General features: G+C 42.6%; 1 protein-coding gene and 1 long non-coding RNA gene across 19 annotated transcripts; one reads left to right on the top strand and one right to left on the bottom strand.

Moving 5' to 3' along the window:
- Window positions 1-19,952: 19,952 nt before the first annotated feature.
- On the bottom strand, window positions 19,953-38,076 carry LOC135966834 (uncharacterized). Its single transcript, XR_010580460.2, has 3 exons — window positions 31,618-38,076; window positions 22,004-22,237; window positions 19,953-20,830 (listed from the first exon to the last, which is right to left on the bottom strand). It is a non-coding gene; the product is annotated as an uncharacterized lncRNA (long non-coding RNA).
- Window positions 38,077-62,009: 23,933 nt separating this feature from the next.
- On the top strand, window positions 62,010-225,905 carry SOCS5 (suppressor of cytokine signaling 5). Of its 18 annotated transcripts, XM_074011850.1 has the most exons (7): window positions 62,010-62,196; window positions 191,466-191,610; window positions 202,868-202,898; window positions 211,523-211,663; window positions 220,623-220,689; window positions 222,169-222,341; window positions 224,978-225,905. In XM_074011850.1, exons 5-7 carry the CDS (start codon window positions 220,623-220,625, stop codon window positions 225,107-225,109), a joined length of 372 nt encoding a protein of 123 aa, XP_073867951.1. In that variant the 5' UTR covers window positions 62,010-62,196; window positions 191,466-191,610; window positions 202,868-202,898; window positions 211,523-211,663; the 3' UTR covers window positions 225,110-225,905. The 18 variants fall into 18 exon arrangements, 8 of the variants coding, with proteins under 8 accessions (XP_073867951.1, XP_073867948.1, XP_073867949.1 ...); XR_012422414.1 differs by lacking the exon at window positions 222,169-222,341; XR_012422413.1 differs by lacking the exons at window positions 62,010-62,196; window positions 222,169-222,341 and adding an exon at window positions 62,286-62,534.
- The last annotated feature ends 10,040 nt before the right edge of the window (window positions 225,906-235,945 follow it).

Raw genomic sequence — 235,945 nt, 5'->3', positions numbered from 1 at the left:
CATGGAAACTTGTAGCAAAATTCATCCTCAGTATTTTGTGATGACTTGTTTTACAGTGAGTCTATTTTTGTCCAATATACTGGATACTCAATAGGCCCTTTTAATCTAGACACCAATGTCCTTTAAGAAAATTTTCTTAAAGTAGTATGTGTCCATTTTCTCCCCTTCGAATTTTCTGTTCTTTCCAAAACTCCTTTTATTGAGATGTCACACAAATTTTAATCTTTTCTCTACCATTCCCCTTTGTGTGCATGTGTGTTTGCAGTTTGCTCTACTTTATGGGAGATTTCCTCACTTTATCTTGTCACATGTCTATAGTTTTTCATTTCTTCTATCTTGTGTATTTATAATTTCTAAGATTTTGCTGTTATTGTTCTATGATTTTTTTAGAGTATTTTTGTTCCATGGGTATACTAGCTTTTCTTCTGCCTATGAGTATAGTGACAGTTTTTTTTTAATGGAGCTTTATGGCCCAGCATATGATTTATCTTGGTGAATGTTCCATGTGCTTGAAAAAAATACCAATCTTGCTCTTGTTGGATCAGTGTTCTAGAAATGTCAATAGGTCAGATTAGTCAATACTGTTATTTAGTTCTGTGGCTTTACTGATTTTTTTTCCCACTTGTTCTATCAATTACTGAGACAGGCAGATTAAGTCTTCAACTATAGTAGATTTTTCTGTTTCTCCTTGCAGTTCTTTCAGTTTTCATTTCATATATTTTGAGGGTCTTTTTAAAAATGCATACACATTTAAGATTTTTATGTCCTCTTTATGAATTAATCCTTCATCATTATTAAATATCCCTCATTGTCCCTGGTAATATTTTTTGTACTGAAGTCTACTTTGTCTGATATTAATATAACCATTCTGGCTTTCTTATAATTAGTGTTTTTATGACATATATTTTTACATGATTTTACTTTTAATCTACCTATGCCTTTATGTTTAAAGTGGGCTGCTTGTATACAGCATATATTTGGGTATTATTTTTTATCCAGTCTGACTTTTAGAAAAAATTCAGCCTGTGAAGTGTTTAGATTATTTTCATTTAGTGTAACTATTCAGTAGTTAGGTTGAAAGGTTGAAATCTAATAACTTGCGTTTATTTGTCCTACCTGTTCTTTGTGCCTATTTTCCTCTTTTTGTGCTTTCTTTTGGGTTGAGTATTTTTTTTTTTTTAGATGGTGTCTCGCTGTGCTGCCCAGGCTGAAATGCAGTGGCATGATCTCAGCTCACTGCAAACTCTGCCTCCTGGGTTCAAGTGATTCTCCTGCGTCAGCCTCCCAAATAGCTGGGATTACGGGCATGTGCCACCACACCCAGCTAATTTTTTTTTTTGTATATTTAGTAGAGATGGGATTTCACCATCTTTATTGGCCAGACTGGTCTTGAACTCCTGACCTTGTGATCCACCCACTTTCACCTCCCAAAGTGCTGGGATTACAGGCGTGAGCCATCACGCCCGAGCCACCACGCCCGGCCTAATCTGTTTTTCTTCACCCAGTAAGATTAACAATATCTGCTTGGGTATGGAATGTGTCTTCAGGACTCACCCCTCTCAGGAGTCACAGTCCTGTGCAGCCTGCTACTCAGTATTAGAAGATACTTTCTAAATATCCCAGTTTTCTAGTTGCTTAGGGCAAGAAGGTAAATCTGGTCCCTCACAGTCAGTCATGGCCATAAGTGGAAATAGATTATAGTTTTTTAAAGCTTTCATCTTCCTGTAGAGTCTCCAAGTCGCTGTTTTCTTTTTGTTTAGATCTCTGTTTGTTGTTAGAGGTTTTCCTCAGATGTCTGGTCATTTCTTGTTGTCTGCTCTTTCTTTCTTTCTTTTTCAGGTCTTACTCTCTCACCCAGGCTGGAGTGCAGTGGCACACTCATGGCTCACTGCGGCCTCAACTTCCCCAGCTCAGGTGATCCTCCCACCTCAGCTTCCCAGGTAGCTGGGATCACAGGTGCATGCCACCACGTCCAGCTAATTTTTGTATTTTTGTATTTTTGTAGAGATGGGATTTCACCATGTTGCCCAAGCTGGTCTCAAACTCCTGGGTTCAAGCAGTCTGCCCACCTCGGCCTCCCAAAGTGCTGGGATTACAGGTGTGAGCCACTGCACCTGGCAGCTTGCTCACTCTTAATGGAGTGGGAGGACCATTGGGTTGTTTGAAAACTCTGCTTGTATTTGTGGTCCAATTGACCATGAGTTTAACGTAAGGCAGAGTTTATCAACAGTGACACTAATGATATTTTGGACTGGATAATTCTTTGTTGTGGGAGGCATTTGTTGTGCATTATAGGATATTTAGCAGCATCCTTGGGCTCTATCAACTAGATGCCAGTAGCACACCTCCACCTGCCACCCCCAGTTTTGTGGCAATCAAAAATGTCTTCGGGATGGGTGCAGTGGCTCATGCCTATAATCCCAAGACTTTGGGAGGCCGAGGCAGATGAATCACCTGAGATCACGAGTTCGAGACCAGCATGGTGAAACCCCATCTCTACTAAAAATACAAAAATTAGCCGGGTGTGGTGGCACACACCTATAGTCCCAGCTACTCGGGAGGCTGAGGCAGGAGAATTGCTTGAACCCGGGAGGCAGAGGTTGCAGTGAGCCAAGATCGCACCACTGCAGTCTGGCCTGGGTGGCAGAGTGAGACTCTGTCTCAAAAAAAAAAAAAAAAAAAAAAAAAAAAAAAGGCTCCAGACATTGCCATATACCTCCAATTGAGAAAACACTAATATAAGAGTATCTATCTAGGATGTTTGTGAGGAGACTCTTGAAGTCGGTGTGTTTAAGTGGTTCATATTGAGATAGTCATATTCTCCAGAAAATAGCCCTGTCATTTCCCTTGCCTGAAGAATAAAGTGCAGGAAGAGAGCAGGGAGCTCAAGTAGTCAATACACATACCTTCACTTATTCTCCCTACTTTAAGTACTTCATGCTCGCCCTCAACTGTGCTGGTGTTCCTTCACCCAGAAACCATCTGTTTTCCCCTCTCTGGAACCTAAACCTGTAGACATTGGCCAGAGTGTGGGAGGAGCAATCAACCAGTAGTACAGAGTGGGGGAAAGGAGAAATCCAGGAACTCACCTGACTCTCAGCCTTCATTCAACCAGTCTTCCTTAATCCAACATCCCAGTTCACCCCACTTCTAGAGGTCTCATCAACTCTTGAGCATTTTGACAATACTGGAGTGCATATTGAATTTGTTCTTATATTTACTTAATGTCCATTTACAATGTGGTTTTTCAAGCCTGCCAAGTAGATTACCACTTATCTCTCTGCTTTCCACCCTCCAAAATTTGGCTCCTTTGATATATTTTTTCACATCGTTATCCTTAGGGTTTATGCTAGCCCCACCGCCCCCACCCCATACTTTTTGTATAGTTTTAGTGGAAACACTTGGGAAGGATCAAAATTAAATGTGTTTCGGCCAAGTGCTATGATTCACGCCTGTAATCCCAACACTTTGGGAGGCTGAAGCAGGCAGATCACTTGAGATCGGGAGTTTGAGACCAGCCTGGCCAACATGGCGAAACCCCGTCTCTGCGAAAAATACAGAATTAACGGGGCATGGTGTTGCACACCTGTAGTCCCAGCTACTCGGGAAGCTGAGGCAGAAGAATTGCTTGAACCTGGGAGACAGAGGTTGCAGTGAGCTGAAATCATGCCACTACACTCCGGCCTGAGCAACAGAATGAGACTCTGTCTCAAAAAATTAAAAAAAAAAAATAGGCCAGTCACGGTAGCTCATGCCCGTAGTCCCAGCACTTTGGGAAGCTGAAGTGGGCAGATCACTTGAGGTCAGGAGTTCAAAACCAGCGTGACCAACATGGTGAAACCCTGTCTCTACTAAAAATACATAAATTAGCCAGGTATGGTGGCGCACCCCTGTAATCTCAGCTACTCAGGAGGCTGAGGCAGGAGAATCGCTTGAACCCAGGAGGCAGAGGTTGCAGTGAGCCGAGATGGCACTACTGCACTCCAGCCTAGGCAACAGAGTGAGAGTCCATCTCAAATAAATAAATAAATAAATAAATAAAATAAAGGGTGTAGGCATATATCAGTTCAAAAAAAAAAAAAAAAAAATCTGTTTCATTCTCTTTTCCAGAAGTGTAAATTTCATATGCTTTTGAGACTTTTGTCACATTTCTAATGGTTGCCAGACGTTGACTGTTACTTTGGAATGTGGGTTGTCAGGTGGAAGGTGATAGATATAACCTTCCTTCATTTTCTTCCCATCCTTCCTAATGTGTGGCCTATAGATAACACTATAATTAGATTTTGACACAGAAAGGATACTCTAATTAGTAGAAGTAGTGGGGACAAAGACAAGCAAGGCATGGAGGTGGGAATAAAGAGCGAGATATAACAGAGGATGTGGGAGATGAACCTGATTGAAGTTGAAGTTCATGTTGAGGGACCATGGGAGATACGAATACAATAAATAGATTAGGTGGGACCAGATTACAACACCTAAAATACTGGATTGAAGAACTCAGATTGGATCCAGGAAATAATAGGAAAGTACTATGGACTTTTTTTGTTGTTATTTTTTTTTAACGGAAACTTGCTCTGTTGCCAGGCTGGAGCGCAGTGGCATGATCTCAGCTCACTGCAACTTCCGCCTCCTGGGTTCAAGCAATTCTCCTGCCTCAGCCTCCCGAGTAGCTGGGACTACAGGCGCCCACCACCAGCCAGTTTTTGTATTTTTAGAAGAAACGGAGTTTCACCATGTTGGCCAGGATGGTCTCAATCTCTTGACCTCGTGATCCGCCCACCTCGGCCTCCCAAAGTGCTGGGATTATAGACATGAGCCACTGCGCCCAGCCAGACTTTTCATCTGAGAAATAATCTGATGAAAGTAGGTTTAATCTAATAGCTCTGACAACAGATGGACAAGAATAGGGAGAGAGTAAAGTCAAAGGAATTGTATAGGAGACTATGAGTGAAATCCAGATAGGAGTGATCAAGTACTAGGCCATAGTGGAGGAGATGGGCATGGGAAGGACAGATCAAAAAGTCATTGATGGCAGGTGGAGTGTTTTGGGCCTATAATCCCAGCATTTTGGGAGGCTGAGGCAGGAGGATTGCTTGAGCCCAGGCGTTTGAGGCCAGCCCGGGCAACATAGGGAGACCTCATTTATACAAAAAATTTACAAAATTAGCCCAGCATGATGGCATGCTCCTGTGGTCCCAGCTACTCAGGAGGCTCAGGTGAGAGGTGCTTGAGCACAGGAGGTTAAGGCTGCAGTAAGCCATGATTGCACCATTACACTCCAGCCTGGGAGACACTGCAAGATCCTGTCTCAAGGAAAAAAAAGAAAAAGGAAAAGTCATTGATAGCCAGGCCTGGTGACTCACACCTGCAATTCCAGCACTTTGGGAAGCCAAGGTAGGAGGATCACTTGAGCCCAGCGACCAGCCTGGGCAACATAATGAGACCTAATCTTTATTTATTTGCTTGTTTGTTTTAAAGCCATTGACAAGGAAATTTTTATTGGATTTGTTACCTACAGCCAATATAGAAGTTAACTAGATGTCAGCCAAGCCTATGGAAGCTTGTGTTCTTGGATGACTAATCTAAAAAACATGAAATAAAATGTTTCATGGCATGTTTCTGTGGCAACCAACCAATGTTACATGTGGCAAGACTTGTGCCCAGTAGAGCATCACATGATTCTGGAATGCATATTGGAGAGTCAGTTATTCGTTACTGAGAGAGGCCCACTCAAGGCAACTCAAGAAAAGAGAAAGAAAAGCTTTTGTACATCCACAGAGTGATCTTTCTGGAATGTAAGGATTCCTGAATAGGAACAACTGGCCTGGATTATAGAACTGGAAACACTTTCATAATATTGCTTGTACCTTTTCATTGAACACATCTTGTACAAGGCCTCGCTAGAGGCTATTCCAGGCCTTGAGGCCACATAACCCTTCTGACTGCCTCTCTGCCTGCATTATCCCACTTGCTTTCAGTTCAGATGACTGAAAGAGAACTAGGGCCCAGCTCCACTTTTCAAGACAGGGTGCAAGTTACACATAACTGAGTGGCCAACTATGGCAGGGGATAGGTTGTGGAGAGTGGCAGGGTGCGGGGCTTACAAAGCAATGTTTATTCAGCAGGGACATGGACCTACCCAGCCCCAAATGAAACATTTGCTGAGTTAGAAAGGAAACTGGAACTTTTTGGTGTACAACCTTAACTTCTGAAATTGGTATCAGGTGCAGAATCCCCATATTACCCCACAAAGCCACAGTCAAGGTGAAAGTGTGAAAAGACTGTGGGATTGGCTCACTGTGGTTATTCCTGTGGTTTATTCTAACTAACAATTCTCCCTGAATCCCACAGCAAGTCTGCTCCTGCTGAGTCATCTGGCCTCTCTGACGGCACCCGTCAGTCTGTATACAAGCTTCCTTATATAATGTTTATAAAGAAAAGGGCTGGGCGCGGTGGCTCACACGTGTAATCCCAGCACTTTGGGAGGCCAAGGTGGGTGGATCGTGAGGTCAGGAGATCGAGACCATGCTGGCTAACACGGTGAAACCCCATCTCTACTAAAAATACAAAACAATTAGCCAGGCGTGGTGGCAGGCATCTGTAGTCACAGCTACTCCTACTTGGGAGGCTGAGGCAGGAGAATGGCGTGAACCCTGGAGGCGAACTTGCAGTGAGCCGAGATTGTGCCACTGCACTCCAGCCTGGGTGACAGAGCAAGACTCCGTCTCAAAAAAAAAGGGCGCAGTTTGCAGGCCAGTGAACTAATGCACCCTCACCATATAGCCCGACAAAAATTGATCTGCCATGGAGCTCTAAAGAACTCATAATTTCTCCAAAAGGACCATCTTTCTGCACCTATACAGTTGTTGAAGATCAAGGGTCAGCAAACTGTGGTCCACAGGCCAGTTGCATATTTTTGCACATAAAGTTTTATTGGAACATAACCATAGCCATTTATTCACATAGTGTGTATGGCTGCTTTTGTGTACAATGGCAGAGTTGCAAAGCCTAAAATATTTACTATTTGGCCCTTTAAGAAAAAGTTTCCTGACCCCTCTTTTAGTTAGTTCTGGAATGATCAGCATGTGTGGAAAATCCTCGGGTTGATGCAGAAGCTTAGTGGCTGCACAGTAGTGATACATTGTTTTCCCAGGCTATTTTATTGTTTCTTAATTCCTTAATCACTTTGTGGATTAAATTCAGGGCCAGAAGTCACTCAGACATCTCTAAGGATTGTCTTACTGGCATAAGCTAAAGCACATATTATTCTACATTCATGGATTAAAATATTAAGTAATTTGATCTAGATGATTGTTTACAGTTGAACAAATGCACTTAGTCTGTTCTGATTATTTACTCAAGGATTATATTTTCTTACTACATTCACTCAAGAATAATAGTATGTCATCATTTCCTGTGGGATCTGCAATGTTGAGGCCCTCCTTCAAAGTTAGTTCTCTGATTTGACTCCATGACATGGAGTTGGCCTTTAGGTTATGTGGCTGAGGTTCCTCAAACAGGATGTTAATTTTCCACTCTTCGTGGCAGGAGAAATATAGTCTAATCTCATGATTTAGTGAATCAAAGAGCCGTCTCCCTTTTCACACTATCCTTCTTTTAAAAAATAAATGTTAATTTTGTTTCTTTGTGCATCTTTTGGAACAAACTTGTATTTTCAAAGTGCTCACCCCATATACTCAGGTGAGCATACTCCCTAAGGCAGCCCATTTGGAACAAACGAGCTTTAGCCAAGAGTTTAGTGATAAAAATACATTGCTTGCAAAGCTCTAATTTAGCACTCTGGTGCCTCCTACATGGTTTTGCCAACAAACTCATCTTTGCCTGAAATATAGGCTCTTTGAAGGCAGCTGCCACTCTCTCTTCAAGATGCGAGGGGGAAGAGAGTTTGAGGCTTTTCATTGTGAAGGACCCTCCACCCCCGTGTTCCTCCCACAGGCTCCTGATTCACACAGCACAAGTTAAGAAACAGGGAAATGGAATCTTCTTGCCGAGGCATGCAGCAGCTAGCTCCTTTGAATCAGAAAAATGTATGTTCGTCATCGCCAAGTTTGAAATGCAGATCCATCCCTGCTGCTGGAAATTTGAGGCTGGTTCAGAGCCAGACCAGCCGCTCCTGGGGTCCTTTTCTATATAAGAGGCAGTCTAGCCTGTTTAAGGTTGCTCTGTCCCCAGAGCCCTGGCACTCCCTCTGACAAGTTTCCACTCACTCCTTTCTGGTCTATCCAGGAACCCTTCTCTGAGTTTTCAAGGACTGGCTAGGTGTCCTGCCTCAGAGTCACCTACCACCTGCATTTTCCCCATCATAAATTTGAAATTGCTACTTTGCCTATCTTTGCATGGGCTCTTCCTCCAACTACACTGTGACAGCCTTAAATCCAGAAACCATGTCTTTTTTTTTTTTCCAAAAAGACTCTCAGATGAATTTGCCAGGACTAAAATACAATTCCCTGTTTCCCATATATAGCCTACTGTAGAAATTCAATGGTTTTTGAATGAAAGGATGAATGAGTGAATGAAAGGACTTCAGATCTGACTGGGGCAGAGACTGTGGAGCTAGAAACTTAGGTTGCTTTCCCTTCCTTCCCTTCCCATTCCTCCTCTTCCAATACCCAAGTCTGACAGGCTGTGAAGCACCTCTGTATATGGCTGATGGAGCTTTAATTGTTCACCCTATCGTTTTTAATTTAGCACTATGCCCGAAGTCCAGGCACTTAGCTCTGGATGCCCTACTGCAGAAAATACCAAGAGCCAGTAGAAAAACTGCACCAATGCTGGGGGTCCTATTTTAATTACTCTAGAAAATCACTTTTTGCTCAGTGTTTGGTTTCATTTGGGGCTGACCTCCTTTCTTGCAGGCCCTAGATTCGTGAAATCTATATTAATCAGCAGAATAATTTTAGCCAATTCCTTACCCTCGTTTTTCCTTCCCCTCATTTGGACAGCTAGCCTTGTTTGTACTCCTTATCTCAGAGATGAGATGTGATAATAAGAGGCAGAGAAATAAAAGTATGTTCCTGGCTTTTGGATTCAGAAGTTGCCTTTATGGGAAGGAAAAAACAAAACAAACAAATGTGGCATAGATACAATATTTGGAAGAAAAGATAACAAGAGTAGAAAAGAGTTTCTTATTCTTAGGGGGAGGAAGTGAACTCATGGGAAGGTACAGAGGGCAGAGATATTTCTGGGTCCTGTGTGCTACTTCACCCTGGGAAGGTGACACAATTGCAGATGTTTCTGTGAGAGTTGGAAGCAGAAAAGACACATTCTTTGCCTCCTCAGTGGAGCCTCGGGGAAGAAATGGGTGCATAGTGGGTGCCCACTGAAGAGACACAGGCAGATGTGCAAAGTTTTCCATGCCCCAGTGAGAAAGAAGCATGTCTCTTCATGCCCAAGAGCACATCAGAGAAATGGAGAGTGCTCCTGAATCCGAAAAGGTCACACAGTCAAGAGTGAAGAATGTCTCAATAAATACCAGTGTGGAAGGATGATCTTGAGGACCACATCCCTCACTCTCTCTCCTTCTCCTCCCCTTTCTGCACATCTTGCATCTCAGAAGCCCCTCCCAGAAACTAGATACAACCCCAGGGGAAGGCGAGGTTGAAATCCACAAGTTCACTGAGATGGTTTCTGACAATGCAAAGAAAGCGACACTTGAAATCAAAATTAGGTTCTGTTTCTCACATAAATGTCTGGACTAGAATTGTGTCCACTGCTCACATCTTATATTCAGGGATGACATATCTCATGGAAGAACAGGGCTCAGCTGGCCATTTAAATGTCTTCCTAACAAATGTTAAGGTTCTAGAAAGCAAATGGTGGGTATACTATCCAACATATGCCATGAAAGCAGAGCCAATCCTGGGGGAAAGTTTCTCTCCTAATGGTAAGGTGTCCATATTCTCTGCCCCAAGAACCAAGACGAGTGATCTGACAAGTGTGAAGACTGCATTTCAACATGAAAAGGACTTTTCTTAAACTCAAGCATGATATTAGCTCTACTTTGAATACCAGTTACGAAAATTCATAACAAGCTGAGGTATCTTCACTAACATTGCAAATTAATTTCTCGTATTCATCACAATGACATTTATGCATATTTGAAAAGTAGTCCATATGGATGAGCATATTTTTCATTCACTCTACAGACGGAACATGCACGCTGGTTTGCAGATCCCTTGCAGTGACTCTACATCTCCTAGGAATCTGAGGTTCACAAGGTGAAACCCACCAGGCCAAACAATTTAAAATTGGTTTTGTTTTGAAAGTCCAATCGGTATGATGGCAATGTCTTGCAGAAATTCCTCTTTTAGTATTCCAGTCTGTGGGCTCTGGCAGAAGTAATAGTCTGCTGCAAACAGATCACTCTTTTTTGTTTGCAAAGTCTTCATACCAGCTGAATCACAGCTTGCTTTTCACTTTTCGTAACACCTTGCAACATCGCAAAATATTTGCTGGAGTTTGTGAAGGGCGGCTGCAGAATTAGTAAACTGAAAGGAGGCCTTCCTTTACTCCCACCCCTGTCAGCACCTTCTGTTCTAGCAGACCGAAAGGCAGCTTGAGAACTCTGATTGCTTCTCCAGATTATGACAATTCTTGGCACCATCGCCCGGGGCAAGAATGGAAGCAAAGGAAACATTATGGAGTTTTGCAGGTGCCAGTACATAATATTGTCACTTTACAAACTTGAATTTATAAATGACTTCATGAAGGTAAGTTGCTATGGTAACCAGCCTTCTCAACTTTCATATCTGGAAGTAAGGATCATATGGCCCCTTCTGTTTGGGACTATGTATTCTGGATTTAATGAATAACTACCCGTGCTCTAACTTCTAGTTAACTAGGCTCATAGGATGCTAGACCAGGAAGCAACATCAGCAACCATCTCATTCTACCTCCTTCATTCATAGATGGGAACTGAGACGCAGAGAAGTGGCGCTGTGCAGCTAACACGTGTCAGCCCTGAGCCTGTGGTTTCTCACTTAGTTTTCTTTTTTCTTTTTTTCAAAATGAGTGATTTTTGCAAGGCAGTTTACTTATATATTGTTATTTTTAAACATTTTAGATTCAGGGTCCATATGCATATTTGTCACATGGTGTGCTGATGGGGACTGGGCTTTGTGTTAGTCAGGGTTCTCCAGAGGAATGTTTTCTTGCTTAGTTTTCTAGTGCTCTTTTCTTTCTACCACACTGCCTTTCTGAAGGCACGCACCCAGCTTCCGCGAGTGGATAAGAGACATGGAACCACAGTTAGACACAGGGCCACCATCACTTCTTACTGAGATGTTAAAACAAGTCCTCTCCGGCCGGGCGCGGTGGCTCAAGCCTGTAATCCCAGCACTTTGGGAGGCCGAGACGGGCGGATCACGAGGTCAGGAGATCGAGACCATCCTGGCTAACACAGTGAAACCCCGTCTCTACTAAAAATACAAAAACTTAGCCGGGCGAGGTGGCAGGCGCCTGTAGTCCCAGCTACTCGGGAGGCTGAGGCAGGAGAATGGCGTGAACCCGGGAGGCGGAGCTTGCAGTGAGCTGAGATCCGGCCACTGCACTCCAGCCTGGGTGACAGAGCGAGACTCCGTCTCAAAAAAAAAAAAAAAAAAAAAAACAAGTCCTCTCCATGTGCTGGTGTGTGAAATGTCTAATTTTCTCTATCAGAGTTATTACACATTCCACATGACAACAACTTTCATTGATTCAAAATGATGTATGAGGGGACAGTGTGGGGAGGTGGGGAATGACCTGAAGAAGCATGATCTAGTATTGTGGTTCCATAGTCTACCATACATAGATTAGCAATCTGCAAAGAATTAGACTGTACCCGAATTGTAGTGAACATAACATAAACTTCCTTTAGTAACTCAAAAACAATGTATCTTTGGCTTTTTAAAGCCTCATTTCTTGAACAATAATTTCTGTTGCATAAATACATGGAAAGGTGCTTCTGATAAAGAGCTTTCCTTCCAGTTAAGAAATCACCAGGCCACAGAAGATTTAGCTGTTAGGATTTTCCATAGATTCTTGGAGTGAAGAATGGCAGAAGCTTAGAGTATTTAGTACATTCTTCTAAAAGCAAATCAAAATGCAAAATTAAAACTAAACAGTGAAATTAGAGTGTTCGTTCATTTTAAAGAGAGATGAATACAAACGCTGGATCCTCCACAGTCTTTAAACATCGCAGATCACCTGGATATGTTGTTAAAATGCAGATTCTGGTTCAGGAGGTCAGGGAAGAGACCCAAGATTCTGCATTGCTAACAAGCTCTCGGGTGCTATCAACGCTGCTTGTCCTTGATCTACACCTTGCGTAGAAAGGGACTAGTTAACGTGCTGTCTCCTTGAATGCGTTTTCTGTGAGGGTCAGCCCTGACCACCCCAGTCACAGGAATCTTTCTGGCCTCCGGATTCCTAGTGCTCATTTTGTATGTATCATCCACAAGGTACTTAGGTACTGCCGTATATTGGTATGTCCCATATGTGCATATCTTTTGTCCCCAACCAGATTGTAAGCCCATCTGTGTTTGCTCAGCCCTGTGTGTGCAACAGAGGTGCTGAATGAAGAACTATCGATGATTGATTGGTACGTTAAAGACTACTTCCTCAGAATGGTACACTTCGCTCATCAATGGAGCTCAAGACGTAAAAGTCTGGTTTAAGAGACGTTGAATCTCTTCTGCCTTTTATTCTCCCTTTCTTGTAAGTTGACTTTTAAGAAATCAGTGACTGTGTGGAGAGTTCTAATTGGGAATGTAATAAAATAACGGTGGGGGTGGGAGGGGGGCCCTATCACACCAGGAAGCGTGTTTATTGGTTGCATTAGACCACTCAAGTGGAAGCACTGAGATATTCTGGAAAGAACATAGGCTTGGGGGCCAACAGATCTGGGTTCAGAGCCTTACTCTATCACCAACAAGTTGTGTCTCTTTAGAAAATTTACTTAAAATTACTGGGAATTTATTTCATCATCTGTACAATGGGCTACTTTTTTCTGTGATTGTTGTTAAGAATTGTAGTAACTGGTAAATTGCCTAGCACAATACAAGATGTTACACTCTCAGCAGAATCACTTCCAAGTCAAATTGGAAACTGAGTGTTAGCCACCCATCATTCTGGTTTGAGAAAGCTGGTGGGATAGTTTACATGCATGGCATTAGCGCCATCTAGTGGTATACTACTGCCTACGCTTCCTTACAGAATTCTGTCTTCTTTCATTACCTTTGAATGGCCACTTGATTTATTCATTTTATTCAACAAGCATTTATTGAATGCCTACTGTATGCCAGACACTGATTTGGCAGCTGAAGTTACAACAGTGAACAAGATAGACATGGTCCCTGCCTTTAGGGAGTTTGTGGTCAGGTGGGAAGATAGAAATAAAATAATTACTGAAATAGAATTTGAATTCAACTTACAAAAAGCACTATGAAAGAGGACAGTGTGTGAGTCTATAATAAGGCTTCCCTAGGGAAGTGACATTAGAGGTAAGAAGTGTAGAATCCAGCCAGGAGACCACATCAGGCATGTATCAGCCGCCCAGTAGCACCTCCCTGGACGCATTTACCCCATCCAGGATCAGGATCCTGCCAGTCTGTCAGGAACTCCTATCTTGAACTGTGGCCTGTTTCGTCAATCATCTAATGTCTATCACATCCCACTCTGTGCAAGTCACTTTACGTACACCGCTGCTGACTGTCTCATGTTATCCTTTTACAGGCGATGTGCAGTGAGGTTAAGTAACTCATACAAAGACATAAAATGACATGTCAGAGTCAAGATTCACACCCAGGTCTTTCTGCTGACAGCGCCCGTGCTCTTTCCTCTACTGAAGCTGTCTCCCGGATGCCAAGCCCAGATCTCTTTATTCTGCATTATGCTGCTTGCTTTGGCAGAAAGGAAACCATTAGGAGAAGTGCTTGGGGAAAACTAAAATGCAAAGGGAGGGAGGGAAAATGAAATAACAGCTCAGTGGGTCATGTGTGAAGGGCAGAGAGGAAACTGCTGACTTGGCTAGTTATGTTCCTCTGGTGTGATTTTAGGAAAGTAAACCCAAGAGATGTCTTTCATTAGGAAAGAAAGTATCCCTAATAATGTTGCTTATACTCTTGTGGTTTAAAATGTGTTGCAGCTGCTGCTAAATTAAAATGATTTGGAGCAGAGAGGTTATCCTCTGGAAATCTATAGGAAGTTGCAAGGATTAATGACCGCTAAGGAGCGAAACATCGCTGGGTCAGAACATAGCTGCAGGACTTAGAGGTTGTCTGAAACACGGGACTTTCAGCTTCAAAACTGGGACATTCTCATGACAAACTTATGACAGTTGGTCGCCTGGCAGTGAGCCAGACTGGGAGGATCCGATGTACCCGTGGAAGTTAGGCCGAAACACTTACTGAAATCTGGGGTCAATTTGAGGCCTTGGCCACAGACCAATGCAGAAAAGGTGGACAAAGGGTGGTACAGATTCCTCAGTACGAGTACCTTGGTACTCAGTCCCTAGACTACCAACCCAGAGCACCTGCTCTAGGTCTTGCATGCAGAATTAGTTGGCCCCAGTTCTGAGGGAGGGCTCAGGCGGAGGACAAGTATGACTGCAGAATCAGGCCACTCTGTGCTTCAGCTTCCTCATCTGCAAAATGGGATAAATAGCAGCACTTTGTGCCTAAAACTGCATGTAAGCTCTGTTAGTTAATATGTATAAAGTGCTCAGAATGGTGACTGGTCCATATGAATATAGGAAGTAGCACCATGGAATTCTCAGGAAGAGAAACAGGTTTGTGGCCCCAGCCGGATCATGTCTATGATAGCTCAGTTTTCCCATCTGTAAAATGATGAGGTCCCTGCCAAAGCTTGCAGAAGAAACAGAACAAGACACAGTCAACAAGGAAAGAAGTCACAGATAGTAGGTAGGAACTTGTGCTCTGAAATCAAACCCCCTAGATTACATCCAGCTCTGCCTCTTAGATGTTCATTTATTTATCTGCCACACCCCAGCCACCACCCCAAGACCCAAGAAACCAGGGTTGAAATGCCAGGCACCAAAGCTGCTGCAGCCATCATCCAAATCCCCCACACAGACCAGGGGCCCCTAGTCACTGGCCCAAGGCAGGGTGTAGCATCCAGACAAAGCGGGGAATGGAATTTGCCAGATAATGGATGCCAATGTTTTGAGGAAGACAGCAGCCAAGGGAGAAATGGAAATGCAAACCAGGTACAAACACCAATGGGCCAGGTGCTGTCCTGAGCACTTTATGCACTAGTTCATCTAATTCTCCTAGCAATCTTATGAAGTAGGCACTGTTATTCACCCAGTTTTACAGATGAAGAGACTGGGGCGCACAGTGGCTATAACTTGCTAAACTCACACAGTGAGCCAGAACTTTAGGCAAGTTTGCTGACATTTCTAGTCCCTAGTTCTTCTCAAAAGAATGAGGATAAGGTCAGGAGATCGAGACTATCCTGGCTAACACGGTGAAACCCCGTCTCTACTAAAAATACAAAAAAAAAAAAACTAGCCAGGCGTGGTGGCGGGCGCCTGTAGTCTCAGCTACTCGGGAGGCTGAGGCGGGAGAATGGCATGAACCCGGGAGGCGGAGCTTGCAGTGAGCCGAGATCACGCCACTGCACTCCAGCCTGGGAGACACAGCGAGACTCCGTCTCAAAAATAAAAAATAAAGAAATAAAGAATGAGGATAATAAATTATGACCTCTACCTCATAGATTTGTTATGGAGATTAGATGGGATAGTCTACATACAGCACTTAGCAAAGGATCGGAAACATTTAAAGCACTCAAACCCCAAGTCACTCACTAGGTAATTGGTGTGATAAGATACATAGGCTACAATTACCAAATATAGCTGATAGTTTAAGAAAATGGCCAAATGTGCAAGGTAGTAAAAGTCTGGGGTGGGGCAAGGGACATAAAATACCACAGGAACTGAGGAACAGGGGGTCAGGTCTGAAGAATCTGTTTTGCATGAGACACTTTGTAGGCCTTTGGAGAGAAATGGTGAAGAGGACTTTAAGCATGGACAGTTGGCCTCCAAACTCCGGGCTTTCATTCCCTGAACTAAGAGGGACCATGAGCAAGCCCTCACCTCTGGGAAGAAGCCCTCAGCAGCCCAGATAGGAGAGCTGAGGTGTCTGGAAAAGCCCACACCACGACCCGGGGCTGGGCCAGCTGTGGAGGGCCAGCAGTGCAGCCCCGTCTTGACTCCTGCTGCAGAAGGCCTGGGCTGGGCCGCAGCTCTAGCTGATGTTCCAGATTTCTGCCATGACCAGCCTCCTGCTTGCCAGCTTGAAACCACTGTTTGTTGACATGATCTCCCTGACTTCATCCATTTAGACCATCTTTGGCTCACTGACCTCAGTCCACTCACTTCGCCTGCTGTATTTTTTTTTATTTATTTATTTTTTTTTTTTTTTTGAGACGGAGTCTCACGCTGTCGCCCAGACTGGAGTGCAGTGGCGCAATCTCGGCTCACTGCAAGCTCCGCCTCCCGGGTTCACGCCATTCTCCTGCCTCAGCCTCCGGAGTAGCTGGGACTACAGGCACCCGCCACCACGCCCGGCTAATTTCTTTTTGTATTTTTAGTAGAGACGGGGTTTCACCGTGTTAGCCAGGATGGTCTCGATCTCCTGACCTCGTGATCCGCCCGCCTCGGCCTCCCAAAGTGCTGGGATTACAGGCTTGAGCCACCGCGCCCGGCCTGTATTTTTTTTATTGTGCCCCCCTGATTCCAGGCAAGACATTCCATTCACTCCAGCCCCAATCTGGGAACCTTGTCAGCAAAGAGGATTGGCCAGGGATGAGGAATTGTGGTGGGGTGAGAGGAATACCTGTGATAAGAGATGTAGCAATGCTACTCACTAATAGCTCTAGATTCTTGGCAAAGTCCTAGGAACTCACCCCACATTTTTCATCAGAGGGTGTATTAGTTGCACTTTGGAAACCTATTAAGAGTTGTAATTAGCAGCAGGGAGAGAACAAGAACTCTTCTGCAGGGCAAGTGATAAGAGCAGTAAGCATTGAGTGGACAGTGATCATCCAGCCAAGTCATGATCCCTTTCCGCCTCTTCCATCTCTTTTTTTTTTTTTTTTTTTTTTTTTGAGACGGAGTCTCGCTCTGTCGCCCAGGCTGGAGTGCAGTGGCGCGATCTCGGCTCACTGCAAGCTCCGCCTTCTGGGTTCACGCCATTCTCCTGCCTCAGCCTCCTGAGTAGCTGGGACTACAGGCGCCCGCCACCGCGCCCGGCTAATTTTTTTTATTTTTAGTAGAGACGGGGTTTCACTGTGGTCTCGATCTCCTGACCTTGTGATCCGCCCGCCTCGGCCTCCCAAAGTGCTGGGATTACAGGCGTGAGCCACCGCGCCCGGCCTCTTCCATCTCTTAAAAAGAGACTGTGCTCTCAGGCTCAGGGAATTCTACTTGACTGTACTGCTTTGCATCCAGATGGATTCCCTCTCTCTCCTGAGCCCTTTTGGGTACACGGCTGCTTTGGACAGTACCTGGTTTGCATTTCAATTTCTCCCTTCTGCCTTCCTCAAATCACTGGCCTCTGTTATCTGGCAAATTCCATTCCCCCCCTTGTCTGGATGCTACCCCCTGCCTTGGGCCAGTGCCTAGCAGCCCCTGGCCTGTGTGGAGGATTTAAATGATGGCTGCAGCAGCCTTGGTGCCTTGCATTTCAACCTTGGTTTCTTGGGTCTTGAGGTTGTGGCTGGGATGTGGCTGGTGGAACCCAACAAGGAGATTTACCTCCAACAGTAAGGAGGGGTTTCTGTGAGAGAAAATGAGCACCTGGGAACCCAGGCGGCTAGAGGTGACTGAATTGTTCCACACAAACTGGGTTCCCCTCAGGGCTGATATGGCCTGGAGAGACACCACTAGAGTCATCATGTGCCTCTAAGATTTTGCTAGGAAAGTCTCCAAGAAAAGGCTAGACTTTCATTGGGCTTGAAAAGTGGGCCACCCACACTGGGCACTCAGGTCTGCGTTTCTGCTCCAGGGTTCCCTCAGTCCAATTTTACACAGCAGTAACACCCTCTTCCACTCATGTTCTGTTTGGTTCTGCAGCTCCTATAGGGGAACATCCTGATAATGAAACCTTTGTATTTTCCATTGCTGTGACAAAAAGACCAGATTAAACATTTTATGACACTTTTGTTTTTGTTTTTTCTGTACGCTGCATGTGAAAATATCTATTACACAAATCAAGTACTCTGCTTTCCATTGCCAAGCATCTTTGGCACAGGAGCTGTAATAAGAAGTGTAATGAACATAAAACAGTTTTTAGAATCACTCATTTGGTAGCTGGTGTATGAAACTGACAAGGCCCCCTCTGCCAAAGCTGCAGAAGGTCAGGCATATCCTTCCCTTAGCTCATGTGGCTGCAGAGGAAGGACGTGTCTTTCTTTGGACTTCATCCCCAGGCAGCCCACACACTTTGATGCTCACCTGTCTGCCTTGGGGGACTGGAGTTGAATGACTGCTTGTTTTGTTCCTGGGATCTGTGGGCTTCTACAGTCGTCCCAGGCCTCCTTGCCTAATCGGACTCCCACCCATGCCATCTGAGTAGTTCCTCTTCTGGTCCCGTCACTATCATCTCCCTTTCTCTCTCTCGAGGCCTGTCCTTCTGTAGTGCATCTTTTTAATAACTGGGAAGAGTCTCCTCCGACCTTCCCTTTGGAGACCTTTTCTCCTCAGTCAATCCCTGCCCCATCCAGTCCCATCCCTTGTTCCCAGCGTCCTGTTCACCATCCCTTTCACTATGCCACTGATTTACCCAGACTGGCTAGGACATCTCTGTTTGCATTGCATTGCAATATGGACTGAGGTGAGCTTGCCTATGAAATCAGCTGTGAACTTATTTTTCGTTTATTGTGATTTTAAAGGGCAGGGAGGAGAAAATGAATACTGAGGGAAGGAAAGGAGACCTAACATTTATTGGGTCCTTGGAGTTCTTCAGATAGATGCCTCATACATGCTAACTTATGCATCCTCACAATGATCTTGGGAGGTATTATTTACTCCATTTTACAGAGAAGGAAATGGAGGCTAAATCACTTACACAGGCTGGGCACGGTGACTCACGCCTGTAATCCCAGCACTCTGGGAAGCCAAGGCGGGAGGATTGCTTGAGCCTAGGAGTTTGAGACCAGCCTGTCTCTACAAAAAGATAATAATTTTTCAATAATCACTGCACAAAGTTCCAACGGTAGTCGACAAAGCAGCCAGTTATAAATTTGTTCTTCATTTAGTGTAAAAATGAAACTTTTCTGAATGTTTCAGTCTTTAAAAAAAAAAATCATGAAGCATGCCATCCGATGAGCTGTGTGACCTGGGGCAAGTCAGTGAACCTCTCTGGGCTATAGTTTGAACATCTTTAATGTTAGGAGCCTGTCCTAGAAGGTTCTAGCTCCTACGAGCTTTTAACCCAGGCTTTAATTGCCCTTGTTCTCAAAAAGGACTTCTTCATGTCCCGTCCAAATCTTTAAAGAACCCAAGTCATGCTAACAAGAAATAAATGACTAACACTCCGGGAGCGCTAATAAGGAGCACATCAGGAATTCCCTTCCTTTTTCCTGCCAGGCAGCCGTTTCACAGCCGTGCTCCAGCTCTCCTAAATCAGGATCTCTGGGTGGACAGGAGGGTGAGAAACACAGTGCTAAAGGGGCCTGGGTTTCTATGTCACCACCTCTACCCACCCTCTGCCCCAGCCACTGTAGCCGGCATGCCTCCATCTAGCTGTCCTTCCCTACGCAGCCCGCATGCCCCCCATAGCTGGCTGCACTATGGGAAGGACTGATCCCCGCCAGACAAGCTGGACTTTCCTGGCCTCCCTTGCACCCTGGGAGATCCTTGTCCATGCGGGGGAAATAAGATTATATTTATTAAAAACAATATAATCTACAGCAGCCAGGTGCACACCTTGAAATTCCTGGGGCCATAACCTGGAAGGGCATTTCTTTAATCCCTGCAATTTACAGTTTTTACTCACCTGGCTTAGGTGGGGGAAAGAATCATACATACCTGTTCACACATTCATATGTATATGCACGTGTGTATACTGACTGTCTCCTTGGGATTTGCTAAGCCTTTCACAAGAAGCCTCAACAGCCCTAGGAAACTGTGCTCAGGACTCTGATTCCACTGGAGCTTGCCAGCATTCCAGGGCCACGTCAAGACTTTTGTAAATTGCTGAGAACTGAATTCTGACCCAGGAGCAAAGAGTGGACAAAGAATGGCACGGAGATGCCAAGGAAGCTGAGTTCAGGAGGGAAAGTGAAACCTGCCCCACTCACCATCTTTGTCTTTCTCTTCTCCCCAGCGTCTCAAACCCCAGCCCCTATACACACACTTGAAAAGAAGATTCAGCAACTGAATATGAGAGGAATTTCAAGGTGTGCACCTGGCTGCTGTAGATTATATTGTTTTTAATAAATATAATCTTATTTCCCCCACATGGACAAGGATCTCCCAGGGTGCAAGGGCTTTGGTACCTGTGAAACTATGGCCAGTAATTGATCTAGAGATTGACCACCAGAGGCAGTGTTATCATTTATGACAAGTTTCCTTTGGCACTCACCACATCTTACAGCTTCTTCTATTTTGTTCTTGTCCCAATCCTCTTCCGGCCTCCATCCAAGAAGCTCTGTACAATTCAACTAAATTTATAGGACACTACTCCAGTTAGCACTGTGCTTAGGAATACAGAGTCCTTCTGGTACCAGGTCTGTTCCAAGTTCTTGCGCTTCTCAGGGTCACAGACTTGACAAGAACACTTGACTATGTTCTTGCTCCAACTTACAGAAACTGGAATGATGCAAGAAAGATGATGACAAGCTCATACTCAAATAAAATACCTGGGTCTTTCATCAAAACAGTGGCAAAGAAGCACATTTTAAGTACATTTTAAGTTAAAATAAGATGTTGAAGGCTGGTGTGTTTCATTGTGTTAGTGATTATCCTGTTCTAACTACTTTTTTCTATTAACTGGCCAACAACAGTCCCAATTGCTTTTTGTTTTTGTTTTTGTTTTTAGACAGAGTTTCGCTCTTGTCACTCAGGCTGGAGTGCAATGGTGCGATCTCAGCTCGCTGCAACCTCCGCCTCCCAGGTTCAAGCAATTCTGCCTCAGCCTCCCCAGTAGCTGGGATTATAGGCATGCACCACTATGCCCGGCTAATTGTTGTATTTTTAATGGAGACCAGGTTTCACCATGTTGGCCAGGCTAGTCTCAAACTCCTGACCTCAGGTGATCCAACCACCTTCGGCCTCCCAAAGTGCTGGGATTACCGGCATGAGCCACTGTGCCCGGCCCCAGCTGCATTCAATGAGAGCATGTATGGGGCCTGAGCCAGGCTGATGGACATATGAGAGGACCAGGCTGGGGAAGGACTCGGGGCATGGACTTCTGTCTGGATACAGCACCAAGTGGGACAGGGTCGGGGGTCAGGGAGATTGGATTGGCCAGAGCACAGGAACTTGCAAAGAAATACACAACAGGACATAGGTAGGGTAGAGAAGAGGCAAAAATACATTAGTAGACACCAGTTAGTGTAGCACATGATTTCATATCCTGTATATAATTTAATCATAGCAACCATGTGAGAAGAGTACTATCTCTTGACTTTCAGTTGAGGATTAGGCCCCCAAAAGGCTGCTGATGCAACAGTACTTAACTTCAGATGGGGCTAGGGACAGTGGTTCCCCAGCCTCTGACAGGGTTCATCAGAGATTATTTATTTGCTTAATCTGAGCTACTTAGCAGTAAAGCCTAGATTCCATCCACCTTTTGTCTCCAGGCCTAGTGAATGCTCGTTTCATTTTACCTCGCCTACCTAGTTACTACCATATTAACTTGCTAAAAATATTCTATGAAATGAATTATATCTGCAAATAAGTGTAAATAATATATGTCTTGCTAAAGAATAATAAAATAAGCACTTGTGACCCCACCACCCAATTTAAGGCATAGAATATTACCACTGCCATCGAAACCCTTTAGAGGTGACCGCGATGCTGAAATGTCCGCTGATGACTCCTTTACCCTTTACAATGTTGCCGCATACGTCTGCTGTGTAATTTCCATTTGCCCCTCCAGATCCATCTCCGGGCTTCTCCGTACTGCCGTGTGTCCCGTGAGGCTGGCCCATCTGGACTGCACCAGGGAGCTCCCTTGATGCTTGGCTTCCTGGTGGGTTTGGCCAAAGTGAAACACTGACAGGAAGGCAGAGGATGAGAATGAGGCCAGGGTATCTGCTCCCCTGCTCCCTTTCTGCCGGGGCACCCACCGTGAATTGGTTGCGTTCATCTACCAAGGTCACTCTTGGCTCTGGCAGGTAGCCCTCTCTACCCTGCAGCCCCTTCCCTGCCCTTCCCGGCTACTTCAGGTCTAGTGATGGTAAAGCTTCCTGACTGCTCTGCCAGCCTTAGGGTGCTGAACCATTCCCTGTTGGTTTCCCAACCCTAGTGTTTCTTAATCATTTTTAAAAATCATGACTCCCCTAAATACCCTTTTCAGACTTTTTCCCCCAGTCATCTCCCTGCCATGAAATTTTAATACCACACATATACTGTTGATCTATTTATGTACTGTAGATATCTTTGTGTTTTATATATGACAAGAATACTATCTTTCGCTCACCAAGAAGCAATTTTCACCCGTCGAGGGTGATACTGACCTTATTAGGAATGTATACCCTAACCCAACTCATATTTTTGTAGTTCCCTCTAACACATTCTCTTTAGTCACCCATTTCGCATGTGCTATCTCTTTCTTGCCAAGACACTAACATATATATGTTATGCAACATATTGTTATAGTATATGTATTAGTTAAACGTATAATAATATAACAATATACTGTGTCCATAAATAATATTTTAGTTCAGTCAGGTTTTGATCTTTAAGTGAAGGAACACAGTATGTTTTTCTTTTTCTTGGCCTTTGTCAATATTTGTGAGATTCACCCATACTGATGCGTGCAGTTATTGTTCATTTTTACTGCCATATGGTATTGCACTGGATGAACATACACAAATTTACAAGTTTGTTTAGTGGTGGAGATGGATATTTGGGTTAGTTATTTTGAACACACGTCACAAAACACTCTTGTATGTATCTTTTGGTAAAGACCTAGATACACATATACATAATATACACATATATATACAGAGTCTCTAGGGTACAAACCTGGGAGTAAAATTGCTGTATTGTAGGGTTTGCCTATTTTTCTCCTTACTAGGAAATGCCAAATTGTTTTCCTGTAATGATACCAATGTATTTTCATACCAATAGGATTTGAGAGTTCTGGTTGCTCCACATGCTTTCCAGCATTTGTTATTGCTGGACTTTTTAAATGTCTGCCTGTCTGGTAGGTATGAAAAAGGTATTTCATTGTAGATTTGATTTTCATTTTGCTTATTACTGATAGGTTGAGCATCTTTCCCCTTCTTCCTTGCCCATTTGGTTTTCTTTTCTGTGAATGCCAGTTTGTGTCTTTTGTCCACTTTCCTATTGCAGTGTTTCATTTCTTCTTATTGATTCATCGGTTTCCTTCATGTATTCTAGATGCTAACCCTTTGCCAGTTAGATAAACTGCAAATATTTTTTCCCAGATTGTGGCATGTCTTTTCACTATTTTAATAATGAGTTGTGATGAATATACATTTAAAATTTTAATGGAGAAAATGTATTAACCATTTTCTTTCTGGTTTGTGTCTTTTGTGACTTATCAGAGACATTCTTTCCTATGCTGAATTCATAATGTTTTTCTGTAGTTTCTTTTAAAAGACATTTAAAATTGTACCCTTTACATTTAAGTTTCATTTTTTTGTATATAGCAGGGATTCATTTTTTTTTCATATTAATGGAAACCAAGTTTCCAGTGTCATTCATTGAATAGACTATCAGCCCCCTTGCCCATCTTTCTTTTTATTTCTTTCTTTTTTTTTTTTTTTTTTTTTTGAGTCTCACCCTGTTGCCCAGGCTGGAGTGCAGTGGCATGAACACGGCTCGCTGCAGCCTCAACCTCCCCAGGCTCAGGTGATCCTCTCACCTCAGCCTCCCAAGAAGCTGGAACTACTGGCGCCCACCGCCACGCCTACCTAATTTTTGTATTTTTTGTAGAGACCAGGTTTCACCATGTTTCCCAGGCTGGTCTTGAACTCCTGGGCTCAAGCGATCCACCCCCACCTCAGCCTCACAAAGTGCTGGGATTACAGGTGTGAGCCACCACGCCCAGCCCCGCTTGCCCATCTTGACTGCCTCCTCTGCCCCGTGTTTGTAAACATGTGGGTCTGTTTCTAGGCTCTCTTTTCTATTCCACTGGTGTATTATTATGTCCCTGCACCAATAACACAGTTCCCATTTCTTTTTTTTTTTTTTTTCTTTTTTGTTTTTGAGATGGAATCTCGCTCTGTCGCCCAGGCTGGAGTGCAGTGAAATGATCTCGGCTCACTGCAACCTCTGCCTCCTGTGTGCAAGCAATTCTCCTGCCTCAGCCCCCTGAGTAGCTGGGACCACAGGCGCCCGCCACCACGCCCAGCTAATTTTTTGTATTTTTAGTAGAGATGGGGTTTCACCGTGTTTGCCAGGATGGTCTTGATCTCCTGACCTCATGATCCACCTGTCTCGGCCTCCTAAAGTGCTGGGATTACAGGCATGAGCCACCGTACCTGGCCCACAGTTCCCATTTCTATAGCTTAGTAATAAGTCTTGATATCTGTCAGGATAAGTCCTTTTTTCTTCTTTAGAAGTATCTTGTATATTCTTTGCCCTTGACTCTTCCCTGTGAAGATTTTTAAATGGTTTATCAGATTCCAAAAAGAGCCTGAGCAGGCACTGTCAAGGGTAAACAGCAACGGCGGGGATGAGCATCTACGTGCAGTTCAGTAATGCCGGTGCAGCAGTGCTGGGGCAGAGTAGGGGCCAGACCATGCAAAGCCGTGTCAGAGATCACAGCCCGTCTGCAGTCCAGGGCAAGGCCACCCCATGTAGGTAGGGTCAGCCAATGTCAAAACGTGATGGGTGACTGTCTCTGCTTACTATTATCCCAGTTGCCCAAGGACATCACAAAGGTACTAAACCTTTATCATAAGCCTCCTTTGGGAGGTTTATTAAGGAAATGGAATTATTTATTCTGAAAGAGGAAAAAAGCTAGGAAGAACTTAATTGTTAAATATGACTCTAGGCTAAGAACATAAGTGAAGATGGAAAAGAGGCCAGAGTTGGGATTCAGACTCACCGGGATCAATGAGTATCACAAAGAGACAAACCTAGCTGAATCCATAGCTCCAGCCTGCTTTTTCCCAAAGGGAATTTAGATGGTTTCAGTACAAATCCATGTTCATTACTGGGGTTTATTTTAGTTGTTTGGTTTTGTTATTCATTTAAGATAATACTTATTGAGCTTTTACTCTGGGCTGGGCTTTCTTCTAAGCATTTAATATGTATTCACTTATTTCCATGCTCCCTGCCCACTCAAATCAACTCAGAGTATGTATCCAATAGATGATTGATCTGTTAGCATATTTCCCATCAGGAATAAATCACTGAGGAAAGATGAAGAATTCCCTTTATGTATAGACCTTTGACAACCACTCCTCAAACTGGGCTTTTGAACATTTTCCTTGCGGATCTTGTTTATTTGGCCTGAATGGAAAAAATGTAAAGCCAGGAGTCAGGTTATATCATTTAAAAACAAAAACCAGACAGGATCATGGTGACTACATCTTCTCTGAGGGGAGGCAGGCAGAAGGAAGGGGATGAGCAGGAAGATGAATATTCTAGAACAGATTGGGAGGAGTAGCCATTCTCTCCTCCACAGAGGTTTCTTGAATGAGGAAGACTTGGCCTCTTGCTGTGGGCCAGGAAGTTCATGGTATCAGATGCCAAGTGTTGGTATCAAGGAATTCCCAACAAGAAGGCAGCCGCCTCAAATCCTTTGTGGAACAAGGCAGGTTATAAATAGATCTATAAATTTTTTTAACCAGAAGGCAACAGGCTTAGCACAGCTATTCTTCCCTTTCGGTTCTCCTCCCTGCATCGCTTTGCCTATTAAATCCCTGCTACCAGGCAGAGCCATCTGTGTATCAGCCAATCCGCTGCCACAGCCTCGGGAGAGCCAGGATGGAAACTGGCTTCTATTACGATTTCAGGTTGTGACCTTGCTTGTGGGAAAAAGTAAATCTTCCTATCTTACCTCTGGCTAATTGGGCAGGAGGTAGAAGAGACAAGAATTTATTGTACAATTTGCCTCCTGCTGACTAGAACGCTAATGTAGCCCTTGCAGAGGCAGGCTCTGGTTTTAAGGACAGGCTGAGGAGAGAGAAGCTGTGGGTTGGGTCTCTGGTACAAGCAGCCAAGACCTGCTCGTGGGGCTTTTAACTGCAAGATTTTAGAAGAAGGGTTGTCTTCCTGGCCAAGTTATATGTGGCGTGTGTGTGTGTGTGTGTGTGTGTGTGTGTGTGTGTGTGTGATAAGAGAGAGAGAAGACATAGAGAAACAGAGAGGTTGATTTCATCTCTCCTAATAGATGATGACTTAGAAATTATTTAGCCTATTGAGTCTGCAACCTTGTTGTAGATCAGCACCCCCGGAGACATGTTAAAGCACAGGTTACTGGGTTCCACCGGCAGAGTTGCTGATTCAGTTGGTCTAAGGCAGGGCCTGATCATTTGCATTTCCCATGTGCTCTCTGGTGATACTAGTGCTGCCAGTCTGAGGATCACATTTTGAAAACCAGTGATTTAGTCTAACCTCCTGATTTCACAAATGAGGAAACTGAAGCCCAAAAGCCCAACGGTTAATGAAAATGCATGCTCAGGCACCCACAACTGGTTATTGGCTAAGGCCAGACTAGAACAGGGATTGCCGGACTCCTAATCTGGTGCTTTCTCCACCACATCAGGCTGGTACCTGGCCAGGATGCCAGGGAGTTGCTATTCTAATAATAAACATGTTATCCTTCATGGTTGAAGATTACCAGTCCCTGCATGGTTTCTTCTTCCTTTGCCTTCCCCAGTCCAACAGAGTCTGCCCTGCTGGCTCAGTACAGAAATAGCCTAGCCCAGCCCACTCACCCACCAACCAGTGGGGCTTAGAATCAGGTCATGCCCCACAGCCAGGTGCCTAAGCACCTGGTGTCTATGTTACTGTCCAAGGGTTATTGCTGGTAAATGAATTGGAGATCTGAGGCCTTTGCAGTGACTACTGGGTGTGCATATTGGCCCTGAGTTATATATAGCTCTTTCTACATTCTCCATGCTCTCCTGAGGCTTTGACCTTGATGCCGGACATTTCAGCTCATTATTCTGCCTAGCACCTAAATCCTCTGCTGAGGCTAGAGTTCCACTCTGAATGATGATCCCATGATGGGAGACTCTACTTCTGTTGGTCCTCATTCCTGAACTAGAGTGTTGGTCTATACCCAAATTTGGTTGCTGAGTCCTGCAGCCCACAGGTCAACCGCCCATGTGGTATCTGCCCACCCAGAGGCTTTCTGAGCTCCGACTGCCTCTCGAATTCCCTGGGCTGTGCTCTGCCTGCCAGATTAGAAACCTCAGGCTCAACCTGATATGAAATCAAAGCTGAGATTGACCTTGAGATGCTTGTCTACCTGTCACTGGCACTTCCAGGGCCAACTTCTGCACTGGATCAGTTCCCCAGCCCCACCTCACCCTGGCCACATGCCTTCATCTGCCAGTGAGATCCGGCACAAAGATGTCCTACAGAGGACAAGTGCTTCAAGTGATTTTCTTCCAGCATGGGGAAGGAGTACACTAACCTGTCTATAGTAATAGTTTGCAGGTCTCTTTTGATATGGGAGGTGGTCATCTGGAAGGAGGCAAAGGGATGGCTCAATTGTTCTGCATAAAGAATTGGTAGATACTGGAGGTAATGGAGAAAATACAACAGAGAATCTTGGAGGAGATGGGAGCAATTTGAGTGATGCAGGAGGCTGGAACATAGATGGGGAAAGCAGAAAAATTCCCTGTGTGGAACAGCCATAGGACTTTCGCCACTCAATTTTAATGTGTCCACTATAGGACAATATGACCTCCTTCTTGCTCCAAATCTTGATACATTTGTATAGCTTTTGTGGTGGTGGCAGGGGTTAGGGGGCAAAGTGAAAGAGCAGGGACATATATAGAAGTGTGGCCTGCTCCACTCACCTCTACTGAGACCTACGTGTAGCTAGCAGCATTGTAACTTGGTTCTAGGTTGCACTCTATTAGTTCTAGGTGGTGAACCTGGAGGAGTGAGCAGTGGCTGGAAATGGGGCTGGAAGAAGAAACAAGGAGAGCTTAATGCAACTGGCAACTGGCAGATGGGTGACTTGAGTAGAGGCATGAAACATACACCTAGTTTACTCTAGTATGTTTGCCAAACATACTAGAGACTTCAAAGGCAACTCTTAGATGATGGTATTGGATAATTCTGTAATTTATTGTCAGCACACACTAGCCATTTGAGAGAACTAGCCTGATGTGAGACACAGTCGATTTTCTTTCTTTTTTTTTTTTTTTTTTTTTTTTGAGACAGAGTCTTCCTCTGTTGCCCAGGCTGGAGTGCAGTGCTTACTGCAACCTCCGCCTCCCAGGTCCAAGCGATTCTCCTGCCTCAGCCTCCCGAGTAGCTGGGATTACAGGCACCCACCACCATGCCCAGGTAATTTTTGCATTTTTAGTAGTGATGGGGTTTCACCATGTTGGCCAGGCTGATCTCAAACTCTGACTTCAAGTGATCCGCCCGCCTCAGCCTCCCAAAGTGCTGGGATTACAGGCGTGAGCCACCACGCCCAGCTGGTAGATACTCTTTCATTTAGATTCCACTACCTTGGAATCTGTGCTTCCTTGGTCAGAAGTTTGGGGGAAATAATCGTTTGTCTTGTCTATGAAGAAACAAATCAGAAGTAGAAACAAAGTGATAGGGAGAGGGTTTAGATTTTGTAAAGGAACAAGTCAGTACTTTTCACATGCTAACAAAGTGTTTATTGCCCTAAAAAAATAATTTGCAATAAATCCATCAGTAGCTTACAGGAATTTTTTAAATTTTAAAATATGACACCCTCAATCCTTTTTTGCAATTTGGTTTGAGGACAGTTCTAAAGTTCTTCCTAACCCCTTTCTCTCCCATAACTTTCATCCCTTTATTTCTCCCAACCAGGCCTTCCATGATGTGGAAATGACACGGAAAGCCAGGTTGCCATTTTTTTTGTAAGGCTCCCCATAGTATCCTGGCCAAATTTTCTTTCTCCTCTCCAAATAAGCGTCGATCGTCGGACTGAAGTGGATGGTTGAGATGTTGCAGTGGGAATAAAAGGAGGTGATGAGAAGGTTCCCGCCTAAACCATTCCCCTTCCTTTGTTCCCAGCCCAACGGCTGCTGGACAGTGTCTCTCAGAGTACACCTTGGTCCTTTTCCTGAGAAAGCCAAACTTGGAAGTGACTAGCAGGTCTAATTGTGCCTCTATGGAATCCAAATTCTGGAAGGAGACAAAGAGAAGTCTGGAGGCCTCCGACTGGAGAGAGAGCCTGATGGATTAAATCCAAGCTTTGCACAGTCCCAAAAAGCTGTCAGGGTGCCTGGGCAGCGTGGAGCCGATCTGGACGATGCATTCCAGATGGCCCGCCTTCCTTCTTTGGGTTTGGGGCCAGTTGGAGCTCCCGGGCAGTTTCCCAAGGTAGCCCCCCAGAGAGCTCAGGGCAGCTGTCCAGATGGGAGGAACCAAAGTAAGGATCACTGTGGCAGGCTTGGAGTTGGAGGAAAGCCCCCACCCCCCAACTTTGTGTTGAACATCTGGATATCATTTTTCAGACTTTTAAAAACACTAACTCTACTCTGCTAAATACAGCCAATTCATTTCTTTAAAAAAAAAAAAAAAGCCCTTGGGGGACATTCTAGGCCAATAGGTTGCCCCAAAGTGGATCCAAATAATTTTGGGCTATATGATATAGTGGAGCTCAGAGAATCAGAGAAGGGCCTCCAAAACTAACAGGCATCTGATCATCACCCCACTCCCCACCTCCCCAGTTCACCAGCTGGCAATGATGCCACCCGCTACAGGGACTCCAGGGCAATGCCAGGGATCTGCAATATATTTTACTGTTTGGTTTTGTTTTATTTTAGCTTACGCAAAATGTACAAGTCAGATGTGGAAGATTGTCTCTTATATCCAAGGATTTCAGGCTAAGTTACAGCAAATAAGCATGAGACAGAGAGAAGGGACAGAGAGAGTATATGAGAGAGAGAGAGGGGAGAAGGAACAGACCCACTGAGTCACTTGAAAATTCCACGGTCTGTGAACCTGCTCTGGCCATGACAGAATTCTTTATTGTGAAGACAGGTCTATTAGCCTGCAGGTCCCTTGCAACCACGTGACTGAATGGTAACCTGAACTGAGTCAGCCAACCGCAGCCCCTTCTCCGAAGGACCTGAGGGGAGGCGAGAGGCAGGAGCCTCTACCCCAAGAGTACCCATGGTCAAAAGGGAAAGTTCTGCTCTTAGGAAATCCCAACTTATGAGGCATAGGTAGGTCCTAGTGCTGGCGAGCTTTTGGCTTACCAGAAAAGAATAGTCATGGAGCACCATGTGCTAGACAGTTCCAAGGGAAAGGAGTCTAAAAATATGGAGCGGACACAGTGAAGGAGTGAACAGAATAGGTTGGGGTTATTTGGAAGGAAAAAGGTTGCTGAAAGAGAAAACCATTTCCAATCCAATAGTCATACACAAAGGAAGCCCAGGTACAGATCTTGCCCAGCCATTCCAATTTCAATTCTGTGGCTGTTAGAATTGTACTTCAGTGAAGCTATGCAGACACATATCTAGAAAGTATGTGTCAGAAAATGAAAACCTGACACATCCAGTCAATTCTCCAAGTGTGCCTTGATTGAGGAATAGAAAAACTTTTGCCTAGTGTACATTGGCAGAAAATAATAACACCCAATACACAAATATCTACTGTAACTATATATCATTGTATGAAAACAAGCCATGAATAATCACATATATAAGTCTATAGACTGCAAACACGTGGTGATACATCCTTATGCAGCATATCCACACATTCCCAACCGCCCAATCTCACTGTGTCCTCAGGAGTCACAAGAGCATCGTTCTCCCTATCACTCAGAGACCTAATTCGACCCTGGTTCTCCTGGATGGTTCAGCATGCAGATCTACAGCCTTAAGGCTTAGACCTTTGCCTGTCTTGACAAGGGCTTTTCTGAGCTGCCAAACAATTCCCTGCAGTATGCCAAGGTATTATTAATTAATGTTGATCACGCTCATGGCAGCTCTGCTGTGAAATGCCAGCCCTGTTAATAGCTCAACGTCGGGCTCATGTCGACTTGGAGTTATAACTCTGTCCTAACCTTTATCTCCTTTTACGATAATAGAACACTGAAAGACTCTCAAATGCCATAAACGATACTCTTCTGAAACTCATCCACCTCGTGGTAGCAGAAGCACGCCATGAGCACCAACCACTCTTCCTGAAATTATGTTGTGACAGGCACACAAGGAAATGACAGGTATTTTTTACTTCCAGATATAAAGGAGAGTTTTTGGTATTCTATTCCAGACCAGGAAACTTACGTGGTGGAGAATTTTCCTGGACTGGATGTTTCTTGCTCACTTGAATTTTAAGAGAAACTTTCCCAAGGGGTCCAGACAAGTGCTGCTTTGCTCTAAGTCTCTGTATGCAGCAACATTGGTTGTTCTCATCGTACTGATACCTGGTAAGTGGCAGCATTGCCCTTCTGCACGATATTAGTACTTTCCCACTGTGGTTGGACTTCTCCCATTGCGACTCCTGCTTCTCCACGATGTGACCCAGGTTGAATGAAGGAGCATGGGGATCTCCCAATCAGAGACACCTGAGATTGGCCCCAACCACCTTGCCCAGAGAACAGAAGAAGCAGACGCATACGGTGTGGAGCGAGGCCCCACATCTCTGCCCAGTTCCAAATTCCATGGCCACCCAGTCTTCATTTCTTTTCCTGAAACTGCCTGTGAGCTCTAGGTAAGATGGAAACTCCAAACTTAGAAAGCAGATGCCTGGGGAGCTACTCTGTGCAGAAACTGGAGTCCCTGAGGCTCTGCCTCCTAGGGGTTTGGCCTGGATTTTCTAGGACAACTCACTGCACCGGGGAAAATGAGCTCATCCAGTCACTGATCAGACAGATGGCAGTGACTGATCAGGAGTGTCAAGGACAATTCCTCAGAAAATGGCTGCTCCTCTCTGTGGCTTTGGTGGCAGTGCCACACAGATGGGTCAGTCTACCTGGTAGCCTTCTCAAATCCACAGAATGTAAACACCAAAAGAAGCCACAGTCCCTGGGACCTGCATAGGAAATGTCTTAGCAGGCATCTGACCGGACTGGAGTCCACAGGGGAGAATCTGTCAAAACAAATCCTGTTTTGGAAATGCAGGGCTGTTCTGGTAGGATCCATCCCGGGACCTAAGAGCTGAGGAAAATTGGCTAAAAAGGGCAAGACTCACCCAAGAATCTGTGATGGAGGCACACCCATGCTGCCCCGATGGCTGGCTGGCACTGTAGATGAGTTCCAGATAGGTTACTGGTAAAGAAAACAGCACTTCTTCCTGCCTTGCATCGGCAACCTGTGCCTGGATTATGAGCTGCTGGAGCAAGGGTAGACTGGAAGGACACCAGGAGGTTTCTGCTGTCTAATAACATGCCTGGGGCTCAAGGAATTCTTCCATCCAGTCTCCTACTTCCAGGAGGCTTCCTCCCCTGGCTTCTCCCCCGGGTACCATGATGGGCCTTTCATTTGACATTGAGCAGCTATTTCCACACTGTCTCTGTCCATGCCTCCATCTGTGAGACTTTGTTGTATTCTTGGTTGACTCAGGTGATCACAAGCGCCTGTTACTGACGAAGTGGATTACCATGCAACAATGCTCTAGGAAGAAGGTGCATATGTTTGTTGTTACCAAGAATGTCTAACTTAACTTTAATCCGTAACAACTCGTGTGAGGGGAAATGGCACACCAGTTTTCCTTTTCAGAGAGTTTTCCTTATCATGGTTCATTTGTCCTTGTACCTCTTTGGACCATGTAGAGATTAGTCAAATTACCTGCATTTGACAAACGAGAACCATGCAGCCCCATAGTGACTTGTCTGAAGAAGCCCAGAGAATTGGTGACAAAGCTGACATCTGGTCTCCTGATTTCCATTCTGGGATTCTTTCTACTGATCTTTCTTATTTCATTTATTCAGTGTACCAACTCAAATGAAAACGTGCCTACTACATGGCATGGAAGAAACAGGCTTCTTGTCTTATCTCTCACAGTCCGCCCACGCAAACCATCTGTCCAGCCAAACCGAAATAGCACTGTGCTTCCAGCCTCTGCACCCTGGCTCCTGCCCTGTCGCTGGCTTGAACCACCCTCCCCCAACTCTCTGCTTAATGAAACTTAATCATCCTTTAATCCCAAGCTCAACTGTCCTGTCTTCTATATTGCCTTCCTGATTATTACAGCAGGAAGTAATTTCTCTTGCTCGAAATGCAGTTAATTAAAAAAAAAAAAAAATGGGCAACTTTGGTGCCATCGTACTCTGCCTTGGATTATAGTGTTTTGTTGGTGAATTTTATCTCCCCAAATAAACTGTGGGCCTGAAGAAGGCAGCAACTATATTTCACACATCTTAGTATTCTTCACAGTCTTGCGTATGATATAAGCTAAGTATTTATTGAATGAGTCAATGAAAGTGATTTTCAATGTTGAGAGCTGAATTCAGAACCCCAGAATCTGGTCTCCATGTTTCTTCTATCAAGTCATTCTGAAAGCAATGCAGTTTCTACTATGATTTGCCTCTTTGTGGGCCAATCACAGTTGAAAATAGACTGTTTCATATGGTGCAGTCTAACCCAATGCATATTGAACTGTTTGGACAGAATAAAATAGTTTAAATGGCTGAGCTTGAAAACTGAACTTCATGTGCTGTTGTTGGCTAGCATTAAATGAGTAGCCCCTCCCAAGAAGGCCTCCTTCTTTCATAAACTTGTATTAGTTCTCACCATGTGTAGTGTAAGAATAAAGTATAGTGGTCATTGGGGTGTCTCCATGGACCAAATGAAGAGGAGAATGAGGGAGTGACCTGGTATTGTGTCTTCCATCAGTCATCCATTCATTATTTCCATAAGCATTGACTAAGCGTTTTCGGTCACTGGCCTAGATGATGTGAATACAGAAATAACACAAATCTCTACCCTCACAGAGTCCCAATATACTGATCATCTGTGGCCACTGCAAACAATTTAAGTAAAATTCTCAAATTTACTGGATAATCGTTCTTACTCTTCTTTTTGTTTTAGCTGAAGAGCTGAACTAAAGGTGGAACTCCAGACACCATTCTGTAAATGAAACATATACTGAAAATGGAAACAGTATACTGAATCGATCTGTATACTGACATGTAATAAAACAGATAATATGCTTTCTAGGAGCCTCTCAGGAAGTTGTTTGGGGTGGCAATGGAACGCTGAAACTTCCAAGGGCCTGCTCAAGTAACAACAGACATTCCCTTCACCTACCTGCCTTCACAGAGGGCTGGGGGTGTTGGTTACTGCTATTGTCACATTCTGCTGAGCAGAAGGTACAAGTTTTAGTCAGAACTGAATTGTTCAAGCCAGTGGAGAAGAGGTCTATCCTATCCTCTTTTCTATGTGCTTATCAGGCTGTCTTTAAATAAATAATAAGCACATAAAGCACATATTTAAAGAATATGAGCTTGAAGCAATACTAAATTGGCCTACACAGACAGCTGTCTGTCTTGGTCTAGCTTTGCTTATCTATATCCATTTACTTCAAAGGGAATGAACCATTCCCTGGGCAGTAGCAGAAGCCACAGAGAAACTCAGGAGTCTGAACCCAGTCTGGCATCCTATGCATTAATATCCCATTGCTAATAGTAATTCATCCCATTTGTTTATTTATTAATGACAATTATATGCATTGCTCAAATAACTTCCTCATCCAAATTAAATATTAGCATATTAGGTCAACAACATCAGTCTTCTGAAGGTGATATCTCTCTGAAGTCCAAAAGGGATTCAACAAATCAAGCAAAGACCTGTAGCCTACTTCCTGCCAGGCATCGTCCTGGGTACTGTGACACTCAGTTCATTAAGAAGACTACTGTGTTAGACAAGCTAAGAAATGTCTTTGTGGAAGAACAAAAATCATCTTCAGTACATCATCTTTACAAAAGTATAGACATATCCTAAACAGCTCTGTCTCCCTTTAACAACTCATTGTGAGTACTTTATCCATGCGGTTATCTGAATCCCTTCAGCATGTATTCTCTTCATGTCTCTAGTACTGCTTGGCATGATGAATGTATAACTCAAAGAGTAGAGTAGAATTTCCTTCTGTATGTTCTAAAATTACTTCTTTCAACACGCAAGCGCTCCTTCTCCCCTTCAGTTTCAGTGCTGCAGAATCTGGTGAACCATTCCTGATTACACAGTATATAAACTTCATATTTTCATGAAATGTAATCAAGTTCCTATTCGGTCTTCCTTCCAAAATGCTTTATCCCCTGCAGTAAGCCATCAGTCCTTAAGTCATTTCTGAGGTCATCCTGAAAATTTTCTAGCTCTTCATGTTTTTATTGATGTGTGTGGTTGACAAAAGAGTAGGCAATAAACACACAAATGTAGACGGTGTGATTCTGTATATATTTAGGTTGATGTCTCCATGATTCCTTAATAATACATAGGTCAGTATGTCATACAATCATTTATCATTAATTCATGTTTCTGATCCAGACACGTTTTTGCTATATGAACTTTTTTACTGCAAAAACAAACAAACAAACAAACAAACAAAATAACCCTAATGTAACGGATACCTGTTTAGCACATTCCTTTAAAACTCCTTGTCTGCTGTTGCATTCTCTTCCCTGATTTTGGTTTTCTGTGTACACTTAAGCACTCATTTATGTACTTAAAACAAACAAGCAAAACAGAACAAAACATAATATATCCCTCCTTTCTTCCTGCAAGACACCAAACAAAAAACCTCCTTATTCCCTATATACCCCTTATTTTCTGTTTAACCTATTTCTACTCCCTCCCTAAACTCCGTTTTCTCTTCTGGCCTGTAGGGGTTCTTTCTAATCTTTCTTTTTCTTTTTTTTGGCATGGTGTATGTTAAAAGCATAACAAAAAGAAAAGACTGCTTATTCTCCAGCTAATGCATAGCTAATGCAATGAGGAGTGAATAGGTCTCTTAAGCCAAATAAATTTTTAGTAATCAACAGTATCTTCTATGCATGGAACTTAAAAATATAGTGTTTAGCTGGGCGTGGTGGCTCATGCCTGTAATCCCAGCACTTTGGGAGGCTGAGGCGGACGGATTACTTGAGGTCAGGAGTTTGAGACCAGCCTAGCCAACATGGTGAAACCCTGTCTCTACTAAAAATACAAAAATTAGCCTGGCATGGTGGTGGGCCCCTGTAATCCCAACTACTCGGGAGGCTGAGGCAGGAGAATCACTTGAACCCGGGAAACGGAGGTTGCAGTGAACCGAGATTGTGCCACCGCACTCCAGCCTGGGTGACAGAGAGAGACTCTGTCTCAAAAAACAAAACAAACAAACAAACAAAAACCTCTTGACATTTCATATTTTATGAATGCCAATTGTAAAAGCATATTTAGGTAACAATTAACTGCTTTAAAACTAGACTGTACAACATTGGATATGATTTAGGATGGTGCCTTGGGTGCAAGAAATATATATTAAATACTCGATTGGTCTTTATTCTGATGACTACGTGAAAAATATCCCACTGTCTTGTAGGTTGTACTTTTTAATGCAGATATCTGGTGGAAGTTCAGTAAGCCCTGTGAATGTTTTGGATGAATGGATGGCAATCATGTGGTGGCCTGGTGAAGAATGGGATGGAGTGTTAGGGTTTTCCCTTTTTAGGAGGTAATAGTCCTTTGGTACCATATAGATGGTCTGTGAGCTAGTGTTCTGTAGAATTCCTGCAAATATGGGAGCAATATACATTTAAATAAATTAATGAGTCCTAGAAATTAATGCTTTTTAATGTTTCACTGGCGTGTCCTCAAAAAGGTTTCATTCGCTGTTGTACCCATTCACTGGAGAAGCTTAAAAAAAGCACATGAAACTTGATAGTAACGGGACTCCAGGGGTCTTAAACCTTTTATTAAACTGGTCCACTCTAAGTACTTTTAGCCTAGTCTACAGAACCATCATTGACCTAGAACTCCCCAAAGAAAGCCTCTACTGAGTTTTCTTCCTGAATTTTCCAGTAGCAGGTTCAATGCCACACGGCTGCACCAAGATGTAGATGGGATCCTCACCTCTAGGTAATCAGGCCACTAAGTAAGTAGGTGGAATTATATTTCAGTGAATTTGAACTAAACATGAAATTCACAGGAATAATGTTGACCCAAGCATAAGGAAGAAGATTGTTAAATCTAATATTCTAAAATATATAATTTGTCAACAACTAAGAACCCATCCACATATCAGTCTGGAAAGATAAGTCACATACAGAATATTTTCTTTTTGTAACTTAAATATCTGCACTAGTTGACTAGACAATACTGTCAGTTCCTAATTTTAGAGGCCTTGGAATCATTTTTACAGTATAGGCATAAACTACATGTGAGGTTCAAAAAAGCTAGCTTTTTTGAGAACATAACTAAAAGTCCCTGTCAGAAGCTGCTTGTTGTTAATGAAAAGCCTGTTGGAATAGAATATAATAAAAACCAACTGTCCTTCTCAGCTGACTTAATTTTTGAAGAAAGCTGAAGAAACACTGACATGTGACCTGTGGTTTGAGAGATTCCCAAATAAACTCCTTCAATGTATTTAGATACAAACTTGACCCTGCGGAGATTTGCAATTTCTGTTTCATAGATATGATGGCTCATGGAAGGATTTATATACATTTTCCTCTGACTGGGACTCTGGAAGTCAGCATGTTTCCCTGTCCTCTAGCTGCATTAATCATCTCAGAGCAGCCCAAAAGGATTCTGTAAAGATTCCACAGAATTTACAATCCTACCAACCCCTTTTTGCAAAGCTCTTTGATACTATTCACAGACTTTGGGTTCAGAATGAGAAGGCATAGGACATATGGCTTCTTCCTGGAATGTTCATAGTTTTCCTTTTGCTGTTTAGGAATAGGAAACCTTTATTAATTTAAAGCAAATGTCCACAAGAAGCATATCATCCTCTAAGAAGTTTGGTAATACCTATCAAATTTTTAAATCAGGAGAGGATTCTTGGAAGATGGCAGAGGAGGAAACATCAAGGTAAATTTCCCCAGATCCCTTTACAAAAAGAGTAACTAAATAGCAAAGCCCAAAACTCTTGGAAATATATATGATAAAGCTAGGTGACAGAGTATCTCCATAAACTTCAAAACACTAGCAATAGGGGATGGCCACAAGACCTGCATGCTGTTAACACCCATGCAGGAAGAAGCAGAGGGAAGGAATAGTGTATCTAAAAGATCTGGGAGCAGGAAAGCTATGAATATGAAAGGTATTAATTGGAAGGCACAATGGGCCAGTGTAATAACAGCGGCTGAATCTGGAGGAATTTCACCCTTTTCAATAGTGGATGAGTGCACAGAATCCACAGTGAGAAGAACTGAAGGGGGTTGAAGTAATGTAACCCTTATGAACTCTTGAGACTGAAAAGCCAGAGCATCTTTCCAGGGCAGGGCCCCACATTGAGGAGTAACTTTTGAGAGTAGAACCAAAATTGTGGTTCTACTTTTGGAATAGAACCAAAAATTGGATTAGGATAATAGAGACAAAGGAGGATACATTTCTAATTAAGAAAGGGGAGAAGAACACAGCCAGATGTCTCAGAAAGCTGGCCACTGTGTTTTTGTACACCTCACAAAGGTTACAAAACAGGGACCTCTGTGAAGTTAGCTTTTCTAACTTCTGAGCCATGACTTTTTTTTTAAGAGATGGGATCTCACTATGTTGCCCAGGTTGGTCTCAAACTTCTGGATTCAAGTGATTTGATTTTCCTGCCTTGGACTCCCAAAGTGCTGGGATTACAGGTAAGACACTGCACCCATCCTGATCCATGTCTTTTAACTAAACATGCCCCTGATAAAAATTTAGGAAAACTAATTTTACATAGAAATGAACAACAGAAAAGGATCCAGGTTAAATCCCATACAAAAAAAGAGAATAAGGAACTTAATAAGGCAAGTCCTAAAGTATTAAATAAGATCAAAACTGTAACCTACCATTTCAAAATGAAATGAAAGACACTAGGAAAGTTATATAACACATGAAAGGATAACACAAATCAAAATTAGAAAAGTTCAGAAATGAGGAGTCAGAACTCAGGAAAGACTTAGAAGTAAAAGAAAAATTTATTTCAAAAATACTACTAAATAAGAAGGAACAAAAGAGCAAATAAATACAACAAATAATACTTTAAAATATATATAAGGTAAAAAGGAGGAAAATCTTTAAAATCCATATGAAATGAAGAAAGAAGTAAAAAGTTCCAAGAGAAAGTGACAAGTATCATGGTAGGCAAAGAAGACACAACATACAATAATAGGAGTCCCTGAAGAAGAAACTCAAAGCATGAGAACAGAACAAATATTTTTAAAAGGAATATTCAAGAAACTTTCTTGAAATTAAAAAGATATCTATCTATCATCTATCTATCTATCTAAAACTGTGTGTAGACAGAGCACACCATGTACGTGAGAATTGACTTAGAGTGATGAACCAAGATATATTCTAATAAAATTACTGAATATTTAAAAAAAGGAAAAAGTCGTTTGGTATATAGTTCTAAAAGACAGTGACTTGTAAGGGAAAGAAAATTAAGTTAGCATCAGATGTTTCAACAAGAACACTTATGTCTAAAAAAATGGAGTAACATATTTAAGATTCGTAAGAAAATATGATCTGAGGATTTTATATGTGGAAAAACTGACTTTCCGTTACAAATAATACAAACTGCTATCAATATGCAAGGATTCAGGAAATATTGTTCCTGTGAACCATTCTTGTGTATCTACTGGAAAACAAACTTCAGAATGACCAGAGACATATCAATATAAAGACTCCTGGTGAGCATTAAATATGTAACTACTTGTAGAATTAAGATTAAGGCCAGGTACGGTGGCTCACGCCTGTAATCCCAGCACTTTGGAGCCCGAAGCAGGCAGATCCCATGAGCCCAGGGGTTTGAGACCAGCCTAGGCAGCATGGCGAAACCCCATTTCTTAAAACAAAAAAAAGATTAAGTGAGCGATAAAAGAGATCAAGTATCATGTGTAATGGCTACATACTCTGACAATGTAGATACAGTAAAAGTTACTTTTAGAAAATAGAGGCAAATACAAAGAGCAAGTGGAAAAATGTATATCTTAATAACTAAAAAAATTTTATTATAATTTTATTAAAATAGAGACAGGGTCTCATTATGTTGCCCAGGCTGGTCTCAAACTCCTGGGTTCAAGCAGTCCTCTCAACTTGCCTTCCTATAGTTCTGGGATTATAGGCATGAGCCACCACACCTGGGCATAACTCTTAGTAATCATATTGGTTGAGGTACTGCAGCATTGTTGTTTTCAGCCTGTTGCATTTATAAACACAAATGGGACTAAATTTGAATTGGAATAGCAAAATAAATTCAAAAGGTATTTTATATTTTAAAAATATATAGATATTTTTGGGCCGGGCACGGTAGCTCACGCCTGTAATCCCAGCACTTTGAAAGGCCAAGGCAGGCAGATCACGAGGTCAGGAGATCGTGATCATTCTGGCTAATATGGTGAAACCCCGTCTCTACTAAAAATACAAAAAATTAGCCGGGTGTGGTGGCAAGCGCCTGTAGTCCCAGCTACTCACGAGGTTGAGGCAGGAAAATCGCTTGATCCCAGGAGGCGGAGCTTGCAATGAGATGAGATCACGCCACTGCACTCCAGCCTGTTGAAAGAGCGAGACTCCATCTCAAAAAAAAAAAAAAAAAAAAAAAAAAAAAAAAATATATATATATATATATATATATATATATATATATATATGGAGAGAGAGAGAGAGAGAAATTTTCTAGCTGTGACCACTGAAAAGGTTTACCAACTATAACTAACACGGTAATGATGAACATGTTTAGTGCCTGGATTTTGGTTTTGAAATACTATGTCCCATCAAAAGAAATCAGGGTTTGTTGGAGAAATGACAGATTCCAGGTCTGGGGTGTGAGATGTACAAGATGAGCCTAGAATATCTGGTCATGTCAGATAGCAAGGCAGCTATCAAAGGCTACTACTGTCAAATCAAAAGGATTCAAGTGCCAATGGGAGAGGCTCTCACTATCCAAAGATAGGTCAAATTGAGCTGCAATAAAGATAATGATCACAATGGCTTAAAACCCATAAAATATGTTGAATGCATGTGTGAATACATACATACATGAGATCAGGAAAACGAAAATGAAAGGTCACCTTTGTAGGATGATAGGAAAAATTCATTGTCTTGAAAACTGGTAAATAAAATCAAGCTTTTACTTTGCCTTTCCCATCTGAATTGTGCCACTGATTAAACAAATAATAGATTAAGGGAAGTATCTTTTTATAGAACTATTCCAACTAGTAAGTGAAAAAGAAATAACAGAATTGGAATATTCAATAGCCCACAATAAATTAATAGATCCAGACATTGAGCATCGATGTCTGCTAATGTCATGAAGAGAGACAACCAGATGTTGTGTGCCCTTAGATGTACCACCCATCACTGTCTTGCCAAAGGAATCAAACCTGAGTCTGGTTAAGCCTTCAAATCCAGCTGGCAGGTTGCAGGAAATATGTAAAAGACAAAAGAATGTGTTGAACTGCATCAGGAGTAAGCAACCAGCGCCATCCAGACTGCGGGAAACTCTAGGGAAAATGCTCTGGGTACTTCAACAGATAAATTGCATGGAAAAGAAAAGTTTGAAGAGGAAAACTGTAGGTTTAAGAGATGTTAAAGACATATCAAAGTTTTCAAAAATGGACGAAACTAAACTATAGTGTTTAGGGATGCCAATTGGGTGATAAACCACACACACACACACACAAAAATAGAACACACACAAAAATAGAAGGAAGTGATTTCTGTAGATGTCAGTATAGTAGTTGCTTATCGGGGAGGGAGACAGTCGTGTTCACAGCAGAGCACTTGGAGAACTTCTGGCCTCTTACGTGGCAGACAAAACTACTGTTTCTGGCTAGATGCGGTGGTTCACACCTGTAATCCCAGCACTTGGAAGGCTGAAGTGGGCAGATCACTTGAGGTCAGGAGTTTGAGACCAGCCTGGCCTGCATGGTGAAACCGTCTCTACTAAAAATACAAAAATTAGCTGGGTGTGGTGGTGGGCACCTGTAATCCCAGCTACCTGGGAGGCTGAGGCAGGAGAATCCCTTGGACCCAGGAGGCGGAGGTTGCAGTGAGCTGAGATTGCGCCACTGCACTCCAGTTGGCTGGGTGCCATGACTCATGCCTGTAATCCCAGCACTTTGGGAGGTGGAGGCAGGTGGATTACCTGAGGTCAGGAGTTCAAGACTAGCCTGGCCAATATGGTGAAACCCTGTCTCTACTAAAAATACAAAAATTAGCCAGGTGTGGTGGCGCATGCCTGTAATCCCAGCTACTTGGGAGGCTGAGGCACAAGAATTGCTTGAAACCTGGAGGCGGAGGTTGCAGTGAGCTGAGATGGTGCCAGTGTGCTCCAGCCTGGGTGACAGAGTGAGACTCTGTCTCAAAAATAAAATGAAATAAAATAAAATAAAACAAAGTAAAATAGAATAAAATAAATTGATGTTATCTTTCCCGGCAATGAGTTTTTTTAATCTCATGTTTTATTTGAAAACTTTGAGAGTAATTTAAGCAGCACCTCAGACTCTGCTTTATGAATTTATGCACTTGTTAGTGATTTTCTGTACTCCTCTGCTTTTCTCCATTGTTCACATTCTTCTACCTTGCTTTAGAGGTTTTCTTGATTCTTCCAGCATTTGGTTGGAGTATAAGGATCTACTTGAGTACGATCTCACAGTTTCCATTTTCAACATTTTTTTTCTGACCAGAACTACATTTTTTAATATTATACTCATTGCTCTGAAAGCTTGTGCATGACTTCCTTTTATTTCTCATTTAATTAAGAAAGAAGGAATACACTCTACTTTGAGAGGTAGGCCATGTGACTATTGGGAGAAGACTATTTGCATTTTTTTTTTTTGTAGAAATTTAAGATTACTTAGTTCCTTGAACAACATAAAAAAATCTAGATTTAGAAGGCCTTAAATTAGAGAGAGGCTTCCTTCCACCCCCAAGAATGGCAACTCCTTGGCTATATGGGAGAATTTCGAGGATAAGAGGAAAGAGAAGATTTGGGGTACCATTTTACTTTGTTTTCTAAGTTCTGAGAAAGCCTATTTGGCAAGAAATACAAATTGATCCAAAGCTTATTTTGACTGAATCAACAACATAGGCTCTCTAAATTACAAAAAAAAAAAAAGAAAAGAAATAATAACAAAACCAACAAAAAACACATTACTTTTCCTCCTGAAAATATTTAAAGAGAGAAGCAAGGAACAGTAGGAAAATGTTCTTAGAAGAACATGGCAATTATGTCTTCCACCCAGAAAAAGATACAAGAGATAATGTCAAATAAGTGCTTTCAGAGTCAAAAAACCTGGCAGCCTGGGACCTGCGTTTTCACTTCTGCTAGTATTTTCTCCCTTTCCAACTGCAACACAGTCTTGAAACTACAAAAATACTTTTCTTTTTCTTTTCTTTTTTTTTTTTTTGAGACAGAGTCTCACTCTGTCACCCGGGCTGGAATGCAGTGGTGCAGTCTTGGCTCACTGCAACCTCTGCCTCCCAGGTTCATGCCATTCTCTTGCCTCAGCCTGGGATTACAGACACACGCCATCACACCCGGCTAATTTTTGTATTTTTTGTAGAGACGGGGTTTTGCCATGTTGGCCAGGCTGGTCTCAAACTCCTGACCTCAGGTGACCTGCCCGCCTTGGCCTCCCAAAGTACTGGGATTACAGGTGTGAGCCACCACTCCCAGCCTACAAAAATACTTTTCACCAATCAAACCATAACAGCAACAACATAAACAACTGTATAAGATATGTTTTATTTTAAGTTTGTATTTTGCTTTGTATTGTCTGTTTTATTAGCAACTCCAAAAACACACATGGCCCCAGAGAATAAGAGGACCACAGACATGAGTTGCTTTTCAGACATCCGATAGCTGTCCTTGTGGTTGAAAGAAACTCCTTTCCAACTTTGAAGAAAATGTCCGGGGATTTGGGAGCAGGCACGTGATATTCTTCAAGGTGCCACCAGTTTTTCTCAATAAAACATCTCCAATGGGAAAATATGGAACCCAGAAAGGGCTGGTGTGGGAAAAATATGACAAGGATGGCCGGCAAAGTAAACCCGTGGTGAATTCAACCCTGAGGAAGCAGATTTCCTAGAGTGTGCAAGCTTTGCTTAGGCTTAGTTTTAATAAATAATAAAGAGACACAAATTAAACAAAATAAAGGTGATCTTGCCCCACATGGCTCCTTAGGATCTTTAGAACATGGTGATTCAGTTTAAACGTGGAGGCCCTACCCTGCTGGACTGACAGGAAATTGAACTGTCCGGGTCATGACTCCATTGTATGAAGTGCAGCTGTCCGGGTCACTCCCAGAACATCTTTCACACACCTGCTGCGGGCCCTGGTAGGAACCAGGCATCCTAAGAAGCACTAGGTCATCCGGAGGCCCCTCCCATCATTAGTTCACATGAGCATGACCCAGTCTGCATGGTATCCTTGGGGTTACCCCTCTGTTATTAAATATTTTCTAGAAAAAAAAAAAGAAGAAGAAGAAGACTCTGGCAAAGACCCAGCCTCCCTGAGGCACATACAGCAAGGGCGTACCGCCAAGAAGCAGGGTGACATCCTTGATGCTTCTGGATTCACAGATCTTTTTAGTTTAGGAAAACACAGCCCTCCTCAAACCCTATTCTTCTCAGCAGATTTATTCGGAATGAAAGCCTGGAAGTCCAGCCACAAGTCTCTCCTGAGACTGAGACACAGAGCCAGCCAGAATGAAAAAGGGAAAGGGGAAAATACAGAGAGAGAAATTAAATCAGTATTTCAAAGGTTTTCCTCTTAAGTGTTTTCTAAAATGAAATTCCTTTCATTTTAGTGTTTATTTTAGAGTTGAGGCAACTGAGACATGGGCATAATGACCAAAGGCACACAACTAGCTACGTACAGTGACACAACCAGTTACTGACAGCTACTAGTTACTGACAGATACTAACAGCCAACAATAGCTGGCTCTATTATATCATGGTGCCTCTTCATTTTTTCTAATTTCCAATCTCTGTTCTATTTTAAATCTGCCTTTGTTAATAGGCACTTAAGTCTCTGCACCTAGAGTCTTAGACATATTTGGAAACTTCTCTTAAGCATGTTGATCCATTGAGGGCTGAATTATCTGTGATCGAAAGAATTACTCCACCCTGGGGCATATCCAATAGGACGAAAGATTCAGAAATAAATTACATTGTGCTGAATTCTTCTTGGGTCTCAATATCTTCCCACATGAGAAATCAGTTTCCTGAGAGTCTCCAGGCTCCAAAAGGCCATTCTAAGGGATGAAGGCAAAGTCTCATGGGTCCAGCCACCCACCACAGACATCTTTAGGATGACTTTTGGGGACTTGATTGTTCTTGTTGCAATGATGCATTTGGCCTGAGAGTTTTGGGAAAGGCAGGTTCATGAGCTATTTTTGTGTAGTTAAATGTTTGGTCTTTCTCCGCACTAGCTGGCAAGGCCTTGTCCTCTTCCCACTGCCTCTGAGAGTCACTGCTTAGCTGTGTCTAAGCAAGGAGGGGAAGAGGGGGTGATATTGTGTCTAACTTCGAGAGTAATTATCACTGTGTCAGTGTGCAAATGACAAGTTCCAGTGGGTAGTGTAGGAGGTTTTCTAATTATTTTGTCTATTATAGGCATAGTCCAATCCTTCCTCTTCCTCTTTCTTTTAATAAAGGACTGAGAGAGAACAGGATGTACTGTTATGCTTTATAATTCAGGCAGACAATACAGGTATTGGCTAACTTGATTTGCCATGATCAGCTACTTTTTTTTTTTTTTAAGCCAATCTGGCAGAAAAGAGTTAGACTGTTGTGAGAGTTGCATCGGCCCTTCCATTGCTTTTCTGTCCAATCCATTCATCAGCAGCAGAATAGTCAAGGGACCACATTACTTTGCTGTAGCACAGAGAGGTCTGTGGTTGTGACTGGATTGACTGGGAACAAAGTTCTATCATTCCAATTCTGATTCTGGATTCTGAAGTCATTGCTAAGTTATTACCAGTCCCCATCTCCACAAATCACTTGGTGGACAATTAAAACTAAGTTAAACAAAGTTCAGCCTACTGAACACAATTTTTTCTTGCAGTCAGGGGCAGAGGCATAGTGGGAAGGGGGGCCAAAACTAGACCTAACAAAATAAGTGAAGAGCAAACAGCCACAGTGGAGGTTCTCATGGTGGCTCGGGTACTTCCTCATGCCCCACCTCTGCACCTGCCATCTCTGTGCAACCAGAGTCCCTCTGAATGCCACTGCCACAGCCACTCTCTTTTGTCACCCTTGGCTCCCTCCTCACAGATTCCCAGGACTCGCCAGAGTTATTGCCTTCTCAAATGATTTAAACCTCCTCTCTTGAGGCTTTCCTCCCTAAATTCTCCACCTCCCCTCAATTCCTCTCACTCCCTGGTACATTCCATATTGTTCTCTTTGTCTCTTTCTTTCTCTCTTTTTCACCACTCCCATATCCAGGTATGCTCGTGTGTGGAGAGACAACATTCTACTTAGGTTAGATGATCTCCTTTTCAAACATGTGGAGTGTATTTCCATGAATCTCAGACACTGAGTAGGTAGGATATTAGAGTTGCAAGAATGTTTGGACAGTAGCAACTTTAAATATTGCTTTTCTGTTTGTGGTTCTTTGAGACATATCCAAACAACTAATGGAAACAATTTTTTTTCTAAGTTTTAAGTAAGCTCTGGTTGCTTTGGTGTCAGCAGCCTCTACTGCTGCCTCTTGCCAGCTTTCCACTTGGTAGAAGATGCTTTCTAAAGATGCACTTTGTGAAGTCTCTGCAGAACCAGCATAGACCAAGCCAAATCATAATGAAAATTCTTGCTGTCTGCTCCTTCTGCCAGTGCAGTCCTGTGTTTCCACTTGTTGGAAATACATCTGCCTGTCAATGTTTGAGAACGCCAGCACCTTTTTGATGTTACAAACTCACAGTGCACCTCTTCCAGAATGCCAGCACTCATAATTTTTAAGCCTCAAATTTTCAAGAAATGGAAGCAACTGAATTTCACTGCATTTAAAAGTAGAAATGGTGCTATTACATTGAGCTAGAAATTTCTATCAGGTATGTATTGGCAGTAGCGTTATTTATGCTTTAAAAAATGAGTCCTTCTAAATTTACGTTTATGTTTCTAGAACGTTCTTTAGCTTCAAACAACTTTCTTTTGGTCCCAGAAATTCTGGCTGCTGTGATACAGAAATTTACAGAAGTTTAAATGGAAACAAAAAGTTTCAAAACTCAGCTGGACATAAATTATATTCATTACTGTGAGGAAAACACTTAGTTGTAACATCTCTTACAGGAAAGTTTTTGAATTTTTTAGATATGACTAATAAAGATTTATGAGGTACAACTTCACAAGGAGAAAAAGGATTTGAGTGAAAACTTTTTTTGGAGGTAAAATAGAAAATCACAAGTGTAACTACAGATGAACTCCTATAGAAATCATTTACTAACTTAACTGAGCAAATGAAATCCATTAAACTTTTGAAAATCGAACATGCATGATTGAGTTCTTTTTATTTACCTGCAGAGTTGTTTGTGGAATCTATTATTTTCAAAGCATGCTATTGTAACATGGGTTTCAATAACTTGGTTCTAGTAATATGGTAGAAAGAGCATTGAATTAAGAACCAGATAACCTGGGTTTTATTTTCACCCTGCTATTTACCAGGTTTGTGACTATGGTCATGTCTCTTCAATACTTTGGATCTCTGCCTTCTCATCTGTTCAACAGAGATAATAAATACCCTACCTCCTTGCCTCTTAGTGTTGTTGTGAGGATCAAATAAGGTCCTAGTTGTTAAATCACTTTGAAACTATAAAGTGCTATACAATATAACACATTCTGCTCATTATTACCTCAGAATTCCTCTCAGATTACATTGCCTCAAATGCATTATTTAGGAAAAGTACAAACTTGAATGCCATATGGAGTCCTTGTTGACACTGCAGATGTTGGTTAATTTTAGATTCTAAAAGAACAAAAGAACAGAAGCACTACCAAGCAAATTACCCTCTCTTTAGCTTTTTCTTCGAAATCTCATATTATACGAATACCAAACTAAAAATGGCAGGCTAAATATTATAGACAATTACATCATTTGAAGCATTGAAATTCTGTATATCCAAGCCCTTTTGCAGAACATGAGTTTATTCCCTCCAAAGCAGATTGCCAATGAATTTAATGCTATAAGATTAATTATGGTTACTCTTTTGAGGGCCAAGTAAAAGAATTTAAATCTCAAACTTTAACTGTAAATAATACAAAACCAAGGAACACATAAGACAAAAAGACATGCAATCCACTTTGGTAGCCATAGTCTCTCTTAAGCTAATGGGAAAGTGAACTAAGCTTAGCGAACCTTGGGCCCATCTGAAAATCTGCTTATATTTACAAGAGGGTATTTCTTTGCAGAAGAACAGGTGTGACAGACATCCACATATTCATGACAACTGCTTTGAGGGCTCCATCAGTTTGGGAAGACCTGTCCTTCTCACATGTACCATCTGTAAGACATCTTTTTGCATCTTGTCAAATCCAACTTCTGCTTACACATGCATAAGCAAGAGGTGTTTTTGTAAAATATATAGATGGCATCTGTCATTCTATCTTTTGTTTGCATGCCACCCACTCACAAAATATATGCTGGAACAAGCTGAGCATTTTGTTAAGTGTCTTGAAATTTTAAAAAAATTATGGAAGCAATGGAAAAAAATGATACTTCATATGAGAGCATATTCAGTAGATTACCTGAAATAGTTTAAAATGCTCTATTTGATATTCTGAGTCTGTGTTTTTTAATGACATTTTCCAGCGAATAATTCTGTCCCAAGACTGCTCACTAGGTCTTAAGGCCTTAAGATACTGACAAAATATCACTCTAACTAGAAATAATTTTCAAATACAGGCTATAAATGTTTCACCTATAAAAATGTTGTTCCTCTAAAAGAGGCAAAAATGACAAAAGATGTTTTAATCTACACTTTAGTAACTTAGTGGCCACTGTAGGATATATTTCAAAGTATGCTCTCATGTGGATTAGAAATATTGAAAGTAAATCCAAAGGGCAGGCTTTATGACACCGCTTATTTTGGATGCAGTCTAGACTCACTTTTTAAAGTGTTAACTATATTATCAATGTCCCTCTACCCTGCTCATATGATACCTCTTTCAGTACTAAAGACCTGGTAAGACAGGTGCTACCTGATTCCATGTTTCATAGTTCTCTCAAATTGGAATAACATTTTAACCCTCCAAATATTTGTCCCATGTGAAGAATTTTGGATCCATCCAGATGATTACAGGCCTGAACCAGAAACTGATTCAAACAACTTCATTCACTGCTGAATGTGAACTGCAACTGACCCCTAAAGTAAATTGGCTTAATTCCCTCAGATTACCATCTGTTCCCTTCTTTCTTTAACTTCACCAGTGGGCTGAGCTTAATCATAGACCTGAAGGAGTCCTTCGGGGAAGGGGAGGGAATTCTGGCCTGGATTGGTGTTCAGTCCTTGGGTAGGGCTGCAATAGTAGCATTATTCCTACCATGAAAAGCAGACTGTGGGAATTAACTAGATAAATCATTTGTCAAACCATGGGAACACCATGAGTTTAATTTGTCTAATTTTGCTTGAAGATATTACATCAACTAAAAATCCTCTGCCAGAGATTTAAAAACGTAATCCAAACTAACTTAATGAAAAAGGTGAATTTGGCCGGGCACAGTGGCTTGTGCCTGTAATCCTAGCACTTTGGGAGGCCAAGAAGCGGGGAATCACGAGCTCAGGAGCTCAAGACCAGCCAGGACCACATAGCAAGATGCCCATCTCAAAAAAAAAAATAAAATAAATAAATAAATAAATAAAAATTTAAAAAGGAAGAGAAGTTCAAAAAGGTTAATTTATTGGCTTATGTAACTGAACAATTTAGGGTATCTCATTCAGGTGAAGCTTGATCTAGGGCTCCAACAGTGTGACCCAGGACCTGATTTCTCTCTCTCCATTCTTAATTCAGCATCTTCAATATTGATTCCATCCTTGGGCAAGTTCACCCTTTGTACACCCAATATGGATGCAAGCTACTCCAGGGACTACTTGCACCTAGGCTCAGATCCAAGTTGACTTTTTCTTGTGAGTCCAGAATGGATTATTGTGGCCAGGGGAATAGGACATACTAGATGGTATAGGCCAAGGTCATATGCTTCACCCCTAAGGCAGGCAGGGAGGGATTAGAGGTGGGGACATCATGCCCCTTGTCAATCCCGTGGACTGAGAGTAAGCGAGGACCATAGTTCCCTGAAGACCATGAGAGTGTGGTCAGTAGAACTGATGTTCTCGACAGACGTTGGGACTATGTCACAAATAATTTCAGAAAATAGTATTTTTCACATAAGAAGGAATTCTGGATAGATAGAGTCCAAGTCTTACCAGCTAAGGAAAAAAAGAAAGGTAATAGCTAAAGCATAGACTGTACCATTTTAAAAATGGAAGATAGTTTCAACTAGAGTTAGGACTAGATACTCTTCAGAGAGTTTGGACAGTTCTACAACTTGTAGATTTTATGATTCCTGAAGTGCATTGGAGCTAAGAAAAACTTTCTGGATGGTTATTTGCTGTATCTTGTTAACCTCATGTTCTATTTTTACACACTTTCTCTTATGTTATAATTAAAGAAGAAAAAAAACAAAAACAGAAAAACCTCCATACACGTGAAACAGAACCAAAGAGAGATTCTATGTGGAAAGATAATTTTCTTTTCTTTTCTTTTTTTTTTTTTTTTTTTTTTTGAGACGGAGTCTCGCTCTCTCGCCCAGGCTGGAGTGCAGTGGCCGGATCTCAGCTCACTGCAAGCTCCGCCTCCCGGGTTCACGCCATTCTCCTGCCTCAGCCTCCCGAGTAGCTGGGACTATAGGCGCCCGCCACCTCGCCCGGCTAGTTTTTTGTATTTTTTAGTAGAGACGGGGTTTCACCGTGTTAGCCAGGATGGTCTCGATCTCCTGACCTCGTGATCCGCCCGTCTCGGCCTCCCAAAGTGCTGGGATTACAGGCGTGAGCCACCGCGCCCGGCCGATAATTTTATTTTCTAATAATGATAGTGGCCAGGTGTGGTGGCTCACACCTGTAATCCCAGCACTTTGGGAGGCCAAAGTGAGCGGATCACTTGAGCCCAGGAGTTCAAGACTAGCCTGCGCAACATGGTGAAACCCTGTCTCTACCAAAAATACAAAAATTTAGCCAGGTGTGGAGGCATCTGTCATTCTAGATATCTAAAGTCCCAGCTATTGGGAGGCTGAGGAGGGAGGGAATCTCCTGAGCAGTAAGCCATGATTGCACCATGGCACTCTAGCTGTGGTGACAGAGTGAGACCCTGTCTCAAAAAAATAGAAAATAAAAAATAAAAATCACAGTGATGTGTCTGGGCTAGCTTCTTAAGAGGTACATATTTTTTAAATGGCAGCTCACACTGCCACCTCACTCATACACATTTCTACATCTGTATATATTCTCACAAAGAACTCATGTAAGTTTAGGATCCTTCTATCTTCATCTTGTATATCTAGAATCTGATAAATAAGAAAAGGTCTTTTGAGAGTAGCGGGGGAGCTAATGTAAAGATAGAATACCTGCTCTACATGGCCCAGTTATAAAGCACATTTACAAGAGTCTACTCACTTCACCAAGCCCTAAAATCTATTTTCCAAAAGCAACTAAGGGAAAGTGAAACATTACTAAGGGAAATGAGACGGGACGCTAATGAAAAATGGTCAAAGGGTATTTGGCCCTGGGGCTAGGGTAGCACTAGAGCTGTTTGGGGCAGGGAATACCTTACAAGTTTTCAATTCCAAACCCATCAATCCTATTTGAGACTTCATTCCAGAGATGCTTCTATATGTTGAATTAAGAAAATGCAAGTTTTCTAGAGGATGCAATTCACTAGCTAGGGCATAATCAAATCAAATTTTATTCCCTCTGAGTTTTTTTTCTTTCCTTTTAAAGCATCATTCCAACTATTATTGGTTGCAGGAGAGGCAGATTAAATATTTTTAAATGTTCCTTATTAGAAAAAATATGGCTGGGTGTGGTGGCTTACGCCTGTAATCCCAGCACTTTGGGAGGCCAAGGCGGGTGGATCACTTGAGGCCAGGAGGTTGAGACCAGCTTGGCCAACGTGGCAAAACCCTGTCTCTGCTAAAAATTCAAAAATTAGCTGGGCATGGTAGTGGGTGCCTGTAATCGCAGCTACTCAGGAGGCTGAGGCACAAGAATCACTTTAACCTGGGAGAAGGAGGTTGCAGTGAGCTGAGATGGTGCCACTGCACTCCAGCCTGGGTGACAGAGCAAGACTCTTGTCTCAGAAACAAAACCAAACAAAACCAAAAGAAAACCCACAAAGAATGTACAGGTACTCTTTTTTTTTTTTTTTTTTTTTTTTTCCTGAGACAGAGTCTCACTCTGTCACCCAGGCTAGAGTGCAGTGACGCGATCTCGGCTCATTGCAACCTCGCCTCCCGGGTTCAAGCAATTCTTCTGCCTCAGCCTCCTGACAAGATGGGACTACAGGCACATGCCACCACCCTCGGCTATTTGTTGTATTTTTAGTAGAGATGGGGTTTCACCATATTGGCCAGGCTGATCTCGAACTCCTGACCTCACGATCCACCCACCTCAGCCTCCCAAAGTGCTGGGATTACAGGCGTCAGCCACCGCGCCAACCTGTACAGGCTACTCTTAATGAAATGAGAAAGTAAATTCTTGGAAAACTGAGGTTCTAATTTGGAGTCCCAACATCTTAGAACATTCCTTTGGAAGACGTTATCAGTTTATTAAACTTTCGGAGACTTCTGGGGATTTATCATAAGGATATATTTGCACAGAGATGTGCCAGGTTATTCACTGCAGAATTGTAAGAAATAGCAACAATTGGAAACAACCCAAGTGTTCGTCAAGAGGGGAACGATGAAATAAACTATGGTATATCCTGCAGGGTAACGCCACGCAGATGTTGAAAGAATGAGGAGGCTCTCTTAAAATATCCCCAAGGCACATTGTTGGAAAAGCAAGATACAGATCAGGGATACAATATGCCACCTCCTATGTAAGAAGACGGGAAGAGAAGAAATGTAAGAATTGCTTGTACTTGTATGAAGAAACACCGAAACGATATACAGACAAACCAATATAAATTGATAGCTTTACCTATGAGAGTGGGTTAAGGGGGAGAACAGAGTGAAAGGGCAGGGTAGGAGAGAGACTTTTTTTATTTTTCATGGTCAGCTCTTACAAAGAAGGAGAGAGACTTTCCACTTCACCTTTTTACAGTAGTCTCCCCTGATCTTTGGGGATGTGTTCCAAGATCCCCCGTAGATGCCCGAAACTGCAAATGATACTGAATCCTATATATATACTATGTTTTTTCCTATAAATGTATACCTATGATAAAGTATAATATATAAAATAGGCACAGTAAAAGATTTGAACGACTAATAATAAAACAGGACAATTACAATATGCTGTAATACAAGTTATGTGAATGGTCTTTTTCTCTCAAAATACCTTATTGTACTGCAGATTTAAGCAACCTCAGCCTACTATTTTGTTTTCTTTCTTCAAGAACTTTCACCTTTTTACTTAAAGGGAGGATTTTTCAGCTTCTCGTTTGACGTATCTGAATTTCCAGCTTCCCTACTCTTATGCTTTGAGGCCATTTTTGAGTAAAATACGGGTTCTTTAAAGAAAAACACTGCAATACAGCAACGGTCAATCTGATAAGCGAGATGCTACTAAGTGACTAATGGGTGGGTAAGGGGATGATTCACATCCTGGGTGGGACAGAATGGGATGATGGGAAATTTCATCAGGCTACTCAGAACGATGTGAAATGTAAAACTTCTGAATTGTTTATTCCTGGAATTTTCCATCGAATGTTTTCAGACCACGATTGACTAGAGGTAACAAATCACAGAAAGCAAAATGATGGATGGGGTTTTGATTTGTAAAATGTGAATGTATCAGCTGGTTAAATATAAATAAATATTAAAAAAGAAAACGCTTGAGAGAAGTCATTCAGGAGTCAGAGGGAAATTTCACAAAAGCTGTAGTTGCTTTTAAAACCACAACAAAAACACTGAATCCACCCTCTACAATGAAAGGCATCCTGTCGGTAGGGGTAAAGTTGGGGGCTGCAACAGAAACCCAGACCATACAGATTCCTGTTCTCTGACTGTCCCATTCGCTGAGCACCTGGCCTGTCTAGTATCTTCAGTGTGCTTAGCTATCTTTTCATAGCTTTCTTTCCTCTAAGAAATCAGAGATTCTGGAAGATGCTGCTGACAATGATTATACTTTATTCATTAATAAAGAGTTAAGTTAAAGCCTTACTAAGAATGTGGATTATTGCATATATTCACAAATGCCAAGAAAGTTCCCTAGTTATCTTCCCAAGAGGGTGAGACTCCTGGTTCACGTATCTGGACTGGGTTCCTTCTCGATGCCCTCATGGTCACCTGTGCATAGCTTTGGTATTGAGCTTAAAACATCCCACGGGAATCACTATATGAGGTAGTCTTTTCCACTAGACTGAATTTTTTGAGGGCAAGCTATGTGTCTTATTCATTGAGTTTTGTATTCTCAGATCTATCACAGTGCCTGCCACAAGATTGGCACTCTATAAACTAAGCTTTCATCCACCGAATTGCTTAGGCCAAAGTGCTAAGAGTCATATTGAATGTCTTTCCCTCACTCACCCCATTAAATCCATCAATAAGACTTTTCAGTTCTACCTGCAAAACATACCTTAAAACCCACTTCTCTTCACCATTTTCAGTGTTACCACCCACTGACATCTGTAGTCTGAACCAAAACAACTAATCTTCCTTCTGATCCTCACTCCCAAAGACCCCAGGATGCATTCTCCATATGCATCTGGAGCAATCTTTATTGTTGTTGTTGTTGTTTTAGAGACAGGGTCTTGCTCCATCACCCAGGGCAGAGTGCAGTGGTGTGATCACAGCTCACTGCAGCCTCAAACTCCTGGGCTCAAGGGATCCTCCCATCTAGGCCTCCCAAAGTGTTGGAATTACAGGCGTGAGCCACTGCATCTAGCCCAGAGCACTCTTTTAAAAAATAAGTCATATCACATATCTGCTTAAAACCCTTCAATGGTTTCCTGTTACAATTAGACTAAAGTTTAAACTATTCACCCTGACCTTCAAAGTTCTGCATGATCTGGCCCCACTTGCTTCTTTGATTTCAATTCCTACCACTACCCCTTGCTTCTGTCACGCCACAAAGATCTTTTAGTTTCTCAAATCTACTTTGCCTGCTCCTGGCTCAGGGTCTTTGCACTCTTCCCTTTGCCTGAAATGCCTTCCTCTTGATTTTCATGTAGTTACTTCCTTCTAGTCATCGATGCTCAAACACCATTTCCTTACCGAAGTCCACGATGACCACTCCAGTTACATTATTGTTCTATGCTATTTGTAGCATCTTTAACTATATAGATGAAAATCTTGGTTTGTGTTTATTGCCCCCACTATATTGTAAGTTTGATGAAGACTCGTGTTCATCTCTGCATGCCTGATGCCTAGAATAGGACTGGGTATATAATGCTTATAAAGTTTTTGTTGAGTAAATAAAGGCCTTTAAAATTAAACATGGATAGAATTTCATTTCATTTCATTTCTGTAGAGACCTTTTTATGTGACTAATTATAAAGGCAATAAAGAAGGCATGGTGGCTCATGCCTGCAATCCCAACACTTTTGGGAGGCTGAGGCGGGAGGATCACTTGAGTCCAGAGGTGGAGACCAGGTTGGACAACATGGGGAGACCCTGTCTCTATAAAAAATAACAAAATTAGCTGGGCATGATGGTATGTGCCTATAGTACCAACTACTTGGGAGGCTGAGGCAGGAGGATTGCTTAAGCCTGGCAGGCTGAGGCTGCAGTGACCTGTGACTGCACCACTGCACTCCAGCCTGGGTGACAGAGTGAGACCCTGTCTCAAAAAATAAAAAAAAGAAAGTAGGCTAAGAGAGTTAATTGAGGGACTAATTGGGAGAACGTGATTCTACAAAAATCAATAATTTATGCCATAAACCAATCGAGGGAGGCCCAGGCACTATGTTAGGTAGAAGGCATACAAAGATGACTGGACAGGTCAGGCGCAGTGGTTCACCCCTGTAATCCCAGCACTTTGGGAGGCCAAGGCAGGTGGACCACCTGATGTCAGGAGTTCGAGACCAGCCTGGCCAATATGGTGAAAGTCCGTCTCTACTAAAAATACTAAAAATTAGCCAGGCGTGGTGGTGGGTGCCTGTAATCTCAGCTATTCGGGAGGCTGAGGCAGGAGAATCACCTAAATCTCCACTGGGAAGTGGAGATTGCAGTGAACTGAGATTGTGCCATTGTACTCCAGCCTGGGCAACAAGAGCGAAATGCCATCTCAAAAAAAAAGTGGAAAAAAAAAAAAAAACAAAGATGATTGCACACTGGTTTTTTACTGAAGGCACTCAAAATCTATCAGGATATATAGTTCTGTAATTATAATATCTAATATCTGCATAGAGCAAATCATGTTCATATTTATAATTACTTTATTTGATCACCACAAGGGTCCCATGAGGTAAGGTATTACTATGGTTTTATTATAATTTTATATGTGAAATAACCAAGGCTCAGAGAGGTTACGTGATTTGTCTTGGATGACACAGCAAATAACTGATATTTTAAAAGTAAACCCAGATCTTCTGACTCAGGTCTCCTGTTCTACTTCATCACCGTGTCTATTTAGTGTGATAAATGTATGTGTAACCTGTTATAGGAGGTTAAGTGTGACTGAGAGGACTATTCTTATTGGAAAGGTCTGGAAAGACTTCACTGAGGAAAAGTCATTTAAATGGGGCTGTGAAGGACAGAGAGCAGTTTTTCAGGTAAAGAAGGAGTAACATTTTAAGCAAAGATTTGATGAAAAAGCACAGAAAGATGAAAATGAACAGCACATTCTATGTAGTAGGTAGCAGAGAGGTCCAATAGGGAGGGCTGGGGCAATTTTGTGCCATTTTGTATGCAGTTGGGTAGTCCATGAAAGCAGGGGACTGAAACAGTCAGATCTGGGCTTTCAAAAGAAAATTAGAGTGGCAGATTGGTAGATGAATTGGAGCATGAAGAAACAAGTTAGGAGATTTTGCGATCATGCAAGCAGGGTAAGTGTCTGAATGAGGATAGTGAAAATGGAAAATATTTACTAAAAAATGCATGTGTGAGTTAGAGTCACTTATTGACCTTGGGAGGTAGAAGACAGGGAAGAGAAGATTATTTTAGACAGCTTCTAGCATATGTGACTTTGATAAATGATGATTAGCTCAACCAAATCGGAGAGTACAGAAAAAGTGGTTTGAGAAAGAAATGGTAGGTGGGGGATGGAAGTTTTCTTGTGGCTAAGATAAAGCATTTACCATTAGCCATGTTTGGTTTGAGATGCTTGTTTGTAATAGGTAAGTAGATATGTCGAGCAGGTAGCTAAAAATACGGTTCTAGACTTCGCAAACAAGGTTGAAGCTGGAGATATGAATTTTAGAGTCATCAAAATACAAGTTGTATTCAAATTCCTACTGTAAACAGGCACAAGGAAACTTTTTGGGGTAATGCAAATGTTCTATTTCTTGATTATGGTAATAGTTACAGGGTTATGTATCTCTCAAAACAGATCAAACTGGTACACTTAGAATGCGTGTATTTTACTGAAACTTAAATCCCACTAAAATTAGTAGAAGTAAACTGCCTTGTACAATATAGTAAGCACTGAATTGTTAAAAAAATTGACAAACATTATACTATTTAAAGATGAAATTAATGACTTAAGTTAAATAGCTAAGTTTAAATTAATTATATAACTATTTAAGGGGAAATAGTTCTACACACATCAGTTAAAAACAAGTGATTGGCAGCAGAGAAAGTTGCCATGGTTTCAGTTGTTTCAGAAGGCACTGCAAGATGTGCCAGTTTATTGGCCATTGGGGGATCTCTCCATTCAAAGACCTATTCCCTCCCCAAACCACCTGCCTCCACCCTGAGCACACTCTCCCTCAGCCTATGCCTGCCAACCCAGTACCACTTGGGTTGACTTCCCCATTTGGTGTGGCTGAGACAACAAAGGTACTTGAAGAATACAATGTGACTCATCGCTGAACAAGAAATCTTTCCTTATTGATTGATTTTAGGCTTTTGGCCAATTTGGCCTCCTCATTTGGCATAATTCTCCCAGCATCACTTCTGAACTGTCCTTTCAGTGCTCAGCTTAAAATCTATTTTGTACAAGAAACCATTTTTACTTTGATAGAAAGAGGTAACAGAAATCTGTTACCTCTATTCAGCTACCAGTATGAACAAATCCACTATGAGTATACAATCATCAAACTTATATAATTATGTTGGTATCTTGGTTCCATCACTTACTAAGTCTTTGTGATCTTGAAGAAAATGAGGATAATGAAACCTACCTTGCAGGGTGGTATGAATTAAGTCAGATCGTATATGTGAAAATGCCAATGGCAGCATTGAGTAGGTGCTCAATACATGGCAAATTTCTTGTCAAACCTGACTATCCTTTCCTAAATATTTAGTCTCTAAGTTTCTTGAATGTGAAAGCACTCTTTCCCATGCTTTGTACTCTCACCCTAATACAGTGGGATATATTCTCAGGAGTCATTGTGGAATGATGTTTACAAAGCTAGCAGGTCAAGGATAAAATTGAAAAAGATTTATGCAATAAATAGGTGGATGAGGAGAGAGCGTTCTTAGGGGATGGAAAAAAAGGAATTTGATTCAGAGGCGGTGGCAAAGGTCTCTCTTTACATTTCCTCTTTCCATTCATTTACAATTTTATTTTGCCAAAAAGAGGGGACAGAAAGTCTCATCTTGATGAGTGTGAAGCTGCAGGATGATGTGCCAATACACCTGGTATTGGTTCATGCCAGCTGGGAAAGGAGCTTGGCTTCTCAGTGTTTTACTACTGTGGTTTCCTGGGCTGGGCAGCTGGGTGCCTAATAATGATAAAAACCATAATAATACTTCATAATTACGTACTGCCCTTTGCCAGAACTTGGATTTAATTACAATGACTATGACAGAACTGGCAACATCTTGCTCCCTGTTGGGGTGCAATACCCAAGGGCCTGGAAATACAAAGTGAAGTGGCAACTGCAGCCTTCTCCTGCAGGGCCTATCCTGGCAGTTCACCCAGAGTTTTCTGGGTTTGAAGCTCATCATCAGAAACAAAGAGTACTTTTAAATTGCTTGCATGTACTTGGCACTGTCAAGTAAAGTAGCGTTTATGAAGCAACTGCTGCCACACATGGGGCACAGGATCATGGAGTCCCAGGCCCGGAAGGGACCAAAACAGGTGATATCATTCATAATTCTGTCCCTTGCCTTCAGGCATCACCACTGCTACATTCAAGCAGGCATGTTCACTGACTTTTCATTCTCATTTGGGCTGGAGATACTTACGTGGTAGCCTGCTTCAGGTGTCAGGGGACTCACCAATTCATTTAATACTCATTTTGCAAGCACCTATTCTGAGCTAAGGCACTGTGGGGGTACAAAGATGTGTAAGATATGAACCCTGACCTCAAATAGCTTATCATCCAGTTGAGGGATTTGCATTCAGGTAGCTGTAATATAAAAATATAAAGATAGAGGAAAGTCCTGGCTGATGAAAGGGCATGGAATCAACACACTAAGTGAAACGATCAAGGCAGTCTCTTCTTGGAGAGTAAGAAGAAAGCAGAAGGAAGGGGGAATGGACATCAGTGAAGAGCTGAGCAACAACTTGGGAAGTTCTTAATCAGTTTCCCTGCTTTATTGTCTTCATAATATTTATCACTCCCTGAATTATCTCATGTTTTTACTAATTTTCTCTTGCCATTCGTCTTGTCCCACTCAGGAACTTTGTCAGTTTTGTTCACCACTATATCCTGAACATCTCTAACAATGCCTGGTGCATAGTAAGGTGCTCAGTTAAGTACTGGCCTAATAAATAAATGATGCAGGTGAGGCAGTGGCAGTAGAAATGAACAGGAGAAAGCATTTAGTAAATATTACCAACACAATAAAGTTAGAAGAGGTGGGGAGATGTTAGAGCAGTGAGGAAGTGGCATGAAAGGTTACTCCCAGGTTCCTGGCTTGGGCAAGTAAGTGGATGGTTGTTATCAAAAAAAGATAAGGAAAGGAGAAGGAGGAGCAGGTTTTGTGAACCTCAGAGGGTATATGAGGTCCCACCTGGAGACATCATGGCTTGCAAGTGCAGATGCCCGAGAGGCACTTATACCTGAAGATCTGGACGTCATTAAACATACATTCAGCTGTTGAGCCATCAGAATGGTCAGATCACCCAGTGGGCAGAGAAACGACTGCGTGCCCACTAAGTAGACGACTGAGGGTCAGATCCTTGGGCTTAAGAGTCAACAGAGCACAGATTCAGAAAAGCTAACTGAACAGAAAGACAATCTGAGGGTTTAGGGTGTTAGGAAAAGTGGGGTGAGGGGTGCATCAGGGAACAGAAAAAGGCTTCATGTAGTCCACAAAATCCACTGCAGGAGACCAAGCAGGATGACTAAAAATCGACCTTTGAACCCGGTCATACGGGTGTCACTGGTAGAAGCACTCTTCAGTGGATCAGTTGGGAGAATAACTTAGCCAGTACTTGAGGAATGAATTTAAATAAAGGATGAGAGTTAGACAGTCTCACAGGAAAGCTTTCTGGTTTATTAACTTGAGGTGCTGGAATATTATCAAGGTTATGTCTAACACTTATGAAGTGACCGGTAAGTTTGTGAACGACGACAGGGTTTCTAAAAGGCTAGTGGGGCCAGGCACGGTGGTTCTCGCCTGTCACCCCAGCACTTTGGCAGGCCGGGGTAGGAGGATCCCTGGAACCCAAGAATTCGAGATTAGCTTGGTCAACACAGGAAGACACCGTCTACCAAAAAAAGAAGTTAAAAAAAAAAAAAAGCCAGCGGGAACAGCCCTTGCAGGCGTGAACTATGCTTCTCTTCCTCTACCCTTTCAGCCATTTCCAGGGAGGGGGCCCTTCCATATAAAATGCAGACAAAACGAGGGAGACCGACACCCCTCCCTCCGATTTGTGAGTCATTTTTGTGGCAGCTGGGGGCGGGGATGGGAATATTTGAATTGCAGGAGGTGCCCGGTTTCCCGTGGATCTTGGAACTTGTTAACTGGGTGGCTCCATGCTGAAGGGCGCTACGGAGACTCATTCACATTTTCCTAACCGGCACTCACGCCCTCCATTCAGCACTTTCCTCTCCTTCTCCCTAAGACTTGAAACCAGGGACAAAGCTTTCCCCCAACTGCTACTTCAGGTTGACCTTCCACCCACAAGCCCACCGCTGGCCCTTCTCCGACCACGTGACATCCCCCCAACTCCCGAGACTCAACGCCGTCGACCCCTCCCTTCGGGCCGCAGCCCGCTTTACCCCGCCTCTCATGTCCACGTGACCGCCTCTCTCCCACCTGACTGGCTCCTCCTTTTCCCCGGCCGGACACGGCCGCCGTCGCAGCTGCCCGACTCCAAAATGGCAGCCGCGCACAGCGCGCACCCAAGCGGCCGGACCTCCCTGACTCCAGGGCCGCCCCACTCTCGCGCCCTGCCTCCCTCCTTCGGCCTTCACCTACCCGCCTCCGGATTGGCCGCTAGGAATCCCGCCCCTCTAAAGCCCCGCCTGCTATTGGTCACGGTAGGCTGCCCTTCAGAGAGGCGTGCCCCTCCCCGCCCCCCGCCCCCCGCCCCGGGAGGTATTTTCCATTCTGGTGGGGGTTGGGGGGAGGGGGGAGGGGAAACGGGTGAAGAGGGGGAGGCGGCAGGGAAGGGGGTGGGGGCCTGGCGGGGGCATCCGGCGGAGCTGGGGTCCCCGGGCTCCGTCCGGAGGAAGCGAGGCTGCGCTCGCTGGGCAGTCGGAGGGGACAGGACGCACCAGAGGGCAGGCGGACTCGCCCTGTCGGTGACTGCGCCGTCCGGGCCCGTCCTGCCTGATCGCAGGTGCCCTGGATGAGGCCGCCCCGCGCGCCCCGAACGGTGAGTGTCCCTGCGGTCGCGCCCGGCCCGCCGCCTGGACCCCGGCCCCCGCGCCGTTGTCCGCGGCCGCCTCTCGGTGCCCCAGTGCCCGCGCCTGGCTCATTCCGCCCCCGGCTGTCGGCCCCGCACCCCGGCGGAGGCAGCGCCGGCCTCGGGCTGGGATGGGCTGGCCGGGAAAAGGACGGCGAGCCCGGGCCGCGAGCCCGGTGCAGACCATGCCGCGCACAGTGGGAGCTTGCGCTTAGTAGGCTCTCGATGCATTTCTGTGGAATTGTTTTCCTGGTTGGAGGAACGTGGGGTACCTAAGGGGAAGGGAGTCGTCCGGGGCCAGTAGGAGGGCATTCGTGATCAGGGTCGTGGGGGGTCGCGGGGAGGCCACTGGAGACTGAAGCAGTTACGCAGGCTGAAGGGAAGGGAGCACCGACCAAGTCACCTGGGGCTCCAAGAGCCCGATCTGGGGGTCTTCAAGGTCGAGGAGAAAAGATCCTCTGGGGGATGAGGGAGGGAACCGAGGAGTATAGATGTGGGAAATGAATTGAGTGCCCCGGGAGGTTTAACTAACCTACGTGGGTAAGGGATGCGGAGGCGGGAGCTGGAAGACCCCTCTGCAACTACTTGGGCTCCTAAGAGTCTTTGATTTGGGGTTTGGGCATCCGAATAGGAGAAGCGGAGTGACTCTGTGGAGAGGGAATTGCATTTAAAGAAGGATGCTAAAAAACACTGTAAGTACATCTTGGTTTGGTTCTGAACTTTGAAAGGCTTGAGGGTTTGGAGTCACAAGGAAATTTTGACCGTTTCTTGTGGCATTCCAACTAAAGGGTGCCTGGCTGCTGGACTTTGTCAATTATCTTTTATTGAAAAATGTATGTGTATGTTTGATGATATTCTATCAGTTACAAGTTTTTCTGGAAATTCTCATAACTACACCTTGAAATTTTTGTAGCAACCTCTCTATCCATAGTGGTGGCTTACTTCTTCCCTATTTAACATTTAGAATGGATTGTGCTATTATGTACTACTGACTGTTATTCTAGAGGACTAATAAGTAATTCACATTCTTTTCCTTACTTTCGTTTCTCTACAAGATCATGCAAAATTGAACTACGGATTCTATAGAAGTTTTAAAATATTTTAACTTGTGTTGACTGGGAAGGAGGTGGTAAGCTAGCAACTCTATTAAGCAATACTAAAATCAGGTTGAGTTTCCTAACAATTGGTAATCTTAATGTCAGTTGTTGAGTTTAATTTTAATAATTTTTCATTTATATAGCACTCTTGAGAGTGGGTTGGGAACATAGAAAATGCACACCGGGTTTAGGCAGTGGTGGTCCCCAGAATGCACCTCTGTTGCAGTCCGTGGCGGTTCTTCATTTCACTGAGAAGAGATCTTTAATCTTACGAATATTTTCTTAATTTTATATATGTTAGTAATGTTTTACATTTGTAGAGTACGGTTTACAAAATGAAAGCTGATTAGTTCTTGAACATCTTCTGGAAAAATTTGTAGATCATATTTTGGCCCTTTTATCCATCAGAGAAAACATTTCTGCAGAAAGGTGTTAACATTTTCAGTTGGCACCTTCTAAGTTCTTGAATAACTAGTGGATAATTATATATATTTTCTCCCTATTGTCCTTGAATTTTACTATTCGTCCTCAGGGAGAATGTACTGGCATGCAAAACAGTAGCCTAAAATATTGAAACCTAACACCTTTTAACATTATAATAGCTTCTACATTATTCACCTTGATAATCATCTATGGCAAACCAGTGGTCAGGAAAGCTTTCCCCTATCACCTTTGTTTAGTTAGACTGGACTGTTTTCTCCTTTTGTGGAACTAAGGAAAAATAACACTTACTGGCTGTGAAGTTGTAGTAATAACTAAACAGAATAAGAATGGGAGGCTTGGAAAGAAGATGTATGTGTATGAGTCACATTTCTTCTAGAGCTGGAAGGGTAGACCATGGAGATGATGTTTTGCAGATTAGGAAACCAAGGCCCAGAGCAGTTGAAGGGATTAAATTGCTATTTAGTGGTGGGGCCAGGATTGGTGGGCAGGTCTATGGACTCCAGTACAGAGATTTTTCTACTGAACACTTTCACATTGTTTATTTCTAAAGCATTCTCGTGCCAACTATTAATGGTTTTTGGATTATTTGTAATATTGTTCCCTTCTAAGGATGAAGAAGTTTGAGTTGACTACTTTTATCCGTGACATTATGTAAAACTGGATGAGCTTTTATTTAAAAGTTTAAAACAATACGCTGCATTGTTAGTGTTAGTGCTGATAGTTCCCTGTCATTGGAAAGAGACAAACTGTCATTTAGATGAAAATATTCAATGAATGTCTTAGAGTAGTTCAGCATTCTGTAATTTTTATGCTAAAAATTAATTGCTTAAAAGATTTTCAAAATTCAAAAGGCTTTTATATTTTGAAAGTAAATTGTATGAAAATTATTATTTTCAATTAGTGTGGGGTTTTGTTAAAATGAGTTTAGTACCTTTAAAAAGAGAGTAGAATTACATGGTCATTATGAATACATCATTCCTATCATAGTTGTAATAGAGAAAGACAGGGTTTGTATCCCAGCCCCTTCACATATCTCAGGCAAGTGATTTAACCACTGTGTACCTGAGTTTACTCATTTGTAAGGGAGGGTGTTAAAAGTACCTACCTCACAGCATAGTGGTGAGGTTTAACCGTGCCTACCTACTACAGAGAAAGGGTACAGCAAATATTAGACATTATTCTCTGTGGTTCGTTAAGTGTAATTAGGTAGTTGTGTGCCCATTTATTTCCTTGCTGTACGCGCACTTACAAGTTACAAAAATTCCTGGAAAAATGCACGATCAAATCATAGTCTTCGGTAGGGGGGTGCTTGGTGCAAATGATGCTCTGATGTTTGGTATTGCTCTCCTTCTCTGCTTACCTTGGACCTTTAATTAGGTCTGCATATCAGATTAGAGTGAATGTGTTTCTGAATGTCGTTGGGAGATCCTTGTTGCAGTTTCATTATTCTAGAACAAAAATATTAATAATTGAATTGCAGGTATTCTAGTGAAAATACAGTACTAGAGTACTAGAGACCTGCTGGGTATGCTTAGGTGAGGAAGTCAGGAATTATAAGTCAGGAATTATTAATTATTGATCGCAGCTCTTCTCTGCCAGTGGAACCATGGGAAAATCATTGAACCCTGTTTTCTATTAAGCGAATATTTTGATGACTTCATTCATTAAGCTGAGATTTTAGTGATAAAATTTGTGTGACTCCAATTTTATAACATACGGTTCTTTTTAATTTGCTGTAACCCAGGTCCAACTAGTGTCATGACCATGTGTTTTAGCAAATGTTTTTGACGGTGATAGTTTGAGTCATAAGTTATCTCAGAATCTTTGTTAATGGTGTATCACCTAAAGAATGGTGAATTTCTCTTGGTGTTCAATGGTTCTGCCTTCTCAGGTTTTTCTGTTGCTTTTGTAACAGCCCTTCTTCCATCTGTAGTCCTTTTAACTTTGATTCTCATGCATCTTTGTGGTCTTTCCTTACAGCGTCTTTGCCTTCTGTCACAATATGTAACTTCTTATCTGTTTTGCAAGAGCTCTTTTTTAATGACTATGTTTTAACATTAATTTTCATTATTTTTTAAATGTATCTCACATAATGTCTTTTAATTGCTCTTATTTTTAGAGTTTCATTGAAGTGAGTCTATTTCACAGGTGAAGGATTAAAATTAGAAACAAGCTATAGCTCAAAAGCATTGTTACTGTACTAGTAATAGTCTTGCTACTGTTTTAGATCTCAGGCAGGCATGCTGTTGGTGGTACTTCAGTTGATAAATACCTGGGCCAACTCTTTAGTCCAAAGCGATGCTAGCAGGGCTAAGAAAGTCACATGTAGCCATCACAAGTTTCCACAGTTACTTATTTTTTTTCACTGATACAGAATTTTAGTGTGTGAAGGGTGACCAATTTCTAATAATCTTTTGGTTAACGCTTATAATAAGGATTATGAAGTTACCACAATTTATTGGACATTTATTGCATTCATGACATACTTTTAGGAATTTCATAGGTACTTTCTTCAAGTCTATTACATAATCTAATCATGTGAATAAATTAGTTAAATGTGGTTTTAGAAGGCATGTCATGTTAAAATATAACCAACCATTGCTCATTTTTTCATTAGGTTGGAGTTTTCTTTATACATTTAAAGATAATTATGCCATTGTGAATGGGCTGTTATTCATATTTAAAATTCATGGGTATGTGAACTGAGTAGGTGTAGACTGTACAAATTACTTTCTTAGCTTCAGTGCAGTTGTTAGAGAGTGAAAGAGGGAAAATATGAATTATTTGCCTTGTCCATCTTAACAAATTCTTCATCTGAGTTAGCCAGCTATCCTACTTTCAAGGGGAGGGGAGGGGGAGGGCTTTTGAATCTGGTTAGAGCAGAAGTAATCTTGAAAGGGTAATTAGGCTGGATTGTTGACTCATGTTAATATTGGATAAATTTGCATCTTAGTGACCTGAGAATTAGTTTTCTGCCTTTATATGTACGTGAAAAATTGTAGGGAATGATTTCAGAGAGACCATACTGTATTATGAAATATAATATAGCAAGAATATATTTTCACAGGTTCATATGCTGCTTAACACCAAAATTAAATTTAACTTACTTTGATGAACTTTCATACAGTAATCTTTTTATCAAAGCTGATAAGAGGAAGCAGTAATGAAGATAATTTTTTTAAAATTGTATTTGAAATGGGCTTGTGTGCTCTGGGATTGTCTTTAAATTGACTTCCTTATTTTATTTGAAGATGACTATAAACAGGAACAATGTCCAGTCTTCCTATTCTGAGCAGTATCCTTGAGTTAGAAGTATTTCAAGCAATTTAAAAGGATGGAAGCTTATTTAAATAATAGATATAGGGAAAATGGAATGATGAGAACTAGAATGGTGGAATGGAAATGATATGGGAACTGCAGGTTAGACCTGTGTATATGGTAGGTAGTTGGAGGAAGGGGAGTTAGGATCTAAGAATTGGAGGTTGGATAGAGAAAAGTGTTGAGGTGAACTGGATTTTGTAGGAATTTAACCGTAGTGTAAATCCTGAATCCCACAGGTTGGCACGCCTTTGTATCAGGATGTAATATTATTATGTACTGTATACAGTTTGCTTTTCGGCTGTGGTTCCTGGCTCAACACAGCTCCTGTAAGCCTCGTTATTTCCTAAGCACTAGAGCAATAAGAATATCTTTTGTTAAAGCAGTTGGCCTCTTATCCTTGGTTCCTGAAGCAGCTCTGAAACCGCTTCTGAGCAATAAAGGTGAAAGATAGTCTTTTGTTATTTACAACAAGCCCTTTCAAACACTCCTGAGCATATGTTAATGAGGCTATTTTTGGAAAGTCCCTAGGTAAACACTGGTTGGAGGTGTTGATCCTCCAGGGAAATCAGCCTTGGGCTCTGAGGGTTGGCACTTTCCACTCCACCTCCCAACCACTGGGGAGAAGAGAGGGCCAGACCTGTGGGGGCTTCCAGGAAGATGGACAAGAACCCATCCATGTGCTGGGAGGATGGCCCACTCCAACCCCATGGGGACAGAAGCTCCTGCACTCCAGACCTTGCCGTATTTATCACTACTTCTGGCTGTTTATTTGTATCCTTAAAATACCCTTTGTAATAACCAGCAAAAGTGTTGTAAAACACTATTACTTACTTTACAGTGTTTCCCTGAGTTCTGTGAACTGCTTTAGCAAATTAATCAAACTCAAGGAGAGGGTTGTAGGAAACCCAGTTTATAGCCGGTTGGTCAGAAAAGCACAGGTAAAATAATGGAGCTTGAGATTGGCATCAGAAGTGGAGCTCAGTCTTTTGGGACTGAGTCCTCAACCTGTGCAATCTCACGCTCTCTCTAGGTGTAGCTGGTGTCAGAATGGGTTTGAATTAGAGGACACCCAGTTGGTAGTCACTTTAGAATTGATTGCTTGCTTTTTGGTAGAGAGAAATCCCTACATATATGTTTTGAGGTCACAAAAGTCTTCTGTGTTGATTGTTGAAGGACAGTGTGAAGAAACTGAGTTTGTTTTTTCCTGCAGATTACCAGATAGGAAAGCATCTGAAATGTACTTAAAGCTAAAGGATAAACCCACTGAATGTTAAATATAATCTTTTAAGGAGAAGCTCAAGCACTTTCTTACAGTTAAAATATGCGTATGGCCAAAGGGGAGCTCATTTATCTAATTATTTAGTTTTTGACATTGGCTATTTACATGAGAACAGCAGTCCAACCCCATTATCCTTCAGGTGATCAGTACTAGGATGAGTTTTATTTCACATTTTTATAAATGATTTAAAAGACGGACTGGCAGTGACAGTTGCCAGATTTGCAGCTGACTCCATGTGCGTTCCAGGTAGTTAAAAGCCAAGCCAGCAAGGAGAAGCTACAGGGATATTCTCTGATGAGTTTTCATGTGGCACAGAACAAGATAATGCACTTAGGGGAAGATATTCCAAATTATATTTATAGGACCTGAATTGTGACCCAGGAAGGGGATCCAGAAGTTATCTAGATGACTTCCTTGAAGGTATTTATTGTGGTTGTTGCTGGGCCAGAAAGTCCAAGGATATGTTAAACATGTTGGGCATGGTTCTGAAAATAAAAATGATGTTATATAAAAATAATAAAGGGGTTATCGTATTTTGACTGTTTATTATGTTCCAGGCTAAGTGATTTATTATGACCGTTCTTTCATTTAATTCTCTTAGTTCAGAAAGGTGGGTGGCATTATCCCATTTTATAGAAGAGCAGGTTTGACACGGGAAGGTTAAGTGACTTTCACAAGTCAGCGCATGTGTGGTAGAGTTGGGACTAATGTGCTAGTCTTTTGGTTGTTAATCCTAGACATTTCCCAGGATATTAGGAGGCAGCACTTAAAACTTGTAATAATTTAATTTAGGGTTTGTGAAGTGCTCTTTTACTGTTTGCTACGGTTGGCTTTGGATGTCATTTTACCACAAGGATGGTATCTAAATACTTTGAGAGGATTTAGAGACATTCCTTAAATTCTTGATTTTTAAGGAAAGCTAGGAATGTCTTGGTGTACAGTTTTAGTCACCTCTGGTGACCCCTGACATTTCTCCCTTTGACTTTATAAAATACTGAATGGTTATATTAATAAAAGGAACATTAATTAACAAGGAAAATATTGTTTAATAGAAAAGTCACCAGAATAGGAGTCCAGAGACCTGGATTGTTCTAGTGGTATAAAGTAGTGATGTGAAAAACATTAGGATGGCATGGAAATAAGCATAACATTCTTTTTGCACTGGAGGTAGAGGAAAGCTTGAACTGTGTCTTGAGAGATCAGCCAGTCTGAAGAGGGGTTGTGGAGTTGCAGGCAGAGGGAATAGCAGTATATTAGATGAGTCACTGAACTTGTTTGAACTGCAGTTTCCTCAAAACTGAGATAAAATATAAGAAAGTACCAAGGGCAGCCTTTGATTTTGGAATCTCAAAAAGTAAGATTGTAAGGATCAAGTGAGTAAGTGTATGTAAAAATGCTTTACAGATTTTAAATGCTGTACAAATGAGGATAGAGGAATACTGATGTTCCTTTTGCAGAGTGGACAAAGAGGATGCAGTGAAAATTTAGGTGGCAGGACTAGCACAGAAGGCAGAGGAGAAGTGGGGAAGGGAGGTGTTAAAGATGAGAGGGAAAGGACAAATGTGGAGAAAGTTGAATTATAGTTCTATTTGTGCCTGTCAGTCAAAAGGTAGGTATTACATCTATAACGGAAGAATTTCAACAACAATTTACTGTAAAGTGGAAGCTCAGGAGATAGTTGAAACTTTTTAATCACTTTTCATTTAGTCTATATTGGCCATGTTAATAAGGCTATGAAAATAAGCTAATTGAGAATTAGTGTGTTGTCTGATTGTTTCTTCACTCATTACTTCTGTATAGGTTTAGCTAATGATTGTAAATAGTATAAGAGCGCTCATAAAAATGAAATAAGCTGGACTGAAGTACTATTCATTGTAGATTATTGGACATGAAAGGACATAGAGTATTTAAGGAGGAAGATGCTATTTGATTTTTCTAAATTAGTGCAAAAGAAAATTAGGAAATCAGACTAGGACCGAGGCAGGAGGGGAACAAATTGTGAAGGGTTTTGTATGTAGCCATACTAGGAGTGTGGATTTTTATTTAGTTTTATAGATGGGAAGTGACACGAACAGTTTCGTGTTTTAGAAAATTGATCATAGCAGTAATAAAGAGAATATTCTGGAGGAGAAAAGATTGGACACATTACCAGATAATTACTGAGCAAATACAAATGCTCCTCAACTTACAGTGGGGTTAGTCCTGATAAACCCATCCTAAGTTGAAAATATCACTAGGTCAGAAATGCATTTAATATGCCTAACCTACCAAACACCATAGCTTAGCCTATCCTACCTTAAACGTGCTCAGAGCACTTACATTAGTCTACAGTTGGGCAAAATAATCTAACACAAAGCCTATTTTATAATAAAGTGTTGAATATCTTATATAATTTAATGAATACTGTACTGAAAATGGAAAACAGAATGGTTGTGAGTTGAACCAAATTGTAAGTGAGGGACTGTCTGTAATACACATGGGCAAGGTGAGTGAATGAAGCAATTCTCTTTGGCTTGTGGTAGATGGATGACAGTCAAGGACGACATTTAAGGCTCTGCTGTAGTTCAGGATGGTCTGAATTAAGGAATTTGTAGTGGGGTTGGAAACAAGAACACTGCTGATTTCAGAGATATTTAAAAGTTTGAGTCCTCCAGATTTTGTTAATGTTAGAAGGTGATAGAAGTTGTTTATGAGTATAAGGTTCCTGCCTTGGCAATAGAATAATATATGCAAGTTTGGGAGAGAGAGAATACTGAGTTTAATTTCAGGTAAGTGATAATGCTTTTTAGGTAAGTAGTGATACTAATTCCAATGTCAGTTGGAAATACGGGTCTGGATCAGGAGCGTGGTCAGGTTTATAGATACGATTTTGAAGGCATATACTTTGTAGTTGAAAATAGATGAGTAATGCCCAGAATATCTAAATGATAATGTGTTCAGAACAAAAACTAACTGCCATTACTGGTACTTAGTTCAAGAGTGTAGACATTTCATAATATTTACCTGTTACCCATTGCCACCCCAAACTCTGCTACCTAGCCTTACAAAAAATACAGAAAAATATTTGCTGCCAGAAAGCCAGAAATATTTGTGTGTCCTTGAAACACTGTGCCAATTGGGATCTTGCTTCCTGCCTTCAGTATCCTGGCTAGCCATCCAGAACAATACAGGATTCTTAGACAAATGCACAAATGCACTTCCTTATCCCTCAACTAGAATTTCTTTTTGGAATCCCTGTTTGCTTCTTTGGGCTGTGAAGTGGTCTGAACAGATACTGAATCCTGAAGTCTTTTTTTTTTTTTTGAGACGGAGTCTTGCTCTGTCGCCAGGCAGGAATGCAGTGGCACCATCTCAGCTCACTGCAACCTCCACCTCCCGGGTTCAAGCGATTCTCCTGCCTCAGCCTCCCAAGTAGTGGGGACTACAGGCATGCACCACCACGCCCAGCTAATTTTTGTATTTTTAATAAAGACGGGGTTTCACCATGTTGGCCAGATGGTCTCAATCTCTTGACCTTCCGATCCGCCCACCTTGGCCTCCCAAAGTGCGGGCATTACAGGCTTTCACTTTTTTGTGTGTCTATTTCAGAGCATCCCCAAGCAACTAGCACCTTGCCTCTTTCCCTCTTTGCCTGTTTACCTCTCCAGCCCCTTAGAGCAACTTAAAGAGGGAAAAATAAAAACAGCTTGAGAGAAGAGGCTGTAATCTTTTCAGTTCTCCCCCAAAGGTTCTACTTTCTAAGCAAGAGATGGGGTTAATTTGTCATTAAGATGAGATGTCCAATTTCAGTAAAATAAGTCTGTTAGGAGGAAGATCTTCAAGTGCTGAAGGGAATTTGGCAAGAATCTGACTTAGGTGGTGTTTAGCACTTAGTGGAAAAGATGAGTTTTGGATTCTGTTTTAAAGGAGGTAGAAAGACAAGGCTGTGCAGAGAAAAGTAGGAATAACACTATTAAGAGATGGGGAAAACAGTATCAAGAAAGTAATAGAACATTAAGGGTGGGGCAGCAGGGGGAAGCGAAGGACCTGGTGAACAAGAGTTCTTATCTAAAATGCACATTTTGAGTTAGGATTAATGAGAAATTCGGGTGGTTAGATGGTTGAAGACTAAAATTTGGAATTGCAACTCCCTAAAGCACTAAGTAGAAAATTGAACGAGAACAGAGGATACTGTAACATAATTTAAATAGCAATTTAGGGGTAGTGACCACTGTTACAGTTTATGATGTTTGTAGCACTGATTACTTAATTTACATACTATTTTTAAATCCCTTGTATATTTTTGTTTTCTCCTTACATTCTATAACAGCAGTTCTTAAACTTTCCTGGACATGAGAATTACCTGGGGCTCTTTTTTAAAATACAGATTTCTAGTCTCCCACCCCCATGCTTGAATTCTGATTCATTAAAAGTTAAGGCAAGGGTTCAAGTGATTCTGATATATATGGTCCTCAAACCAAAGTGTAGGAGATACTGTTCTAGAGGGTGGGCAAAGAGTAAGAAGATAGAATTTCAGTTTTTGATTGTTGTTTTCCTTTAATTGTGTATTTTTTTTTAATTGTTTTAGATAGAGTCTTGCTCTGTTGCCCAGGCTGGAGTGCAGTGGTGCAATATTGGCTCACTGCAACCTCCACCTCCTGAGTTCAAGCAATTCTTCTGCCTCAGCCTCCTGAGTAGCTGGGATTACAGGTGTGTGCCACCACTCCCAGCTAATTTTTATATTTTTAGTAGAGATGGGGTTTCCCCGTGTTGCTCAGACTGGTCTTGACCTGCTGACCTTGTGATCCACCCGCCTCAGCCTCCCAAAGTGCTGTGATTACAGGTGTGAGCCACCGTACCTGGCCTCCTTTAATTTTTTTAAAAAGTGGAAGTATAATTTACATATAGTGAAATACACAGATATTAAGTGTATGTACAGTTCCATACACTAAGTATCTTTAATAACCTTAAGTTAAACATCTACTTGTGAAAAAAAAAAAAACTCTAAGCAAACTAAATATAGAAGAGAACTTCTTCAGTCTGATAAAGGGCATCTATTAAAAACCTATAGCTAACATCATGTTCAGTGGTGAAAGACTGAGTTCTTTCTACACTAAAAAAGAAAATTTAAGGATGTAAATAGGGATATATACCAGGTTCAGGATACACCTAAGTTCAACATTAGTTTGGACAATTAATACCTCTTTGTAATTTATGATTTCTGTCACCCAGAAAGAGCCCCTGTGCTCCTTTCCCATTGAGTCCTTCCTGTTTCTCCTTTTCCGTGACTGCAGTCACTGTTCTGATTTATTTCACTGAAGATTAACTTTGTTCTAGAATTCTATATAAATGGAGTCATACAGTATGTACTCTTTTGAGTCTGGCTTCTTTTTATCAGCATGTTTTTGAGGTTCATCCATGTTACATGTAATAATTGTTCCTTTTAGTTGTAGAGTAGTATTCCATTGTATGAATATTATTATTGTGGAAAAAATTGTTTCTAGTTTTCAACTGTTGTGAATAAAGCTACCATGAACATTCTTGTGTAAGTCTTTTTGTGACACATTTTCTTTTCTCTTGGGTCAATACATGAAGTGGAACTGCTGGGTTTTAAAGTAGGTCTGTGTTTAGCATTATGAGAAACTTGCAGAACAATTCAATTTCTGAGATAGTTTTACCATTTTACATTCCCACTAGCAATCCGTGACAGTTCTGTTTCTTATTATCATCAATATTTGATTTAGTCATCTTACTGGGTTATCTCATTGTGGTTTGAATTTGCATTTTCCCTGTGACTCCTGATGTCATGCAGTTTGTCATGTGCTTATAGGCTATTTTGCTTATCATCCTTAGTGATATGTCTGTTCAAGACACTAGCCAGTTACCAATTTTATGTCATTTTACTGTTAAGTGTTAGGATTTGTATACTAATTGGATACAACTTCTTTGTCACGTAAATGTATTACAGATTTTTCTCCTAGTTTGTGGCTTGACTGTTGATCGTCTTGGTGGCATCTTTCGATTAACAAAAGTTTTATATTTAGTCATCTGTTTTATCAATATTTCCTCTTATGTTAGTGTTTTCTGGGTCCTGTCTAAGAATCTTTGCCACCCCCACAGTTGTGAAGATATTATCCTGTGTTTTCTTCCAGATGCTTTATGGTAGTAATTTTTGTGTATTGAGGCTGAGTTATCGATTAAGATTAGATTTTTGCCTCCATATGGATAGCTAATTGTTCCAACACAGTATACTTTCCTTTCCCCATTAATTGCTTTGGCACCTTGTTAAAGCTCAGTTAATGGAGTAAGTGTGGATCTGTCTCTAAACTCTATTCTGTTCATCTATTTGTCTTTCTGCCATTATCACACTGTCCTGATTTACCGTAGCATTAAGTCTTGAAATAAGGTAATAGAACTTCTCCAGTTTAGTTCTTTTTCAAGATTGTTTAGACTTTTTCTTTTTTTTAGGTGGAAATTGTACCTTTCAACATACATTTTGTAATCAGCTTATCAATATCTACAAAAAAGCCTTTTGGAATTTTTATTAGGGTTGCATTTGAATGTATGAATTGGAGAGAATTACCATCTTAACATTAACATAATATAGCTCTATTTAGATCTTCTTTTTTAGTGTGGAAAGAACTCTTTTACCATTGTATATGTTAGCTATACATTTTTCATAGATGTCCTTTATCAGATTGAAGAAGTTCTTTTTGCTTAGAGGTTTTTTCCCCCCATAAGTGGATGTTTAGCTTTCTTAAAAAATGATTCTGCATCTATTGAGATGCTTATTGGTATTTCTTCTTTATTCTATTAAGATGGTGAATTACATTGATTAGTATTTGATTATTAAACCAACCTTGCATTCTTGAGATAAACTTGGTTGAGATGTATTGTTGTTTTTTGTTTTTGTTTTTGTTTTTTGTTTTGTTTCCTCTGGATTCAATGAGGGATTATTCTTGGTCTGTAGTTTGTTTGTTTTTTAAGGCCTTTATCTTGTTTGGTATCAGAGTTATGCTGACTTTATAAAATGAATTAGGAGGCTTTTTCTCTTATCTTGTGGAAGAATTTGGGTAAAATTGATGTTCTTTCTTAAATGTTTGATGGAATTTATCAATGAAGCCATCTGGACCTGTAGTTTTCTTTGTGGAAAGTTCTTAATTAAGGAATTTAATTTATAAAATAATGAATATAGGCCTAGCATGGTGACTCACACCTGTAATCCCAGCATTTGGGGAGGCTGAGGTGGGAAGATCACTTGAGCCCAGAAGTTTGAGACCAGATTAGGCGACATAGGCAGACCCTATCTCTACCAAAAATTTAAAAATTAGCCAGGCGTGGTGGTGCACACCTGTAGTTCCAGCTACTCAGGAGGTTGAGGCAGGAAGATCCTTTGAACCTGGGAGATGGAGGCTGCAGTGAGCTGTGATCACGCCACTGCACTCCAGGGTGGGTGACACAATGAGTCTCTGGGTCTAAAACAAATATAAGACTACCCAGATTTTCTTTTTCTTTTTTATGTCTGTTTTGGTAATTTGTGTTTTGGAGAATCTGTTGGATTTATCAGCATGAAAATAAATTATAAATTTTATGAAACAGTATTTCCTTTTTATGTCAGTAGGATCTTTTCCTTCTTTCATTCTTGAGATTGGATGCCTTTTCTCCTTTTTTCCCCTTGATTAATCTAACTTGAGAAAAGAATATCAATTTCATAAATCCTTTCCAAGAACCAACTTTTGACATTGCTTTTTCTCTGTGGTTTATCTGTTTTCCGTTTCATGATTTGAGCTCTTTAATTCCTTCCCTCCTCCTTACTTTGGGTTTAATTTGCTCTTTTTTCCCTAGTTTTAAGTGAAAGCTTAGATCATTGATTTTCAAAACTCCTTTTAAAAAACAATTATTAACATTTAAAGCTGTAAGTTTCCCTGTAAGCATTCTTTAGCTGCATCCCACAGATATTGATGATTTAATTATTATTCCATTCAAAATATTTTTAAATTCCTCTTGTAATTTATTTGACCCATGGGTTGTTTGAAAAAATGTTTCCAAATAATTTTCAAATATTTGGTATTTTTCAGGTATCCTTTTGTTACTGTGTTTTCATTTAATGCCATGGTGATCAGAGAACATACATACTCTTAATAACTTCAACCAATATAAACTTTTTGATTGTTTTATGGCCCAACATATGGTTTGTCTTGGTGAATGTTCAATGGGTACTTGAAAAGAATATTTATTTTCCTGTTACTAGGTGGGGTGTTCTATAAATGCCAGTTAGGTTAGTCTGATTTTCTTATATCTTACATCTTTATTGATTTTCTGTCTATGGTTCTGTCAACTATTGTGAGAGGAGGGTTGAAGTTTCCAACTGCAGTTTTGGATTTGTCTGTTTCTTCTTTCAGTTAGTTCTATTAGGTTTTGTTTCCTATTTCAGGCATAGCTTACAGCACTGTTGAGTGCATGCACATTTAAGATTAAGTCTTATTGATGAATTGACCCCTCTGTCATCATGAAATGGTCCTCTTTATCCCAGGTAGTTTCCGTCGTTCTGAAGTCTCCGTCTGATACAAACTTTTCTTTTGATTAGTATTTACATGATATATCTTTTTCATCGTTTTACTTTTAACCTATTTATATCATTATATTTAGAGTGGATTTCTTGTAGGGAGTATGTAGTTGGGTCTCACTTTTTTTATCTAGTCTGATAATCTCTCCTTTAATTGATGTGTTTAGACCAGGGTTGGCAAACTATGGCTGGCAGGTTAAATCTGGCCTGCCACCTGTTTATGTAAATAAAATTTTATTGGAACATAGCCACGCCCCCATGCCAACCAATGGCTTAGACCATTTGCACTTAATGTAATTTTGATACAGTTGAATGAAAATGTGCCATCTTACTATTTGTTTTCTGTTGGTCCGTGTTGTTTCTTTTTTCCTTGATTTTCTACCTGTTTTTGGATGGATTATTTTTTATGATTGTATTTTATCTTTCCTGTTGGTTTGTAACTTATATCTCTTTAAATTTTTTTATTGGCAGCCTTAATTAGTTAATCATGATTTGCCTTCAACTAATATTTTACCACTTAGTGTGTAGTTCAAGAATCGTCATAGTTACTTCCAGTTCTTCTTTTCCATATTTTGTGCTTTGTTGACATGCATTTTGAGTTTAAGTGTTCTTTTTGCTTTGTCAGGCAGTCACCTTTTCAAGCAATTAAAAGTGACAAAAATACCGTAATCCCAGCACTCTGGGAGGCTGAGGTGGGCGGATTGCTTGAACCCAGGAGTTTAAGACCAGCCTGAGCAACACAGTATCTACAAAAAATAACAAAAATTAGCTGGACATGGTGGCTCATACCTGTAATTCCAGCTACTCTGGAAGCTTAGGTGGGAGGATTGCTTGAGCTCTGGGCTGTTGAGGCTGCAGTGAGCCTAGATCATGCCACTGTGCTTTGAGCCTGGGTGACAGAGAATGAGACCTGTCAAGAAGAAAAAAATATGTCTTTTTTTTTTTTTTTTTTTTTTTGAGACGGAGTCTTGCTCTGTCGCCCAGGCTGGAGTGCAGTGGCCGGATCTCAGCTCACTGCAAGCTCTGCCTCCCGGGTTCACGCCATTCTCCTGCCTCAGCCTCCCGAGTAGCTGGGACTACAGGCGCCCGCCACCGCGCCCGGCTAGTTTTTTGTATTTTTTTTTTTAGTAGAGACGGGGTTTCACCATTTTAGCCAGGATGGTCTCGATCTCCTGACCTCATGATCCGCCCGTCTCGGCCTCCCAAAGTGCTGGAATTACAGGCTTGAGCCACCGTGCCCGGCCAAATATGTCTTTAATATTTACTTCATTTAATCATTTTTTTTTAGATCTTTATATCTTTGTATCCATCCAAGTTTGTATCTAGTATATTCCCTTTGCTTAAAAAAACTTGCTGTTACATTTCCTGTAGTACAACATTCCTCTCGTTTTGTTTTCAGTTTTGAAAGTTGTTGGTGTGGATATAGAATTCTAGGTTTTTAGGATCCCCCACTACCATCTTAAAGATGTTCCACTGTCTTCTTGTTTGCATAGTTTCTGACAAGAAGTTTGTTGTAATTCTTGTATTTGTTTCTCTGTTTATAATATTTTTTTTCCTTTGGCTGCTTTTAAGATTTTGTATCACTGATTGACAGCAACTTTATTATGTTGTACCTTGGTGTGGCTTTTTGGAAGTTTATTGAGCTTCAGGGATCTGTGGATGTATTGTATTCATCAAATTTGTAAAATTTTTAGCCATCTATATTGAAATTTTTTTCTTCTCAGGAGTCTTTCTCTTACAGATTCTAATCCCACATATGTTCAACCACTTAATATTAACTTGCAGGTCCATTTTTTCTTCCAATCTGTGTCTTTTTCCTTTAGTTTGGAATTTTTCTGTTGCCCTGTGTTCAAGGTAACTGATTTTTTTGTTAAGAGTTTCTTTGTCTGATTTGATGTTATGCCTGTCCAGTTAGTTTTTCATATCAGATATCCCCTTTTTTTTTTTTTTTTTTTTTTTTAGTTCTAGAAGTCCCATGTGGTTCCTCTTACATATATATGGTTTCCACTTCTCTATGAGGTATTTCCTTTTTTCTTCATTGTGTTGATGTTTTTCTTTATGTCTTTAAATTCTTTTCTAATAGCTGTTATAAGGTCTTTTATTCAAATGTCCTTTACCTACCCCAGCCATTTCTTGGTCCTTATTATAGGTTATTATTTCTTTTTCATAGGTCTGGTAATTTGTTATGGATTTCATGATGTTGAATGTCTTGATTTTTTTTTTTTTTGGAGTACGGTGTTTCTTGATTGTTGAGTTTTGTCCTGGCAGGCAGTTTATTTATAGATCAACTTTTAAAAATTTTTATTTAATTAACTAATACATTTAATTAAGACAGGGTCTCACTTTTTCATCCTGGCTGGAGTGCAGTGGTGCAAACATGGCTTCGTACAGCTTTGAATTCCTGGGCTCAAGAGATCCTCCTGCCATAGCCTGCTGTGTAGCTGGAACCATAGGTGCACACTACCACACCCAGCTAATATTTTGACTTTTTTGTACAGACAGGGCCTCTCTGTGTTGCTCAGGCTAGTCTTGAACTTCTATCAAGCAGTCCTTCTGCCCCAGCCTCCCCAAATGCTGGGATTACAGGCATGGGCTACTGCGCTTGGCCAATTTTATGGATCAACTTGAACTTTCAAGTTTTGTTTTCAGGGTTTTTTGTTTGGGGAAGTTTTGTTTGTTTTTGGACAGATGTGGAATAGCTTTTAGTTTAGTGCCCGTTTGGGCCCACCACTGATGTGTGCACTTTTTTGTGTCTCCTTTAATTTCCCCATGTATTCATCAAGGTTTATTCATCCCAGCTGGTTATTGATCCTGGCCCTGTGTGAACTCTAAATTGTTGGAGAGTGTCCCAGTATTTGTTATTTTCTTGCACGTTTTTCTTTGTGTAGCCTCATGGAGTTACACACCACATGTATACAGATTGGTGTTTGGCCAGAAACTCAAGAAGACCCCTTTTGCATATTTTTGGAGCACTTTCTCTGTGTAACTTCTTCCTTTGTGGTTTGATGCTCTGCAAATTCTAGCTGCCTCAGACTCTACAAATTCTGAGCTCTGTCACCTCAACTTAGTGAGACTACTGACTCTATTTGGCTTCCTCTCCCTGTGTTTTGGTTCTAGGCAGAAAACTGGAGCAATCATAGGGCTCCCCTTACTTGTTTTCCTTCTTTAGGGGATCATGTTTTCGTATTTCTTCTTATCTTGTGTGAAAACTATTGTTTGATATTTTGTCTCGTTTTCTACTTGTTTATAACAGCAGGACAATTCTGGACTTTGCTTCTGGCTCATGACTAGAAGTAAGAAGTCTTCTGCCTTCATTTTTTAAGGATATTCATGCCAGATATACAATTTTGGGTTAACAGTTTTTTTTTCTTTCAATATTTTAAGGTCATCATTTCATAATCTTCCAGCTTATATTATTTCTGATGAGAAGTTAGTGGTATTTCTTAGCATTGCTCACTTGATGCAGTATGTGTTTTTTTCTCTTCCCACTGCTCTAAAGATTTCTCTTTTTATCTTTAGTTTTACGCAATTTTGTAAATTTTAGGGTTAGGTTACCTCTAATATAGAGGCATGCCTTTTCTGAGTCTGTGTTGAGAGCATGAGGAATTCAACAAGGCCTTTTCACTCGAGCTGCTAGAAATTTTAATGTCTTCCAGACCTGTGCTTACAAGCTCAGGTAGTTGTTTGGTTCACACTCTTTAGTTGCTCTTGCCTAGATGTTATTCTTTCACTGGTCTGATGGAGTATTGCCTGCACATGTGCAGCTTAGTCTCTAGGCAAAGACTCAGGAGATCTCTCTAAAGATTTCTGAAGCTTTGTCTCCACAGCTCCCTTCTTCTAGTTTTGCTGCTCAAATTCCAGCAACCTCAGTAGCCTCAAACTTCAAGCTGTATTTCCTCAACTCTGAGATTCATGTGTTTTTTTGTGTTTCCCCTCTATGGGGTATAAGCAGAAAGCCAGGGCATTTGTGAGTCTTTGAGTCTTTGTTTCTCTTTTCTCAGGAATCACAGCCCTGTGCTACCTATTGTCCGACATCTGAAAATAATATTTCATGTATATTGCCGAGTTTTATAGTTGTTTACAGAAGATCTAGCCCAATACAGTTTCCATCATAATTGAAAGTGGAAATATAGGAGTTTACTTCTTCTTTTTAAAAACTTTACAGTTTTTGGTATATTATACTTTTTAGGCTATGGCCTTATTTTTAAAAATCATATCAGCTCATATTTTAATTTTCAAGTGATACAGAGAGTTACAGAAGAAATTTTTTTAAAAAGGAGGAAAAACTCTATCTCCAAACCCAAAGTTTACCAGTTATCTGTACATCATTTTGGGCATCTTTTATTGCACATCTACTCATAAAAGGATAATTATTTTATTTTTAAAATGCCATTCATACTATTTCTGATATAAAGCATTTAAGTTTAACAGAGCTAAATTTGTTAAATAAAAGCAATACGGGAAAAACTGCTCAACCACAGATAAATATTTACTACCAGAGATAATACTTTCTAAAAGATTTTTCTCTAGGCTTAAGGAATAAGATTACAGAAAAAGCCAAAGAGCTTAGAGTTATGATACTAATAATTGTGTGCTCCAATAGGTCTGTCACACAGAAAAGAATAAAGTATTGGCAAATGTCTGTTGCTGGTAGGAACATGCAGTAATACAGCTTTCTAAATGGCAGTTTGGCAATATTCAGAATCCTTAAAATGTTCATACCCTTTGCCCAAGTTTAATTTTTAGGAATTTATTATAAGGAAATAAGAGATGCACACAATAATGTATGTTACTTATTCATTACAGTGGTATTTATAATGTTAAAAAAATTAGAAGCCTCAAATGATTAGGTTATGCTCTAGTTGTGTAACCAAATACCATAAAACTATTACAAATCATGTTCTTTAAAATTTTTTAGTGTACTGTACTGATTGTAATAAAAATAACTGACAGGAGATGAAAAATTAAGAGCTTTTGGATTTTGATGGTTATAAGAAGCTGTTCACAATATAGTGAATGATAAAAGCAGGGTGATATATGTCCAATCCTTTTTTCCGTTTTTGCAGATACTTTAGCTTGAGCTTTATTGAGCTTTATAATTAGATTTAATGAAAGGAACACTTATTCTTACACTGTACATGTAATATGTATCCTGAACTTTTTCCAAACTAAGGCAGTCTCTCATGTTTCATAATTTAAAATTATGAGTTTCTATCAAACAGTTCTTTATGCAATTGAACAAATTTAATATCGCTATCTTTCCTTTTTTCTTATTTCTAGAGTTGGTTTTAAAGAAGTTTTGATCTTGCTTTCTCAGCCAATGTTCCTGCCCACTTCCTTGCAGGTGTGAATGTCCTTATGTTAAAGAAAGAATGGACGTCATAGTCTTTCGTTTTCTCAATAAAATATTATGTTTGCTGTCTGTATCCCTGGCGTCTTAAGCATATGGACCTGGTGCTGTTAAGGAACTCACTGTAGTGACTCAACTCCACATATTTTGCTATATATAGAACATGTTGGAAATCCATAGCAGAAAGTTAGTAATTAAAAGTCAAAGCATTATTGTGGTTAATGAACAAAGAAATAAGTGCGTCCTTCAGGGAAGCATCATTCATACCAGACCTCAAATAATGACCTTAACCTAAGGTCATTAATAGACTCTGGAGTCTATTCCTCGGCAGTCACAGATCTAGAAACTCAGTTTGGTCAGGGAACTGATTCCATTCTAAGTAGATTTATGGAAAACTGGTAAAGAAAGCAAAACTAATTTTAAACATTTATATTGAGAAACAGTATCAAGCCATGATAGTCTGATGGCCCACCTTTTCATTGTAGGGTTATATCTGCTGAAAGGATGTGAGTGATTGGGTTCACTGATCAGAGCATGTTGTTCTGAAGTCTTATTATTTAACCTGAGCCTCAATGTTCTCATCATTAAAATGGTGATAAAAACTTGCACCTCACAGGATCATTGTGAGAACTAAAGATAATCGAAGTAAAATGATTAGTACAATTCCTTGCACATCCTTGCTGTTCAGATAGTTTTCCTGTACATCTGAATTTGAGGTCTTGAACTTAAAGGTTCACTTGATCTTTTCTTGATTCCTGCAGACATTGCTGGGAACTGTACTGCTCTTGGTGTTGTAGGATACTAACATTACTTCATTTACAAGAATATTTTTGTTCTGAGTGGTAAAACTTAATCTAGTAACAAACTACGATGAGTTTTTGCACAGACTATGTCTTACCATGAGATCTGGCTATTTTACTACTTTGTGTCTATGGTAAGAATCTCTTTTAAAGAATTCAGCAGTATTTGCTTTTCCAATTTGGCATTTCTAAAACAGCTTGATATTTATAAAACCAGAAGTAAAATCCAGGTAGCAAATTTAATAAGCGGTTTTTACTAATAGCTGACAAATTTGTAAGATTAGTATTCTGTGGTTAGTGTTTCTAATTCATTGTATTTGTAGATTGTGGTATTGTAAGGGATCTGGTCCATTTCCCTGTTTTTCAGATGAGTTTACAGAGAACCAGAGTGAAACTAAGCCAGACAGCTGATGCATCATAGGGGGTCCCTGGGACTGTGAGGTGCCAGTGCAGCTGGGCCCAGAACAGTGAGGCCCTTAATATAAGTGTGTGTACTCTGAAGGACGCAGGGAGAGGAGCCAACTCCTCCTTTTGGGTGTCAGCATCCTTTCTTTCACACGGTTCTGAGAAAGCAGTATTGAATTAAGCAGCGAGCTTGCTGTCCCAAGGTGCAGACATCCTGAGTGAGTCTGTTCTAGGAGGAACCCCTGCCTGCCCCTGCTTTCTTGATTAGCCAAATCCAAATCAGAGGTGAATGAACAGATGTCTTTTTTGTGTCAGGTGTCATGTCTACTACCTAGACACTGTAGAGCAGTTGAGACTTATCTAAGAGCATTTTAATGGTAGAGCTGAGACTCCTTTGTATCACAGTGCCTCTCTACTTTAAATTAATTTATTTTCTCTTCCATGGAAGAGATTTATATGGGAGTCTTGTTAAAGAATGTTTTGACATCTATTTAGATGTTATTCCCTAACTGTACTCCATAGTACTTTATTATGCACAGTTCTGGTGTCTAATTATCTCAGATCTGCATTGTCTCCTTAGCCAAGTCCCTGAGGCCCTGTATCATTTTGATCTCGCTTTTGTATGACCCTTAGGGCATGGGATATTTTAAGCATCCAATAATTAACTTGATTAATAGGTAAATATTTGTTATCAGTTTTTTAATTGCACCAAATTTTACATTTTAGCATAATGGAAAACCTATGAAGAGCTAGATTTGCTACTTAAAGTTCATATCCTCAGAAGGTTTAAGATAGAGAAGTTATCTACTGCTGTTGTCATTTAAGAGGAGCCTAGTGCTTCCACATAAGACTTATATTTAATATGTTAAGAATTAAAATTAGGAAGAGTGAGACAGGTCATTTATTTAAATAGTTTTTAGTCATCTGGTTAGTCTACTAACTTTTATGGCATCATCCCAAAATATATGTAGTTACAAATAATGAATAGCTGTCTTCTAATGAATTATAATCCTCTGTGTGTTTTGTTGTACTGATTTGCTGTGGGTTTATCTTGGAGGAAAAAGAAATACTTCATGACTTCTTAGGATGGTTTTACAGAGGGGTACAACTGTGACCAGTCTTAGTACTTGATCCCAGTCAGCATTCAGAGTGCTGTTTTGGTGTCAGAGGGAATTAGGTGAAAAAAATGTGGATAGATTGGTATAAATCTGTAACTGCTATTAGAAAAAACAAGGCACATTCCATATTAATAATGGACAGTATTGTCATTTCTGTTTCAAGGACCCAATGAATATCGAGTATGAATATATAACCTTTATTTAAACTTCTATTTGATTTGTATATACTCTTTACTTTGTCTTAAATTCTCTTTTTTACATGGTGATACTAAATATTTGTGGTTAGTTGATATTAAGTATTAATAGCCTCTATGGGTGGTTGAAGATACGCTTGTTTCTCAGTCTAGAGTTTATACCCATGTCATATCTTTGTAAGTAATTTTTTAAAGTCTCCTTCCAGCTGTCTTCATTCTCCTGTTTCACTGATGCACATATACTCAAAAGATTTAAGACATTTTATATACATTTGCCAGTCAGGGGGGAAAAATCTGTCAACCACATCTCCAGAGTCTGCTTTTTCAATTAGTCTGTAATTCACATTTACCTTGAGGTGTATGTAGGCTAGTAGGTTAGATTAGTGGGTATATTCAAGCTTGCTTCTTTTATTCATTATAATGTCTTTGAAATTCAACCAGGTTGTTGCATGTATCAGTGGTTGATTCCATTTTGTTGCTCAATAGTATTCCTTTGTATAGCTGCACTAACAGTTTGTTTATCCATTCACCTGTTGAAGGACATATGGGTTATTTCCAATTTGGAGCGATTATGAATAAACATTTATATATGGGTTTTTTTTGTGAACACAGTTTTCATTTCTCTAGGATAAATACCAAGGGTTGGGATTGCTGGGTCATATGGCATATGTACGTTTAACTTTATCAAAAGTTGCCAAACTTGTTTTCGAGAATAGCTGAAAACACCCCAACTCACAATGTTATGAGAGTTCTAGTTGCTTTGCATCCTTGCCAGCATTTTGTGTTGCCACCACTTTTTATCTTATTTGTTCTTATGTCATTCTGGCTTTAATTTGGATTTCTCTAATGTCTAATAACGTTGAATATTTTTATGTACTCAGTTGCATTCCATCTGTTCTTTTCAGTGAACTCTGTTCAAGTCTTTTGCCCATTTTTTAATGGCTATAGTTATATGCTTTCTTACTGTTGAATTTTGAGAGTTCCTTACATATTCAGGATACAAATCTTGTGTCAGATATGTCATTTGCTAATATTTTCTCCCAGTCTATACTTTGCTTTTCATTCTCTTCACACTGTCTTTCATGGAACAAAAGTTTTTAATTTGATGAAGTCCAGTTCATAATTTTTTTTCTTTTATGGATGGTTCTTTCGGTGTCCTGTCTAAAAATACTTTGCTTCACTCCGTGTCACAATTATTTTATCTCATGTTCTAAAAGTTCTATAGGTTTGCATTTTACAGAACATTAGATCTGTGATCCATTTTGAGTTATTGTATAAGGTGTGAAGTTTAAGGTTCATGTATTTTGGTTTATGGGTGTCTAATGGTTACAGCACCTATTGTTTAGGGAAAGACTGCCCTTTCTCCATTGAGTCATCTTGCACTGTTGTCAGAAATCAGTTGGTCACATTTGTGTGGGTCTCTTTCTCAGCTCTATTCTGTTGCGTGTATCTGTCCTTTCCCTATACTACAGAATGTTTTAATTACTGTTGGTTTTTATTATGTTTTTAAACCAGGAAGTATGATTCTTTCAGTTTTATTCCTCTTCAAAATTATTTGGCTATTCTAGTTCCTTTGCCTTTGGTTTCAGAATCAGTTTGTTTGTATTGAAAAATATCCTGGGGAGGGGTTGATTAGAATTGTGTTAAATCTGTAGATCAGATGGGAACAATTGACATCTTTACTGTGTTGAGTCTTGCAGCCCTTGAATGTGGTATCTCTCTCTGCTTATTTACATCTTTTCTTATTTCTTTCATAGTGTTATTAGTTTTAGCAAACAAGCTCTTGTACATGTTTTGTTAGATTTGATATTTCAGTATTTCAGAGCTATTATGAATGGGTTTTAAAATTTTTAGTGTCTGACTGTTCTTTGGTAATATATAAATATGATAGACTTTTGTGTGTTGACCTGTATCCTGTGACCTTGTCATCTTACTCTTTAGTTCTAAGAGGTTTGCTTGGTAGATTCTTTGAGATTTCTATGTAAATAAATATGTCTGCAAATGGCGATAGTTTTATTTCTTTCTAATCTGTATGCTTTTTTTTCCCCCTACTTCCTTTCACTGGCTAGAACGTCAAATACAATGTTGAATAGAAGTGACAAGAGTAAATATCATTGATTCCAATTATAGAGGGGAAAGCTTTTTTCCCAATTATAGAGTGAAAGCATTCAGGCTTTCACCATTAAGCATGACGTTAGCTGTAGGCACGTCCTTTTACCTGATTTGGGTTTGTTTTGCTCTTTTTTTCTTCTAGCTTCTGAAGGTGGACAGTTAGATTACTGATTTGATAAGTTTCTTTTTTGTTAATATAAGCATTTAATGCTATACATTTTCCTCTGAGCATTGCTTAACTACATCATGCAAATGATGTATTTTTATTTCCTTTTCAGTTCGAGATATTTTCTAACTGCATTTGAGACTTCCTTTTTGACTTGTGGATTATTTATAAGTACATCACTTAATTTCTAAATTTTTGGAGATTATTTCTGTTATTTATTTGTAGATTAAGTTCATTATGGTCAAAGAACATATTTTATGTTGCTTCAGTTCTTTCAAATTTGTTAAGATTTGTTTTATGGCCTAGGATATGATCTGTCTTGGTGAACATTTTGCATGTACTTGAAAAGTAAGTGTATTTTGTTTGCTCTTGCTGGGTAGAATGTTCTGTAGGTATCAATTAGATACAGTTGGTTGATGGTGTTCTGCCTTCTGGTTGATATTTTTGTCTATTAGATTTTTGTTGCATAGTTTTTGGAGAGGAGGGTGTTGAAATCTACAACTGTAATTGTAGATTTGTCTATTTCTCCTTCCATTTCTGTCTGTTTTTGCTTCATATATTTTGAAGTTCTGTTGTTAGGTGCATACACGTTTAGGATTATATTTTCTTGGTGAATTGGCCTTTTCGTTATTATGTTGTGGCTGTTTTTATTCCTGGTAATTTTCTTTGCTTTGAAATGTACCTATTTGATAATGATATAGCCAGGTCAGGTTTCTTTTTATTAATAGTTCTGTGGTATGTCTTTTTTCATCCTTTTTATTTCTAACCTACTTATCATATTTGAAATAAATTTCTTGTAGGTGGCATACAGTTGGGTCATCCTTTTCAAAAAAATCTAATAATTTTGTCTTTTATTGGTATTTTAGGTTATTTACATTTAATATGATTACTGATATGTTTAGATTTAGCTCTGCTGTTTTATTATTTGCTTTCTGTTTGTTCTCTTTATTGTTCCTCTTTTCCCCCTTCCTGCTGTCTTTTGAGTTATTTAAACAGTTTTTAGTATTCTATTTTAATTTTATTGTGGGTTTTTAAAAATTATTACATCTCATTATAGTGTGTTTGTAGTTGCTCTAAGATTATAACATATATATTTAAGTTTGTATAGTCTATTTAGAATAAGTATTTTTCCATCTAAGTGGGTTGTAGAAATCTTAACACCATATATATTTCTCTGCCTTCTTCCTTGTTTGTTGTATTGTCTTTTGTATTACATCTACATACATATAAAACCCCATCAGATAATTATATAGTCTCTGCTTTCAACCTGATGGTTACTGTGTGTGTTTTTTTTTTTTTTTTTTTTAAATCTCAGCATCCGCTGGATGGTTACCATTTCTCTAATCTTCCTTAATTATAGATAATACATTTTTCCCTTGATATCTTTTCTCTTCTATCCTTTAGTAACTCTTTCAGAGTGGGTCTGCTGGCAATGAATTCTCATAATTTTACCTTTATCCAAACGTGTCCTCATTTTGCTTACTTCCCTGGAGTCTAAGTTGACAGTTATTTCCTTTCAACTCTTTAAAAATGTGCTATTTCCTTTTGAACTGCGTTGTTTCTGGTTAGAAATTTATAGGCAGTCAAGTTATAAAATGTATAATGTATATAAGTGGTGCATCACTTTTTTATTGTATATATTTAATGTATATAATTTATAGGCAGTCACATAAAATGTATAATGTATGTAAGTAATGCATCACTTTTTTTTTTCTTGCTACTGTCAAAATTTTTTGTTTTTATTTTTTACCAGTTTGACTGTCTGGGCATGGGTTTCTTTGGGTTAATCCTTTTTTTTTTTTTTTTTTTTTTTTTTTTGGAGGCGGAGTCTTGCTCTGTCACCCAGGCTGGAGTGCAGTGGCGCAATCTCAGCTCACTGCAACCTCTACCTCTCCGGTTCAAGCAATTTTTCTGCCTCAGCCTCCTGAGTAGTTGGGATTACAGGCGCACGCCACCATGCTCAGCTAATTTTTTGTATTTTTAGTAGAGACAGGATTTCACCATACTGGCCAGACTGATCTCAAACTCCTGACCTTGTGATCCGTCCGCCTCGGCCTCCCAAAGTGCTGGGATTACAAGGCATGAACCACTGCGCCCGGCCCTCTTTGGGTTTGTTCTACTTGGTTTCTCTGTGCTTCTAGAATCTGATATACATTGTATCTTTTACCAAGTTTGTTAAAGGTTTCAGCCATTATTTCCTCAGATATTTTTCTCCATTGCTCTCTTTCACTCTCTTTTCAGGATACCAATGACATGAATACCAGACCTTTTGATATCCCAAAAGTCCTTATGGCTCTGTTCACTGTTTTTCACTTGTTGTTCAGACTAGATCGTTTCTACCAGTCTATCTTCAAGTTCACTGACTTTCCTGTGTCATCTCCATTTTGCTTATTAAGCCCATCCAGTGATTAATTTCAGTTACGGTATTTTTCAGTTCTAAATTTTTTTTTTTGAGACGGAGTTTCACTCTTGTTGCCCAGGCTGGAGTACAATGGCACGATCTCGGCTCACCATAACCTCTGCCTCCTGGGTTCAAGCTATTCTCCTGCCTTAGCCTACGGAGTAGCTGGGGTTACAGGCATACACCACCACGCCCAGCTAATTTTATGTTTTTATTAGAGACAGGGTTTCTCCATGTTGGTCAGGCTGGTCTCAAACTCCCGACCTCAGGTGATCTGCCTGCCTCAGCCTCCCGAAGTGCTGGGATTACAGGCATGAGCCACCGCGCCCAGCCTAAAATTTTCATTCTATTCTATTTCATGGCTTCTGTTTATTTGCTGAGACCTATTTGTTTCAAGAGTGTTTTCCCTTGTTGGAGCATTTTTATCATAGCTGCTTTAAAGTGTTTGTCAGATAATTCAAACACTGTATCATCTCAGTGTTGGTGTCTGTTTATTGTCCCATGCAAGTTGATATTTTCTGGGTCTTTCATATTCCAAGTAATTTTAGATTGCATCCTGGGCATTTTCAATATTACATTATAAGACTCTGGATCTTACTTAAATTCCATGGAGAATTTGCTATTTGTGTTTTAGCAGTCAGTTGACTCTGTTAGGTTCAACCTTCAAGTTGCAGCCAGCTTTCTGTGGGTGGTGATTTCAATGACAGTTTGTTTTCAGAGCCTGTCCTGCTTTGCTGTTTGGGTCTGTCCTGTATGCAGTATCACTTTGATATTGTTCCAGTTTGAGATAGGTGGTAATCTCTCTCTTAGTTCAGTTCTCATAGTTTTTGGTTTGCTGTTTAGGTTGAGATCCATGCCATGTTCAACTCTGGGATGAAGCCTGGAGTTTATAATCAACTTTATGGATTCACTTTTCTGTGAGTTCCTCCCTCTCAGCAATTTCCTTTATGCTGTCTGCTCCCAACCTCTTTTCAGTCCTTGAGAGGAAAAGCTGGGTCTTTTTCTACTCTGCTCACTTCCTGTGATTGCACCCACATCCAGGGCTAAGTGGTAGGAGTACAGAGAGGAAAAAAAAAGTCGATGGAAAGAGGTTGCCCACTCTCTTGAAAACGACAGCTTCTGGGATTGTGGAGAAATGTTTCCCTCCCTCAGATTTTTAGATACCTGTGGGCGCCCAACTATTAACTACCAGGATCCTTTTCCCAGCTTCTTAAGCCTGAACTGGAGGGCTTCTCCTGGATCTCTGCATTGATTTCCACTTCCAGGTTTTCCCCAAGTCCAGGTGGCAGGATACAAGAGGAGAAAGAAGTAAACTTAACGCTGGTTCCATGTTACCATTGAATTTTGATATTTTGCCATCTACCTCCCACGATTTACTTTTCAGAGTCTTTAAATAGCTGCTCCAAGCATTCCGGGGTTTTGTAGCTATATTCAGTAGGAGAGACAGGATGGAGTGTTTTTACTCTATCTTGGTTTGCATTGAAGCAATGTGTACTGTTAACTATGACATTCATTTATTCAGCCAACACACATAGCTATCATTTGAGTGCTTACTATGTATTGGGCACTTATTACATATATTATTTGTTTAATTCTCCAATAATTTTCCTCATTTTAGACATGAGGAAATTTAAGGGTAAAACTGTTAACCTATGTCCATAGATGTTAAATACAAGCAGGGATTTGTATTTCTTCCTTTTCAAGATAGAGTCTTGCTCTGTCGCCTAGGCTGGAGTGCAGTGCTGCTGTCTCAGTCACTGTGACCTCCACCTCCTGGGTTCAAACCATTCTCCTGCCTCAGCCTCCCGAATAGCTGGTACTACAAGTATGTGCCACCATGCCCAGCTAATTTTGTATTTTTAGTAGAGATGGAGCTTCTCCATGTTGGCCAGACTGGTCTTGAACTCCTGACCTCAAAGTGATTTGCCCAACTCGGCCTCCCAGAGTGCTGGGATTATAGGCATGAGCCACCACACTGGCCAGGGATTTGTATTTCTGACCCCCAAAGCTTTGCCATTTGCCTCTATGCCAGTGGTTCTCAAAGTGTGGTACCAGGGCCAGCATCATCAGAATCAACCTGGGAACTTGTTAGACACACAAAATTTCTGGCTCTACCTCAGATCTACTGAATCAGAAATTCTGGGAGTGGGACCCAGTAATTAGTTTTGACAAGCCGTCTGTTATCCTGATACATACTAAATTTGAGAACCATTTCTCTATGCTGTATAACTTCACAAGCACTATGTGTGGTTTAGTTTCTTAGCAAAACCTTAATAAAAGAAACTGATTTTTCACTATTGTTTGAGACATATGCTAGTATGCTAAAATCTAATTTTTTACTAACATCACTGACATATAGCTTGAAATTCACACTTTTCTATGTTACTCAAGACAACAGTAGTTAAAATATAAATACTTTGACTTAAAAAATTTAAATGTATGCATATAATAGGGGCTCCAAAAGTAGTCATGTGTTGCTTAACAACAGGGATACGTTCTGGGAAATATATCGTCAAGCGATTTCATTGTTCGAACGTCATAGACGAGACTTACACAACCCTAGATGTTATAGCATACTATACACCTAGGCCATCTACCGTAGCCTGTTGCTCCTGGCCTGCAAACCTGTGTAGCACGTTACTGTACTGAATACTCTAGACAGTTATAACACAATGGCAAGTATTTATTTATCTAAACATCTGTACATAGAAAGGATACAGTAAAAATACAGTATAAAATATTTTAAAATGGCACACCTGTATAGGGCACTTATTTTGCATGGAGCTTGCAGGACTGGAAGTTGCTCTGGGTGAGTCAGTGAGTGAGTGGTGTGTGAATGTGAAGGCCCTGAACATTACTGTATTGTAGACCTTATAAATACTGTACGCTTAGTCTACACTAAATTTACTTAAAAATCTCTTTCTTCAATAACAAAATGACCTTTAGCTTCCTGTAACTGTTTTACTTTGTAGACTTTTTAATTCTTTATGACTTTCTGCCTGTTTCGTAGTAGTACTTATTTTAAAACACAAACATACAGCTGTACAAAAATGTTTTTTCTTTATATCCTTATTCTATAAGCTTTTTAATGTTTTTTTAAATTTTTGGCTTTTTTGTTAAAGACTAAGATACAAACGCACATTTGTCCTGAGCATACACCTGGTTAGGATCATCTAGACATCACTAGAATAGGAGTTTTTCAGCTCTGTTATGATCTTAAGGGATCACCATCATATATGCCGTCTCTCATTGACACAAACGTTGTTATGCAGCACATGACTGTATATGTAAAGAAATCAATCTTAGATACGGTTTTCTGCCAACAAATCACTTCACGTCTGGTAACTACTATGCTATGTAATGCCCTGTATTTTAAATTTCAGGATATTAATATTGTTTGTCCTAGATTTCAGGGTAACTTTTGAGATTGGCTCAGATTAAGATTAGGTTGGCTGGGCATGGTGGCTCATGTCTGTAATCCCAGCACCTTGGGAGGCTGAGGTGGGTGGATTGCTTGAGGCCAGGAGTTTGAGACCAGCCTGGCCAACATGGTGAAACCCCATCTCTACTAAAAATACAAAATTAGCCAGGCATGTTGGTGGGTGCCTGTAATCCTAGCCACTCTGGAGGCTGAGGCAGGAGAATCACTTGAACTCAGGAGGCGGAGGTTGCAGTGAGCCAAGATTGTGCCACTGCACTGCAGCCTGGGTGACAGAGTGAGACTCTGTCTCCAAAAGATTAAATGGCCCATATTTGGAGAATGGGTCCTATTTCATAGAATTTTTTCCCACAAAATATTAAATGTATAACTACATTTAATTTGCATATTCCTATAAGACATTTTATATACACTTACCAAGTGATGGGAAAAAATCTGTCAACCACATTTCCAAAGTCTGCTTTTTTAATTAGTCCATAATTCTCATTTACCTTGAAGTATATGTAGGCTAGTATATTGGATTAGCAGGTATATTCAGATGTGAAGGTTAATTATGGACCATTGTCTCTTTTGTGATAAATTTTGGGGTCAGAAACCCTTGTGTTTAAATCTGAGCTTTCCTTTTACTAATAAGGTTGTTGGGGGTTTGGAGCAGAGCAGATGTTATTAATTCTCCATTGTAGAAATAGGCTTTATAGCCATTCTTTTTGTATTCAATTTTAAGTTCATTACTCCAAGGTGTCTGCATTAGCAAGATGCATACTATCTGCTGGATACTTTTCAAGGAGTATCAGTACTAAGGTAGAAAGGGCTGCTCTAGACTGAATGTTTGTATTCCCCCCAAAATTCATATGTTGAAACCTAATCCCCAGTGCAATTGTATAAGGAGGTGGAGCCTTTGATAGGTGATTAAGTTATGAGGGTGGTACCCCCATGAATGGGATTCGTGCCTTTATAGGGAGCCGAAAAGATGAGAGTTCTCCTTCCACTGTGTGAGGTTACAGTGAGAAGATAACCATCTCTGAACCAGGAAGCAGGTCCTCACCAGACACCAAATCTGCCAGTGCTATGATGATCTTATACTTTCAGCTTCCAGAACTATGAGAAATACCTTTCTTTTGTGTATAAGCCACCTTGTTTATGATGTTTTCGCTATGACAGCCAGAAAATATTAATACTAAGACAAGGACCCTGCCCTCAAGGAGTTTACTGTCTATGGAAATAAACAGGAAAGGACTTATGCCAAAAATGTGATTGCTATGATACAGATATGTACTGTGGATGTGCTGTTGGTGGTACATATACCACAGATACCAGCAAAATACTGCATCCAGTCAGTTCTGCTATAATGAGATGTATACATTCTTAAAAATCACCAAGTGTAGGGAAAAATAAGATTGGGGCACAACATATAAAAGTTTCATCAGTAACACATTTTTAAAAGAAGTAGGAACCTAATAAAAATGATAGCACCGTTTTAATGGTTTTACATGTTAAAATGGTTAAGAGAAACATAAAAACTACAATAAATATGGCACTTTACCTTTAAAAAGACCTGAAGTTTGCTTTTGAATATAGTCATGGGAAAAGATGCCTCTTGTGAGTTACTATGAAATGGTGGAAGGACAGTTGCCTGAAATCTGAGGGAAAGTTAACACCAGATGTGGATGGCTGTGGCTGGTAACATAAGAGATGTACTGAGGTAGCTGGGAGATGTTTGAGGTATATGTTTTATGTGTTCCTATGTTCAGGCTGTGGCTGGATGCAGTTTTATTTCATCTGTCTAGTGTTAAATGGCACATAAGCAAATGGGATTCATGTGCTCATGTTGTGCCCTAGTGTAACCAGCACATTGAAACAAATTGTAGATTTCAAAACAAACATTACAGTAGAACTAACTGCATCAGGGCTTTTATTCCATTCCGAGAGCTGGCTTACCAGCACACCACTGGGAAGAGCTGTCCGTCAGCCTGGAGGAGTCTTGGATGCCTTTACAGGGAAGATGATGAGTGAACTGAGATTTGCTGAATGAGTGTAGTAATATTTTTGCCAGGTATAGTATAAGTAGAGGGAGGGCATTCCAGGCAGAGGGAACAGCAGCTTGTGGAATAGCATGCAGAAGGAAGCCTCGTGTCTCCAGAAAACTCCTATGTAGTTTGAACTTGGAAAGAAAAAGAAACACTGTTAATGAAATTTAGCGGTTAGGCAGGAGCCAAATTCATCATGGCCCAATGTACCACTTGAAAGAATTTACATCTTATCCTTCAAGGGGGAGAGACCACTGAAGAATTTTGAACAGAAACCATGTCCCAGTGCTGATTTATGTGGCTCTCCTGGAGACAGCATGGAAGATAGTTTGAAGCAGGGCCAGCTGGACTCAGAATCTGGAGGTAAGGAAGAACAAATGTGTGTCTTTAATAGGCTTGGCCCCTTTGAGAATATTGTAAAAGCTATAGATGCTCACTGGCAACTGTGTCCTTTCTTTGTTCCTAGAAATCATTATCACTGTAATTTCATCTCTTGGTATTAAGGGCCAGGGCCATGAGAGTTAGCCTTTTATATGGTGATGAGTCAGGTGAATTTATAACCAGCTTTCACAATAGCTAGTTTCACTGTTAGCTTTATTCTTACAATGTTTAAAAATCGTGTGGTGAATCATAATTGGAGGATTTTAACATCTTAATGTGTATCCATTGGCAAATAATTACATGGGTCAAAGGCCTCTTTATGTACTAGATTCCTATTTTTGCCCAAATTATTTTTATTTTATTTATTTATTTTTTGAGGCAGAGTCTCGCTCTGTTGCCCAGGCTGGAGTGCAGTGGCATGATGTCGGCTCACTGCCACCTCTGCCTCCTGGGTTCAAGTGATTCTCCTGCCTCAGCCTCCTGAGTAGCTGAGATTACAGGCGCGTGCCACCATGCCCAGCTAAGTTTTGTATTTTTAGTAGAGACGGGGTTTCACCATGTTGGCCATGTTGGGTTTGAACTCCTGGCCTCAGGTGATCCACCTGGCTCAGCCTCCCAAAATGCTGGTATTACAGGCGTCAACTACCATGCCCAGTCCCAGATTATTTTATAATAAAGAATGACTAGCTGGGTGTGTTGGCTCATGCCTGTAATTCCAACACTTTGGGAAACTCAGGTGGGGGGGATCGCATGAGTTCAGGAGGTCGAGGCTGCAGTGATCCTGGATTGCACCAGCCTAGGTGACAGAGTGAAACTGAGACCCTGTCTCAAAAAGAAAAAAAAAAGAAATAACCATTGTAAAGGATGAATAAATAATAAGCAAGTAAAATTCAAGGTTAAAAAAAGCTGTAACATTCTTTCAAGCAAAAGTTACAATTAGTACAATTAGATACAAATGACTTGAATAACACATCTAAATGAAATAAGCCATATATCCCACTCTTTAAAAAATCAGTATTTTCCCAGAGTGCTCCTTGGCAAGTGTTTTGGTGCCTGTTACAGAGTAAGGTGCTGAGAAAACTCATAATCTGGTTGAAGATACTAATGACACACTAAAAGTAATTGAAGGCAGGAATATCAGGTTAAAACATAAAAACCATGTCCTACAGTTTTCTAGTTGATAAACTATCACATACTCTATTTAGGATGTAATCAGTATGCAGTAACTATTTATTAAAAGACTAAATGTAGTACTTAAGGGAGAGTTAGGAAGAAATAATGGAAACATTGTGGGACTTTGGAATTTTCTGATCTTTGAAACTTTGGAGAGTATAATTAATGGATTATGGATTCACAGAGGCCATATACCCTTTCCGTAATTTGTCTCTGGTACTTCTGTAGAGCAATAGTTGGTGCTGTTTTTTTTTTATTAGAAAACTGATATAGAAAATTATATTATTTTAAAATTATATGTATTATTAAACTAATAATATATTAAACTATATAATTAAACGAATATAGAAAAGTATATTATTAGAAAAATAATATACAATCATTGTAGAAAATAAAAGAATGCTACTTGTATAAATAAAAATTAAAGCTCTTAATAACTTTTAAAAGCACTGATTTTTCTTTGTAACTCTTTGATAGGGGCCAGATCATCAAATACCAAGTTTCTGCTACTAGTAAGATGCTGTTCAGCTATCACTTACTAACCTATGACAGCCATTTGTGAAAGGAAACCTACATACAGGTGTAGGCATATAATAAAAAGGAATTTTATTATTGATAGACGGTTACAGTTATACCATAATTCGTTGGCCTTAGTTCACTCTAATAGGCAGATATTTGAATCTTTACTTAATCTAGACATTACCAAAGTGTGCATTTATCCATATTCTTCTCCCTTAACTCTTAGAGTCATACATAATCTTTTCTTCATGTCATATAATATTTCTTCTAGTCCTCAGTATTTACTAAAATAATAGTCTACCCTTCTCTTATAGAAATAAGATTTTTTTTTATGAACCCCTGTCCTCATCATACGTAATCCATACTGCTTTGTCTTCCAGCTGAGCCGTTTGGTTCTTCTAGCATATGCAGAGAAATTAAGTCTTAGTCATTTAATAAGACCACATCCAGGAATAAAATCGCCTTTTAAACATGGCATGGAAGACCCTTGAGAGTCTCTCTCTTCCCCACTTTTCAGGTTGCTTTGTCTTTTACTTGACACCATCCGCCCCGTGATCAGCCATCTGAATCACTTTCCGTCTTTTGGAGAGCCAGGCCCTTTCCTGAGTCCATGTCTTTGAGACTGCCTGAAATGCCATTGGCACGTAGCTATTCAGTCATTAAAACCTAGCTCATGATCACCTTTTCTGTGAAGCCTTTCCTGACCCCCTGCACTGGTTAGGATTAGTTGTACGGTAGCAAGTAACAGAAACTCCAAAATAAGGATGGCCTAAAAATGAGAATTTTTTTCCTATAAAAGTTCAGAGTTTGCAGTGTAGGGCTAAATTGACAGCTCTGCTCCACGAGGTAATTTTCAGCTCATGGCTTTGGAAGCTCTCAGATTTGACCCTTGTCCTCATGGTTCAAAATTGAGGTATCTTTGTTTTAAGCAGCAGTATGGAAGAAAACAGAGACAAAGGGCATACGCCAGCTGTTTCTTTAAAAAGCTTCCCTAAAGCCTCCCACACCATGTATCTGGTTGCGTCTCATTGGCCAGAACTTAGTCCATGGCCACAGGGAAGGTTATATTATTATGGAAGAAAAGAGAACAGGTATGGGGACAATTGGCAGTCTGCCACATTACTCCAACTAGACGTAGTTGCTTTGTGCTTTGTGTTCCCAGAGCATTCTAATCATTTCACATTTAGGCTATGTTGTCATCTGCCTTCTCTGCTGGATTCTGGACTTATCAGAGACTGTGTTTTTCATCTTTTCATCTCTAGCACTTTACATAAAGTTTAGCACATAGTCCATGCTCATACTTGTTGAATGAATGGATAAAGACATTTGGGAAGAGTACAGCAAAAATATCAGACATAAGCAGATGGCAGTATTTAAATACCCATGTGTACAAAGGTAATTGCTTATGTAGACATTGATGTCTTTTCTTATACTTAATTTTTTTCCTATTTTCTCTATTATGTGAAAAGAATAGACACAGTCAATAGTAGAGGGCATGCCTCAAAATTGACCACATAGAACATAGAGTTATTTAAAAGATAATATGATTCTCTGTGTTATACTTTTTTTATTATTGTAGTAAAATATACATAACAAAATTTGCCATTTTAACAATTTCTCTCTCCCCCCCACCCTTCCCTTCTCTCCCCTTCTCTAGCTCTCTTTCCCTCTCTCTCCCTCCCTCTTTTGAGACACAGTCTCTCTCTCTGGCTCAGGCTGAAGTGCAGTGGTGCCATCATTGCTCACTGCAGCCTCAACTTCCTGGGCCCAATTTGTCCTCCTGCCTTGACTTCCCAAGTAGCTGGGATTGTAGGTGTGTGCCACCATGCCCAGCTAATTTTTAACTTTTTTTGTAAAAATAAGGCTTCACTATATTACCCGAACTGGCCTTGAACTCCTGGGCCCAAGTGATCCTCCTGCCTTGGCCTCCCAAAATGCTGGGATGACAGGTGTGAGTCACCACACCTGGCTCATTTTAACCATTTTTAAGGGTATAATTCAGTGGCATTAAGCACATTCACGTTCTTGTGCAACCATCATCACCATCTATCGGCAGAACTTTTTCATCTTCCCCAACTGAGACTCTCTACTCATTAAAAACTAACCTCATTTCCTCCTCTCCCCAGCCCCTGGAAACTACCATTCTACTTTCTGTCTCTATGAATTTACTACTCTAGGAACCTCATGAGAAGAATCATCAGTATTTGCCCTTTTGTGACTGGTTTATTCCACTTAGCACAATGTCTTCAAGGTTCATCCATGTTGTAGCATGTGTTAGAATATCCTCCCTATTTAAGGCTGAATAATATTCCATTACGTATGTACCACATTTGGTTTGTCCATGCATATGTTGATGGATGCTTGGGTTGTTGTGCTACCCCCAAACACCTATTACCCACAAACACAAGCCACATACAGGTTGATATCCCTTATCTGAAATGCTTGGGACCAGAAGTGTTTTGGATTTCAGATTTTTTAAAAAATATTTGCATTATGCTTACCAGTTGAGCATCCCTAATGTGGATATTTGAAATGTTCCAATGAACATTTCCTTTGAGCATTATGTAGGCACCCAAAAAGTTTCAGAGTTTGGGGCATTTTGAATTTCGGATTTTTGGATTTAGGGATGCTCAACTTGTACTCACATAGCTTCTTAAAAGGAAATTTAAGAAAAGTACGCTCACCTATATTGAGAACTTATTTTTCTAGCAAGTAATTTATCGCCTCTCCTAATCTTAGCTTCTGAAATGTAAACTAAGAAAGTTATGAAGAATGTTATCTAGGTGTCAAATCTTAAAATTAGATCCAAGAGTGGAATTAGAGAAATACAGTGGCCTTTCACAATAAAAGACTAAATTTTAAGAGTCTCTTAATTATTTGGTGAGAGACACAGGACAATACAATCTGTGAATTTCTATTCTTTTGAACTATGAAGATTTTATCATGACTGGAGTGAGAAGAAATATAGCTGTAACTTGATGGTTTTGCTTTTATAAAATTCATCTGGTAGTGAAGAGAAAAAGATTATTAATGGGTAGAGTAAGAAAAATTAACTCCATTCTTACTGCGTGACTTTTATTATCAGATAGCAATCTGATAACTGATTATTATCAGTTTGGTGACAATAATTATTTTTGGATGCTTGATTGCTAGTACTTTGCCTGATGCCTAGAAAATTCTGATTTGGGATCTGTATCCTAATGGGCACATAGCCCAAATTAGCAGTCAAATTCTTCTATTAAAATTATCTGATAAAGATTTCAAATAATTCATGCATTTACATGGAATACATACCCAGTGGTTTAAACAGAATTTCATAGACGCTTTCCCATTGAAGCTGATTGTTTGGCAAAATGGTGAGTCATGCTTTACTGGCCAACTCACACACCAGCTGTTGGTATAATCAGTTACCTGAGCCAAGATCAAAGCAACAGAATAGAATATAGTACCTTGGCTCTGATACTTTCTGTCTTTTCTAAAAGAAAAAAAAAAATTGGGATGTAAATTTCCATCCCTCTCCTATGTGCTTTGGGTTTTAAGAAGCAATATAAGACCATTTTTTATCTTTAGAATCTTACAGTTGTAGAGATAAAATTGATATGCTTGAAATGATCTGAAAAGATGAGAACAAATTGTGGTGTTAACTGTAAACCCTTTTAGAGAAATCAACAGGGAGACATTTGAACTTGATGTAGATGTTAAAAATAGAATTGAATGGTAGAGGGCCAACTAAGGGAGATATTTCAGAGTAAGGAGAAATTAGTTTGGATAAAGCAGGGCCTGATTATGGGTGGTAATGAGTGAATGCGAGGCGCAAGATGCTCCAACTGTTGAATGTTCCTAAAAGAAATGGAATCTGGCAGTATTATGAGTCCAGGAAGACCGAGAGAGACTAAGGTGTTGTAGAAATCTAGGAATGGGACAGAAGAAATCTGGACAAAGTTTCTGGCGGTGAAAGTAGACAGAAAAGGTACATTGGAGGGACATCTTGAAAAAAGAAACTGTTGAACTAGGTAACATTGAATATGGTGGTATTAAGTGGAGGAAGAGTAAGATACTCTAAGATTTTCCCAAGAAATCAAGTACAAACCTGGTAAATGACATTTCAAGTACAAACCTGGGGAGACATATTGTTAATTTTGGATATAGTTAATTTGAGGTGCAGTGGAGAATAGCCAGATTGGAACAGACTTTTAGGCTGTTAGTGGACTGAAGAGTGTGTTGAATGTATGGACTAGAAGTGTGTTTCCCATACACATCCAGTTGTATTTGAGGAGGTGAAAATTGGTCCTAGAGAATACTTGTTTATAACTGTAAAGGCAGGAACATATGTTCTCATAGCTTCTATGTATATGTTAAAAAATCTTTAAGTCAAATAAAATTTTTTCCCTATTAGCATCATTTCACTTGAAGGAACTAGGATGGTTAAATAGATGAAGTTCATCAATCACATCCAGGAAACTGAAGTTTTTTCCCCATACAGTGAAATAAGAAAGGTAGTAAGCTGCATCTTGCTAGCAGTAAGAAAGATGCAGAACCAGGATAAGAACTCAGTTCTTTAAGGAGCAACATCTTAGAATAAACGTATCCTTGGTATGACATTATATTCTTCATTATTGTAAATTATTGAATTATTTAACACGTTTAATTTTACAACATTTGAGGTAATGTACCAGTAGAAAGTGGATGCTTCATGTTTTTCTTTGGTGGAATATTTAGTTGGGTTGACTGTGCCAAATTTTATTTGTGGCTTTCTCTCTCAGAATGACTCTTTTTGTAAATAGCAAAACATATATAACCATATAGAGTCAAAGAGAAAAAAAAACTTGGCAGAAGACTATATCCATTGTTATTGGATTGTAAATTGTCCTAAGAAGTAATATCTTACAGGAATGATAATTAGAAAGGTAATATAATTAGAAATAATAGTCTTATGTAGGGGTGGACTATTATTGGGGTTTCACTGTCCTGAGGTGGTCGTTAGTAACACTTTGTGAGTGCCTCCAAGTACAAGTACAGTACTGCTTTCTGCTTTCTTTGTTGTCTCTCTTGTGTATGCTGCTTTTTGGTTATTCTCCTTTTCTGTAGTAAAATGTAACCCATATATAAAAGAATGAATATATTATAAAGGGGCAGTTTAATGAGTAATTATAAAGCATATTTGCTACCCAGATTAAGAAATAGAATATTGCCAGTGAACCAGAAGCCTGCTGTGTGCCCTTTCCCAGTCAAACTCCATCTGTCCCCACTGCATCCCATCCCCCAAAAGTAACTATATTCTCTTGTGAACATCATTTTTTCTTTCTCTTTAAACTTTTACCATCTATGTGTGTATCCCTAAATGGTATAGTTTAGTTTTGCCTCTTTTGTACACATGTCTACACACACAGGTATACATGTCAGTATTCATGTGTATATTTTTATTTCTCTAATCCATTGTGCATATACTATTCCATTGTATCAATATACTATAATATATGTATTCTGCTCTACTTTATAACACTGAAAAACACAGCTGTGACCAGTTGAAATAATGCCCAGGAGGATCACCTCTCTCAGAGAACGAAGGTATTAACGTATTCAAATGGATACCTTTATTTGTAGAATACTTCTTAATATCATGTGATATACTAGAATTCTAGGGAACATGAGTTATGAAATACTGGATAAGACCTTTTGTTATTACATTCTGTCACTGAGGAATTTCAGTGCCTGCTATTCCTACAGTCATGTCTAAGGAGAACATTCACTGAGGGCGTAAACCAAGGTAGCTGTGCTTTAGATCGTGAAAGACCTTACCTTACCTGGCAATAGGTGATTGGACTGGCATGGGTATCCAAATTAAAGTCACCAGTGATTGGTCGGACACTGCCCAACCAGGTGGACTAGCACAGAAAGTTGTCTCCAAATGGGAATGAGCTTAACCAATCAGGTTCTGACAGGCCTTACAATTGGCTATATTTGGTTAAAGAACTATTGCTTTTGCTTTTAATTTTCTGTCTGAATGTACTCCAGATAAACAAGGTAGAGTGCTGGTTACTGTAAGGATACACATGATGCGTATCATAAAACTCACAAAAAGAAATAGAGATAGGCAGTTAAGTATTGGAAGCAGAATTTGAAAAATCAAGAGAAAGAGATAGGAGGGGCCTGTGATAGACCAAGAATTAGCAAAAGGTATGAGAAAGTGGCACCTATGAGGTAGAAGAATGCGGAGTCTAGAAGCAGAGATACAGCTGGTGGCTGGAGGCAAATCACATATCTAAAGCTGATACCCAGGGAGTTGCTGGGTGCCAGTAAGAACCAAAGTTCTAGGATGAAGATCTGCCATTGCCTACTGCTCCTCTTGCTGCCTCCTAGGGCAGACCTGGAACCACACCCATTCTCAGTCCCAGTATCCTTGAGGCCCAGACCCACTTGTGTTACTGATTTTGTTCTTGGACTTCTGACTATCAAATCCATACTTATTAATCAGGATCCTTCCTCAGCCATACACATCTACATTTGTCTACCCTTAGTGTGTCAGAACCTTGCAACCAGAAGAGACTCATAAATGAGTTGAAATTCATTAGTTGTATTACTTACCACTAATTCCCAATACTGTTTGAGAAAGTCACACTGGCTTGAGTGGAGACCTGTATTTGTGATTCTTTTCTCCATTGATTGTGTTCTCTGCCCCTCTAACCCACCATTTATTTGTGTCTTTATTTCCTCACTGTTGCTTCATCTTTAAAAAGTTTTAAAAATATTTCATCATCCATTTCTTCTGCATTTTGCATGTATCTTTGAGTTTATAATATGAAATTAGATTGATCTTTTTCAAGATCGACTTCCTTTTTATTTATTTGAAATGGAGTCTTGCTCTGCCACCCAGGCTGGAGTGCAGTGGCATGATCTCAGCTCACTGCAACCTCTGCCTCCCAGGTTCAAGCAATTCTTTTACTCCAGTGTCCGAGTAGCTGGGATTACAGGTGTGCGCCACCATGCTGAGCTAATTTTTGTATTTTTACAAATCCCAAAGTGCCGGGATTACAGGCGTGAGCCACCGCACCTGGCCCCAAGATCTATTTCCTTTTTAAATAGCATTTTAAAAATATTGGATTTAATATTTTCAAAGTACAAAAAAGAAAAAAAAATGAAATTACAGTAAATAGAATTATCCAGAGATAACCACAGTGTTATTTCCTAACTATATATTTTTTAAAAATATTTGTGGTATATATGTGTGTTAAGGTCTATTTAATTGTACTGTTTTATAACCATTTTTATTTAATATCATGAACATTTCCAGAATATTAAATGCTCCAGAAACATGGTTTTTTATGTCTATTATTCCAGCATGTAAAGGCACCAGAATTTATTTAACCAGTCCTCTGTTCACTGAGCAATATGATTATTGCCAATTTTTTCCTAATATAACTAATGCTATGATGAATATTTCCTGCATATAAATCTGTATCCTTATCTGATTATGTTCTTGGAATAAATTTCTAATTGTGAAGCCTTGGATAGAAAGATGTGCATAGTTTTAAAGCTTTGGTACATAATATACAGTTTCCTTTTTGAAATGTCATGTGGATCTATGCTCTCACATTAGTGTGTGACAGTGCTACTTTCTCAATACCCATGCTAGATAGTACCATTAAAATGTAAAAGAAATAAAAGCAGACTTTGCCAGTTTGGTTAGTGATAAATCTTGTATCACATTTTAATTTGGATGTCTTTGACAAATTCCAAGAATGACCTTTTTTCCATATATTTACTGGCCAAGTATACATCTGATTTGTGATTATTCTGGAGATATCCTTTGCTGTTTTTTAATTGAGTTGTTGTGTTTTACCATTTTCTTTGTCTTGTTTTCTTTTTTAAATAGAGACAGGTCTTGCTTTGTTGCCCAGGCCGGACTTTGAAGTCCTGGGCTCAAGCAAGCATCCTCTCCACACCCCCACCGCCACTCCCACCTTCTTAGTAGCTGGTCTATAGGCGCACGCCACTGCGTCTGGCATATCTTTTTCTTATAAATTACATATATTAATTTTCAGCATATGACAACATACTGTCATATGTCATCTCCATATGTCATGTTGAAAATGTTTTATTCAGCTTATCACTTTACCTTTGTTTATGACATTTTTGGTATACAGAAGTCTTAAATTTTATGTCATTTAGTCTTTTGATCATTGCCTTTTGGTTTATTGCTTCAGCATTTTGCTTAAATAGGCCGTCTTATCTCTTATTTGAGAAATCATAAGTTTTTCTATGTTTACTACTTTTTTTTTTTTTTTTGAGACAGAGTCTCACTCTGTCACCCAGGCTGGAGTGCAGTGGTGTGATCTCTGCTCACTGCATCCTCTGCCTCCCAGGTTTAAGTGATTCTCCTGCCTCAGCCTCCCAAGTAGCTCGCATTACAGGTGCACGTCACTACACCTGGCTAATTTTTGTATTTTTAGTAGAGACACGGGGTTTCACCATGATGGCCAGGCTAGTCTCGAACTCTTGACCTTGTGATCTGCCCACCTCGGCCTCCCAAAGTGCTGGGATTACAGGCATGAGCTGCCGCGCCCAGCCTGTTTACTACGTTTTAATGGTAGGTTTATGTTTTTATAATCCGTTGAAATTCTTACCCATTCATCTTATGGGAACATTTGAGATTACTCAATTTTAGGCCCCAAAGTATAGTTTTTTAGTTTCAGAAAACTTGACTGTTCACTTTTTATAAGTTATTCGTCTACTTCCTCCCTCCCTCCACTATATATATATCTGCCCATCACTGTATAAAATTTGTATTTATTTTATATATATAGACACACACATATATATATATCTATTTTATATATATGTGTGTGTGTGTGTATGTATAATCAACATGTTACAGGAAAGGGGTCCTGATACAGACCCCAAGAGAAGGTTCTTGGATCTCGCGCAAAGAAGAATTCAGGGTGGGTCCATAGAGTAAAGTGAAAGCAAGTTTATTAGGAAAGTAAAGGAATAAAAGAATGGCTATTCCATAGAGTGGCCCTGTGAGCTGCTGATTGCCCATTTTTATGGTTATTTCTTAATGATACACTAAACAAGGGGTGGATTATTCATGCCTCCACTTTTTAGACCATATAGGGTAGCTTCCTGACTTTACCATGGCATTTGTAAACTGTCATGGCGCTGATGGGAGTGTAACAGTGAGGATAACCAGAGGTCACTCTTGTGGCCTTCTTGGTTTTCGGGGGTTTTGGCTGGCTTCTGTAATGCAGTCTGTTATCAGCAAGGTCTTTATGACCTATATTTTGTGCTGACCTCCTATCTCATCCTGTGACTTAGAATGCCTTCACTGTCTAGGAATACAGCCCAGTAGGTCTCAGCCTCATTTTACCCAACCCCTACTCAAGATGGTTCATATGCTTCTGGCAAACATACGTATACTCGAATATTTAGTATAATGATGATTGATTAAAAGTCATACAAGGAACTGGGGGGCATCTCCAAATATATCAGAAATTTAAGCAAAGACCTTCCATTTGTATTTTCTGTTGGTAATAGGAGAAAAAGGAGAAACACAATGAGTTGTATTTTTCTCAATTTTCTGCATAAAGGAAGCATATCAGTTTTTTAAAGAGAAACCTTGGCAGTAAAGTCAAAGAGGAAATTTTTGTGTAGGTGTTTATATCAGGGGTGATGTCTTTGATACTTTTTTTTTTTTTTTTTTTGAGAAGGAGTCTCACTCTGTTGCCCAGGCTAGAGTGCAGTGGTGCAATCTCGGCTCACTGCAACCTCCTCCTTCCGGGATCAAGCGATTCTCCTCCCTCAGCCTCCGAGTAGCTGGGATTACAGGCGTGCGCCACCACACCCGGCTAACTTTTGTATTTATAGTAGAGATGGGGTTTCACCATGTTGGTCAGGCTGGTCATGAACTCCTGACCTCAAGTGGTCCAGCCACCTCTGCCTCCCAGAGTTCTGGGATTACAGGCATGAGCCACTGCACCCAGCCCTTTGATACCATTTTTATAGAACCTGGAATAATACAAGACCACTTATTTGATAAACTCTTAAGAAGTTGAGAGCATAACATTAAGTTGTAATTCTGGTATAGTATTTGTGTAGGGAGCCAAAATAATACAAACCACATATATATATATATTTCTGGTGAAGTAATTTGATAATGGATAGAACATAGAAAATCAGTGTGGGTGGTGAGATAGTCCCAAACTAGCTATTTCAAAATAATAATCAAGATTTTTTTTTTTTTTTTTTTTTTGAGAGGGAGTTTTGCTCTTGTTGCCCAAGCTGGAGTGCAATGGTGCAAGCTTGGCTTACTGCAACCTCCGCCTCCCAGGTTCAAGCGATTCTCCTGCCTCAGCCTCCCGAGTAGCTGGGATTACAGGCGTGCACCCCCATGCCCACTAATTTTTTGTATTTTTAGTAGAAATGGGGTTTTACCATGTTAGTCAGGCTGGTCTTGAACTCATGACCTCAGGTGATCCACCCACCTCGGCCTCCCAAAGTGCAGGGATTACGTGCATGAGCCGCCATCCCCTGCCGTAATCAAGATTTTTGACCTGATTTTATTTTACGTGTACTTGTGATTTCTATTTAGTACTTGGGAAATAGTTGTGGAATGGTTCATCCATACTAGATCTAAGTATTTCCCCTGGAAAGTTTTACATTTTATTGTGAAAATTAGAAAATCTATATAACAAGATGTAGAATCATCCCATTTAAGTGGATTTCCAGGATTGACCTGCAAGCAATAAGAAAGGGTTTTTACCCACTACACTTCAAACAATTATGATGCGAACTGTTTAAGTTAATAGTAAGTGTTAATTCATTTCACATCTCAGAGAATGTCTAACAATTTTGGGGATATTAATGAAGCACTACATCCTTATCAAAGAATATTGAGTATTCTGCTTTAAACTACTCAGTTTATCTTTGAGACTGTTTAAACCTCCTTTTCTTTATCTGCAAAAGAAGTCTCAATCTTAAGCCATGTTTATGGGAAATGACTATACCTTAAACTGTATAGGAAGTTATTTTAGGGGGAGACAGGAAAGGGAAAGTTTGTATTGGAAGAACAGCATTTCTTTGATTACATATTTTTGTATCTGACACTGCATTTACATTGTTTAAATTGAACATAAATTTGTACCTGATCAAAAACATGTCCAGCTGTGGAGTATGAGACTATTTAAATAACTCAGTATTATACATTAGGATTTTAATTTAATTGGAGAGTAGTATGATCAAAATTAGTTGTAACTGTTATGCTATGTTAGACCTTAAATAACTTGATTCCATTTGTGGAGTACTCTGCTTATTTTAAAAATTCTGATATTAAAAGAAAAATCACAGATCTTTGAGGTTAATTGAGTTGCGTGTAGAGGAAGGACTACCTGGGCTGGCTAGAGACAGAGCGTTGTTTATCCTCTTTAACATTTCCCGTGAAAGACTCTTCACAAATCTCTTTTGGTTGTTTGTTTACATTTTTAATCATTTGAAAGTTAATTTTTTCCTGAGAGTTTCTTTGTCTTTGGTCTTTAGAAGGATCAAAGAGTGGTCAGTCAGAATTCCTCTTTTTAAAGAGAGAGTCTCTGTATATGTAAAAACAACCATTTGATCACCTTCATTCTCCAGATGGCATAATTCCAGCTATATTATCTTAATATTCCTAAATTATAGTACCCTTCACTGTTGTTTTGCTGTACTTTTTCTTCCCAGTTTTTAAAGGGTGGAGGAAGTAGCCAGACACAGAGCACTGTGATTTTTTTTTTTTTTTTTTTTTTTTTTGATGCTTGAAATCCTGGGATCAATATTATGAAGGATGCTCCAGAAGGGAGTGAGAGTGGAGAAAGGTAGACTCTTTAGGCATCTGATTCATCCATGCAAATGATGAAGACTGAACCTGTTAGGGGGCAGTGGAGATAGAGAGGAGGGATAGGCCTGATATGGCTGTGAAGTAGACTATAGACCCACATTCTTATTATTCACCACTCCCCAGAGTAAGTACAAAGACAGTGGTAACTCTAGGATATCTAGCATGTTTTCTCTCTTGCCATTTGAATCTTCTCCTTTGGAGTATAGCAATATTCCATCAGGGCCAGGCGCGGTGGTTCACGCCTGTAATCCCAGCACTTTGGGAGGCCAAGGCGAGCGGATCACGAGTTCAGGAGATCGAGACCATCCTGGCTAACACGGTGAAACCCCGTCTCTACTAAAAATACAAAACTAGCTGGGCGTGGTGGCGGGTGCCTGTAGTCCCAGCTATTCGGGAGGCTGAGGCAGGAGAATGGCGTGAACCCGGGAGGCAGAGCTTGCAGTGAGCCGAGATCACGCCACTGCACTCCAGCCTGGGTGACAGAGCGAGATGCTGTCTCCAAAAAAAAAAAAGAAAGAAAGAAATATCCCATCAGCCCGTCTCCTTTACATTTTTTTGTTGCATCTCTTTTAATTTTGGTCTCTACATGTTTGTTGTTAGTATGGCATATAGTTATGTAATTGATTGTTGTGTGTTGATCTTATATCCTGTGACCCTACTAAACTGCAAAATTTACTTTTCTTTCTTAAGATTCCTTAGGGTTTTCTGTGTAGACAATTGTGTCATCAGAAAATGGAGTTTTATTTTCTCTTCCAATTTGCATGACTTTATTCCTTTTTCTTGCCTTATTGAGCTGGCTGTTGCATGTCTTTTGATCTCTTGTTCTGGCCATCAGTGATTACACATCAAGGTTGCTAGACAGAATTGTTTCTTCTGCCTGGAACACTTTGCATAGGCTGGCGTTTTCCTTCAGCAAGGATTTTAATTACTGTTTCAAAGTCTTTAACAGCTTTTGATTTTTAATTTCTTCTTGAGTCAGTTTTGGTAATTTATGTTTTTCTAAAAATCTAGTCATTTCTTCTTAGTTTTTAAATTTATTTGCTTAGTGGTCTTGGTCTCTTACTTTTTTTTTTTTTTTTGAGACAGGGTTTTGCTCTGTTGGCCAGGCTGGAGTGCAGTGGTACAGACACAACTCACTGCAGCCTTGACCTCCTGGGCTCAAGTGATCCTCCCACCTCAGCCTCCAGAGTAACTGGGACCACACGTACACACCACCACACCTGGCTAACTTTTGTATATAGAGGTAGGGTTTTGCCTTGTTGCCCAGGCTGGTCTCAAACTCCTGGGCTCAAGCGATCTGCCTGCCTTGGCCTCCCAAAGTGCTAAGAATTACAGGCATGAGCCACTGTGCCCAACTGGTCTTTTATCTTTTAAATCTTTATGTCTCCATGTGTTCCCTTTTTTATTCTTGCATAATGTGTCCATGTAGTCTGTGGCCCTGGACTGTTACACTTTTTAAGTTTTCTTTGGTCTTCTCTTGCTGTGGTCATTGTACTTACATGTAGTGCTCCTCTATTACCACATCCCCAGCCCTTCTAATTTGCAGTTTCTAAGTATGCACTTGGTATCTAGCAAATAAAGTTTGCTTAAATCGAAGGTGAATTTAGAGTAAATAGACATAGAGAAAGAGCTTTAAATATTCACATCTGAGAGCTTGAACTTTATCATCATGTTGACCACATGTGGTACTCAGCAAATGTTAAAATGAATATTTTAAAAATCTTTTCAGCTTCTCAGCTTTTGATAGGTTATGTTTAATTTTAGTTGTTAATAAACTAAAGATTTCTTGATTGTCCTACTTCTAAAAACTAAATTTGTATGTTACATGCTAATTGGTAAAACCAAAACTAAACTGTATTACTTGAAGTTTCTAGTTGATTTTGTTCAACATGCTTCTCTTTACATTTGTTTTCTTACATGATTAAAAGTTATCCTTATTTGCCTTTACTTCTCCTGATACCCTTCTCAAATATCCTTCTAAAGACTAATTTTAAGATGTTTCCATTATTGTCTTTTCTCTTTTTTTTTTTTTTTTTGAGACATAGTCTCACTCTGTCACCCAGGCTGTTGTGCAGTGGTGCGATCTTGGCTCACTGCAGCCTCAGCCTCCCAGGTTCCAGCAATCTTCCCACCTCAGCCTCCTGAGTCGCTGGGACCACAGATGCGTGCCACCTGGCCTGGCTAATTTTAGAAAATTTTTTGTAGAAACAAGGTCTCTCTGTGTTGCTCAGGCTGATCTTAAACTCCTGGGCTCAAGTGATCCTCCTGCCTCGGCCTCCAAAAGTGTTGGGATTGTAAGCATGAGCCACTGTGTCTGGACAAATTTTCCTTTTTTTTATGGTGTCAGGGAAGGTAGATCCAAAAAGGGGTGCACGTTGTCCTGATTGGTTTCTTTCTTTTTTTTTCTTTCTTGGATTCATTACAAGTTGTCAAATTATTTTCCATTAGTTTTTTTTTAGAGCTAAAAGTTGGCATAGGAGACAGTAGTATCTTTAAGTTTGTTAAAGATTAGTAAATGTATTCTAAACAGTTTTAGATAAAAAGTAAAAAAGTTGTTATTATCAAAACATTATTTTATTTTAGTAGTCCTTAGAGTCTTTGTATTTCTTGTGATACTTGATTTAAACTGCTGGGGTTATAAAATGGTTATCTTCCCTAGAGAAGGAAGTGGTGCAGATTCCATTTGCTCACTTACCATTGGTAACTGAATATTATTTGTAAATTATTAGCAGGATCATAATGAGCTCACTGTTAGGTAGTTCCCCCAATCAGAGACTCTTTGCTGGATTAAGCTATCTACTAAATTCCTCAACTGAGAGTTGTTTTACTTTGTTGGATTTTTTGTTTATATTTAACTACCTTTTATGTTAAGGGAGATTTGTAGGAAGCATTGATGCCCTGTGCTGTAGTAAGCATGATCAGTAGAGGCAGTGCTGACAGTACTAGTCACATTTGGTTATAAAGCTGAGTAAAATGTTATTTACTTTACTAAGTTGGTTTGCTAACAGAAGTAGTCTCCCTGGAGGTGGGATATCAATGCAGAACTGACTCAGCAATAATCTTTCCCTAAGCATAAAATAGCCTTACTTTTTGCTACTGTCACTAACATGAATTAACATGCTTTGGATTGGTTGTATATCAGAAGCTATCATTTTTGAGGCCCTATTATATATGCTTAGTTGTTCTTACCTTATGTCATGTTATCCTGGAAAGGCCAAGACTTAGGTCTCTTACACAGCTAGCGAGAGCTTGAATTTGATTTTAGGTCCTGCTAAATCTAAGGCTTATGTTATTTGTGTTATACCAGTCTGCCAGCAATGCTGGCCAAATAAGAAACATTTCAATGAATGGTATATTTGTTAGTATATTATATAAGATATATTATATAAGAACATGAAGCATAACTTATTAGGATTTTAGGCTTCTCTAGTGTATGGTATCTATAGAGCAAAATTTAAATTGTGGTAGTGTTTTATAGACTAAAAAGGAATCAGAAGCCCCTCCAAATGAATAAGGACTGTGTTCCTGGACCTTACCCAGTACTGCAGAGATTAGCTATCGTTAGTTTTTGTGGATGAGCTGTAGAGTCAGTGAAGAAACATTTCAATGAATGGTATATTTGTTAGTATATTATATAAGATATATTATATAAGAAAATCTCCATAGCGTTTCTTAGGCTATGATGTGAAAGTTGGAGTCATGGATAGAACTTTCACTGTGGCAGATACTGTACATAGGAAAATGACATTTGTGGCATGATCCAGAAGAACTGAAAGAAGTGTTTTTTAAAAGAGAGAAAAGCTGAAGATGCTAGATAATGTTTAAAAGAGAGAAAAGCTGAAGATGCTAGATCATGTTTAAAAGAGAGAAAAGCTGAAGATGCTAGATGCTGGTAACATTTTTAAAACCTCTCTCTCTTTTGAGGGTCTCCTACGAGCCAAGCATTTTATGTATATTATTTCTATCGTCACATCCAAACCATAAGGTAGATGTTATCCTCATTGTACCAAGGGGCAAATTTAGGTTCAGAAATACGAAGAAAGACATTCAAGGTTCTAGCATTCTTAAATGGTAATACTGGAATTCATCCTTTCTGCTCCTGCCTCCCAAGTGTTTGATTATTTCATTGTCTGTCCACTTTTCATTCTGGTGCCCTAAGCAAAGCATAGGCAGTATCTTACAAGAGATTTGGGCTTAAGAATAGGATTTCTGCTAGGCCTGGTGCGTCCTCCTACATGATACTAGAAGTTAGAATTGTGTGGATGGATAAAACTTAGGAACTGGAAATGTAAAATTAAATACTTTTTTTTTTTTTAATTAGAAAAAGAAATAGCCCTAAAATTGTCTTTTTTGGAGAGTAGGATTGTAGGGACTATATAACACATGACTCTTAATTTGGTTCTGTGTCTTCTTTTTAAAAATGGACCACTATATTAATGTACAGAGAAAAATATAAGAACTTATTAAACTCCATCCCTTGAAATTAGGCATATGATTACAAAATACATTCTTAACTGACCATATAATTAAAAGTAGTATTCAGAGAAGCAGTAAAACTTATTAATATAGAACCATTTGTTACAATAGTACCAGAACATTTCTGAGTGGTATACAGGCCTACACAAAGGGTTGTGGGTTTAATAGTTGATAGGCATATAGAGTAGAGATACCAAAACATTGTTGGTAGGCCCATGAATATACTTGAGATTCTTTTGGTCAGAGTATTGTTTCATTACAATTAAAATGGAATAAGCTAGAAATTTTCTTTTGAGTCTGCATGTGCTACCTCTGTCAAATTTTCATGTTGGAGTGATGCTGAGTTTGTATAATAATTTGAGATATATTCCATCTTTTTATGCTCTCCAATAATTCAAAATATGGAAATGATGTATTCTCTGAAGTTTTAAACAACTTAATGACACTATAGTACTTGGACTTAGAAGAATTAATATACAATTTTAAAATTGACTAAAGAGGAGAGAAGCTGAATAGACTAAATAATAATAGAAGAAACTGAAGTCCAAGTTGTTATTAATCTCTCAGATGTATGGGTTTCTACATCTATAAAATTGAGATAATTATTACTCGTAGGGTTGTTGGGAGAAGTAAAATGCTTATGTCAGAGTCTGGTACATTGTTAGCCCCCAATAATGTAAATTGTCATCACAGCCATTACTATCATCATTATTACTCTCTTTTTTCAAGATTCAGCTTTTTTCCAGAGTTTTATTTCTTTGATTACTTACTTCAAAGACTCTTAGATTTACTGTTAAAAAATGTAATTGCCAGAGGTTTATCTCTTTTGCTAGCCTGATTCCATCTCTGACATAGTTTACTTAAAAACAAAATACACTTTATAAGAAATAAAAAGGAATGTAGACACAGACATGGAAGAGTTTTTTTTTTATTGTTATTGTAAGAGAAGATTATGTACAGGTTTTGCATAAAAGAGAAAATGTGGAAAGATACTCACCAAAATATTAACAGTGATTATCTCTAGGTGGTGGGACTTAAAATGAGGGTTAGATTTTTAAAAGTATTTCTGGAGTATTTTAGTTATTCTGTGTGTGTACTATTTTTCTAAGAAAGTTTTCTATTTTATCACTTTATGCCCTACTGATCATCCATTTACTTTATGCACTTAAGATCATCTTCTTAGAGTACTGATCTTCAAACTGTTCCATAGAATGACTGTTAGATTTGGTAAACATAATCTTAAATGTTTTATGTAGTACATCAGGGGTTGGCAGACTATGGCGAATGGGCAAAATCTAGCCCACCACTTGTTTTTGTACAGCCCACCATGAACTAAGAATGGATTTTACATTTTTAAATGGTTAATGAAAATCAGAAGAATAATATTTTGTGACAAGGGAAAAATTATATGAAATTTAAGTTTCACTGACCATAAGTAAAGTTATATTGACATGCAGCTATGCTTATTCACTTGCATGTCGCCTATGGCTGCATTCAGGCCACAGTGGCAGAGTTCAGTAGTTGCCATAGAGACTGTGTGGCCCGATGTGGAGAAATAGGAACACTTTTACACTGTTGGTGGGATTGTAAACTAGTTCAACCATTATGGAAAACAGTATGGCAATTCCTCAAAGATCTAGAACTAGATGTACCATATGACCCAGCCATCCCATTACTGGGTATATACCCAAAGGATTATAAATCATGCTGCTATAAAGACACATGCACACGTATGTTTATTGCGGCACTATTCACAATAGCAAAGACTTGGAATCAACCCAAATGTCCATAAGTGACAGACTGGATTAAGAAAATGTGGCACATATACACCATGGAATACTATGCAGCCATAAAAAAGGGTGAGTTTGTGTCCTTTGTAGGGACATGGATGCAGCTGGAAACCATCATTCTTAGCAAACTATCACAAGAACAGAAAACCAAACACCGCATGTTCTCACTCATAGGTGGGAACTGAACAATGAGATCACTTGGACTCGGGAAGGGGAACATCACACACCAGGGCCTATCATGGGGAGGGGGGAGGGGGGAGGGATTGCATTGGAAGTTATGCCTGATGTAAATGACAAGTTGATGGGTGCTGACGAGTTGATGGGTACAGCACAGCAACATGGCACAAGTATACATATGTAACAAACCTGCACGTTATGCACATGTACCCTAGAACTTAAAGTATAATAATAATAATAAATTAAAAAAAAAAAAAAAAAACATTTACTGTCTGGCCCTTTAGAGAAAATGTTTGCTGAGCCCTGCACCACATTAGAGAAACCTATGTAGTTCAGTGTTTTGTTGTTGTTGTTTAATCTATGTTTTTTTTCAGCAAGTGGGCATTACCACCTGAGCTCTACCTCCTTGTCCAATCAGCGGCAGCATTAGATGCTCATAGGATTCATCCCTGTTGTGAGCTGCGCACAGGGGATCTAGGTTGCATGTTCCTTATGAGAATCTTAACTAATGCCTGATGATACGAGGTGGAACAGTTTCATCCTGAAACCTTCTTCAATGAAACCAGTCCCTGGTGCCAAAAAGGTTGGGGACTGCTGTTTTAGAAGCCTCTGAGTGCCTCTTCTAATTCTCTACCCTTCCCCGTAATAGGCAACCATTATCCTAACTTTGCTGACATCCCCTTGCTTTTGTATCTTTATTATATATGTATGTATACCTAAACAATATATTTGGGGATTTGCTTGTTTAAAAGGTAAATTGTTTCATAATGGATATATTCATCTCTTATAATTTCTTCCTCTAAGCATTATGTTTTGAGTGTTACATTTTATATTGATGCAGGTAGCTGTAGTTGATCATTTCTGCTACCTAGTGCTCCATTATATGAATGTATACTAATGGACTAATTAGCATTTACTTACATATCTCCATGACAGTCACAACAGCAACATTTTAAAAATTCAATTTGTTGACTCTCTTCAAACCCCTACCTGACAAAACTGTTTTATTTCATGTTTTTTCTCTCTGAAACAGCATCTCTATTCATCTATTTGCCTAAGCTAGACTCCTAGTGTCATTTGCGACATCAGTCTCTCCTCATTTCTCATTTTCAATTGATCTTCAGTCCTATAGATTTGACATCTGAACATCTCATAGCCATCTCTACTGTCACCATCCTAGTCGGGTGCTTACTTGGACTCCTGCGGTAGTCTTCAGTGCCATATCAGCATCCACCCTTGCTCTCTTATCACGGATTATGAGGCCTACCTCTCCGACTTCATCTTGTCACACTTCCCCTCACTCACTGGGTTGTGTTAACTTCAGCCATTGTTCATGCCATGCTCATTCCTGCTTCAGGGCCTTTGCAAATGCTGTTCCCTCTGCCTATAGAACATTGTCCTGATTCTTCTTATCCTTCAGGATAAAATTTTGAAATATCACCTCCTCAGAAAAGTCTTCCTTGCTCCCCAACCCTGAAACTAGGTCACGTTTCCCTGTTATCTTTAGGACTTTGTTACTTGCTACTCAATCCTGGTACTACTACTATAAATTTTAATTATGATTCTTGAAGAAGGCCTCTTATCTGATTCAGTCAGAACTAGTTGTCTATAAAGTCTAATAAAGCAATAAATCATAGAAGGGATACATACCTTAGTTTATTCTAATTTTAAGAATATAATTATGTTCATTTGCCAGTCTTTTGATTAAGGAGCTGTTATTGGAAAGGGGTTTGATCCAGACCCCAAGAGAGGGTTCTTGGACCTTGCACAAGAAAGAATTCAGGGTGAGTCAATATAGAAAAGAGAAAGCAAGTTTATTAAGAAAGCAAAGGAATAAAATAATGGTTACTCCATAGGCAGAGCAGCAGCATGGGCTGCTTGACTGAGTATACTTATGGTATTTCTTGATTATATGCTAAACAGGGGTGGGTTATTCATGAGTTTTCCAGGAACGGGGTGGGCAATTCCTGGAACTGAGGGTTCCTCCCCTTTTTAGACCATGTAAGGTAACTTCCCCGACATTGCCCTGGCATTTATAAACTGTCATGGTGCTGGTGGGAGTGTCTTTTAACATGCTAATGCATTATAATTAATGTATAATGAGCAGTGAGGACAACCAGAGGTTACTTTGGTTGTCATCTTGTTTTGGTGGGTTTTAGCTGGTTTCCTTACCACAATCGTGTTTTATCAAGGGGCTTTGTGACCTGTATCTTGTGCCAGCCTCCTGTCTTATCCTGTGACTTAGAATGCCTAACCTCCTAGGAATGCAGCCCAGTAGGTCTCAGCCTCATGTTACCCAGGCCCTATTCAAGATGGGGTTGCTCCAGTTCAAACACCTCTGAAGGAGCCAAGGCCTTTTCTTTCAGAGTAGGTCTACTTGTTGTAGATCCATATTATCTGTGTTGGGGAAGCCATGCCCATAATGTATCATGTAAGATTCCAGTTTGGGTTTTTTAAGTAGAACAAGAATTTAGGCTCTTCAGATGAATTCTTAGTTTAGAATCCTTATAGATCTTTGCAATATTTTTTCCATTTCTTTGAACTATTTTCTTGGCCTATACCTAATTCAGCAGCATAAGTATTTCACTTTTATTGAGTATTTCAGAGTCATTTAACTTTATAAAACTCCCCACTCTTCCATACTTCATTACGTTACTTAACATTTAATTAAATCACACAGTTACAGTAATATAAATGGTATGAACAGGTTTGGAACCAAACACAACTAAAAGTGTAACTCACTGCTAGGAACCAGAAGTGTCTGGGTATACTAGATTAGAGGGCTCGACCTTTTTTTTTGAGTGTACATGGTCTACTGCATTAACATATTATGTACACTGTAATAGTGTAACTCTGAGGTTGAATTATATGTTTATGTTTTACCCACAAAATAGCAATTTTATATAGTTCAACCTAATATTAAATAACAGTATAAAGGATAAATGGCCATTCAATTAGATAATAATTGATCATGTCACAATATGATGTGTAAATAACAATCAAAAATAAATCATGTTTAAAAAGCCAGGTGATTCTTAGATTCTTTTAAGAAGCTATAGCTATGACAGCCACACATTCCTGAAATTCTGGGTCAGTTTTACTGTCAAATGTATTCTCTTTTTCTAAAAATTATCGAAATGCCACCAAAATATCAATCAGAACTTGTCTCCTAAACTGCCTCTTGTGCCTGAATTTGATACAGAAATACTTTTAATCAGTCTATCTGTCCCAATTTTTGTTACTGTAACTGAAGGACTTTCTAATGGAAAGGTGTTATGGCTAAGAAGTCTAGATAGACTGAAGAAGAGGAAGGATTTGAGTTGTCACATTCTTCCTCTTTATGGCATTCAACGTTAAGAATAACTTATGTTATAACTGTATATTTTAAGAATATAACTGTTATAATTATGTAAGTTTAATAGTTCTCTCTCACTGTATTCTTAAAGCACATTAAACTTAATTTATTTCTCATAAAGCATGGGTTAAGTCCCATTGAAATAAACTCCTGGGAACTATTTCAATTATTTTGTTTTGTGTAAATTTTATAATAGATACTACTTGGCATTAAGAAGGGCCATTGACTGTACTATTTCATTTTTATATATGTAAATTTAGTGATGGAATTTGACCTAATTTTCCATAATTCTAATTTGTAGCTTATCCAGTTAAATATAATTTTTCAACAAAAGCTATTTAACTTCCAAAAGCATTATAAAATCAGTTTTAAATTATTATTCTTTGGGGGAAAGAATAACTTTTTAGAAATTTGCTTTGGATAGTTTTCAAATAGCTAAGCATGTATAGAAATCTAAGAGATTGTAATGGATGATAAACTTTTATTCTAGAATCAGTGCAATTGAAATTTTACACTCTTTTTAGCCCTGTATAATTTTATATAAAACCATAAAGTAATAGAGTTGTAATTTAGATTTCAAAGGGTTTCAGCTCTGTCCTAAACACATTTCTAAAAATTTAACAAAACAAAAGAGCTTTGAATCTGACATTGTTAATACCAAGATAGTTGAAATGCCTTCCTGATTGTTATGTCGACTAGTCTATGAATTACTGTCAGTATTTTTTCCTTCCTGATATTAAAACTGCCCACATCACATTTCACATGTCAAGAAAAATCAACTGTCTTTCTCCATGGAGTGAGATACAATCTGATAACATGCTCCAGAATAAGAATACAGAAATAACTAAATTTCATGCTCTGTGAAACTGAACCGGAGGGTTCAGTGTTAGAAACTGCCTTTTGTGCCTTGGCAAGTGCAGATGTTCTCTGCGTATCATACTAATTCATACAACTTATAAAGAGCTATATAAAGAGATGAGTGGTTTTAGGTTAGGTCACTTTTTAAAAGTTATTTTTTGGGTATAATTTGCTTGTCAGAGAAGTATCTTTAGATAGCTACAAAATTTATAAACAAGAGAAGAGAGTTAAATTCTTGAACTTCTTGAATACGGCTCTTCTAGTGTCTAGAGTGATGTGGTTTATCTCAAATAGGTAGAGTAGGGTCAGTAAACTTTTTCTGAAAGGGGCTAAATAGAAAATATTTTAGGCTTTGCAGACTACATGTAGTCTCTGTCAAATGTTCTTTGTGTGTGTATGTTTTTTTAATCCCTTTAAAAATGTAAAAATTTTTCTGAGCTGGGATCCTTTCAAAAACAGGCCAGGGGCCAGATTTGGCCTTCAGACTTTGGTTTGCCGGCCCTTGCTGTACATCAGTAATGTTCAATACAAATGTAACCTGAGTCACATGTTAATTTTAAATTTTCTAGTAGTCACATGGTGGGTGGTGGTGCTATTTTTTGTTAAGAGTCTTGTGGTGGTATTTGACCTTCACACTACAAATATGTGAATTAGGTAAAAATAAAAACTAACTTTAAAATAAATGAGAAGAAACCAGGATAGAAAGGGGCTAGGATATTGGAAGAGAACATCTACAAAGACAATGGAGTCACCAAGAATATGGCAGGAATTCGGCTGTATTAACAGGACTATGGGCAAGGAACTGAAATCTTAATTTAAGAAGAAGAATAAATGATAACAAGGCACGTGAAGTTCAAATGGCATAAACCTCATAAAAAGGCTTACGAGAAAGATTTTTGCAAGACAGAGGAGGCCGTGTTCTAAAATAGACTTTGCTGAGATTTAACAGTTCTGTCTAATACATTTTATTATAATAGATGCCAACTACCGTGCAAACTTCATATGTGCCTGACAGTGTGCTTTTAATAAAGAATTAAATCATCTGAAAGTACATTTTATGATATCATGGATATTAATTTTCTATGTTGTGTTTCCATTAGTCAAGAGCCCTTTCTGTGAGAAACTAATGGGAAGACCTACAGTTCATTCTAAGAAAGTTTATTCTCTGTTATTCTCTTATTCATAGTCAACTTCTTGAAAATATAAGAGTTTATGACAAAAATAACTAGTCAAAGTTCAAGATCAGCCAAAGTTTTCTGCTATCATAATGTGACAAAACCAATTGAATTTTAAGTTTAGGTTTTTCCATTTCTTCTAATGTTGATTTGTAGTTACTGAACTAGACAGTGTGCCTGTTGATATTGTAGTCTTAAAAGAATTTATTTGTAAAGTGTCATACACTGCTTTAGTTTTTTTTTTTCTTTTTTTTTTGAGACAGAGTCTCGCTCTGTCACCCAAGCTGGACTGCAGTGGCGCAATCTTGGCTCAATGCAAACTCTGCTTCCCAGGTTCATGCCATTCTCCTGCCTCAGCCTCCCGAGTAGCTGGGACTACAGGTGCCCGCCACCACGCCCGGCTAATGTTTTGTATTTTTAGTAGAGACAGAGTTTCACCGTGTTAGCCAGGATGGTCTCGATCTCCTGACCTCATGATCCACCTGCCTCGGCCTCCCAATGTGCTGGGATTACAGGTGTGAGCCATCATGCCCAGCCTAGATTTTTTTTAAGGAACAAGAAGATGCCAAATTGTATGTTTTTGGTTTTTGTTTTTGTGATTACTATAGTAGTATAGCCTTTCTTTCTATTACTCTATTATAATTTCCAAACTCTTCCAGGATTAAGAATTGGAAAGCTTAAGACACCTTTCCTGGCCGGGCATGGTGGCTCACACCTGTAATTCCAGCACTTTGGAAGGCCAAGGCCAGTGAATCACCTGAGGTCAGGAGTTCAAGACCAGCCTGACCAACATGGTGAAATCCCGTCTCTACTAAAAATACAAAAATTAGCCAGGCGTGGTGGTGCATGCCTGTAATCCCAGCTACTCGGGAGGCCGAGGCAGGAGAATCATTTGAATCTGGGAGATGGAGGTTGCAGTGAGCCGAGATCTCACCATTGCACTCCAGCCTGGACAACAGAGCAAGACGACTTCTCAAAAAAAAAAAAAAAGAAAAAAAAAAAAGACACCTTTCCTAAATATTACATTATTTTTCTTTCTTTTCTACTCAAACTGCTTCTTCAAAATCATGGATAAATTTGATGCATTACAGGGTGGGAGGGAAGATACGGGTTTTTCACAAGTGATGAACCTGTAAACCTTAGAATTGCAAGGAACTGGTTAAGTGAAATTGGGAAGATTGCTACTAATGAAAGGTTTTTGAACTAATTTTAATGTGTTACAAAATGTGGTCCTGGTTATAACTTTTGAAAAGTTGAATACAAATGTGTTTCAACAATATGGAACATATTTTGCCTTTGTAATATTCAAGTTAAGAAGACAGGTTGAAGCACGGGAAAAAGAAACCAGAGTTTAAGAGTGTTTATTTCCTTTCACCTAAGTTCAGAATATTCTGCCTGAAAGGAAATGGGAAGTAAGGACTGGCTTGAACAAGGTCAGTGCCTAAAAGGCCCGGTGGCCTTCCTGCTGCCCAACAGAACACACACCTCATCACTTCAGCAGGGCAGTGTAGATGAACTCTTGGCCAGTATCACTGAAATTCCGAATGGAAAGGGACGTGGGCACTGCCTTAGCTACCTTCACATGCTACTCTGATTAATTTATTTTTCTCTTTTTCCTGTTTTGTCTTTAGATTTTATAATCAATGGATAAAGTGGGGAAAATGTGGAATAACTTCAAATACAGGTGTCAGAATCTCTTCGGTCATGAGGGAGGAAGCCGTAGTGAAAATGTGGACATGAACTCCAACAGATGTTTGTCTGTCAGAGAGAAAAACATCAGCATAGGAGACTCAACTCCTCAGCAACAAAGCAGTCCCTTAAGAGAAAATGTTGCCTTACAACTGGGATTAAGCCCTTCAAAGAATTCTTCAAGGAGAAATCAAAATTGTGCCACAGAAATCCCTCAAATTGTTGAAATAAGCATCGAAAAGGATAATGATTCTTGTGTTACCCCAGGAACAAGACTTGCACGAAGAGATTCCTACTCTCGACATGCTCCATGGGGTGGGAAGAAAAAACATTCCTGTTCTACAAAGACCCAGAGTTCATTGGATGCTGATAAGAAGTTTGGTAGAACTCGAAGTGGACTTCAAAGGAGAGAGAGGCGCTACGGCGTAAGTTCTGTACACGACATGGACAGTGTTTCCAGCAGAACTGTAGGAAGTCGCTCTCTGAGACAGAGGTTGCAGGATACTGTGGGCTTGTGTTTTCCCATGAGAACTTACAGCAAGCAGTCAAAGCCTCTCTTTTCCAATAAAAGAAAAATCCATCTGTCTGAATTAATGCTTGAGAAATGCCCATTTCCTGCTGGCTCAGATTTAGCCCAAAAATGGCATTTGATTAAACAGCATACAGCTCCTGTGAGCCCACATTCAACATTTTTTGATACATTTGATCCATCTTTGGTTTCTACAGAAGATGAAGAAGATAGGCTTAGAGAGAGAAGGCGGCTTAGTATTGAAGAAGGGGTTGATCCCCCTCCCAATGCACAAATACATACATTTGAAGCTACTGCACAGGTTAATCCATTATATAAACTGGGACCAAAGTTAGCTCCTGGAATGACTGAAATAAGTGGGGACAGTTCTGCAATTCCACAAGCTAATTGTGACTCGGAAGAGGATACAACCACCCTGTGTTTGCAGTCACGGAGGCAGAAGCAGCGTCAGATATCTGGAGACAGCCATACCCATGTTAGCAGACAGGGAGCTTGGAAAGTCCACACACAGATTGATTACATACACTGCCTCGTGCCTGATTTGCTTCAAATTACAGGGAATCCCTGTTACTGGGGAGTGATGGACCGTTATGAAGCAGAAGCCCTTCTCGAAGGGAAACCTGAAGGCACGTTTTTGCTCAGGGACTCTGCGCAGGAGGACTACCTCTTCTCTGTGAGCTTCCGCCGCTACAACAGATCCCTGCATGCCCGAATTGAGCAGTGGAATCACAACTTTAGTTTCGATGCCCATGACCCCTGTGTATTTCACTCCTCCACTGTAACAGGACTTTTAGAACATTATAAAGATCCCAGTTCGTGCATGTTTTTTGAACCATTGCTTACTATATCACTAAATAGGACTTTTCCTTTTAGCCTGCAGTATATCTGTCGCGCGGTAATCTGCAGGTGCACTACGTATGATGGAATTGATGGGCTCCCTCTACCCTCAATGTTACAGGATTTTTTAAAAGAGTATCATTATAAACAAAAAGTTAGAGTTCGCTGGTTAGAACGAGAACCAGTCAAGGCAAAGTAAACTTTCCGGTCCCCAAAGGGTGTTAACTAGGTCCGCTTTCATGTGCATCAGACAGTACACCTATAGCAAGCACACGTAGCAGTGTTAGGCTTTTTCGTACAGTATGTAAGCTTAGTGTTAGTATCTGTCAGATGCGACCTGCTGTTACTTATTCAGATAAACATGGTGCCTATTGGAACACCAGAGGCTAGAGCTACAGGTGTTAAGTAAGACTACAAAAACATTTTGCCGATTTCGCTAACAGTTTGGTTTTTAATGGCTGTAGTATTTGAGTGAGGCAACTCTGGGGCATTTGTTATGAAGAATTCTATTTCTTACTGAAGAACAAATTATTAATATTGGATGAGTATTTCAACAGTGTGACTAATGTTTGAAATTATTTTTTCTAAGAGTTTTTCTATAACCTTCCAAAAATAGTGATGTTTGTAGTTACTATAAATCAAGCTTTGGAAGTCCAAAAAGAATAAAAGACTGCCTTCCTTTTAGAAAAAAATGCAATTTTCTGGCCACAAGGGCATAGTGCAGTTCACTTACGTGTTGATGTAGTTTATAATCAGACGCCTTTTCTCTTCTGCAAAAGGTACTGTTAAGTAAACCAGATTTTCTAAATAGTCATTCTTAAAATTTCAGACTTACAAAGCTAGTAGTAGAATTTTATTGAAAGGCCCTAGGTATTAATTTTTTAAATGAGTGCTTTAACTTAGGCGTTTGGAATAGCTGCTGCAATGTAGTCTTGCGTGTGATTTTTTTTTTTTTAAGTTGATGTGCAGTCTAATTGTTGTTTCCTAAAAGTTGGATCTGTTCCTATGCCCAGGATGATTTTGTGAACCATGAAGTACATGACACTAGAAGATGCCCAAACAAGTCAGATAATAGTAACTACAATGGTTGCTGATGTTGAGATATTGTTGAACTGTAATTAATAATTTGGATGGCAGAATTTGTCTCTTTTTTGTAAACTCTCATAGCTGAATTGCTTAAGTATAATTTATAGAATTTCAGTGCAGTTAATTCTTAATGGAAAATCTGAAACCTAAATTGCAGATTTAAAAGGTACTGTACAACCATTATATCTGTAAATAACTTTACTTAGCACCTTTTTGTCACTTAGAATAATATGTACTACTACTTGAGTGAGCTCTTTTGGAAGTTATATCAAGTTCTAGTGTTTGCTTCTTAGTAACTGAACTGAATTTACAGTTCTGTCCTAGACATTTTGCACTACAGTAGCCGAATCCATTCTTGTGTCTTTTTGTTAATGTGCTCTGTACCACTGGTGAGTGCTCCATAGTTTCCTTACCTGCTGCTACAGAATGTTATTTTACATCCCTATGGCTATTGCCAAGGCTACAAAAAAGAAGAGCTATATTTGTATGCAACACTAACCCTTTGACTGCTAATGTATGTTTCTGCTTGCTGTGCCTTGTTATGGCTGCTTTTTTTGTGCTAATAAAGTATGTTTGGTGTTCTCCTTGTATATCTGCTGTTTTATACATTTGCAACAATTTCTCTTGTAAATGGAATGGTTTGGGGTTTTTAAATAAGCATTAACTAACAACCTTTTCATAGTTAATGCAGACTTACTGTACAGTCTAATATTGACTTATCAAAATAAGCTAACTCTAAATTTAATGCTCTACATCTTATCAGTCATAATTATATATACTGTGGAGCAGTATAGTTACTGCAAATTACTGTACAGTTTAGGTTATAACAGAAAACTGACAGAGAAGTAATAAATCTTTTGATTTCTCTGCTTATAAGTGAAAGATTGAAACTATCCAATGACATATTATAGTAAATGAGTATCTGTAACCTCCCACTGCATCAGAAGCAGGTTAAATGAAGTCTTGTGAATTTGTAATACATCAGTACCATTTATTGGTTTGGGGACCATCTTAATTAAAAATAAATGCCCAAAATGTAGAACTTTAACCAAAGACTTGTCCATTTTAAAGCAAAATGGGGATTGAAGGGACTTAGAATTTCTGTTGTTTCTAATTAAAGTCCCTGAAGATCATATACCAAAGTGTTTGAGAACTTCATCCAAACCTACTTTAAAGCATTATGTGCAATTAAGTTGTTATGACATAATTATATCGCATAATTGTTGGGTCTGTTTTCTTGAGCTTATAATGTACCTGGAAAATAAACCTCTTGAGAAACAAAAAGTTCATACTGATTATTGGAAAAGGACTATATATGTGAGCAAGATTGTGTTTTAGAGAGGAAACTTGAAACTCCAAGAAAGCACTTGATGTTTTTATATGCTTGTAGCAAATTGATGTTCTAACTGTAGTTTTATAGAAAGTATTAATGCTTTTATGTATTTCAAAACTTTCATATGTTAAATGGAAATTGTTTTAAATGTGTTTGAGTTTATGTAAGCATGTATACACTGTGCTAAAAGTCACTTATGTTTCAGTTTGTGTATAATAATATGCAATTTTTGGTTTAAATTTTTTTCTTAAAATATTAGTGGCTTACATTTTCAAAAACAAAAATCACCAGCATGAACTTGCACCTAAGTCTATATTCACTGTGTCCTTTTCTGAATCCCATTGTAGCCTGTCAACTAAATTTGAGTGTGTTATGGTCTTTTTAAAGTGCATTTAAATACAAACCAGGAATTTCTTTAGAAGTTGAGATACATCTTTATAGTTGAAATAATTAACCCAAGAAAAGGTTGCTTTGATTTGTACCCATTCTTACTCATTCTCTTCATTCTCTTCCACACACACACACACACACACACACACACACACACACACCCCTCTCCCTTCGCCTATATGTGTGAGTATGTATGCACATATATACATTTATGTTGTTAATATTACTTTAGATGGCATTGCCACCTGATACAAAAACATTTAGAGATCTTATCCTATAGATACTACCTGAAGAGTATTCTTGTACTATTCAAATTTTATTATCTGCACTAAAAGTTTAGTCTTGCTACTTTAGCCTTGTTTATAATACAGTCACCTTACAAAGAGAAAGCGTTCATCTGTATTTTCTTTTCTGGCTAAACACAGTACAAAATATTGGAAGCAAAACAGCTTGGATTAAATAGTTACTAAGAATTATCATTAAATTTATGTTTCTTAGACAAAACTTGGGCCCAAATAATCATTATAATCATTCTCCACACACCAATCTGTTTTTAGCTCTCATGTTTACATAAGGTTTGTAATGGCCGGAACCATAAGAACTGATACTTGAATTTTAAGCTTTTTGGAATTTGGAATTTGACAAAATCCAAAGCTTAAGATTTTTTTTATTTCACATTTTGATCTGGTTGCTATTTATGTTTATTTCAAATCTTTCTTTTCTCTCAGCATTAAGCACTAATTTGGTAAGTTTTACTGAGACTGGTCTTAGATCTCTTATTTTTATAGCAAATACTGCTTTTTAGTCAAGCCAAAGAGCCTGTGATTGAATCAGGACCCTCCTTTTTTTTTTTTTTTTTTTTTTGGTAACAAGAGTCTCACTCTTGTCACCCAGGCTGGAGTGCAGTGGCCCAATCTTGGCTTACTGCAACCTCTGCCTTCTAGGTTCAAGTGATTCTCCTGCCTCAGCCTACTGAGCAGCTGGGATTACAGGTGCCCACCACCACGGCCGGCTAATTTTTGTATTTTTAGTAGTGACGGGGTTTCACCATGTTGACCAGACTGGTCTTGAACTCCTGACCTCAGGGGATCTGCCCACCTCAGCCTCCCAAAGTGCTGGGATTACAGGCGTGAGCCACCACGCCTGGCCATAGGACCCTCCTAAGAAGGATACAGAACCAGGTCCGCCTTTGACAGTGTTAACATAAAGCAAATAGCACTGATTTGTTTGCTTACCTGTACCCCAGCACATACAGTTTTACTTAGATGAAATTAGATAGAAATGTATACCAAGGGCTGACTTGAGGGTAAGAAAGTTCCAAAGAGGGCATGCTGCTTGGCCCATGTGCATAAAAGCTACATATATTTGAGGCTCTGGTTTTGTTGTATAATTTTGCAACAGCTGATCCAGAACATAGACTTTTAAAATAGTATATTCTAAAGAGGTTTGGGGTGGAAATTTTGTGGGAGGTAGCTGGTTATTTGTTGGGGATGGGAGGAGAGGTTGCTATTGCAAAGTGTAGATGAGTTGGAGCAATTGTTTTGTTTTCATGCCCTGGACGCTTGATTGAACATTAAGACTCTCTTCAGCCATGCAGTCAACAAATATTTATTGAAGACCCATGTGCCACTCACTATTTTAAGTATTGGGTGTACATTGGGGTACAAGACAAAGCTTTACTGCCTTCCGGAGTTTATTGAATTATAGTAGATAAGACAGCAATGCAATGGTAATTTCCGAAGCTATGAGTAAAATGAGGCAGAATATGGTGGTGGAGGGACTGGGGCACAATTTTATAGGTTCGTAAGCTTGAATGATAAGAAAATTAGACCAAGATCAAAGAACAAACGTTTGAGATGAAGAGAACAATAAAACTAGTCCCCAAAGCACAAATGGAATTATTTGCTGAGAAATAAAGAATGCCGGTAAGGTAAGTCCATTGAGTGGAGGAGAATAGTAGGTGATGAAGTTCTAGAGATTGGCAAGAGCCTGACCATTTAGGGCTATGCACCTACAGTGAGGGATTTAGGATGTTGTTTTGAGTGTGATGAGAAGCCACTGGAGAGTTTTAAGCAAAGGGGATGTGTGGTGTGTTGTAAATTTCACTGGTCAGTGGAGAAAAGACTAGAGGAACAAGGTAAGGAAGACTTTTATAGTCATCCAGGTGAGAGATGGTGGGACCTTGGACCGGGGTGATAGTCATGGGGAGAAGTCAGAATTGGGGTATGTTTTAGTGGTAGAGCTGATAAGACTTGGTGATGGATTAGATGTGAAGAAGAAGAAAAAGATCAAAAGATGACTCCAATGTTTGGTGTGAGAGGGGTGGTGCTGCCATTAACTGCGATTTAAGAAAACCAATGGAGGAGCAAATTGGAGGGTATAAATCAAATCCTGCCTTGAACATAATTGAGTTTTGAGATTCCTATTAATAATTCTAACAGAGACATTGTGTAGTAGGCAGTTGGACATATGAGTGTAGAGTTTAGGGGAGAAAATTAAAATGTGGAATCACTAGGCCAGGCATGGTGGCTGACACCTGTAACCTCAGCACTTTTGGGAGGCCAAGGCAGAAGAATCACTTGAGCCCCAGATTTTGAGACCAGCCTGGGCAATGTAGCAAGACCTCATCTCTACAAAATAAAAATTAGCTGGGTGGGTTGCCATGCGCCTGTAGTCTCAGCTACTTGAGAGGCTGAGGCAGGAGGATCACTTGAGACAGAGCCAGCTCCTGTCTCTAAAAAAATACTAAAGATGAAATGGGGAATCACTATATTGATAGTATTTGAAGCCACAGAACAGGATGCAACAGCTAGGTATTTTGCATGAGATTAAGAATTTCTTTGGAGGAAATAATTATGACAACATTTAGTTTGTCAATTCAAGATTCTGTATCATTAGATGTTTTTAAAAGCCGTCTGCTTTCAATAGAGGACTTGTCTTCCAAAAAGTTTTAAGATACTGGGATCAAACCTTGCGCTGAATCTTAAAACTTTATCCGTGTCAAATTTGGTTGTCATGCTTTCCATGTCAGATTTGCTTGTGTATCTTTTTTAGTGTGAGTTTTTATATGATAAATCCAAGTTCGTTATGGAATATTTAAGAAGTACTAAAGATTATAAAAGAACTTACCAAAAAACATTCATACTGTTAACTGAACATTTAGACTCTGACCATTCATTCCACAAATATTAATTGAAGACCATGTGCCAGTCACCGTTTTAGGTAACGGGTATGTATTGAGGTACATTACTATGACCAACCCTACTCCTGCCCCTTCCAACTCCCATTTTGAAATTTTCCAGAGGTAACTGCTATTAATATTTGGTACATTCCGTTTCTTTTTTTTTTTTTTTCGTGTATTTTTAACAGTTTAAAAAAATCACATAAAAGATAAAGTTGTACATCTTGAGTCAGTTACTGAAGGATTTTTTTGAAATAGGATTTCAGTAGAAGATTAAGACCCTTTACTAAGTTTATAAACTGGTGGGGAGGTAGGCAAATATATAAATGTATGATTATGAGAATATATGGAAATAAGTAATTAAGTAAAAAGCGGAGTAGGGATGATTGGAAAGGTATTGGGTTTCTTTTATTACAAGAATGAGAATTTCATTTAGCAGAAGATGATGGAGAGGCCCGGTGCAGAAGTAAGAGAGGCAGGTAGCAAGAGAAGAGGGGCAGGATTGAGGTGGAGGAATCAGGTGCTTGTAGCATACGCTGGACTGAACAGTCTGAAATTATCTAGGCTCTGCAGCAAGGAAGAATTAGAAATTATGGCAGCAGCTGTAAGACAGCCTATAACCAAGAGGGATTGGAGTTAGGAAGTCCTGTGAAATTTGCCTAGATCAGGTCGCTAGCACTGGAATCAAACAGGAGCACATGCAGAAGAAAAATCAGCATAATTTTCAGTAAGGAAAAGCAAGCAGTATGCGTGCCTAGGAGACTTCTAGTTAAATAAGTCATAGTTTCTCCAAATTTAAGCAAATCATAAGCCAACAGTAAAGTAATAAGTTTACAGTAAAGTAAGACATGTATATTGGATATTATGGATATCCAATTATGGATAACATTTTAAAAGACATTTTAATACAAAAAGTAAATATTCGATCAAATAAGGAAAACATCACTACTAACTATGCTTACGTTAGAGAAAATAGGATAACTTTTCTATGGATAACATTTTAATTATGGATAACATTTTAAAAGGCATATTTTAATGCAAAACATATAAGATGTGATTAAATAAGGAAAACTATCACTGCTAACTCTGCTTAAGTAGAGAAAATAGGAACATGAAAAAAAGTTAAAGCAACATCAAAAAAACTTTTACTTGACAAAAATGCTAAGAAGAGGTGGCACAACCTTAAATCTTAAGAGGGAGTTACTGAATTTAATCCCCAAAACACTATTATAATTGATGTAGTTTTTCTCATTTCTCAATTATACTAAGTATGAAAACTGCTTTGAATTTTTTTAATTTATTTTTATTTTTATTTTTTTGGAGACAGAGTCTCCCTCTGTCGCCCACCCTGGAGCGCAGTGGCATGATCTCGGCTCACTGCAACCTCTGCCTCCCAGGTTCAAGCAATTCTCGTGCCTCAGCCTCCAGGTAGCTGGGACTACAGGCGCACACCACCATGCCCGGCTAATTTTTTGCATTTTAGTAGAGACGGGGTTTCACCATGTTGGCCAGGCTGGTCTCAAACTCCTGAGCTCGGGCAATCCACCCACCTCGGCCTCCCAAAGTGCTAGGATTACAGGCGTGAGCCACTGCACCCGGCCTGTTTTGAACTTTTGTTGCTTAGTAGTAGTATATTTAGAAATATATAGCATTACTGCCTGACATTTCTTTTTCTGGGTATTTTTACTGAATATTCCTTCCCAGCTGGCAACCCAAGATTTTAGGGTTGTTTTTGTCTTTTACCTAATGTAAATCTGTCATTACACTGAATGGTTTAATTTCTTCTTACCTGTCTTTAATATATAAATAATCATGCCCTTAATCCTACCTAACATTTTATTTCCTTTAATTTACAAAGGGTGAATTATTTTAAATTTATTGTGCTTTTCTTAACTCTTCAAGTCATTTTTTAAAATTGAACTTGAATACTTAATTTTTTGTTGTTGTTGTTGTTTTGTTTTTGTTTTTTTTGAGACGGAGTCTCGCTCTGTCGCCCAGGCTGGAGTGCAATGGTGCTATCCCGGCTCACTGCAAGCTCTGCCTCCCGGGTTCACGCCATTCTCCTGCCTCAGCCTCCCGAGTAACTGGGACTACAGGCGCCCGCCACCACGCCCGGCTAATGTTTTGTATTTTTAGTAGAGACGGGGTTTCACCGTGTTAGCCAGGATGGTCTCTATCTCCTGACCTCGTGATCTGCCCACCTTGGCCTCCCAGTGTGCTGGGATTACAGGCGTGAGCCACCGTGCCAGGCCGAACTTGAATACTTTAAAGCTTTGCACCTAATTTAAAAAGTATTTTTAAGTACCCTTGGGTGTGATTGCAACAGCATTAAATTTTAATGGCACTAAAGGAATAGAGAAATATTTGGGTATAGTAATTCCAATACTGAATGATATAAATTTACAAATTGTGTCTTTAAAATATTGTGTTAACTTTTAGCAATTTCTTTCCCAATGATGAGAACAGAACTGAAAGGCTAAAATTAATTTCTAGAATTTAGCTATGCTAAGTTTCTCAACCCTTCAAACAGATAATTTGAGAGGCCGTATAGTTTATTGGTGATATAAGCAAAATAAATATAAGGGCCCACATTTGGTCTATAAACAATTCTGTCAGAGGCTGGGCAATGTACTTACAATAATTCTGGGGGAAAGTTGCCACAGTAGTTTCCCGATCACCAAGCGAGCCACATATAACTTGATGCAACAGGCAGATTATTGTGTAATATAGAAGATTTAACTGAGCTGCCTGGGTCTCATCCTATACTTTTTTATTTTTTATTTTTATGTTTATTTTTATTTTTTGAGATGGAGTCTCGCTCCGTCGTCCAGTCTGGAGTGCAGTGGTGTGATCTTGGCTCACTTGCAACCTCTGCCTCCCAGGTTCAAGAGATTCTTCCACCTCAGCCTCCCTAGTAATTGGGATTACAGGCACGCACCACCATGCCCGGCTAATTTTCGTATTTTTAACAGAAATGGAGTTTCAGTATGTTGGCCAGGCTGGTCTCGAACTCCTGACCTCAGGTGATCCGCCCACCTTGGCCTCCCAAAGTGCTGGGATTACAGGTGTGAGCCACTGTGCCAGCCTTTATATTGTCTTGGATACCTGGCTTAGAGGGATTAGATAACTTGTCCAAGGCCATAGAGAGAATATTGGAGCTAGATTTCAAACACTGGTCTGAGACCAGAGCCTAAGCGCTGATCGATTATACTTTGCTCTTTGGATTCTAATTTTGTCAACCAAATTAACATTTCTTTCAATGCTTTGTTCTCTTTTATTGTATTTCAAAACAATCGGCTATACATAACTGATAAAAATGGATTCTAAACCATTGGTAAAAGAGTTGAAAGAACTGGCCACTAGAATCTCCTTCATTCATCTTCTCCAGTTTATTTGGGGAGTGCCCCTGCCGATTTCTCCAACTTTAATCTAGTACAACTATCCCCCTTACTCGCCACTCTCCTGACACGCTGGCCGTCTTTCAAAGCTCCCTTATTGCAATATCTTTCCCACCTCTGGGCTTTTGCACATGCTACCCCTCCTGAAAATGTCCTCTTCCCACTGTTCCTTGTAGCAAGGTAGATTCCTTTCATTCTTTACACCTGAGCTTAAGTGCCTCCTCCTCAGAGAGACCTGCTCATGCTATTTAAAGGAGATTGCCCCCCCCCCATTCTCTTATCTCTGCCCTGCCTCTGTTTTCTTTATCGTCTGTATTACAAAAAACTTGCGCATATGTTATTTATTTGGGCTTTTGGGTCTTGACTGTCCCTCTTGAGAAACTGAGGACAGAGACCATATCTATCATTTGCTGTTTTATCCTCAATGCCTAGTATAGTGCTTAATACAGAGCAGGTATTTATTAGGTTGGTGCAACGTTGCAGTTTTCGCCATTACTTCTAATGTCAAAAACCACAATTTTGCACCAACCCAAATTTGTTAAATGAACGAATAATTAATTCATTTGTATTTATTTCTCCTGTCTACCCACAAAAAAGTCATGAAACCCTTACTGCTTGTCCTTCTAAAATCTAGATTGCTTCACATATTTCCACAATCTCCCACTTATTCTATGAAAAATAAGATTAATCTGACATGAATTATTCTTGGTGAACCCATGCTGGTTCTTGGAGATTACACTTTTTCCCCTAAATACTCACAGGCCCTACCTTTAATCATCCATCCCAGAATGCTGTCCAGGATGATGTCAAGTTCATCAGTCTGCAGGTTGTGGGACCACCTGACTCCCCTTGTTTAAAGATGAGAATCGCCTCTCTCTGGTCTTCTAGCCTGCCTTTCATTTGCCTCAGCACCTCTGATGACAACCAGCAGAGACTTTATCTGGAGACTCTTAGTTCTCTAGAAGAAATTAATCCAGGCCAGGACATTGTAACATTTATAGTAACTATGTTTTTTTTCTAGAATCCCCTCACCCATTCAGACCGTTGATTTCTTCTTGCCAGCTTTTCTGCCTTTTTCCAGAAAAAGTGGAAGTGTAATAGGAATTGGATAGCCGAGCTTTCCATCATTTATCAACATTATATCATTTACCATTTCCTTGATAGTCTGTCTCAGACATAACTAAAACCGCGTGTGTGTGTGTGTGTGTGTTTGTAATCAAAATACTTTCCAAAGGTAATAAGATCAGATATCTTTATAAGTGCTTTTTAAAATGTGCCACGGCTGTCTAGCAAAAACAGGTAATTCTAAAATAGTTCCTCTTGAAAAGTCTGCATTTTAAGATAAAATACACTTTTGTAGCTGCTATAAGTACAATTAGATATTTAAAAGAATGCAGAGTGGTATTTTTCACTAAAGTTAGAAAACTGAAAATTTGCCACATCTGAAACTTTAGAAAGTGTTTAGGAGTAGGCCGGGCACAGTGCCTCACGCCTGTAATCCCAGGACTTTGGGAGGCCAAGGCAGGTGGATCACCTGAGGTCAGGAGTTCAAGACCAGCTTGGCCAACATGGTAAAACCCCGTCTCTACTAAAAATACAAAAATTAGCTGGACGTGGTGGTGGGCGCCCGTAATCCCAGCTACTCGGGGGTCTGAGGGAGGAGAATTGCTTGAACCTGGGACGCAGAGGCTGCTGTCAGCCGAGATTGCGCCACTGCACTCCAGCCTGGATGACAGAGTGAGACCCTGTCTCAAAAAAAAAAAAAAAAAAAAAGAAAGAAAGAAAAAGAAAAGAAAGTGTTTAGGAGGAGATTTCATATGGAAAAAAAAAAAATCTAGATTGTGTTCTCTACCTGAGTATCCAGAATACAGGGCCCGATGAGTGATAAAATTAAATGGACAAATTTGTTTTTCCTTCTTCACCTGTTTCCTCAATCTTGTTTTCACACTCAAATATTTTTCTCCTTTATACATTAAGAGATTTTTTATTTATACATATTCTTTTTCAAATTTCTTTGGGTAATTTTTTTGTGAATTCCAACACAAAGGGGTGTGTGTATTATAAATACAAAAATAAAAAGTGATTGCTTTTATACTAGCATCTTAAAACCATTTAGAACTTCAGTAAAACCATGAAAAAGTGCTGCTTTGGAAATGGAGAAATGCTCGAAAGTGTGGTGTGATGTTTTCAAGTGGATTGTGATTACAGTCTCAATTTGCTGATCTTGACCTCTAGTGGACAGGTGCAGGCTTACTCTGTTCAACCTTAATAAATGAGGCTCAAGGGAACCCTACGTTCACATCTGAATGGATGAAATGTAGGTATGGGTACTGTGTCCTCTCTTGCAGTATGGGCACAAAACTGTCTTTAGAAAAGAGACAAGTAGATAACTAACATGTTGGTCTTCCTGTGATGAATGGAGAAGTCTGTGCATAATACAGAACGAATGCTGGAAAACACTAAGGCTTATCTAATTAGAGGTAACTGTATCTGTGAAACTACAGGTCCTAAGTTATATGATACTGAAAGTCGTTTATTTTTTAATGAAAAACAATGCCCTTGAATAAACATTGGATGAAGTTTTATGAGATCTTTGGGAGTCGAGATATGGTGGGGTTTGGCAAATTGTGCCAACTCAAGGTTTGGGGGCTGTCACTCCATCATCTTGGTCAGATCACAGTTTCCAATGACCTTTGTGTCTTCCTCTCATGAAGAAAACAACACCTGCCTACATCAGTGAATTCTATTTGGAAATCATCTCAGATAAGAAATGACAGATAAAGTACCAGTGATTAGTTTTCAGAACTGTGGCACTTGGGAAGAATGGACATTTTGTAACATATGTATATGAATTAATATAAGACAGAGCAGATTTACTTAAATAATTTTTGAGCTGAGAAGCTGTTCTTTCGGTAACATTTTTCTTCTGAAGAGCTCAGATTTCTTCCGTAGCTGTGGAACTGCTATCAGACTGCCTGGCTTGTGCTCAGCCCAGCTACTTATTAACTGGTGGGTTTCTTAACTCTTCCCAGGCGTGGATTCTTCATCACCTACCTCATCGTGGTGTGGAAATGTAAACTGAATAATCTTTGAGAGATATGTAGCCCAGGGCCTGGCATAGCATATGTGCTTGGTAAATGTTGTTATCATTTTCTTTGTGTTTACATCCATCTATGCATGCTAGTCCATTTGTGGAAATGCAGTCCTGGAATCCAGGGGTCCTGATCAAAATTGCAGTCTTTCTTTTTTCTGCCTAAGGCTTGGCTAAAATGTAAATTCAGCTGGTAATTCTCCTATATACTATTGGTTTACTGTGGAGTTTTATTGAAGGACAGAGGCAAAATGTTGAAACATTATCTCCAAATCTTCATAGAAAAAAAAAATCTATAAAACATCTTGCTCAGAAAATTACTAGAAAGCATGTAGTATAAAAGCAAACCATAATTCTATTCAAATTTTTATTTTAATACTCATAAATGTTTTAGTTTTCCATCAAGTGAAAGAATTTATCTTTGGAATCAATAGAAATACAGTCATTATAAATTTAGTTTATGCTTTCACATCCTGGTAGAAATGTAGCAATACACATAAAAATGAAAGTTTCATTAATTTTTTTCTCCAAATGCACCATCCTATTTTGTAACCTTGGCTATGAGTATAGGACCAGGAAGCATACACACACACACACACACACACACACACACACACACACACACACACACACACACGACATGACACACACACACAGGACATGACCTGGGACATGGCTACAGTAGCCAGAAGAGCTCTTTTACCATCTTCTCCCACTAATGCTAATCATCACAAGTGTGTCATCTGTGGGAAATCTACATTGTCTTCAGCTGCTGCCTAAGACTTTGAAAACCACTGTGCTTCCTTTTACGACAGAAATTTCTGGGAAGATTCCCAAGTGTTCCTTTCATCTAATTTCTACTGGTCCCTCCTTCCTTTTACACACGTGCTAGTTGTTCCTGGGAGCTCCTTGAAGGCAGGGACCTTACCATCCTGGCCCTTGCTGCATCCTGAGAGCCCAGCGCAGTGCTTGGCTTATGGTAGGCCCTCAGTAAATATTTGTTGAAAAATGAATTAATTTTCAAAAATATTTAATTATCTACTGTATAAATATTTCAAAAGCATAAAACATGGTCTTTTGCCCTAAAACTAAATCACTTCAGTTCAGAAGAATTAAAAGAATAATATTGTCTGCTAGTTTTACCTTGCCTTATGTCGAAAAGTTTAATTAAAAGTAACGCTTTGGCCGGGTGTGCTGGCTCACACCTATAATCCCAGCACTTCGGGAGGCCAAAGTGGTCAAATCACTTGAGGTCAGGAGTTCAAGACCAGCCTGGCCAACATAGCAAAACCCTGTCTCTACAAAAAATACAAAAATTAGCCGGGCATTGTGGTGCACACCTGTAGTCCCAGCTACTTGGGAGGCTGAGGTGGGAGAATTGCTTGAACCTGGGAGGTGGAAGTTGCAGTGAGCCAAGATCGCACTACTGCACTCCAGCCCGGGTGACAAAGTGACACTCTGACTCAAAAACAAAAAAAGGGCCGGGTGGGGTGACTCACGCCTGTAATCCCAGCACTTTGGGAGGCCTAGGTGGGCAGATTACCTGAGATCAGGAGTTCAAGACCAGCCTGGTGAAACCCCACCTCTACTAAAAATACAAAAAGTAGCCAGGCATAGTGGTGTGCACCTGTAATCCCAGCCACTTGGGAGGCTGAGGCAGGACAATCCCTTGAACCCAGGAGGCAGAGGTTGCAGAGAGCTGAGATCGCGCCCCTGCACTCCAGCCTGGGTGACAGACTGAGACTCCATCTCAAAAACAACAACAACAAAAAAGAAAACCAATGTCATGTGAGTTACATAATCAAATCAGAAAAATTTTGAGGAAAAGTAAATGATCTTAATCCCTTTATCTCTGATTCTCTGGCTCTTTGGGTGGCTAGTTCTTTTCGGTTTAAAAACTTTATGTAGTCTTTGATTCTGTGGTAATTTTATTCTGCTATCGAATGAAAGGATAAAATCTAATGGCCCAAAATATACTTAATTTGCATTTTTTTGGTTAAATATATTAAGTGGCTAAAAAAATATCATCCATCTGGAATTTCTGAACCTCACATCTCTGGAAAAGGATATCTCATGCTCACCACCTCTATGTCCAGTAAATGACTCCTCCAAGAAAGAACTTGAAAGCTCTGCTCTAGTCCCCACCAGTTGTAACAAGAAACACATTAAAGTGTGGTAGGTATGTGGTCTTTGGCCTGTGCCTTTTTTCTCTTGTCTCTTTCTGGAATTAGGTGGACTCACTTCTTTCCTCTAACTGATACACACCTCAAGTTACTTGAGCCCACTTCTCAACGTACCCTAGGTTCCCCTCAGTTTACAGCAGTGCTTCTCAAACTCGTTGGTTTCAAGACCCCATTACATGCCATAAAATTATTGATGACCCCAAAACGCTTTTATTTGCGGATTTACCTACCAATATTTACCATATTAAAAATTAAAACACAAATTAGAAATATATATTTGGTTATAAATAACAATAAGCCCAACATACATTAACATAAATAACATGTTTTTGGAAAATAACCATTTTGTAAAACAAATGAGAAAAACAGCATTGTTTTAATCTTTGCACATCTCTTTAATATCTGGCTTAGGCTGGGCACAGTGGCCCATTCCCGTAATCCCAGCACTTTGGGAAGCTGAAATGGGAGGATCACTTGAGCTCAGAAGTTGGAAACCAGCCTGGGCAACATGGCAAGACCCAGTCTCTACAAAAAATTAAAAAATTAGCTGGGCATGGTGGCATGAGGCTGTAGTCCCAGCTGCTACTTAGGGGGCTAAAGTGGGAGAATCGCTTGAGCCTGGGAGGTTGAGGCTGCAGTGAGCCATGACTGCACCACTGCACTCCAGCCTGGGCAACAGAGACCCTGTTTCTCTCACACACATGCAGACGCGCGCACACACACACACACACACACACACACATATCTGGCTCAATAGAAGACAGCTGGATATTCTTATCTGCCTCTGCATTCAATTTGTTCCAATACATTACTTTGGTTAAAGAATATGAAGAAAATCTGGCTTCACATAGATATGTAGTTGGAAAATGAGAGGCGTAGTTTGATAGCCTTTTCAAATAATTGTGGGTATTCTTTCAAATAATTGTGTGATATTAGAGCAAAACTTGACAAATCATAGTTTCTTAAAGGCTGGTTGCAAAGTAGAATCTGAAACCTGATGAGTGAACTGTGAAAATGTATTACATTAAAATGCACTGATCTATCTTGTTCTCGGAGTGGATTTTGTAGCATCAGGCATTGCATTGGTCATTTGGAAAATACTGGTTCACTGAGTCACACAATTCTTCCAAATTTTTAGTCATTTCAGTATACAATATTTTTAAGTCCTATTTAATAATAGCACTGCCGATCTCATCCTTAAGTACTGGGAAACTCATAATATTGGATACAAATTTCCCCCAAATTCCAATTTTTGGTTGAAAACTCAAATTTTATCATTAGCAACAAATACTGTCAGTTGTTTTTCTTGACATGGAGTGGCTGGAGTGCAGTAGCACGATCAGCTCAGTCTCCTGAGTAGCCGGGACGACAGGTGTGCGCCACCAAGCCCGGTTAATTTTTTAAATTTTTTGTAGAGACAGAGTCTCGCCATGTTGCCCACGTTGGTCTCAAACTCCTGGCCTCAAGCAGTCCTCCAGCCTTGGCCTCCCAAAGTGCTGGGTTTACAGGCATGAGCCACCATGCCTGGCCCCAGGATATTCTTGAGTGAAGCTGACTTTCTTTTGCTTTTGCCAGGCCATAGCAGTAAACAGTCAGTTAACTCCTAGTACACTGATTTCATTGATGCTAAGGCATGACTTTTGCTGATAATTGCTTTTGCACCGTCCATGCACATTTCAACACAGTTGTATCAGAATAAACCATAAGATTCCAACAGTTATTCAACACTTTGTCTATTTCAGCACATGTGTGTTTGTTGCCAAGCATTTATGTAATAAAATGTCTTCAATCATTAATTGGGGCCAATAAGAACAAAAATAAGAAAAATAACAAATACAGTTATATCTGTAGATGTGTCCGTTTTTAAAGCACAAGTGCAATTCTGCAGATGGTATATTAGTCTTCATGTTTATAGTGAAATCCAAAATTTGACGAGTTACCGTGTTTTGGGGAAGTGGCACTGGTTTCTTTTACTAACTTGTCCTTCAGCAGGCATTGAGCAACGTCAGCTGTGCAAGGCTTTGTCATTCAGCTAGTATATGTACTTTTCCAGCCAATGCAATATGATAACTCACCCTGTAGGATGCTGTGGTGTCTTTTTCATTTCTAGTTTGAAAACCTGAAGAAATATTTAGCTTTTAAAAAGCTCATATTTTGTACGTTAAAAATATTTATTTTCCTTTATACTCTTATCAGTCTCAAAATGATAATTTGAAATTGTTTTGTTGCATAAGACACAATAAGGGGAATTATTAGTAACCATAAAGGGAGGGGAAGATATCTTTCATTGTGTTTTCATTTCTTCCTCCAGTTTTTTTTTGAAGTTGATCCACCCTTCCATGAGTCAGGGAACTCTGATATTTCAGGTTCAGGTACGTCAGCATCTGACATGTAGGTGCTACATGTGGTAATTGAGAAAGCAAGCCAATGATCTATCCTTAACGATAAGAAAAATATTCTATAAATAACTTTTCTTTTTATTTTAGAATATTGAACTTTAAAGCAATAACAGTTTTAGATGATTTTTTCTTTTTTTGAGACGGAGTCTCGCTCTGTCGCCCAGCCTGGAGTGCAGTGGCCGGATCTCAGCTCACTGCAAGCTCCGCCTCCCGGGTTTATGCCATTCTCCTGCCTCAGCCTCCCGAGTAGCTGGGACTACAGGCGCCCGCCACCTCGCCCGGCTAGTTTTTTGTATTTTTTAGTAGAGATGGGGTTTCACCGTGTTAGCCAGGATGGTCTCAATCTCCTGACCTCGTGATCCGCCCGTCTCGGCCTCCCAAAGTGCTGGGATTACAGGCTTGAGCCACCGCGCCCGGCCTAGATGATTTTTTTTAACTTTATGAATTTTTGAAAAAAATTTAAAATGTTGCAAAACAACACAGTATATTATTTGTTGTTGAGTTTTCAAATAGATGCAAGGGAAATTTGGGATTTTGAAACAACAATACATTGGACAATATGAGGTTACAGAAATTATAGCAGGTATAATGAAAGATAGATACTGCAGTCAAAGTATTAAGAATAAACTGAGTTAATCTCCAAAAATGTACATATATATATTCTAAATCTACCACCTTAGAAAATTCTAAAAAACACAAGAATACGAAAAGCACTTGTTGCCAGACAGAACAAAGCATCCTAGGTCGTGTAGCCTCTGGAAGCTCTACCATATTCTTAAGAAAGGATGAAAGCAAGAAAAACAAATGATGTCTTCATATTATTGTAGAATAGTTTTGAACTCACAGTCCTCCTGAAAAGATCTTAGCGCCCCCTGGAGTCCCCAGACTACATCTGATGAATCACTGGTCTAGGGAGCCATCAGTTTTAAATGAGTTTCGATTATCTTAAATATGCTTATTACACTTTCTTTATTTGATGCACCTTGTAGAACCTAAAATTAGATTTCAGGAGCTGCTGATGCTTTGAATGAAGTAAGAGACATCAGAGGTTAACAGTTCAAGAGCCATGAATTCTCATTTTGATCCATTAACTCCTTCTACCTTTGCATCATGAGTCCGGAAGCCCTGATTCAGTCCTTGTTAAAAAGCTGGAAATAGGCCGGGTGCGGTGGCTCACACCTATAATTCCAGCACTTTGGGAGGCCGAGGCGGGCAGATTACCTGAGGTCAGGAGTTCGAGACCAGCCTCACCAACATGGTGAAACCCCCGTCTCTACTAAAAATTAAGCAAAAAAAAAAAAAAAAAAATTAGCTGGGCGTGATGGCACATGCCTGTAATCCCAGCTACTCTGGAGGCTGAGGCAGGAGAATTGCTTGAGCCTGGGAGACGGAGGTTGCAGTGAGCTGAGATTGTACCACTTCTCTCTAGCCTGGCAAACAGAGCAAGACTCAAAAAAAAAAAAAAAAGAAAGAAAGAAAAAGAAAAGAAAAAAAAAGAAAAAAGCTGGAAATAGCGGTTTTGCTGTTGATAAATGAATGGATTTAAATTCCCACATGTTGCTTCTCCAGATCATTTCATGATCACTCAAGCGGAAACTGCAGCAATTAGAAGTGTTGCATATGGTTGGAATTTAATCACTTTACATTTTGAGCATTCCTTCTAAAAGCAATTTCTTTTGATTTAATGTAAAAATTCATAAGTACATATCAGGCACCCATACTATCCATGTACTAAAGGGAATACAAAAGGTGCATATCCTACTCCTCAAGTATTAATTTTTGCGGCTGGGCGCAGTGGCTTACGCCTGTAATCTCAGCACTTTGGGAGGCCGAGGTGGGCAGATCACCTGACGTCAGGAGTTTGAGACCAGCCTGGCCAACATGATGAAACTCTGTTTCTACTAATAGTACAATAATTAGCTGGGTGTGGTGGCACGCACCTGTAATCCCAGCTACTGGGGAGGCTGAGGCAGGAGAATCTCATGAACCCAGGAGGCAGAGGTTGCAGTGAGCTGAGATTGCACCACTGCACTCCAGACTGGGATTTAAGAAAATGTGTAAATATTGCCTCAAATGTAATCAAATGCTTGAATGTAGCTTATAAACAATGAGAATAGGGCACACAAAGAGATTTTCATTCTTCACAGAAGTGAGACTTAAAAAGGCCTTGAAGGATAAATAGAAATAGATAGAAGCAGAGTAGAAGGGTCATTCCAAGAGAATATTAGTTTGGATGAGGGTACAGAGGCAGGAAGATGGAGCTTAGCTTGAGGGAATGGAGGTCACTGGTGCTGTGAATATTTGCAGACAGCCATATCCAGAGCTGAGAGGTGAAGAAGCAGACTGGAATAGTTCTTTCTTTCTTCACTCTCCTACCCTATTTGCCTTTGGTTTAGCAAGGAGGATCGAAAGCAAACCAAGAGAAATGGTGGGGGGCAGCAGAGGGAGGTGGAAGGGAAATTCCAGGATGTTATGGTTAGCCAAAAGAAGCTATTGAAATAAAATGACCAAGAGTTAATGCCATTTTAGGTGTGGGGATGCACAGCCTAGATCCCCTTCCTCTAAAGGACTTGCTGTCCATCCACTGAAAGCTTGGTCAGCAGCCAACCTGCAGCTATCAGCTCTTTCAGGGCCTGCCTTGTTGCAAAGGGCCGCCTACCTACAAAGAGCTGCCTTGCTCAAAGAGCCACCTTGCACTAGGTCATGCTCTTCTGGTGGCAGCTTGCATCCTGTCACGGAGAGGCAGGGGTGTGAAAGGGGTGTGAAAGCACAGCCATCTCATATGCTGTGCAGGACAATATTGACTCCAGAGTTCCTGCTAGACTGGCCGAGATCTTGTTGCAGCTCAACTTCTTTCCCATTCTACTCACGCCCTCTTTCCTTCACAGGTGTTGAGCCCTAACAAAATTTTGCACCTGAAATTCTGCCTCATTATCTGTTTCTGGAGAATCCAACCTGTAACATTTTCCCAGCCAGGGCTGAATACACACACACACACACACACACACACACACACACACACACACACTTGCTCTCTCTCTCTATATATATATGTTTATGTATATGTATGTATATTTTTAATTACTTTCCTCCATTTAATAGTATACTGTCTATCAGTTATTAGCTATGTTTTCAAAGCATGATTGCTTTGGCATTAGTAATGTTAGTCAGAAATATGAGTAACTTTTGGTAAGAATGGGAAGCACTCAACTTGTAACTTCAAAAAGACATTATCTGAAAGGTTGAAGGCCAGTTTCTAATAGCACCTGGTGTCTTGGCTTCAGGGCTCACAGCAATCCTGTGGAGAAAGTATGAGTATCCCATTTCAACAAAGGAGGTGAGGCTTAGAGGGAAAGGAAGTTGCTCAAGATTTGCTCTGGAACAGAGCCAGGATTCCCACTCAGATCTTCCAACTCTGAATCCTGCAGGCCTTCACCTGTCGAGCACTGAGCACCTGCCTGCCGGCTCCAGAGCTCCTCTGGGGCCTTGGTCAGTGTGGTGGTGTTTATGTCCAGCACACATTCCCTTGGTCTACTGGAGGACAGTTTTGTACATGCAGATGACTCCCTTCCCCAAGGAACTGTGCCTCTCTCCCTGAGGGCTTTCTCTGACACCATCTGCACATGGGCAGGTTAGACTGAAAGTTTCAGGGGTCAGTGGCTTCCAGAGGCACCTCTCTAACAATAAGGGCCCAGATTGAGTGGAAATACCCCAGCTTCCTTACCACTCCAGCCTCCGTGCCTTTGGTGGCGTGATTCCGAGATGCATCCTACACTGACTTGCAGTGGCTCCCTGGCCACAGCTCATTCGCGTGGCCCTCAGCAGCTCTCCTCCTTCCCTGGCTGTCTTCCTCACCACCTCTCCATGATTCCAGGAATCAGCTCCCGAATAAACGACTTGCACCCGAATCCTTGTCTCAGGGTCTGCTTCTGGGGGCATACCGAGGAAGACAGCAATGCCGTCCTAAGGTTTTGCACATCTGAGCCAGAGGGACCCCCTGGGACTGGGGCTCAGGGCTGAGTTTGGAGGAGTGGGAGACACTCAGGTGTGGCTTGAGGAGGGATGAGGTGAGGCTTTGAGGTTGGCAGATGGCATTTCTGGCAGGAGCCTAGCGTGGAAGGTGTGAGAGGAAGAGGGAGGTTGGGGATAGTGGACATCCTTGGGGGTGGTGGGGAAGGAATCGGGGATGGGAGCCCGCCTCTATCAGCAAAGGGAACTGTGCCAGTGGGCCCCAGGGCCAATGCCAGGGAGGCCACGTTCACCCAGAGGCTCAGCCAAGGCTTTTAAGGAGTGGAATCAGAAATGCCGTTTACTGGCTTGCTGTTGGCCCAGTATTTCTTGTTTTACATTTTTGCCCTGGAATTTCCATTGTCCTTACTCCTTAGAGGAGACTACACTTTTGCAGCTAGTAAAATATGTTCTCCAGGTTAAATGGCATTTCAGCAAGTGCCATCATTACATTTTTCAGCACCCAGCCACTTACATTGCTCTTCCATTTTGTCCTTTTAAAATCACCCTGTGCAGTGAGCAAGGCAAGGGTTATAAGCCCACCTCTGAGATGCTGGCTAATGTGTTCTCAGTGCCCCAGCTGTGAGTAGCGTGGGTCAGGGGAGTGCACAAAGCCTATCAATGCAGCTTCACTCCTATGGCAGGCTCCAAGGGTGCCGGCCCTCTGCTGGCGGACTCAGCGCTATTCCAGGAGTGGGCTGGGCTGGCCCCGCCAGGGGCAGAAAGCCAGAACCTATAGATGCAGCTCTCTTCTACCCACCTGTCCTCTTGAGTCCTCACTGTAGCCGACTGGACTTTCTAACAGCAGAAAGCTCTTTTACCAAGGAGATTTCCAAGTCCTGTTTTTTTTCTATTGATTCTAAGGATGGCAATGTTTGGATAGAATATCAGAGCTTGGCTGGTGCCTGGGCAGTCATGACTGTGGGACCTGGCCGTGCATGGGCAGGGCAGCATGGTGATGTGGGGCTGGGCTCAGGATCAAATGAGACAGGCCTGAAGTCCATTAGAGCCTCTTAAAGCCTGGACAAGTGGCCGGTTCTTTGAAGGGTTTATATCTATATAGCCTAGTGCAGCTTTCAGATGTGTGGTTTAGGATGTTGAAAGCCCTTGTTATTGCTTGTGTTGATATGATGAAAGCAATCCTAATAAAGTGTGGTCTCTGAGGCCGAATGAATGTGATCTCTGAGGCTGCTTTCCCCAACCTGGGGGAGGTGGGCTGCTGGGTGGCCATGTCAGGTTCAGTTCTGGCAGGATGCTGGGGCCCTTCCGGCAGCACCAATGCCCTGGTTCAGAACCTTTTGCTTGTTGCTCCCCAGGGGTGGTCAAGGCCAGGGAGCAGCCGTAAGCCTTCCCAGCAGGGCTAGCTGTGGAGCCGGAAGCAGGGACCCGCCGCATCCACCCACCACAGACTCCAAGCCCTTCCAGGCCTGGCCCCGCTGCTCAGTCCTGCTCAGTCCCATGTGGAGGGAAAACTCCGAATCCTAGAGTGCCCTGAAGTCTCCCAACTGGGGGGCAAGGAGTAGGCAAATTGGTACCCTTTCTACTGGAATACCAGCTTCTTTGTCATGTCCAGCAACTCCAGGGATTGTGACCTCTTTGACCAGCATTTTCCTCTAACCTTTCCATCTTCCTCCCGGGAAAGTGAGGACTCAACAATGCAAGTTACGAAACCCTTCTGCTGGAATCAGACCAAAAGGAAGCTCTCTAATAAGAGTCTATTGTGAATGTTGTGCTATTGTGCCTAGATCTCCACAAGGGCACAGATGACTGGGAATTCACGTCTCTCGCTCCTTTTAAACCCTCAAGTCTGAGTCTAGCAGCTGCCATACAGAGACCGTTTCCCTGTGAAGTCTCTAGACTTGCCACTGAATTGACCTGGCCTGTAGAGAGGACATTTCTCTTCCCTTTGGATAGAGAAGGCTATCTCTGAAGCCTCGAAAGACAAAAGAGTGGCTTTTGTCTACTTTGTTCCCATAAGGAAAAAGATGTCAGATGAGAGGCCAATCTTGTATCACCCTCCCAGAAACCACCCCCATAGGAATCTGCCCCTCCTCCCCTCTTAGCTATAACTAGCTAGATCAGGGTGCGCTCTGACTAAAGGGTAGCCTCTCCCAAGGCCACTGAGTTGTGGCCTGGTGAAAAAGATGATCCTGGCCTCTTAAGATTCCTCCTTCAGGACATAAGTTTGGGAAACCGAGTGGCCGTTGACATTTGAAGTGAGCCAAAGCAGGATTTTGGTGCAGAAAGCGGGGAAGCAAAGAGAAACAGGTCATCTCCATGATGGTCATGTGCAGGTGAGGACATCAAGGAGCCAGGAGCAGAGTCAAGAGAATGGAACAGATGCTCAGAGAGCAGGGTCAATGCTCTACAGGTTCCTGGAAAGGTGGGAATGTGGCCCTAGCTTGGGATGGCTTTGCCCTCTCAGTCCCAACTCTCATGAGAGCCACCCAGGCCAAGGCTCCTGTTCTGAGACACCATCTCTTCAACATAGATCCTTGCACAAAACCCCTCTTTTCTGAGCCAGCCCAAGGAGGAGTCTCTGTTTCTGAACCTCTGCTTATCAAGGGCAGGTCTCCTGGCTAGTTGAGAATAATGCTAGAAACCTGCCTTGTCCAATGCAGCAGCCACTAGTTACATATGGCTCTCAAGCACTTATAGCTCAAGCACTGTGACTGGTTCAGACTGAGATGTGCTGTGAATCTAAAATTCACACTGCACCCTGAAGACTTAAGGCCAAAAAAAGAAGGTAAAATATCTCACTAATATTTTTTCTATATTGATTATATTAAAATGAGAATATTTTGGATATATCAGTTTAAATAAAGATAATATTAAAGTTAATTTCACCTGTATCTTTTTACATTTTTAACGTGGCCATGAGAAAATTTACAGTTACATATGTGGTTCACATTATTATATTAAATATTTCTATTGGATACCCTGCCTTATACTGAAATATCCCAGAAAGAAGAACTGTAGATATTTTAGCAATCACATTAATTAGTTCCAATACTGAAATTGAAGTCTCAAGGAATTAACACACATGATCTCCTGCCTCCAGGCATGCTGAGCCTCAACAAGTGCAGCTAAAATGGACCTTCTTCTAAAGCCCCCACTCTACCCCAGGGAAACCCTCTCACCTGCCCCCAGCAATCCTCTTCATGCCCTTGCAGTTGCTGTGCTATAGTTGCTGTTAGCCCTAGGTGAGATTATGTATGTAATGTTTACCATTATGGAGACCCAACGTAGATTTTATTATTAAATAATCTCACATTGAATTTACACAAGATGGAGATTTAAAAAAAGAAACAACCTGGGATGTGTCATAAGATCCAAGGATGCCACCAGGCTCTCAGCCATAGGATGGGGCTCTCTCCGTCTTTTATCTGTGTACCTCTTAAAGCACCTGCTCCATTTTTCTCTCTGCTGATGAGCAGCCTCTGCTTCCCCAGGGTGGGAAATGTGGGGACTGCCCCACATTTGACAGAGTTGACAGCCCACAGAAACTTTTTCGCAGAGAGACACCAATGCTACTCTAGGTCCCACGTCCAGAGGTCCTGTGAAGGGATTCATGGCCCAGCTTGAGAGAACCACTATGGCCAGGAGCCAAGCCACATAAGGATATGACTGTCCCCCTCCCCACAAAGCTGTGTAGTGAGAGGATGGGATGGTTCCCAGAAAGTAGGAAGCGGACCCTAAACAAAACAGGAAATTTTTTTTTTTTTTTTTTTTTGAGACGGAGTCTCGCTGTGTCTCCCAGGCTGGAGTGCAGTGGCGTGATCTCGGCTCACTGCAAGCTCCGCCTCCCGGGTTCACGCCATTCTCCCACCTCAGCCTCCCAAGTAGCTGAGACTACAGGCGCCCGCCACCACGCCCGGCTAGTTTTTTTTTTTTTTGTATTTTTAGTAGAGACGGGGTTTCACCATGTTAGCCAGGATAGTCTCGATCTCCTGACCTCGTGATCCACCCGCCTCGGCCTCCCAAAGTGCTGGGATTACAGGCTTGAGCCACCGCGCCCGGCCAAAACAGGAAATTTTAATGATATCCATGATTATTAGTGTTTGCTTAATCTGGCTCTTTGGTTAAAAAGAACTGTTCTTCCATCCATGGAGGGCTCCAGATGACACCTCCCACTCCTATATCCTCCTTAGAACTTTGCACACCTGCATGAAAACTTTCACCTCCTCTCCAACTACTAAAATTTGATAATGAAACAATCTGTGAAATTCAACATGGACCTGAGCCATGCAGTCTGTGGGTGGATCACATGAGCAGCAAGGCAGCCATTTGGAAGAAAGCAGTCACTAAATCACAGACAATGAGAGGAGCCCCATGACAGTGATGCCACAGAGACCTAGCAAAATTGGTCACTTCAGGTGATGATAGGGATGTTCCAGGGAGCCTTATTTAACCTGATTCATGGCAGCACCTGAGGAAAAATCCTGTGTGGGAATGAGTTCATCCATACCTACTGGCTATTCACGTCCTCCCACAGCCATCTGGCCCTGGCTAAGTCACACTGCTTTGGAGTTCATTTCAAAAGCCCAGTCATATGCATGTTAAAGAGGTTCACGTATCATTGACTCATAGTAAGAGAGCCAGTTTCCTGTGTGCTTTTCAAGAGTCTGTCGGTGGGCACACCCAGCTAACCTAAAGTCATTTCTCCCACTACTCCATATGGACTCTTCCACTGCCACCCGGTCAGCCCAGACACCGTCTTGCTCCTGCACACACGATGTGCAGGTCACCTGAGAGTCTATTTCTGTAGCCTGAAGATGGCCTAAAAAGGTCTAAACCCAGCTCTGTGCGTGACCAGCTATGCTATCCTTGGAAAGTTTCTTTTTCCTTGGATAAAATTCAAGTAATTGTCACCACCTGGCAGGGTCGTTATAAAAATCAAAAAAGATTTAAAGCACTTAAGCTGTATCTGGAATACTTTTGTTCTTTAAAAAAAATGCTGAAGCACATATGGCAAATTTTAACATGTTCACTGGTTGAATTTTCTCCATATTTTTCTTTGTGCTTGTAATTTTTCATTTTCTTAAAAATGATAAATATTATTTTGGGGAAACGGGGACCAAACTTGCCTCCTACCATAACCAACTACAAAAATGGACAAATTATATAGCACACCTGTGTTCAGGTATTAGACAACAGTCAACCCAGGACTATGATACATGAGAGAAGAAAAATGAATGAGGTGAACCCTCTCATTGCCCCAGGTTTCTGCCTGGGGATAGTTTCTGGGACCATATTGCGGGGAGTAGGATCCTGGGAGAGCATGATGGTCTTACTGAGTTGAAGTATCAGAGATCAGAGTTCAGGGAGGCTGTCAGCCAGAATTTGCGTAACAAAGTACCTTGAAGAAGGGAGTTATGCTGAGAAAACTTTCAGAATCTGCAGAGGGGTCCCCTTGAACCTGCTGCTGAACACTAAGCTGAACTTGAGTACGGTGAAACTCCATGAGACTAAGTAAAGAACTACTAGGCAGATATAAGCTGAACAATTCCCAGCAGTCACACAGGGCTACAAGATACTTGCATTCAACCAGCCGGCATAGAAAGTCCACACTGAGGTTCAGAGTCATTCAGTTAGAGACCACAAAAGAGTCACACCTTAGCAGAAGTGCTACCAAAGCTGAAAAACAGTCCTCAAAAGGGTTAAACTATTCTGCAAGTAACTTAACTGCCTGCCAGAGCAAAGATCAACATTCTTCAAAAGAACATAACAAAATCCAACACAGAACAAAATAAAATCCACAATGTCCAGCATCCAAAAGAATATTACAAAGCATGAAAGGAAGCAGGAAAATGTGACCTATAACCAGGAAGAAAATCAGTAGATAAAAATTAAGAAATGACAGAGATGATGAAATTAGCACACAAAAACTTTAAAACAGCTATTATAAATAAGTTTATGTAGTCAAAGAAAAATGAATATAATGAGAAAGAAATGAAAGATATGAAAAAGAACTAAATGGGACTTCAAGAGATAAAATGAAAATTTCACTGGATGAGACTAACAGCGTATTCGGCACTGCAGAAGAAAATAACAGTGAATTTGAGGACATAGCAATATAAACTTATCTAAACCAAAGAAAAGAAAGAAAGAAAACTTGCGGGGGAGTAGGGAGAGACAGCATAGCCTCAATGACCTGTGGGACAATATGAAGCAGTCTAGTACCCATGAAATTGGAGTGCCACAAAGATAAGAGAGAGAAGGAAATAGAAAAAAGCTTGAAAATTTTATAGTGAATTTCCTCCTAAATTTGAGGAGAAATATAAATCTATAGAGCCAAATGTCTTACACCAAGATGTTATTAATATATGACCAAATTTCTGAAAAATGGCTCCAAAGAAAACATCTTTAAAGCATCCAGAGACAAAAGAAACATTTTGTACAAAGGAGAAAAGATAAAACTTAATGCAGACTTCTCTTCAGAAACAATGCAATTCAGATGACAATGGAATGCATTTTAAAGTATGGAAAGGAAAAAACCAAACCTAGAATTCTAAGTCTAGCAAAAATATAATTTAAAATGTTGCCAATAATAATTCTGAATGCCATTATCCTGAATATCAAAATCCTAAAGATTAAAATCTGGCCTGGCATGGTGGCTCATGCCTATAATCCCAGCACTTTGGGAGGCCAAGTCGGGCAGATCACTTGTGGTCAGGAGTTCAAGACCAGCCTGGCCAACATGGTGAAACCTCATCTCTATTAAAAATACAAAAATAATAATAATAATAAGCTGGGTGTGGTGGCACGTGCTACTCCAGCTACTCCAGAGGCTGAGGCAGGATAATCCCTTGAACCCAGGAGGCAGAGGTTGCAGTGAGCTGAAATTGCACCACTGCACTCTAGCCTGGGTAACAGAGTGAGACTTCATCTCAAAAAATAAAAAATAAAAAAATAAAGATTAAAATCCCTAATGTCTAAAATCCTGAAAAATCATAATCCTAAAAGATTAAAATCTCAAACTGAACTGAAATTCTGAAAGCCAAATTCTGGAGAAGGGATTAGTGCATCTTCAGTTGTACACAAGATAGTTGAATCATGTTGGCTGCAGCATGCTAGGCAGAACTATTACCTTGTTATTGTCTTTATTTGGAAATTAAGTTTGGTTTAAGGAGATGCGTGTATGTGCCAAATTGACAAGGGGAATTGTGCACTTAATTTTAAGTGTCAATTCAACTGGATTAAGGAATACCTAGAAACCTGGTAAAGCATGATTTCAGGTGGGTCTGTGAGGGTGTTTCCACAGGAGATTGCTGTGTGAGTCTGAGTGGACTAGGTGGGGAAGATCTGCCCTCATCGTTGGTATGCACCATCCAGTCATCCAGGGATCCAGAGAGAACAGATACAGAAGGTGAATGAGTCTGTCTCTGAGAGCTAGGACAGGCTTTTCTTCTACTACTTTGGACATAAGAGATGCAGACTTGACAGCCTCTAGACTCCAGGCCTTACATCAGCAGCCCCCGCCTAGATCCCAAGGCTTTTAGCCTTGGACTGAGAGTTACACCATTGGCTTCCCTGGCTCTGAGGCCTTCAGACTTGGACTGAACCACACTTCCCATATTCCACAGTCTCCACAGTTGGCAGATAGCCTGTCATAGGACTTCTCAGCCACTATAATTGCATGAGCCAATTCCCCTAATAAATTCCTCTCATATACCTATATACAAATCCTATTTCTTCTACCTCTCTGGAGAACACTGCCTAATACAGATTTGGTACTGGGGAAGCCAAGTATCATTCCTTCTTACCGTATTCCTTACAGAACAATAGAAAAGAGCTGTGAAATTGTTTCCTTACAAAAAAAAAAAAAAAAAAGTGAAAAGTTAAAAGTGTACAAGGTTACTTAATGATGAAAGATACAAATTTAAAAGCTAATTTTAGGCCAGGAATGGTGGATCATACCTGCTATCCCAGGACTTTGGGAGGCTGAGACAGGAGGATCACCTGAGCCCAGAAGTTTGAGATCAGCCTGGGCAACATGGCAGAGACCCCATCTCTACAAAAAATTAAAAAAATTAGCTGGGCCTGGTGGCATAAGCCTGTAGCCCCAGCTGCTACTTGGGAGGCTGAGGTGGCAGGATCACTTGAACCCAGGAGGTCGAGGCTGCAGTAAGCTGAGATTGTGCCACTGCACTCCAGTCCTGGGTGATAGAGCGAGACCCTATCTCAAAAAAAAAAAAAAAAAGCTAATTATGGCCGGATGCAGTGGCTCACACCTGTAATCCCAGCACTTTGGGAGGCCGAGGCAGGCAGATCACCCAAGGTCAGGAGTTTGAGACCAACCTGGCCAAAATGGTGAAACCCCGTCTCTACTAAAAATACAAGAAATGAGCCAAGCATGGTGGTGGGCGCCTGTAATCCCAGCTACTCCGGAGGCTGAGGCAGGAGAATTGCTTGAACCCAGGAGGTGGAGATTGCAGTGAGCCAAGGTCGCACCACTGCACTCCAGCCTGGGTGACTGAGTGAAACTACGTCTCAGGGAAAAAAAAAAAAAGTAATTATTTTTGACACTGCAAAAACAGAAAATTGCTTAATTGCAACAGCCAAGCAATAACCAGAATTTCAAAAGGACATCATATACTTACAAAATTTGTACACCACGACCACTCTCCAAATACAAGTTCAATGAGTGTTTCAAAGATCAAAGAAGTGAAAATGCAGGCAAAAAATACAAGAAATCTCCCCTGCTAAATTATTCAATTATGTGTGATTTCTGCCCCTTCACACATAACACCAATTTGCTATGCTATGTATTTCATCTTCACATCATTTCCAGTACTAAGTATAAATTGTGTAAAGACTTTTAGTGAGTTCTAATTTGTTTTATGAAATTTTTGCAAATGTAATTCCACAAAATTGCATTATCACAGCGTTGACTTTGTCGTATAAGCATTGTCCATGAATGTAAAATATTGAAACTTCCTCAGCAAATGAAAAGATGTTATTTTTGTACATCTGCACTTAAGAAAGATAAAATGTCTCAAAATCTTGGCTCTTTGGGCCACTGCATGTACAATGGTGACCCACCGAGGTTTTTGATTGATTTCATCAAAAGACTTAGGTTGCCCATCATGTTATTTCAAATGACAGAGGTTATAAAGCTGGGCACACACAATTACTGACCATACTGACATGCATGCATACATTTTGCTTTTTCACCTATTCCTTTATGAATATGATTCATCTGCTTATAACTATTACATCCATGTGACTATTGTTAGTATACCTGAGTGTTTATGCTTGTAAAAATATGTATGTTATGATTGCCCATTTTATTGGGTAAAGTATTAAGTGCTCTGTTGTGTCTTTATATGTTTCTCAAGGAAATCTCTCTTTAAAAATGTAAATAAATATCTTTAAAGAATTTTTTGAAATTAGTTTTTCCAAAATTAGATTTTCAGACTTTGATCTTTCAGCATTATGATTTTTAAGACTTTAGACTTTAGGGATTTTGATCTCTTGGGATTTTAACAGGATTATGGCATTTAAGATTATGTCTTTTAAGATTATGGCCCAAACCCACTTTAAAAATGAAGGTGAAATGATGACTTTTTCAGGTAGACAAAAGATGAGAGCACTTGTTCCCAGGAGTACCGGACTTAAAAAAGTATGAAAGTTCTTTAGGCAATAGGAAAATGATGTCAAGTGGAAACTTGAATCAATACAAATAACTGGAGAGACTAGGATATGGCAAATATGTGGATAAGAAGAAACTACCTTTTTTCCTTTTCCTTTATTTAAAATTAGTTTTTAAAACAATGATTTGAAACAAAAGAAAGTATTGTGATGTTAATAACATGCAGCAGTAAAGTATGTGCATGACAATAATATAAAAGTGAAAGTATATTTTTGGAAGGTTTTTATATTATATGTTAATTAGTATAATATTGTTTGAAGGTAGAGGTGATATATTAATTATGTATATTTTAAACCCTATTGCAACTACTAAAAACAATAAAACAAGGTGATATAGTTTGCAAGTCAATAGTGGAGATAAAATAGAATACTAAAAAATGTACAATGAATGCAAAAGAAGACAAAAAGGAATAAAAAGGGAACAAAGAACAGATGGGACAAATAGAAAACAAGTAGCAAGATGGTAGATATATATCTGACTTAATCCTTACATTAAATGTAAATTATCTAAACACTATAATTCATAAACGTAGATTGTCAGACTGGATATAAAAGCAAGACCCTACTATGCACTCTTTAAAAAGAAAACCCTAAAATATAAAGATACAGTTAGATTAAAGGAAAGGGATGGGAAAAGATATACCATGCAGTAATACCATGCACAACATTAATTATTTAAAAAGTCAGTGTAACTATGTTAATATCAAAGTACACTTCAGAACAAAGAATATTGTAGTACTGTGGATAAAGAGAAACATTTCATAATGATAAGGGGGTCAATAGATCAAGAACAAAGCAATCCAAAATGTATATGTACCCAATATGAAAACTTTAAAATACATGAAGCAAAAAAATGACAGACCTGAAAGAAGAAAGACACAAATCCACAATAGTAGCTGGAGATCCCAAAATTCCTCTCAGTAACTGATAAAACAAATAATCAGAAAACAAAGATATAGAAGACTTAAACACGGGCCGGGCACGGTGGCTCAAGCCTGTAATCCCAGCACTTTGGGAGGCCGAGACGGGCGGATCACGAGGTCAGGAGATCAAGACCATCCTGGCTAACACAGTGAAACCCCGTCTCTACTAAAAAATACAAAAAACTAGCCGGGCGAGGTGGCGGGCACCTGTAGTCCCAGCTACTCGGGAGGCTGAGGCAGGAGAATGGCGTAGACCCGGGAGGCGGAGCTTGCAGTGAGCTGAGATCCGGCCACTGCACTCCAGCCTGGGCGACAGAGCGAGACTCCGTCTCCAAAAAAAAAAACAATACTATCAACTAACTTGACAGAAATGACATATACAGTACACTTCACATGACAATAACAGAAGACACACTTTTTCAAGTACACATAGAACATTTACCAAAATAGAGTGGATGCTGAGATGGAGAATAAGTCTCAAAAAACTTAAAATAACTTAAATAATCCAAAGTACTAATACTAATATGAATGGTCATAGTAATTTGAAATTAAATTATAAATCAGTAACAGAAAGATGTGGAAAATATGCAAATGCTTAGAAATGTAAAAACTCACTTCTAGTAACCCATGGATCAAAGAAGAAATCACAAAGGGGATGGAAACGTATTTGAACCAAATGAAAATGACCATACAACATGTCAAAGCTTGTGAGATGCAGCTAAGCAGTGTTTGAGGGATATTTATAGCTTTAAATGCTTATATTAGAAAAGAAAATAGCTTTAAAATCAATGATCTAAACTTCTAGCTTAAGAGTGTAGAAAAATAAGAGTACATCAAACCTAAAGTAAGTAGAACAAAAGAAACAATAAAGGCGGAAATCGATGAAATGGATTGAAATCAATGAAATGAACAAATAATAGGATAAAATCAATGAAAAAAATTGTTTCTTCATATATATCAACAAAAGTAATAAACTTCTAGCTAGACTGATCAAGGAAAGAAAGAGAGAAAATATAGATTACCAGTATCAGGAATTCTATATAAATTAAAAGATCTTATAAACAGAATAATAAGGAAATACTATGAACAATTTTAAATAAATTTGACAATGCAGAGAAAATGAATAAATTTCTTGAAAAACACAAATTACCAACATTGAATCAAGAAGAAATAGAAAATCTAAATAGCCCTATATCTATTAAAAACTGAATTTTTGATTTACAACTTTCCATAAAGAAAAATATAGCCCCTGGTAGCTTCACTGGTGAAATTCTATCCACCATTTAAGGAAGAAATACAAATACTACACAAACTCTTTCAGAAAATATAGGAGGGAATGCTTCTCAATTCATTTTAGGAGTCCAGCATTACCAATACTAAAGCCAGGAAAATATATTATAAGATAATTACCAACCAATATTCCTGACAAACACAGACACAAAAGTTCCTGCAAAACATTAGCATAAAGAATCCAGCAATATATAAAATAAATAATACCTCATGACCAAATGGGACTTATCTAAGGAATGCAGAGTTGATTTAATATTCAGAAATTAATCAAGTAGTTCATCATCTTTACAAAGTAAAAAATAAAAAACAGTTATCTCAGATGCAGAAAACACATTTGACAAATTTCAACATCATTTATTGTAAAACTCTCAGCAAACTGAAAATAAAAAGGAATCTCCTCAACCTGATAAAGAAAATTTAGGGAAAACCTATAGCTAATATCATCCATAATAGTAAAGACTGAATGCTTTCTTCCCAAGAATAAGAACAAGGCAAGGATATCAATTCTCACTACTCCTATTCAACATTGTACTGGAGGGCTAGTCAGTGTACTGGCTGGCTGTTTCTGTGAAGATTTCTTTTTGGATGAGATTAACATTTAAATCAGTGGACTTTGAGTAAAGTAGATTGTATGCTATAATGTGGGTGGGCCTAATACTATCAATGGAAGGCTTTAGTGGAACAAAGACTAACCTCCCCCAAGCAAGAAGGAATTTTGGCAGCAGATGGCCTTTGAACTTGAACTGCAACATTGGCTCTTCTCTGGATCTCCAGTCTACCAGGCTACTCTGCAGAGTTTGGACTTGCCAGCCCCCATAATTGCATAAGCCAATTCCTTAAAATAAATCTCTCTAAATAAATATATGTATTCTATTGTCTAAATGTTGATTTCCCCAAAAAAATCATGTTAGAATTTAATCCTCATTGTAGTAGTATTAAGAGATGTGACTTTTAGGTGATTAGGTCAGGAGGGCTCCACCCTCTTGAGTGGGATTAGTGACCTTATAGAAGAAGCTATAAGGTCTTATAGAAAAAGTTACCTTATAGAAGAAGCTATGAGAAGCCTGTTTGTCCCTTTCATCGTGTAAGGATGCAGCAAGAAGGCACCATCTTTGAAGCAGAAAGCAAAGCCCTCACCAGACACTGAATCTTTTGGCACCTTGGTCTTGGACTTCCCAGCCTCCAGCAATAAATTTATACTGTTTATATTACCCAGTCTAAGTTATTTTGTTATAGCAGCTAGAAGGGACTAAGACATACACAGATGCTCACACACACAACCTTTTGGTTCTGTTTCTCTAGAGAACTTGGATGAAAACAAGCAATAGTGTTTAAAGTGTAAGGCTCAGCACAGTGGCTCACATCTGTAATCCTAGCACTTTGGGAGGCCGAGGTGGGTGGATCACTTGAGCCCAGGAGTTTAAGACCAGCCTGGGCAACATATCAAAACCCCATCTCTAAACAAATACAAAAAATTAGCTGGGCATGGTGGCATGTGCCTGTAATCCTAGCTATTCAGGAGGCTGAGGTGGGAGAATCACCTGATCCCGAGAGGTTGAGGCTGCAGTAGGCCATGATCACACCACTGTACTCCAGCCTGGGCAACAGAGTGAGACCCTGTCTCAAAAACAAAAACAGAAAAAAAGTCAGTTATTCCCAAATTGCTTTACAGATTCAGTGCAATCCCAATCAAAATCCTAGCAGGCTTTTGTATAGAAATTTATAAGATTTCTACAAAATTATTATTTTGTGGAAATTATGCTAAAATTTATAAGAAAATACTAAAGACCTTAAATAGCTAGGGAAAAAAATGAGAAGAAAATACCATTACATAATTTAGATGCCCTGATTTCAAGACTTAATGGTAGTGTTCACTTAAAATCACAAAATTTGTAAGTTTGGAAAGGATAACTTTATTTCTTATAAAGGGTTGCAACCTGAAGACTTGGAGGTGTAGCCTCTGGCAGAGACTGAAAGCAGGTATTTAGAGGGAGGGAGTGTGTTACAGGAGTCTCATGCTTGGTCAATTGGATAGACATACATATTTAACAGGTTACAGGAGGGGCCATGAATATGCATGAGGGGACGTTGCACGCATGCAGAGTAAGCAAACATGTGTTATGTATGTCCCCTGTTCACTTTGGAGTGGAGACTTAACATTAAAATGCAGTAAAATTAGGCTGTACACATCAAAAGTTAAAGGACACACAGGTGCTCCGTGTGCAGCCTCCGTGGGCACGCCAGAGCCAGTCCGTGGTCAGCAGTCTCTTATCAGGAAGGAATGCTGGTTGATTGTTCTGTTGAAACTGAAAGGGGAGGGAAGTCTGGCCAAGGTACCAAGTTGTTGAGTGAATCTTCTCTTCTTTGTTTTCCAGGGCTGGTTTCTGTTTAACTCTTAGGGAAAAAGTCTAATGGCGGTTAGCAAGGGAGGGGGTAAATGGGGCGTGACCAACCTCCCATCTCGTCTTGGTCAGAACACTTAGTTTTTAAGGTTCTTGGGGCTCTCTTTGGCCAAAAGGGGTCTGTTTAGTCAGTCAGGGAGCTTTGGATTTCATTTTTGTTTCACAGTAGTAATCACGACTGTTGGTATTGGCATAAGTACAGAAATATAGATCAATAGAACAGAATAGAGTCCAAACATAGACCCACGCTTATTTGGTCAATTGATTTTCAACAAAGTTTCCAAGGCAATTTAATGAGGAAAGGATATTCTTTTCAAGAAGTGGTTCCGGAACTATTAGATATCATATAGAAGAAGACAAACTTTAACCCTTACCCCACACCACGCAAAAGTTAACTTGAAATGGATTATAGACCTAAATGTAAAAGCTAACACTGTAAAACAGCAAGATGAAAACACAGGAGAAAACTTCAGCCATCTCTGGATGGATAAAGATTTCTTAGATAGGACACAAAAAACACAAATTACAAAAGGAAAATTGATAAATTTGATTTCATAAAAATTAAAATTTTCTACTCTTTAACACTACTCTTTAAGGAGATAAAAAAGCAACAGACTTGAAGAAAATATTGGTAATACATGTATTTTACAGTGGACTTGTATCTAGAACACCTAAAGAACTCTTACTAGTCAATTATTGGAAGGCAAATACCCAATTTTAAAGTGGCCTAATTATTTAAGCTAATTTTAATCCAGACACTCATAGAAGATATACAAATGTCGATAAGCACAAGTAAATACTCCACATTATTAATCATCAGGGAAATGCAAATTAAAACCACAACGAACTACGACTACACACTTACTGGAATTGCTAAACTTAAAAAGACTGACAATACAAAGTGTTGACAAGTAGGTGGGGCAACTTGAAGTCTCATACATTGCTATTGGGAATATAAAATGATTAACCAACTTTGGAAAACAATTCATCAGTTTGTTATAAAATTTTTCACTCACCATATGACTCAACAATTCCACCTCTTCATGTTTATCCAGGAGAAATCAAAACATGCCTACACAAAGGCTTGCACACAAAGGTTCATAGAAACTTTATTCATTAAACCCCTAAACTGGAAACAACTCAAATGTTCACAAATAGGGGGGAGGATAGCCTTACAATGGAATACTATTCAGTATTATAAAGGAATATCTACCGATACATGCAACGACATGGATGAATTTCAGAAATATGCTGAGCCAAAGTTGCCAAACATGAAAGACCACTTGCTGTAGGATTCTATTTATGTGAATTCTGGAAAAAGCAAACCTCATCTACAGTGATGGAAAGTAGATCAGTGACTGGCTGGAGGGAGGGAGCTGGTGACTGATCACAAAAAAAACATGAGAATGATGGAATTAGAGAATGATGGAAATGTATACAGTTGTCCTTTCATATCCAGCAAAGAGGTTGTTTCTAGGAACCCAGCCAATGCCAAAATTCGGGTCCTCAGGTCCCTTATATAAAATTGTGTGCTATTTGCATATAACCCACCCACATCCTTCTATATACTTGAATCATCTCTAGATTACTAAAATACCTAATACAATGTTAATGCTATGGAAATAGTTGTTATGCTCTATTGTTCTTAAAATTTATATTGTTGTTCATTGCTGTATATATATATATGGGTTTTTTGTTTTTGTTTTTGTTTTTGTTTTTTCTTTGAGACAGTCTTACTCTGTTGCCCAGGCTGGAGTGCAGTGGCACAATCTTGGCTCACTGCAACCTCCACCTCCCAGGTTTAGGTGATTCTCCTGCCTCAGCCTCCCAAGTAGCTGGGATTACAGGCGTGGTAGTGTTATTTTTTTATTGTGGTTTTTTTGCAAATATTTTCTGTTTGCAGTCGGTTGAATTCATACAAGGGGAGCTGCAGATACAGAATGTTGTCTTGTATGTTGATTGTAATGATGATTACACAGGTATATACACTTACCAAAACTCATTGAACTGTGCACTTCAAATGTATGCTTTTTCTTATATATGTAAATGAAAACTAAATATAGTTGATTTAATAAACGAGATAATATGCACAAGCCCCAGCACCATTCATGGTACACAATAGGTGCTTAGTAAATGTTATTTCTCATCTCACCAGCACCACCTCTTTAATTTCTCTCTGTGTTCCTGCTCTTTTCACACACTCTCAACTTAATATGCTTCTCATACCTCGCTGCCTCTCCAAATTCCTCCCATCCTTCAACATGCAGCTTAAATCCTTCCAGTTTGAATGTTTTCCAGGTTACTCCAGGTCACAGTGCAGAACTCTTAAAGCATTCACCACTTGCTTCTCCAAAATTAAGCATGGTTGTGTGGTGACATGTGTCATTCACAACTCGTTTGATGCATCTGCGTCTTGCTTCACCATTGCTTTTGAATCCTGCAAGGATGAGTACTACTTTTTCTCCACTGAAACCTCACCACTGGCTGCTACAATACTGCCAGGAGGTGTTTCTCATTGCCTGGGATGGAGCCTCCCATCTTTGCTGGAACCCTGCAGATCTCCTGCCACTGGACAGGGAGTCCCTGGGGGAAAGAGGCTGGTCTGCAAAGATAGTGCGGTTGCCTTTGCAGCCTAGCTGTCCTGGTTTGCATCTCAGCCCTTCCTGCTGCCTACCTGTGTGGCCCTGGCCAAGTTACCTAGCGAAACTGATCCTCAGCTTGCTTATCCATTTATTGGGTAGTATTGTTAGAGTGAAATGAGAGAATTGTGTCAGCACCTGGCTGCCATCTGCTGTCACTGAGAGCTGGGTGAATGGGAGCAAGACCAGATTCGCAGTCTGGCAGGGAGTATGTGAAACTGGTAGGCAGGTAACACCTTGACCTGTGGTGTTTTTTTTTTTTTGCCAGTTTTAAACTAATTTCCCCTGAGAGGAGAGAAACAGGCTGGGTCTCTGGGCTCTGCATCCCTCACAAAAGCTTGGTGTTTCTTCAGCCCCATCCACACATCTGGTTGTACTTATTGCTCCAAAAATGTATCCATCCTGCTTACCATGTTCACATTTCAGAACATGGGGCAGCCTCAGGGGGAAAAGATCTCAGAAATCCCAAGCATTTAAAAAAAGTAATGTCATGCATTTACATACTTCCAGAAGATGAAGGCCCAGGAACATAACTTGCTCTGCAAGCAGCAGGCACCATGAACACAAGGGCTGACCTGCCAGGGTCTCCCTGGGCGAGGAAAACCCCTCCAAAGCAGTGAACAGGACTTCCTGTCTAGGAACCCAGAAAATAAAAGATTCTTTTGTCTTCCTGGGAAATGCTCACTTCCAACCATGAGAGGAATAACAAGGAGAGGTCAAGAGTCGAGACACCTGGTTCTGCCTTTCAACTTCCTGGGTGACCAAAAGCATGTCACTCAGCATCCCTGGGCTCTCTTACCCATCTGTGCATAATTGCTTCTCTCCACTGCAGCTGTGACTCTGTGAAAAACTCTGAAATGAGTGAGGCACAGATATGTGTCCACCTGTTTGTATTCATGTATGTTCATGATGCCTAGAATAGTGCTTGGCATGTAATACATTCTCCACAAATGGTTTTGGGTTTTCTTTCTTTCTTTCTTTCTTTTTGAGACGGAGTCTTGCTCTGTCACCCAAGTATGACCTCTGCTCAGTGCAGCCTCCACCTCCAGGGTTCAAGTGATTCTCCTGCCTCAACCTCCTGAGTAGCTGAGATTACAGGTGCACACCACTAGGCCTGGCTAATTTTTGTATTTTTGGTAGAGATGGGGTTTCACCATGTTGGCCAGGCTAGTCTCTACCACCATTCTGCTTGTTGGTTTTGCAATGGCTATAGGCATTTCCCCCTTTCTTTTGTCTCTTCTCTCTTCCACCTTCCCACTCCCAGTGTGATGGTGTACATCCTGGAGTTTCTCACTCAAGGGCCTGTCTCTGAGGATCAGACCAAAGAGAACCGGCTTGTGTTGTAGTAGGAGGTTAGATCCAGGTTACAGCTGAACAAAGGCTGTGAAGCTTTGAGAGAAGTTATGAAAATCGGTGGAGAATCTCTCCACAGAAACTCTGCTGGGGAAAGATACAATAAATGTTTTCCTCAGCGTGGACTAGCTTCTGTGTTGACACATGGGGAGGGGCATGAACTCTATAGGCCTGTGAACAGCTCACAGGTATTGTGATGAGGCCAGCAGGCTCAACTAGAGATGCTCTGTGTGTGACCTGCTCTACACTGACTCACAGGTCTTTGAGGTTAAAGAGCTGCTGAAATGCAGTACTGTTGCCTGAGGACACAGTGAAAGAAGCAGAGCCCTGCCTGGTGCCCTGAACCAGCCCAATACACAGCTTTGAAAGAGAGAATAGAGAAAGGCCCTCACCAAACCTACTTTTCCATGAGGCCCCGATGTGTCCTTCAGAAACCTCCTTACAACCTTAGAAGTTCACCTAGGGACACCTTGGACACTTGCCTGGGTTCTAGCACAACTTCAATGGCCAGGTCAGTTGGGGCCAGGCAGGCAGGGCCATCAGCTCTACAACAACCCCTTCTCTCCTTCTGTCCATATCACTATGGTCTCAGTTTGCAATGGGAGAAGAGTCATCACACTCTCAGCTGAGCCGTGTGTCCTCCAGGGCTTTCCATCAGGGCTGGAGCCTTTGCCAACCATCCCGCAAGTTCCATATTCAGTAACAAAGCTGGGTCCTTGGACGTTGTTACGAGCACCTGCAATGGGGGTAGGTGGAGGTAACGGGGAATGGATGTCATGATTGCAGTTTGGACAGAGAGGAGATAGGAACCTCTGTTCGTGTGTCTTACTTCACTAGCTTTGTCTGTGGCAGTTGGGGATAGGAAGTGCTGATCCATGACTGACAGGCAATATGAAGAGCTGGGTTAAACTGAGCAGAACTGAGCTACAGTGAGTTGAGTTGAGCTTAGTTGAACCAAGCTGAGCTGAGTTGAGCTGAGATGAGTTGACCTGAGTTGAGCTGAGCTAAGTTGAGCTGACCTGAGCCAAGCTGAGTGAAAATGAGTTGAGTTGAGCTGAGCTGAACTGAGTTGAGCTAAGCTGAGCTGAGTTGAGCTGAGCCAAGCTAAAATAAGCTGAGCTGAGCTGAATTGAGCTGAGTTGAGCTGAGCTGAGCCGAACTAAGCTGAGTTGAGCTGAGCTGAGCTGAGCCAAGCTGAGTTGAGCTGAGCCAAATTGAGCTGAGTTGAGTTGAGCTGAACTGAGTTGAATGAAGCTGAGCTGAGTTGGAAAGACAAATCCTACCCTCTTAGAATCCCCCGGGATGAGGCACCCTTTCCAATGCCAGAGATTGTTATTCTCAAAACTGTTTCTGGCAACTGAGAAAGAGTCATGCTTTACTTGTGGATGAGACATCCCTGAAGACCACGTCTGGGTCCTCTCTGGTCCTCAGAGGAGCACTCCCACAAGTGTTCCTATAAAGCCCCTCCCTCCGGCCAGCCCCTGGGACGCCTCCTTGTCCTGTGCACCTTCCCACCCCTGCTCCTCATCCCCATGTCTCCTCTCTGCTATCACTCCTCTTCTCCCATGGATGGGAATGACTTCCCACGGCCTTCTCCATGGGCACTGCAGGAACAACTCTGCTCCAAGAGCATCTGCATTTACCCACCCATACATTATCTCCAATTGCCGTGTTTGTCCCTGGCTCATTTTCCCTGAATAATTGTGAGTATTATGTAGGAGAGTCTTGAAATTCTTTTGTGTCTCCCAGAATACTGAGTTCTGTATATAACAGTATATAATAGGTGCTCCATAAAGGCTTACCTCATATCTTACAGTGCACTTTTAATTAATTTATTTATTTGGCTTGGGAAGCCCAAGATCAAATATAGTGTAGTTTTTTTTTTTTTTTTTTTAGGTTGTGTTAAAACAGGTATGCACTCAGCTTATATCTTACGATGTGTTACTGAGAAATGTGTTTTTTCTCTGACTCCAGGCTTGAGTGCTCTGAAGTTAATGAAGAGCAGTGAAATAAGAGTGAGGATATTAGGACCGTGCCCCAGCCCTGCCACCAATCTGTGTGTGATCGAACATGAATCATGTAACCTTTCTCCACATTTCCCTACCTGTGCAGCTGGTCAGCACCTACTCTTATGGTGTTGCAAGTGTACAATGGCCCAAAGTTTTGGATGAGCTTGTTAAATGCTGAATACATGAAGGAGATTATTATTCTAAGGGGCTCATGAAGAATTCGTTCAACAAAGCTGTATTGATGATTTACTCTCTGCATCGGCTCCTGGACTGCAAGTATAAAAGTGATTCACAGCTTGCCCTTGGAAAGCCGGGGAGAGACTCAAATAGCTAACAACAGGGTAAGTAAGCCTGTTAGTGAAGTACCAGTAACAGAGGGGAAGGAGGCAGGAAAGCGTAGGAGAGGGGGTGCAGAAGGGAGCAGCATTTGAAGAGATCTCAAAGAAGTCACCAGATGTCACCAGAAAGAAGGGGAACAGGCAGTAGCATATTCCTGAGAGCGTGCTGAAGGCTGAAGGCGCGGCAGGGCAGTGAGTGGTACCTTGTAGCTGCAGCAGAAACGATCAGGGTGATGAGGCTATGTGGAGGTGACCAGAGGCCCAAAGAGATGGCAGCGGTGGCTGTGAGGCTGCAAGCTCTGTTACTCGAGCGGGGTGTGATGGGGCGGGGTGTCGTGTGGGCTGGGGGAGGTTTTGGAACTCCTTGGGACTCTGGCCAGGCGTAGGCTCTGGCATAGCCTGGAACTACCGGGTGAGCAGGCAGCCCAGGCTCTCTAGGGAGCTCTGTAGGCCATGGGCAGAAGCACAGGGCCTGGTCCTTCCCACTCTAAGGAGCTGCAAAGACAGAGAAGGCCAGGGAGGACCCCGGGGCTTGCAGGTAGGAGGTAGGGAGGAGGCCCAGGACCAGATTCTTCCCCTGCTTCCCAGATAATGTAAAGCTCCCTGTCCTCCCGGACTGCACTTGCCTTCCCTCTGCACGTGTTGAGTTCTTCCTGCCTCTCCCTAGCCAGGGCCCAGCTTCCACATCATTCTTCTGCAGGCCCTCCTTCCCCCCAGTCCTCTTTGCTATTCTCCATTCTCTATCACAGTTTGTTCCTTTCAGGGCACTTAACACAATTTGTCTGTGTTGGGCTTTCTAGCTCTTCTCTCCCCACAAAAGTGTCAGTTCCATGAGGGTGGGGACTCCATCTCGTCCCGAGGCATTGCCAGTGCCTGGCACATGATGTGTGGCATACAGTAGGCACCGAATAACTGAATCAATGGTCTGGCTGTGCAGCATGACTTCAGGAGCATAGCATTTGGACACACAGTATTGTCTCTGGGTTAAAGGAGGGATCTACATCCCCCTCAGTAGAGACCAAGAGATTGGGGTCTCACTGTTACTCTGCAAGATAAGACATTAAGTGTCAGCTCTCCTCCCCCTCTAGTACAGAGCACTCGATAATCCAGAGTGGATTCAGTCCTAAATCCAGCCTGGTTACAGGACACCCAGGCTAGGACATATAAGGGTCTCTCAGCGGACCCCAGCCAGCTACAGAATATGGGAAGAACAGGCTTCAATGGGCAAAAGCTGCCGTTTCCTTACTTAGCAATACATGTGTCTTTCTAAATAACAGATTTAAATAAGTAAGGCAAACTGTGAAAATCTGTGGTTAAAAATGTAAGGGGTGGGGTGGGAACAGAGAATCTAGCAGATGGTTGCCGTGCCTCCCTCTGTGACAGGTGGGATAGACTCATCTGCATGAGCACATCTCTAAAGGTCTTCTTTTTCATGGGCACATTTATTGGCATACTGTAGAATGAGCCCTGTACATTCAAACAGCAGAGTCGGCCCAGCCCAGAGCAGCTCTGGAAAGGAAGGCCTTGGCCTCGGCTGTGCCTCACTTATGACAACAGAGCTGCTTCTCATCAAAAAGAAGAAAAGGAGAGAAAATCAGAAATGCCTGGTCAAAAGTGTAGAGACCTGATGAAGGTGGGGCAGGGAGATCTGAAGCTAGTCCTTGGGGTGGGTGGCTGAGTCACAGCATCCCACACACATGCCACCTCCCACAGCCCCTTGGCCTTCTGCCCATACCTGCTCCCAGCCCATGGCTCCCTGGTCACTCTGCTTTCCGATGGCCAGAACCACACACTGCAGTTGACCCTTGGGAAGACCCCACCTGGGCCACTCATTGGTTCGTGTGAAGAGTCTTCTGTCCCCAGCCAGATGGTGCCCTGCTTGGAGGCAGAGGCCAGGGGATGTCCTCCAGCATCCCCATGGCCAGTCATCAGCTGCCTCTGTCTAAGGCATTTCCACAGGCCAGGTCCTGCCACACTTGGGCACATTTCCCAACATGCTAACAGTTTGGGGACAGGCTCCATGGGTGGAGTCACTTCTCATTAGCATTTCTCCCTCTGTGGTTCCCACTGCCTGTCCTGAGCTGGACCCCTCATCTGTGAGTGCAGAAGCCTGGAAGCCTGAGCTCATCTGCCCAGATGATGGCAGGGCGAGCTCTCCTAGGGACAAACCATGAGCTCAGGGATGCCTGCCATGTATCCCGCTCGTCTGGGCAGGCCCTGCTAAACCCTATGTATGCAGAATGGTGTTAAAGCCTTACAACCACTCCAGGAGGTGGTGTCCTCATCACCATCCTCAATCTTCATTTCATTTATAAGAAAACAGAGACATAGAAAGACCTTGGCCAAGGTCACAGAGTTGGTCGTGGTGGGCCAGGATTCAAACTCCTCCAGTCCGACCTCATGCTTTCTGCTCTAAACTCCAACTAGGCTGCAGTGGTTTTGTACACCGCACCCTGACTTCACCTGTTCCACAATGTCACAGGCACCTGTGTGAAGGCCATAGGACAAGTGCAGGCTCCAGGCAGGAGGCCGCCTCTGGGCTCTAAAATGGGGTTTATGATAGAAGCTGCCTCCTTAGGGGATTGGGAGGATTAAATACGCTCATCTGTGTGAGGGCTTGGAGCAGCGCCTGGCACTGGAAGCACTCAGTAACATGCATCGTTGCCACAGTTATTAATAATATGATTATTCCCACGGGAAGCTTCCAGGTCTGTCTGTCTGACCTCGTCTCCTCTCCAGGAGGAGGCATCTGTGCATTGACTACCAACATCTCTCTTTTTAACTTATTGCTCCATCTCATTCTTTCACCTTCTCCATTTCTCCTCCCAACCCTGACATGCCATTGAATCTGTTTAATTCAAGCAAATGCTCAGAGCCCCAGATCCCTGAATGCGACAGATTGAGAGGGTGGGGGTGGGGGTGGAGAATGGAGGAGCTTGTGTAATAGGACATAAATAAACTTGCACATGCTCTTCTTTTTAATTGCAGATTCTATCCCATCACGGGGCAATTTTTATTTTGCCTTCTCTTGAATAAGTGGGAAGATGTTTTATTCATGTGCATCTTCCCAGCACGCAGCCCAGTAGGTGCTCAATGTGCGCTGAATGAGTCGGTACATTCGGTTTGGCTCCAGCCAACACGTATGCCAGGCGCTGTTGTAAGCGCCTCACATATGTGAGCTCATTGAATACTCTGTTGCCGTCTTAAAGCCCTGGAGCTGAGCACTCTAAATTCCGGCCAATAAAGGAAATGTGTTTGATGGCCACCCTCTTGATGGCACACCACTGAATCTCCAGCATGAGCTATGTGGCTCCCGCTTCCTCCCCGCTTGCTTGTGGCACTGCTCCCCTCTAACATTTAGGAAGAGAGTTTCAGCACAAACTTCCAGCTGGGTGAATGGTGGGGCCTGAGGGATGGTGACAAAGCTGAGCACACACCTCAAGGGACCTCCACGTTTTCCAGTAGTGTTTGATTTGAACAGTGCCAAGAAACCCAGTCAGATCTCTGGAAACTGCAAATCATGGAGGCTTAACATACCATGCCACCGCCTGGCCAGACAGGCCTGGGTTCAAGTCCCAGTCCCACCACGTATGGAGCCAATTCCTTGCTGAGCCACAGCGTCCTCCAGGGTGGAGCAGGGCACACACCGTGCCTTGTGGGGCTATGGGAAGATTACCCAGCTCACCGTGTGACATTTAGTGGGCACCTTCCTCACTCTGACAGCCAGCTGAGCACAGGCCACTAAGGAAAGAAGAATTCTGAGGGAGAGAGAAGAGGCCAAAGAAAGACAGAAAGGATGCCTCCTCTAAGAGCAGTCAGGCTGGGGTGGGACAGGGTGGTGGGCGGAGGTTGGCCAGGAGGGAGCCATTTACCGGCACAGTCAACAAACAAGGATTGGGAATATAAAGCTCAGCATTGTGCTAAGTGCTGAGGAAGTAAAAAGGAATTTTTATTTATAATTTATACCCCACCTACTTCCAAAGAGAATTTTGAAGGTGACTCACAATGAAAACCACATATGCAGCAAGATCACGAAAATAGAAATAGAAAATCAAATCCATGGAGATGAAGAAAGGAAACCCACATTTGTTTACCCCAGGTGCCGTGTCCTTGAATGTACTCCATCATTTAGTCCAACAACCCCATTTTACAGATGAGGAAGACAAGCAAAGAGGCATGTCCAGGGCAGGTAAAGGTGCAAGCAGGGCTCACTTCCCCAATAGGCGCAGGGCCCAGGATACTCAGGGGCTAAAACTAAATGTTTTAAAATTTCTTTTAAAATCAGAAGAAAAGAAAGGAACATTCAAGTTGAAAAAAATGTTTTAACATATGATATTAATAGATTTGTCTCATGCCAACACAATGGTAAAATATATTTAATTTTTTTAATGGAAGAAGGAGTCCACAACTGTAAAAGTGCCTGGAGTCTACAAAAGTCACAATCCAGCCCAGGCCACAAACCCAGGCCTGCCAAACTCCAACTCTTGTGCCCCTTCCACACTTGTGCAAGAACATTTGTTGTCACTGAATGTAACACGCGAGTCAGCTCTGCAGCTAAAAAGAGGCCACAATGAGATAAATAATTCTTAGTTTCATTAAAAGTATGTGTAGTGACGTGTAGTGGGGAAATGGGGAAACATTTACTCACTCTACAGTGCAATTCTGGGGAAAAAATGTAACTTTTACAATTTTCTTTCTTTCTTTTTTTTTTTTTAAGCGATGGGGTCTCGATGTGTTGCCCAGGCTGGACTAAAATTCCTGGGCTCAAGTGATCTGCCTGCCTCTGCCTCCCAAGTAGCTCACATTCTCAAGTAGCACATGCCACTACACCTGGCTAAAATTTTGTTTATAATGAATGTCTTCTTATCAGTTCCACTGGGAAGCAGGAGGGTAAAATCCTAACTTTTATCCAATTTGTTAAATTTCAAGCTTGATTCAAAATTGTCTTTCATAGATAATTTGGCTGACTCACGTAAATGTCAGCCTTTTGGAGACAGCCGCCTCTGGCTGCTGAATCCCCGTGTGGCAGATGATTCTGACCAGAGTCTTGTACAGCCCAGGAGGGAGGCACTTGGGTTCCCGTGGTATTGCCTGGATCTTCACAGCCTGCCCCCTGAGCTCATGACCGCTGTGATGTAATGGCCTCATCTTGCTTTCTGGGGCGCTGTGCCTGGAGCTGTCGCTGGAGCCCGAGGTCCCTGCCAGCTATCCTAGTGGTCACTCAGTCCTATCACCAGGCCTCTGCCTTTCTACTGGCATTCTCAAAACCTGCTCAGGTGCTGTCTCAGGCTCCCCTACTTCCTACTTCCTGTGCTACCTTCACGCCTTTGTGTGGATGCTTCTCCTGGACCCAGCGTACCTGGAGAAGGGTGCCTCCAGCCCAGACACTCCCTGTGGCCTTCAGGCATGCTTTAAAAGCATGTCTTTAAAAGCTCCCAACTTTCTAGGTTGTGCCCTGACACAATGGTGGGGAAGGTGGGGAAGGTAATCGTGGTAGTGACAGAGAAGAGCTCTGGTGCCTGATCTACCTGTTCCCTCTCTATCCCCCTCCTCCTTCCCACAGTCTATGAGGATAGAGGGATAAGCTTTCCTTCATTATCTTCTAAAATGTAGTCAGCCAGGCCTACCTCTTGATGTGCTAAATGAGGGTCCAAAGAATTTAGTAAACCTTTTCTCTCTCAAATCTAGCTTTCTGTCTGAGACTCAGACATTACTCCAATGTACAAGAAACCCCAGAACAACACGGTTTACAGGACATGAAAATGTATCTAGAAACAATTCCAGAAAGTATTAACCCCATTGCAGACACATGTTAGTTCAACAGGAGAGACTAACTATACTGACACTTAATTCCAAACATAATATATGAGTCCTTATGTAGGGAACGTCGAACATAAGTGTTCTATGTTCACCATTAGAACATAGGTGTTCTAATGGTGTTCATTAGAACACCATCTCCAGTATTTATTTGGCAAACCTTCTTCCAATAGCTGTTTGTTCTATCAACCCTCAATATAAGTAGACCAGAACATTAGGCACTTCTCTGGTGAAAGGGGCTGATCCTGGTGAGTCTAGTTGTGCTGTATCTGGTGTTCTCACATCTGGATGCAACTTAGATACCCCAGAGATGATAGCACATATCACTTCTTTCAGCCAGTGCTAGGATGTGGGAACAAAGGCACAGTCCATCTCTCTCACCCTGGAGGAGGGCAGAGAGAGCTTCAAAAAGGGACATGGGCACAGCCAACCTCTCAGCCATCACAGTTTTTTTTTTGTTTTTTGGGGTTTTTTTTTGACGATTAGTCATGATTCAAAATATGAACCAGAAATGACTTGGGAGTTCGAGGAGGAATGGGGTTTTGAGAGGAAATTACTCAGCCAATATGAAATGTTGGAGAAGAGATCAGACTCCAGGATCTTCTACATTCAGGCTAGAGATATGCAACTATCAAAAGTCTGGATATAGCTGGGTGGTTCATGCCCATAATCCCATTGCTTTTGGAGGCTGAGATGGGAAGATCACTTGAACTCATGAGTTCAAGATCAGCCTGGGCAACATGGTGAAACCCTGTCTCTATGAAAAATACAAAAATTAACCAGGCATGGTGGTCTGCGCCTACTCGGGAGGCTGAGGTGGGAGGAAGCCTTGAGCTGGGGAGGTGGAGGTTGCAGTGAGCTTAGATTGTGCCAGTGCACTCCAGCCTAGGCAGTAGTGCCAGACCTTGTCTCAAGAACATAAAGTCTGGATATAAATTATGATTTATAGAGTCTCACTCTAGAAGGCTGTGGGTAGTTGCTTGAGCCAGAAAGATGATTATGAGGAAAATCAAGATCTTTACATTGGAAAGAAATCATCTTGTCCAACCAGCCTTTGAGATGGAGAAAAAAAAATGGATGGTTACTATCACTACTTCTATTAATATTGTACTAGAAATCCTACCCATTTCAATAAAGAAAGAAAAGGGCCAGCCACGGTGGCTCACACCTGTAATTCCAGCACTTTGGGACACTGAGGTGGGTGGATCACCTGAGGTCAGGAGTTCAAGACCAGCCTGGCCGACATGTTGAGACCCTGTCTCTACTAAAAATATGAAAATTGGCCAGCTGTGATGGCACGTGCCTGTAATCCCAACTACTAAGGGGGCTGAGGCAGAAGAATCACTTGAACCTGGGTGATGGAGGTTTCAGTGAGCAAAGACCATGTCACTGCATTCCAGCCTGAGCAACAGAGTGGGACTCCATCTCAAAAAAAGGAAGAAAGAAAGAAAAAGAAGAAAAAAGGAAGAAAGAAATAGAAAAAAGAGAAAGAAAGAAAGAGAGAGAGAGAGAAAGGAAGGAAGGAAGGAAGGAAGGAAGGAAGGAAGGAAGGAAGGAAGGAAGGAAGGAAGGGAAGGGAAGGGAAGGGAAGGGAAGGGAAGGGAAGGGAAGGGAAGGGAAGGGAAGAGAAAGGGAGGGGAGGAAGGAAGGAAGGGAAGAGAAGAGAAGAGAAAGGGAGGGAAGGAAGGAAGGAAGGGAGGGAGGGAGGGAAGAAGGAAGGAAGGAAGGAAAGAAGGAAAGAAAGAAAGAAAGAAGGAAAGAGAAAGAAAGAAAGAAAGAAAGAAAGAGAAAGAAAGAGAAGACTGGGTACAGTGGCTCATGCTTATAATCCCAGCACTTTGGGAGCTTAAGGCAGGAGGATCACTTGAACCCAGGAGTTTGAGATCAGCCTGGGCAACAAATAGAGGCTCTGTCTGGGAAAAAAAAAAAAAATTAGGCAGGCATGGTGTCATGCACTTGTTCTATCAGCTACTTAGGAGGCTGAGGTGGGAGGATCATTTGAGCCTGGGCGATCAAGGCTGCATTGAGCCACAATTGTGCCACTGCACTCCAGCCTGAGTAGTAGAATGACTGCCTCAAAAGAAGAAGAAGAAAGAGGTGGGCGGGGCGGGGGGGGAGGGGAGGAAAGAAAGAAAGAAAAAAATTAAGTCTTAAGTTTGGGGAAAAAAGAGACAAAACTATAAATATGTATAGACAATATTATTGTGAGAAGAGGAGGAGGAGGAGAAAGAAGAAGAGGAAGGAAGGAAGGAAAGAAGGAGGAAAGGAGGGAGGGAGGGAAGGAAAGAAAGAGAAAGAGCAAGAAAGCAAGCAAGTTAAGACTTAAGTTTGGGGAAAAAGAGATAAAATGTTAGATGTGTACAGACAATATTATTGTGTAAATAGAAAATCCAAGTTATTAGACCAAGTAAAAGAGTTTAGCACGATTGCTGGGTATAAAGTTAACATGCAAATCATGAGTTTATTTCAATATATGAACAGTAAACATTGAGAAGATAAAACATTTTAAAGTGATCATTTACACTTGCAACACAAATGAAGTATTTATGAATAAGTCTAACAAAATGTACGCTAATTTTGTATAAAAATATAAAATTTTATTGAGAGACATTAAAGAATGCATTAATAATTCAGAGACATACTATGTTTATGGATGAATGAGTCTATATTGTAAATATGCCATTTTCCCCAAATTTATATGCAGATTCAATGCATCACAATAAAGATCCCAACACATTTTTGCATGTAGAATTTGGTAAGCTTATTATAAAACTCACATGAAAGTTCAATAATTATAAGAAAAACAAGGTGATGGAATTGCCCTACCAGATATCATGACTTATTATAAAGCCATAGTAATTAAGAGAGTGTGACATTAGCACAGGCGTAGAGAAATAGATCAGTAAACAGAAGAGAGAGCCATGAACAGACCCACACATATATGGATACTTGATATATGACTGATTGCAGATTACAGGGCAGTGGGGAAAAGTCTTTTTAAGAAATGATACTGGGGAGGGGGGACGGGAAAGAGCTATAAAGGGGAAAAATTGAATCTCTATTTCACACCACATACTAAAATCTCTTTAATTTGGAATAAAGAGCTAAATGTGAAAAGAAACTACAAACCTTTTAAAAAAAGAGAGAGAAGCAAATACCTTCGTGGTCTCAAAGCAAGAGTTCTTTAATGAGATATGAAAGTAAAGAAATAGCTAGGTGTGGTGGCTCACACCTGTAATCTCAGCACTTTGGGAGGCTGAGGTGAGTGGATCACCTGAGGTCAGGAGTTTGAGACCAGCCTGGCCAACATAGTGAAATCCTGTCTCTACTAAAAATACAAAACTTAGCCGGGTATGGTGGCTCATGCGTGTAATCCCAGCACTCAGGAGGTTGAGGCAAGAAAATTGCTTGAACCCGGGAGGGGGAGGTTGCAATGAGCTGAGATTATGCCGTTGCACTCCAGCCTGGGTGACAAGAGCAAAACTCCGTCTCAAAAAATTAAATAAATAAATAAATAGGTCCATGAAGCAGACCGGCATTAAAATTAAGCACCTCTGTTTATCAAAAGTTATTATAAAAGTTGGTGATATTAAATTCTTTTAAAAATTTTTAGGTGTCATACTGGTATTGTGGTTATGTTATGAAGAGAGAGACTATCTTTTAGAGATAAATCCTCAAAATTGTATGATGAATAGTGTTTTAGATTTGCTTAAAAATAAAACTAGAGGAGCAGACGTTGAAAAGGTATAAGTGCAATGAGATTGTCCATGAAATTGTAATTGTTGAAGCTGAGTGATAGGTACAAGGAGATTCTTCATATTATTCCATCTACTGTTGTATATGTTTGGAATTTTATCGTAAATTATTTTTGAGAGAGAGAGAGATCAAGGAGGGACTATAAAGAGATGAAAACAAACCATAAACTGGAACTACACATTTAAGCAATGAAGGACTAATATTCAGAACATAGAAAGAACTAAAAATCGAGGGGAAAAAAACAATTTTTTTAAAGATAACAGACAAGTCTGAAAAGTGGAAATCCAAACAGTGAAGAAACAAACAAAAACTCAACTTCATTAATAATCTGGGAGATAAAAATGTAAACCGCAATAAGATACCATTTTGTACCCCCCAGATTGGAAAAATTAAGTCTGTAATACCAAGAGATGACAAGGATGCGGATGCCTCTGGGAGCATAAATTGGTACAACCAATGTGGAAAGCAACTGGACTTGATCTAGTCATGTTGAAGACCATGTCATCCAGCAATTTTATTCCTAGATAAATACCCTAGGGCAACACATGCACGTGCGCACCAGGAGACAAGAAAGCTTTACAACAACGTTGTCAGTAAGGACCAAACACTGGGAACAACTCAAATGTCCATCAAACATAAAATGCATTAACTGTGAGCTTGTCTCAACAGTGAAAATATATACAATGAAACTGTAGCTATGTTGACCAAATGAAGCAAATCATCAACGAATGCATACAGTATATTTATTTCCAAGTTTAAAAATAGACGAGTAGGTTAAACTATATGAAGCTGTATGAATTTGCAGATATTCAGCTACTTTTCTCTTACAAATGGCATTTATCATTCACTCTAATACTGTTTAGGGTGCATAAATGGTAAAACCATAAAGGAAAGCAAGCTTCAATAGGACTTTTTCTGATTAACAGAAAAGTCAGGATAGTGTTACCTCTGGGCAAAAGAAGGGAGATTTGACTGAGGAAGGACCTGGGGTGATGGAGGTGGGGAACTTCACAGGTACTAGCGATGTTCTAGTCTATATATTTATCTCATGGGTGGTTACAAAAGTATTTGCTTTATTTATTTATTTATTTTAGAGACAGGGTTTCACTCTGTCGCCTAGGCTGGAGTGCAGTGGCAAGATCATGGTTCACTGCAGCCTCCAACTCCTGGGCTCAGGTGATCCTCCAGCCTCAACCTCCCAAGTAGTTGGTGCCACCGGCATGTGCCACCATGCCTGACTAATTTTTTAATGTTTTGTAGAGATGGGATCTTGCTCTGTTGCCCAGGTTGATCATGAACTCCTGGGCTCAAGTGATCCTGCTGCCTTGGCCTCCCAAAGTACTGGGATTATAGGCGTGAGCCGCCATGTGCAGCCAATATTTGCTTTATAGTTCTGCTTTAAACTATGCATATGTTTCCTGCATTTTAAATGATTTTATTTTTTAAATAAAAAGAGGAAATAACATTTTAGATGCGAGTTCTGAACTCAGGACACACCAGCCAAGCAAGAGCTCAGGGCACAGTTGAGAGGTAGAGAGAGCAGGCCCCCTGCTGCTGAAGGATCGGGGACTCACATCACAGATGACCTGTAATGGTCACTCCACACACGTGATTTGTCTTGCTCTGTCTTGTTTTTCCCAGATAACAATTGCTAATATAATTATTAATCCACTCGGAATGCTGAATATGGTAAATTTATTTATCCATGACTTCACTTATAATGATATATAATAAATTACTTAAGTGTGCTTCCCCAGCAGAAGATGAGTCCCCTGGGGGCAAGGACTGGGACATTTTCATGCTTGTACCAAAGCAGAGTGCCTGACACTGTAGATCCTCAATTAAAAGGTCACTGAAAGCATGGACTCCAGATGACCGGATGGACAGGTAGATGGATGGATAGACATCTTAATGGTTGCAGGTCTTTGTTAAATAGGGGATTTTATTTTCAGAACTAGTGAAGGGATTTTTTAAGCCTCCCATGGGGAATAGAGTGGTTTTATAAACATAGAAGTGCTAGTGTGGTATAAACAGAGACTGCAGCATATTTAATGATTTAGCGAATAGGACAACACATTCTATATTTTGAGTGCTCTGTTATGTCCCTGTACTATTATGCTGCTGGGATTTGTCAGCCACACAGGGTGTGCCACCTCCTTGCACCGCTCCAGGGCACGTGTTCCCTTTGTGTTATAGGTAAATCGTGTTCCTGGAGTTGTGCAATGGGCTGGTTCTGAGCCCACCTTTTTTGGGGAGGCTCTGGAGCGACAGGCACAGCGATGGGCCCAGGACGTGAGCTGAGCATGTAGGCTGGCTCGACGCACCTCCCACCCCCTTGTCAAGGATGGCAGCACTCAGATGACATGTTTTGGGAAACATTTTCCTTCCTCACTCTTCTTCCTTCTGGTTTTGTTTCTTCTCGCCTGCTTTCCTCCCTCCCTTTTTCCTCCTTCTTCTCCTTTCTCTCTTCCTCTTGCCCCCTTTTCCCTTTTTTCCTCTTGCCCCCCTCACTTCTCTCTTGGTCCCCTCAGCCTCTCTCTCTTCCTATCCTTGTCCTGTCCTTGTCCTTCTTTTGTCTCCTTCTCCTTCCCAATCCCCGCACTCAGAAGCGATCTTTCGGGTCCTCTACGTCTATTTCCTACTCTCAGTCGGCTGGCCCAGCAGTAAAGACCTTGAAACTTAATTCTGCAACCCTCATCGCCCCTCCCCAAGAGACCAGCTCTGACTGTGGTTTTTAGGAGGCCCAGTTTCCTCTGGGACCTTCACCCTGTGCACTCCCCACCCCACTGCCACCCACAATGTGCAGACCCCTCTGGGTGGCCTGCAACCTGCTCCACTAGGTGACCACAAAGCCCCTTTGGGCTGGCTTGGGAGTCCTTTCCAAAGCTGGAGGCAGGAGAGGAACCCTCTTTTTACTTCGAAATGTATCCATCCTTAGCTCCGTGAGCAAATGCCCCCCACTTCCTGGACCCCACAATAGAAACACAGACTTTGGCTGCCCTTCTTTTCACCCCTAAGGAGGGCTGCTTTTGCGCTAAGGGGCATTAGAAGATCATCCTCTGCCAGGAATGCATAGATGCTTTTTCTCTGCAGACTCTGCCCTGAGCTGATTTGACCTGATTGACTGGAGAGGCAGGGATTGTGGAGCAGAGGGGGAGGAGCATAGTGGGAGGGGGCTGGGAGAGGGAGGAGGGGAAGGAAAGCTCAAGTCTACAATTCTAGAACCGGAGGAGGAGAAGGAAGGACCCTGTAGGATCCAGCACCCCACCCCACCCATTTCTCTGCCAGAGTCACAAGCAGTCTGCCCCCTTCCTGTGTGGGTAATTGGCAAGGCCCGGACAAGCAGGCAAGTCTCCGACTCCATCCCAGCCCAGCACCGCCCACCGCCTTATTCAGGCAAAGAGAGTTGACTGTCTTGGCAGCAAAATGAAACCTTTTGATTTACGAGGAATTCTGAGATATCTTCCAGCTGACAGTCTTTGGAGAATTGCACAAGCCCACACTTTTGTGGGGGCAGCATTTAATGAAACGAACACATGAGTTATTCGTTTTTCATTAAGGATGACATGCAGAGAGTACATATCAGGATGAAAAATGGGTCCTGGCCTGGGGCTTCACAGCCTCATGATCTTGAGTGAGCAGGAGAGCCAGGAGCACCCATTTCCAGAGGCAGGGAATGGGAGGAGGAAGAGCTGACACCTTCGGAGCACTTACTGTGATTTTCATTGTCTCCCGTAATGCTCACTAGGTACTATTGCTCCAGAGTTACAGATGAGAAAACTGAGGCTCAGAGAGAGCAAGGAACATGCCCAGAGTCACCCAGCTAGTGAGGGACAGAGCTAGGATTTCAGTCCCAGGCTGCTTTGGCTCAGCTCCAACAAGCTGTCCACGCGGGAGCAGGAGGCCAACTGTGCAGGGCCTGGGGACCAGTGGTGCAGACGGGGTCCACGCTGTGGACGCTCACTCCAGATGGATGCTGAAAGACAGAGGAGCCCCGGGGCCTGGCAAGGAGAACCGTAGGCTTTGGTGGTCAGCCAGGCCCGGCTGGAGAGTGGCTGAGCCTATGAAGTCTGGGGAGCAGTTGGGCCGTGAAAGTGATGCCCGGCAGTCTCTGTTTTTGCTGTTTTCCAGCTTTCCAGCCTCAGAACGACTTGGCATCTGTATCAGAAAACCCAGTCAGCCCTCATCTCAGATGCAGGTGCAACACATATGGCCCTCAAGCTGGGCAGACCCGAGTTTGAATCCTGAGCCTACCGCTCATTAACTGTCAGACCCTGAAAAAGTGCCTCAACCTCTCTTGAGCCTCCACTTTCCATACCTGTCGTGTTTATTTAACGATACCTACCTCTCAGCATTTTCATGAAAGTTTTAAAATGACATTATTATGAGTAGCAGCTGTATAACAGTAATAATAACTCATGTATATTGAGTACATTTATATGCCCTGTACTATGCTGAGAACTTTACATACATTACCACATTACCCGACTTAACCTTCACAACACCTCTCCGAAGTACTGCTGTTACATAACAGGCCCATTTTACCTGCGAGAAATGGAAGCTCAGAGTTCTTTGCTGCCCAGGTCGTATAGTTAGCAAATGGGGTCGGGGTCAGAATTTGAACCCAGGTCTTCATGTGCCTCCAGCCCACCAATATGAGTCTTAATGAACAAAGTACCTACTGCGTAGTAGACCCTTAACAAATGGGAGTTCCAGTCCTTTCTTTCTCCCCTGAAAGCGCAGATTTTCACGGTGCCCTCTGAGATTTGCTTTAAAGCTTGCCCACATGGAGTTTTCAGAAAGTCAGGAGAAAGTGAGGTGCTGGGTGCATCCCCCGATCCAGGGCCCCCTCCCTGCCCCCGCTCAGCCTGCCTTCCTTTTAGGGTTTGGCAAAGGCTGCTTCACTCGAGGCCTCTCGTGGAGCTGGAAACAATGCGAGTTTATTTTGGCACAGGAAAGAGGGCCCGATTCCCCTTCTCTGGAAGCCTTTGTGGGAAGAGGACTAGAGAACGCGGCCCAGGCCTCTGTCAGTTCCCGTTACTCTCCCCAGCACGTCCACTGCCGAGTCACAGCCATCACATGTAGTTCTGAGAAGGAAATGAGATAAGAGCTTTCTTTCCACTTCAGACGGATCATAAGATTTCCCCTCCTCTCTCCACGCTCCCCTCCAAAAAGAAGTTGAACCAAGGACGTGGTGCTGCAGTTAAACTCAATACTCTTAGCAGGTCTCTTCTCAATCCTGTGGGTACATCCTCACCTGGGTATTTGGCTACCTGTGGCAGATACAATAAGCAGGGCCCATGGTCAGTGTGGTGATGGAAGTCATAGACACTCAGAGTGGCAAGGGACTGTCACTGTCCTCTAATCCCAGCCCCGACCTGGCTTAGATTCAGATCCAGCCAGTATTTACCAGATGCCAACCCTGGGCCAAGCCAGGAGTGCTTTTGCATCTGTTATTTCATATTTCAGAATCCACACAACAATCTTTTTGGAAAGGCCTTACTTTCCCATTTTTACAAATGTGGAAACTGTGGCTCAGAGAGGTCAGTACTTGGCTCAAAGTCATGACATGAGTAGGTCAGTGGTAGTGCTGGGATATGGTCTTCCAGCTCTGAGACCAAGCCCTGTCTGTCCCAGGCACAGGAGGAGTCTCTTCTACAACACTCCAGGTAGAAGGTTCGTCCAGACTTTGAACTCCTTGGGTGTTCCTTATTTCTAAGGGAAGTCTCATCTAAAATGTTTTTAGGGGTTGAACTAAAACCTACCTCTCTGTCACTTTCATCTATGGGTCCTATAAGTCCTAAATCTAACTCCAGGCAGAGGGAGGAAAGCCAGAGCTCTGCCCTTGGCCATGTCTGTTCTTCAGAGATGAGAAGGTGACCCCAGATGACCCTTGGCTGCCCCTGTCCTTGTCCTAGAACCAGCCCTGCCACTTCCTAAATGTGGACTCATTTCTTAACATCTCTGAGTTTCCATCAAATGGGGGCGATTGTGTCTACATTGCCAGATGGCTAAGGGACTCAATGAGAGGATGTCTCAAATGCACTTCCCCGAGAGCCTGCACACAATTAGCTCTCAGCCAATGGTAGCTATTGTCGTTTTATCATCGATAGTATTTAACCTCTCCAAACCTTGGCTCCTTTTCTATGGAGTGGGAATTACAATACCTACTTTCATTTCCCCTATCAACGCAAGTGGGCATTCCAATAATGCCAGCTTCACATGTCTGGGAGGAACGCACAATGATGCAGGCAGAGAGGGCTCAGAAACTGTGAAAAGCAGGTCACGTGCTCTGGCACCCTGACCACCTTTGCGGGGAGCCTGTTTCCTGAGCCTTCTGTCCTTCACCAGAATTTTCAGGGTTGTGATGTTTTTCTCTTCAAAAGCATCTCCTCTGTAGGCCACTCCCCAGCCCCAACAAACTTTTTTAAGCTAAAGAGAAAAAAAAAAAACCCATAAAAATAGACAAGTATTTCATTGGCCAGGTTCAGTGGCTCACGCCTGTAATCCCAGCACTTTGGGAGGCTGAGGCAGGTGCATCTCTTGAGGTCAGGAGTTCGAGACTGCCTGGCCAACATGGTGAAACTCTGTCTCTACTAAAAATACAAAAAAAGTAGCCAGGTGTGGTGGTGGACGCCTGTAGTCCCAGCTACTTGGGAGGCTGAGGTGGGAAGATTGCTTGAACCTGGGAGGTGGAGGTTGCAGTGAGCCGAGATCACGCCACTGCACTCCAGTCTGGGTGACAGAGTGAGACTCTGTCTCCAAAAACCAAAACCAAAAACAAAAACAAAAAAACAAAAGAAAAGTGTTTTATCTCTTTTTTACCTCCACATGCACCCTGGGGTCAGCTGGAGTCTTTCCACCCTTTACAACATAACAAGGGTGATTCAAATTCCCCATCCTGGAGGTGGTAACACTCAAAACACAGTTGAGGGTAGAAGATGAAATGGCACACATCTCAAAGACAGAGAGCAGAGAAGGTGTGCAGGTGCAGAAAGGACTGCTAGTGTCCACAGGGAACCGAAGGCCACTGATCTGGAGGGTGGGAGAGAAATGGGTAGGAATCGGAGGATGTTGGGGGTGGAGGAAGGTGGCCCACACCTCAGCTGGGAGGCCCTACTGGAGTGCACAGTCCCCTTTGCTTGAAATCCAGGAGAAGGGGGCTCCTGAGGCCAGAATTTGTGTAGTTCTTAAAAGTTTTCAGAAGCACATTTCCCCCTGTAGATTCTTTCCTTGAACAATCCCACCAAGCCTGCAAGTTGAGGAAAGAAATTGAACACACCCTTCCTGAGCTCCTCAGGTGCACCTTGTGCTGCTGTCCTGGGGCCATCTCCTAACTACTCCCAACCCCTCCCAACCCTTCATGGCCCTGCTCTGGGGCAAATATTCCTCATGCCAGCAGGTGAGGAGGCTGGGACCAGATAACAGCTAGTGAGGAAGCAAAGACAAGACGGGCGAGCCTGCGACACAGCAAGACCCTGTCTCAAAAAACAAAAACAAGACATGTGAGCTTGGACTCCAGTGTGGAATCCTGTGTCCACTCAGTGCACCCCTCTGCCGCTGAAAGTACAAGTGGAGAGGGGAAACCCACAGGTGGAGCTGACCATGAGGACTGTCATAGGTGAGCTCAGGGGCTTTGGCACCACCCCACAGGCCATGGGGAGCTGCTGATCAACTCGGGGAGTGACATCATGAAGAATGTGGCATTTCAGGACAGTTGCCTTCTTAATGAAGAGGACTCTGCTGAGTCTGGTGTAGCCAGGGGTGGCAGGAGCCAGCTGACATGGGTATGAGGGCTACTACCTGGCCCTCTCAGGAGGGTATTACTAGCAGCAGCTGCTGCAGCCCTGAGCCCCAGGAACACCACTGTGGAGGTTTCCAGTGCCTTCTTGGAGCTACCCAGCTTTCCCTCACCAGTGGCTGGTCCTTGCTTCCCACCTGCTGTCATTCTTCCAGCTTTGAGAGGCAAACCCAGAAATCAGCCCTCCAGCTTCCTCTACCAAGAAGACTGGCGTTTACAACCCTGGCTCTGTGGGGCTTCTCTTGCCCTCTCTTCTGACTGCCCCACTTGGCTCCAGGGGCCAAGTGGAGAGGAAGCTGGAGATGGAAGATGCAGCCGGGGGAACCCACCAGGGAGGTACCAGGTGAGAAGGGTGGGTGGGGAACCCGGCCCTGGCCCAGAGAACTGGAACTGTCCAGCAACCCTGGGGAAGGTACCAAACCACCACTGAGTAGGCAGTGACCTTTTGGGGGCCAGTGAGGGGAGTCCATGGGCTCCAAAAGGCACATAGAGGGCTCCCTTTCCCCATTCACACTCCACCCTCCATTGACCCCAGCTTGGCCCAGGGCCAGGCAGGGGAGGTGCCGATCAGTCATCAGTAATGCGGCGATCACAGCTTTCAGAGCGCCTTCCCACCTTAACCCTCATGATCCCTCAACAGCTCCTTGGAGGAGGGAGTAGGGCAAGCTTTGTCTTAGTTTACAGATGTGGAAACTGAGGCTCAGAGAGCTCATATGACTTTTCAAAGTCATACAGTTGATGAGGGACAGAATGAGTTCCAAATGCAGGACCTCCCAAGAATGGTGGACTTTTCCTCTCTGCCTTGTCCCCCGACTTCCTCTGTCAACTCCAGCAAGATTGGTCTGGGGACCCCTCCAAAGGCACAGATGGGAATAAGCACCCTTGGTCAAAGGATTATAAGGAAAATGGTGGACAGATGGGTTGAAGAAGGATTGATCGATTGAATTATTGAGACCTTACTTCCCTGAGCCTCCATCAGGTGATCTTTATATCTGTCCTGGAACACTAGCCCACCCAGCAGCAGGTGCAGCAGCCCAGGCCAGCCCAGGCCACTCAGTCGCTCCTCCTCTTGCCTCTCCTCCTCCAGAGAACTTGAATAAGAGGACACCAGATCATGCCTGCAGTTCCAGCCCAGGGTGAGGTTGAAACACTTATGCTTCCTATTTAAAGCCACATCTCATTCATCATTTCAGCACCAATCAACGATTAAACCTGATTCAATGAAGCCCTGACAACTAATTTAAACCGGGCCTCACAATCAGCCTGTCGCTGGCTATTTAAAACTCTGTCCTGGCCGCTGGGGCCTTTCGGAACCAGGACTGTTTGTCCTGCCAAGAGCAAAGCCGCACCCGCTGCGGCCTGGGATCCCCATATATGTAGTGTGTAGGGTCTGTTCCAGCCATCACTGTCTCTGCCCGGCTCCCTGTGGGGCTGCGGGAGGGTTCTGGGAGAGGTTGGGAATGCCAGGAGGAGCAATTGGTGAAGCAAAGAAAAGGCAAAAGCCCACTGAGAGGTCTAATGAGCCCCAGGTGCACACGCTTGTGTTGTGTGGCTTTCTTCAGGCCCTGGGCAAATGTGGCAGCCTGCGGTATATTGGGAGCATCGAACTCGGGTCGAGTCCTGACTCTGCAATCCATAAACCAGTTCTGTGACCTTGCCCAGGTCCTTCCTTAGTTTCCTCACCAGCGTGGTGAGAAGAACAAAGATCTCTTCTCAAACTGTCTCCCTTTGAGTTAAGAGATTCCCCCGTATCTGGTGTTCCCAGGTAAAGCACATGAAAAACCATCAAGTCCTAAAGCATAGAAGTTCTGAGCAGAGCAGGCCTGAGCTTGTATGGGGCCTGGGGCTGTGGGGCAGCATGGCGGATTCCAGCCCGTGGTCATGATAGGGTTGGCTGGTGTCCCCATGGCTCTCTAGGGCTGATGGAACACAGCCTCGTGTCACTAAGTGTGGACAATAACCCCTCCAGGCTGAGGACTGGGTCCAGACTTGTGTAGTCAGAGACACCCTCCTGGAGGCAGTGGACTTGAGCCGAGCTTTGGAGGCTGGAAGAATTGAGTAAGTCGGCCAGGCGCAGTGGCTCACGCCTATAATTCTAGTACTTTGGGAGGCCGAGGCAGGTAGATCACCTGAGGTCAGGAGTTCAAGACTAACCTGGCCAACATGGTGAAACCCCGTCTTTACTAAAAATAAAAAAAATAAAAAAATTAGCTGGGCATGGTGACAGGCACCTATAATCCCAGCTACTCGGGAGACTGAGGCAGGAGAATCGCTTGAACCCAGGGGGTGGAAGTTTCTGTGAGCCGAGATCGTGCCACTTCACTCCAGCCTGGGCAAAAGAGCAAAACTCCGTCCAAAAAAAAAAAAAAAAAAAGAATTGAATAAGCCTAGAATGAGAGGGAAGCCAAACCAGACAGAGCCACTTAGAGCTAGCAGAGCTTCCACAGCCATTTCCTATTGGATCATCAAACTCCCCTTTACTAGATGAGCACATTGAGAGTTTCAGTGACTTGCCACTGAGAGCTTAAGACAGCAGGACACTGGCTGGGCTCTCCTAATATCACTTGCTCTGCCCTGTTCTGCCCCATCCAAAGAGCAGGGAATACCAGAAGTAGGGGGTAGGGAACAGGAGAATGGGAAAGAGGAAGGACTCCAGCAGGGCTCCTTCCTCTAGATTCCTAATGCAGACCCTTCTGGAAGGAAAAACCCATATAAAAGGTGCAGTTGGAAGGCTGAGGGGCACCACCCAACCCTATCACTGCTGGGAACCTGAGCTGCCCCTGAAAGAGTGAGAGGGGTCTCATGGGTCCCCAAGCTCTCTGTGTGGGAGGAGACAATAGCCACTTTTCTGAGGCCTCCAGGGAGAGGAGGAGTGAGATCACATCTGGGGAGGGAGGAGGCAGAAACACAGGATATGAGCATCCTCCCGAGGGAGCACGGGGAGCCAGGAGCAAGGCCTGGGGCTGGCTGCCTCCTCCCAGAGTCGCTCCTTCCTCTAGGTTCCTGGGCCACACACTCTGGACTACCTGCTTCTGCTGGGATTCTTCAAGGGTCTCATAGACCCAACTACACTGTAAGCTTCTTGAAAGCAGGTCACAGTGTCAGACTGTGGTTCGGGGCTCAGGTCCTGGAGTAGGGCAGGCTGGCGGCCGACCTACTTATTAGCTGTGTGATTTTAAGCCAGTCCCTTAACCTCCTTGAGATTCTCCTGTGCAATGAGGATAAAAATAGGACCTATCTCATGAGATCATAGGAAAAGTAAATGAGTTAATGAGAGTAAGTGCTTAACAAAAATATCTCCATTGCATGTGCCCCCAGAGCAGCTAGCACCAGCCTCAGCATGGAGCAGGACTTCAGCTCCAGCAGCAGGGACTGAGATCAGACACAAGAGAAAGCTCCCTGATGAGGAGGGGTGATTCTAAACCGAAGGGCAGAAGTTATCTAGGGAATTTCCTTCCCGTAAAGCTTCAGGAACATGCCAGTCCTCCTACATCGGTCTGTCCTGGGGGTCTCACACCCCTGTCCTCCTAGGGAAATCTAGATCCTCCAAACTCTGCCTGGGTTCTTCCTGGGGAGTCTTGACCCCTGCCTTGTGGTTGATGTGGGATGGGGGACCCGGGAACAGGGCTGCCTTCCTCTGGCCAAAGCCTGGCAAGCAAGCATGGGATGGGTGCTGTCTTCCTGAGAGGGGCAATAGGAGAAGTGACGGAATCCCTAATTCAAGACCCTGCAGAGGTGGTGTGAGATCTCATAATATCAGTCTCTAAGTCAGTGCCTCTCAAGCTCTCTGTGGTGGAGAATCAATTTTTAAAATATATAATCAGTCACAGATCAATGCTTTTGTAAAATGCAATAAAAGTTATTTTCCAAAAAAACGATCACACACTTGGGTACCGTGGTAATGTCAATGTAAAATTGCTATAAAATTGTTCTAGGTGCTCACTCTCAATGTCTGTGCTCAGCTCATCAGCAACCAGTAACAGTTTGTACCGCTGGTTTGTACCACGACAACCACACTACACTTGGAGCTGACACTTTCATAAAGGTTAATTTCCCTCTTTTCCTTCCTCACGTTTGACCTCCTCCTTGATTAGATAGGAGGAGGGATTCCGACAGCCCCTCACCGTCTGTTTAGAACCTCTCCACCCATTGCAGGTCCTTCCTGGTCATCTAATACCATATGCCATACAGAACAGTCCTGACTATACATATTCTGGCTCATGGGCAATGTGTTCTGATTTGGGTCACTTTTTTTTTTTTTTGAGACAGAGTCTCTGTCACTCGGGCTGGAGCGTGATGGTGTGATCATAGCTCATGCTGCAGCCTCCAACTCCTGGGCTCAAGCGATCCTCTGGCCTCAACCTCCCTCGTAGCTAGGACTACAGGTGTGAACCACCACAATAGCTAATTTTTTTTTTTTACTTTTATTATTTGTAGAGATGAGGTCTCACTATGTTGCCCAGGCTGGTCTCGAACTCCTGACCTCAAGCAATCCTCCCGCCTCAGCCTCCCAAAGTGCTGGGATGAGCCACCCATTTACGCAGGCATGAGGCACTGCTCCCAGCTTGATTTTTTCTATTGACTGCCCTACAGTAGATGTGTTCGTGAAAAGGTGAGCATAGATTCTGTATTTGATGCAAAAGAGAATGAGGAGAACTGGGTCCTAAGGCAGGCAATCCCTTCCTGGGATGGGTATAGGAACCAAGAGTGTCCTTCTGAGTGGGACACAATGCAAAGACTTCTGCCTGGAATTATGACAACTGCAGTTACAATTTTTTTGAGCACCTAAGGTATGCCAGACCCTGAGCTTCACAAGCCATATCTCTATTTTTCCCAGCAATTCTGCAAAATAGGTGTGATTTGTCTAATTTAAAATGAGCTATATCAAATCCATGTGGCTATGCAGGTGCTATGCAGCCTAGAAGGTTTTAAAACGGCATCTTCCAAATGCTGATCTGGGAGTGGCTTCACAGCATCCTGAGGGGCTTTTTAAAAATGTAGACGCCCAGCCCCACATTCTCAATTCTTATTCGAAGCCTGTGAGCCTTCCCCAGCCCCCGCAGGTGACTCCAAAGCCTGGCTGGCTCTGGCACTGCTGTTCTGGGGCTGCTGAGGGCTGGGGTCTTGTGGGCTGAGGGGGAACCCTAGAAAAGTCCAGGAAAACCACAATGGGAAGGGTGCCCAGGAGGGAACGTCAGTAAACTATGATACAGCCATATGGCAGCATACTATACAGCCCTTAAAAATGAAGAATTTGGCTGGGCACAGTGGCTCACGCCCCTGTAATCCCAACACTTTGGGAGGCTGAGACGGGTGGAGCACCTGAGGTCAAGAGTTCAAGACCAGCCTGACCAACATGGTGAAATCCCATCTCTACTAAAAATGCAAAAATTAGTCAGGGGTGGTGGCGCACGTCTGTAGTCCCAGCTACTCAGGAGGCTGAGGCAGGAAAATCGCTTGAACCCGGGAGGCAGAGGTTGTAGTAAGCTGAGATTGCGCCACTGCACTCCAGCCTAGGCAACAGAGCAAGACTCCGTTTGAAAAAAAAAACACCACGAAGAATTTGTAATAACATTAAAACAGACATTAAGGGAACAAGACAGGTAATAAATTGCATATATAGTTTTGCCACAGCTATGTAACAAATGCAAAAGTGCATTAAAAAAAAAAAAGACTGGAAGGAAAAACAAAATATTTTATTGGTTATCTCCACATGAAGATTCTAAGTGATTTTACCTTCCTCTCTACACTTTTCTACATAGGGCGCGTGTTACCTTTCTAAACAGAAAAGCATAAGCGCTGTTTTTGAAAGAGAAAAGTCTCTCATCCTCTGTCACCCCAGCCAGCAGGAGTCAACTTTCACATTCTGGGGTTAGGCAGAAATTGCTGGGGTTTTTGTTTTCTTCTTCTCTCTGAGGGCAGGAAATAACTCTTTCCCACTGGATTTCCTGCTGGAGTTGGAGGCCCAGAAAAATTCTGGCTGAAGACTGGAGACAGGTGTAAACACGCCAGGCTTGCAAGGCCCTCTGTGAGTGGCTCTTGGGTATCTCCGCGTCCCTCTCTCTCCAGCGCCTGCTCTGGGAGCAGTTTCTGGAAAGCACCACCACTTTTGCAAGGCCATCCTCTCTACCTGGAAGGCTCTTCCCTGCTCCCCTCTTGCTTAACGAACATCATTCGGCCGTTGTCTTAGGTGTCCATGTTCTAAGGCGATCTTCCCTGACCCCTAGTACTGAATCAGGGTCCCCAAGAGCTCCCAGAACTCCCTGTTCTCGCCAATTTGATTGTAATCATGGGTTACTCCTAAGGCTCTGCAAGGGTTGGGACTGTATATCCCCTGCATTATCAAAGCCTGGTACACAGCAGGCACTCAATAAATGTTTACTGAATGAATGAAGAAATCCTGCCTTGAGATCCAGGATACCAAAGGAGCTCTGAGAGAGGCAGGTGTCATCCCGAGGAGCTCTGGCACCTGCCTCTCTCAGAGCTCGTTGGAGGAAAGAAAGGGTCCAGGCAGTTCTTTCCGCATAAAGCTATTATGACTGGTGCCAGGTGATTTGCAAAACCACATCTACGACCTGCTCCAAGGGCTTAGACCGGGAATTGGGAGGCAACCAGATAGCGGGCAGGAGGGGGCTGGCCTCCTCCTGGATGGCTTGCTCAGAAACTCTGCCCCATGCAGGGACTGTGTCTGGGGTGGTGGCTAACCGGCACAACAGCTAGCTTCTTGGGAGGAGGTTCATTGAGGGAAGCGGTTGTCCTAAGGGCCGCTGAGTTTCATCTGGTTGCTCTGGGAAGGATGCGCTTCTGCAAAAGCCCTAAAGGCAGAGCTGTTTCAGCCTCTCCAGGTCTCAGAACTGAGCGCCGCCCCCGCCATTCCCCCACCCATCTGACTCTACTTGACAAACTAAAAAGGCTGCCTTGCAGGGGAGGGCAGCTACCCACGGTGTCACCCTCTGGCTGCTCACCGGCCACCCTTGGGCCTCTCCTCTGGGCTGCCCTTCCTTCTTGAGTGCTGTCTATGCAAGGGCCCTGGCCCAGCTGGCCCCAAACAGGATTTGGGCACCCAACCCAGACGGGCAGGTTTGCAGGTGGTTGATGAATTCAGGGCCCTGCCATCCTGTTTCCGTGATCCCCTAGCCTGGGATCTAGGGGATGAGGTAATGGGACTGCCCCTGCCTCCCACACATCTCCTAGTGGAGTGAGGGACACATCTGGTGCGCAGGCCCACTTTGGTGGGGTGGAATGGGCCACACAGGGGAATCAGGGGTAAATAGAAACGTGTTACTGGTGCTGCAGAAACGTGCTGGGGGCGGGGGCTCCTGAGAGGGCAAAAGTGGGCTTCCAGGGCCTGGGAGGGACTGACCCTGTGCATCAGAGGGCAGTGGCCTGCTAAGGCCAGCCCTTAGGATGTCTCGAGTTCTGCTAGGTTGTCCTTGCCCCACCCTGCCATCTTCTCTGCCCTTTCAATACTCTTCTCCCTTTCCTTTCCCCTCTTCGGGAACCAGTGCCCTCTGGCCTCTGGCAGCCACACGTTCCAGTCTTGGAAGAATAACTCAGATCTAAAATATTCTCATTGCACATTAGCCCGTGCGTCACCGTGCTGTGGCTCCCCCAAAGCCTCCTGCCACGGAAGGCTAGTGGCTGACACACTCACCCACACTGAGGTGTCAGGAACTGAGGATGGCTTGGGGCAGACGGTGAGGAAGCGGGGGCAGATTTAAGAGTGGCTCATGGAAAAGAAGACTTCTGCCAAAGGAATGAATCTCTCAGATGAAGGAGTGGTCCAGTCAGAGAGACAGAGTGGGGGCTCCACTCAGAGTTGATCGCCTTCTCTGCCACAACAGGGAGGTTCTGCCTGGGGCTGAGAGGTGGGGAGGGAAGCCTGGGGATGTGAGCTTAGTGAGGGCCACCCACCGTGGAAGATGAGCCGCCTCATCACAGCCGAGGTGGAGAGAGCGCTGAGCAGGGAGCCCAGACCCCTGTCAGTGCTAGCCCAGCTCTGCCTCAGATGGCCCGAGTGTGTGCAGGTCACCTACTGGGCCTCAGTTTTCCTACTGGTAAAATGGGAACAACCCTACCCACATCTCAGGGCTGTTGTGAGAGCCATTGAGACGAGACAGGAAAGACATGGGCAAGTCGGAGGAGAGACGCTATGAGGCGGTGGAAGGGTAGCCAACAGGGCTTCAGGAGATGGACCTGGGCGAGTGCCTGCCCCTCTCTATACACTGCAAGGGTCAGACCAGCCGATCTCGGAGGACCTGTCAGCCCCAGCCTCCCTCACCACCATCTTCGTTTATGAACAACACTGTTATCTTTCCTTGCTCCAGGGAACTTCCTGAGGAGGTGCCACAGCAGCTCCAGCCACTCCCCATGATGGCTCAGAGCCAGTGCCAAGGGCCTCGCTCCGACACTCACTTGAGGACGCGTGGGGAAGCAGGCAGAGGGAGGAGGTGGCCCCGCCCACTTCTGCAGGTGAACTTGCTTCTCCTCCGTCCTCACCCTCTGACTTATGGTGGGTTTTCCTGTCCTATTTTCTGTGATCCCCTGACAGCCAGCACCCCTACACACACCACACACACACAAACACACACAGTGTATGTGTGCACAGTGCTGGCGCTAGACTGACTCATACATGCTCACATACACACACATACACTCAGACACTCACATACACACAGTCATGCACATTCACACACTTTCACAGGCACAAACACACATATACACTCTGACACACACTAACACACACTCATACACGCTTACACTCACACACATGCACACACACTCATACACTCACACATGCAAACACACATACATGTGTGCACACACACACATGCACGCACACACACTAGTCTCCTGCCCTGCCTGGTCGCTTCTGGTCACGTCCAATCCTGGGTCCAGAACCAAGCTCCTGCCATCTGGGGCTCCCCAGCAGAACTTCTGTCCTAGGGAAGCCACCTCCCTGCCCCTGCCAGGCCTGGACCCTGGGTCCTGCCCTGCCCTGCAGGGACTGCTCTCAGGGAACAGCCTGGCCACTGATCCACTTCACGGTGGGCATGTTTCACAGCCACCTGGGTCAGGAAGCCCACATTCTCCCAAGGGAAGGTGACTCATCGCTGATGTCTGAGGGTGATCTGAGCACTCTCTTCACCACCCCGTCAGCCCTGAGCCTTCATCTTATCTCCTTGCCAACAGCACATAAGTGTGAGTGAGTCCTCACTGCAGTCCAGGCAGCCTGGGGGCTACGAGGGGCTTCAGAGGTCCTCATCCCCAGCCTGTAGGCCTGGCCATACTGGACCCATGACATCAGCCACCCTGTGAGCTGGGACCTCGGGGTCCTACAGCCCTCCTCACTCAAGCCCTGGTCCCCTAACTTCGAGGTGAGGTGTTGGGCTGGAGGAGACAGGCAGCCAGGTAAGAGTGTGGGGAGACACGGATGTCCAGTGGGCAGCTCTGCCCTGGGTGCTGCTGTTTCTGCCTCTCTTGGGATGGGTTGGGTTGGGGAAGGGGCCTCTGAGAAGGATGGGGCCCCCATGCCCTTTGCCTCCCCTCACCCAATGCCCCATCCTCCCCATCCTCCTTGTTCTGCCTCACTTGCCTCAAGTGCTCTCTGCATTGCGTTGCTGACCTCACCTCTCCATGTGTCTCTGGATCTCTGCCACCTTGTCACTCTGTTTTCTATCTCTGGCTCCTTCTTTCTCTGTGTCTATGCCTGTGTCCCCCACTCTCTCCAGGTCCTCATGCCACTCTCTGCCTCCCTCTCACTCTGTGCCTCTTTGTCCTGTCTCTCTCTGACCAGTTCTCGGACTCTCCTTCCCCTCCAGAGTTCTCCTCTTAACAACCCACTTTGCAGCAATCTCATGAAAAAAACGGAAAGAGAAGGCACTATGTGGTTTTATCATCACAATAAAACCTGGTGGGCTTGACATGTGGCTGCAGGGTCTGCCTACCCTCGCAGCTGCCACCCTCCCGCCTCCAGGGCAGTCTCTGTGCATTCAGCAGAGGCACCAGCCTGGTGCAGCTCCCCTGCCCGACACTTCTAGAGCAGAAGTCCACCAGCCATGGGGCATGTCCTGAAGGGACAGCCAAGTATAGGGACAAAGCAGGAACCCAGGGCCAAAGCAGGGGTCCAGATGGAATTAGATGTCTGCTATGGAATGCATGTTGGAGATTAGGTGAAGCCCTAACCCCCAAGGTAATGGTATTTGAAGATGGGGCCTTTGGGAGGCAATTAGGTTTAGATGAGATCATGAGGGTGGGGCCCCCATGATGGGATTAGTGCCCTTATGAGAAGAGGAAGAGAAGCCAGAGTGCTGTCTGCCTTGCCATGTGAGGACACAACAAGAAGACAGCCAACTGCAAGCCAGACAGAGAGCCCTCACCAGAAACTGAATCAGACAGCACCATGATCTTGGACTTCCCAGTCTCCAGAACCCTGTGAGGAATAAACCCTGATTGTTTAAAGCCACCTGGTCTACCATATTTTGTTGTGGCAGCCCAAGATGACTCAGATGGTATTTCAACCTTGTTGGCCCCTCTGTAGGAGAGGCAGCAGCCTGGTGAGACTCCAGGCCTGACCTGGACCAAGGTCAACCCTGCCCTGCACTCTGCACCCCTCTACACCCTCACCTATTGTGGCCTCTGGCTTCTGCCACAGAGACTCCCGCAGCAATGTGAAGAAGGCATATGCCCCCGAGGGCTTGACCTGTTCCAGAGTCAGCCTAGCAACCTGCTGACTTGACTATAGTAGGCTCAGAGGTCCCAGGAGTGGCCCCTGGCTAGCACAGGACACTGACACAGGGTGCTTCCTGGTGGGGGTGGGAGGGGAACAGGCACTGGGACAATCCAGGTCTGCCCTCCCCCAATTTTTCCTGTCACTGTCTCACATCCTAGGACTATCTGTGTGCCTTCACCCCCCACATCCCATGCCCACCCAAGGGGATCCACAAGTAGTGAGCCACCTGGAGCAGGCATGAGGAAGTGCAAACTCCAAGCCCTCCCCTTCCAAGCTTTGGGGTCTGTCCTGGTAACAGTTGCTTGTTTTTTGAACATCTAAAGTGTGTAGGAACAAAAGCCTGAATTTTCTAGACACCATATGTTAGATGTAGTCAAGTTCTGATCAATGGGAGCTAAACAGAGTGTCATTACGACTCTGAGAAAGTATTGATAAATGGTGAGGTACCATTCTTCTGCCGTCCTTTTCTACTTCCTTCCAACTGAAATGTGAACATGATGGCTGGAGCTCAAACAGCCATTTTGGGTCATAAGGTAGATGCTGTGTGTGAGAATGGCACAATAATACAACTAAGGAACTTGAGATGCTGGTGGTCATGGATCTTCCCATACCTGGGATGTTTACTTCTACACTTTGCTTATCTGAAGGGATAATCAACTTCTCTCTCATTTACACCATTATATTTTGGGTCTTCTGTCACTTTAGCCAAATACTATCCTAACTGGTACAAAAACAACAACCAACCAATGAGTCTTTATTGAGTAGTTACTTTGTGCCAAGCCCTGTAATAGGCGAGGTTTTAAAAGCTGTTTTTCATTTAATTTTCACAGCAACCTTAAAACCAGGTGTTAAGACTAATTAAATTTGTGAGCTTCATCTCCCAAATGAATTGTGTTTGTTCATTTGTTGGCTCCTGCTACATACCAGACATTTGTCAAGGCATTGAGGATACAGTAGCAAATAAGAGAAATTCCTTTTCTTCAAAACATTGACAGTTCAGTGGGAGGAACAGACAAGTAAGTGGAAATAACAATGCAATGTGATGATGATAATAATGTTATATTATCATTTTAAGGTGCTATCAATTGTAATATGTACTGTTATTTTATGTACTCTCAAGAAAAAATATACTGCCATTAAACTGAATCATAATACCTTAACGATAGTCTCACGTGATACATGAACCAGATACACCAACCTCCCTTTACTTTGAAATCGTTTATTAGCTATTCCAAGGGATTTCACAATTCCTCTGGCCCTTGGTTGCCTTGCTTGATTTGTGACATGCCGTCTTTTCAGACATATCTCAGTAACAAAACATAACACAACTTCATCTGTTTATATCTTCCTTTCCTGTCCCATAAAGTACCTGGTTGTGATTCTGGAAGAGGCACAGACTCTGGCGGTGCCTCTGTTGGTAAATATTTGCCCATTAATATCGAGTTTATGCCCTGCCGCTTGGTTTCACGTTCTTCTTCACATTCAACGAATCTTCATTTCTTTGTTGAGCCATAGCATTCTTGAAGGCAGTTTAGAGGCAGTTAAACTCAACACATAAAATATGTAGGAATGACAAAATTATGCATTCAGTTAGAACTCATAGCTCTAAAGAGCAAAGACCAAATTTACGCTTATTCAGGCAATGACAACTATGTGGGAACGCCATAGGATAAACAACAATTATAAGATTTTTTGGGGGCTGGGTGTGGTGGCTCATACCACCTGTAAGCCCAACACTTCGGGAGGCTAAGGTGGGCGGATCGCCTGAGACCAGCCTGGGCAACATGAAGAAACCCCATCTCTATAAAAAATACAAAAATTAGCAAGGTGTGGTGGTACATGCCTGTGGTCCCAGCTACCAGGGAGGTTGAGGTGGGAGGCTCACTTGAGTCCAGGAAGTCGAGGCTGTAATGAGCTGTGAATGTGCCACTGCACACCAGCCTGGGCAACAGAGTGAGACCCTGCCCTGAAAAAAAAAAAAAAAAAAAAGAAAAAGAAAAAGATGTTTTTGATTGTAAGTACTGTGTAATCTCAAATGTTTGAAGAAGTGATTTTTTTTTTTTAAAGTATCTTCCAGAGACTAGGAGACGGAGGAGGGGGATGACTACCTGATAAGAATGGGGTTTCCTTTGGGGATAATAAAAATGTTCTGAAATGATACAGCTGTGATGGCTGCACAACACTGTGGATGTACTAACTGCTGCCAAATTGTGCACTGTAAAATGATTAAGACGGTAAATTTTATGTGTATTTTACCATAATTTTATAAGCTATAGGTCTTAGATTTGATGAAAATGGTGGCTGCTTTTATTTTTAAATTGCTAGGTTTTAAGTGAAAGAAACCAATCTGAAAGGCTCCTTATGGAATGATTCCAACTATATGACATTCTGGAAAGGGCAAAACTATGGAAACAGTAAAAAGATGAGTGGTTATCAGAAGTTAGCGGGATGGGAAAGATGAATAGGTGGAGGCTAGGGATATTTAGGGCAGTGAAACTATTCCGTATGATACTATAATGATGGATACATGTCAGTATGCATTAGTGCAAAACCATTGAATGTGCAGCACCAAGAGTGCACCCTAATGTAACATACAGACTTTGCGTGATGATTCGTCATTGTAGGTTCATCAATTATAACAAATGCACCACTCTGGGGGTGGGAGTGGGATAGTGGTAGTACGGGAGGCTATGCAAGTGTGAGGGCAGGGGGTATATGGGAAAGCTCTGCACCTTCCTTGCAATTTTGCCGTGAACCTAAAATTACTCCAAAAAGGAGTCTTTAAAAAATAACTAAATTGCAAGCACTGTCCTTTTCATTGTTGTTGTTGTTGAGATGGCGTTTCGCTCCTGCAACCTCCACCTCCCAGGTTCAAGTGATTCTCCTGCCTCAGCCTCCCAAGTAGCTGGGATTACAGGCATGTGCCACCATGCCCAGCTAATTTTGTATTTTTAGTAGAGATGGGATTTCACCATGTTGGTCAGGCGGGTCTTGAACTCCTGACCTCAGGTGATCCACCCGCCTCAGCTTCCCAAAGTGCTGAGATTACAGGGGTGAGCCACCACACCTGGCCACAAGCACTGTTCTAAGTGTATCACATAAATAGTCAAATGTAATGCCAACAACAACCATAAAACATAGCTAATAATAATCACAAACATCCATGGGCCACCAATCTCTCAGTGACTTGGGACTTTACAGGCACTAGGTCATTTCCCTCTCATAACTGCAATCAAGTTCAGTCTGTTCTGCCATGATGCTTGTTTTGGAAATGAGAACCTGTTCCAACATGACTGGTATATCAGGGAACAATATAAGCATAATGTAGATCTTGCATTTGCTCTTGTGTGATTTTGTCAGTGGGAAACACTGTCAGGGGTTGATAAACTACAGCTCTCCGGCCAGTGGTCTGTTTTTGTAAATAAAGATTTATTGGAACACAGCAACACTCATTCACTGAACAACAGCAGCAGAGTTGAGTCATTGCAACAGATACCTCTGCAGAGTTGAAGGTATTTATTATCCGGATTTTTAAGGAAAAGTTTGTGAAGCCCTGTGTTATGGGAAGCCAGAAAATGCACCTAGCTGAACCACATATCACAGAAAAAACATGCGTGTACTTTAAAGAGTTAATGAGCTGTCTTTTCATTTCTTGATGTTATCATAAGCACACAATATTTTTTAACTTTAGCATTTAAAAACAGTTTTATTGAGGCATAATTCATGTACCATACATTTCATCCATTTTAAATGTGCAATGATTTTTAGTAAATGTACAGGGTTGTTCATCACCATAACAATCACCATAATCCAATTGTAGATAGAACACTTCCATCACCTCCCAATAACCCCTTGTGGCCATTTGCAGTCAATCCCTGTTACACTGCCAGTCCCCACCAACCACTGTAGATTTGTCTGTTTTGGACATGTTGTGTCAGTGAAATCACATAACATGTCATCTTTTGCATCTGGATTCCTTCACTCAGCATAGTGTTTTTGAAGTTTGTTCACATGGAAGTAACTATCAGTAGTTTGTTCCTTTTAAATTGCTGACTAGTATTCCATCGTTTATCCATTCACTATTTGACAGACATTTAGGTTATTTCGCGTTTGGGGTAATTATAAATAATGCTGTTATAATTTAATGTAGTTGTCTTGATTAGCTTGGGCTGCTATAATAAAACACCACAGACTGAGTGGCTTAAACAATAGACATTTATTTCTCACAGTTCTGGAGGCTGGGAAGTCCAAGATCAAGGTGCTAGAAATTTCAATTCCCGGTGAGGGCTCTTGTCCTGGCTTGCAGAAGGCTGCCTTCTTGCTGTGTCTTCAAATGTAGACCTCTGGTCTCTTTTCCAATTCTTATAAGGATACTAATCCCATCACATCCCCACCACCGTGACCTTATCTAAACCTAATACCTTCCAAAGGCCCTACCACCAAATACCATCATATTGGGAATTAGGGCTTTAACATATACATTTACAGTGGAGGACACAAACATTCACTCAATAACAGTAACTATTGATATTATTGGATTTATATCTATCATTTTGCTCTTTATTCTTTACATGTCTCATGTCTGTTTTGTTTCTATGTTGCTCCTTTATTGCTTTCTTTTATGTTAAACTTATATTCTTCTAGTAAACCATTTTAATTTTGTTGTTCATTTTTACCCTATAATTGTTGAGTTATTTTCTTACTGGCTACCCTAGGGATTACAATATATATCTTAATGTATCACAAGGTAGGAAGGTGAAATATTTGATTTGACAGCTTGTTAGCTTGAATTATTACTTTTTAATATTTAGGCATTTGGCATGTTGTCTCCATTTATACCCCACCCCAGGCCTTGCACACATTGGCGGAAGGCCTGCCTTTCACATATTTGTATGCATGTGTTTTTTCACATAATTATATTCATACTATGAATTATATATTCTGAATATTGCAGTTACATATTCTGCTTTTTAAAGTTAACATTTTGTCACAGGCATTTTTATTTGCCATACATTTTTATACACTTTTTAAAAGGCTATATTGTATTCCACTGAACGCATGGGGCAAACTTCAGTTAATCATTTCGCTACTTTAGAACATTTAGGTCATTTAAAATTTTTCCCTTTAAAAAAAATAAAATGCTGTAATGAAGTCTGGGCATGGTGGCTCATGCTTGTAATCCCAGCATTTTGGGAGGCCAAGGTGGGCAGATCTCTTGAGCTCAGGAGTTTGAGACCAGCCTGGCCAACATGGCAAAACCCCATCTCTACTAAAAATACAAAAAATTAAGCAGGCGTGGTGGCATGTGCCTGTAGTCCCAGCTACTTCGGAGGCAAGGGGGCTGAGGTGGGAGGATCGTTTGAACCTGGGAGACAGAGGTTGCAGTGAGCCGAGTTGGCGCCTCTGCACTCCAGCCTGGGTAACAGAGGGAGACCCCATCTCAAAAACAAAAAAAGACCAAAAAAACCCAAAAAATCACTGCAGTGAGGATTTTTGTACACATAACTCTTTTCACATTGTTGAATTTTTGGCATAAATTCCCAGTTCTAAAATGACTGTTGAATATAAAAAAGACTTTCATAGTTCTTGATATCTTTCACCATATTATTTTCCTTGAGAATTGTAACAATTTTCTCAGGTCAGCAATGTATGGGGCTAGCTATTTTATCACATCTTCACGAGTTCTGGGTGTCAAGTTAAACTTTCCACTTAACTTTGCATTTCTTTGGTGATTAGGAAGGCTGCACATTTTTCTGTAAATCCATTTACTAGTTATAACTTGTTTTATGTAAATTGCTTCATTATGCTCCTTGCTTATTTGTATACATATAAGGCTTTTTGTTTGTAACTATCAGTTTGTATGGACTCTTTATGTAATATATCCTCCTCAAAACATTTTAGGAAAGAAATAGAATATCAATAAAAGCAGATAATTTTTAAATGTATCTACCTTAAATGCTGCAAATATTTTTCCCACTTGCCCCTTTTCAGTCTTTTTCTAATACAGAAAATTTACATTTCTCTGTAGTCAAACCTGCTAATTTTTCTTTGTGATTTCTTCAATCATTTCTAAGTTTAATAAAAGACATTCTCCCTCCAGAGATTTGGTAACTGTTCAAGTCTCTCTTTTAGTTTGCCTTGGTTTTTAAAAAGTATGTATTAATAACTTTGATCCATGTAAAATTTCTGGGTAAAAATTCCTTCTGGTTGAAGAAAGAAGAGGATCTCAAAGCAGAAGTTTCTCAAACTCAGTAGTTTCTCTTCTCTGGTTTCCTTGCCTGCATTGGACTGGGCCCTGAGCCTGAAATCCCAGAATTTTGAGAGGTTAAGGTGGGAGGGTCACTTGAGGGCAAGAGTTTGAGACCTGCTGTCCATCTGTCTACAAGGAGACAACACAGAATCAGAGCTTGCCTCAACTCTCTAGCGCTGGACCCACCTCCAAGGAGAATGGCCCAGAGTAGTGGAAAGAACATGACTTGGAAACCGAGTTTGGACCCTGGCTGTGTGTGAACACTCAGACTCCAGTTGTCCCTCTGAAGAATGGTGCAAAGGATGCCTGACTGACAGGACTGCTGTGAAGATAATACAAGACGATGTATGGAATGTTCTAGAAAAGTACCTGACCCATCATGGATCTCTCGGGGCCCTGCCTGTGCACTGACTTGGCTCCTGGGTCCCACCCCAAGATCAAAGGTGTTCCTGGGCCTCCTTGTCCTCTCCAAGGAGCATGGGCAGGCCTGCCAGAGCAGTCCAGAGTATCGGCAACTTTAGATGAGGAAACTGAGGCTGGGAAAGGCTAAGTGGTAGAGCAGCAGATGCTCTTACCTGCGCTGACATGCTGCCTCCTCCAGCATCGCTTTCCTCACGGCACCTCAGCCTCCTCATATGTCAAATTGAGCTAATGGCCCTTAGTGGTCTCTACTGCTGAGGGGTTACTTGAGCAAATGAAAGGTTCTGAAAAAGCCATGGAAAAATCGAGAGGCAAGGTAGAGTCCCTATGCGCTGCTCAGTGTACTCCTTCCGCAGCTCTGGACACAGACGAAGCCTCTGTGTTAGCTCTGACAGGCTTTTTGCCTCCCCACCCCCAGCTCCCCAGGACAGCCCTGCAGAGACTCTGTGAAGGCCCCTTGTGCCTGTGGCTCACCAGGCAGGAAGCCTGGGGCTTGGCTGAGGCCCCAGGAAGCAGAGTCTGGGAGGTGAACCATGCCTCAGGCCCAGCTGTGTTCAGCTGGGAGCAGTTTCTGAAGTCTCAGAGAGCAAGGGTGAGGAGGAACCTCAGAGGTCACTGGGCCACTCCATTTCACAGATGTGGAAGTTAAGGCACAGAGTGGAGAGCCCATGAGTGGCGGCGTCAGCACTTGGGCTGGGGATCCTGGCTTCCCGTCCTGCATACTTTCCACTTGGCCTCTGCTGCTGCAGTGGCCTCTTTAGAAGGCTCCCTCTGATCCTTCTAGAAAATTCTCTGCAACGTGATGACATTTGAGCAAAACTGCATGATGTTGGAGGATCAGGGCACTCCTGAGAAGCAGAATGAAGCATTAAGAATGAGGTGTTCCCACAGGAGACATGAGGGGATCAGGAAGGAATTTCCTGGGAACAGGACTTTTCAGAGAAGGGAAAAAAGTGTTTTGAGCAGGAGCTTGGCTTTTTTGGAGCAGCTGGGAAAATGTGGGGGCGGCGGCTAGAGGCAGGCAAAGGTGGCAGGGAAATCTGACATCACCAACCCACCCTGGCAATTTAACATTTAAAATTAAAGTTGCCTTCTCTCTTAGCACTGTTTTTTTTAAAAAACAGAAGCCATACTGCTGAGGTGTGAGGGGTAACAACGGTTCTCAACCCTGGCTGCACATTAGAATCCACTGGGGTGCTCTTCCAAACCCCTTGCCAATTACACGGGAGTCTATGGGGCAGGACCTGGGCATCAGTGGTTCTTAAAACTCCCCGGCTGATTCTAATGAGCAGCCAAGGCCAAGTGCTACCAGCCCCTGGATCATTTTGCCGGCTGACTTATGAACCTAAACTGGAGCAAATGCGTAATTCCATTCGCCACTCACACTTGTCCAGGCCTTCTTCACAGGGAGGCCACAGGGAGAGATGGTGCCCTTCTCTCTCCTCTGCCCGGCTTATCTTACTCTCCTCAGGGCCCTGCCTAAGGCCCACCTCCATTCCAAACCAGGATTATTCCCGTCCTCCAAATCCCTACAGAGGTCAGATTGGGCCACCAATGTACCTAGGGCTCCGTGGCCAGCCTGTGAATCTCCCCGGTGGCTGTTACACAATGTTGGTTGTTATTTTTGTTTTCAGTCTTGCGCATGTCATCCACCCAACTCAATGTGAGCTCTCTAAGGACTAGACCCCCATACCTTCCCCCACCCTGGGCTGGCCAGAAGGCTTCAACTAAGACTTGTTATCGGGGAGCTGAATATATTCGCTGCATCCACTTGAGTCACAAGTACACATTTAATGCTGAAAATGGCTCTGGGAGATTGGGACTGTATTTTTTTTTAATGTCCATTTTATGCTGAGGAAAACAAAGCTCAACCAAATAAGTGGTTTGTGTAAGGTCACAAAATGAGGAAGTAGCAATCCACTGGGTCCACTGAGGTTCCTTCCCCACCACACAGCATTCTACTGCTATAGGGGAGTCCGCAAAGCAGGCAGAGCTGGGCTTACGGCGAGCTCCGGAGGCCTTTCTCTCCCGGGGAAGGTCTGGTCTGACCAGCTGGGGAGGCCATCTGTGAAGGCTGCTTGGTCTCCAGTTCCTCAGGCCTTATGAGAGGGTGTAATATCACGTTAAAACGGAAGTTTCCACGGAGATGTTAAGATGCTGGGTATCAGCTCCCAGAGCCATTGGAGCAAAATGCAAATTTTATAAGGAAATATTTAAAACCTAGGTTTTTACAACTCTTGCAGCCCTACTTATGGCTGAGGGTCAGGTTGTTGGAGATTAAGGGGGAAAGGAATTGCCTACTGAATGCCATGTTCCTCTTCTTGCAGGAAAGACAGTGGAAAGCACCTGCCTCTCACAGTAAGTCTATGAGGGTGGCTTCATCAGAATGTCTCTGAAAGAGGAGCCAGGATGCCTGTACTCTGGGGCCCCAGTGGACTGGCCTCCACCTGAGAAATTTTTTTTTTTTTTTTTTGAAACGGAGTCTCACTCTGTCGCCCAAACTGGAGTGCAGTGGCGTGATCTCGACTCACTGCAACCTCTGCCTCCCAGGTTCAAGCAATTCTCCTGTCTTAGCCTCCTGAGTAGCTGGGACTACAGGTGTGCGCCACCACGGCCTGGCTAATTTTTGTATTTTTAGTGGAGACGGGGTTTCACTATATTGGTCAGGCTGGTCTCGAACTCCTGACCTCAAGTGATCCACCCGCTTTAGCCTCCCAAGGTGCTGGGATTACAGGTGTGAACCACTGCACCTGGCCTCCACCTGAGAAATATGAAGGGCTGGGGATGGCGTGGCTGACCAGCTGCTCAGGGATGAGCTGAAGGGGAGGTGGCTGTGCTGAGCTTAGCCGAAAGTTGAGTCTTCTGAGAGAGAGGAGGCCTGGAGGTGTCCCATGGGACCGATGAAAGCCCCAGGGTAGACAGGGTCTGTTGTGGGTTGAATTGTCTTTCCGAAAAGGAGATGTTCAAGTCCTAATTCCCAGTACCTGTGAATGGGACCTTATTTGGAAACAGAGTCTTTACAGAGATGAAATCAAGTTCAGATGAAGTCATATTGGATTAGGGTGGCCCAGTATCCAATGACTAGTGTCCTTATATGGAGAGGGAGACTTGAAGACATAGAGACAAAGGGACACAAAGAGATAGGAGAGAAGGCCATGTGATGACAGAGGCAGAGACCCGAGTGATGTGGGGACAGGCCAAGGAAGGCCAAGGATTGCCAGCAGCCAACAGAAGCTAGGAAGAGGAAGGAAGGATCCCTGCCTAGCACAGCCCCACTGACAGCCTCCGTCTGCCCTTTTCCTCTAAAGTCCTGCCGGGGCTCACCTTGGATTGAAGAGTCCTGAGCCCAGCCTTGAACTGCTCACTGCAGCCAGGGAGTGAAATGTGCTGATTTGCTGCGCCGGAAGCCGGTGGGGTCAGCCCTGTCTAAAGCACAGGAGCTCAGCACAGGAGAAAGGGTAACTCCCCAAAGGAAAACTGAGGTGCTATTACCAGAAGCAGAAGAGCTGCCACTTAAACAAGCAAAATAACCCATGTCCCCAGTACCAAGCCCATCAATCACCATCTAAGCTTACATATATAATGCAGATAGGACATGAGAGAGATGGCAAAGGTTTAGATAAAATACTGTGATAATTTAAAATACATGGGTTTTTCCCATATAAAGAGTCAGGGACTGCCTCATGGAGGAAGTAGCTTATGAACTGGACTTTCAAGGAAGAATGGAATTTTGTGTGTGCATCCGTGAGAGGAGGGCACTCCAAGATGGGAAAACTATATGACCAAAGGTGTGGAGGAGTGAACTATAAACGGGGAAAAGTCAGTGGTTCCATGCAGCCAGAACACAGGCCTGGCAAGAGAAGCAGTAGTCTATGTGGTAGAAGAAGGAGGTGGGGATCAGATCTTAGAGCAGGTGCCAGGATAAAGATCTTAGATGGCAGTGTATAGAAAGTAGAAAACCACTGAAGGTCAGATTAATTTAACTTAAAAAGAAAAAAATAAATGAAGCACAACCAGGCAAGAGGCTCCTGGAATGGTGTATGCAAAAAACAAAGATAATCTGAACGTTCCATTGGCACCTCCAACCCAGCTTGTCCACGATGGAAGCCGGCCTCATTTTTCCCCATCCGTACCTGTCTGCCTGTTTCCCCTCTCCTTGTGAGCAGCATGGGCATCCCCAAGAGTCACTCAGGACTCTTCCCTCTCCCATATCCCCCACTGCAAGCTCATCTCCAAATCCTGCCGATTATTCCTTCCAGATGTTTCTTGAATGCACTTGTCTTGTTCCTCCACATCACTTACGCTTCAGCCACCATCATCTGTCACTTGGATGACTCCAACAGCCTCCTAACTGGTCTCTCGCTTCCAGCCTGGCCCCCCATCAGTCCTCTACATAGCAGGCAGGGTCCTCTGTTTAAGTTATAGCCAGTTGGGGACTCCCTGCCACCCCCCTTCAGAATTGGTCTTTAGCCCCACATCTTCCTGCTCCCGGATTTGGAACACACCAGCCATCCTGAGCTGCTTTCCATTCACAAAAGTAGTGTGACCCGTCTCCCCTCTGGCCCTTTGCATGTGCTGTTGCCTCTGCTGCCCTCTCTTTTCCCCATCCCCTGGTTTAGGAGCTGGAAGGCTGTTCCTGGTGGAAAGGTTTTTTAGGAGGCTGGGGAACAAGATAAAGAAGTTGGGAGAAAGCAGGGAACTCCCTGTGGTGGACACTTATCTCTCATCTGCCCTGCACTTTCCTTCTCCTGGGAGCAGTCACCACCCCCTTGTGGAGCTGCTCCTACCCTCAGCTGTGTGGTCCAATGGGAGCCTCCATCTTTTTTTTTTTTTTTTTTTTTTTTTAATGGAGGCAGGTGCTCACCATGTTGCCCAGGCTGGTCTTGAACTCCTGGGGAGACCTGATCTTTCATGATCCTTCCTTCCTGTCCCAGTGATGGGTTGTGAGGTTGGCAATCTGACCTGAGCCAGACTAGCCACAGACTTCCCAGAAATTGTTCTAAATAGAGCTAAGGAGAGAAGGCTGCTTTCCTTTTCGGGTGTAAGGCTGAAAGGACAGACTGTAGACCTTCATGCTGCTAGACATCCTGCCTTGTGGAAAAAGGTGGTATACAGAAAGGTGGTGTACTGAAAATGACAGACCAAAAGACGGTATCCTGACAAGGCTCAAGTCACTTCTAAGTTCCAGGGTGACTTGTTACTTCACCGTCCCCTAGAGCAGTGCTTTTCAGTCTATCTAGAGGAAAAGCCAGATTTTTTTTTGCCCAATTTGCTATAAAGTAATAGTACTTCTGTGGAATACACTTAAAACTTAAAAAAAAAAAACCCAACACAGTTTATTTATTTACTTATTTATTTTTTGAGACGGGGCCTCACTCTGTCACCCAGGGAGTGTAGTGGCACCATCACAGCTCATTGCAGCCTCAACTTCCTGGGCTCAAGTGATCCTCCCACCTCAGCCTCTCGAGTAGCTGGGACTACAGGCATACACCACCATGCCCGGTTAATGTTTTCGTTTTTTGTTTTTTTTTTTTTTTGTAGAAACGGGGTTTCAGCATGTTGCCCAGGTTAGTCTCAAACTCCCGAGCTCAAGCAACCCACCTGCCTTGGCCTCCTAAAGTGCTGGGATTACAGGTGTGAGCCACCACGCCCAGCCCAAACACGGTTTTAAAATCCCATTTTTTTTTTCTACTGTTATAGTCAATAGGCCTAATATTAGTTTGTCAATTTGTTATGAAAGTTTGTAAACACTTCATCTTGATTTCTGTACTCACCTTCTCATTGACTGTATCAAGTCGCCAGTTCCGTGAACCAGACTTTGAGTAGCCCTATCATAGAGGTTGTCACAGAGCTCCACCCTTGCTGGCACCAGCTCTGCATTCCAGCCTGCAGGAAGAGGAAGTCTAGGGCAAGCAAGTTCCTTTTAAAGAAGCAACACAGGCCAGAGCGAGACTCTGTCTAAATAAATAAATAAATAAATAAGCAGCACAGAAGTTGCATATATCACTTTCATTCTATTCCATTGGTAAAAATGTGGTCACACTTAGCTGAAGGAAGTCTAGAAAATATAGTCTCTAGCTGGGTGGACTTGTGCTATTACTAAAAAGACAAACGACAGACGACTCACGGCAGACTATAGCTTCTGCCACACACCCCTGCTAGCTGCCTCTACAGCCTGGCTTTGCACTTAGGGGTGCTGGGGGCTTGGCTAGGTGAGAACTACAGAGCACATCTACCACTCTACCACCCTACAGCAAACCATCCCAAAATGCAGTGGATTGAAGCAACAATTTTACTGGCTTGCAGTTTTGTAGGTCGGCAATTTGGCTGGGCTCAGCTGGTGGGTCTCCTGCTGGTCTTGCCTGGGGTCATTCATGCAGCTGTAGTTATCCGGTGGTTTGACTAGGGCTGCCTGGTCAAAGATGTCTTCACATTTCTGGCAGTTGACCAGCTTAAGGCCTCAGTTCTCCATGTGGTCTCTCCAACAGGCTAGCTCAGGCTCATTCACATCATGGTCTCTACATTCTAACCACAGCCAAGGAGAGGACAAACCCCATGAATAAGTACTTTCAAACCTCTATTTGCATCACATTTGCTAATATTCCCTCGGCCAAAATAAGTCGCCTTGCCAAGTTCGTATTCAAGGGCAGGACAAATAACTTCACTGCTAGATGGGAAGAGCAGCAAAGTCACATTGAAAGGGGCACATTATACAGGAGGAATTATTGAGGCCACCTTCATAAAGGGTCTTCCACGGTAACCTCAGGCTGAGGCACCTTTATATAGAACAAGGCATGTCTGTCTGCCCTTGTTCTGATCAGGATCTAGTGGCCCCAACGAAAAGACTTTGCGAGTGTCTCAAAAGTCAATCACTCAAAAGTGGAATCAAAAGTCTCAGGGAACTTTTGAAGGTACACGTGGCCCTCCCATGTACCTGAAGGGCTGCCAGCAACCACAGCCATCCCTGGGAGCAGCCTGTCTCTCCGGTGGGCTTCAAGATCTCCCTTGTGGCATCTCTTTCCTCACTGTGTGTCTCCTCACTCTCCTCTCTGCTCATTGGTTTCCTCTATTTACGTCCAGCACCGGCTCCCTCGCAATTTCTGCTTGCACTGGACACACATGGAAAGCACATTTCACCTTCTGGCCCTGCTGCAAACTGGCTCAGGCTCTCCATGTTTCCCACCTCCCGTTTCAGAAAGAATGAGCTTGATCAACCCAGCTCCTGCACTCAGTCTACACCACATCACAGGAGGCTGGCCATGCTATGGATGAGCTGCCCTGAGCTTAGAGGCTCACATCCCATCCAGTCACCCGGAGAGGTGTGTGTGTGGAGGGGGAACTGCAGTAGGTTGAATAATGATCCTCCCAAAAGATATGTCCACATACTAATCCTCAAAACCTGTGAATGTGGCCTTTTTGGGGGAAAAGGTCTTTGCAGATATAATTAAGAATCTTGAAATGGCATCATCCTGGATTATTAGGGTGGACCCTAATTCTAATAGCAAGTGTCCTTATGAGAGACACACAGAGAAGACAGACACAGAAGAAGGCCATGTCATCGGAGGCAGAGTTTGGAATGATGCAGCCGCAAGCTGAAGAATGCCTGGAACCACGGGAGACCGGAAGAGGCGAGGAAGCCTTCAGAGGAGCACTGCCTGGCCAATCCTGCCATTTCAGACTTCTGGCTTCCAGAACTGTGACAGGATACATTTATGTTTGTTTTGTTTTGCTTTAACATTTTTTGTAGTGAAAAATACACAACATTATATCATATTTACCATTTGTAAGTGCAAAATTCGGTAACATTAATTACATGAACAAGGCTATGTTATCACCATTATCTTTTTCTTTATTCTTTTTATTTTTATTACATTATTATTATTATTTTGAGACAGAGTCTTGCTCTGTCGCTCAGGCTGGAGTGCAGTGGCACCATCTCGGCTCACTGCAACCTCTACCTCCCGGGTTCAAGATTGTCATGTCTCAGCTTCCTGAGTAGCTGGGATTACAGGCATGTGCCGCCATGCCAGGCTAATTTTTGTATTTTTAGTAGAGACAGGATTTTGCTATGTTGGCCAAGATGGTCTCGAACTCCTGGCCTCAAGTGATTTACCTGCCTTAGCCTCCCAAATTGCTGGGATTACAGATGTGAGCCACTGCTCCCGGCCACCATTATTTTTTTTTTTTTTATCATGACCAACATAAATTTTAGCCATTAAACAACACTCTCCCTTCTGTCTTCTCCCTGTCTCCTGGCAAACTTTATTCTGTTCTGTGTCTCTATGAATTTGACTACTCTAGCTACCTCATGTAAGTGGAATCATACAATACTTGTTCTTCTGTGTCTGGTTCATTTCACTAAGCATAATGTTTTTGAGATCCATCCATGTCATGGCATATATCAAAATTCCATCCCTTTAAATTGGTCAATAGTATTCCACTGTATATATATACCACATTTGGGTTATCCATTCATCTGGTGATGAGCACTTGGATTGTTTCTACCTTTTGGCTGCTGTGAATAATGCTGCTATAAACATTGGTTTACAGATATCTGTTTGAGTCCCAACTCTCAGTTCTTTTGCTTATATACCTAGGAATGGAATTGCCAGATCTTATAATTGTATGTTTAACATTTTGAAGAACCGCCCAACCGTTTTCCAAGCAGCAGCACCATTTTACATTCCCACCAGCAATGTGCAAGGGATCCAGTTTCTGCACATTCTTGCCGACACCTGTTATTTCTCAATTTTTTGTTTTGCATTGTTGTTGTTTTTATGGCCATCTTAGGAGGTGGAAGGTGGTATCTCATTGTGCTTCTGATTTTCATTTATCTGATGACTGATGATACTGAGCCTATTTTCATGCGCTTATTGGCCATTTGTGTATCTTCCTTGAAGAAATGTCTATTCAAGTTCCTTTGTCCATTTTTGAATTAGGTTGTTTGTTTTCTTTGTTGTTAACTTTTGTTGCTTGAAGCCAACAAGTTTGTGGTAATTTGTGACACGAGCCCTAGAAAACGAATACGTTGCTCAAAATCCAGCCTCTTGGGCCTCAGGACCCCACGGTCAGGCAATTTCTTCCAGAAGGCTGAGTAGCCATACAGGTGACATCAGCACTGACTTTATTCACCTGCCAGTGGATGAATTCTTCAGCTCTTCCCTTCCAAGGCCTGAGACCTGCAAGCCAAGAGGGCTCGAACACCAGTCTCCTCTTGAATGTGCGCATGCACAACTCTTTCAAGAGGTTTGGAAGTAAAAAGAAGGAGCAGGATGGAGCAGCAGTTGAGGAGAGGATTATAAGATCCCCTCTCTCATCAGGAGGCGTTGCTGTGTTTGGTTGTTTGTCTTGAAAGGATGCGAAAACCTGAGTATTTGTATAGGCTGAGAGAAGAACCCAGGGGAGAGGGAGAGGGGACCTGAAACATCACATCTGGATGCCAAGCACATCATCTTTCTGTCTCACTGGTCAGAGTCACGGGAGCTTAGCCCCGAAAGGGACCTTAGAGTTTAGCTCCTTCATTTTGCAGATATAGAGAGAGCGGGCACAGAAGAGGACCTGCCCGGGGTACTCCTGCAGCCAGCTGCTTGCTCCTGACATCCCATATGTCTAGGACTTCATGGTGTGCCCTCTGGAAAGACAACTATTTTTAACTGCCTTTTTTCACGTCTCCACAAGTTGTAAAATAACTCTTCTATTTCTTCTCTGTTCCTATGCCCTTACCCGTCTTCCCAGAACACAATGGCATATGAACCCTTTGTTCCTGCCAAATGCAGCCGAGGAAGTGGGAAGGGCCATTGGGTTGAGTGGACCGGGAGACTATGCCCTGATGACGGGGGATGCTGCCAGGCTCGGCAGGCCTCTACTTCCCCTCTGCCTGTCCTCTGTCTCCCGGGGTAGGGAAATCCAGGGATCTCTATTCCCCAGCATTCCTTTCCAGCATGGTTCTAAGTTAGATTCTGGCAGTAAGATGCACTTGCACAAGCGTCAGAAGTTGAAGGCGAGAGAAAGTCCTTCTCTGAATTGGCCTGGGCAGATGTGTGGTAGACGGCAGCTTTCAGACAAGCTCCTGCACGCTGTCTGCTTTCTGCTTTGGTGCTACAGGCAATTGAGATGATCTCCATGCCTTCTCTGCAATCTGGCACTTCCTGATTCTGTGAGGTCTGACAGTGGCTTCCCTGATCTTCCCTAATTCAGCCCTTCCGTCCATTATGAATGCCTCTAAATCCCTTGTATGAAAACCCTGTGTATTTGGAATATCTAGAGCAGCTTCCAGTATTATAACCAAACTCTGACTGACACACTGGCACAGATAAAGAAGCTACGTAAAATGATGTGGGGGAAACATCCTGTTCAATCTTCTCGGCAGTGCTGATGTTAGACTGTCATTTTCCCAGTTTCATAGATTAGAAGCCTGAGGCTAAAGAGGTCAAGGTTGCCTGACTCCCAAGCCATTCTCTTTCTGCTAGATCATTCTACTCTGCTTCTCTTAATAGATAGGGAGAAGCAGGCATAAGAGGAAAGAGAAAAGCAGCAGGGGAGGACATGATGGAGATGGACAAAGGAAGAGGCGAGCAGACTTATTTGAAGTAGAAAGGGAGAGAGGAGAGAGAAACTCCAAGGGTTCTGGAAAGTTGGAGAAACTTCTCATAACCTCTCCTCAGACGGTGCTTTACAAGGTTACCCTTGCTCTTGGGCAACAGTAATTAGCCAGGTAACAACCATTCACAGCCCTTTGCCTGTTCTTTATTCTCAGGCTTTTGAGATTGCAGTGTGAACAGAAGACATAGAAACCCACGGAGTGAAGAATTCTTTGGGCTGCCCCAGCAATGCAGAGCAGTGGTCCCCTGGAGAGTGGGTGGACTCAAGCAGAAGGGCAGCCCCAGCCCTGGGCTCATGGGGAATGGGAATTAGGTTTGCCCTTGAACCCCAGGGTAGCTGGTGAAGGCTGTCTTGGATAATCTTCGGCCTCTCCCTTCCAGACTCTTCTCAAAGCATCCCCATCTCACCTTGGTATCCTAGTCCTTCTGCTACTCCCGTGCTTGCCTTCCTGGGACAGTGACACTTGCAGTTCCTGCTGACTCGGAGTGCCCCTCCTTGCTCTGTGTCCTGTGAGAAAGCAGGTAGGTTGATGAGGGAGGGCAGGGGTGGGAACCTGGAACCCTCCTACGTGACACTCTGGTCACAGTCCCTCTATGTGGATAGGAAAGGCCAGGTCGGAGTTGTAGGGATTAAAGGCAGTACATGAGATCTGGTCCAAATCCCACAATATCCTGAATTCCCACAGCATGGACAGGGGCCTTAGAGTTCCTATAAGCCAATCCCTTTATTTTATTAACAAGGAAATCAAGGCTCACAGAGGTGAGGGCAGGAGTCCAAGGCCATACCGTCTGCACATTGGCTCAGGGCCTGGCGCCCAGCCCAGCGCCCTTCCCTCACCTTCTCACTGCCTGGCAACCCTGCGCCTCCCCCAGCCCTGGCGCCCAGTGAGCTGGCACCTCGCATATGATTACAATTACTGTGAGTTTGGCTTGAGCCCAGCCGTACTGCGAGCACAACCAGGCCTGGTCACTGGCCAAGTTTCCATCTCAGTAGAAAAATGAAAAAGTTCAAGGGATGAATGTTAATCCCAAACACACGAGCAGGAAGGAGTGGGGTGAGGGGGAGAGGCCCAGCCAGGATCTCTTAGGGCAACATCAGTACAGCAAGAGCTCCTGAGACCCACCCCAGGGGCAGAAGGCCTCTGGCTGGCCACATTTATGCTGCTTTGTGGTTGTAAATGCTGCTGCCTCCAGGGCCTGAGATGGAACTCAGCTGGTGAGACTTGGCTGGTGGTCCCGGCCCTTCTCGGTTGGCTCCTGCCTTGTGTATTGTTCATGACCTTCGTGTTTCTGTCATTTACTTGAGCATCTCCATCTCCTGCCACAGGTAAGGAAGTAAGCACAGAGACCAAGGGACTCGCCTGAGGTCAGATAGCCACTGAGGAGTGGGACTAGGCTGAAACATAGGCATCTGGGCAGCCAGGCTGTCGGACAGCCCCTCTCTGTCAGAGCTCCCCAGAGCAGCCTGGGCCTTCCTAGGATGTTCCTGCTCCCTTCTGCCTGCCACTCTGCTCAGCGTCCGAGGAGCTACCTAGCTCTGTCTGCCCCACATCTTGCTGCATGATGGCCTTGGTGAGGCTCTGAATTCCACCCTGACTGCTGACTTCTGTCCTTCTAATGCTGACGTCTCACATCTTTGAGGCTTCCAGGCTGATGTTTTTCCAGATCTTTCTCTCTAAGACTAAGATTCCTGTTTTTTTCTCCCAGACTTGAAACATTTCTGAGTAATACAACTCTCCCAGATTGCTCAACTCCCAGGAACTCCTGTCTGCAAACTGTGCTTGGTTCTAGTTTCAAGAAGGGCAGCAACATATTGGAATTTTTGATCAATGATACATAGGCAGTTACCCTAATATATATTTACCCCAGGTTAGATAGATATGAGGAGAGCCACTGCTCCCCTGCCTTGGGGACAAAGGAGTTATCATTTTGCTGGAACTCTAAGAACAGCATGTGATATTCTTATGGAGGACAGCAGCCATCAATTAAATATCAGCTGTCAAGTGGGGAAGAGCTGTGGTCCCATAGGGAACAACTGACTTTTTGATTGCTAGTGTCCCCGAGGGGATCCACTTCGTCAGAAAATGAGGTCTGTCTGAGATAAATGTGCTTATTTACACCAGCTTCTAGACTGGTTGAAGTCGGCCCAGGGCCTGCAGCCAGGTATCTGAGCAATGGCAATGGGGAGAGCTCCAGAGTGCAGCTTCCTGCGGACTTGGGGATTTATAGGCTTCCTGACAGGCAGAGCAGCCTCAGTTTCGAGGCTAGCAGCAGGGAGCCAGGAGATTGGCCAAGGTTTTCTCAGAGGCTTTGCAAGAAACTGAGCCCTTGTTGGAAACGCCTTTGAAACCCAGGGGTGTCATCTTCCATCTCCTCTTGAGTCAGAGCCACAGCAGCAGGGCATTTTCGGGGGCCGTGGGGGAGAGGGGGAGAAGGGCATGAAGGCAGCGGGTAGGGGAGCAGAATGTGGAAATAAAGCATTGTTTCCAAAAGGTCATCTCTCTCTTTCTTTTGCTTTTCAAAGGCCCAAATGATCACTTTGTGTTTGAGACAATCTGGTCTTAAAAAAAAAAAAAAATGAAGAAAGGAAAAGATGTTTTTCCAGGTCTAATTATAAGAGTCATAAGGCTGGAAAGATTTGGAGAAAACATCTATCTCTCGGCTCTGCCCCCACTAGGTACACACCTAAGTCAAGGGGGAGGTGTTTGTCTATGACTAACCGGCTGGCGGACTCCGTGGGTCTCAGGGCACTCCCACCCTCAGTCTATCCACAGTCCCATCGCTGGAGTTAAAGTCCACTTCTTCCTTTTAATCCTCATGGAACTGGAAAGTGGTCAAGAGACTGGAAGAGCCAGTGATTTGGGTTCTCCTGGAATGTTAGGGAAAGCAGGTTGGGGGTCTCTGTCCCTCACCCCAGGGCACCCCGTCTTTGAAACCTGTGCTGCCCCGAGAAAGGGCAAGTCTCAGAGCCAGGGCTGCCCGCAGGTCTTCTGTCCCCAGCAGGAGTGGACTGGACAGCGTGGGAGGTTTGTCTTTCTAAGCAGATCCAATCGGTCTTCTTGTTCTGATCAAGTAAACCAGAGTGGATATCCCTTGAGTTAGTGCTGGTGGGAGGAAGTTTGGGGATGGAGAAAAAGTTTCATTCTCTCCCCCACCTTTCAAAACTGCAAATCTCCAATTCCCCAAGGTGAGGTGGGGGTCGGGGAGGGAACAGGCAGGTGTCTGGCAGGAGAGGCTGGTCTCCAAGGGCCCCTCCAGCTCTGACCAGCTTTGTGCTCTAAGCCAGGCCCTGGTAGGACCCCTGTTCCCTTGCTGCAAGCCTCTCCTTGTTTCCACGGCTGTTCACAGCCCTGACTGCTCAAGATGACATTTTCTAAACACTGGAGACAGAGACAAGAAGCAGACGGAGAAAGTCTGAGAACTGGAGCTGGGCCCAGGGAGGGAAGCGGGCTCCTTGCTGAGAGCAGGCTGAGGCATCCAGACCCTGCCGCCAATGAACACGCAGGCAGGGACCTCTCGCCGTTGCTTTGACACAGTGCTGAGTCAGGGTCCAACGCCACCACCAGAGCCTGACCCCTTGGTCCAGCCAGTTGTTCACTGGTCAGAACACGTGCTCCCTGAGCAGCCTCCTTGCAGGTACCACCCCACCCCCTGAGGACTCCTTTATTTATACCCAGAAAGGGAGAATGGGATGGAGTTTCATGAAGCGCTGTTCACTGCTACGCCCTGGTCCCTAGATGAGGTCTGGCACGTGGCTTTGCGGCACTCAGTAAATATCTATAGAAAAAAATAACTTGCTGTATTAGTCTTCCTGGAATGAGCTGGCATTTGAGCTGGGACCAGTTTCCTGGAGAAGGGATTTCAGAAAAAGCAACCAGGTATCCCTCAAAGCAAACACAGAGTGGCTCGGTTAGGTACAGATGACTTGCATGGGGGAATTGGGGTGAGCTGTGCTCTTAAACCTGTCTGGGTGTTTTCAGGGAAGCCATAGAACAGTAACCACAACAGTAAAACCAGTGCTACCTCTATGCAGAGAGGGAGGGGCTCTTCTGACAGGGCCTCCTGAGAGTGGTCTCAAGGTCACTTCCGGGCTTCCTCCGATCCCTGAAAAAGAACCAGACTGGCCTGCTTCTCTGCATCCCAGGGCCCTCATAAAAGTGAGGGCTGTTTGGGGGTCCTGGGTCAGATCCCCATCCAACTCCTATCCCATTGAACTCCCACCTCCAAAGGCAATCTAATAGCTCCTGCCGGGATCTCGAGCGCCAAGGGAGACCTTCATGCCACGCACATTCTGGGACCATCTTTGGTTCCCCTCTCAGCCTGGACAAGCAGTGAAATACAGCATCCAGCCGCTGCCCAGCTCAGTCATGCTATCTTGGGACAGAAACCTTGAAAGGCATCCCAGCTCTAGCCAAGGAAAGCATGAGTCAGGTCTGGCTAAGCCAGGTGGCTTCCCTCTCTCCACCTTCCATCCCCACACCCCCAACTCCACAGCCAATGAGTTCTTTGGGTAACCCCAAGACCCCACTCCCACACAGCCTACGGCCAGCAAAGGCATGCCGGCAGGATTCTAGAACCTTGGCCTGGCTGTGGGTTGCTGACTTTGAAAGTGTAGCAGGTGTGGGGCTCTAGCTCCAGCCCTCCTCAAAGGAGACAGGAGCATTCCCTGTGGCCGTCTGGCCTTCCACCTACCCTAGCCTTCTCTGCACAGGGTTCCCTTTTGGGGCACTGTGATTGTCCTCAAAGGCAGAGCCCACCCTGGCCAGGAGCTGCACATAATGCGGCTCATAATGGCTTATCCCACTCATAATGGAAGACTTTTCCTGACTCCTCGTCCCAGCCTATCCAGGGACTTCCATTCTCCTGCAGGTCTCACCTCAGGCTGAAATGTTGATATTTCCTCGTGTTTGGGGACACTGCTGCTGGACTTTGTGGAGAAACCTTTCCTGCCTTTGTGTGGCTTCTGTTTTGTTTGTTTGTTTACGTTTTTATGTATTTATTTATTTATTTTGAAACAGAGTCTCACTCTGTCACCCAAGCTGGAGTGCAGTGGCGTGATCTCAGCTCACTGCAGCCTCTGCCTTTGGGTTCAAGCGATTCTCCTGCCTCAGCCTCCCGAGTAGCTTGGATTACAGGCGCCTGCCACCATGCCCAGCTAATTTTTGTATTTATAGTAGAGATGAGGTTTCACCATGTTGGCCAGGCTGGTCTTGAACTCCTGACTTCAAGTGATCCACCCACCTTGGCCTGGGTACTAGGATTACAGGTGTGAGCCACTGTGCCTTGCCGGGGCTTCTGTTTTAAAAGCTTCTCCACTATCTCTTCTCCAGAGGAAGAGGCACAGGGTCTCACACACAGGGACCTCAGAGTCCCTTGTTTGGTACACTCTAGAACAGTGTTGTCTAATAGAAATATACGGCAAGCCATAAATGAGTCACCCATGCAACCTAGTGTTTTTTAATCACCATAATTTCGTAAGAAGTAAAAAAAAAGTGAGATTCGTTTTAATACTATATTTTATTTAACCCAATATATTTATATTAACCCAAATGAATATTATCAAATCAATCATTTAATTCATATAAAAAGTTACTAATGAGAGATTTCACATTGTTTTTCCATACTAAATGTATTGCTTCCTAGGGCTGCTGTAATTATCACAAACTGGGTGGCTTTAAACAACAGATATGTATTGTCCCACAGTTCTGGAGGCCAAAAGTCAGAAATCATGGTGTCAACAGAGCCATGCTCCCTCTGAAGACTCCAGGGAATGTGAAAGCAAAGTAAAAACTTGGGAGCCCAGGCCGGGCATGGTGGCTCATGCATGTAATCCCAACACTCTGGGAGGCCGAGGCAGGGGGATCGCTTGAGCTCAAGAGTTCAAGACCAGCCTGGGGAACATAGCAAAACCCTGTCTCTATGAAAAATACAAAAATTAGCTGGGTGTGGTGGTATGCACCTGTGATCCCGGTTACTTAGGAGTCTGAGGTGGGAGGATCACTTGAGCCCAGAAGGTTGAGACTGCAGTGAGCTGAGATTGCACCACTGCACTCTAGCCTGGGTGACAGAGTGAGACCCTGAAAAAGAAAAAAAAAAAAAAAGGAAGCAAGCAAGAATGAAAGAAAGAAAGAAAGAAAGAGAAAGAAAGAAAGAAAGAAAGAAAGAAAGAAAGAAAGAAAGAAAGAAAGAAAGAAAGAAAGAAAGAAAGAAAGGAAGGAAGGAAGGAAGGAAGGAACGAACGAACGAACTTGGGACTCTAATTCACCCTGCCAAAAGAAAAACATATTAAGCTGAAAGCTGAGTCATGGAAGAGGCTGCCTTCTTTTTTTTTTTTTTTTTTTTTCCTGAGCAGATAGCGACAGACAAAAAGTAAAATACCTCCACAGTAGCTACTGAATGTTCACCTTATCTTACAGTGAACTCGAAAGGAATACATAATTGGCCATTCCCCTACCTACTTTTCTCTTGCAACATATGGATTCAGTTATGTGACCTCTTTCCCCTCGAGCCTGCTTTTCTCTGAGGACCTCCTTTTCTGAGGTCCTCAGAATCATCCTTGGAGAAAGGCACAGACCTGTCTCCTGGGCGTGTGCCCTTAACCTTGGCAAAATAAACCTCTACATTGATTGATATCTGACTCAGATACTTTTTTGTTTACAGGAAGCACCCCTCCATGCCTCCTCCCAGCTTGGGTTGGTGCTGGCAATCCCTGGCTTTCCCTGGCTTGTAGCTGCATCATTCCCACCTCTGCCTTCATTACCACATGGCCTTCTTCCTCCCGCGTGTGTCTCTGTGTCTTTATGTGGCCTTGGAGAACAGATATTGGATTTATAATCAGCCAAACCCAGTAAAATCTTATCTAATTACGTCTGCAAAGACCCTATTTCCAAATAAAGTTGCATGCTGAGGTTCCAGGTGGACATGAGTTTTAGAGGGACACTATTCGCCCAGTACAATGTTGAGTGCAGTGACCACTCACCCACCTGATCAGGCTCACAAGATCCTGTCACTGTCGGCTGTTTTTTTGTTGTCTTTGTTCTTTATTTTCATTCTGGCAGGCCTTTGGGTAGGATCAAAGGTAAAAAGAAACAGGTGAGATTAATTTTAATAATATTGTTTATTTGACCCAGTATATTCACAATATTATTTCAATGTACAATCAGTATAGATAATTATTAATGAGATATTCTTCATTTTTTTTTCACACCAAGTCTTCAGAATTCTATATGTATTTGACCTGTGTACCACATGCCAATTTAGACTGACCACATTTCAAGTGCTTGACAACCACATGGGGCCAGTGGCCACCTCCATATTGGACAGCACAGCTCGGGAAGTTAGAAGAAAGGGGTGAGGCCTCTGGCGAAGCCAAGGACACCTCTGGGGAGGCCAGTGGATCCCATGGAATGGTATTCACCTGATGGCCTCACCCCCTCCAGGTTCTCTCCTGATTATGTTTCATCCATGAGAGGTGATCTCATGGTGACGAAGGGAGAAATTCATGCAACATCAGCTCACACGGTATCAAACCAGAAGGATGATACGGTTTGGCTGTGTCCTTACCCAAATCTCATCTTTAATTGTAACTTCCACAATTCCCATGTGTCGTGGGAGGAACCCGGTGGGAGGTGATTGAATTATGGGGGCAGTTCTTTCCTGCACTGTTCTCATGATAGTGAATGAATCTCACGAGATCTGGTGGTTTTAAAAATGGGAGTTTCCCCGCACAAGCTCTCTTTGCCTGCTGCCATCCACATAAGATGTGACTTGCTCCTCCTCGCCTTCCACCATGATTGTGAGGCTTCCCCAGCCATGTGGAACTGTTAAGTCCATTAAACCTCTTTCCTTTGTGAATTTCCTTTGTGAATACCCATTCTCAGGTACATCTTTATCAGCAGCATGAAAACGGACTAATACAGTGGATTTGTTCATTCACAAGAAAAGAGGCAAGCAGCTGGCTGCTCTCTCTCGTCCCTACATTCAGTCCCTCCCTTTCCTGTAGGCACAGTGCTTAAGGAACCAGGCCTGGACTTCTGGGCTCAGAACCAGGACCTTTCCTTACTGAGTGCAAATGATTGAAAATCTCAGGCTACAAAAGTGGGAGGCATGCACCCCCCCAACAGAGACATGCCATTGCCAATGGGGACACTGGACTCCCTGTCCCCAGGCAGTGTGGGATGTGGATGTGGCCGTGTGCCTAGGACTGGCTCTTTTCTACTTCTCTGCTGCAGACCTGACCCCTTCTGACCAGCATCTTTTCCTTTAGATATGTGGGTCCCACTGGCCTGGGTCCCATTCTGTCTCTTTTTAGCATGGCTTGGCCTCTGTCTGCTTTGATTTCTATGTGTCAATTTTATGGTCAAACTCCCAAAGAGCAACCTCATTCCTCTAGAGAATGGGCTCCCTCCGTTTGCTCCCTTGAAATACCTGCAATTCTTTATTCTCCTGGACCCTGCTCTATAGCCTCTGTGTTTTTCTGAGAAAATCAGAAATAACCAGAACCCAGACCTGGAAGCTAGACCCGAAGACATAGTTCATCCACCGCTCAGGGTGTGCATGCTGGGGAGTGGAGCACCCTCTCAATGGGCCTGCCTGTCCTCAGGCCCCATGACAGACAGTGGTCCTGAGCTGGGACAGCAGGATGACAAAGGCTTGCATTTGCACTCTGGAGCAAAAACATCGCTGGATGGAAATTGAAGTAGAGAGAAAAAGAATGAGTGCAGGGGATGAGGAATCTCTGATGTTAACTCAGGGATACCACCAGTCCCCTAAAGCTGCAAATAACATGAATCAATCCTGCCCCCCCCCCCCCGCGCACACACACACACTCACTCATCTTGAGAGCCTTCCAATTTTTTTCTGTAATGCACGGACCTCACAGAAAAATGACTCAGCCTTACATAAGAGATGGGAATTTGAGGGGGACCAGGAGGGTGATGACTCACTGCCTTGAAATTTCCAGTGGGATACACATGTTTTCTTAGATGACTTTTTAAACATTTATCTTTAATGATTGTCCAAAATAAATGGTTTGGGAGGCAAAACGGAGTAAGGATCCCACGTCAGGGCAGGAAAGAATAGTCATGATGGAGAGGAGAGGGCAGGAGGCTGAGGACAGGGCCCTTTCAGGTCAGGTCTCAGAATGTTCTGGTGAGAATCCAGAACTCTCCTCCCAGGACCTCAGGGCATTTCAGGAACCATAATAATACAATCACTTCATATAGCAAGAATCAGCCCCTGAGGCCTCCAGGAAGTACCTTGATTTGAAAGAACTGTGACCAACCTCGGTGGCATCTCCGACTACCACGCTGCAGAAGTCTGCGAGGCCATGGTCCTCAGCCCTGTGCACAGGCTAAAACCCCAATCCCAGCTGCACCCCAGACCAATCAATCGAGATCTCTGGAGATGGGGCCCAGGCATCTATCTATCTATCTATCTATCTATCTATCTATCTATCTATCTACGTATTTTGGTTCCTCAGATGAATCCACTGTGCAGCAATGATGAGCAGCTGCTGGGCTGGAGAGACTGGGGCCATTTTACACCAGGTGAGTAATTCAAGGTGTTGACGTCACCCTGATCCTTAGAGGGCTATTAGTCAATCCCTTGAATTTCAGATACAACCAGTTATCGCTGTCCCGGGAGCTTGAGATTTTTTTCTCCCTTTTCTGTTATTTGCGAAAAGCAAATCCCTGCAGGGAAGCCTGGCGGCTACACAGAGCTGACAAGGGGGCAGCTTGGGAAGTGGGCCAGGCTTTGGGAGCGAGTGGGCCCCTCCAAGGAGAAGGCCCTTGGATTCACCTACAGGCAGCCCAGAGCCCTCCAACACCAACCCAACTCTCCCACGCCATGCCCGGCCTAGAGGCCCAAGGCCTCCAGCTGGATTGTACCAGTGATCTGCTGTCAGGATGTCCAGCCTACGCCATCCATGGCTCCGCTGGCAAAAGGATAAAGTCAAGGGCTTCATGCTGGCACTTAAGGTTATTCCCAATCTTCCTTCAATCTTCCTCTCTCTCTCCCCAATGCACATGGACCCTGCCCCACCAGGTTGCCCTCCCCCCACCCCAAATGCCCAGCAGGTTCCTACTTCCAGACTTCAGTCACACCCAACATTCTCTGGCTTACCAGTGTACAAGGTCTTCAGGCATCTCCTGTGGAATGCAAATCCCCCTGGCAGGAAAACCCTCGTGTCAGTCCACAGTTCAGGGGGGATCTACTGGAGTTTGGGTGGAGGTGCAGAGAACAGGTCCTGAGCACCAAGGGGAGGTGAGAGAAGGAGGCCGAAAGCATCCTGGACACAATTCATCCCCATGGTCTTAGCCTCACCCCCAGATTCCTGGAGCCTGGGCCTGGCTTCTGTGTGTGGCCGCTTGATGCCTGGCACTACCTGTCCCATGACCTGCCGACCTCCACAGGCATGTTCTGCTCTCCTCACCTCTGCGTGAGAACTTAGCCTCCCCTCCAAGAGCTGCCGAAAGGGGGCTGGTAACTCCGGGCCATATCTGTCCACACTGTCACATACTGGCTTTATGTCTGAAGGAAAGGGGTTTCATGTCCCTGAGCCTCCACTTCTTCCACTACAAAACAGAATTGTAAAAGCACTAGCCACAGAGATTCGTTGTGGGGATTCAGCGAGGCAGCGCGGGTGAAGAGCACAGTCCTTTCAGGGAGGCTGTCTCATAAATGTCACCACCATTATGGTGCATGATTATGTATAATCCTTGCAAGCTCACTGGATTCCACATTGGACTGTAAGTGCCAGGAGGGTAGGGACCTTGCCTCCCTGTATGCTGGGTGCCCAGCATGTGCCTGGCACCCAGTAGGGACTCCACAAATATTACTTGAATAAATGAATGAGGCAGAAGCTATTATGATTATTTTGTTATTGTTCTCATTATCATTGTCATGGTTCTTATTATTGTTTTTATTGTTATTCTTATGAGGTCCTTCGAATAATGCCACCGGGCTTGAGAGTATTGTGCCCTCTCCCTGCCCCTCTCCAAAAGCCGCATTATCTCTCTGTGTAGACCCTGTTGGCTGTGAGCACCTTCTCTCCTCCTCTGATTTCTTTGCAACCCTCCTCCTTGGGGCTGCTGCTGTCCCCTGCCTCTCACTCTGCTGTGAACCGGAGACACCTGCACATCCGTGCGACTCCCTGCAGCTAAACGAGCATCTTCACAAGGAAGCCCGTGTGCACAGGGTCAGCCCCATGGGCGAGGAGTCCTACTAGGTGACTCAAAAGCCTATCCTTGAGCACCCACGGCCAGGCAGTCTTTCCACCCGTGACTGAGGGATTGCTGCAGTGGGAATCTGGGGAAAGTTCTGTGCTCGCCTCAGGTCGGTCTCTCCTGGAAATGCATGAACAGGGTGCCCGGGCCAGCCACACACCCCCAGTTCTTGACCTTTTTGTTTCAGACCTCGTATCTCACCTACTCCCCTCCCTTTTCTCTCCGTCTCTCTAAGGTGAGTCCCTTGTTAGCAGCAGTCAATACCTCCCGGCTGCAGCTCCAGGGTTGATGGGAAGTTAGTGGTTCCTGAGCCTCTGCCTCCAGGAGCTACAGCTTGAATACCCTCACCAGCCTCTCTCCACAGGGTCCTGACCTCGGGGGAAGGCTGGAACTAGGGATGAGGGTGGGAGTAGGAGGGTAGGGAAGGAGGTAGGTTGCAGCGCTTGTGACCCTGCTGTGTCCTGTTTCGCACCTGGGAAAACCATCTCAAGCAATGCAGGCACTAAAATAGCACAGAGTTGGGACAATCTGCTTCACACACCTTCATTCTGAAGAAAATTGGAACCAGGCCGGGCGCAGTGGCTCACGCCTGTAATCCCAGCACTTTGGGAGGCTGAGGCGGGCGGATCACGAGGTCAGGAGATTGAGACCACCCTGGCTAACACAGTGAAACCCGTCTCTACTAAAAATACAAAAAATTAGCCGGGCATGGTGGCGGGTGCCGGTAGTCCCAGCTACACGGGAGGCTGAGGCAGGAGAATGGCGTGAACCCAGGAGGCAGAGCTTGCAGCGAGCCGAGATCGCGCCACTGCACTCCAGCCTGGGCGACAGAGCGAGACTCCGTCCCCCCACCACCCCCCTCAAAAAAAAAAAGAATAAAAGAAAATTGGAGCCAGACGCGGTGGTTCACCCTGTAATCCCAGCACTTTGGGAGGCCGAGGCGCGTATATCACTTGAGGTCAGGAGTTCGAGATCAGCCTGGCCAACATGGTGAAACTACATCTCTACTGAAAATACAAAAAATTAGTTGGGTATGATGGTGGGTGCCTGTAGTCCCAGCTGCTACTTGGGAGGCTGAGGCAGGAGAATCGGTTGAACCCAAGAGGTGGAGGTTGCAGTGAACTGAGATCTTGCCACTGCACTCCAGCCTGGGCAACAGAGCCAGACTCTGTCTCAAAAATAAATAAATAAATAAATAAATAAATAAACAAATAAATAAATAGAATTGGAAAGGTGAGCCTGCACTCCAGGCTGCCTCTGCACTGCCTAAGCATGACAGTGCCAGGTGACCTATTAGATGGGAATCTAAGAACATAGCCCCTGTCCTGTCCCCAGTTCAGGAGCCAGCCTTCAAAAACGGTGGTAAGGAAAAGTCTGGAGAAGACTACGAGTCTTTCTTGTTGACTTTCTCTCAAAAGAGTCACAGTAGGTCCCAAATATTCCCAATGTCGTCTTTATTTGTGTAGCAGTAAAAATGAAACCTGTTGCTCAAGACTTTAAGCCTTCCTTGACCTAATTAGTATTTTCTCCTGTGTTACTCTATACTGCAGGGCTACCACTGATTAGCCCAACTGAAGGATGAGGGTGGCCTCATTAATCCAACACTCTAGTTAACTCTCATATCTGTATCAACAATTTTCAAAGGATTATTATAAAGCAAGGACCATCTTTGATAATCGTGTTTTTCTCTTTTTATTCAGAAGAGCCTTCTAGGGTCTTAGGGCAATGTTTGCTAAAGTCTATTCCATGAATCTTGAGCTTTGTGAGGTGTTAATTGGTGTTTTATATACATTAAAAAGTCTAATAAGTTTGGGAAATATTGGATTTTTAAAATGAATATATTTAACTTTGGGAGGCCAAAACAGGCAGATCACTTGAGGCCAGGAGTTCGAGACCAGCTTCGCCAACATGGCAAAACCCCATCTCTATTAAAAATACAAAAATTGGCCGGGCTCAGTGGCTCACGCCTATCATCCCAGCACTTTGGGAGGCTGAGGCAGGCGAATCACATGAGGTCAGGAGTTCAAGACCAGCCTGGAAAACGTAGTGAAACCCTGTCTCTACTAAAAATACAAAAATTAGCTGGGCATAGTAGTGCACACCTGTAATCCCAGCTACTCAGAAGGCTGAGGCAGGAGAATCGCTTGAACCCAAGAGGAAGATGTTGCAGTGAGCCGAGACTGCACCACTGCACTCCAGCCTGGGCAACAGAACAAGACTCTGTCTCAAAAACAAAAACAAAAACAAAAATTAGCTGAGTGTGGTGGCACATGCCTGTAATCCCAGCTACTCAGGAGCCTGAGGTGGGAGAATTGGTTGAACAGGAGGCGGAGGTTGCAGTGAGCCGAGATCACACCATTGTACTCCAGCCTGGGTGACAGAGTGAGACTCTGTCTCAAAAAAAAAAGTTTATGCATGATTCTGAGACTTCACTAAATGCGTTAATGGTGGGTAAAGTGTTTTCCAAACTTCCTTGACCACTCAACACTTTTTTTTGAGAGGATGCCACGTGATTGGTGTTTGTGCCAGACTTTGGGGAATTCGGTCTTTGTCAGGCTCAACACAACAAGGCTTCTCATTGCTCATTTTCTTGTTGCATACGTTGTAGGATGTTACCCAGAAATGCCTGGAAAGCAAGGAGCAGCTATCAGAATGTTTGGGGACGCAGCTCCTCCTGTCGTGGTTCCTTCAGCATGGACTTCACATTCAGCAGGCCCATGAGGTGTTCCCTTTCGGATGAGCTCCAAGGTCTTAAGAGAGCATCTCTGGTCTCCATGAGTCCCTCTGAACGACGGTCCTGAGCAAGAACCACCTATAACCATCAGCTCAAATTAACTCAGGGGAAGTCAAAGCTTTCTATGTGGAAGGTGACTGAAACCACATACACAGACCACTGCAGCATTCCTGACATTATGGAGCTTGGAAATGATTCCAAATGCAAACATAGCTTGCTACGTGAGTGACATGTTTTTCTATGACAAGAACTTGGAGTGTAATCCTTCCCCCATCAAGAATGTGACATCACACCTTATCAGATTGTATGCATGAGCTACCAACCTCAACCACTGAACTTCAAACTATGTGAAAACCTAAGGGTTTGACAGACACTTTGAGAGCTTGGGCTGTGGCAAGCTACACTCTGTCAGCCTCTCTTCAACAGGGCCCCACCCTGCTAGCCTTTGAACTTGGAAGCCTCGCCTGCCAACACTGGTGCCGCCCTCTAGCATTGACAGACCGTATGTGTCTTTGTGAATCTCCGTTGTGTTGGACGGCTTCTCTCCCAAGAGCTGCTCTTATAAAAGAGACACGCCACACTTTAATGAGCCTTCGCTCTCCACCGAGGCCTGCTTGCATCCTAATTGAGCAAGTAGACTTTAGTAACTTTGGAACTCAGTCACTCTGTGACTAATACACCCCGTCTACCCAGAGCATTCCCTGTGAGATTTGTTCATGTTGCTCTCCCCCTCCTTAAGCATTGTGAACCTAGGACAAATATCATCTTTGTAGGGCAATAAACCATGTGATTTGTGAAATCATACTTTGAGCATCTCCTAATTTTAACCATACACGATGCCTGAGAACTGGGAAATGAAGAAAGGAGGAATTGGATCTAAAAATGTGTTTAACAAAGTATAAATGCCATAGATATCCAACAACAGGGTGCCTGATCAGATAAACAAAGGCAGGCTACCTCTTCCAAATGTCATAGACTACACAACACATGGAAAGAGGGTCATGGTAGAATATGAGGTAAAAAGAGGCCGTAATGTGGAAGGAGGAGAATCGTTGGTTTACAAGATGGTGTGGAGTCTGCCATAGAGAGCATCTGTTTGGCCCAGTACCAGGAGGCCTCTTTGGTGTGAAATGTGAAGCCCCCAGGGAATGGCCCTGACGGGATAAAAGGAAACACAAAGGGGAAGGAATGTGAAGGGGACGGTGGGGGGATGGCTATTAAATTAAAAGAAATAGCAGGAATTTGAGAGAGTTGGGGCTGGCTGCTGGAGGAGACAGGAGCTGCCCAGTAGGACATCCAGGCATCGAGCGGGTGTCTGTGCACAGAGGATTCCTCACGCCAGAGTCTTGGAGGTGCGGGACGTTGTGTTTTAGTCATTTGCTCTATTATCACATAAGGTCGTGCCCCTCTTGATCCTCATGCCTTTAGTAAGCGACCAGGGCAGAATCTCCTAGCGAGGGAGAGCTGAACTGGGAGTGGCCCCCAGCCCCACCTCATGGAAATCCTCAGAGCAGCCTGGAGGGCTAACATACCCAGGTGTCAGGCAGGGCCCGCAGGAGACAGCACCACTCAGAGTGGATGAGTGAGCAGGGTTACAGAGGGACCATTTTACAATGGTGTGGGCGGGCTTGGGGGAAACCAGATGCGGTCGGTCATGCAGTCCTCAGAGGTAGTAAAGCTCAGCACCGTTAATTCCACCTGGCTGGGGGCAGGTGGGGAAAGAGAGAAAGCAGTGGGGTTAAGGGAGCTGGGGCGCTGCCTGACAAAGCTGTGACCTTCTGTCATGGGACACAGCCGGCCCTCAGTGACGGCACAAAGAGGAAGGAGGGAGGTGATGTTATGCTGAATTGTTCCCTCAAAATCCATATGTGGAAGCCGTAGCCCCCCAGTAATTTACAATGTGACCATGTTTGAAAATGAGCTTAGACAGAAATGATTAAGTTAAAATTTGAGGCCCTCATCCAATCTGACTGGTGTCATTGGAAGAAGAGGTAATCCAGACATATTAAGAGACACCGGGGTCACACACACACACACAGAGGAGAGACTGTGTGAGGACACAGGGAGAAGGCAGAACCGAAAGGAATCCATTTCTGTTGTTTAAGCCCCTGAGCCTGTGGTATGCTGTTATGGCAGCCCTAGCGAGCAGATACAGTGAATCCCCAAACCTCCTTCCTTCCTCCTTATTGTCTCTGGCTGGGGCTCCCCTCTGGCCAAACCCCACCAAGGCCAGAGGGCAGGGGTGTGAGTGGGTACATTCAAGACAGGCCAGCCTCCCAGGTCCAGAGCAGGGTGACGAACGTGGAGAGACACGGGTGTTCGCACACCTGGGAGGGATGTGGAGCCGAGGTAACGTATCTTCAGATGGGTGACCCAGGCTCCTGACACAAATAGGACATAGAACAGCATGGTGAAGGCAGGCCAGCACCTGGACCAAGATTGGGAGAAAAAGGGAACAAGGACAAGGGTTGGTAGGACTGCAGCTGATTTGTTTTCCCCAAGCTTTTATTTTATTTATTTATTTATTTATTTATTTCAGATATGGTCGTGTTGTTTTAGACTAAAAAGAGCCAGTCCAGAGGCAGACTTTTCAAACGAAACAGCTTACTCTAGCTTGGGGGCAGGGAGGCTGTTGGGGCAGACTGGTGGTAGACGGGGGCAGGCAGCACCTTTGAACTGCTGAAGCTCCATCAGAGAAGAGATATCCGGGTCTCCTGTGCCCTTCACCCCTAGGTTCTCTCATGATAAACGATAGACCAAGAGCGTGACCTTCTGGGTATGATGGGTGCTTCCTCCAGCTCCAGACTCCGTCTCAACATGGGTCCAAGCACCCAGGGCCCAGCTCTGAGAAGAATAAAAGCTTGGGGAGCTGTCCTAATATCCCTCACCCCTCGCTTCTTCTCCAGAGTCCTGGGGAGACATCATTTGTGACATCTGTTGCCCGGTATTCTTGCCTTAGGTTCACAGGTATGTGAGTTTCCTCTCTACTGGATGAGACAGGTGAGGCTGTGAGCTGCCTGCCCCAGTCCTTCTCCCTCTCCCTGTCTGCGGCTGGAGCCCTTGCTCTGGTGCCCCAGGACTGTCCACCAGCTCATCCTCCCTGTCGGCCCCTCCCTGCTCAGCCCCTGGCCCTCTACACCTTAGTTTTGCAGACTAGGAGGTGCTGCCTGTTCTCTATTCTCATGGGGACTGCAGGCAGGACCACATGGGGGGTTCTAAATACATACCCATCCCCCTTTCACAGGGTTGCTATGGGGACACATGCTCAGCTGCTCCCAAACCTTCTTAACCTCTGGAAATTGCTCAAATGGAAACATTAACACAGGACCACCCTCTCACAAAGCCCATATGAGGGCGGAATGAGAGTCAGGAATGGGCTCCGAGCACAAGGCATGCAGGTGTGTTTCACAGATGGGGTGGGGGCAGATAAACCTCAAAGCAACTAGGTCACCAAGCCCTGGGAGACAGCCCAGCTTTGTGAGACACACATGGGAGCTCACAACTATGCGCCAGATCCGAATGGGCTTCTGTGCCACCTTCTTTCACCCTCCTGGCCACTCCATGAGGGATGCTGTGATCTCCACATTGCACAGACAAGAAGCCGAGTTGCAGAGTGGCCACATAATAAAGTCCAGGGACACGCAGATAGTCACGGTGCAGCCAGGATTTGAACCTAGACAGATTCCAGAGGCTGCTGTCTGAGTTGCTGGTCTGAGTTTCCTTCTAGCTAAAGGTAGCAGGGAAAGAACCCACTGCCTGTAGGAAAACAAGATCGATTTTCTTAAGCAACATGAAGCCCTCATGAGGACGACAGGACTGGTCATGTGAAGTCCAAAAGAGCTCCCTGACTTCTCCTGGCTGAGGTCCACTTCTGTCTGCAAGCTGATGAGGCTGGCCCTGAAGTGAGCAGATTTTTCTTACCCCACTGGGGCTTAGCTGGACTCAGAGCTCCTGTAGCCCTGACCTCCCCAGGGCATCCACAACTCCCATATTCAGCCTAGGACTTATAGAGCTCCCTAGAAGGAATTAATTGTGGACAGCAGTGGGGACAGTCCATTTTCAGTCTTCCTAATCCTCTCTGGGAGCTGTTGGCTTGAATTCTTTGACCTCCAGGGTTTTAACAAAAGCCTACTTGTTTAGGATGCGTTTATCAAATAAGGGATGCAAGCTGTGAGTCCTCTTAGGCAGAAATGGACTTTTTCTGACCACAGCTGCACTCCTCCCACTCAGCATCTCAGAGGTGGACATGGGACAAGCATCTCAGTGGTCTCAGCTGTCTGGCTTGGAAGTGGGTGGAGGGGAGAGGGAGAAGGTATAGACCTTTAATCTTCCTCTTTTTGACACCAGAAAGTATCCCACATTAATCAGTCCCGTATTAATCAGCTCCTCCCTCAGGCAAAAGCTGAGCTGGGAGAGTCCCAGATGGGGCAGTGTCCCCATCATTCATTATGAGTAAGTCAGAGATATCCGGCAGGGATCAGTGGAGTTTGTAGTCCTCATCTTATATTCAGGGAGCACAAGACATTCCAAGGCAAAACTAGATAGTGGATACTTAATAATTCATCGATGTTGTCCAACACAAGCTTGCATGTAACATATCTCATCATACCCAGTAACTCATAAAACAAGCAGTGAGAGACATTTATGCGACAAACACTTCCTCAGATCATTTCATCTGCCTGAGAGAACAGACCTGCCACAATGGGCCTTATCCAGCAAAACAGGCTGTGTGTTGGGAGGGCAAAATGGCTGTTACATGAGCCCACCCATCTTGCCATCAAAGGGATGTGTTTGCACCCTGAGTGGTGGCAGGGACAGCTTGCTATGTGAAAGCTATAAGAGAATGACACCTCAGAAACCAAGCCACCCAGCTATGGGATCCTCTAATGTGGGAGAGAGAACATGTTTTTCCTGCCCCTTTTTCAGTGAGGCAAGAAGCAGTAGGGATGTTTTTAACTGCCATCAACAGAAAACCCAACTCAAAGAGGCTTAACCAATAAGAAATTTATTATCTCCTATAACAAGAAACCACAGGTAGCCTTGCTCCAGAAAAGGAGCAAGCTCAGTGGCGTCATCAAGGCCCCAGGTGCTATCCTCAGTGCTGCTGTGAGCTTCAGGCTGGCGGCGGGATGCCTATAGTGGTTCCATGCACAATATCCAGGGCATCTCAGGAGAATAAAATGAGAAACCTTCCCAAAGTACCCCTTACAGACTTCTCACTGGCCAGGATTGGGTCACAAGCCCATGCCTAAGTCAGTCACAGGTAAGAAAAGTGGAACGGTTCTCACTGGCTCGAACCAATTGGGATCCACCTTCAGGGGCTAGAGATGGCCCCAGCTGGGCTAAAGCCCGAGGCTGGCTGGGAGAAGGTGGAAGCCCGAATGAAATCAGTCTCTGTTAGTGAGGAAGAAGGTAAACTCCAGCTGAGAAGACCAACCCCAGGAGCTAACAGATAGCAGGAACTCAATACATAGAGTTATTTTCTTTAAGTGACTTGCCAAAGGGCACAGAGCTATAAGTGACAGAGCCAGAACTCAAATCCAGAAAGAGAACAAGGATGCTAAAGATAAACTGGGCTGAGTTCACAGCTGTTCCCAGGACAGCCCCCATGGTGAAGAGGCTTCTTCCTCTGGGAGTCCAGCTGCTTTGTCATCCTGAAAGTGAAGGGCACAGCAATGCTTTCTGAGGTAGGGGACCCCCTCCTCCACCACGGCCCCAGGAGTCCTTCCTCTGCCAACATCCAGCCAGCCCAGCTATCACATCACAGCTGCATCTTTCTACTCTTCTCTACAAAATAACTCCAAGGAGGTTGACAGTTTTTCTTCTGTCCGCACTTGATTTATAGCTGCAATTACAAGCTTTCCTTCACAACGCCTGCATGCCAACAGATGTCTTTTGCAAGTCAGCAGTGCTGCCATCACAGCTGCTGGCTCAAACTCCCAGCATGTGTGCTACTGAAGACCTTTCCCTCCACATTCTGAGGGATGCCAGGCCCTGCCCCCACCCCCTCCCACACTAGCTGGGTCTGAGCTGCCTGGGATATATCAGAGTTGGGTGAGAGGTTAATGATCTCTTTCAACAGCGACCCCAAAAGACAGGAGAGACCACTCCCTCCACCCAAAACCCACCTGGGATGGCTCAGAGAGCAAGGTCTGCAAACACAGGGGATAGGGGTGGGCTACCTGCCTGGAGCTTCCTCCCAAATGAGATCTGTACCAGATGTTTCAGTGGGGATCCCATCCTTAAGAACAGACAAACTTCTGGGCCATGTTTGATTAGTTCTCCAACTTCATTTCTGCCCCTTCTTGCTACCTCTTCCTAAAATGGCCACTCTGGAGTCAGTATCTCTGGGTTCAAGTCTTGGTTCTGCTCTTGAACCAGTTCCTTACCTCTCTGTGTCCCAAATTCCTTTTGTAAAATGGAAATAGTATTTCAGGTTGCCATAACAGACTACCATCGGCTGGGTGGTTTATACAACAAGCATTTATTGTTCACAGTTCAGGAGGCTAGAAGTTCGAGATCAGGGTGTTTCATGCATGGGCAGGTTCTGGCGAGGGCCTCTTCCAGGTTGCAGACTGCCAACTTCTCTGTGTCTTCACACAGTGGAAAAAGAACTAGCTAGACCTCTGGCCTCCATTTATAAGGGCACTAATCCCGTTCACGAGGGCTCCACCTTCATGACCCAATCACCTCCCGAGGCCCCGCCTCCCATACCACCACGTTGGGGGTTAGGGCTTCAACATGAATTTTCAGGAACAGAAACACTCAGTTCATAATAGATAGTATCTACCCCATAGAGCTATTCTGAGTGTTAAATAAGATTAGATTTAAGTCCTTAGCTTAGTGTCTGGCATAAAATGTGTACTTTCCCTGTGCTGGTTTTTATTACTACTATCTGAGTTCCTTTTTAAGTCTGAAGTAACTGCTCATTACCACTTACGGAGCATCTCACAGAGCAACCTGGACACTCTACAGGTTGTCTCCACAGTGATCCTTACACCCCCAGGAAGATAACATCCCCATCCCCTGGGATGAGCAAACGCAGGCTGTGGGAGCTAGGAACCTGTCCAGGGTCTCACTGCTACATATCAGGAAAGTGGAAACTGCAACCCAGATCTGAATCCAGAGTCCACACTTTTTCACTATGCCAACTGCTTGCAAATTTGTTTTATGTAAGTCATTTTTTTGAGGAATTTGTGGGAATCAGGAATACTCTGAGGTGTGGGAAGGGGGCATCACAAATTAGGACACAATGCCAGGATTCAGAGGTCACCAGGCATCCTGGGCCTTCTCTAAGGAAAGAAGGCGGGGTCTGCAGAACCCCCAACCTCCTACATCTGTGACATATTTTGTCTGCTACCTGATTCTCCATCAAGATTTGGGGGAACCTGGTAAAGGAGAACAGCCTTCAAAGTCACCCCATGGAAGCAAGCCAGGCCCATTGGGGCAGGGAGTACTGCTGTGGCCTTCTGCAGGAAAAAAAAAGTCTCTCTGAACCTTCTCACTGTCTTCCTGGGCCAACTCAGAGGTCAACGGGGTCACTGCACTAGTGGGTGGGGTCACTGTGCCTGTTTAAGAACCCCAGTGTACATGGGCATGGCCCCTTTCTGGCTCTGCCAGGGCACTGCTGAGCCTGGGGCTGGTTCCCCAGCCCTCATCCACTTTGCAGAGTGCAGGGAGGGAAAGCCCAGGGGCTGCTCTCCCTTACAGCATGTGTTTCTCTGTCGAAGTTCCTCCCCCACCTGCTTCCAAGTAGCCCGAGACATCTCTTTCTCGCACCTTCTTCTTTGCTTGCTGCAAGTCCACTCCCATTCAGACAGTGTGATCCTAAGTCTGTTCCCTGGCAGGCCACCTGGACCACAAAGGCCCACACATCGAGGCACCTGCTGCTTCTTGGTGCTAGCCTTTGCTCACCTAAGACTCAGGTGTGGCCGTAGGAGAAAGAGGTTCTTTGGTGCAAGGCTATGGGGCCTGACAGGCTGAGGAGAAAGGTGGCCCCAGCATTGCTTCCTAGGTTGGGGCAGGGGGGTCAAAGCCCCAGCTGGCAACAGGGTATCCTATTACTTTGCTTTACAGTTTTCTGTGAAGGATTGAGAGGTTAGGAAAAGATTTGAGTTCTTCTGAGTCCTCTGATGGAATATGCATCTAAAGCCATCTCCATCTCACCATGACCCCTGGAGTGGACAGTGGCAGCGACTGAAAAAAGAAAAGAAATTTTAAAAGAAGAGAAAGAAAGAAACAGGAGAGTGGGCGGTGTCCTTGAGCCTTTGGAGATAAAAAGGTTGTGTCTTTGGCCCTTGGGAGTTTGCAGTTGAAAGACCCACTTCCCTGGCATGTGGTCACTGACCCTAAAAGCATTTAATTTTGTAAGGGTGACAAGTCCAAGAAAGACAAGAAGCTGGAGGTCGGAGGGCAGATTATGGGGAGGAGGAGCACAGAGAGACAGCTACGTCTTGTGCCCCATGGAGCTAACAAAACCCCTAGACTCAGATCCAATCCTTTCATGTTCTATAGACAAGTCTAGTGATCCCAGGGTAGCAAGGAAGGGCTAGAAGCAGCTCCTGACAAACCGCCTATGTGTCCCATAGCAGACCAGAGCCTGGTTTCAGGCCTTCGGTCTTTAGGGTGAGGATGTGGTAGCCAAGGCCAAAGTCCAGCTGGCCGGGAGGAATGTGGGCCGGGTCCTCGGGAGGGAAGTTGTGGCTGGGGCTGCAAATTTGAAAGCACACATTGAACATACAGTAATGGGTGACTCTGTGTAGGGATGGAGTGGGGGTGGATGGGCTCTAAGCAGAGAGAGGAGGGGAGGGCTGGCCTCTGGGAACACTGAGTTCTCAGGAAACAGCAGTTCCTGTTGTAAACCCTGGCTCCTCGCCTGTGACAAACTTCCTGATTCTGAACTGTACAACGGCCCTCAGTGCTGGCACCTTCCCAGGAGGAGCAGGAATTGGGGGTGGCGGGGGGCCCTCGCCTTAATGAAGACCTACTGTGTGCCGCCATTGTGCCTCGTAACATTTACCGACTCCTTCAAAGCAGGTGCTGTTGTTCCCACTGTGCACATGTGTGAGGCTGATTCCTACCTCGTAGCTCCTCAGAGTCAGGGCTACACCTTGGAGGGGTCAGGGTTTTTTTTGTTTTGTTTTTTGTTTTTTGTGTTTTTGAGACGGAATTTTGCTCTTGTCACCCAGGCTGGAGTGCAATGGCGCGATCTTGGCTCACTGCAACCTCTACCTCCCGGGTTCCAGAGATTCTCCTACCTCAGCCTCCCAAGTAACTGGGATTACAGGTGCCCACCACCATGCCTAGCTGATTTTTGTATTTTTAGTATAGATGGGGTTTCACTATGTTGGCCAGGCTGATCTCAAATTCCTGACCTCAGGTGATCCACCCACCTCGGCCTCCCAAAGTGCTGGGATTACACGCATGAGCCACGGCTCCTGGCCCAGCTTGCTTTCTGAGGCAGCCTAAGCCCCAAGCTGGGATTGCAGGGACCTACGTTCTTGTTCCAGTTGAGTCACTAACTACCTGGGTGTGCTAGAGCAGAGTCTGTCACTTCTTTGGGCCTCAGATTCCTTGCCTGTAAAGAAGGTTGGCTCTCAGAGCCCCCTGGCAATTTTAAGGTTCTAGAATTCCACTTTTGGGACCAGCTGGTGCCCCATGAACAGCTTGTTGTGGTTTCTACGTTAGTTTATATTGGGGTGTCCTACAAGTTCCTGCGGTGAGAAAGGGCATTCAGAGCCTACCTTGGCAGAGGCGTTGGCCTTCCTAATGGGCTGAATCTCCTTCTGCCTCTGAATTATGTTCAACTCGACAAATATTGATTGGGCCGATCGGCATGCCTGGCTCTGTGCTAAGTGTCACTGAACTCAAGGAACTTCCCTCCAGGAATTCTGAGTCTAGTAGAATAGACAGGCAATAAAACCTTACTGAGAGAAGGGCAGGGCTGGGCATGATGGCTCATGCCTGTAATTCCAGCACTTTGAGACACTGAGGCGGGAAGATTGCTTGAGGCCAGGCGTTCTAGAGAGAAGGGCAAGAGACAAGGTCCATGAAGGGAACAATTCACTCAATCAGGGAGGTGAGGGATGGTTTCACAGAGGAGATGGTTCCTAGGTTGGATTTTGAAGAATGAGTAAGAGATCAACAGATTGACAAGGCACGTAAATTTCTCTAGGCAGAGGAAATAGAATGTACAAAGGCATGTCATTATGAAACAGCATAGTACAGAGGAAAACTGCAAGGATCTGAACTGAAATGAAGACGAGAGGAGCACCAGGGATGAGGTGTAGCTACGTGTAGGGGCAAAGCACGCAGGTGTCCCTGATCACACGCCTCCCTCCTAGTGCTCTCCTGATGGGATAGTCAGTGTTTCCCCAGCCCACCCAACCCGACTTAAAACAGCTTCCAGGTTCCAAACAGCAGCTCTCCTTCTGTCTTGGAGGCTCAGAGTTCTGTTTCCCATGATAAGAAGCAGGAAACAGTACCTGGGAGAGATGAAGGGACCCACCCCAGGATCTGCCAGTGCAGCCCCTTGGCTCATCTGTCCTGTGGCTCATCTTCACCTGTCTTCCCTTTAGACCCATGGTTCTCAACAAGGGGCACCTTTGGGAAAGTCTTGAGAGGATTTTGGTTGTCATGATGGGGTGCTACTGGCATCTAATGGGTAGAAGCTGGGGATTCTGCTTCCTGAAATGCACAGGACAGCCTCCAAAACAAAGAAGCCTCTAGCTCAAAATGTCACCAGTGCCAAGGCTGAGAAGCCCTGCTGTAGGCAGGGGTGTCAGGGGTGGTCCTGCCCACAGAAGCCAGGAGGAGCCCAGATGCCTGAGCAGGGCTCCCCAG

The sequence above is a fragment of the Macaca fascicularis genome, chromosome 13 (assembly GCF_037993035.2).
Source record: "Macaca fascicularis isolate 582-1 chromosome 13, T2T-MFA8v1.1".
Taxonomy (NCBI): domain Eukaryota; kingdom Metazoa; phylum Chordata; class Mammalia; order Primates; family Cercopithecidae; genus Macaca; species Macaca fascicularis.
The sequence above is the reverse complement of the archived record's forward strand: the minus strand, read 5'-3'. Positions and strand labels throughout refer to the sequence as shown.

Excerpts from the sequence above, each read along its gene's own strand:
- SOCS5 (XM_074011847.1), top strand. The coding sequence starts at position 122,676 with ATGGATAAAGTGGGGAAAATGTGGAATAACTTCAAATACAGGTGTCAG.